The sequence below is a fragment of the Stegodyphus dumicola genome, chromosome 2, assembly GCF_044657685.1.
Source record: "Stegodyphus dumicola isolate Sdum_Otavi_A_Nest chromosome 2, ASM4465768v1".
NCBI lineage: Eukaryota > Metazoa > Arthropoda > Arachnida > Araneae > Eresidae > Stegodyphus > Stegodyphus dumicola.
In genome coordinates, this window is record NC_140769.1 from 203,518,832 (window position 1) to 203,807,189 (window position 288,358).

Here is a 288,358-nt window from a genome sequence, read left to right on the forward strand (position 1 = left end):
ATCGCGCTTAAACTAGGTTAGTTGGTTATTTGAACATAGAAAGAACATGGGAGCTATTCGATTAAGATGCTTTCATAGAGAACCTTTGTAAAGAGAACCTAGAAAACTACGAAAACCAACTATGCAGCCTGGGTTAGACTTCGCAACAAACAATTAGTATTTAACAATCTTCAAATACTAGGAAACTGGTGAGGCTCCAATTAAATCTCCAATTTAATATTTTATTTCTAAATATTTAAAATATTGTTGTATTGTTAGACACAAAAAGCAGAATTTAAGTTTTGTTAATTCGTTATTAAACTACCAAGCCGTAGTGCAAATGAATATTCAATTGCTTTTGCAATAATTGTATTCACTTAATATTCTTGGAATATGAGCTAAAGAAGGAACGTTCTCGGAAGATTAAAGAAGTGTTTAAATCCAGTGATATTAGGTTTGTCTTACAAGCTCAGGATCAAAACGATTCTGCAATTTCCCGAGTAGTTGACTTGTAAATGACTGTGAATTAAGCAGATGACTTTTAATCTTACGTTTTCAGTCAGAAAACCTATTCCGAATGTTTTGTATTGCGTGACAATGCATCTTTTCATTATTCAATAACCAGTCGGAGAACCGCTTGTGTTCCGAAAATAAGTATGTGTACTCAATCATCCTGCATGTTCTTCAAATTTGCCTTCTTGTGATTTTTTTCTTTCCCAAAAACTAAAGTTGCCTCTCAAAGGAAAGTTTTTTGACATCGAAGAGACAAAAGGAGTATGTCATCTACTTTTAGAGGCATGTCAAAAACAGATCTCTACAAGCCTTCTCTTCCATTACATGTTGTGCAGTCAGACAAAAAGTTGCATCAGCGTAAATTTTATAATCTATTTTTATTCCACTCTGATTACTTTATTAACATACAGTGAATATATACTAATTATTTTACTTTAGCTTAAGTAATTCGGAAGTTTTGACGGAATTGTTGTCGGAACTATGACTTAGAAGATAAGTCAAATTAAATATTTCGATAATCCAATAAATTCAAGGTCGAAGTTTCAATATTTTATTTTCGGAAGGAGGGGAAATTTTTTCAGTTTTGGTTCATTATCCTAAGTATATTTGCTTTGATTCTTTATTTTTCCATAAAAGCTAAAAATTTACGCTTGGTATACATATAACGCATAGCTTCAAATTAAAATTTAATAATATACAGAGTGGTTATAATTAAAGTTCCACACTGAAACGGTCATAAAAGGAAAACTACTGGATCAAATGTTATCAAACTTGGTAATCGTGTAAAGGAGGTCATGGGAATTTATTTTTCGCGAAAAAAAGGAAGTTGGAAAATGGGGAAAATGGCGCTGTATGCAATATTGTTAAACGAAATATGGGTCGGAATCTAACTTAACCTTTTGTTACACGGGTTTAACATGTTGCATACCTTTAAGAACTTTGAAGTAGGCAAATTACCATTTAAAAGCGTTGAATTCGATAAAAGTCGAGTGCGCCATCCGTGTAAGTAAGAAATTCGTCCATGAAAACCACGAATTAGCGATTAGAAAATGTGAGATCGCAAATCACTCGCACAAGTGCGTACAATCTGGAAATCGTTTTCTTACAGATCGCTAAATTGTAATTTTTGAAGCCTGAATTCGGCCCTAAAACATGGAGATACTGATTCAAAACGCTTTTAATCGATTTGGGCCAAAGAAATCCCTCATGTTATCTATCTAGATCCATTGCATTCTCCTACTGCATTCGATTGCATAGCAGTCATTCCACACCGTTTAATGTTGAATGACAGCTAGTTTTATAACTGAACCATTTTTCTCTGAAGAGCAGGCGACAGCTGGACCACTGTGATTGCAGCTCACTTAGAGTCAATGTTAAAATGTTTCGTGATACATGAACTGCATGGAACTGCAATAACATGGCATTTTAGATACTACGATTTTTATGCAGGGCTGGACGACGACTCACGTGTGTCGCACAGTTACTTAGGAAACATTTCACGAATGAACGTCTTATAGGCCGACAATTCCCTCTTCCCACCAGACCTTAATCTCTGTGACTTTTGGCTATGGGGTTATCTCAAAAGCACTGTTTATGGTGATATTCTAAACAATTTGGCAGAAATGAAAAATGTCCGTAACATTCCTCCTGATATGCTAAGAACTGCTGTTAAGAATGCAGTAACAGGATTTAACTTGCTCTCGGAAAATGCTGGACGCTACATTGAACATGCTTTGTAACACGTTTCGGAAACTATTAAACACATTTTAAACAGATGTTTTCATGTCTTATTTCATTTACCAATATTGTATACAGCGCCATTTTTCCACTGGTGGTGAGTTTTTGAACTCTTTTTTTTTTTCCGAGGAAAATAAATTCCCATAACCTCCTTTACACGATTCCCAAGTTTGATAACATTTGGTGCAGTAGTTTTCCTTTTATGCCCATTTCAAATTGAAACTTTAATTATAACCACCATGTAAATTAAACTTTAAAAGTTTGACAGTTTGGTTCAAGTTCCAGCTTTAAAAATATATATATTTAAATATAATATTTTATATTAATCCTCTTAGAAGGAATGTTTTAAGAAGCTAATTTTTCTCTCGCGTCATAGATATAAAAAAACATGATCTTTAATATGATTTAGATTGTTTCTGCCGATATAAGAATCGGGTCACTCGGTGGTACAGAATAAACCTTGCTAGACTGTTTTATTTCTTTGTCATTTAGCAAAAATCTTTTAATTAAAATATTTATGTTTTGGACTTTGCTCTATACTTTGTTTATAGTTAAAATGTCTAGAAAATGAAAAGCTGTCTTCAGCTGAAACGCAGCTGATGCAATTGATATTTTAAAAAAATTGACAACAATGCAAAATTTATGGAAGTCTAGGAATCGAAAAATCTTAATTTTTTTGTGTGAGCACTGAAAATAACTGTAGAAGGAAAGAAGAAAATTAGGGAGAAAAGTAAACAAAAATTTGCAGGGAAATTTGGCTGTCAGACATACCAAGATGTTTCAAAAAGTTGGACGCTTTTGAATATACCATCAAGATACTTCAAAGAATTTAGGTGTTCAAAGAGAAAACACTTGGACGTGTACACCACCACCACCAAATACCATCAATTGAGCTTGTGTTAACAGAAAAGACAAAAACGATATCATTACAGATTAAAGTGAAGAGCGACTGGTTGTAGACTATATGGTTGTATAAATTTAAATTACGTTTTAGAACATCATATCGTATCATAAATGGAGAATCTCATGATTTTCTCAGTCGAATTATTTGAAGATTCAGGAGTTTATCCAGTGATGTATGTGGATGTCACCTAAAGACGTTTTTTTTTCCTCCTGATGAAACAGCGGCTGAGCGGTAAATCATTGAACACTGGTAGTTCGGTCCGAGGTTCGAATCTCCCGCAAACGGGCTGTCTGCATGGGCCTTTTCGTGGTTTTCCCCATATGTAACGTGTATGCGAGCCAGTTTCCCTTAGAAAGTCCTCCACGAAGGCATCCCTTCCCTTAGGTATAATTAAATAAACCAAAACCTCTTGATGAAACCAGACTTTCCTTTCATCTCATGCCTTCAAAATGTTTAGCCTCTAAAGACTGATAAAGGCTCTGACCAAATACTTCGTGATGAACTTTCTAAGAGAAATATACACGGCACATGCATACACGGTACACATCAGAAAATCCACGAAAACGCCCATGTAACCAGCCCGTTTAACGGGATTCGAACCCCGGAGTGAACTACCAGTGTTCAACGATTCTCTACCGCTCGGCCGTTTGTGGGCCTTTATGAAATGGAAGGCGATAACTTTATTTAAAATGATTGTCAGAAATACCAAGATTATTTCGAAAAGTTGGATGCTTTTTAATATACTTGCAGAATGCCTAAAGAAAAAGAGCAATAATAAAGTAGAATGCCTGAAGAAAAAGGAAAGAAAAAATAAATTTTTGCGTTAAATTTAATATTTCTACATTTTTTTTAATTTAAAACTTTTTAATCTTATGATATTTGATTCTTGCGATTTCAAAAATAAAATATTTGACTAAAATATGAATAACATTTTAAGAAACCAAATGTAGGATAAAATTGTGTAAAGCAATGGGCACAATGATTAAACTGTTTAAAGCAGTGTATGCACGTCATCCTATGTTAAAATGTCCGTTATACATCCCTCTTATTTATATATTTCTTTTCTGAACGGAACATTGAAAGGCGTGTTAACTGTGCTTTACTGTAATTTCTCTTTTAATATATGCAGTTTTCAAATGCATCATAGTCTGGGTTACAAAATATTCTTCGGAAAGGAACGGAATTCAAATAAATAAAATCAAATTCTGGAAAATTTATATTAATAAATATATTTAAAATGCTCAGTTCGAAGGAATAAATAGAAAATTTTAAAACAATTATCTGAAGAGACAATGCAACACAAACAATTAAAATAAAAGTATAAAAATTTAAAAATTTCCTAAAATAATAACTATGACAAATAAATATATATAAAGAAAACTATTTGAAAAAAAAAAAATAAATAAATAAACGCTGCACCGATATTGACGCAGTTTGAATAGGTAAATAGAAATTTTTAAAACAGTTATTCGAAGAAAAAAATGCAACTTAAACAATTAAAATGAAATTCGAAAAAGAAAAAATTACTTAAAATAATAACAGTTATAATAAAAAAAATATATAAAGAATATTATTTGGAAAAAAGAATGATGGTGACTTTTTTTCCTCTCACGGGAAAGGAAACAAGGTTGCCATATATTAAGACATTCGTCAAGTGAACTATTCTTGGCGCAAACTGAACAAAAAGTGCCAACATAAATTTGTGAATTTCTCCGTAAATTTCGCTCCAAATTTTACAAAATTTCATATTTAGGCGTAATTTGAGTCGTAGAATCGAAATATGTAAAAAAATTGGTATGTTATTTCAGAAAAAGTCCGATTTTGTGTCAAAATACTATGTTAGAATAGTGCTATATATAAATCTAATATATATCCTAAGTCGCGCTTTCGAGACATGAAGAACGCAATTTGAATTTTGTCAATCGGCCCAGTAGAACAGGAGATATAGCACTGTCCCATTTTTTTTTTTTTTTTTTTGAGCAGTGTACATAGACTTTTTTTGCTCTTAAGGGTGGTATCACACATTCATTTATTTGAGACAAGCAACTGTTTCAGACAATTTTTCTACCTGCTTCACCAATGAAATACAGACTCGCGAATTTTTTCGTTTCTTCCTCAAAAAACTGTCAACTTCATCACCATTGTTTAGTTCCTTCAAATTTGTTCTTCACATATTTTTAACTTTCCTAGAATATGTTTCACAATGCACTAGAACTTTGCTGAATTTAAAAAAAATTAATTATTTTGATACTAAATGCTTATATAATTAGTGTTACAGTAGAAGTTTTTTAAAATTATTTTTATTAATATTAATTAGTTTAAAGTTCGTAGTTTATCTGAATTCGTTACTTAGCACATTTTAGGCTTCTGAACAAGTCTAATATATTTTTTTCATTTCAAAAGTGTTCTTGCTGTAATTTTACAGATTTTAAAGACTACACCTCTTTTTATTTTTAATTTTTATTTTATATTTTTTACGTCAAATTTTCCTTTAATATTTTTCCATGTGCTTGGTTGCTTTGATTTTAGAAATTATTTTGACTCTGTCACGTAAATGGAAAATTATTATTATTAGATTTATTTACATATGTTTGTATTTATATATATATATATATATTAGTTTTCTTATATTGGCATGTTTTGTGTTTTGGATTCGATATGCTCAAAATAATACTTTTATGCTTTTTTTAATTTGCTTATATTTTTGATGCTATTAGTTTTGCAATTGGTTACACTACTGATTTCGACCTGTAAGGGTTGGACTGATAAAGATTACTTAATTACAAATTACTTAGTGAATCAACTGCTTCTTTTGGTACCCAAACTCCATTCGTCTGTTATGCATCTTATCTGTAAGCCAGCGATATCTATAACCATCCGGTCAATGATAAAAATGTAATTGGTGTATTCAGATTCTCCAGTCATCAGCTACACAGAACTATGACATACAGCAGCGGTTTCAAGCTCAGTTTGCATGTGTGTCGCATGCAAGATCTCTAAAGCAGCCGAAGGGCCGCATTTATAACCTGAAAGCAGCTGGGGGCCAGATATTTTTAACAAAATTTCAAATAATTAATTAAATTTCAACTTAATTTAAGTTTCACTCACTAAAAACTTAACAAAATATACATAAATAGTTCATCTTCAGTATCTGACGCAATCAAAACATCATCCAAAAATGAGAAAACAAAATTTAGTCCTCTAAATACCTCATTAATAAATCTTTGTAAGCTATAAGATGCGTTACGCAACCCGAAATTCATATAGGCCGAAAGAGATTATAATGGCAGTTTTCGCCTTATAATTTTCATTAATGGAAATCTGGAAGTAGGCTTTATGCAAATTTTTGAAAATATTCGATTACTTTTTAATGTGAATGAAATCCTCTAATTGGGGCATGGGATAACGATTTGGATGGCATTCAGACGGCAATAACCCCCTCCCCCTCCCCATCGTTCGAAAAAAATATCTTTCTTAGGAACCATATGAAGGGGACCGACCCATTGTGATTTAGAAGGACGAATAATATCATTTCCTAACATATATTGAAATTTCTGTTTTGCTATTTGTAGTTGCTTAAAATCCAATTGTCTAGCTTTGGTGTCAACGGATTGTCTTCTTGATGTAATATGTAATATGTAATATGATGTAATATGTAAGCTCAACATCATGCTTTAGCGTTGAAAGGGATAAATCTGGTGTTGCTAAATTTTGGTATCGTAGTAACAAATTAGAGCACTTTGGAGTTTTATCTAGAGTACTAAAAGAATTATCAAAAAATACTGTCGTTACATTACTTCGAACATAGGTTAGTTATTCCATCAATTAATTGTTTATTATAAATGTCAGCTAAAAGTTTAAATTTATTTAGGAAATCAGCTCTTATAACTTTATCAATTTTACCTAATATGAACAGAAACTGGAATTGTTTTTATAGTCTTAAATTTAAAGTTAAAATTTTAATTCCGTAAGTGGTAATTTCCGTTTCATTTGTTGCGTGTAATTTAAAATCACCTACTTTTGTATTATGATAAGTCGTAGGAATGAGGCTAACATCAGCACCTGAATCTACTAAGAACCGCAGAACTTTTGTCTTTACCAATAGACGAAATGTGCGACTGTCATTAATATCAGCAACGGAAGCCGCTAATTCTGCTGGCCTACGGAGTTTTCCGACTTTCTCACTAAGCAATATGGCGAATAACATTTCTCAGGTCGACAACGATCGCCAAATTTTAAATGAAAAAATAAAATAAAATCTGAAAGGCTTCAGATTTTAAATTACTTCCAAAGGGGCGTTTTTTTTTTACATTTTGTGTGTTACCTTTATTTATTAAACATCACGTTCTTCGCACTTAAGCCATAAAATTCAATTCAAGAGCAATATCACAAAATAATTTTAAAATGATCATATCTTTAGAATTTCAGATACACAGTTCCACGCGCTGGAGATAAAAAAGTTTTTTTTTTTTTTTTTTTTTTTTTTTTTTTTTTTTTTTTTTTTGTACAACGTTGCGATTGCTCGTTTTGAAATCCTGGAGTTTGTTAATCAAAAATTCGTTAAAGTTTTACAAAATATGAAATCGATAATAAAACAAATTCCAAATTTCAAATTTCAGCTTCCAGATGCCCATATTCGCAGGAGGATTACGTTATTCAAAATTTGATGGCTCTAGGTAACGTTGTTTTATCACATTGCGAGAAACATAGCTAAGTTTATGCAGATTTTTCATTATTTAATTTCTTTATGCAAAATGCCAAAACGAAATTAATAGTCCTTCTGGGTAAATTGTCCCTTTGGAGTAAAAACTGAAAGTTTTCAAATTTTAACGTTCGTCCAAAAGGATTTGTTAAGGATTTTTACGCTCTCGCTGATCTCGCAATTTCCATATCTGCTGTTACACTCACTCTTATTAAAGGTTTTATCATTTTGGTTTTATTATTAAGCATCATTTCCTTCGCATTGACGCCATATATAATTCAACAACAAATTACAAAACGTTTAAAAGCAATAGCAGTATACGTTTAGAATTGCCGAGGCAGCGTTAAATGTTGGCAAACATTCTTCTGTCATTTCTTCCCCTCCTTCTTTTCAGTTCTTCTCTTAGTTCATCACATCAATGTTCAGGTTTATTACTAAGATGGATTTACAAAACAGTTTTTGTCTTTTTATTATTAACGTTTTATGTGCTTATTTATTAAATATAACACTCTTGCCGCTTACGCCACATAAAATTCGATTCAACAGCAAAATCACAGAACATTTATAAACATCATGGCTTTAGAATTTCCGATAGACATGCTCGCGCGCTGGAGATAAAAATGTTTCATTCTGTACAGTTTTGCCAGTGCTCTCTTTGAAATCGTTGAGTTTGTTAATCAAAAATTTATAGTTTCACGAAATGTGAAATAGATAATGAACTCTATATGAAACAGATGTGAAATTCAAAACGCAGGCCTTCAGGTACCAATGTTCGGATGGAGGACTATGTTATTCATAATTTGATGACTGTAGGTACCGTTGGGTTTTTTTATATAGCGAGAAACATACATATATTCATGGAGATTCTTCATTATTTAGTTCCTTTAAATATAATACAGGGCTCTAATATTTGGTAGCAATAATCTGAAAAGTGATACGCCGTTTTTAGTTGTTTCAATGCAAAATGCCGTTTCGAGACTAATATCCCATTCGGGACTAACAAATCACTTTGGAACGACTGCGACTTTGATATGTATTTTGGCTTGATAGCTGAATTTTGATCTAGGCCGATCATTTAAATCAATTTTTTTCTTCTAAGGCAATCTTCTAAGACTTCTTGCAAATAAAGCATTATTAATATTAATGAAACAGCATAAATTTTTTTCAGATTTCATCTCATGAATTTTGTGAGCCATCGTGGCCAGTTTATCTAAATTCTCTTCATTATTTTCAAAAACTCTCTTTTCTTTTCATCTTTTTCTCAGCGTTGCCATTGTGTGAAACGTTTCTAAATTGTGAATGCGCATTGTTATCGTTTCGCGTTTTACTTTCACAGAATAAAGTTATAAATATTAATCATCACTGTAATGCTTATACTCTAGAACAGTGGTGCTCAACCCGTGGCTCGCGGGGGCCTGGTAAGCCCGCAATGACACCTTTAGGCGCCCATCAGCCACAATCACAATATTGCCATGGGACAAAATCTTTACTCTAATCCTAATGTACGAAACAGCTATTAAAAAGGTAAAATTACTCGTCGTGTACAGAAACTTTGCATTTGAATTTCACCTACTCCCATATTATCCCCTTCACTCTTCCACGTTTCCGCAGTTTCATCTATGCGGCAGATTAGGATTACAGTACCTGCTTTAATACAAGTCCGGTTCGCTGTTGGCGCCAGTGCATGTCTGTACAAATGATGAGTTATCCATCCGGCCATGAGGTCGATATTTGCCAGTCATCAGTTTAGTTGAAATAAGTTGATAAATCCTCGCGGTAGCGGCTACCAAACTCCGCTATTTCTGACGGGTTCATAACACTGTAATTATTTCATTGGGGGTGTTCTTGTTGACATGAGTGATGCGCCAAGGTTATAACCTATCACTTTAACAACAAATTAACAACAACGTTAGTAATTTACAATCTTGCATCACATAGAAAGGCATATTTAGAGGGGTCATTATGAAGGAAGCTGTGCTGGGAATGTCAGTCTACTTCGCAAATTTAGAAACAAAAGTGAAACAATCTCAGCTATAGAAGATGTGTCTGTGTTACGAAACACAGTGCTACGAGTGGACGATATGACAAACGACATATAAGTACAAATGTTGTCTTATCAGGACTTGTATTTCTCTTGATTTGCTTTGGAAACATGAATGGTCCTGAATAGGAACAGGGAGCTTACTCAAGCTATGTTCAGGAAGGTGTGAAATAGACAAGCAGGAAGGATATACGAAACCCTTTATTTTCTATACTTTACAGGTATTTCCGAAACTTCGGAATACAGAGACCAACCATTTGTGGTCTGAACGTAAGAATATAAAAACTACTAACTAAAACTTTAACTAAAACTAACTTTGAATTAGTATACAAATGCCTAGTACTAAGATTGGCCTTTATTTAAAAAAGGTACGTATGTAGTACGCCGAGTTGCTAAAACTACGATACGTCTGAAATTATCAAGAGGGCTAAACCTCTGGCCTTAAGGGCAACCAGCGAAGAGTGCAAACTCGTAAAACTACAGTGGCAAGCGGTTTGCTTCCTATAACTCCTTCCTCTCTTTCTCTCTTGGCAAAAAGCCACAACTTAAGTACTTGGCGTTAGTAAGCCAATTTGCATAAACAAGTTAAAGCGTTTAATTCTGGCCAGAAGTAGAAAATCAGAAGTGATAGTACAGTTTTAAAATAAAATAAACGTTAGTAAAACTTAGGATCCTTACAATCTGATATGAAAAACTGTGGGTATTTTCCTCGCAGTTTGATGAATCTAGGGATGTTACTGATTCACCACAAATTTTTATGTTCACGAGAAACGTATTTCATCTGAATTCTCCGTGAAAGAAGTACTGTTGACTTTGATAAAACACGTTCAAGGGCATGGCCGCTAACGTGTTCAAACTCAGTCCCCATAGGACTGTAAATGTATGCATTGCAAATTTTACCCGAGGGACAGCTTTCTTTGACTTTCTTTTCTTTTCTTTCTTTCTTCTCTTTTCTTTCGAGGACTTTCTGAAGCTTTGCTGAGCCCGCCAACGGCCAAGCGGTAACATCGCTGAACACTGGTAGTTCGATCCGAGTTTCGAATCCCTCGGACGGACTGGCTGCATGGGTGTTTTCGTGGTTTTTCCCATGTGTAACGTGTATACGAGTCAGTTTCCCTTAAAATGTCCTCCACGAAGGCATCCCTCTCTTAAGGCAGATAGCCCTCGAGTGCTTTGCCGTAATCTAATAAACCAAAACCAAACCTGAAGCTTTGCTTGATGAGCTATATAGCGAATATGGTGATGTAATTTACCAAGCAGAAGTAAGGTAGCTTGAGTCGAAAAAACGTTTTGACACTTTCGGAGATTAAATCTTTTCTGGTATCCAAAGATAATTATGACCAAAAACTGAATGACATGGAGTGGTTGCTGACTTGGTATTTTTAATAGATATCACTGCAAACATCAACAGCCCAAATACCACGTTACAAGGAAGAGGAAAGCACGCATCAGAAATAATGAGCTGTACATCTGTTTTTTTCTGGTTAAAATGAATTTGTTAAAGAAGGAGGGAATTTGTTTTCGGAGGAACACTATTAATATTTTCCTTCGTTTACCCTCATTCGAAACCCAGAAATAATTCTGGAGTATTGTCTATCTAAACTTGTTGATAGCCTTCTACTGCTTAGCTTAGAATTTAAAAGAAAATTCCAAGGTATGTTATCTATGAAATTATCTATGAATTTTATTGTTTACGAAAAATCCTTTCCTGGAATTAGATACAAATCAAGTAACTTCGTCAATGGAAAAGTTACGTTTTATTAACAAATAAGATTCTGAACTAAATATTATTATTCTTCGTTTTGATATAACACTCAAAAGCACATAAAATAAAAGCGAAGAAGTTTCTAAAGTAATGGACCTTTTTAAATCCAAAAACATACTTAGGTTTGCACTAACAGTGAAAGCATGTTTTAGATCAACATACCCAATATACCTCTTTGAACAGGCTTCTTCACAACTTAAACATTATAAAAAGCAAATAGAGAAATATGTTAATTCCGGAGCATGCGAATAACAATATTGCATTGGCATGCTGTGAATCAGAATATAAGCCAAATTTTAATAATTTGGCAGAGAATTTTAATGATCAAATTACTCATTAATAGCAATTTAATGATTTTATACAGTATTGACTTAATGAGATAGTTGACAATTTAACAGTTAGAGCAAATCAAAAACTGTTATAACTTTTCTCCCCTCAGTCAGAATGAACTCGCTGGAGGCACACTCTCCTCCCCCGCCCAAGGTTTGAATTTGGGTGTTCGAAACAGACGATTCTGCAGTTATCTTCTGAAGCACCGCCATGGCATAATGTAATTTTTAAAAATATTGTATTCTTTATTTTTGTTTTTTAATGTCTAACATTTATTAGCAATAGTATTATCCCATAATATCTAAACTAAGTGCACTGGTGTGCAAAAATTAAGGACGAGACGGTTTTTTCAATATAACTTTGTACAAAAGCTTTCCAAATCAACACATTTAATACCGTAAGATTCCCAATACGTAAAGACATGAGTAATGTAAGCAACACAACACTTACTAAAAGAGAAATCAGAGGGAAAAAAAGAAGCTTTATTGAAAAAGTAGTATGGAGCGCAATGCGATTGAAGGCCGAAACATCCCTGTGATGGGTGTCCAGCAAGAAACATCCGGTCTTTAATAGGGGATATGATCTCCCCTGACTGCTAGGCAGGTTTCACAGCGTCTGCCTATGCTGAGAATGAGGGTGTCAATGAGTTGTTGAGGCATTGCTGCCCATTCGTCTTGCAGCGCCAATCGAAGCTCCGGAATCGTTACTGGTGGTAAGGTACGAGCTGCCAAGCGTCTGCCTAAGAAAATCCCATACATGCTCGATGGGATTGAGATCCGGAGATCGTGCCGGCCAATCCATACGTTCAATATCCTCACTCTCTAAGAGCTGTTCGGCAGCTACTGTGCGATGACATGGTGCAATGTCGTCCATGAAAAGGAACTGCGGACCGATAGCGCCTCTAAAAAGACGCACATATGGAAGAAGAATCTCGTTACAATAACGGGTCCCGTTGACTGAACCTGCGTCGAAGATGTGAAGGTCTGTACGACTACCAAGCATGATGCCTACCCAAACGAGAACACCGCCACCTCCATACCTGTCCCTTTCAATGATGTTCGAGGGATGATTGCGGCTTCCCCGCTCTCTCCAGATGAGTATGCGATGAGAATCGCTACTCAGACTGAATCTACTCTCATCTGTAAAGAGTACTCGTCCCCATTCATTGTCTCTCCAATTCCGGTGTTCCCGGCACCACAGAAAACGCCTTCTCCGATGGGCAGGCGTTAGAGGTACACACCGTACAAGGCGTCGTACAAACAGACCACCACCGTGCAGTCTTCTGGCCACGGTAAAACGCGATATCGGTCGTCCGGTCGCTGTGTCGTGTGTCTAGCGATTTCTTTCGCTCTCTGCCGCCTGTTTCTTCTGGCCTGTACGGCAATATACCGGTCATCTGCGGCTGTGGTTCCTCGTAGACGACCACTACTAAACCCCCGGATAGCTGTTCCTGTAGTTTGAAATTGTCTCCAAAGTCGTGAAACGATGCTGTGAGCAATTCCGAACTCTGCAGCCACACTTGTCACACCGAGGCCTTCCTCCAACTTCCCAAAGATTCAATCTCGGGTAAAAGCATCCAGATGTAGTCCAACAGATTGATTATTCGCCATTTCTCGCTGAGGCAGCAACTCGGTGTGATTTTAACTGCTATACGGGGTGCAATCTCTTTGCCAGAAATACTGATCTTACACCGACAACATGCTTTATACTACTCAGACACTCCCCCATTACGTCTACCCGCATATCTGCGCATGTGCTACCGTACATCACCTTACTTAATCTCCTGATTGGTCTTTCTGTCCGCTCTGCCTCTTCGTTCAGCTGATATGCTAATTTTTCGACTTCGTCCTTAATTTTTGCACACCAGTGTAAGTACTCATTAAAAGGTTGTTTAGTGTTTTACTTATAACATCTTTCAAACATTTAATATTATAACATTTAACAATTTCAATATTAATATTTCTTATATTTTTGGTAATTACATGCTTTCCGCAAAATGTTGCGTGTCCAAAATAAATTTCAATGCTGTTTACAAAAGATATAAAAGAAAAACTACACTGTAGTTATTTTTACTCCATGTCTCTGATCGCGTACGGAAATTCATGTCTCGAGTTACGGGATAACATTATTTAATCCACTTTCAACTTATTATGCTTGCAATTCTTTTTATATTACGTTGAAAGAAAAATATTATAAAGATAATTTTGTCGAGTGTATATCTTTGAAGAAAGGTAATTTACGTTCCTTTTATGCAGTTGCATTTCTTGTTAGCCCAAAGGGCGTTAGGTCAGAAGGGCTATTAAATTCGTTTTGGCATTTTGCGTCCAACGTTTAAAATTCTGAATCACTTTACAAATTGTTGCCATCCAATATTATCGCCCTGTATTATATTTTAAAAAAGTAAATAATGAGGAATCTGCATACATGTATGTTCTGTGTTTCTCGCATTGTGATAAAACAACGAGCCGTGAAATTTTGAGTATCGTACGTCTCCACCCGAATATGGGCATTTGGAAGCCTAAATTTGGAATTAGTTTTGTTATCTATTTCATATTTTCTAAAGCAGTTATAAGTTTTTGATTAAGAAACTCTGTACATGTTTTCAGCAATCACATCAGTTCGACGTCTTTTTGGCTCAACAGCTCTATTACACCTCTTACTCTCAAAGTTCATTTTACTCCTTATTTCAGCTCACATATTATTTTTGCTAATTTATTCTTTAAACAAAACGTTATTATTTTGGATTTATCTTATGTTTCTTGTACTGATTAAGAAAGTACAACTGCATTCGATTAGGGGTAAGGTCTCTCACCTACGTACACTAGTGTGTACACCATTCCACGGAGAAGGAAATTAAGAAACTCAATTATTTCAAAGCCGGCAATGGCAACACTGTATAGGGGGAAAAAACATTTTTACCTCCAGCGTGCGAGACTGTGTACCGGAAATTCTAAAGATATGCTGTTTTGCTGTTTTTAAATATTTTGTGATATTGCTGTAGAATTGAATTTTATGTGGTTCAAGTGCGAAGAACTTGGTATTTAATAAATAAAGGTAGCACACAAAACATTAAAAAAACACCTTTTTGGGCGTATTATAAAATCTGAAAGCCTTCAGATTTCCTTTTTTTTCAATTACTATTATATTAGAAAATAGTTTAATATTATGTGCTTTAGTTTATTTTCTAATTAAACTTACACGACATTTGTGTTTTATTAATGGATTTTATTCAGTTATTTTGTAAGTTCGTATTACTTTTCCTTATTATTCGGAAATACTACAGAGTCTATTCAGAAAATTTTCTCAGCATCCTGACTTAATTTATGCCATTTTAAAATCTGAAATAAAATGTTCTGTTTCAGCTTATCAAATATGATACGATGGGCTGTCGGTGACACATTGCTCCCAAATCACTTTTGATACAGTGGAACAACGGAGGAAAATAGCCTTATCATACGTGATAAGCTGGGAGTGAAGAGGTTAATGATTTGGTTTGGTTTATTTGATGACGGCAAAGCAAGTGAGGACTGTCATCGTAAGAGCTGAGAGGCCTTCGTGGAGAACATTCTAAGAGAAACTGGTTTATACCCACATTACACATGATGAAAGCAACAAAAACGTCCATGCAACCAGCCTGGAATCAAACCGTGATCGAAGTATCAGCGTTCAGCACATTTATCGTTGGACTGCTGATGGGCTAGAATTTGGGGATATGTTTAATTGAAAATCATTTAATTTATTTATAGTTAAAAATGTAATTTTACATTTATAATTTTACATTTCACATGGAAAAATCATTAAAAGAACTAGGGAGAAAAAAAAATGGTTTTTTGTGCTAAATCTTGCAAATGAAAGCATAATTATTATTATCCGAATTTATGAACTAATTTACAGATTTTGTTTGCTTTCATTTGTGAACCAGCAAGAAAAAGTAATAATTTAAATCACCTAAAGATAAGAAATAATTTGTCACTTAAACAGCATGCAGAAATTAAATAGTATGTGGTTTAATGTGATTTGCAAAGTTTTCTTCCCACTTCCCATTTTGCACGTCTTTTACGCAGAGTAAAAATTTAGTTAATGTATATGAACCATTAAAAGACATATTTACCGAAAGACTGGTGATATGAACAATGGGGTATATAGTTAATTGATACATTTGGTTTTGCTGTATTTTAAATAATTATTAAAAATAAAATTAGTTCCAATAAATGTGGTAAAACTGAGAAGTTAGTTGAGTGAACATATAGCATACATTTTAAGGGTAGTAAAATGTATTTTGGATATTTGATATGATTTAATTATTAAACCTAATTACAAGTCCCTGAAAAAGAACATTGCTGTCTTTGTTCCGTGATATTTATTCAAAAATTATACAGAAGCTGAAATCCTTATTAAACTTATTATATCAGCTTCTCCGAAAACACTTTACACGTTTGTACACATTGTGAATTTAATCTAAAATTTGTCCTTGAGATCGTTTTCTTGGCAGTCTTTTCCCAATGCATGCTTGCGTGGGTTCGGAACATTAAATATATTCTCCACTCCACATTACGAGGAAGTTGTTGAATGCTGAACACTTATTTCCGGTCCAAGGAAACTTTTGATTCGATTAAGATTCTGATCGGTAATTTTTGGTTAACAGGGCACCACTTTGTATGGAACATAAATATTAGTATAAAATCCATTTGCAGATTTGAATGGTACTCTTAATGATATATATACAGCTTTATGAAAATAAGGCTATCTTACTAAATCTAAAATAAATAAGAACATATGAAATTGTTTTAATCAATATATGTACTCTGATTTATTGCTAATTGCAGGTAACAGAATTCTACTAGAGTCAGTTCTTGGCACTAGAAATAAAGTGTTGGAGTAGTTCAAAAAAAGAAGAAAAAAATTCTGATTTGTGATACAAAGAACTTCAGATTTGACTTAGTTTATTTAATTCCTCCCCTTAGTAGATATTATAATAGTATAATACTATCTGCCTAAGGGGAGGGATGTTTTCATGGAAGACTTTCTAAAGGAAACTGTCCCATATTCACGTTATACGTGAGAAAAACCAAGAAAACACCCATACAACCAGCCCATTCGCTGGCATTTGGATTGGATTGGATTATTTAATTATGGCAAAGCACGCGAGGGCTATCTGCCTAAAGGGAGGGATCCCTTCGTGGAGGACTTTCTAAGGGGAACTGGCTCGTATACACGAGCTCTTGAACTACCAATGCTCAGCGATTTTATCGCTCGACAGCTGGTGCGCTCCAAAGAACTTCAGAAAATAATGAATAAATTTTGTATTTTTATATTAAAATTTCTTAAAGGAAAATTAATTTATCTTTGCTGTCAATTCATGTATTTGTCAACTTGACCTGTTATGCTTTCATATAATATACATATACCTATTGTATATTAAGAATTTATATATTTAACTAAAAATCAACAGGCTTTCCAATAATAAGTCACTTGCACTCTAATTACATGATAGTAAAAAAATCAATATATGGAATTTCGAGAAATCATGATTCTAAAAATAAAAAGACTTCTGAAATAAGATAAAAAAAAAAAAAAAAGCAGGATGTAAATGTATTGTTTGCAACAAAACTGTGGAGACGAGGTCATTCGTATGATTGAAACTGGTTCATAACATCTGATTAGATTACATTAAACTCTACTATAACAAAACACAAAGACTGTCTTTAAAAAGTCCTCTATAAAGGATGCTTTTGTAGAAGTCCTTTTAAGATAATATGATTAATATTCATTATTATTGATATTACTCATGAGAAAATCCATGCAATCATGCAGCCTGCCGATTATCCTGCATTTGAATCCGTTTCATTAATTTAATCGTTAACATTAAAATTTATCTTTATATGACAATATAATATATATGAGCTAAAGTATAGAACATGTTATCAGGTTATTTATTGGATTCATAATATTCTATGGTTGAAGTTAAACAAACGACTTTATTATGAGAGTGTCAGCTTAAGCCAATTTATTTTACATATTTTATTACGCAGTTATAAGCAACATCAAACTAACTACTTCTTTCTGCGTATGTTTTGCCAAATGTTACTCCATTTCACTGCAAAAATTAACGATTTATGCGAAACTGGGATTATGAAAGTGAACATTTCTTTAAATAATGCATTTCACCTAATATTTTACTAAATATGTATTGAGCTTTCTATGATCGCTTTATAATTAGGAATTCATTGCGTTCAAGAACTCAAATGAAAGGAAATTTTACCTAAAATCACAATATACTGCGATAACAACATGTAAAACGAAAATACAAAGTAAACAAATCTAGTCCATGCTTCTTTGAGAAATACATGATTTTTACGAATTTTAAGACTGTATGTTCATTATTATGTAATATCTGAATTACTTAGCGCTCTACGCTCGCTAGTGATTTACTCTTTGATGGAAGTAGGTTCTTTTGGACCCAGGTGACTTTGGTGATTGCACCAATATTAAACATAAGACACATAATTCTTCACAGCCAGTGACAACATGCGTTGCAAAAAAACTCTCTGTCATATATCAGATTCCGTAAATTCACCAACGGAAAAAACTAAATGTGCTGACTTCAGTTCAGACTGTGAGTTACCGTGGTACATAGATTCTTTGACGCATGAGTTAACCAGTTGTTTGTGAATACGGGCTTCCGTATTACTGTATCTATGGTATAAATGGCATTATACCATAGATATAATAATATACGTATAATTAAGTATAATAATAGATGTAATATAGATATAATAATAATAGGTATAATATAGATATAATTATATATAGATATAATATAAAATTGACACACTAACATCTCTAAAAAAGTAACTGCAAATACAGTTTTTAACCAAATTAACAGAATTTAAATGGCTTGCGCAGAAATTCAACAACAGGAAGAAATTCTTATTCTTACTATAATTTTACAAGAAAATGAAATTCTAATTTACTTCATTAACAGTCTTTTAAAGAAAGCTGGAGTAGACTACACCCTATAAAATTGTTAAAGGTATGAATTTTTTATCTGAAAACTGAAATAGAGAAGCATAAAGAAGGATGCTTTAAGAAATGTTAATATGTCTTTGTAGATATTTGTATTACTATACATATATTATACCTGTACTAATTTTTCTTGACTTTGCTTTTACTAACAGAGGATCTACTCTGTTTTAAGTCGTCATGATAAACCCATGACATGAAGACATTATTCTTTTTAGCCTTTGTTTCTTTTCTTCCTTTTTCTTATTTTTCTTTCAAACATTCCAAAACAAAAATATTTGAAAATTTCTGACAAGCCTCTAACTCACCCTTTGGGAGATTTCTAGCTTGCCATCGCCAATTTGGTTCGCGAGTGTAGCCAAAGTACCAAACGTAAGCGTCTATTTTTTAATCTCTCTTTGTTTCGCACTGACTAAATTAAGATCACCATGTTGTCTGTAAATTTCTAAGTATTTTTCGTAATACTACATTTTGATTTCAATCTTAAAATCAATATAAGTGTCTAATTAATTTCGTTTACATTATTTGACACTAACCTCTAGGCCTTCGTCTGGCTTTTAAACGTATCGGAAAAATGCATAAAAGACACACCTGGGACCGATGGCTGCTTAAGTTCTTTCAACTTTTTTCTCTTTGTTGAGATTCCAACCCTCCCTTGCATACGGCCCTGATGTATCTCCAGAAAAACATATACATCTTGAATTTTTAGCAAACTGATTGCATGAAATGTGCATTAAACATTTGTTAAAGCATAACTTATATACCCCTTCTTAACCACCACTAACTACGTAAAAAAATACATAAAAATTGTACAATAAAATTAAAATTTTTTAAACAGTTTCTTACTCGATAGTTTGAATGATTCTTTTTCTGAAATATTGAAATGTTATGATACTTTAGGAATCTTCTGAGAAAATGCGTCAGCAGTCACATCGCAGCCATTTAACTTGATGATACTAAGCAGTATCCCTTAATACAAATATTAATTATCCTAATAAATAAATTAACCAACTTCCCTTTGCAAAATCTTAAGGACTCAAATGGTATAAAGGAGGTTAAGAACTTTGTTTCCTAAAAAAAATCACTAAGATTACTAAAACTTTTCCATATCTTAAAAACAGTGAAATGAGAACATAAAAGAATAAATAACATAAAAGAATACAAAAAACAAAAAATTCTGAAAAGAAAGGAAAATTAATGATATTTTATCTTATATTTTCAAGAGAAAAAAATTACAATGAAATAAGCTATATCCCTTAATACAAATATTAATTATTCTAATAAAAAATTAACCAACTTTCCGTTGAAGAAAAAAAAAAATCATGCAAAACTTTTCAATATCTCACAAACAGTGAAATAAGCAAAAACTAACATAAAAGAAACTCAAAAAACAAAAAATTCCGCGCAGAATTTTACTCTGCAGAACAACTTTATCAAAAATAAATAAATAAATAAATAAAAAAATAAAAATGTATTATATACTATATAAAAAAAATCTGATGTGTACACCACATCACTTCCTTGTACGGAATATTAAATTATATGCATTTTTTCTTGCATTTCATTTAAACATATTGGATTGAATTAAATCTACTTCGCCGACAGCGCATAAGCTTATTTCTTTTTTAACAAGCTTACTTCTTGCAAACAAAACTGTAAGTGCCATCACAGTTTTGTTTGCAAGAATAAGTACCAGTGCATTTTTCATAATTTTTTCAATCATTTAATATTTTACTTTGCTCTCATTTTGTTCATTATGGACATTTTTAACTGTAAGGTTATTAAAAAATTAATACATATAATTAAAAAGATTTTTTATTTCATTCCTTTTCTTTAGCCAAATAATTAGAGTTGAAAATTATTGTGTTCTGATTTTATTTGGCTCATTTATCAATGTGGGGATGTTTTGCCCATCCTCCAAATGTGAAATCAGAGTTGGATCACTACTGAGGTGTCAAATCACGAACTAGTCAAATTCAAGTGCACAAACTCCAAAGTAAGGTAACATTTCAGACTTGGTGCTTTGGTCAGTGATCCATTTGCGTTGTGAGTAGTTCTTGGGACACTGTCAGATTTCGCAGTTTCAACATATTCCAACATTACAATATAGTAATATAATATAATTAGTTAATAATATATAATATTAATTATATCATGTTATATATACACGCATATATAGAAATATATAGGAAGAAAGAAATTTAAAACCAATTTATCACAAATTTAAATTCAAATGAAATTTAAAAAAAAACTGCAGAATATAAAATTAAATTTCTGAAAATGTAAAAATAAAAATAAAAGTAAACTTATACAAGAAAAACCAACAATAAAAAATGTAAAAATAAAGCATGAAAGAGGAGAAATCCAATCAACTCCGACATAATGTCTTCAGAATATGCCGAAATTGATTACAGCTTCTCTTCCATAAGAAAATTCTTATGGAAACTGGTTTGTAGAAAATACCTTTTAACCCAGGACATTGTGAGAACTTCCTTTCAAACGCCAGTTTGAAACTAAGAAAAGAACCCAGAGACGCCTAGGTTGCCAATTTGACCTCTTTGACAAAATTAAAAATTGTAATCGGAATAGTTCTCCCAGAAGGTGAATTTAAAACTGCATAACGCAGAATTTTAAATTTAAAGGGTTTGGTTTGGTTTATTGTGATTACAGCAAAGCACACTACGCGTATTTGCCTAAGGGCAGGGATGCCTTCGTGGAGGACTTTCTAAGGGAAACTTGCTCGTATACACTTTGCAGATGGGGAAAACCACGAAAACGCCCATGCAGCCATTTTGAAATTTGAAATTTTGAAAAAAATTTTGAAATGGGAGAAAGAATAATTTTAAGCGGAAAAAATATCAAACACTTCCAAATTAAAAGCAACATTGCAATTTAGGTGTTGAAAAATAAATAAAAAGAAATAAGTAGAATTAAGAATACCAGAAAAAAGTGAGAATATTAAAGTTAATATACAAAATTCAAAATATTTAATATGGCAAATATTGTCACTATTGCAAAAGGAACCTAAAAATTTCTTTATTGTGAATTTAATGCTATTAAGAAAAAAAATTAAAATGTTAAGAAAGTAAGAAAATGAAGTAAAGGGAAAATGTTAGAAAAACAAAACGTTTTCACGTCATGGGGACAACAAAGCAAAGAAATAAAAAGCCGTATACAGTCAAAAGTCGTTAATTCGGACACCCATAATCCGGAATGATCTATAATCCGGACCTCAAAGCTACAAACTCTGCGCATGCGTCGTGTTGACGCATAGGCGTTTACGCGTGCGCGTAAGACGTTTACGGCGGCGAATATGCGTGTGCGCATGCGCATAATACGTTTACGCATGCGCGTTTAATGTATAACGGACGGTATAAGCTAAGCTAAAATTATCTAATTCAGTTAATGTTGCAGATTGCGTTGTTCCTTATTCTTCGAATTGGATCCGGCTTATTATTTTTTCCAGACTGTTAGAGCAATTTTATGAAAGCCTCTGAAAAAAGACTATCACTCGTTGTCCAGCAGACCAAAGAATTCTCAATACACGTACAATTACTCGAGTACTCGAGTATTTGTGATCAACAAGAAGCTCTATCGATAACAGTACACGTCTTCAACAATTTTATTTGGACAGGCTACTATTTTCTTTTTGGAACCATTTCCAAATCTCATCGTCTTTCTTATTACAGATCCTGAAATGGGCCCTTATGGCTATCTGTTTAAAAGGCGAAAGTTTTTCTTCTCCATGGTCATGTTGGTCAAAACAGAATAATTTCTGACATCCAATATTCCCTTTTCTTTTCTTTTTTTTTTTTTTTTTTTGTGAACGTTCTTTGGAAGCTTGTTGTCGAACACTCTTGGCGTCAAGGGGAAAGTTGTTTGCATAGATCACGTGACGACACCTAGTAGCTGGTTATAGGAATTGATATGATTAAGAACTGTCACTTCAACTATATACAGAAATTTGGCAAGCGGGAAAGTCTACTATTGCCAAACATGTCTGTATTGGGCTGTAAATTATGTGGTTCAAAAGTGCAAATCTGTTATATTTTCTCCTTTGATATGGAAATCAGTGTAGCTAATGGAGAAAAACGAAAATTAAGGCTTAGCTGATGCGAGTGAGATTAAATATGGTTGTTTGACGAGTGCTTGTTTGATAGTTCGTGTTAATCAGTCAAAAATAAACGATTTGTGATGGTTTGTGTACTGCTAATATTTGCCCCATGTGGTACTATAAGATTTCATAAAAGTTTGCAGACAGTTTCTTGTATTTGTAAAAGCTCTTGTAAATCTATAAAAGAATAGATAAATATATATAATCTATCTTGTATATATCTATTCAAACCTTGAGTGTAAAATCCATTGCTGATTATTATTTATATAATTATCACTGTAAAAGCTCTGTGATTAATGCAGGATCATTTTACTTTTTATGTTACTCTTAATTTCATAATTTATTTCATGATTCAGTATCAGTGATGCTTACTTTTATTTCGTATTTACAATGCCTGTCCAAGCACCGCAGTGGACAGATTTCTTATCCTGTCCTATTTGTTATAATGAATTTGAGTGTAACATTCGTCGCCCTGTCAGTCTTGGCTGCGGCCATACTATGTGCAAAAGTTGCTTATCGAAACTTCAGAGGAAACAGTGTCCATTTGATCAAACTGTTATCAACATTGACATCAACCAGTTACCTGAAAACTATGCTCTTTTGCAACTCGTTGGTGGGAAAGTGCCAGATAAACCACCTTCAATTATTCCTTTGGTATCCAAAGAAGATTTCAAATATTATTTAGAAACTAAAAAATGTTTGGAAGAATTAGCTTTATTTCTGAAGTCACCTGGTAAGTAATATTTTGAGCACTATTTACTTGTATGTGTTACTCAAAAAATTAAAAAATCGTTTCATTATATTTATCATCATAAGTTTCATTATATGTTTGTTAAATGTCATTACTTTACTGAACAAATTGAGTAATCATTAGACTAATTTTTTTTTTTTTTTTTTTTTTTTTTTAATGTGCACTGATGGCCAAGTGGTTAAATTGTTGAATGCTGGTAATTCGACCTGTGTTCAAATACTGGTTAGCAGGCAAGCTGGTTGGATAGGTGTTTTCAAGATTTTTTCCTGTATAACATAAATAAAAGCCATATTGTCTAAAAAAATTGCTTTACAAAGCAGTTTTTCCCTTAGCTAGGTAGCCCTGTTATGCCTTGCTATACTGTAAATTATCCCATATTTTTATAGGTCTTATTTTTCTTATACGAGTTATTTAAGCATTGACATTTGGGGGGGGGAGATACCCTGGATAAATCATTTATATGAATTCAGGTCTGGACTGGAGGCCTTGCCGTTGTTTTTTAACCTCAGTTTGTTATGTATTTCGTCTGTTTGTTTAAAAATAAAACAGCCCACATTCCTGTGCTAAAAATTATAATTTATTTTACTTTGATTGAATTTAATTGTTTTGGTAGCCATACACTCATTATCTAAAACTTGTTATTAATATTGAAGAAATAAAAAATGTTTTTTCCCCCAAGTGATTTTTCTCTTCATAATTTTCAGCATTTATTTGAATTAGTGCTTCTATTTGTAATATTTACCATGGATTTAAGTAATTTGTGGTACTGTAATATTTGTTATTGTAAAACTTCGTAGTTTCAGAAAATCTATCTGAAATATTTTATTGCTAACATGGCTTTTTTTCTGTTTTGCATCCAGAATTTTCCAGAAATGAATATCAGCACAATCTCTCAATTTCATCGGTTTCAGTATTTTCTTTTTTAATACTTACTTTATAGATTTGAACTATGTTGCTGGCATGTACACTCAGCACAAAAAAGGATTGGACAGTTCTCTATGGTTTTTGGCCCAAAAATCGTCTCTACACAAAGCCAAAATGACAAGACAAAGAATTGCACAAAGTCAGCCCTAAAATCGCTGCTATACAAAGCCAAAATAACAAGACAAAGAATTGCATAAAGTCGGTCAGTATCCATGTACACATCAACCTACTTTTTACTTAAAAAAAAAAAAAAAAAAATCCCAGAATTGCACAAAAATGGCATTGCGCACTCCCTTGACTTTTTTCATATACACATCGACCTATTTTCACTTACAAAAAATCGGAGAATTGCACAAACTATGCCTTACGTACTCCCTTGAGTTTGCCCATGTACACAGCGATATATTTTTACTGAAGAAGTCAAAGAGCATCCAATTCTACAGTAGAGGCAAACAAAAAATACATAATCTCAATAAATTACATTTTAAACCAAACAATAAAATAACATAAAGGAAAAACCTTTTATGCATTTAAACACTACACAAAGCAAATATCCACTTACCTTATTTAGAAATTCGTTCTTCTTCAGTCTGTAGCACAAAATTCCTTAACAGCATCTAAAAACTTCCTAAAATTATCTGAACTAGAATCCATATATCGGGCCACGTGAATTCAAAAAATAAGAGTCAAAAATATACTACGTAGTTCTGGACTGTCGCAAAAATGGCTACTAAGTAAACATTCATTTACACACCAGTCAATTAATGTACTTTCCCCTTTTATTCCAAATTGTACAGAAACTTCAAATTAATCTTACTACATTCAGCCATTGTACTATCTAAACAATGAAACAAGCAATGTACTTCCTAAGCAACACACACCACAAAAACCCTTGCAAACCATCCCATGTTTCAAAATCTCTTTGAATAATGTAAATGATTATGTTATAATAGGTTTTCCATAACATTCAACTACTCAGGTTACCATAAATGATACAACAACTTGGCGATTAATGAAATAACAACTTTGAGATAAATGAAACAACAACATTACGATAATACAAGGAGTACCCTAAAGTCAACTCTAACCGACAGTTCTACATCTCCCATTCTACTGGGCCAACTGATGAAATTTAGCTCGCGTTTACTGGGGTCAAAGAAGCACCTAATTCTAAGGAAAAGTATATTTACGGGACATTCAACTACTCAGGTTACCACAAATGAAACAACAACATCGCGATAATACAAAGGATACCCTTCAGTCTTCTCTAACCAAAAAGGATGCATTGTTTATTCTTTCATCTAATTTTAATAAAGTGTGCATAAACCACATTTGGCATTATTATGACTTATAAGAAATATGACAATATATAAATTCACTTGTATCTTGGGAAATTTTGAAAAAAAAAACTCTTAATTATTTGCAGGTATGCCTAGAAATACATTTACTTCAAGGTAATGGTAAATATTTCATAGGTTATAATTCAGAAGTGTTTAAAAAAATATATATAAGAATTACTAAAAGTACAACTTTTTAAAATAAATAAAAAAATATCTGTGAATTTTATTTGGATTGAACCTAAATTCTGAATTTGAAAAAAAGGAATCATAAATTTAATATAAAAAAGTCATTATTAAATGTATAAAATCAATTAATAATGAAAAGGTACAGTTTTGAGAGTTAATGTTTTAAAAACTACTCTTGCAGTTTTACAAAACTTGGAATTTTGGCATAATTTGAGTCATAGAAGTGAACTATGAAAAAAAATCGGTATATCATTTCAGAAAAAGAGTTTTTGTGTCAAAATGCCTATGTTAGAACAATGCTATACATAAATCTAATATGCATCCTAAGTTATGCTCTCAAGACATGAAAAACACAAGCTAATTTTCTTGTGTTCTTCAGTCAGCCAGTAGAATGGGAGGTATAGAACTCTCCCCCCCCCTTTTTTTTTGTTCAGAGTGTACATCAACTGATACTAAAACAGTACATCATGAAAAAATTATACTTTGTTATTTAGTAGAGTTGTAATGTTGCTCGCTTCCAACCTGCACGCAACAATAGTGGTGACTGTTAAGAACTGGAAAGTGAACAAAGTCTTGAGAAGGGCTTAAATCCCTTTTTATTCAACTTTAGAAATTATAAATGCGTGCTCTTGACGCTCACAAACTACGCCGACCCGGCGGTAAAATAAAAATAAGAAACTAAGAAAAGAATAGTAACAAGTGACTAACTACGAGGATCTCTCAACGTAACTAACCTCACCACGTTCTAAAATACCACTGATAATTCAGCAAACTTCTGAATATTACGTTGAAAGATTAACAATCTGCCGAGGCAAGCACACAGGCCGAAACGCGTGGTTCTTCAATTTCTAACTAGCCACCTCCACGCTCGTGAAGCAAGAAAGCACACTTTCAAACTCGTTTCCCTTCTATTTAACTCCGATTACTTCCGCTGACAATTTGAATCCTTGCGCATTCTACTAAAATTTACATACTCTGGCATTGGCAATTCCAGGGGAAAGTAAGGCTTGACAGGAAAGATAGTTTAAACTTAAAATAAATGTTAGTTAAAATAAATATAATCCCTACATTTGCCGCTGCCAGAATTTGGTAAACTTGGAAGCAGGTCCTAGAAACGACCTGTTGAAAAGTTTCCACAATTCTGAACTAAATTTTAAGAGCCTCGTTTACATAAAAAAACTGTTTTTTTCACAAAAGGTAGAATAAATTTCTGTAGATACTTATTTAATTCTCTCTTCTTACAGCAACCTTTCCTGGACTTCAGCAATCAATCTGTTCTCTTCCTTCCAGCATCTGGAAGGAATAAGTATCAGTATCTTTCTAAATACATTATGATTTTCACTTTCTTGACACTGAATAAGTTTTTTTTTTTTTTTGAACGATTTATTTTCCTTAGTTACTGCTTAATTCACATTCATTCAAGTATTCAAACATGAATTTAACTTTACCCTGGCTCTCCACCATGTGTGGTGTCAAACGGGAATATTCATGTTTTAGTATTGCAACACTTCCCCTAACCACAATGATTTGTTAGAATTCAATGACCAAATAGACACACCTTACTCGACATTCTACAACTCGATGAGCTACTTTAACATTCTTAAAATTAAAGTGTAGGTGGAGAACCCTACAAAACACATTCATTCTAAATTCCCCCTCATTCATCTTTAGACATGCAGGCTTTCGCTCTAAAGCATGATTTTATCTACAGTTTAATACTTAAATTTGAATTCATTGCTTTTGAGCATTTACTTTTAGCATCTAAAATTTTATGCTTCTAGACTAAATTCTACTTTTACATAACTTTCAAGTATTTACGTATATTTACAAAATTCTAATACATATAATTTTTACAATTTACCATAAAATGAATAAGAGAAAAATAAATTTTTACTTTACTCATTCTTCGCCAAGATGGTGGCACTGAAACTAAAGTTCTTATTAATACAAGAATACGAAGTTATTTTTATCTTCGGCCAAATTTTGGCTTTAACATAACAGAATTAGTCTTTCGACCAACAGAAACTGCTTGTTCTTAGATTTTATACTTAAACAAAATAATACTTCTGCCTTAGCTAAATAAAGTAAAACAAAACTAAGTCTCAACCGAGACACATTGACTTCCGTCAAAACATAGAATTTGTATTTACGCATAACATTTCGGAACAAAAGAAAAAAATGTTATAGAAGATTTTAACTTATTTTTGAGTTTTCGATGATTGGAACTCCGACATCCTCTTCTGGCAGAACTGCTCCCACATTATAGGTTTCATCGACGTCAGTCGTCTCCTTAGGGTCCTTCGAGTGTCGTCCACGTTGCTTTTTCTTTTTCGCCCTCTGCATGCTGGCCTCTTGGAGTGGTAGTCGTCGGGTTGCTGTCTTTTCCGTTTTGCCCCTGGACGGCTGGTCTTGGAGTCCTCCGGTCTGGAATCATGCTTGAATTTCTTCTGTTGGTGGTGGTCTTTTCGTTCTCGGGAATGGTGGCCTTGTTTGCACCTGACTCTCTGGCCCTGGAAGCGTCCTCCTCGATGTAGAATTTCTACTGCGATACATTGTAAGTGGTGTTTTCCTCTTTACCAAAGTTTCTTTACGTGGCGGCTTTTCTTTCTTGTATTTCTTAAATGCTGGAGTCTGACCGTTTTCATTTCTTCTTTTCGGTACCATCGCATGACTTGTAGAAGGGCTAGGTTTCTCTTCAGTTCTCTGCTTCTTGGGTGGTGGAACGGGTGACGTTACTTCTGGACCTTCTACTTCTTTTACGCTTGAGTCCTGCAAGAAACTTTTAAGGATTTCAAAATCAGGAGCTACTCTGATATGCGCCCTCAAGGCGCCAAATATTTTTGGCGAGAAACTCCAAGCTGCCATATTGCTATCTAAATTTTTTGTCTACATTTCGAAATTTAAGCCTAAAATGTCTCCAAAAACACGGTTTTTGTGAATGCAAAAACCACGTTTTGAACGCACAATTTAAGCTAAAAATCCGAAACAAAAACAAAAAATTTAGATAGCAAAACCGTGAAGTTTCTAACCAAAATTATTTTACAAGAGTCCATGTACACAGCAATATGTTTTAATTTAAAAAAACATCTACGAATGGCACAATCTAGGCAACGAACGAATTTACGAACTACGCACACCTCGCTTTAATAAATTAACATAACAATAAATTTCAAAGAATACCATGTACACAGCATCCTGTTTCAACTTAAAAAAACATCTACGAATTGCACAATTTAGGCAACAAACGAATTTACGAATTACGCGCACCTCACTTTAATAAATTAACATAACAACAATAAATTTCAAAGAATACCATGTACACAGCGTTCTGATTCAACTTTAAGAAACATCTACGAATTGCACAATTCAGATGGTAAGCACTAATCAACAAAATAACTAAAATAAATTTTAAACAATTCAAAAAAACAATAATAACGACAGAAATTCATACTAAAAAAAACAATGAACATTATATTCTACAAAATAAGAACAAGAATAAAATAAAATGCACTTACCATTAATGCTTTTTCGAAGAGCAGATATACCAATTTCATACCGCCTTTAACATGCCGCCACGTAATCACTAGTATCGTATTTATATGACAGCCAGACACACTATCCAGAAAATTCATACTATGGTTCACAAATAAATAAAATAACAAATAATCACAAATCCCTACTTCTATCACACACAACCACTAAAAATAATCTCCCATACCTTCTTTCCACAACTCCAAATACCCATTGCCCCTCAACAGGATGACCACGATGATATTTCCTTATGCCGAACTTCAATTCAACAACTTTCACCATTAAATCTTTTCCCCCTAGCTTCTCAGACACAAAGCATGACGGGAACCAACGAACTCCAGCGAAAGACTTTTCAACGTCAACAGGGTTGCCATGCAACACGCAATCGTGCCAAAAACCACCGCAGAACACATATCGCCACATTTGGTGAAATTAGGGCGTATATCAGAGTTGTACCCAAAATCATTTTGATTATAATATTTTTTCACCTGGTCGAGACTTGCTTTACAGATTTCCCCTCTCTCGTTCTTAAGGTACAATACGACTCCCTTGATTTCCTCAATTACATAGGGGCCTTCAAATTTTGGAGCTAACTTTGCAGTAAAATTGTCTGGGGCACTTGATAAAGAAAATTTCCGCTTCAACACTTTATCCCCAACTTTAAAATCTGCTTCACGGCGTTTTCTATCATAATATAACTTTTGTCTATTTCTTGGCATATCCGAGCTTTTAACCGCCTGGTCAATAAGTGTTTGCACATCTTTCTGTTTAAATTGTTGCTCTCTTTGTTGCACAAAGAATAATTTATCTAATGGCGTAATTAACTTCCGTCCTAAAAATAATTCTGCTGGGGTTTTTCCCGTAGTATCGTGATTTGCCGTTCTTAAAGCATAAGCTAACTCATTTATGTAGCCATCCCAGCGCTTGTAATGTGTGCTGACATAACTTCGAATTATTCTTACAATGTTTTTATTAACTCTTTCTGCTATGCTTGCCTGTGGTCTATACGGAACCATTTTGATATGGCGTATGCCTAGTCCAGTGCATATGTTTTCAAATATTTGGCTAACGAATTGTTTACCGTTATCGCTAATGACTTTTATCGGTGGACCGTATTTTAAAATGTATCTGTGTAAGAATGCATCTGCGACTGTTTTGGCTGATGTGCGTTTAAGTGGAACAATTTCTGTCCATTTTGAAAAATGATCTACAATTAATGAAAGAAAACGATTTTTATTTAACTCACTCTGGGGGAAAGGACCAAGAAGATCTATGCCTAAAATTTCATTCGGAAATGTATCGCGAATACTATTTAAGTACCCGGCCTGGCTGTAATTAATATCATTTATTAACTGATGTTGATTGCAGGACCTGACATACGCAGTTACTATTTTGTATGATTGTGGGAAATATACCGCCTCGCGTACCCTTTTTATAGTCTTTCTGACCCCTAAATGACCCGCTGTTTTCGCGTCGTGTAATTCCTTCAAAATGCTTAATCGAAGCGAGGCTGGGATGACTGGTTTGTACTCGAGATTTTTGTTTGTTGTTTTCGTATAAAATAATAAATTATCTATTATTTCATAGTTTTCTGCTCTATTTTTATTGCATCGATATCTGTGTGCTCAAAGCTTTCGAGGTCTTTCAAATATGCATAGATACTTCCAAATTCAGGATCAGCTTTCAGTTCAGCAATAATTGTATCTCTAGAATCTAAAATTTTTGAAGTCAACACAGCGCATTTAAGTTCATTGCCTTCATCGTCCAGTTTTATACGAGAAAGTGCGTCAGCTACATTGTTTTCCTTACCCGGTTTATATTTGATTATGAGATTATATTCTTGGAGTTTTAAAGCCCATCTTATTAACCTGGGTGTTAGGTTTTTCCCTGAGTAAAGTCTACCAACAGCCGCATGATCCGAAAAGACTGTTACTGGCGCTTTGCCGAAATAAACTCGAAATTTGTGTACAGCCATTAATACGGCTAATGTTTCTCTCTCTGTAGCTGTATAAGTGCTTTGTGTATGATTCAATGTTTTACTAAAAAATGCCAAAGGATGGCCATTTTGCATAAGAACCGCACCCACAGCATAGTCCGACGCATCTGCTGCAATTTTCAGGTTTTCGTCCCCCTCCGGGAATTTCAAAACAGGGGGCATTGATGAGCACTTCTTTTAACCTTTCAAAAGCGGTATTTGCTTCCGCTGTCCACGTGAATTTACTTTTCTTTCTTTTAATTACTAACAAGGGTTCAACAATATTAGCAAAATCTTTTATGAATGACCGATAATAAGAACATAACCCAAGGAAAGAACAAAGTTTCTTGGCAGTGTTGGGAGGTGGGAAATTCTTGATTGCTTTTATTTTTGAATCTTGAGTTTCTATACCCTTTTGCGAAATTTTATAACCCAGATATTTAAGTTCTTTAGTTGCGAACTTGCATTTTGAGGCGTTAATTGTAAGACCGGCCTCTTTTAATAATTTAAAAACTTCTTCTAGATCTTTAATTTGTTGTTCCAACGTACTACTCGTTATAATTATATCATCTAGATAGATTAAAGTTCATTTTCCTAGGACAGGCTTTAGAACAATGTCCATAGCTCTCTGGAATGTTGATGGGGCCCCCCACAACCCAAAGGGCATGCGTAAAAATGCATAAGTGCCCGATTTTGTTATAAACGCGGTTTTATGTATGTCTTCGGGTCTCATAGCTATTTGATAGTAGCCAGACGTTAAGTCCAAAGTAGTCATGTATCTTGTAGATTTAATCTTTCTAATAATTTCCTCTATAACCGGCAAAGGGTAAACTGGGAATTTAGTAATACTATTAAGTTTTCTGTAATCAATAGCAAACCTCCAAGCCCTTTTATCCGAAGGAGGAAACTCGTTCTTTTTCCTACATAGTACGACTGGACTCACCTACTCACTATTTATGGGCATTATTATTTTGTTCTTTAACATTTCCTGAATATGTTCTTCTATGATTTGCTCTTTTTATTTATCATAGCGGTAAGGTTTAGTCCTACAGGGTTTGTCGGCAGTTAACTGTATCTCATGCGTAACTATTTGACAGCTACCAGGCCGTTCTGAAAACAAGTTTGAAAAAGTACTCACCACTTGCTGGATGGCTTGACTTTCATGCTCATTCAAATGGCTAAGGTCAACTTGCGGTTGTTCCACTGGTTCCACCACCCTCCGATCCATCTCCAGCACGATAGAACTTTCCTGAAAATTGAGTTTGGCCCTCGCGGCCCTTAAAACCTCCATACCTAAAATAAGTGGATTTTGCAAGTTTTTTACTACAAAAATTAATACTTTAAGGCTTTCGTTCTGAACTTGTATTTTTAAAGATAGTTTTCCAATACAATGACAAGTTTGTCCTTGCGCTGCTATGATTTCTATGTTTTTATTTTTAAATAATCGAAACCTATTAAAGTTATAAAAAATATCACTCATAAAATTACCTTCTGCTCCTGTATCGATAGGGCTTCTACTGGGTCATCGCCAACCCAACCAGGACCTGTATAATTGGTAACTGCGAGTTCTTTATGATGACCGTATTTAAGTATCTTTTTGAGGGTTTTTTCAAAACTTCCAGGTTTTGGACCCTCCCTTTCACAGGCCCCTCTATTCGTTTAAAGCTTTCCTTTCAACTTCTGCCTTCTGGGTACGCGGATGGTTGTTTTCAAATTTCCTTTCTGGGCCTTGACCTTCGAGCTTCGATGAGTTAGCTTGATAGCTCTTTCCCCCATAAGAGCGGTTTGCATTTCTGGTCTGCTCATTTAAAGATTGCCTTCGGATACTTTGAGAATACGAGGCCCCTCTAGCTTTTTCCGCTATTCTGCAATTTTGAAACTTGACCGCCAATTCGAAGAGCTCCTGCAATGTGCTTGGGTTTCTAATTTCGAATTAGTCTTGAACAGCAGGTAACAATCTTGGTAAGATTATTTCAATAATCTCCGCGTCGGGTTTCTTCCCATACAGCATATCCGTCAGCTTAATTTTTCGCAGAATAAAGTCTGTCAACTCTTCTATATTCCGTTGATAAAAACTATACAGTTCGGCTTCTAGCCTTGCTCGATCTTTCACTATGGGGAAGGCCTTTAATAACGATTTTTTGAAATTTTCAAATGTATATGTCTGGCCTCCAAATTGCCCTAATAAAAATTTGCCTATATTCTTCCACCATAGCGCAGCCTGTCCTCTTAGTGCAGATGTAGCGATGGCAACTTTTTGTCTTTCAGGCACAGGTTAGAGCTGGAAGTGATTGTCGAGGCCTTCTAGAAATATCGCCTCGCCACCGAATTTTTTCCGTCAAAATTGACGTTTGGCTTGATTGACGCTCTCATCGTCTGGACCAGGTATCCAAATCCTTCCAATCGGCTTGCCATTTCTTGTTGTCCAGCAACTTCCATCCAATTTTTGGCTATTTCAGTTCGACAAGTGTTCGGGCGCCAATGTAATGTTGCGCGCTTCCAACCTGCACACAACAATAGTGGTGACTGCTAAGAACTGGAAAGTAGACAAAGTCTTGAGAAGGGTTTAAATCCCTTTTTATTCAACTTTAGAAATTACAAATGCGTGCTCTTGACGCTCACAAACTACGCGAACCCAGCGGTAAAATAAAAATAAGAAACTAAGAAAAGAATAGTAACAAGTGACTAACTACGAGAATCTCTAAACGTAACTAACCTCACCGCGTTCTAAAATACCGCTGATAATTCAGCAAACTTCTGAATATTACGTTGAAAGATTAACAATCTACCGAGGCAAGCACACAGGCCGAAATGCGTGGTTCTTCAATTTCTAACTAGCCACCTCCACGCTCGTGAAGCAAGAAAGCACACTTTCGAACTCGTTTCCCTTTTCCGCTGACAATTTGAATACTTGCGTGTTCTACTAAAATTTACATACTCTGGCATTGGCAATTCCAGGGGAAAGTAATGCTTGACAGGAAAGATAGTTTAAACTTAAAATAAATGTTAGTTAAAATAAATATAAACCCTACAGAGTCTTCATATCAAAATGCATAATAGACAATCTAAAGTATTCCTGATTACTACTGTGTTACATATCCATGCAGAATTAAAGTTTTTCAGATGATAGGTAGTTAGAAACATTTTTTTCAGACTAAATTATTTATCTGAACAAGTTTCCCCACTTAAAAACATTTTAAGAATCATTAACTGGCCAATCCTTTTTGGGGATTATATTATTTTCATACTATTTGTTTTTGATTTTAAGCTTTAATGCTTAAATAATATTCTAGGTAGCATATTGAAAAGCATTACAGCATGAGTTATCCATGCTGAATGTATATTTAATGTAAGATTAATTTTAATTTTCTAAGCCAAACAAACTGTGGAAATGTAATTGTTCTAGAATTACAAAGAAAGAGTTGCTTAAATTTTAACATCCTTTAAAGTCCATCATGTCTCTTCCAGAATTTGTGTTTAATGAGAAGTTCATTATTATTTGGAAATTAATTATTAGCAGAAGTGACATAAAGATAATTAATGTTTAATGAAACAATGAAATTTGACTTAAAATAACATGCTGAATAATGATTATTGGAGGAGTTAAAACAACACAAATCAGCACAATATTCATAAATTTACCGGACTAGTTTCAATGGTTTAAATAATAGAACCTCCTTCTTTAGCTGCAGAAGGGCAAATGATTCTAATGCAGTTTGTTGTTGCAGAGTCTCGTCCCTGGTTATTATATATCTAGGTTCAAGCATATGAACAGAAGGTGTCTGAACAGAATCATTTGCATCTCTGCAGCCAAAGAAGGAGGTTCTATATTTTAAACCTTTGAAACCAGTCCTGCAAATTATGAATATTATACTGATTCCTGTTGCTTTAACTCGTAATGATGAAGTATTAACAAACATTGATTTTGAGATTAAAAAGAAAAAAATTTAGGCTAATCTTTGGAATATGGTAACAGGCAGTTTGGCGACATTTTGGTAGGCGATAAAGGTTACTACCTAGGACTTTGGCAATAATGTGAGAAGTACCCAGTTCCAATTACGGATTATTTTGTCTGAGAGAAATGAGAGATTATGAGATATGTCACGAATCACAGTTCTTTAATTGGAAAAGGGGGGAAATCTGGAAAAATATCTGCAGTACTTTATAGCATTTTGTATTCAGCTTCATTCTGTGTTGTGTGAAAGAGAGTTGCTTAATTTTTGGATCCCATGGCCCTATCTAAAGTGAATTTGAAATGGGTATTTAGTGGGATTGAAAGGGGTAGTAATAAGTGTTTTTTTTTAGTTTGTGCAAGATAGAAGTAAAGATTGCTTATTAAGTTTTATTAAGCAGTATATTCTACCTGGTACAATAATAATATCTGATTGCTGGAAGTCATATGCCTGTTTGGAGGATGAAGGTTTTCAATATCTTGCTGTTAACCATAAGTATCATTTTAAAGATCCTGAAACAGGCGTACATACGAATACGATTGAGATTCTGAAGAAGATTAGGTAAGTTAGTATTTTTAATCATTTGAGGATTTTATTTTTATACATTGTTCTAAATATAAGGAATAAATAAATTAATATGCTATTATTGGAAAATTGTTATTAGCAATGAATTAGTTTAAAGTAATTAAGATTTTAAGCTAATTTTTATTAATTTAATGTATGTGTTTATTTATATTTTAAGTAGTGTTTTTTAATTTAATTAAATGATAGTGATTTTGTGAATTATATGTTTGTAGCATTTTGGAATACGTTTCAGTAGAAGTAAATGTGCATGGCAATAATTTAAATATTTGACACTAAGTATTTGCAACCATTTTTAATGTTTGCATTATAAATTCGCAGGTGACGTTTATAATAGATAATTTAGAGGGAAAAGATTTTGGATATTTTATTTATTTTATACGTGCAAATGTTCATCATTGGAAAGGGTATATACTTTTTTGCGATCAGGTAATTTCATATATGTCCTTTTTACTGACTGTAAAGATTCACAAAATTTTCCTGCATTTTCGTGCAGATTTTTCTAATTTATGAGAAAAAAGTAGTGTACAGGGATAAAGTCAAGAGTGTGCGCAATGCCATTTTTGTGCAATTCTGGGATGTTTTTTTAAGTGAAAATAGATTGACGTGTAATTAGGCTAGCAGGGTGTTGGAAAAAATGTTGAGTAAATAAAAAAAAAAAAAGAAATCTGTCTTTACTTCGTGAAGACAAAATGGCGCCGAAAAAAAAGTAGAAGGTTGCTGTAGCAGGGTTAGTTGCCAAATTTTCGCCAAAAATCCCCAAGTTACCATAATCCAAAGATTAACCAAAATGGGCTCTATATTTTACTTTAAATGTGTTTAAAAAATTTTATTTACTTAAGGATTGAATTTTTTCTACTTACAGGTTTGTAGTACAGGCAGTGTTTTATTTTATTAAGTTACATAATATTTATTTATTAAAATGTTAAAAACACTCAAAAAATTACTTTATTTGCAATAATAAAGGCACACTTTATACAGCAATGCTTCTTATAACATGGTATAACTTTTGTTAAAATTATTTTTGTTTTATTAAGTCTGTAGATGTGCTATCCACTGTATTCACAAGCTAAGTAGCATCTTCATATTGTGGGTTGACATTTGTTTGGTGCTAGAGATCATTAATAAACGTATGACTGTATTTATACAGTTGGTTTTTGAGATTCTTATGTTGATTATGAATATAGTAGGTTAAAAAACTGTTAGCTGCCAGCTGAGTAAAGAATCAGAATAAATGCTTGTAAATTTGGATTAGAATGTGGCCATGCTAGTTACATTTGGTTTTCATATTTTCACGTGTGTAAAACGAATATTCTTGTGAATTGATGCTCTTTAGGAAGTCCTTCCATATGAGGTTTTCTGTATTAGTTGTTTATTTGTGCTTTGTCCAATAAATTATCCTTCTATCAGTAAATAGTTCAGATTTTTAAGAACAGGGCAAAAGGTATTTGCAAATTCATGGTGACTTTTTTTAATTCATATAACGTAAATTATGATTTTAAAATTCATCATAAAATACGCATAAGTCTTTTAGCGTTTTAAGCTATTCTCAATCAAACTGTAATAATTTTCAGTTGTGTTTTTATGAAATACTGTACTCTATATTTTGTATTATTGTGTTACAATATAGGCACATTAAATGGAATTCCTCAGAATACTGTGTTAAGCAGACCGATGCAAAAGAAGTTAGTAACACTCATCAATTGCCAACTTGTTGAAGAAGAAGGTAGAACACGGGGAATGAGAACAGCAAGATCTTTGGGTGAACGTTCTGTTACAGAATTAATACTGCAGCATCAAAATCCCCAGCAGTTATCTGCGAATTTGTGGGCTGCAGTAAGAGCTAGAGGTTGCCAATTTTTAGGTCCAGGTAGGTAATCAGAAATTATGCTTCATTTGAATATTATTTTATAACAATATAGATTTGAAAGGATGCTTACATTTTCTGGATAGTTAAAAACTACAATACAAAGTCCGAGATCCGGACGTCCAATATCTGGAATGATCTAAAATCCGGACCTCGATGATCTAAAACCAACTTTAAAAATTTTTTTGGTATGTGTGTGTGTGCTTTACGTATGCACTTTTGACCCCCCCAGCTCATAATGAAACATGTGGAGAATAACAATTCTTAATTTCACTTTGCACTAAATAAAATATCTTGTTATTGAAGAAACAATCATTTTAGCATAAATTTATATAATTGATAATTTGGCTCTGTATCTGCTTGGCATACATCTCAACCAAGACATTCTACATAGATACATCGTTGATTTTACGATGTATCTATGTAGAATTTAATATTTTATATCCCTGACTCCAACCTGGCAAATCATTATTTATTATATTTTGCCTTTATCACCGCATGATGATCAACAGATGACAACTTGAGTAATGACTCATGTAACGATGCCTAAGCAATTTTTTTTTATATAAGTAATTGAATAACAGAGGGTATGGTAACCTTTTATGTTGATATTACGCTTGGCGATGATTACAGATTTAAGCTAATGCACTAAGAAATCTTGACAGGAAAAATTTAACAAAAACTTCTTTCCATATGCTAAAACTAGATTTTGTTAATGATAATTATAGGCAAAAAATTACATTTGGCACTATTTGCATTAAGAATTACTGATTTGTGATTCGCATAAACCCAGAGCGAGTGCCAGAGATTGTATGGCTGCAATGAGTGACAGGATTTAGGGAAGACGAAGGGAGGCACCTGGTAGCAGAATTTGGAACCCAGGCGGTAAGATTTCTAGCGCCAACCCTCAATAAGCCTATATATGGGGCAATTTATTTATTCAATACTCAGATAAGCCTTAAGCATGTGCAAGGAATAGGCATAAGTATAATAAATAACTAAACTAATACAATTCAGGCTTAATTGTCACTGTGCACAATAGAAGCAAGATAAAATTTAGCAGAACAACTTGTCTTTAGTCACCAATCTCATGATACATAGCAAAATATGTATAGTGAACGATATCTAAATTTTATGATGATAGCCACGAATCTGAAGGTTTTTGGATATCGCAAACCAAAGGAGAAATTTTCTAATGAACGGATTTTGTAAAGAAATGTGGAGAAGCGGTAATAAATGAAGATGATATAAAAGAAGTTTTTCGGTACTTACATACTAGATGACTACCTTGGCAACATTTGCCGATAAAAATCTTCATTGGCATTTTTTGGTTTATGTTTATAAATTCTTTTAAAAATAAAAGCTGTAATTATAAAGAAACAAAAACTTAAAAATCAAAAATCGCAAATATATATATTATAAATAAACATATATATAAACTGTATACTAAATACGAATTAAAAAAAAAAAAAACTTAAAACTGGGTAAAAGAAAACATTGAAGTTAAAAGTTAATGGTAAAGAAAGTGGTGGGAAATAGCTTTCAAAATAGCATCAAAAGGTATTTCCTGTTTTTTCCCCCAAGTAAATTCAACTAAATGGTTATCCAAATGATGGCGACTTGTCCTACATTATCACTTGTTCCTCCATTTTGCAGAACCCCACATCCTTTCAACGTATTGAGTATGAGTCTTCGTAGATGGGTCAGCAAAATTGTGTTAATGATTCTCCTAAAAATGTTCAAAACCGGCAGCAGTGAGCTCCTCTGTTTGATATCCAGGCCACAAATCTGATATTATTCAAGGTTCTTAAATATGTTAAAGCCAGGAAAGGAAAAGGCATGCCATTGGTTTCTGGTAGTGACATCACCCGAGTGACAAGACTCATCGGTCAATGCGTCTGTTGCATGATTTCAATAATGGAAAAAATAAAGGAAAATAATCATTTTACGAGTAGTATATATAATAACATATCGGAAATACCAAGTATATAGTTTCCAATTAAGTATTTTGTCAAATCAAATGTTTATTTTAAGCTGAGAATTCGTACGAATGCTAAAATAATTGTAAACATTTTTTTCTTAAAGGAAAGCATTAGAATATGAAAAATGATATTTCAGTTAATTAAGGAAACTAAATATTATAAAACACGTTATTTTTTAATATTTTATGTTGTGTTGTCCGTACTTAATAAATCTTGTTGAATAGAAGACATGAAGGCAGAACTGCTAAAACCATGGTAATAACATAATCAAAAAGTATTTTCCCATTTATGATCGTGATTTTCAGTTTAAATTACATATCTCAAGTAAAAAAATATATATATAAAAAGATATGAATCACCAAACTCATACTTAATTAATATAAAATTATACAAATTTCTTAATATCACCTCAATACACTTTTTAATAGACTTATCAATTTCTTTTTTAAATGAAAAGTCACTTATATGGATTCACTTCAGATTTCAACAGAAGTGGATATATTTTCAGTATTATCTAAAAGTACTCTTTCCCTAATTCTTAATTTCAATTAAGCCTGCATACAAATTAAATATTTTTAATTACTATATCAGCTTGTTTCTTAAAATACGTTGTACGCAAAATAGTGTCTGGTATTTAAATATTTTTCTTTTTGTTATAATTAAAAACAAATTATATGGAATGAAAATTAAAACATATCAGTTAAATAATACTGATGAGAATATTACTTAATCTTTCGTTTATTTATCTAACACAATACACATATTTGTTTTCCTTCAGTGTCAAGCATGGGTAAATTCACTTATTTATATCAATTAAATTACATCAGACATATGCTTCAATTGAATAACACTGATGGGAATATGTCACTCACTGATTCAATGTTTGCATGATAGTGTGGTCGAGAAACTGTTCTTTCCTCAGGGTGAAGCATATATCAGTTTACTTAGTTCGCAATGCTTAACCCAGAAATTGCTTCATTACATAGAATTACTTTTGGGCTGTAAAGAAAGTAATTTAATTAAATTATTAAATTTAAATTAAACTTTAAATTCGCTTATACAACTTCAATCACATAGGCATATGATTGAAGTTGTATAAGCGAACTTAATAATTATCTAATCATTTAGGTAGTCAGCATTGGTAAACATGACACTGAGTTTAAATATCTCATTGTGATATAAGTCTCATTCACAAAATGAAGATTATGATAAAAAGTGATTTAAGGTGAGAATTTTTTAAATTTTAAATGTAAAATAATAGTGAAATGACCTATAAATATACAATTACTTATATTAATGTATCCATTCGATCACAGTTATGTATGAAAACTATGTAAATTCATTTAAAATAATAAGCAGATATTTTATCTGGTTGTAATGGATTAAATCAGATGTGTCACTAGGTGTAAACTGAGTTGGACAGTCTATTTTATCAGCTAGTAGCCTTTTTGGGGAGGGGGGTTAGGGAAGCTGCATTTTCCAGCACTTGTTTTCCTTGTTTCATGAGCCTGACACCTGCTTGCTTTAGCTCTTTTTAGCATAAATTTGGATGAACCATTCGTGTTAGAAATCTTTCTCTCCAGATTAACTTCAGTTTTTGAAGTACAACATATTGGTCAGTTATTTTCACATGATGATGATGGAAGATGTAAAGTGGGAACAGCATTGGCTTTGAGCACCCTTTTAGAAATTAAACCAAGCAATTCTGTCTTGATGTATGTCTGTAAATCCCGTATGTAATCATCAGGTGTAAAATGAACAGTACATATTCTTGCATTTTCTATGTTGAAATTACATGGTCTTTTGCAGCGAACAATCTGTAACTTACGAAGTTCTGGATCACTTGAAAAATGATGCATGTGATACCCTGACTTCTAGTTTTCCTTCTAAATTCTGACATAACGCTACAGCACAGTTTCCCATTGTTGGCTTAGTAATCTAGGCATCTGATCATATATTATTTTTACATGTAAACATATTGAAATTGTCTAAAAAAAAAAAAAAAAAGAAGTGTGGTAAACTGTGAAAACAGTATATCAAAATCACTGAATTTTAATCATAGAAAAAGGATAAATTAATTTATTAAATTATTTACATAAGAAGTGAAAATATTAACTAAGATGTTGTTATGCTTTCAAAAAGTATTTATTATCATAAGAGTGAAAGAAAATGATGTGTTCTCACTGATTGCTCTTTCTTTAAATATTTAAGTTATTGGGCACTTTTCCATTTTGCCAGCGCATGCGATAAAGTCACCAATAATGGTACAACAGATGCCAAATGGACTATCTTCACAGGTAACCTTTTATGCCTCATCTTCAAAACAAGTCGCAGCCATTTCTTATCAGATTGATTGTTTCTTTTAATACTGCCATACAATTACAAAGAATTTTTACCCAGATAGTTCAATTTTATGCCCTAGGGCCAATTAATTAAGTCAATTAAGATGCAATCACACCACTCACCCGAAGGCGAAAATATAGAAAAGGCAAAGTCAAGGGATAAATTCATCAATTCTAATGAGCATGCACTAGCGAAGTATAACACTGCGGTTTTACATAATTTCTGAGTAAGCTATTCATACAAATTGAAATAAATCCTGCATTTAAACTTGTATTCCAAATTAAGATTTAACTTGAAATTAATGTAGATAATTACTGACAGAATTAGATTTTTGTAGCGAAGTTTACGTGAGATGAGATCACTTGGGGTCATGTGATATGAACTAGCGAATCAGGGTGTTGAATTATGAAAGTATAGTAAATTCTTAAATCAAAATCTTTTCACAAATTTATTGTTTTTATTTTTTGGCCTTTTTACAAAATTTTAAACGGTATTAAAATGTTTATGCATTCAAAATAAAAAAATTCTTAAAACTAACATTTTTTACGTGTATACTTGTATATGGTATGTTGTCACCAACAAAGTCTGCTTGGCAAGATTTGCGCCAGCAAAACGGAAAAGTTCTAGTTGTTGAAATACATAAAAAGGTAAGCATTATTAAATAACTGACTATGCTAGCATATTTCCTGCACTGGAATAATTTTAAACTGTACAGCATTAAATTAAGCCAATTGTGGGGAAGAGTTAATGTGTAGTTTCTGTAGTATTCATCAAATTTTATCATCTTGTTCTGTATAATGCCTGTTAAAATCATACTGTGTTTAAAATTAAAATTAAAGTTGTATGAAGGTAATGTTATTCATGTGCATGTTATTTTATAATCATTTTAATCACACAAAATGTATTCTAATATATTTTCTGTACTTATGTATTAATGCAACCACCTTGGTGCAATTTAGCGATTTCTTTTTTACGGATGAAGAAGTAAAAGTTATTCATCTGTTTCAAGGTAGTGATTTTCATATTTTCCTAAGAAATGTTTTAACTATCAGTATTTGTTGTAAAGTCGACAAACATTATTAACATATCAAAAGAAAATACACTTTATCGATTTCAATTATTAAGGATTAAATCATACGATAAGAATTAAAGCATGTTTTCTGCAAATTTAATTTTTTTATGCTGTTCTTTATTATTTACACACAACAATCTGTTTTCACTTGAAAAAAAATAGGAGAATTGCACAGACTCGACATTGTGTATCAGCTGTCTACCAAATGCTTCTCATCATTGTTCCTTTTAATGATTTTGCTGCAAAATACTATAATTCTGCAGATATTTTACTTCAGTTTCTTTCAATACTGGCAAATGCCTCAGGTGTGTATTTTAAAATTCAGTTTAAAGCAAAAAATATCAAGATTTGTTTATAAAAATGGAAAATATGTGAATGAAAGTATTGACATTGCTTGACTGAAGGATTATTATGAGCAATTTTTCATATTTATTGTAAAATGGTAGTATATTTGTTTGCTTATGTAAATATTTTTTAAGTTTAGATACTATTAAATGTAATTTTGTTTTTTTATATACTCGGGAAAAGGCTCATTTTAAAATGTCTGGTGTAATGACTGTCTCTATAGCTATGCAAGAAGAAGTGTTAAAACTTATTTTGCTGACACTAGAAGATGGATCAGCATTATCTAGAAAAGTTTTGGTAAGATTTGTTGTGCAACGCTTAGCTCCTCATTTTCCACAAGCATCTAAAACTAGTATAGGCCATGTTGTTCAGCTGCTATATAGAGCATCTTGTTTCAAGGTATATTTTATCTCATTTATTTTGTCATTCACATATTTTTTCCTTTTCTCTCTTTTTATTCATATGTTGTAATTCCGTATTCTTCTAGAAAGGCAAAATACCTGAAAGATAATATAAGAGTACTCAGATATCTTTTAAAAACTTTTTTAACTAATAATACTTTGCTAGATTTTTTTTATCAAAACGGGAATTTACGTGTGTTACAGTTTATCTACTTCCTTCTATACATCATTATATAGTAATAAGAAAAATAATAATTTTCTTTGCTTATATTTTAGTATATTATATATAGACAGTGAGTTTTGGAAATGGTGACGGGATATTATTAAATAGAGTGCAGAATTAGTGGTTTATGGATAATAAATTTTGAACAATTAGGTAGCTAACAAATACTCAGATACTGAACATTTGACAAGAACTGAATATAAGTAGACAGCTGAATATCTGGCTAATTAATTACACATGGAAAAAAAATCCCCCCCAAAGAAGAAAACAAAAAATTCCCCCCCACACACACACTCCAAAAAGAAAAATTTAAATGTTTATTTAATTTTTACTGCCATAAGCTATTAAGCAAAATAATTTGGAACAGCTTGCATGTAACCTCATTTTCTTCATTAATATTGAATGTCATGCAAAGTCTTTCCAATCTTTTGTACTGCATTCTGGTAGCTTCATGCAAGCTGGAGAATTTTCATGTAATAGATCTCTTTTTATTATTAGATTTCCTGTGTTATTAAATTTATAAGTAATAGAGCATTATTTTAGAAGTGTTTGAGAATACTTCATGTAAGTATTTTGAATTTTTCTTATGAAAATTTTGACATTTCTTAATTTTTTTAAAAATATAGTTCAGATTATTTTTTTTACTGTGTGCTTTTGAAGAGAAAGAATAAGTTTCATTCAATTTATCTAAATTTCTAGAATTTTTTCCCTACTGGAGTTGGATGCTCAGGTGAAAAAAAAAAACTTAATTCAATGAAAGCAATGAAGTATTTCATTCAAATTCTTGTAAAGATATAATTTTATACAATAATTATTATTAGGCGTAAAAATTCCATTCATTTAATTCTTTTGAATTTGAATCAATCTTAATTTTATTACTAATACAAATTTTGTGATATGAAAAGTAAAATTATTTTTGAAAACAGTAATTTTTATATTTTTATTCTTGAGAAAGCGTAAATGAAACCTTTTACCTTGATTTTGCATCATGTATTTATAAATTATTATCTTGACACCAATTTAAAAAACTTACATTCTTCTATGTTAAAAATTTATTTATAATGTTTGAATTGCAAATTAACAAAAGTGAGCATTCAGTTTCATGAACTTTTTAAAATCCAGTCTTGCCTTGACTTTGAGAATTACTTGAGAATTTGAGATACTTTGAGAATATGTATTCTGCTAAAAGTTAAAATATATTTCAGGGTACCTCTTGGCGATTTTTTGGTGCCATTCCTGTTTACGTCCAACACCCTCCCCAGTAAAATAGCATCCAAAGCATAATGCAATAAAACATAATTAAATCAAAAAATATATAATCTCAATAAATTGCATTTTAAATTAAACAAGGAAATAACATAAGAGTGGAAATACATATTATGTAATCTACACAATACAAAAAGGAAATATGGAATTCAAATCTCATTGCATAATTTACCAAGAGGTGAACGAAGTTATTTAAATCTTCCTTTGCACAGCAGTCAATTAATGTTTTCTTTCCCAATCTTCTAAAGTGTACAGAAATTTCAGATTAACTGTACCATCAGCAGGCATTTTACGGTGTAAAGCACAACATAAGCAACGTACTTTTTAACCAATATCCAACACATAAATAAGCCCTTACAAATATTTTCTCATCAGTCAAATTCACCTCAATCGCATTATAATAGGGTTTCCATAACATTCAACTACTCTGATTACCATAAATGAAACAACAACTTGGTGATAATCCAAAGGGTACCCTAAAATATAGACTAACCCTGCTAAATATAAAGCAAAGTTTCGATTTCTTTTATGTAAAGCAGCTCAATTTATTTTCAGTTGTACTGATATGCACTTTTGTTACTTCATTGACTAATGTATATTGTGCTGTGCTGTTAAATAGCCAAAGTTCAGGGCATTTAAGCTTTCAAAAGCCTCCAGTAGTTTGAAATGATAATTATTTTCGGGCAAATCCGTAGCATTCAAATAGTTCTGCTTTTTCTATTATAGTGTCACAAAAACAGGGTGTGCAGTTAAAAGTCTTTACAAAGTTCTGTGATAACAGGTTGTTTGAAGTTGTGGTAGGGGTTGTATGCTGAAAGTTTTCTAAACTTTTAAAGTTTTTGAATGAATTTTATATTCTTAAAGATTAATTTTAATGACACACTAGCTTCACAGCTTCTTTTTTTAACTATTTTATCAAGAAAAACATCATGTACAAATATTTACAGTGAAGCAAAATGCAATTTAACTGTGAGCTTCAGATTATAGTAATTGCTCGCGTCAGGCCAGTTAGATTTGTTTTTTTAACTATGTCTGCCTCACTTGTAAGAGGTGATCAACTGGCGAGATTCGTTGGCAAAAAAGTGCACCAACATCCCACCTGGCCTTGCCATGTTCACATGCAAGAACTTGACATAAGTTTAATTATGAAATATTAATATTTAAGTTTTGGTTATTCATGTAAACAAGTATAAAATATGTATAGAAATATAAAATAAGTAAACAAAATATCGAAACTTGTAGACAAGAATACAAAATTACTGAGAAAAATAAATTTCAATATATAATTATTAATAATTGAGTAACATAAATCATAGTTTACTAAATTTCAGTAGGCAATACAGCTAATTTATTAATTGTCCCCTGTTTTGGTATGAACTTTCACAACACGGACGTTTTCATCAGAACCGTTGTGCAATGATGTTATTTACCCTAAAATACAATTACTAATTGGAAGAAGATCTTCTTTAATCAAAACTATTTGACTATCATTAGATAATTTTTTTCAACCATCCATTTTGATCTAGCTTGTAAAGTATTTAAGTAATTGGATTTCACATTTTTTCCAAATAAGTTGTACAGTTTTTGTGGTTTTTTTGTCAGCAACTTAAGTGGTTTTCCCTTAAATCTGTCAAAAACGGCTCTTATAGGTCACCCTATCAAGAAATGATCTGGTGTCAAAACTTCGAAACTTTCTGAATCACTAGCAAGAGTGGTCATGAATTTAATATTATTAACCTAAAGTGGTCGGGAATTTAATATTCCTTCTATCTGAATGCCAATCATTTCGAATTCTTCATAAGTGAAATGAAAATTGCCAATCATACGTTTAAGATGGTACTTCATCGATTTTACTCCAGCTTCAAAAAGTCCACTGAAGTGAGGCGATTGTAATGTATATTTTCTTGATTATTTTTCTGAGAAATTACTGATCTTATAAATTTCTTTCAATTTGAATTCGCTCCAACAAAGTTAGTACCATTGTATGTATAAATTTTGAAACATTTGCCAGGTCTACTTGTAAAATGTTTAAGTGTTACAATTAAAGCATCGGAAGTCAAATTTGTTAATGTTTTAAGATGAATGGCTTTCATTGCGAAACATATAAAAATATAAATATACAATTTATTTGGAATACTCTTATGTTGATTTTTAAATTTCACTAAATAAAGGCCACATAAATCAGTACCTATAGCAAATAGAGGTGATACATTAATTCTTTCACTAGGCTTATTACCCATAATTTGTGAAGAAAAAGTGGGCTTGCATTTAAAGCACGTTATACATTGATGTACTGTTTTCTGTGCGAGAGTGTGGCTACGTAAAGGCCAAAATTTTAAGCACACTGCATTCAGCAGACCTTGTGGTCCAACATGAAATAACTTTCTGTGCAAACTTTCAAAATAAATTTTACTTAATCTTGAAGCCTTAGGTGAAATAGCTGGATATTTTGAGAGTATGGCACTGAAGCATTCTTCAACCTTCCTCCTACACGTACTACAGTCAAAAGTCGTTAATTCGGACACCCATAATCCGGAATGATCTATAATCCGGACCTCAAAGCTAAAACCTTTCTGCGCATGCGCTGCGCTGACACATGCGGATAGGCATTTACGTGTGCGCGTTTTATGTATAACAGACGGTATAAGCTAAAATTATCTAATTATCTATTTCAGTTAATGTTGATGATTGCGTTGTTCCTTAATCTTCGAATTGGATCCAGCTTATTATTTTTTGCAGACTGTAAGAGCAATTTTATAAAAGTAAACTTGAACTTTCGATTATGTCAAATAGAATTTCCGATGCTGGAGCTCCCAAAGGATCTACAAAACGAAAGTATGTTTCGATGTCCATGAAACAAAAAGTGGAATTGCTGCAAAAAATTAATAAAGACATGAAGAAGGTGACAGAGAGCTTAGTGAAAACGAAAAAAATTTCGATTGACAAGTTAGTCGGTATTCTCGGCACAGCAATTACGGCACTTGAACAGTGAAACTTTGTAACTGAACAAGAAATTATGTCTGTTTATAGAATTAAAGAGAAAGTATTATTACATAAAACGAAGCAACTTAAACATCTTACATTGAAAGAAATGTTTAATAAAGTAAACAAATAAATTTTAATTTTAATTTTTTTTTTTTTTTTTTTTTTTTTTTGTAAATTTTGATACCCTTTAGATCATAATTGTTCTTTATTTCATAAATTACGGTTTCATATTTTTAATTTTATAATTTCTGCATGCCATCTTACCAGATTTAAACTGATGATCTATAATCCGGAAAAATCGATAATTTGGAATCGCCGAAGTCCCGATGAGTCCGGATTAACGACTTTTGACTGTATTCCTCTGTCATCAAAAATGGAAATAAATTCAAAATATTACTTGATTCATGTTTAATCAATGCTTCTTCAATTTCTCTTACCTCTTCCACTGACAGTTGTCCAGTTTTTTTTACCTTATTCCCGCAGTTGAAAATATAAGACAAAAGATGGTTAATTTTATAATAATTGTTTTGAAAGTTCTAAGAGGTCATCCATAATAGAATGTCGAGAGCTGTCATTTAGCAGGGCAGTCTCTTTACAAGTCTCATCTTCAGAAAGTTTTCCTTTTTCGCTCCAAAGTTTCTTTTTTGACTTCTTTGTTGATTTCAACCTCAGGAACAAATGGTTGCAAGTTCTTGGAAATTTTAGGCCCCATCTAAAATTCTGAACCTGTCCACCATCTGGAATCTATCCCAAGGAATCAGCACTCGTTCCACGAGAGAGAAGCTCTGTCGGATTTTTATCTGCACAGTGATGCCAAGAGTTAGGATCTGTCAGGCTGGTGATTTCGTTGATTCAGTTTGCCACAAACCTTCCATTGGGTTTTGGCACCCTATGATTGATGTGTTTGAGTAAGCCTGGCTTGTCTAGCAAATAATCTTCTGGCCCGTATTATTTTAAAGGTACTGTTCTGTTATCAGGACCAGATTCAGAATTTTTGTGAATGTGTGTTTGCATTGTATATGATACATGCACATACATATTTACATCCATATATGAACACATACATACATACATTTCTGAACCCGGTCCTGCTAACAGAACTATATCATTTTAAATCAGAAAGGGCTAGAAGTCTGTATAAAATTTATGCCATTTATTCATTTTCAGTTAGCAGATCTTGTTCTGCTTGGTACTGAAAAGCTGAATATTCTTGTAAAATGTAAATATTGCATTAGCTTTTTAGCATTCAAAAATGTTATATTTATAAGTATATAAATAAAATAATTATCATGTTTCAGAGATAAAAATATTTTTTGAAATTCTGATTTTTCCATCTCTGTATCACATTGTCAAGATATGATAATAGTGATTCATTTTAAACTTAAAATACGATTTCCAAAAATATTGAGGAATACATTGAGCAGATATTATTGTTTAATAAAGAGGTAATAATTTCCTGCATTAGTTGGTTAATCTGATTTTACTTATTTGTAATCAATTAAAAATACTTAACAGAACAGTGTTTTTCCAGTAATTAGCCTTGGAGATAGTATTAATAATTATGTGAATTTCTTATACAAATTAAATGCTTAAATATCATTTAAAAATTATTTTCTCTTAAGTGGATTAGATTAATGTATTTTATGTGAAAAACTGGTACTTTGAAAGGTTGCTACATATTAATGCTTCAGAGAAAAGAAGTGTTTATTTTTTTTATTTTCAACTGAATATAATTTTGTAAAATGTGTACTAAAGTTTTATGTTTTTAAAATTTTAAGAGCTCAAACTTTAGAAAATCACAGTAGCCATGTGACTAAGTATAATTTTTTTGTCCTTACATATTCCATTTCAGTGTATAATGTTGGTGTTTACTTTTCACATACAATTACTGGCTGCCATATTTCCATGATCCCTTTTAATATGGCATCAAAAACATTAAACTATTAAATTGCTCTTTTGAATTTTTAAAAATATAAGAGATCAAATTTTAGAAAATTGCATCATTTTTCCTGACCTTATGTGTCCCATTTCATTAGAATTGATTCCCCAGATTTTAAAAATTTCAGTACTTACCTTTATGGCCCTCATTAGGATGGCACTAAAATTCCAGTCAAGTTCATGTTTGCATCTCATATACAATTCCTGACTGCCATCCATATTTATGTGATTGCTTTTAATATGGTATCAAAAGTACCGAGGACATTTGCTGTATGAACTGTGCAAGATAGGACTTAAGATAAAATTGAGCTGTGCCTTGTTACTTTTTATGCTGCTGCATAGCAAAGCCCTATGCTCTTTCAAAATTGTGTATATGAGCAGCCGTTTTTGAATCCACAGAAGGAAATTTATGATTCAGAAAGAAGTGAACATACACTTCTTTTTTCAATTTCACTGTTATGTTTTCTCATCAACAGTTTGAATAAATTGTTGATCCCTTTAGCAAGTGGTTCATGATTTTTTGCCATTAGTCTTTTTGTCTTTGAATTCAGAATCTAAACAAAAGCACTTGCAGGTTTCTTAGCATAACATGCCAAATACCCATATTTGAGAAAGAATCCTACCAATGTTATTCTTTTCGTCAGTTGAACAGACTTTCATCCATTTCCACAATTTTCAAGGACCAACTGTTTACTTATTTGATCATCAGATTAAATGTAGAGAACATAAGATCTCTCACAAAACTGTTTCAATTGGCAGTCATATTTCCCTAAAGTTGAGTTGTTTCTAACACCACTAATCAATATTAGCACTGTTAAATGTGTTATTCTAAAGCAAAACGTATGCTTTTCTTTCACTTGTAACTTTTCATGTTGCACCTGAAAATGCTTATATTGATGTACCATATATTCTGGCATATAACATGCACCTACAATTTCAAACTACATTTTAAATTGCTACATTTTCAATGCATAATGTGCACTCTTTCTGTACAAAGAAACCTGAAAGATACATTGTGTGATGCTGTTGTCTTTTGAAGTCATTCATTTGAAGATTTTTTCCAGGTTTTTGAACAATGATATATTCAATTGACAAGCGATAAGGGGAACAATATGTGTAATGAGGAAAAGCTTGAAGGAGTAAATAATTCTGCAAAGTGAGTGGGTTGTATTCAGTGCAGATGTGCACAAGAATGTTATTCTAGGTTTTCAAGAAAAGGAGAATGTAATTTGATGAAAGAATGCTCTTTTGATGTTCCTTTCAGTAGTAGACATGGCTGATGCCAAACAAAACAAACACAATGCTGGTTTCAAATACAAAGTCATTAAGTTTGCAAAAGAAAATGGAAATTGTGCTGCAGCAGGGATGTTTGGTATTAGTGAAAGCTCCATATGTGTGAAAGAAAAATTAGTCATATTAATTAATATTCCAAAGAATAAATGCGCTTTACATAAAGGAGAAACAAAATGGCCTATCCTTGAAGAAAGTGTTGCAAACTGGGTCTAGAAAATCTCCAGAAAAGACTAATTGTAACAGGAAACAGTGGATGTTTATTGTTGTTAAATTAAGGAAAAATGAGTGAAATGAAAGTGAAAACTTTGAGTTGGTTTAGTTGATTTATGGCACAGAATAATTTACTTTATGAGGGGAAAAAGTTTCACAAAGGCTTCCGAAATAGTTGGACAATAAATTGATAAGTTTCCAGAAGTATGTTATTAACCTAAGAAGGCAAAAACAAAAAATTATTTATTTTCACGTATTGGAAATATGGATGAAATTCCTGTAATATTTTATATGATAGGAAATTGATGTGAAATGAACAAAAATGGTTTACATAAGAACAAGAGATATCGAATAACCTTACCTCACTATGACACATTTCTACTTAGCCGACGGAATAAAATCAAAACCCATGATTATTTTTAAAAGAAAGATGTTGCCAAAAAGTAATTTCCCAAATAGTGTTTTCATTCATGTTCAGAGAAAAAAAATGAATGGACAAAAATTATTGTGGGTAAGAAATGTTGAATCCTGTTGCCTTAAAAAGTCCAGAAAGTCTTCTAGTTTGGGACATGTTTAGATTTCATCTAACGAATGATAAGAAGAAACTGTTGGAAGTGTGTGATACAGACATAGCAGTTATTCAAGGTGGTTAACACATTAGTTCAGCCTTTAGATGTGTATATTAGTAAACTATTCAAAGGAAATTTAGAATGGCAGTGGAATAAATGGATGCAAAATGAAAAAACAGTTACTATCAGTGACCAAATGCATAATGCCAATCTGTGTGAGTGTGAATAAAAACACGAAATGAATTTTAATCTGACATAGTGCAAATGTCATTTAAAAAATGTAGTACAGTCAAACGTCGTTAATCCGAATTCGTCGGGACTTCGGCCATTCCGGATTATAGATCATCATTTTAAATCTGGTAAGATGGCATGCAGAAATTATAAAATTAAAAATATGAAACCGTAATTTTATAAAATAAAGAAAATTATGATCTAAAGGGTATCAAAATTTACAAAAAGAAAAAGCTTAATATTTATTTGTTTACTTTATTAAACATTTCTTTCAATGTAAGTTGTTTAAGTTGCTTCATTTTATGTGATAATACTTTCTCTTTAATTCTATAAACAGACATAATTTCTTCTTCAGTTACAAAGTTCTGCTATTCAAGTCCTATAATTGCTGTGTCGAGAATACCGACTAATTTGTCAATCAAAATTTTTTCATTTTCAATAACCTCTGTGTCACTTTCTTCGCTATTGGAAGCGAATTATAATGACGAGGAATTTGATTTAAATCATATCAAAGACGGAGCACATCGAGATCAAATACTACATTTAGTAAGGAATTATAAGCCAAATAAAATAAAAACATCTGCCCTGAAGATAGGGATAGTGCTGACAGATCAACTTCCAATTCATTGTGTGCCGCGGCGTATCCCCTACCCGGCCTCAGAACAGCGTGAAATTGATAAACAGATTTCGGAATGGTTAGATAAACGAAGGATATGCCTTTATCCATTTTTTGCAGCAATTACACTTTTTGTTTAATGGACTTCGAAACATACTTTGGCTTTGTAGATCCTTTACATATTAGTAAATATATATATCGGAAATTCTATTTGACATAATCGAAAGTTCAAGCTTACTTTTATAAAATTGCTCTAACAGTCTGCAAAAAATAATAAGCCGGATCCAATTTGAAGATTAAGGAACAACGCAATCTGCAACATTAACTGAATTAGATAATTTTAGCTTAGCTTATACTGTTTGTTATACATTAAATGCGCATGCGTAAACGTATTATGCGCACACACATATTCGCAGCCGTAAAGGTCTTACGCGCATGCGTCAACGCGATGCATGCGCAGAAAGTTTGTAGCTTTGAGGTCCGAATTATAGATCATTCCGGATTATGTCTGTCCAAATTAACGACTTTTGACTATATAGTATATATAACAATCTAGATGTAGTGTAGGATGATTATTTATTTATGGATCAGAGTAACAGTGAGTAATGAAAGAGAATTCAATTATGTGTCTGATGATATAACAAAAGACAAATATGCCGAACTTTTCACGTTATCCAATAACGGTAGTTTTTAAGTTCACAAGGCATGTCATGTCTTTTAAATAAACAACACTTAAGAAAATGTAAAAATCTAACTTTTATATGCTCATCTTTTCCTAATTTTAAAATTTATCATTTTTATATCTAGCCTATAACGTGCACCCATAAATTTCAATCTTATTTTTTATATTAGAATTGTACATTATATGGCAGAATATATGGTACATACTTTCATTTCATGAGCATTTTTGGATATTTGAATGTGTGATAAAGTGATTCTTTATTGTAAGAATGATAATTGTGTTTTCCTCAATCATCAGTAAATCAAAAATTTGATTTTTTTTTTTTTTTAAATATGAAAATGCTTTTCACCTTTTAACTCCTCAGTCATCAGTAAATCAAAAATCTGTAAAATTATTTTTTGAAAAAAGGAAATATGTTAACATGCATCCTATTCGCAGCTCTTCTTCTAACGAGTAAACTAGTTAAATGATTGTTACTAGGATTGCCATTAACAGCTCTTGTGATGAGTTTTATGGTATTCTTGGCAGCAATTAAAAATGGGAGCCATAAAGATAAAGATGTAGTACCAAATATTCACATTAAAATTTATTGAAAATTATGTAGGTTTCTAAACATGAAGGTGATTCGTCATTGATGCAACTGAAAGAAGAGTTTTGTGTGTATGAAGCACTTAGGAGAGAGCATGATGCCCAGATAGTGCAAATAGCAACTGATGCAGGATTACGTATTGCTCCAGAGCAGTGGTCCTCACTTCTGTATGGTGATACAGCTCACAAATCTCATATGCAGTCTATTATTGATAAGGTATAGTAAAAATCAAAGATTTATATTAAAAGTTTTATTAATATATTTGTATATATTATATAAAATGAATATAAGTACTAGTTATTTTCAGTATTTGTTTTTCCTTTTAATCTGTTCACCCTCTTAGCAGTATGGGTTTTTGGGTCTTCCACCAATGCCTGTATTTAAACAGCCTTTATTAACTAAATTTGTGTATTTACTTATTTAGTTTCTATTTTCATAAACTTACATTTATTCAGATGCCATTTATGTTATTAAAGAAAGAAAGCAAAATATCTTAAATTATAAGCTAATGTATGCCAAGTGGCAAAAAATTTCATGACCGTATAAAGAAAGTCTTGGCACTCAGACGGGTTAATTGCAATAGAATTCTGATTATTATTCATACACAGTTTTGTATACATGTAAATAAATGTCAATTTTTAGAAAATTCAGCTTGTTAAATTTAATGAGAATTTTTTATATTTATATAAAAATAAACAGTACTTGCATTGATACAGTACCCATCGATTGTGAAAGTTGTCAGATGTCTTGCAAAACTTGCATTAACTATTTCATTAAAGCTTTAAAAGAGCAGATCACTCATTATTTAGTTCAATAACCAGCAAATGCACATTATTGATATAGCATATAAAAAACTTATAACTATGATTCAGGCTTTGAAATTATCTGTCAAACAAAGTCTTTAAAATTAGTGCACATAATTCTGGTGGCCAAAAATCTTTAATGGCATTTAAAGTAGGCACAAAATTATTACCTTCTTTCTGAATTCTCTGCTGTATATATTTGCTTAACTATGAATATGAGTGGTGTCATTTAGTTTTACTGTATCTTTTATTGCTCCATTTTGCAAAGGCAAAATATATAAGCATATATTTGCAAGGGCAGTAATATTGCAAGGGCAGTATATATTTGCAAGGGCAGTAAATATATAAGAATAAGTGTATTGAGTATGAGCACCAATAAATTCAGTTCTGTATCTTTGGAAATACTACACTGCTGACTGTTTTTTAGAAAGTAAGTTCAAAAGTTTGAATGCATTTTTTAAATTTTGATGCAAATGATACATATTTTAGTTATAATTAAAACTTGTTTTACTAACTTATTTCATGCTGACATTTTATCTTTCAACTTTGAGAATATTTTCCATGTAATAATAGGTGTTAGCTTAAATCATTAATTTGAGTATATTTTGTCAAATCTCATTTTATACTGAAGTATGAATTGATAGGTGTACATTTCACCTATCAATATTAAAATTTGATATTAATATTAAAATTTCACTAGATGCATTTAGTTTCATTGTTGATTAGAATTCTTTCTTCATTATGCTTGTATTCAGTCTTGTCTTCAAGTCATACTATTAGCAAACCCTTTGTTAGACTAACAGTGAGTTTTTGTTTTAAAATTGACTTTGATGAACTATGGAGAGATAAATGTAAGAAGTATCTCTCACATTTGTCAAATTTTAAATGTTAATAACAGAATTGAACAATGGAATTCTTTATCCAAACTAAGATGATTTTACTTTTACTGGTATCCAAATCTAATTATAAATGTTAATAATTAGATTAGTGAAATAATAATCATTTACTAATTTCTGGTTAATAGTTAACTGAGTTCACAAATCAAAACATAAACTTAATTTCTCATATCTGATCTTTTTAAAGCCTGCTTGTGACTGATAAGATAACTGAACACTAGTAGTTTATTAATTTAGAAGTCAAACAACAAAAATCAACGTTGTATTTGCAAATTTTCACAGGACTGGTTTCAATGGTTTTACTAAATCAGCTTTATGTTTTTCTCCATGCTTAAAATGAATATGGATGAGTTTCTCATATCAAGTTTCCTGTACAAAAGCTTGTTTTCCCTTAGATTGATATCCCTTGTACGTTTTGTCATAATTCAAATCTGTTCTTTTTAAAATGTTTGCATATTTTAAAATTTTATATAAAACTTATATTGTGAAAAATATTATCTTGTGTATTTTTTAAGAATAAATTAAATGGAATTTGTTCCATCTTATTTTTTCTGCCAAGATATATTTATTGAAACTTTACTTTGCCTGTAATTTTTCCTGGTCATAGTTTCAACTTGCAAGTTATAACTGTAATATTTATAATAATTTGCATTTTTTATTGTAAATTTAACTACTACTTCATATATCATACAAAAAGATTGCTCTTCCCTTTTCCATGCTGTACTCTTTTTCAAAATGTTGAGCATGGTATTTCATTGAAATAGATTAAAAATGGTAATTACATGTTTTCCTAACAATCATTTTTGAGAAACAAAAACTATTGCCAAGCAGACCAATATAGTGCTAATAAATGAATGAGTGGGCAATAACAGCAGATTCATAAAACCTTTCCTTTCTTTTATATAACTGTAAGATCTTTTGTAAGCAAGTTTAATTCTTGTGAAAAATACATAAGTTAACTGTTATACTCAGCTTTTCTATTGCATTTTAAAAAATAAAAATTTTGGACCTGCATTTTATAGAGCAAGCAGTGGAGTATTTTCAGAATTGAAGGGCTGATTATACCAGTGTCCATTTTCAAAACATTGAAAAAATAGTGTAGTTTAAGATATTCATGTGATGCTACTCAGATTTGTATTTAAAGTATTTTATGTTGCACCTAGTTCACAAAAAAAGTTTCTTTTATTACTATTTTAAAAGCCGTTTGGCTGTGAGAATGATTGTAAATTATGAGAAATTTGTAAGATAATCTCAAAGCTTGAGCTCTTATTTATTTAAGTTTTTATATTCTATATCTGTAACTCATGTTTGTTGACTATCTAATTAAATAAAGAATGATCTGTAATCATCTTTCTAAATAAAGAACGATCTCTGCCTTCAAACTTCCTCAAGAATGATTGGAGTAAATTTGGTAGGATCTCCACTAACTTTCATGGCTAACAGGAAAATATGTTTAGTATGTTTGAAATAGGTGATTTTGATATAAAGTGCAAGTAATGATTATTTTGTAAATAAATTTTTATTTGTTGTTTAGTTGCAAACACCTCAGTCATTCTTGCAGAGTGTTCAGGAATTAGTCATCGCACTTCAACGGACTGGCGATCCTGGAAATTTATCTGTTTTAAGACCACATTTGGAATTACTAGCTGGTATAGATCCAGGTCCAGGTAATTGTTTCTTTGTAAGGTATGAATTTAATTACTACATGTTAGCAAAATAATTGAACAGAAATGGCAAAACATATTTGGTCCTAGAGTTCTCTTTATTTTTGCCCATAATTTGCCATTGTTTATAGGGAAAAAATACCAATTATGTAGCTCATAAACATTCTTAAGTCAGCGATTGTCAACTGGTGGTATGTGTACCACTGATGGTACACAAAACTAGAAAGTGTTTTTAGCTATTAATTTCAAAGATCTCATGAAGAAAAAGAAAAATTGATAGAAACTTCCTGTCATCGAACTCTAACTGAAGATTTCAAAAATAGCACACATTTTAACGTTTGGCTGAACCAAAATGATAATAAATAAATAAATAAATAAAGGCATTTCACATAAAGCTATTAAATTTTTATTGCCTTTCTTAAAGAACCTATTTGTGTGAACAATTATTTTCTTCCACATTTTATTTGAAAAAGAAATACAGAACAAAATTAAGAGTAGGTCCTAATTTATGGTTAATGTTAAGTGAAATAAATAAAAAAAATATCTCTCTGAAACACGGCCAAATTTTACACTAAATTTTAGAATTAAGGTATTATAACTTAAATTTTGATAATTAAAATAACCAATTTTTAATTTAATATTTTTTTATGTGTGCGCATTTAATATAGCCAATAAGTTGTGCAAATGGCAAGAAATATATTTTTTAAATATTTCTATAGAGAAATTAAAAAATAATCATTGTAAAATGTAGTAGTGGTACGAAAGTGTTTCAATTTTTGTTTAGGTGGTTCGCATTAGTCAAAAGGTTGAGAACCATTGATCTAAGTGCTTACAAAATAATAATATTATCTCACCACAGGTACTCTTTCTGATGATGAAGTAATGTATTCTGTTAAGGAATTTCTAACTGAAAAAATAATGATTCATGCATTTTTCTTTTGTAGTTGTAGTTTTTGATGGGATGGTATTAACATTAATTGATTGTGGGTTTGAATGATTGTTGCATAAAGGTGTTTTTGTACATCTGTGCACCTTTACTATAATTAATAGCTTTAAAAACTTTTTATATTTTATTTCAAATAGCAAATAGAGGAATGAAGAAAATAATATAATTAAAGTGGTATTAAAATGCAAAATTTTATTAAATTTTTTTTTAACTTGCACTGGATTTCATACAACCTTGTGTATAATAAACATTTGAAACAAAACTGATATTAGTAATTCAAGTAAATTATTCCCAAAATGAGTTAATGACTAATATTGATAAAAGATGTTCTTTTTATCTCTCAATGATGCAGTGTATGTGTAGTTAGTATTAAAGTTAAATAAATTTTTACTTCCTTGTACAAAGTAAAGGAAGTATTGTAATCACGAAAAATTCCAGTTACCATATTTCAACAAAAATATCCATTTTGACTGCTATTGAATGTAATTTAGCTATGTTTTTGCATGACATCTGTACGAATGGACAGAATAAAGGACTCCCCAAAAAATTATGAAGCTGATTTTAAATGGATTCAGAAGAGATTTTTTCGTGGCGTCTGTAGGTACATACTCGAGTATGTATGTATATTGCATAACTCAAAAACATGTAGCCTCAGGATGTTGAAATGTTGTATATAGGATAGCTATAGGATGTAGTTGTGCACCTCCCTTTTTTGGTGGCAATTGGCCTTATGAAGAGTAAGTAAATGTATACATAAACTCTGCCTGTTACTTGGCTCCTCGAGCTAAATTTCTTTATTCTTATATGTTGGTAAATTGTGCATTTTTTGCTTTAAAAATGATTGAATTATGTTGTTCTTATCTTCCAGTTAAGGTTTTTGCTCCTTTAGTTAGCCTGCATGCAATATTTTTAGAATTATCAACAATTTAAAAGCTTACATTTGAAACTTAGCAGATTAGTGGATTTGTTGCCAGTCTAAGCTTTGCAATAACAACTGTTTCTTTTTTATTTGTCTGATTTCTTTTATACATCGTTTTAGATTTATTATTTAGTATAGTATTTGAATAGAACATGTGACAAAGATTAGATAATTCTTCACATGATATAATTTTTGCACATTCTGAGTTATAAAATGAATGAAATGTAATGCTGTTAAGTGAACCTAGTGGCAGAGTGTTCCTATGGCAAATAAATATAGTGAATTTTAAAGAGTGTATATATTCTATTGGGGTTTATACGCTATTGACGAAGTGGCTTTAATTCAATTCTATAAATTTAAATAAAATGCAGGAAAAATGCATATAATTTAATATTCCAAGCAAGGAAGTCATGTGGTGTACACATCAGATTTTTAATGTTTCTAATTGAGTTTGTTAGAAACGGTCATCTTTTTTAGTATACTAAACTACTGCATTTAAAAGAAGCAGGAAAATAATAAAGATGAAATAAATAGAAATGAAATGATTCATTTTTGCAACATTGATTTTTATCTTAAAATAATAAGGAAAGTATAATATAGATTGTTGATAAGAGGTTTAAATTAATCAATTAAAACAATATATCAGTAAAAACATAAGATGGCAATCAAGTATGTAAATTAATAGAGAATAATAATGCATAATAATTAGCCAAAGATTATGTATTAATTTAACTATCAGTAATTAATTTTGCAGTAAATAAATCACTGTTCTTATATGGAAATTATTCAAAAATAGATGTTATTAATAATAATGAGTTAATGGATAGATATTAATATGGTTAAAAAGCATATGGATGTGAAATTTAAATTTATATAAAATTCACTAGATTATTAATGTAAATGCTAAATAGTAATACTTTATTATTTTGCATTCTCCTTGTTTACTAACACTTGCATGTGATCAATTTTGTACTATATTAAAATGACAGTCAATGCTTTTGTGAATTTGACTCACACTGTGATTAAATCATCAATTAATCTTAAATGTAATTATTTATGTTATACAAATATCTTATGTAATCTATTGAATAAATATCTAAACTGAAGTCATAAAATCTCTATATTGTAAACCTTAAGGTAAATCTATCTAATCCCCTTTGAAATACTCCGTTTATAACAATACGTTTGTCCAATCTCTATTTTTGTTATTCAAACCATTTCTATAAGTCCTCAGAAGTCAGGGATTTTTAGCTGTCTTATTTTCATTTTAATATCCCAGCACTGCCCCGCGATGACCTTTTTGCATTTGGGGCAAAAAGTAATCTCAAGAAGCAAAGTCTAGTGAGATAAAGATCTAATTAATGTGGTGACCGTGTTGCAGGCCAGAAACCCGTAGACACTCTCTGCTGAATGTGCAGGCACAGTGTTATTATGCAGTAGCCATCCATCACCATGATACTGTTGCGTATGTACGGGTTCGTTTGGATTTGAATGAACAAGTCCGATAAAAAAATGAATAAGATTTATTATTATCACAAATAAATAAAAAACAAGACTTCAATTTTCTCAGATATTCATGCAATATTACAATATCTCACAGTAGTTATCTTTTAATTACTCAAACATTCAAGAGAACTTAATTCAAAACAGCTAAAGAAAGGCTAATCCGCGAATTCGCTACAGTCAACAGGAGCAGTTTTCTAAGCAAACTCTTAAAACAACAGCAAACTAACTAATAACAATGAACTGATAGGTTTTCCTCCTCTAAAATTTTAAATCGCGTGCGAGAATTTTCTGGAACTTTCTCGAAACCAAAAAGAAATATTTATTTATTAAATGATAAATGCGCGTGCTCTTGTATTTTTAATTTTTCCGACTTAGCTTTCTCATAATATTTGTCACGCGCTGCACTGCACGGGGAATAAAACAATTTAATTTATAATTCAACTAACATTAGCTATTTAAATACCAAATCCATAACAATACAAATTTAGTTGGACATGATTACACATGATCCTTCAAGTGCTTAAGAATCTTCATGTGGAAGGCAGCATTCATCGTTTGTTGATATTTTTTCATTAGTGTTTCCTTTATTGTGTTATCTTCATAAACAGCCATCAAGATTTAATGAATTTCATGAGAATTTTTTTAAGTCTCTCTAAAAGTATGATAAGCATTGTTTCCATTTTCTTGTCTATTTCCATAACTGGCAAGAAAGAGAGGATTGCGTCAAAAATTCTGATCTCTAGTCACGCTTGCCTTGATGGTCTGATGGTTACTCATGTTCCATTTAGTCTATTGCCAACAGGGCAACCAGTGCAATTGGTTAAACATCACCTCAAAATCACCCCAGTAGATCAATTTATATATTCGTTTTACTGACTAATATTTTACTTAGATTTGCTATTTGCTGGTGTTGTTCCTGTTGAGTCCTGGGTGTCTAATCCACAAACATAATTTTGTGTGCCATTTTTTTTAATATAAAAAATGATGCAACTTTCAAAAATATTAAAAACAACTACATACCTATGTAATTAATTGTAATCTAAATATGAGGTGAAGTCTTGTCTCCATTTTTCCAGAACTTTTAATAACTTTCAAGAACTGATTTGGTGTTAATATTGGAAACTACTTTCAGTTTTTAACATTTTGTGCTTGTTTTTTAAGACATTTTCAGTGTTTTCGTTTATTCAAAGTACATTTTCCAAGTTTGACCATTTTTAAATACCTGTTTTTACTCTTTTAGATACACCACCACCTTCATGGAAAGATTTGAAAAATGCTCAAGAAGCTACAAAGATTGTTGTTAAAGGACTGGTAGAATTTCTGCAAAATTTTGGTAATCGTAAGCTGCATGAAGACAGACCAAACTTGAATACAAAATATAAAACAAGTATGTGTCGAGATTTAACACAGCGTGGAAGTTGTCCTCGTGGTACTAGTTGCACGTTTGCTCACTCTCAAGAAGAGCTGGATAAGTATGAAACTCTGCATTATAACTAATATTTTAATATTAATTTTTTTGATTATTTTGAATTCTGAATTAATTTTTTTGAATTCTGCTAGGTTTAGAACAAGAAATAAACGTAGTTTTGGAAGTTTGAGTTCCGGGCCAAGTGCAAGAAGTGTTGTTTCTGATAATTCTACTGGCAAGCCAAAAGATAATGTTGTATCTTCAAATAGTTCTTTGTCAGTTAATGTAAACAGGTATCCACAATTTAAATATTAGCAAATTTCTAGCTTAAAGTATTTCTGTTTTGTTTCACTTTTTATTTCATGGCTGTGTGTGTTTGAGTGCATAATTGTATAATAGACAGTATAACTTTTCCCAGTCTAATATATATATATGTTACGGTGAAACATCGAAATCTGGAGAATGTCGACTTTCACCGGCGAATGTCAACATTCACATAGTCGCTTGGTGTATGTCCGAAATATTTTCCAAATACTCTTATTTCTGACTTACACCTGTGAATGTCGACATTCACCATGTACTAATGGTGAATGTTGAACATATAAGAATATTATATTTCCTTCTTCGTAATTCATTCGTGAAAAAACGCACTTGAGACTCAGAATAAGAACTTAAGAATATAAGAACTTAAAACACACAGTACATTCAAAATGAGAAAGGAAAATAATAGAAGTTATAAACTTACCAAATTATGTGATTCAAATCTTATTTATTGCAACAACTTAAACTATTATGACACTTCGAATTGCACAAGAGGCCCTTGCTTTTACAGCTGCATTTATTTGTGGAACACTTCCTTTTGGAATGGCAGCGTGTACATATACTCCTCTCTTTTCGACCTACACCAGAGCATATCTGTGATTGTCGACATACACCGGTGAGGGTCCGAATGTACAAGAATGTAAAGAAATATTCGATCTTTCACCGACGTATTTGGTGAATGTTGACATTCTCCGGTGAAAGTCGACATTCTCCAATTTCGGTCTTTCACGTTAACATATACACATATGTATATTGCAGTCATGGTACTTCTGAAGCTCTGATATCATCAATATGTGGAGCATCAAATGATTCTTTTGTTGGACAGTTCATTTCAGAAAGTAAGGCAATATAATTAATTCAACTTTGATTTAAATGAAAAATGTTTGACCAATAAAAATTTTTCATTGCATTCTTGAATAGTTGCTAGTATTGAATAGTAGAAATTGTATGTAAAATTAAGTAAGTTTTAAAATAAATAAACTTTATGAATTTCTAGATAGTGTTTAAGAAGTATGGAATTTTTGGAGCTTTATAATTAATGTAATGTGTTAAAATTTTTTTACGACATTATGGATATTTAAATTTTATGTTTTTTTTTTTTTTTTGTGTGTGTGTGTGTGTGTGTGAACTGAAAGGAAATTTATAGTCAGCTGAAACAGCTGTTGTAATTTCAATAAAATAACAGTGAGTACATACTTTTCAGTTTTCTTCTACTATTTCCACAAACAAGTTCATAGATGGCAAACTTTCCTTTGCTGAGAATTTCTAAAAGATAAAAGTTCATCAGAGATCACTGCAGTTTTCAGTTATTGAAACATTTTAATGAACATGAAGTTTAATCACAACTTTTACAACATCAACAGGAACATTGAACACGGTGCACAAAAGTCAACTATACTACATTTCACAATCAAAACCTAGAATGATTACTGTCAGCAAAATTCACAGTTACAATAGCTTAGGGAAGGAAATGTTCATAATATTCTTCGCCTTTTGAGATTCGGAGATTTATAAGTGAAGAACATTCAGTGTCACAGGTTCATTCATTATCTCTTTTTCAATGGCTATCAAAATTGTGATCTTTGAATGACAACAAAATCATGTTCAAGACACTCAGGATAACGTGGAATGTTCATGGTAGGAATTAAACTATAGTCACGAGCCACTATATCAAGATTATTCTCTTTTAATAATTTGTCATTGTCTTTAATTTCTAATGAATGTAATATGTAGACTGGTCATAAATAAGGCCCATATTTGGTCTTGATTTCTGCCACATGTACTTTTCTGCCTTTTCCTGGATATATTTAAACCTGTTTTGGCTGAATATTGGTTATTTCTTTATGTTATCATCTCCATAAAGGGTATCATGCCTTTTCTCTAAATTGTATTCTTCTGCTGTCATGTTAGGGTCTCTCAACTGTTCTAACTATACAACTTATATTGTTTTCTGAGCTGTTTTCAAATTCTTTGTCTTTAAGCATAGTTCTTAGCCTAGCGTGAATTGTTTAGGTCTAAATCTGGAACTCTCACTTCTATTATTTCTTGTAATAACATTATGAGAGTTAAAAGCATAAAAGCACTACTGTCTTCAGACATGTAGATCAAGGGTCCATTATTCATTATATTGTCAGTATTCCAGAGTATTGTGTGTAGATCTTTATAATCTAAATAAGCATTTTCTAAAACATGCCTGTTTTTTAACATGTGTTATTAGGTGCTCCTAAAATCCACTTCACCAGGATGCTGATGGTGGGCTGAATTTTCAGGTAATTCTCTTAAACAATGTACATTACCGCATTCTAGACCAATCAAATGATTTAGTTGTTAGCTTCTCCCACCAACTTTGTTCATTGCTTTAATAGATGACACTTGGGCAATCTTTTCTCACATTAAATCTTCTCAGTGCTAGAATAGAACAACTATCAGTAAACAATGATGGTTCTAATTCAGTGTAAACAATACTGGCCAACTCTTAGATCCATTTCTTAATTGCAAGGGACCAAAAAAATCCACTCTTAAGGCTTCAAAAGCTAAATCTTCTCAAAAATGTTCTAGTAAAAATCCTGCAAATGCATTCATAGGTTTTATAATGTATTGTTTACTAACTGTATTGTTTTTATAATCATCTTAACAATTTTCCTGCTCTTCAATATCCAATAATCTTTTCACAATGTTGACATTAAATACTGGGCATTGGCATCCCCAGTGTATGATGCATCCACATAATCAAGCTTTTAACAATGTAGTAATACCTTGAGAAGTCTGAAATATTCTTTATTGTTTTGCTTAGGAAGATTTCTTTTCACACTTACTAATCCATCAGTTAGTAATTGTTGATAAAGACTGGAAGTGTTTGTCATTTTTTTCAAGTGAAGAACTATTCTTGGACTTTTTTCAAAATCATCTTTTCTGCTTTCTTGGTTCCATGCACCATTAATGGTCCTTTGCTTTTCTTGACAAGTCATTTAGTATTCCTGAAGGATCTATAAATCCATTATGTAATTCTAATTATCTTCTTGTATGATGGTTACTCAACAGAAGAAATCTAGTTTCTCTTCATTTTTAGAGGATGTTATAATCTTCCTTTCTGAATGTACAATTTCTTCATTTAGCATGAGTTCAAAAGTCAGCTATTTATCTCTTGAATATTTTAGCCAAATAGGATTCCTGTCTTTTTTTTTTTTTTTTTTTCCCAGTTCATTGACGTGGAAAATCAGCTAGATTTTGTACTGCTGGTACATAGTTTCATTAGTCGATTGACGTCAAACTTCTAATTTCTGTCTTCCCATTAGAAATAAATGCACTCCAATTATCCTTCTTCTTAATCCAACAGATGGCATCCATTTCATCAAACCAGGAGAACGTTTCCATATTGGATATTTTCAAATCATTTCTAACAGTATTTGCTAATCTAGCACCAATATATCAAACATGTAATTCTAACTGGGGTATAGTTGCTTTTTTAAGAGAAACAGAATTTGATCTAGCTTGCACTAGTTAACAAGTTACTTAGTTTCTTCCTTACATCCTCAAGAAAACACAGCATATGGTGATTGACATGTATTGCAAAACATATGTAATGGTGCATTTTCATGTCAGAGTTCTAAGTGCCGCGGCGTAATGAAGTGCCTCATTTCCATTTTCAGCTTAGAAGTAATTTTTTCTGATCAGAATGTTTCAAAATATTCAGTACTTAGTGATTTAGGTTAAAATAACATGGCGAACAAATATTAATTTAGAAGTCAAACAACAAAAACCGGCATTATTTGCAAATTTTCACAGTATATTTTAATTTGCAAATATAACACTGATTTTTGTTGTTTGACTTCTAAATTAATATTCAATACATTCAATGAACACATTATATTTTCTTCAATAACTGCAAAATAATATTCCGTCATCCTGGCAAGGATGCCAAAAATATAATTTCAATAAAATAACAGTGAATACATATCTTTCAGTTTTCTTCTACTGTTTTAGTAAATAGGTTCGAAGATGGTGAATATTCCTTTGGTGAAAAACTTTTAAAAGATAGTGTTCATCAAAGGTCACTGCAGTTTTCAGCTATTGAAACATTTTAACACATATGAAATTTGCAGACACACTTTTTATAACAACGATAGGAACATCAAACACAGCACACAGAAGTTAACTGTACTACATTTTAGAATGAAAATTTAGAGTGAAGAATCAGTGAAAATCATAGTTATAATAGCTTAAGGTGAAAAAAATTTCACTGATTACTGTAATGCATGTGTTGTTAAATACTGAACTAACATTTGCATGAAATATGCAGTTAAAAGTATCTGAGCATTTTGATCCATTAGTACTTCTGCAAATAAGTAAGGAATTAAAATTAGGGGGAAATGCTATCTTAAATTGCTGTCTTTTTAACAGTATTAGTAAGGAAATTGTTTAGTTATTTTGTTACTTTAAGAAATTGTTCAGTTATTTTGTTACTTGAAATCACTATCAAAATGTAATGAGGAAAAAATAGATATATGAATCTAATGACTCTGCTATATAATATTTATTTAAAAATATCTAGATACCTTGACTTTATTCATCTGCAAATAAGTAAGAAGTTGATACAGTGTGGGTGTGCCTTTTGCGATAGCAGCTGCTGGTTTATTGAGAAGAAGTGTTTGACATCCACTTATTTTTTAAATGTAGCAATTTGAACTGGACGTCATTCATAAAGTCAGATCTGTTTGTAGTGTAGGGCAGAATGGCTAACACCTTGTGTTAGTCACTTGACTAGTGGTTTGTAGGGTGATGTCAAGATTAGGAACAGGCTAATCAGATCGTAGTATGCATGTACAAGCATTTCATTCATAGTAATTACATACAAGCTTAATTTCACTCTGAAAAATAATACCTTAATCTCATTCAACTCTTCTAACTCGTAAGCATATGGTGCAGTACTCAAAAAAAAAAAAAAAAAAAAAAAAAAATCTGAAATGTTTCAGATTTTAAATTACGTCCAAAGGGGCGTTTTTTAACATTTTGTGTGTTACCTTTCTTTATTAAATATCATGTTCCTCGCACTTAAACCATAAGATCCAGTGCAACAGCAATATCGCAAAATAGTTTTAAAAAGAGCCTATCTTTAGAATTTCCGATACAGAGACTCACGCGCTGGAGATAAAAATGTTTTTTCTGCACAACGTTGCCATTGCTCGCTTTGAAATCCTTGAGTTTGTTAATCAAAAATTCGTCAAAGTTTTAAAAAATAGGAAATCGATCATAAAACAAATTTCAAATTTCAAATTTGGTCTTCCACATGCTCATATTCGTTGGAGGATTACGTTATTCAAAATTCGATGACTCTATGTACCGTTGTTTTATCACAATACGAGAATACGTTGTTTTATCACAATACATACATTTATGCAGATTTTTAGTCCAAAGGGATTTCAGTCCCGAAGGACTATTGCTTTCGTTTTGGCATTTTGCGTCGGACTCATAAACGTCGGTTCGCTTTTCAAACTGTTGCCACAAAATGTTAGAGTCCTGCATTATATTTGAAGAAATTAAATAATGAAAAATCTGCATAAATGATTGTCTATTTCTCGCATTGTGATAAAACAATGGTACATAGAGCCATCGAATTTTGAATGACGAAATCCTACTGCGAATATGGGCATCTGAAATCCCAAATTTGGAATTTGTTTTATTATAGATTTTATATTTTGTAAAACTTTAACGAATTTTTGATTTACAAACTCAATGCTTTAAAAGCGAGAAATGGCAATGTTATATAGAAAAAAAATACTTTTATCTCCAGCTCACGAGACTGTGTATATCGGAAATTCTAAAGATATGCTTAATTTAACATTATTTTGCGATATTGCTCTTGAACTGAATTTTATGGTTTAAGTGCAAAGAACATGATATTTAATAAATAAAGGTAACACTCAAAACGTTAAAAAAATGCCCCTTTGGATGTAATTTAAAGTCTGAAAAATTTCAGATTTTTTTTATTATTATTATTTAATTTCTTCAAATATAATGCAGGACTCTAACATTTTGTGGCAACAGTTTGAAAAGTGAACCGACATTTATGAGTCCGACGCAAAATGCCAAAACGAAACTAATAGTCCTTCGGGATTCAAATCCCTTTGGACTAAAAAAAAAAAAAAAAAAGAGTACTGTCATATGCACATAAAACTTGTTGAAGCCCTGATGTTGTTAGTTATATCATGATCAAACATTTGTTCATTCATGTTAGTTTTTCTTACTTTTTATAACAGAATTTGAAAAGGATATATTTTCCCAAATGCATGGCAGAAAGCTTTTGTTCCTGTATCAAAACCAGACAAAGACCCAAAGAATCCATCAGGCTTTTAATCATTTGCATTAATTAGTTATCTGTGTAAAGTTTAGAGAAAATTGTAAATAGTTGCTTGATGTACTGCCTTGATAAAATTACTTCTGTCATAGTGAAGTAGTTTCTGGAAAAACCAAGCAACTATTAAAGTATTCTGTTTCTAGAAACAATACAGAATGACTTTCTTAAGGCAAATGCAGAAAAGGCATATGCTGAAACATGAAGGTACAAACTAAACTAAACTAAACTAATTCATTCATACTAATTATTTTAATTATATATTTGCATTTTTAAATGTAATATTTTCTCTTAAGCATTCACAGGTTACAAGAAATAAAAAGTAGATGAGATATATGCTACCATATAAAACACCATATCAAAAACAGTCATATAATGCTGCTGCATTTAAAGAATGTATGTAATAATTGTTATTCATTAATGAAAAAGCTTGATTATTTTACTTAGAAATTTTATAAATTTCTTTATTATTATGTACATATTTAAATTTTAAAGGTTTTTCTTGTGCTGTTACTGACACAGTCGTAGAAAGCTCCAGCATTCATTTCTGCAACTCAAAAATTAGTGGCAGATGCAGTGTTTCTGATCCTTGCACTGAGTTAGGTATTCATCCTTCCTCCCAGACAGTTCATATACTTAATCCAGATTCTCCAGCATTTCAGCCATCACCAACAAAATCATCTCTTCTCCCTAAGCATTCGTCCTATCAGACACTAACTACGACTACCGTTTGCTCATCTTTTTCATCTGCTGTCCTCAGTGCTATTCCAACTACAGTTACAAGTTTACCTACTACAAAATGGAAGTTAAATGAAATGTGCCAATCTCAGCAACTTGTGCAAAATACTTCAAGCTTTCCTACTGATGCTCTTGCATTATCAACATCTTCACTGTCTATAAGCCATATTATGACTACTGTGCAGTCCAAAAGTTCTCCATCTACATCTAAGCCAAGTTTGAATACTCAGGTATTATTATGTTTTGTGATATTGTTTCTAATCATATGTTGTTTTATTTTGGATTGATTTCGCTGGATTACTTTTTCATGAACTTTCATCTTTTTCTATGTTATATGATAAACCTTAATCCAGAAGAGGTAACTGAACTTTAAATGCAGTATTTTCAAAATAGCATTGTATAATGTTAATCAGATCAGAGGATTTACAGCTTTACCTTTTACCATTTATCACATCATATCCAGTTTTATTCTCATTATACTTTTACTCAGCAATAATTAAAATTATCTTGCATGCAAGTGAAAAATAGTTTTCTTTGAAATAAATAAAATATTGTATGTAAAATATTTTTTGTTAATAAAAAACACTAAAGGTTAGCAGGCACTTGAAGTCTGTTACTGCTAAAGTATGAAATGCTTGAATTATAATACTTATTAAGGGTAGCATTTATTATATAATTTCTCATAGTAAATAATGGGAAAATATGATGCAACTAATAGTTAATTTTAATATTTGCCGAGCATTAAATTAAATAAAATAACAGAGCCATCTTCTGCTTTAGAATTATTTAGTAATGAAATGCAGCAATTATGTAAGCAAAGTCTGAAAAAGTATTGTAGTTATAAAACTATTATCAAAATTAAATTTTTAGTGTTTCTTCTTGTGTCATGCTAGTGTTTGCACATGTATCAGTGGTTGTTAGTAACAAACATGTCAGCTTTTCTGCAAGAATTGTCTGAACATTCTCGAATCACATATCTTTATTTTAGCATCAAAAGTATTGATATTATCAAAAATGGCTTCTTCAATGTAAAAGATTTCTCTGACAGTATGATGATTAACAAAGGTTGACTACAAATGCCAGTGGGTTTGGGTTCGCATCCCAGACAAAGAACGAGCATTTGTAAAAGACAAAGAACGAGCATTTGTAAAACCTTTGCAAAAAGAAGGCACTTAAAAATTTTCAAACTTGAAGTCATCTCAAGAGGTTGGTAGTAGGAAAGAAGACAATAAAAACTAATTATGGTATAGAAATACAGTATATGTGCATTTGTACTGAGCAAGGCTTACAATTTCATTATTAATCACAAATATTGTATAATATTTCTAGCAACAGATTTATTATCAGCTTGCATTTCAACTGGTTTCAAGTATTGTTCCTACTACTAATTGACAACAAGTCTTATAAGTTCATTTACGGCAGTTATAAATTTATGTATTGTATCAGTTAGTCTTTATCATTTATTTGGATAATACAGTACAAAGTCCATTATCCAGAATGATCTATAATCCGGAGCTCAAAGCCGCAAACTTACACATGCGTGTAATGGGTCTGCTACGCATGCGCGTTTGATGCGCGCATACGCGTAAAGCCAGTAAAGTGTTTACCCATGCGCGTTTCCAATAGTGAAGAAAGTAACAGAGAACGTTATTTAAAACGAAAAAATTTCACTTGACAAGTTAGTTGATATTCTCGACACAGCAATTACAGGACTTTGAACAGTGGAACTTTGTAACTGAAGAAGAAATTATGTCTGTTTACAGAATTAAAGAGAAAGTATTAGCACAAAAAACGAAGCAACTTAAAAAATTTACATTGATAGAAATGTTTACTTAAGTAAACAAATAAATATTAAGCTTTTTTTAGTAAATTTTGATACCCTTTAGATCATAATTGCTCTTTATTTAATGAATTATGGTTTCTTATTTTTAATTGTATAATTTCTGCATGCCATCTTACCAGATTTAAATTGATGATCTATAATCCAGAAAAAACCCTAATCCGGAATCGCCGAAGTCCCGACGAGTCCGGATTACTGACTTTGTACTGTAATATGCTTTGTTAATTTGCTCGTAACACTATTAAATAAATGTATCATTTCAGTTAAGCTATATAACTTTTCTGCATAATAATATGCATAGTTTATTTCTTTTTACAGTGTTAAATATTTGAATTTGGATGATAGGAGTTTTGATGTACATGCCCAGTAATGTTAATTATTATTTAATAATATAGTACATAAATACAAGCACTGAGCAAGGCATTTCAATCTTGTTAATAATCATAAATATTATACAATATTTCTAGTAACATTTATTTTTTTTCAAATTTCATTTCAACTGGTTTCAAACTTTGTTGGTATTATTAATTGAAAACAAATCCTGCTTATTCACAAAAGTCAATTTGTCTTTGGCAAGTAAACAATAATTTAATTTTGATTTTTACGCTTTCTTTCTATTTAAAAAATTTAAATAAATTATACATATTATTCTGCAGAAAAATTATATAGGTTAACTGAAATGATACATTTATTTAATACTGTTACAAGCAAATAAACAAAACATATTATTATGCAGATAAGTGATAAAGACTAACTAATACAATATATAAATTCAGGACTGTTGTAAATTAGCTTACAAGACTTGTCAATTATTAATAGGAAAGTTGAAATGCAAGCTGACAATAAATCTGTTGCTAGAAGTATTATACAATATTTAACTTTCATTTCATTTTATAATGTGTCATACATATGTTAAGATAAATTTTAATAACATTTTTAATGGTTTCTATTCGTCAGCCTAATTTGACATTTATTTTACATACATCTAAATTAGTTTAGTTGCAATGAATTTACTTTATTTAAGTTACAATATACTGTAGTACTGTTCCTTGAAAGTAATAATTAAATTCTAATATTATATATATTAATATTATTTCCAGTCCCTTTTTTTTTTTTTTTTTAGGTTTTCTCTGTATTATTATTTTTATTTCTTTATTATTATTTTATTATTTAATCTTTTTTATTTTATTATCTTATCATATACCCCTCCCCCAAATGTTAAATGTTGAAATAGGCTAAATGCACAAAGCAACATAAAAATCACTGTGACTAATGTGAAAGTCTAACAAGGCATGAACTTGTACACCATGTAATATTTTATGTAACATAACTATTTGTAATCTGCAGTACTTGAAGTTATAACACTGTGAATAATGCAAGAGTCTAACAAAGCACCAGCTTGTGCACCATGTAATATTTTATTAGCATAACAATGTGTAATCTGTAACACTTGAAGTTGTTTCAGTTAATGCATGTTTGCTGATCACTTCCCCCCCCCCATCAAGATAACATAATCCGTTAGGCACTCCAGCCTTAGGTCAGTTGTCATCTCAACACAATAAGAAAAGTAGGAAAGTTGAGGATGAGTATCCTGCTGTTGGTCAAAACTTGAGAATGAATCTTAAGTCATCATGTACTGTACCTAATTTACATAATCTAGTCCAAGAATTTGTCTGTTTTTTACTTCTAATAGTGCTGATAATCTTATGATACTTTATTACTCTTTCTCATTTGTATAAACTAGAAAGCATGTAAAAGTGAAGCACTAAATTGTTTAGAGCATCGTGTGGCACCAATTGAAATATTAGTTTAAAATTTTGGTACTTTTGCATTATCCTCCAATGATGAGAATCACTGGGCAAAACAGTATGTTGCCAAAGTAGGCAACTCTGTATTTTTTCTGGCAGCTGAATAATGGCACATGCATTGTGCCAGCACATAACAGGCATATTCTGTAAAATTGCCAGCAAAGTATTCAAATGAGAATAGGAAATTGGTTTGAGAACATTCAGATATCATTTACGACTGCTGTTCCTTTCATTTATTGCTGATCTAAAAAGTTTTGATCATCTGGTGAGTTTTGTCATTCTTACAGTTCTTATTGTCTCAGTATGTCTCCAAATACAACTATTCATTGATATAATTATCTGCGAGAAGTGTGAGTGTGTAGCTTGGAAAAAGAAGAGTGTCAAAAAATTGGGTTTTTCTCTGTAATTCTCTTTTTTTTTTTTTTTTTTAAGCTCAAAGGGGCAGTTTGCCCAGAAGGGCTATTAGTTTCATTTTGGCATTTGTGTTTGTTCACCATAAATGTCATTTCACTTTTCAAATTGTTGCTGCCAAATGTTAGGGCCCTGCTTTATATTTAAAGAAATTAAACTATGAAGAACCTGCATGAATGTATATATGTTTCTTGCACTGAAAGAACAACGGTACCTCGAGACTTCAAGTTTTGAATAACATAGTCTTCTATTCAGATGTGGGCATCTGGAAGCCCAGATTTGAAATTTGAAATTTTTTCATTATCCATTTCATATTTTGTCAAACATTAAAGAATTTTTTATTAACAAACTCAATGATTTCAAAGCAAGCAATGGCAACACTGTACGAGAAAAACATTTTTATCTCCAGCATGCGAGACCATGTATTGGAAATTCTAAAGATATGTTTTTTTAAAATTATATGATATTGCTGTTGAATTGAATTTTATGGTTTAAGTGCTAAAAACATGATATTTAATAAATAAAGATAACATGCAAATCGTTAAAAAAATGGAATTGGAAGTAACATAAAATCTGAAAGCTTTCAGTTATTATTATTATTAAATTAAAACACTCTGATGTGTACATGGAGAGGAGTGCCACTTTGGTCTGCGAGGTCAAAAATTCTGTATTCCCCCCACCTTGGGTTAGAATAGGTCAATACACGCATAGAGAGCAGTACCTGTTTGCTCCGCACAATTCTTAATTTTTTTTTTTTTTTTTTTTCCAGTTAAAACAGCTAGCTGTGCACACTGACCAAAAACTAGCATTAACCATTTTATTCTGAATGTATGATGCATTTTTAATTTAGTTAAGTTGTTAGTGTTTTATAAAATTTTGGGTGTTTTATTATGGATGTTTTTTATAATTTTTATTATTTCGTCATGGATGTTTCTTGTGTTTTTAATTCTGTTTATTCATTGCTGTTTGAAGTCATTTTCAGCACACAGCCATTCTTTTAAAATAGCTATGTTTTTCACATATTAGGTTGGCAAAAAGTAGTCGCCATCATTTAGTTACTTTGCGAAAGCGCTGGGCAGATAACGCAAAAGTACCAAAATTTCTCAGATTTGTGTTCTTTTACATCTAAATATCTGCTTTAAACAGAATCAAAATTAAATATGAGATTTTTTAAAGTATTTTAAAATGTACAGTGCTTGATTCATTGTAATTTACTTAAAATTACAAAACAGTTGTAGGTCAGCTACATTCTGAAATCCATGGCAACTGCAGTAGAAAAGCATTGCTAATAGAGGGCAATGAATAGATGTAAATTAATTACAGGAGGTGTGAAATTTAACATACTTCCACCCTATCAGGTTCAGTCTTGATACAAAGGCAGAGGTGAAAGTTTAGTTGTAGGCTTTTTAAAGACACTAATTTTAGTTTTGACTGTGGCTACACAAACTAATCCTTCTGCCAGAATGGACATTTATGGAATGCTGTATTGGTCAGATCAGGATCCATTTTCAGTAACAAGAATCATAGTGTCGATCTTCAAGTTTGGTTTGCCTTTTGGATTACTGTTGAAGAGAAATCAAATATTCATTTTCCAGCGATTCCAGAATTGATGCCGACGGTTCTGAATAACTTCCCACCTAGAACTCATTGTGCGAGCAGTTTACTTTTTATCTGGAATGGAAGTCAAAGTATCACTTGTAAAATGAGATGAAGTTAAAACATTAATAGAGTCAATATCAGAATCGTTCATGTAAGTAATTGGACATGAATTCAAAATAGTCTTGTTCTGGGCAAGTAGTGTAGACAATTCTATGTATGTCAAAACAGTCTCTTTCAATACTCATCTCAAATGGGCCAGTTTTTCGTATTCCTCCAAAATCTGGTGAAGCAAGCAGTATAAAATATTATTCACTAAATGTCTGTGTTAGTGACACTGATTCTATTGCATATAAAAAAGACCAAATTTGATTTAATCTATGCAGTTTTTCACATGCTTCCACCAAGTTGGTACCATTGTCATTGTAAATATGATGTGATGCACGACAATATGAAATGAAGCATCTAAGTGCAGCAATAAATGAGTCTGCCATCAGACACCAACTGCTTCCATATGCATAGCTTTAGCTGAGAAGAAAACAAAAAAAGCTATGTAACCTTTTGTTGTTTTAGAACCATGATCCTTATTGAATTTAAGGGTAATAGAACCAGCATAGTCCATACCAGATGTTAAAAAAATGTCTTTAAAAAATGACACCATGTTCAGGTAAAATTACCTATCAATTATGGAGTTGAGTCATCTTTAAATCTTTGATTTATTAAGCATTGATTGATACAACTGTGTATCAGCTTTTTCGCTCCGATTATCCTGTAAAATTGCTGGATGAGGGGATAATAAGGAAAGACCAGCATGAAGGTAAGTATGATATTCTTTCAGTTGTAAGCTTTAAATGTCTCAGGGTTGTGATGCTACCTGGAAAACTGGGAAAAGTCAGGTAATTTGGAAATTGACCGAAAACATCAGGGAATTTAAATATTTTAGTCAAAATCCTGAAGTCAGGGAGTTGCAAAGTTGGTGCCAAAATAGTGATTTCCGCACCAACGTTGGAAGTGATAACATTTGTGGTGAATTACGAGTGTTATTCAGGCACCTGGCGTATAGCCAGTTTTCGCATCTCCAATCAGATTGTCTTTTTAAAAAGGCAAAGCAAATTTCTAGCAACCTCGAGAATCGAGATACTCGCATGCGCATGTGCAATGCATGTTGAGCAAAAGAAAATATCCTCTCATTCTTGCATAACAGCAAACAAAATTGGTTTAATCCTAGGATACAGTTGTTGCATATATGTGGCAATGCACTAGTTGCTAGTCGAACTGAAGTAAAGTAATTGTCAGTTGATGTCGGTTTAGAATAAACGATGTGCTATGTGAGCGTGTTGTAATGAACTTATAGATCAAGAAATATTAATATGATTATAACATGGTGTAGTCGTGTGGAGTAGTATTACAACTAATTGCTAGGCAGTCCCTTTGGTTATTTTTCTTCTCAGCAGATGCAAGATGGAATTTTGTTGTCCTCCGCAATGCCTAAGTTTCAACGGCAATGTGGCCGAAAACTGGCGCAGATTCAAGCAGCTGTTCCAGATTTATATGAAAGTATCAGGAAATGCTTTAAAAGATTCATATGTGAAAGTTGCTTTATTTTTAATTGCCGCTGGTGAGGAAGCAGTTGAAATGTTCAACACGCTCAATCTTTCAGCAGGAGATCAGGGCAACTATGAAAAAGTGCTTGAAATGTTTGAAGCTTTCACGAGGCCTAGAACAAATGTCGTGGTGGAGAGATTTTTATTCAATAAGAGAATAAGAGAAAACAAGAAGAAGCGGAACATTTTGATTGTTTCGTGACTGACCTGAAAAAACTTGTAAAATCTTGCAAATTTGGTGAGCAGAGTGACTCTGTCATACGTGATGGCATTGTCCTTGGAGTATCAGATGCCAGTTTACAGGAGAGGATGCTGTGAGAAAATAATCTGAGTTTGGAAAAAGCAATTGAATTAGGGAAAGCAGCTGAACTGAGCAAAGTTTGTGCTCAAACGTTAAGAGTTGTTAGTTAAACATCAGGCAGGAGGAGCCAATGCAGTCGTAGCGGTGAGGAAGCACAGAGGATGGCGTGATGACACTTCAAATACTGAGAGATCTTTATGTAAAAAATGCAACAAACATCACGTTAATGGACAGTGTCCGGCATATGGAAAAAAATGCTTTAATTGTAGCAAACTAAATCACTTTTTGACTATGTGCAGATGTCCAAAATGTTTTTGAGCATGATAACGCAGATCTATATAGTAAATCTGATGATGAATGCTTCGTGAATTCCATAAATGTTCAAAGAACTAAAAGTGTGTGCTCAACATCGTCTACAAAAGACTGGACTAAAACTATAATTGTTGAAGGACAATTGTGACTTTTAAGTTGGACACAGGGTATGAAGTGAATGTTTTGCCTGTGAAAACTTATGAAATACTGAGTGCTAAGAACTCTAAGAACTTATTTTGAACAAGTGTAATGTTGTATTAGAAGCATTTGGGGGTCCAAGGTTAAACCTGATGGTTCGTTAATGTTACAATGTTCCTCAGATGGTGAGGATCATACTCTAGAGTTTTTAACTGTTTTTAGCAAGCATATACGTCCATTATTAGGAATTGATGCATGTGTTAAACTTAATTTGATTCACTCTATAAATAAGGTTGGAATATCAAATAAAGGTAAGTTGGATCAGTATACAATTGTTTTACCTCCATCTAAAGATCAATTTATTATTAATAATTCAGAAGTGTTTGAAGGTGTGGGAAAATTTAATGGATTGTGTAAAATCATAGTTAATGATCAGATAACCCCTGTAGTGAGGCCACCACGTAGAGTACCACTTAGTTTAAACCTCAACTTGAATTAAAATTAAGCGAATTAAAGAGACATGGCATTATTGCGAAAGTTGATCAACCAAATCTAGTAGCAATCTAGTAATAATTGAAAAAGCTAATGGATCATTAAGAATATGCCTTGATCCTCAAGATCTTAAAAAAGCTATAAAAAGAGAACGTGTTGATTTTAACAATTGAGAAGATTTTACCAAAGATATGTAATAAATCAATTTACTCTGTTTTGGACTTAAAGGATGGGTTTTTTCAAATAGCGTTAGATGGGGATAGTAGTGATCTTTGTACTTTTAGCACGCCATTTAGATGCTATAAATTCTTAAGGCTTCCAATGGTAATTTACTGTGCACCTGAAATTTTTCAGAAACGCAATCGTGAAAATTTTGGTAATATACCTAGAGTATTGCCCTATTTTGATGACATCCTCATTGCTGCTAGCACTGTCAAGAACATTATAAAATTTTAACAGAGGTCATCAACAGAGCTAAAAAAACTCAATATTAAATTCAACAAGCAAAAACTTCAATATAGAGTTAGTGAGGTTAAATATTTAGGTCATTTATTTAATGTATCAGGCATGCAACCTGATCCTGATCGAATTATACTGACCATTACTGAGTTATAGGAACCATTACTGAGTTATAGGAACCTCAGAATAAGCATGAGTTACAGTGTGTTTTGGGAATGTGTAATTTGAGGAAATTTGTACCACATTTTTTGGAGAAAACAGCCATATTAAGAGAACTTTTGAAAAACAAAGTAGAATGGAAGTGGTTACAGCTATATTCAAAAGCATTCAGAGAATTAAAAAAATAAATTTCCAATGCACCTGTGTTATGAATATTTGATAGCAGTAAACCTATCACTATACAGGCAGATAGTTCTAAAGATGGGTTAGGTTTCTGCTTATTGCAGAATGGGCAACCAATTGCTTTTTTGTCTAAGAGTTTAAATAATGCAGAAAAAAATGCTCAGATTGAGAAAGAATTTTTTAGTATTTTATTTGCTGTTAATAAATTTCACTATTATATTTATGGTAGAGAGGTAGAATTGCTTACTGATCATAACCATTAGTTTCAATTATGAACAAAAATATTGCTAATGTGTTGTCAAATAGATTGCAAAGGATAAAAATTAAGCTCTTAAAATATAACTTAAATATTTGCCTGGGAAATATATGTATATTGCAGATTTACTGTGATGTTCCTTTATTGATAAACACACACAAATGAAAACATGGATTTGACAGAGATTGTTCATACACTACCAAAACAACTGCAAATGTCTGAGAGTAAGAAAAGGGAATTTCAGAAAACTACATTAGAAGATGAAGGATTAGTGTTAGTGAAAGAATATTGGCAAAATGGATGGCCTTTGAGTGTTGATAAATTTCATAAAGAAACAAGATCTTATTTTAAATTTAAAAATGAGTGTTGAACAAGATTTAGTTTTTTTTTTTAAATAATTGAATTGTAGTAACTGTTGCATTAAGGAAGTGTATGTTAACATTATTGCAGGAAGCTCACTGTGGGGTTGAAAAATCAAAAGCTAGGGCTCAACAAGTACTATTTTGGCCAGGAATCAACAGTGACATTGAGAATATGATTTCTAAATGCCTAATTTGTGATAGGTTCAGGCCTCAAACAGTAAAAAAAACTTCTTGTTTCTCATGAAATTCCCAGTTTACCTTATGAAAAGGTTGGTGCTGATATCTGTGAGTATGCAGGAGGAAAAGTTATCTAGTAATAGGCTGTTACTTAACTAAATGGGTAGACACAATTCCTCTTTGATTTGTGATAATGTACCATTTAATAGTTGGAAAATGGAGAATTTTGCAAGAGACTGGAGATTTGAAATAATCACTAGCAGTCCTCGATATCCTAAATTTAATGGATTTGCAGAAAAGTTGGTAGGTATAGCTAAGAATTTATTTAGAAAAGCAGGATTAGAGAAATTAAGTGAGGCTTTACTGGAATATAGAAATACTCCAATTTCAGGTATAAATTTAATGCTATTAAGTAGGAATTTAAGAACATGATTACCAATTACACAAACAGAATTGAAACCAACTTTAAGAGATCAATATAGAGAAAAGATGAGGAGTAAGCAGAAATAGGCTAAAATCTGTTATGATAAGCATGCAAGGGAAAGACATGAATTTATTGCTGGGGAAAAGGTAATGTTGAGATGGGAAAGTAAATGGGAGCCTGCTATAGTTTTAAAAAGCATTCAACTCCTAGATCATATTGGATTAGAACAAAAGATAATAGGGTAATTAGACGAAATAAATTCCATTTAAGAGAAACTAAAAATCAGAAGAATTTAGTGACATTAGACTATTATGATCTATGTAATGAGAATGAGAAAAATACGCTAAACGTAAACACGGAGGAATTAATTAAATCATTTTGGGATTTGGAACAAATTCCCACATCGAAACCTTTAACTAAAGAGGAAAGATTGTGTGAAATTCATTTCGTGGAAAATCACGTGCGTAGTAAAAAGGGTCATTACTCAGTAAAACTGCCATTCAAGCCTAAAAGGAATGAGTTGAGTTATTCCAGACCATCAGCCTTTCCAACCTTCTTAGTCTAGAACAAAAATTAATAAAAACTCCTGAAGTATATCAACAGTATAAAGACTTCATGTCCGAGTATTTATCCCTTGGACACATGGAAGAATTATCCGATGATAATCCAGATAAAGTCAATTTTCATTATTATATACCTCATCATCATGTGCTAAAAGAATCCAGTCTTACCACAAAACTACGCGTCGTTTTCAATGCTAGTGCCAAATCTACATCAATGATATCGCTTAATGACACGCTAATGAATGGTCCCAAGGTACAAGACGACTTATTTACTATTCTTTTGAGGTTTAGATGCTATCCCATAGCCATTACTAACGACTTATTGAAAATGTATCGACAAGTTCAAATTCATAATGAAAATCGCGATTTCCAAAAAATATTTTGGAGAGATGATCCATCAAAGCCGATTAAAACTTACAGGTTGTGTACAGTTATGTACGGCACTACTTCCGCTTCATACCTGGCTACTCGCGTACTCAAACAACTAACAATTGACGAAGGAGCTAAATTCCCAAAGGCAGCTGAAATAATATTACACAATTGTTATATTGATGATGTCCTATTTGGTTCAGACACAGTAGAAGACGCAGTAGAGTTAATTTCACAACTGAGTGAACTTTTACAAAAAGGTGGCTTTCAATTGCATAAATGGTGTATAAATGATCGCTCGATTTTGGAAACTGCTTTGAGTGCTCGAACTACTAAAAGAATAATTTTATCTTCTATTTCGAAAATCTTTGATCCACTTAGTTGGTTAGCACCTTTTATAGTTGCAGCAAAAATCTTGCTTCAAGACATATGGAAATTACAAGTCTCGTGGGATGATCTCTTGCCAGATGAAATCAATCAAAGATGGAAAATCTATTGTGAAGATATTGCAAATCTTGAATGCATTCATATTCCTAGGAGAGTATTATTGCCCAAATCTACAAATGTAGAACTTCATTGTTTCTGTGACACATCAGAGAAAGCTTACGCTGCAGTGATTTATTTAAAGTCTTCAAATAATTCTTCAATTTCGGTGCGGCTACTAACATCAAAAACTCGCGTAGCTCCCCTGAAAGTAATCTCTATTCCTCATTTAGAACTCTGCTCTGCAGTTCTATTAGTGCATTTGGTTCAAGCTGTGCAGAATTCATTACAAATTCATGTTGACAGTATTTACGCATGGAGTGATGCTGGCAAACCTTCGTAGCTAACCGCGTTTCAGAAATTCAATCAGTCTTACCTTCATCGCATTGGAATCATATAAAAGGAAAGGAGAATCCAGCTGATTGCGCATCAAGAGGTCTTTTGCCTTCAGAACTTTCTACTCATGACTTGTGGTGGACAGGTCCTCAGTGGCTTAATTCAAATAATATTCCGTTCTCTATCAACTTACCATTTTCAGAAGAGTCTTTAAGGGAACAACGAAAAAATATTTCTTGTTCAATTGGAACAGTCGCTTCGCAAATTCCAGTCCTTAATGAAGTTTCATCATTCTTGAAACTTAAAAGAATCATCGCATGGTGTTTTCGGTTTGCGAATAATTCAGCTAAACCTACCGCAACAAGGATTAAGGGTTACCTTAAAACCGAAGGATTGCAATACGCTAGAAATGCAATTGTTAGAGTAGTTCAAATGGATGAGTTTTTTTAACGAATATAATCTTCTGAAAAATAATCAACCGTTAACCTCAAATAGTAAGATCCTTTCTTTGAACCCCTTTATCGATAAGAATGGACTTATACGCGTTGGAGGAAGATGAAGACAATCCAACATCGCGCAGGACAGAAAATATCCTATTTTGTTGCCCAAGAAACATCACATAACACAGATTATAGTGAATCATTTTCATGAATCCCATCTTCATGCAGGCCCCCTGCTATTGCTATCAGTAATTAGAAGAGAATATTGGATAATCCACGCTAGGTCAGTTGTAAGACAACAGATTTGGAAATGTGTGAAATGTCATCGTGTACGAGCTAAAACATCTACCCAGATAATGTCAGATTTACCATCGTCTAGAGTCGTTCCGTCAAAGGTTTTCTCCAAAGTTGGAATTGACTACGCCGGGCCATTTCAAGTGAAGCCCAGTCAAGGTCGAGGAGTAAAACCAATGAAATGCTACATTTGTGTATTCGTGTGTTTTACTACAAGAGCTATACATATTGAATTAGTAGGTAAACTTACATCAGAATCATTTATTGCCGCCTTGAAGCGCTTTGTATCTCGAAGAGGAAAACCAATAGAAGTGCATAGCGATTGTGGCACAAATTTTATTGCTGCAGATAAGGAATTGAAAAAAGTAATAAACTCCTTGAATGAAAATGAATTGGTTAATAAATATTACTCTACTGAAAGTATTAAGTGGATATTTAATCCTCCCGCAGCGCCACATTTTGGAGGATTATGGGAAGCTGCAGTCAAATCTACAAAGTTACATCTAAAGCGAACCATAGGTGAACAACTTCTAACGCAAGAAGAATTTATGACATTGCTAGCTCAAATTGAAGCTTGTTTAAATTCTCAACCTTTTTGTCCACTGTCTGAAGATCCATCAGAATTTTCTGCACTTACGCCAGGCCATTTTTTAATTGGTACCCCGCTAACTGCTTTACCAGAAGAAAGTTTACACGATCAAAAATTCCTATATTGCAACGTTGGAAGCTTGTTGAGAAAATGTTTTAAAGCTTTTGGAAAAGATGGTCCAATGAATACATTTCTAATTTGCAACGACGTTCAAAATGGTTGAAAGTGCAACCTAATTTAAAGGTTAATGATTTAGTTATCATAAAGGAAGACAATTTATCCCCGCTACGATGGAAATTAGGAAGAGTGCTGGAAGTTTTTCCTAGCTCAGATAATATTGTGCGTATCGTGAAGATCAAAACTGCTAACAGAGTTTTCAAAAGGCCAATTCACAAACTTAGTGTTTTGCCTATCAATGGTAAGTGTTTTTCCTTAAAGCATTATAACTTTGTACTTTGCTTTAGCTATAATTAAGTTCCTGAATTGTATCAAGGCTTCTGTGCATCTGTTTTGAGAACAATTTAGTTTCATTGCATAATTTCATAGTATGTTTTCTTGTGAATATTTTAATGATACATTTTTGCATAATTTAATATTGTTATGATAATTTCATTTTGTAAAAGCTATTTAGTTTGAAACGATGTTTCAACGCCGGGCGGAATGTTTCGGCCACCAGAGCTCTCTGCCTGTCTGTGAGATATTATTTTGCAATGCGCAGATTGTATGCGCAGCTCGCATTTTGTTCTTGCATTCTTAAAACCGCTAATTGTAACTCTGTCGTTTTACTTTGTGCTGTGTTGTGTTCGAAAGTTCAAACCGCCGAATAAAGGTTAATTTACAGTCCACTCGCAGTGATGTATTCTTAGGTGTATTAATTTAAAGTTAAGATACCGCTTCGCTACAGTAGTGAACATCCAAAAATACATAATGATCCTCACCATCAAGATAATAGCAATAATATTAATCTTGATTGTGTATATAAAACAAGAAGTGGTCGTAATGTATATCGACTATCCAAATATTTTAATTATGTAATGCATTGATTCCTATGACTCTCCCAAAAGAGGGGAGATGTTACATATATGTGGCAACACACTAGTTGCTGGTTGAACTGAAGTGAAGTAGTAGTCAGTTGATGTTGGTTTGGAATAAACTATGTTCTATGTGAGTATGTTGTAATGAACTTTATTATAGGTCAAGAAATATTAATATGATTATAACAAGATTAGCATCAAGGAGACGGCCCCTGGCCTAGGAGTTTGATACCCTTTCAAGGTTTAGTAGAACCGCAACCTCAGGACCATTCTGGTAGGGCACCACCTCTCCCGGTCGCTGCAGAGGGAAAACTTCCCTCACAGATTAATCGTCAGTGAAGGGGCCGACGGGCAACCATCACGAAGAGATCCACAGGGCCGATCCCAACACTGACTGCTTTTGCTCAGTTATGGTAAAAACTGCGATTAAATTCTCACGAGCGGGGGCACCACTCCCTCTCACGGTACTCATTTTCTAGGACAGTATGCTTTAAACCAGAGATCATACGTCCCTCCACACCGACTGAGAGGAATCAATTCCTCTCAGATGGTCAGCACCATCCACCATGTAATGTCCCCACAGCTTTGGTCACCGACAAGACATATGGTCCCTGTCAAGCCTGAACCACCACCGAATGAATGATGGCTCTAGTCTTTACCGTGAAGACTGTTTATTTACTCTGCAATTCAGAGCTGTCTAGACACAAGTCTAGCCCGTGGTCTGGAGGAACCCCAGGTCTCCTCCCATAAATGGTCAGTTCCGGAAATCCCAGCCAGAGACCATTGTCCAGCATCTGTTAGCCTATGCCAGCCAGCCTATATCTAGCCTAATGCCGTCCGAAGACAGCCAGCCTATTTCTAGCCTAATGCTAGCATAGTTTTCAGCGGGTGCCATGAGGAGGCTGATGCTGAACTGAGGGAGATGAGAACTGGTCTCCATCCCTCAACACCTACCCTTTGATCGAACGCTGGGTCTCCTGCCTTTCCCCACTGCTTACGACGGTCTCCCGCACACGGTTCTCGCCACTCACAGTGGTTTCCAGCCAGTTCCAGACATCTGTCCTCCGGTACAGGTGCTGGCAGTTCTTCTCCTAGGAACAGACACCAGGTCTCCTTCCGCCAGCGTTCGGTTCTGGATATCTGTCATCGGGTCCGAACGCCACCCGCCGATTATAACAACAGTACATACGGGATTTGGCAACATTATGATGAGCAGTAAATGGATCATTTTGGTGTTGGTGGCAATTTTCAAAATCGTGGCCACGGCCGTACCGTATACTAGGATTTTACAAAAAAACTTTTAAACCTTTTTTTTTTAAATAAATGCCAGTAAAATAGTAATCAGTCATCTAGGCTAACTATTAAATATAACTATATTCACCAAAATATCAATTATTTTAATTAAATTTTTCATCTATAATTAACTTTATTTTCATGTTATTTGTATAATTTAATGTGGCTTCTTTTTTTTTTTTTTTTTCCTTTAAATTTATTTATTGTTAGTGCATCTGGAGTTATCCTATTTACACCAATTGAATAAATATATTTATGTTGTTCTAATATGCAGTCATTGTATGTACACAAGATGCTGCAAAACAGAGGTTAGATTTTAATATCTTGAAATAACATTAATTTTTAACTTCTGAAATTATGATTGTAGTTCATCTAACAATATTTTAACTTCTAATTTGAAATATGCACTATTAAAATTTATAGATGCTGAATATTTTTAAATTTCTTTTCCTCAGAGACTAGAATGCCAGTCATTAGCTGCTCTTCAGCAGAGAAGAAAGCAGTTGTTGGCTCAGTTGAGTGTTACTAAATATGCAAACCCTCCTTGTGTAATTCCGTCTGAAAACGGAGTATTTCCTCCTTCCAATACTGAAATGATGGTATGTATTGCCAAATTTATGGTCTAGTATTAAGTTGACATATATTTCTAAATCTGTTGATTTTCAGAACGTTCATTATTTTGTGGCCCTTTGAATTTTATCACATGCCCAAAGAAGAGTTAATTATATTTTTAAGGTTTTTTACATCAAATTTAATCTAAAGAAAGAGAGAAATATGTTATTTACTTACGTGTCATGAATACTTTATTTTAAAATAGGTTTGATTCACTTTAGTTATGTTAATTACTTTTAGAAGAAATTTTAAAAATTGCAATATTATTTTTTGCTGTCCATGTTAAAATTCTTTATTAAATTATTTGCAAATTTTTTTGGATGTTATATTATATTAAGCTGCCATGCCATTTATCACTCCATGTTTTACCACTAAAAACACAGACAAAACCAGGCAGGTAGTCTCTTAACATGAGGTATAAGACCTTTAGTTAATTTTTCTGTGATATGGTAAATAGCTAGTTTTTAGAGTGTTGCCATTTGATGTAACATAAGAACTTACCCTAACATAAGAACATCTTTCCAACTATAACTGAACAGTTTAAAAGCAATAAATAAATTTCTTAATAATTGAACTAGCTATTTTAATTTTTAACAATTAATAAATAATATTTGAAGTAGTGCATTTAATTTAATGATATGTCCAAGAAATAATCTTTATAAACATATTAGTAAGAATTAATGAATTCTGATGCTACTGGAAAGTTCTGTTTGTTTTTGGAATAAAACAAAATGCAAATTTTTCTTACCATCAATAAACTTTATTAAATAATGTAATTGCCATTATTATTAATGACTTCGTGCTAGCATGAGGGCAATTTGTATATCCCATTTTTGAAAAATGTTGTATCTTTTCATGTAAAAAAGTGCTTGTTTGATATCTTCTTTATTTTTGAATTTTTTTACCTTCAAAAATTTTGTAAGGACAAAAACAAGTGATAGTTGAAGTGTACTAAGTCTGAGGAATATGGTGGATGTAACAGAATTTCCCAGCCTAGTTCTGTAATTTTTTGACAAGTCCCCAAAGCAGTATTTGGCCGCCTGGCATTATCATGATGCGGTATGATGTCCTTCCTATTGCATATTGCTGGCCTCTTTTCTCGGACTACTATCTTTAAATTATCAGCTGCTGAGAATACTTCTCCGAATTGAGCTTTTTATTCTGTTTTGAAAGCTCATAATGTATTGGTCGTCGAATGTCCCACCATATACACAACATTCTGTTATTCAGAGTCAAATTTGGTTTAAAGGTGGAAGGGCTAAATTTTTTGTGTTCACAATATCCCCTTTTCCTTATGATGTTTTTGTAGGTAATCCACTTTTCATCCCCAGTTATTATCTGGTTCAAGAAGGGCTTGATTTTGTTCCGAGCAAGCAGAGATTTGCATATGATGACTCAATCATCCAAATTCTTCTGACTTAATTCATGTGGCACCCATCTTGAATATTTCCACACCAATCCTATCTTCCGAATACGGTCCAAAATTGTTTAGCTGAGCTGAATTAAGCCTTTCTACAATCTCCGATGCTATCAGAAAACGATCTTACTAACATCGTCATTGATCAAAGATGGTCGCTGGAAAGGTCAAAATCAACAAATCAATCTCAAGGGTACAGCTGTGAAACTTAAAAGTTTACTTCCCTAAAACAATCTTATTTTCAAATAAATTGGTTTTAAAATTTACCCGGTTAAATATTTAATTATTATGCATTTTTAACCTAAGTAACCTAAATCTGTATGTCACTTTTATCACCTGAATTTCAATGCAGACTGATTAAACTGCTATCACTAAATTCTAATCTGACAAGTATCTCCTTGATTCCGTCTGAGATATCGCTGAAACATCTCGTATTATTTCCAATTTTCTGTCTGTATTTTTGTCGTTAATTCATATTATTCGTCATATTATATTCATATTATTTTTGTCGTCGTCTATATTCTTCAACTGCATGCAAATAATAATTATTTTAAATAATTTCTTTTTGCCGTAATTATAATGTAGTTTTAATAGTAATAAATGGAGCATTTGGGTGTTATTTAAGGGTGATAATATTAAATTTGCATTTTACTTTTTTATATACATTCAATATATTCAGAAAGGGAATTATAACCTAAAACTGTTTTCAGTGTATCATAAATTTATTGACTCAATTTAAAAATTCTTGCTTTATTGTCCAAGAAACACTAGTGAACTTTATCTGAAATAGGAAAGATGAGACATATTAATAAGAAAGCAATTAAGCGTTATATTTTCAAATTTCCACAGGACTAGTGTCAATGGTTTTACTAAACCATCATCCTCAGCTGCAAAAGTGCAAATGAACGAGATAAGATATAATGAAAATTAGATTGTAAAAATTTGAAAATATAACGCTGATTTTTGTTGTTTGACTTCCAAATTAATATTTGTTCGACATGTTATTGTATCTTAATCAAACAAAGCAATGTTGTTACTCATTAGCTTACAATATACAAGGTATGTTCGAAAAGTTCAGTGATTGGTCTCATAATCAAAAAACCGCGCCAATTAGGATCTTGCACTCACGCCGACACAGTGAGAGAAATGCCATCTAACAGCCATTTTACGACAGATAAGAGGAAGCGCACGCTATGAGCAGTTTAACACAGTCAGTATGAGAAAGATTATCAGTGTGACATGGAGGAAAGCATAAACATAAAGTTTTGCTTCAAGTTAGGCAAAACGGAGACACATGACATGTTAATGAAAGTTTACGGTCAGGAAGCAGTAAGTAAAAAGCGTGTTTATGAGTGGTTTAAACACTTTACAGACGGAAAGGAGGATGTCAAAGATGAGCCGCGGTCGGGCCACCCTACAACAAGCACAACTCCAGACGATGTGGGAGGAGTTCGACGGATGCTTGTAGCAGATTGACGACTATCTTTAAGAACGATAGCTGACGAATTGCAGATAAGCCTAGACAGTGTCAGCACCATTGGGCACAAACATTTGCATAAACGTAAGATATGCGCCCGGTTTGTACCGCACTCGCTGTCAGATGAGCAAAAGCAATACCGGATGGAAACCTCTGGAGATTTTATCAACATCTGTGACCGGAATCCGCAATTCTTGGAAACAATAATTACAGGGTATGAGTCGTGGGGCTATTAATACAATCCGGAGACCAAGTGGCAATCCATGGCATGGTGTTCAACGTCGTCACAAAAAAAGTTGTTTGACACAATCCCCGCCTATATATGCAGCAATGAGAAGATGCGCTTTTGACAGCAACTCGTTTCGACAATCGAAAATTTTTCTAAACGTAAGAAATTTGTCACGTAAATTAATTTTTCATTAGACAGAATATAATTGCATATTATTAAAAATATTTTATTGATAATTCAGATTCCGAAAGCAAGAACATTGTTATAAAAAACAAAAAATAAATAAAAATATTTGAAGCATGTTATGGATAATGGTTTATTTGATTATGGCAAGGTTACTCGAGGGTTATTTACCTAAGGTGAAGGATGCCTTCGCTGGAGGACTGCCTAATGGAAATTGGCTTGAATACATGTTACACATATGGAATACTAAGAAAACATCCTCGCATCCAGCCCGTTTGCCGGGATTCCAGACAGCCCGTTTGCCAGACAGAACCACCAGTTATTCCGTCAGACTCCGCTCAGCCGCTTGTGGCTGTCCGATAAAGGAAAAGCTCAAAATTTCATATTAGAGAAAAAATGGTAGCATAGGATAATATGAAGTTATTGCCATTTCAGTAATGTGAAGCAATTTCAAGAATGTTTAATTATTTTATTTAGCTTATGGCAAACTATACGAGGGCTATCTCTTAACACTGGTAGTTTGACCTGCATTCAAACCCCCGTGAACAGGCTGATTGCATGGGCGTTTTTATGGTTTTAACTCTATGTAGTATGAGATTGTTTCCTTTAGAAAACATGGCACGAAAGCATACCTCCCCTTAGGCAGATCACCTACGCGTGCTTAATAATCTAACAAGCCAAACTAAACACAACCCGAGGGAGGATTCGTAGTCAAGGCACGTCATCATGAAAAGCCAACTGAAATTGGCTCATGTTCACATTAAACATGGGCAGCAAAAATTCACAAAAACTGGTATGCAGGCAATCCATTCACCTGCTTCTGTATCTGAACCCGCTTCAAACTATTAGTATTCAACGATTTTACTGCTATGTCATTGGCAGCCTTTTGTAGTATCTGTATGAAAAATAATTGCAAAGACACAATCATTGCATACCGACGGATAAATTAAGTTCGGAACTTAAAGAATAACTTTCATTTGTGCTATTGCTGTTAGCATTGACATTTGGAGAGATGTTAATTTATTTTAAATTTTTTAATGTAATTAATTTAATTCTTTAGGTAATTGACCTTCTGACTGTAATTTTTTTGTGCGCAATATATCTAACTCTTCCATACACTAACTGATTTACATAATTTACACTCCGTTAATTTTAAGCGATTTTATACCAATAGATTTCTTTCCAAAAAACTTTCAAGGAATATGTATTTTTTTTCCTTGGATTTTTAAACATTGTGGATTTAAAATATTAATAATAAAATTTTTAAAACAAATAGTTCTAGAAATTCCTTCGGCATATTGATTTATTCCATTTAATTGAAGTTTTCGAGTAGAATATCTTCCTTTCAACATTCATAAAATTTTTATATGTCAGTTCGCCATTTCTATGGAACACAGAGCCACACATACGAGTACAAAACTCAGGCATGCTGAAAGCTCAGTTTTAACATTTCAGAATGTAAAAGGAAGAATATAACATTATAATAATGCACATTTGAAATACGAGTGCAAACAAGAAATCTGGTTGCTACATTTTATATTTCTTCCTGGCGAATCAGAAATTGTAATCAACTTTTAATACAAAAATATTTGATTGTATAACATATTATTTATTAAAAAGGGCGTCTTCCGTTACAAATCTTATTTTTTCCTGTTTCTACTAAAATTCGGCAATGTTCTATAACAACGTCTGATCCTGTTTGACTTTCATTTGTATAAAGTACCACAAGGCAAACAGTTGTAAAACGATTTATCTTCATTCGCAAACTATTAGTAGCCGCGCAGATAATACATACCTGCTGTCTGACTATGATACTTCACTCTCAGGACTCTTTCGTAAAGTGCTCTTTTCAAAGACACTTTACACTTCATTAAGTGCTTTGTGTCAACTGACAACCGCCTGCAGAAAGGTAGGGGAAAGAACACCAGAGTGCATTGTCTAAACACGTCTTAAGCAATTTTGGCAAAATTTGGGCTTTGTGTGTACATGTCTTAAACATAGAAAACTCTGAAAACGTTTAAACACGTCTTAAGCAGTTAAAGGGTTAAAAGTGCAGTTCTGAAAGCTAACTGAAACCCAGCTTATTATCGTGCTTCTACCCCTAGCATTTAGCCTTTCAGTGTAAAATCTTTTATTTGTTTGCCATCATTACTTTCTCTTTCATTTGTCATGACTGCTTTCTTAAAAATTATAATATAAATAGGAAAAACAATGTTTTGAGGTATTTTCAAATAGCCTTGCTTTGCTTGATTTAAAAAAGAGAAAAAGACTGGCTTATTTGGAATGTTAGTTCTAACTTTTAATGTAATTTGTGTGTGTAAGTAGGAAATTCAGATCATGCTATCAAAAATTTGAACTACATTAATTTGAGAAATCAAAGTTCTAATGTGATTATTGTTCGAGTATGTTCAAATTTTAGGTTTATTCTAAAAAATGCTACCTGGTAGCAACTATAAGAATATATTTTGGTAAGTGAAAATATTCTTCATTCTTTCAACTGTACAGTAATTTTAATGCCGCCATTAAAAAAACTGGTGGTTTATCTTCTGTTAACAGAATGAATCTTCTTCCTAAATAGCATTGATTTAATTGTGAGTATTGTACATGTTGTATGCTTTTTTCTGCTTTTGCTTATATTCTTTCTTTCCAGTTAAAAGCTGTGGAAGATAGTAATGCAGTATCATTTTATTCACCATGGACCTCTGCAAATATTTTTTCTTATGGCCCACCTTCATCAAACTGCAACATAAGCAGTTACTCGTCTGTAAATCCTGACTACGATGAAGTAATTTCTCCTGGATCTGAAGTCGAGGTGGAGAACAATTTATTTGAAATGTAACTTTTTTTTTAATATTTGTTTTCAAAATTAAAAAATACCTTGTTATTTAATCTTTATGATAAAATTATATATATTTAAAGTTTTCTTTTCAATACTTTCTGATTATCCACACCCTCATCGAAGTCATAAAAATGTATTGAAGAGGCAATATGAAAAGTATTTATGTGACAATGTTGGTAGGCACGTAGAACATGTGTATTTCCTCTTTTGAAATTAAATGTCTATTTTTCTGATCAATATTTCTTTTTTGCATCGAGTACATTTGTTTTTAACATAATGAATCATATTGGGACTTTGGAGTTTGCCCGCTAATGGAAAAGAAAGCATTGCATTTCTTCAGATATGTGGTGTTTTCCTTATAACGCCTGCTAATCAAAAAGAAAGCATTGCATTTCTTCAAATATGTGGCGTTTTGCTTAACAGTAGAAAAATACTGTGTAGAAAAACTGTATGCATAGTATTAGAATGGGATCTCTAAACTGATTTGAAGCTGGCTATATTGCATTTTCAACAGCTGTTTGCTTTTTTTGTTACTGGGCAAAGGCATATACATCAATGAAATTTTGTGAAAAAGAACTGGTATTATCCACAAAAACAACTATCAATTGATGTAATTACTTCCAACAAGTACCTGTGTCTTCTACAGGAAAAAAAAAAAAAATAGGTAACACTGGACGCATCATTGAAATACGACAGCTATTCACAGAGTAACTTATGTTTCGCTGCTGCGTGGCAAGAGATAGTACTAGTATTCACATCTTGGTGTTGGAGTGTCTACTGAATCCTTATGCATCAGGTTGTAATCATTGACGGCACATTTTGCCTCTGCCTTGTTCATTGTGAATGTTTTAAACCTGTGCAGAAATAGATAATCCCAACAGTTATGAAATGCAATCAGTGATTAGATTTTTATTTTCAAAAAAGCTGAGAACAATTGAAATTTATTGGGAACTTTGTATGGTATATGGAAATGACATAATGAGTGAAGCCAGAGAGAGACAATGGTGCATCATGTTTAAACACAGCTGCACAAATTTTCCTGAGAAATGTGAAGTGGCTAGCCGAGCATTGTTAATGCTGAACTTGTAGAGGAAATCAATGAAATAATTTATGAAATCCACCACTTTGCAATTTCAGAACTCTCACTAGTTTCCTCAAATTTCATGAACTTTGTTGTTTGATGTTGGGATGCAAGACCTAGGCTATCAAGAGTTTTGTGCCAGATAGGTACTCTTATCAGAAGACCACAAAAAGCAGCGCATGGCAGCAACTTTCACATTTCTTGAGGCATACCACGAACAGTGAATCACTTCTCGATCATGTCGTAACAGGAGACGAAAGTTAGGTAAAGTTTATCATTTGTGAGACACTTGTGTGTGCCTGGCTTGCAACACAGCGCTTCAACGATGACGAATGCATGCAGGCGTCTGTGAGTGATTGAAGTCTCAGGCGGCAACATTCTATGACAATGGAGTTAACAAGCTCATATACTATAAGTGTCTTAATTTATATGGAGATTATGTAGAAAAATAGCTGAATAATGTACCTTTCAAATGTAAGTAATAAAAAATGTTTAATTTTGTTATTTATTTTATTTAATTATTAATTTTTTTATTATTATTATTCTAAAATGTAAGTTACTTTCTGAATAGCCTGCGTAGACATAAGAATATCTAAACAGATTTTTTTTTTCTCAAAATTGCCAACGTGCGTACGGCTTTTAAATGGGGGTGCAGATAATCAGAAAGTGTTGAATTTTCAGTTATATGGCTGCATATTATTTTTATTAATTTTGCTAAACATATATCTTGTTTCAAAAAGGGAAATATTCATATTTATTTTTCGCTTGAAAGTGTTTGTGTGTAAAAATGCAGTAAACAACAAATAAACTTTTTTAAGGTGTACTGTTTTAGTTAACTTTCCTAAAAAGTAAATGCGATTTTTTTTTTACTTATCTGATTTTTTTTTTTTTTTTTTTTTTTTTTCCCCTTCCAGTTATACACAACTTAAAATTGAAGGCTACTGATAATGGTAGATTTTTAATTCAACAAGAATTTAATGTAATCATTTTCTTGTGACCTATCTTTACCATCTGCTAATTCTATGTTTATGTTAATGTTCTAGAACAATTCTTATGTTGGAGCCCTACAGTTTTATTTTAATTGGAATTATGATCAAGAATCTTATTATAACTGAAAATTCATTTTTTAAAATTTGTAGTGCATTTAAATAAAAGTGTGTAGCTTAAAAAGCTTTTTATGTGCTTTATTTTATGCACTTTATTCTGCAAAATGAGCAAACAATAATAAAGGAAGAAACTCACTGCCTCTGAGCATAAGAAAAGTATTCTCTCAAACGAACTTAGTAGTGAAGTATATATGGCATAATCTTTTAAAAATCATCTGATATATCTGAAGGCATAGCATTGCGTTTTATTCATTTTAATTTCTCTGATTTAGAAATTCAACCTCGTCATAACTTAAGATCATAGAGCTGTTGACATAATCCATCATTGCTAACATCCAAATCATACCCCCCCCTCCAAACAAAAGTGAATGATTTTTGAAAACTTGATAATGATACTCTGAAAAATCTTAGCTTAGAAGATAATTTTTCAATCAATCCCATGGTCCAAAGATCAGAATTTTCCAAATTTTTTCATTAAACAAGAATATGTCAAAAAACTTCAAAGCTTAATTTAAAAAAAAGTATTGAATTTTGAAAAATTCCTGTAGAATATTGTATTGTCACTGCAAGTAGATGCATTTCAAAAAACTCAACTCTAGAAGAGGCTTAAAGATTTGATCCAAATAAAGTAACAAGGCGACAAATAAACCAAGTTAAGTTAAATTATATAATTAATCATTGTGCCCAATAGTCTGCATAATCTGTTGAATTGAATGGTATGATTATTGTCATAATTATAAAGTATGAATATATGAAATATCTAAACCCATTTATAACATTATTCCTTGTCTATGATTACCTTATTTAAATTTTGCAAGTAATGGAAAAGTTGCATTTTAAAATTTGATTGCACAACTGTATAATCAAATGTATATGTTATAGAACAGTATAAGATGTAGGTTTTTATTACAGTTTTAAAAGTTATATTAATATGAGGTCTTTTTCTCTTTCCTACCTAACCCCTATGTGATAACTCTTATCCATTTTATAATCTGAATTTTATCAAAGAATTCTAATTGACTGAATCCATGTTAATAACAATATCAAAATCCCTGTTGATAATAATAATTTGGAATAACCTATGTATTTCTGGTAATATTGTGAATAATCTTCATTAGCAAAATCAGCTTAGTTTGTTGCATTGGAGGGAGTATAAGGCTCTGTAGAAGAAGAGAAGGAATATAAATGTCAGAAGAAGGATGGAGAAGGGGGTATAAATGCCATAACTGGTTTAAGCCGAGCTTTTGCTTGGTAACCAGACCTTGCTTTGTCACAAAAACTGGTTTAGGAGCTTCGGCATAAAGTTCAAAGTATCCAGCTTTATGGTGACTTGATATAAAAGTCGACCAGTCAGAGCAAACATGCGAAACCTAAACGGAAGAGCTGTAGCAACAAACAGATAATGCAAATTTAGCTTCTCTAATTTGTTAAGGCTTATACTCTGTCTCACAGGTGTGAATGGAACTCCTTCATTTTGTGCCTTATGACCAAGTCACTGTGACATTTATACCACCGTCTGAACACAGCTTAAGAAGATAGTGATCAATATTTGCAAAAATTACAGAATTAAGCATTAGAATTTCTAAATAAGGAAATTAAATTAGTATTAAATATAACGTTTCTGCATTTAATATGTAATTCTTACAAGAATCATTGTATGTTTTATAATCAGTGAATACACATAACTAAAAATTCTTATTAAATCATTAATAAATTAAGAGTAAGTTTTTGATATATTTATTGAGCTGAATGGCAGAATCACTTTCAAAAGAAACTCTTCTTTCATGATTTTCTGATTTTTTTCAATCATTGTATTTTGATATGTGTGTAAGGGTGTTTTTGTAATAGTTTATTTATGTAATGTTTTTAAGTATTTATTTCTTTATATAAGGTATTATATATAAAATTATTAAAAGATTGACTATTTCATCTTTTTGTTATGGGCCATACAGCCAGCAAATGGGTTAAATGAATCTAAGTATGAAGTATGCTCAAACTACTATGGAAAAGGAGAACTGTTTTTATTACATTATTTTTATGAACTAGATCTTGAATGCACAATTGCATATACAGTATACAGTAAAAGCCCGACTATCCAGCATTCAGCTAATTGGAAAGCTCAAGTAACCAGAATTTTAGAAAAATTTTTCCTCTAAAAAAATTAGTAAATGAGAGATTTTTGTTGCCATTATAGAACTTGTAATGTTATTAACACTCACACATTGCCACTAAGCAGTGTGATTTAGCACCAATCTGTTTTTTTCTAATGTGAATTCATGCTCAACTATCTGGAATTTGGCTTTTCCCGATCTTTTCGGATAGTCAAGTTTTTACCATATGTGCTTGTAAATTTCATGTAAGTGATTATAATTCTTTTTTCACCTCCATTTGTGTATCTCCATAAGTGTACTTACATTTGCTCTAATTTGACAGTAGCTGATCATGTTTTATCTTGCCATGAAATCAATAAGCATTTTTATATCTTCTTAATAAGTTTAATGTTTTCAATATTTTAATTATTTTTTATGATGAAATTTTGATAGGTATTTTATTTTTGTTGCAGGAACTATTGCCATAGCTGTCCTTTATTCTGCCCATCAGAAAAAGATGAATTTATTCCTTTTGATCCACCATTGGTTTCCAAATATGGTCCAATATCAAGGTGCTCAAAGAGTCTCATACGGGGTCCTATGCCTATTCAAGTTAATGCTGTCTCTCAGATGGGAGAACTTACTAGTCCGACATCTGTTGTAAGGCATCCTTTGCCATCAGCATCGTTTGCTCCATCATTTTATGCTGCGACTTCGCCAAGTATTTCTCTTTCTCATTAATTTAGAAATATATTGCAAGAGGCACATTCTTTTAGTTGTAATTTATATTAATTTGTTTCCTGTATTTGTAATTGGGAGTTATTAGGTTACCATATTATACCATTATTATTATTGGTTACTGGATGTTAAGCAAATGGCGCTGAAGTTGAAAGAAAAGTTTTGTTTTGAAATAACTTTAATAAATTCAACTACTCTCAGTTTATACAAATTGTAAATATATAATGATTAAATATCTGTGCATAAACATCTAATAATAATCCAATGACATAGTTAAGTTCAAAATAAGTATTAAAGCAGTTATAGGTCAGCTACATTCTAGTGATCGAATTCTATATACGATGATTCCTAAGTGTGTTGCCAATGCAGGGCAAGAAAAAGATTAATTACGAGAGCCATGAAAGTAAACACCCTATCATACTCCTACCCTATCAGGTTCAATCCTGATACAAAGGCACAAAGAGGCCAATCTTAGTTTTGACTGTGGCTACGCGAACTAATCCGTCTTTGCCAGGATGGAGATCGATGACACGTCCTAGACTATGTTAAAGGTGGAGAATAATCTTCGATGACAAGAACCACTGCATCGATCTTCAAGTTAGGTTTGGCATGTTGCCACTTGGATCAATGGTGAAGAAAAATCAAATATTTGTTTTTCCAACAAATTCAAAATCCGTGTTGAAGATTCTTAATAAGTTTTCGCCAAAATTCATGCAAACAAGGAGATGTGTGTCTAGAATGCAAGTATCGCCTGTAATAAAATGAGATGGGGTTAAAACATTAGTAGTGTCAATATCAGAATCTTTCACCTAAGAAAGTGGGCAAGAATTCAAAATAGCCTCAATCTGGGCAAGTAGCGCTGATAACTCTTCGTAGATCAAAAGAGCCTTTTCCAATACTCTTCTCAGATGAAATTTCATTGAGCGAATTCCAGCTTCCCATATTCCTTCAAAGTGTCGTAAAGCAGGCAGTATAAAAGGTCATTCAATAGATGACGAGGTAGTTCTCATGACAGTGATTCTGTTGCATACCATGAAGACCAAATCTTGATTTAGTTCATGTAGTTTTTTTGCATACTTCCTCAAAACTGGTATCGTAGTCACTATAAATGTGCCACAGTTCACCTGAACGCAAAATGAAGCGCTTAAGTGCAGCAATGAACGAGTCTGCAGTCAGATCACTAACTGCTGCTATATGCACAGCTTTAGTTCACAGGCAAACAAACAGAGCTATATAATCTTTTGTTATTTTAGTCCAACTTTCTTTCATTATTTTTTATTTATTATTGAACTTAAGGTTAATAGGATCAACATAGTGCACACCAAATACAAAAAAAGTTGTTCCGAAACCACATGATGTTCAAGTCAGTCACCCATTAACTGCAGAGTTGAAGCAGCTTTAACTTGATGATATATTAAGCAGTGTTTAATGCAGTTGTGTATTAATCTTTTCTCTTCAGTTATCCAGTAGGATTGCCTGATAAGGTGGGATAGTAAAAAAGGATCAGCATGAAGGTAATATGATGTTCTTTTACTAGTAATTCACTAAATTTATGTTGAGAAGGAAATATTATAGGATGTTTGACATTAAATGCTAAAAATAAATTTTGAAGATGTCCTCCCTCTCGCAAGAAACCATCTTTGTCTATGAATAGAAAAAGAGAATGTAGTTGGCTCTTTCTTGGTAAAGCTTTCTTTCCCTTATTACATTGCGAATCATTTTGGAAATAAAGATTCTGAATCAAATGCACAACGATCTTTTCCACTGTTTTCTATGTCCATAACTTTCGAGTTTCTGAATCTACTTTTTGAAGCAGCATAAATATTTACCGTAGATCCCTAGAGATTGCTTTATCAGCAAGAGCTTTTAAGCCCATGATAACTTCATCTGAAGTATCAGCGAATTGCCATAAATTAACACTAATTGGAATATGTTTAATTATAGAAGCCAGTTCATTAGCAAGTGATCTAATCAAATGCTAAAATTTCTGAATATTCGATAAAGAAATATTATACACTGTTGCACAAATAAGTCCTTAAAATCATCCAGACATCAAAGTTACCTGAAAAAATAGAAATATTCAACTTCGATAACTTAAAGTTACTTATATTAGAGTTTTCTGGAACATTTGGCACATTAGCCTCATTCAATGAATATAACAAGTTTCCATGCTGAAGTTTTAAACTAAATACTTTATTTCAATCTTTTCAGTTTCTGACTGCTCCTTTTTTAACTGGGTATCAAATTTATCAAAATCCAAATAAATTCTTTCCAAGCACTCCAGATGCAAAATTACTTCGTTTTTAGTTAAATCAGAAGTAACACTATTCTGGAGCCTTGTAAAGTCCACTTTTACCCTGCCACACAGATAATTACAGTAGCTTGATCCACTATAAGTAATTGTAATATACGAGTTCAAAATGAAAAAAATATATAAAATATATGCAAAACTTCAGAGGTCAAATTTAGATGTAAATCAAAAAATAAAAATGCACTTATTTATATTTTAAACTGCTGATGAATTCCCAATCTCATCAGTGCCTCTAGTTGTTTACTGCCTGTTAAACAATTGGCATTGAAATTGAAAGAGAAATTTTGTTTTGAAATAACTTTTATAATTTCAAACACTCTCAGCTTATACAAACCAAAGTGTAAACATATAAGAATTAAATATGCATACATCTAATAATAATCCGATAATATAATCAAGTTAAAAATAAGTGTTAAAACAGTTATATGTCAGCTACATTCTAGTGATCAAATTATATATGCGACGATTTGTAATTGTATTGCAAATGCACAGCAACAAAAAGAAGTAAATTAATTATGATATGCATGAAAGTAAACAATTATAATTTATTGTATTATGCCATTGAATTTATGTCCAGAAAATGAAATCAAATGTGTAAAAGTAAAAGGTATTGTAAACAGAAAGAAAAAAAAAAGTTTGTATTGTGATGAGATGTAGTTTACTGTCAAGTATCATTTCAATTACCTGCAAAACCTGGCTATGTTGGACTGCATGATGGATTTTGAAAATATTTATGAGAATGATAATTGTTGAGTGATCAGTATTAGTAGCTTTTTAAGTGAAATTTGTAATTCCCTGGATAATAACTTGAGTCATGGCCGTAAAGTTTTATCACATACATCTTATAAATGTAAATTTATTTGTATGATTCCCAAACAATTAAAAAATAAGACATTATTAAACAATAAAGATTGATTTAGCATTTAAATCTGAATTGAAACTTATTATTATTGTTGGAACAGTAATGATATTTTTATAAAATGCAAGTTAATTGCTTAAATTATATCAAAATAAATCATAATTACAAAAGCCACAGTTTTATTATATGTTTATATACATATATTTTAATTTTTTGTAGTTCCACTGGCAATAATATCTGAACAGCATTTGCCAATTATCGATTCTGCCTCAGTTATAGTTCCTGTTGCTGTGTGTCCTCCAGAAGAAACAGATGTGATAAGGTCTGAATATTTTCTCATTCTTAAATTAGAAAACTTTTATTTAAAAAATAAAAAAAAAACTTAATGAGAAATAATTTAGAACTGCATTTTTCCTCCCTTATATTTCTTCATTACTTTTATGTCTAAGGTTTCCTTCTAAATCTGTTTTCAGAATGAATGACATGGAGAGTTTTAACTCAGCAGAGAATCATATACAGAACAATATATATGAATTGCAGGTGAGTTTTCATGTTTAGAAATTATTTGGTTTTCCATACTATGTATATTTAAGCATTGATATTTTTATCTGTTACCTGCAGTTTGGCTTTGCGCATTAGCAAAGATCTGTTGCTAAATATCAAAGATTGTGTTTGCACAAAGAAGAGCTTTATGTTTTGGTAACAAGAATCCACAATAGTTGAACTCATAAAAGTCTAGACACTGATGTATTAAAATCAGCTATCATCTTTCAAAGAACTTATTTTCATGCATAATATTAAGTATGAAGCCTTGAAAGTTTATATCTTATTTAAGAACATGATCCTCATACATAGTACTAGCTGAAGATGTCCAGAAAAATGCTCACAGAATAATTCTCACATGTTTTCTCATAGGAAAAAAAGCCCACATAGAAAAAAGCTCACATGGACAAATGCTCACTTAGAAATATGCTCACACGGAAAAAAGCTCACACAGAAATATGCTCACATGGACAAATGCTCACATTAACCTTTTCTGGGGCGGCAAATAAAAGAATGAAAACTCTAGTAAAATTTTGCATGTACTGTAATATTTTATACCACTGCTCTTGTACGAATTTTTTTTTTCCCTGTAACTGCCAATAGTTAATTTTTGCTCACATGGACAAATGCTCACATTAACCTTTCTTGGGGCGGCATATAAAAGAATGAAAACTGTAGTAAAATTTTGCATGTACTGTAACATTTTATGCCATTGCCCTTGTGCAAAATGTTTTTGCTTTGTAACTGCCAATAGTTAATTTTTGTTTTTTTACTCATTTTCTTCATACTTTTGATGAGAATCTATAGATATTAATAGTTGAATGTAGGGCCCACCAGTGGCCGAGTGGTTAAAGCCGCTGAACACTGGTAGTTCAATCCAGGGTTCGAGCCTCGGCGAATGGGCTTGCTGCATGGGCGTTTTCATGGTTTTCTCCATGTGTAATATGGATATGAGCCAGTTTCCCTTAAAAAGACCTGCATAGGGCATCCCTTCCTTTCCGTGTAGTGCCTAAGGGCAGAGCACGTAATAAGCAGAAAAGAAGAATGTAGTTATTTATGTTTGGAGCCAAAAAAGTTCTAAAATTTCTCCAGAAATTAAAAATTTTAGAAATAAAATTAACAATTTTAGGGACATTTATGATGGCACTCAGTTGAACATACTTATGTAAAATATGTGGGAAAAGCTTCTCTAAATGCTTTAAATTCAATAGTATTATTATAACAAAAATTTAACAAATATAACATTTTCTTATAACCAGACATATAAAACTCAAATATTTGCTTCTTCGTTTTTTCTTCCAAAGATAAATGCTTTGCATTTGAAACTAGCCTCATCCCATGTGTTACTCTGTGGTACACGGGGAATTAGTTGTGTTTTCAATTTAAAAAATCTGGCCTTAGAAATAATCTCTTTCACCAACTGTGAAGATTTATTTTGATAACATCCTACTTGTATTCTTACCCAGGTAAAATTTTGAGTTGCTTAGTCTCTTATCTTAAAGCTAACAAAGACAATCCCCTAAAAGCATGCTTTCAAATCAGCAGTAGTTCCAATCTGATAGATTGTGAAAATGGTATTGTGCCCCCTATCAATATACCATATTAATTAATGCGGAAAGCATTCCAACAGTAGGTAAGTAAAACAGCATTTATCTGAATCATCAGGTTCTTCATTCAGGTATATCCCAAAAATACATACAGGATCAGCTTTTTAAAGCTTTAATCTGTGCACAAGTTATAACAAAGAGGTTATTACAAGAGATCAAAAACTACACAATCATTTTCTAAAACATTCAAAACAAACTAACTAAAAATATGACATTGATTATATCATAAATCGTTGAGCACACGATAAAAACTCGCGCAATCTTTCCTTATTAGTTCAATCCATTATGCGTGTGCGCAGACGGAAGTATCACGTATCCTAACAAAAGGGTCATTCTTATTTCCTGTGTGTGTAAGTAAGCTTTCCTTTGTGGTCGTATTACAATGCTGGTGAAGAAAGCATGACCAAATTAGCCATCAATCAATCTTTATTTTAGCTGCATAATGGGATGTCTTTCAGGGCTAACGATGTAGGCCCCCTATGAGTGTGCGGGATTTTGACATCATTCTATAAAGTTGTCTAAACTATTTGTACTTTATCATCAGTGTTGAGGGGATGAAGAAAGAAACAAATACATTTTAGTGTCTACTAAACCTTTTTTAGAAACATGGAATTCACAACTACCCAAAAAGGAAAACGTGCATTAATATATCTGGGTTTCGATTACTTATATTTTCAAGTTACTAACAGTATCATTACTTGGAGATGTTGACAAAGCCGATCAGCAAAATGCAAGTCAATGATGTAAACTCAAGGAGAAGAAATAATACAGGAACCATCAAATCATTGCCATGATTCTTGCGTACGGAAGGTAAAGGCCAATATTGCAAAGAATGAAATGAAGGAAGCAATCAAAGCTGTAGGAGCTACACCTCAAAATGTTATGGGTGATGTGATGAGTGAAATCAGTAATGAAGTATTGCTATATTTGCCAAAAAATTCTTTTCTAGCTCAGAGTCTTCGAAATCACAAAAAAATTGACCATACACCAAATCCAAGAAATATACATTTTAATGTACCTGATAAGTACATTCAGTTAATTCTATTTGATAGTGGTGTTGATGATCCAGATAGAATTTTGGTGCTTGGTGATAAAGAATTGTTATTGGAATTTAAAAAAGATACAATTTATGGAGATGGTACTTTTGATAAAATTCCCAATTTGTTTTATCAACTATACACTTGGCATGCAAAGGTTGGTAATTCTTATCCACCTTGTATATATGTTAATGTTATTTGTTAACAAAGAAGACCAAAGGTGTCTATACAAAAATGTTTAATATAATTAAAAATTTACTTCTGGATTTGGCTCCAGACAAAGTTTTAGTCGATTTTGAAAAAGCAAGTATGAACGCTGCTGCCATTGCTTTTCCACACACTGAGATAAAAGGATGTTATTTTCACTTATGCCAAATTTTGATTTTGCATAAGTGAAATGAAAAATTTCAAATGTTGGTTTGAAGAATGAAACAAGCATCGATTGCAAAATAAAGCTAAAATCACTTGTGGCTTTATCGTTTGTTCCACCGCATGAAGTAAGAAAAGTTTACGATCAACTTGCTGATACATATCCCAACAAAGATAGGTACAATGAAGTTCTTACATACTTTTTTTTACATACATCCAGGGGCCTAGAGGTAGAAGACCACATTTTCCAGTCGAAGTGTGGAATCATTATGAAGCAGCCTTTGAAAAATCTCCTAAAACCACAAATTGTTACGAAGGCTTTCATAACGCACTAAATTCATTATTTAATTGTAGCTATCCCAGTATGTGGTTTTTATTTGACGAACTGAAAAAAGATTTAGCATATCAGTGCTTGTTATTAACTAATGCAAATATAGAACGTATTGAAGTAAAAAAAAATATATATATATATATATATATAAAAACTTACATTTGGTAATAGCGAATCATGTAAGAAACTATAATGAACTTGATGATAAAATTAGATATTTAGATGTATTAGCTAATATTCAATAAGTTTATGTATTTACATATTTTTCAAAATATAAATTTTTGATTTATATATAATAAGGTATTTTGCTTAATTTTAATAAAACAATTATTTCTATTTGCTTATTCTTCTAAATGTGTAACTTATGAATATGTAGCTATTATAAAATGTGTTACTTTTATAAAATGTGTAACTTATTTTTACTTTTATTTTATTTTTTAACAATTAAAATTGTAATTAATTTTTAACTGTGCATTCTGTTTCATTTTTACTTCCTTCTTCCTCCCCTGTTCTTAATTCAAAACAGCCCATTTGTTAATATTATATATCAATTGAATCTACACATAAGTTATAGTTTTTTAAATATATACTTATAGATGTGTTGATAATGTAAATAATTTTTCTTTAAAAAAATTCCAGTAAAAATCCAGAGAGTCCAGTAAAATTCCAGTCCAAAGAATATCATCCAAAGATGTTCAAATCCATTAATTATTTATTGATTAATGAAAGGATATTTCTATGCATTTTACTTATCAGTGAGCTTATTTCCATGTGAGCATATATCCAAGTGAGCTTTTTTCCATGTGAGCATTTTTCTATGTGGGCATGTTTCTGTTTGGGCATTTTTCCCTAGAACCCTAACTGAAGTCCTGTACTTAGCTTTGCATATATCTTTTTCAGAGCTTTTTCATATGGTCAGTATTTTGTTTCCTGAAATCCAAAGAGTATCATCCAAGGAGTGACAGCGTTCTCTTTTTGTAATCTTTTTTTGTTGCAGTTAATCGGTTTTTTTTTTTTTTTTTTTTGTTCGCGCGCGCGTGTGTGTGCAAACAAGAGTTTTTTTTTTATGTCTGAAAATGCCATCAAGATATATGGCAGGAGACTGGAAATTATGCATTACAAAATTTTTCTTCCTCAATAACTCAATAGCTCTGGATGGGCCCTGACCTTCTCCAGAAATCTATATGTTTGTCGACTGTTTTCCAGTTTTTAACCTTGAAAATATTAAGATCTTTTTTGACACAGTCAATCCATCTTAGCAGGGATCTGCCCCGAAGTCTATTTCCCATGGGCTTTGCCAGAAAGATTTTCTTGCAGCAACAATCTTCATTCATTCTAGCCAGATGGCCAGCCCATTTAAGTCTCTGTAATCTGATGAATTTTACAATATCAGATTGTTTGTAAATTTTATAGCATTCTAAATTAGATCTTGATCCACTCACTCGGACCTCACTAAGCATTTCAGTTTTTAGTTTTTTAGTTAGTGAGTTTCTTAAATTCTTCTTATAAGAAAAAAAGGAGGATGATAAAAACTTCTATTCAATACTAAAATTTTTTAATTAAAGCAAAATCTGGAATTTTTGCTTTATGAAAAACAAATTTAAAAAGCAAATGTGAATTTAATGAAAAATGCATTTGTATTTTTTAGAAGATACAAATAAAATTTTGAAAGTGAAGTGCATAATTAAAAACATTTAAAAGATTTTTATTAACATTAAAAATGTAATACATTTGATATATTTGTATCTAATATTAGCAGTTTAAATTTGATACATTTTCCCAAAATCTTTTTTAATGAAAACAAGTGAGAGAAGAGCGGATTATTTCAGGAGGTAACACAGATAAACACTGAATATGGTATTTTCAATTCTCTCTGCAAAATAATGAATGGTGCACTTGGGCTTGTGGTGTGGTGTTGAACTCCAATGAAAACTCTAATGATCGAACACCACTTGAAAATTTTATTGATCGCCAAAAATAAATTGCTACATACAATCAACAAGAGAAAAACCTATTCTTCCTATTTTTTTCAAACAAATTCAAATATCTCTACATTTTACGTGCAAGAGCCATACGTGGCTCTCGAGCCTGCGTTTACAACAATGCCAACATATTAATATTATTTTTAAAACAATTAATTCAACTTAACAACTATTGAAAACGTATTCGGAAGTTAAATAATAATAATACTCGTCTTATGCTCTCGAGACATCCTTGTTCATGTTAATCCTTTATGCGACCTTATCACACGCTGCTTCGACATCGTAACAGTGATACGGGGCCGGGCCAATGAAATTACAATAACATTTTTTTAATGAATGTTTTAGTTGCATGGGAATAAAACTAATCTTTGAGAAGTTTTCATTTAAAGCATTTAGCAGATTTTAGGTTAGGATGGAAAAGGCATGATTATTCATGCATGAAATATTAAGATTTTTTCAGTTTGAATATCATCTCTTAGTATTTATGTAGTTTCATACGTAAACATAGTTATTTTTATTTTGTATAATGATTCTGAAGTAATATTATATCCTATATTCTTAAAATTTGTGTTGTATTAAAGTTTTCTAAAACTATTAAACCAGCTACCGTAGTTAAGGTATAATGCAATTTATAATATATGGCTTTTATTTTATGTATTTGTTATTGTTGTGCTTCAAGTTTCCTGAAGTATGAGATAATTTTGCTCAGGTTTAAAGAAAATAACTTATTATTTGAGGAGTTAACACTTATTGAAAGTAAATAAAAATAGTGTATTTTTATATATAGATCTATTTTTAATTTAAATAATTTAAGCAGCATGTAATTATTATGTATTTAAAATAATAAATAGCAGATGAATGAAGTTGAACCAAATATGGATCTTTTGAGAGAAAGATTGTGGGAAATAGAAGAAACAATTCAAGAGAAAGAGCAAGCAATGGCTAAGGTAATTAATTTTCCTGAATCTTTGTCATTAAAATGATTTCATATGCAGTCATTCTGGAGAATTTGTTTTCACTTTTTATTAAAAATATCTCATGTGAATAAAATTTTAAAAAATCTAAATTTTACTCTTAAAGATAAATTTATATCTATTAGTTATTATATAAAATATAAATATTTTGTTTTATTTTATATAAATGCTTGTATTAAAAATTGTTGTATGTTGAGTAATTATGCTACTTAAAATATTCCATAAATTTATCTATTCTAATAGCAGTTCAAGTGCTTGCAGCAAGAAGAGCTCAGCTGCACATTTTTAAATTCTCAGAAAAAATTTTTAAAAAATTAAAAAATTCATTTTTTAACTTATGTTTTAAACGTTTGTCCTCATTAAAATTGCTAGTAAAAAAGGATTTTTTACAGCTACTCCAGTGGCTTTTTACTCCATTGCAAAGAACGATTTTTTTTATACAAAAAAAGACCCATGAACACAAAATCTACCAAAGTGGAGCTGGGTCCTTCTTGCTGCAAGCTCTTCAATTATTATGTGTTTCAGTATAATTTATTATCAAGTTACAATTTATAGAGAGACTTCAGTTTCTTAAATTCAGTTTACTTTTTTCCAGCATATTTTGATGATTAATCTATTAATACTAATTCTTTCTCAAACTGAAAGCGAGTTCATTTTGTAAATTACAGAATGAGATCAGCATTCATTAATCATAAATCCTTTTCTAAAATCATAATTTTTTAAAAAAATTATTGCTAATTTTTGATAGCTAATTTTGTGCCTCTACCAGTAGTTCATCTGATGCAGATTCCTCATTTGCCTCATTCTTATACCATTGGTTTTTTTTTTTTTTTTTTTTTTTTTTTAACAAAAAAAGCTCTTTATTTTCTAAAAAAATCCCCTCCTCCTTTTTTTTTAAATTTCTCTACTGCATTTTTCCACTGCACTGACATTATTTTCTGTGTACATAATAATTATATTTAAATATATTTACTGTATTTCCTCACGTATTCCCCCCTTTTTTTACTAATTGTATTGTCCAAAAATTGAGAGGAGAAATTTATTCTAATATTTAATTTATGAAGAATACAGTTATAGTGAGAACATAACAAATGAAAAGTAGTCATAAACTGCATGTAACTATCACAATATTATTTTTTTTAAAGAAATCTACATTCAAATAAGAGTTGCATAGAGATATTAACATTACAATATCTAAAAAAGTATATTCATTTTTACTTTCCAGTAATTTAAATGTCACAAATTATTGTTAACTCAGCAACTCCTTAGGCCTCAGATCATCCATAAATAATTGGAGAAAATGAGTGTGCAGCTGAGTGAAATCATAGATTGAATCTCAGTTTATATTTGCTTCACTATGAATGTTTGGTTCTTGTGCAAAAATTGTATTGTTGGCTGTTATAAAAGTCAACAGTTAGAAGTGTAACGTTCGGCATGACTTATGTACAAGCAATGTATGTACTTAATATGTAATGTAAAAAATATATAATAAAAAGCTAAATATTTATTTGTTTTATTGAATATATAGTTCTCAGATTTAATGTAAAAATAAAAAAGAGGAATATTTAAAGAAAACTCAGAAAGACATTATCTATAGCAGGGGTCAGCAACCTTCAGCTGTGGTGTGCCAAACCAATCTACTAGTATGATTCATATACTGCACAGTAGGAAATATTTGAAACAATTGTATTCCTGCAGCAATGCATGCAGAATTAGGGAATAGAGGTCAAGAATACAGATTTAGAATTTTATTATATATTGATTATGCATCATTAAAGGTATTTATTAACATTAAAATAAACAAAATAAATATAACTATTCCTTCAACATAAATAAAATATTAAAATTGTACATGCATTACGTAGCTTTTAAACATATTTATTTAAATAAAATATTTTAATTTTAATGCAAACTATGTTCCTGCTCTGCTCTACTTATTATTATTATTACTCATATTAATACTTACAAGTTTCTTGCAATATGAGGGGTATAATTTGTGATTCTCAATTTGACATATGATTTTTGAATATTTAGTTGCTAAACAACTTCTTCGGGGGCTAAAATGTTTTTCAGGTGAGAAAAGATTTATTCACTTAGAAATATAGAGCAAAACCAGTAAGCAAAGCACATGCTATTTTCTTCAAACAATTAAATCTGTCTAGCAATTAAAAATAGCTGATCATTTATCTTTAGTTATTTTCCATAGTTCCATAAATTTTGCTTTACATAACTTTGAAGATGTTATTTCAGTGGTTTCTATTTCACAATTATCAACTTTCAAAAACCATTCAAAAACTGACAAATCAGATGGAATTATAAATTGGTCTATTAAATCTGGTTTAATTAGGAAAGGAAATATAGGCCTACAAGCTTCTTAGTCTTTGCATGTTTTAGAAAATTTCTCCTTAAATGCTTCAGCGTAGGTTTGAAGTTTATCACTGAAGTTAAGTGCTCTAACATTTGGGAAGTATTTGTTGGTACTAGTATTAATATCACAGGAAAATATATTTAATTTTGTTGCAAAGCCTTCCCAATATTCAAAACATTCAAGAACTTTCTGGCCTTTTCTTTACAGTCCTCAGTTCACTGTGGTGTTTAGTTATATTAGTCAGAAACATCAATTAGCATAACCATTCTTTATTGTTCAGTTCGGGGTAATGTTGTTCGTTCTCATTAAGAAAAACTTTAATGTGTTCCATGCATGACACAAACTTATTCAAGACCTTACCTCAACTAAACCAGTGGACTTGGTTATATAAGGGAAGATCTACATATTCACTTCAATTTCTTCTTAAAGAGCTTTAAATTGTCTGTGTACCAATGAAGAATGAGACATTATGAAATTAATTATTTTAACAATAGTGTTCATTACAGAAATGAAGCTCTTTGACAAAATTTTGGCAACTAAACTTTCCTAATGTATTATGCAATGGAAGTTCAATACTTTACGCCCAATGTGATTAAGAAATGTGACAGATACTCTTTCCTTGCCAACTACTGCAGGAGCAGCAAAACACATATGTTACACAAAATATCTTATGTATATTAATGTTCTTACTTAAAGTTCTTACTTACTTAGTGTTCTTACTTACTTCCCAAAATTTATGAATGAAGAAAGAATGTCCTGTCCCATAGTTGTCCCAGACAGAGGAATCAAGTTGCATAATTCTTCATAAATTCGATCTTTATTGCAATATTGGACAATTACTGCAAGGTGTGCAACATCATTCATATCGGTACTTTCGTCAAGAGCAATGCTAAATGCAGCAATTTCTTGTAATCCAGAATTAGGTTTTGCTGTTATAATTTCTGCCTGAGTTATTCATCTTTCAGTAGTTAACGCAGAAGCCAGTATTTCTTGAATTTGAGATAATATTGCTTGTAGATATGGTAAATTATTGAACAATATTTCAACACTTATTAAAAATGTGTCCTTTATATATTCGCCATTTGACAAAGATTTGCCTTTGGCAGCTACACAATGAGCAGTTACAAAACTACATTCGATCGCTTTAGGTTTGGTTCCGATTGTTTGACCAAAAAAAAAAAAAAGGTAACTTGTTTCTTATATCTAATAACAGCTGATTTTATCATTTCACATTTCTCATCAGAATTCTGAAATGTGAACTGATGTTTAGTATTAAAATGTCTTCGTACACTTCGCATGCGAAATAAGGCACTTTCGTGACATAACACACATACGGTACAGACGTCTTGTTTTGCGAATCCATATTCATTTGTTTAGGAGTCTTGAAAACCATGAACATCAAGCTTTCTTTTTATAGTGGCCATTTGATTAAGTATGCAGATATGAATTTTCACAATAATTAAACATAAAATATAAGTTTTCACAATAAAACTAAGAATGTGTCTTAGTGTACAATATGCATTAAACTAAATTCTGCTTGTGACAGAAATCATACTTGATACTTGTCCATCAGCACAACTAACTTCTCAAGATTTCTGAAAAAACAAGCACTCAAACTTTTTTTTTTCCAAAGAAGAAATATTCTGATTTTAATTTCTGTTAAAAAATGTTATTATTCGTTACCCTCTTTTTTTTTCTTTCTTTCTTTTTTTTTTTTTAAGTAATATGAGTTTTTAGGAGTTGTATTGTCTCCTGTGAACTTTCTCAAAAATGACCATCAATGTTTCCAGTTTGTTTTATTGAATATTTTTTTTCAATATAGGTTGTTTAAAATATTTCATCTTTTGTACAAATACTTTCTCTTTAATTTTATAAACATAATTTCTTGTTCAGTTACAAACTAATTTATTGATGTTTAGTGCATTATCATCACAATAAAAAGTATCTGTTATATTGTCTGCTTATTTATTATTACTTTTCCACGAATCTTAAATGAAAAATTTTGCTTTTTACTTGTGATATCCAAAAATCTTCAAATTCATGGCTAACGTCACCAGCATTGAAGTGTGGTACCTGGTAATAAATTATCCCAAGCAGTTTTAAAAATGTCTTCAGGTATGTCCTACCATGATGACCTTGCAATGCTTTTATGTTAAAATATTTAAAAAAATCTTGAATGGCCATGCTACTGTTAAAAAAACTTAAGTATAGATTATAAAAAGGGTATATTATATTTGCATTTCAGCTTGCATAGCAATCCAATATCCATCAGCTGAATGATGGATATATAGTTTGGAGGGAAGAATAAGACAAAGATATTATCTTAAACTTTCAGTGAAGTATAAGCCAAAGTGTTATACATAATTGGGACAATTTTGGCATCATCTGGTGACACTTGATTTGAATTATTGTTGAGCCTCAGATTTGAAGTGATTTTCCTAAAGTATGGTATATAATAATACTTAAAGTGTGGTAAATACCTTAAAAGATGGTTAATACCTTAAAGGATGGTTAATACTTTAATGTTTGTGTTATTTGTGCTCTTTTATTTGATTGATAGGTGATAGAGAAAATTTTTACTCCTTTAAATGCCTGTAATAATAACTGTAATAATAATAACCTGCAAAAAATAGTAAGCTCAAAATAAGAAGTTAAGGAAGAGTGTCATTTAAGTCAACTGAACTTAAGTTCTTCAGATTCTTTCTTCTTTTTCTGTGCCAACAAATGAAAAGGATGAGCAATATCCCACTCAAACATTTCTTTGGGCTTCACTTACTTTTAGGTTAGATAAAAAAAATAATAATAATAATTAATGCTAACCTCTCAAAACTACTCAGATGCGAAAAGTCAATGTACTGTCATTGGCCATAGTTTGACTTTCTAGCCTGCAGAGGTTTGACATCTAAGAATGTCAGTTAGTCCAGAGAAAAATCATTTTTATGGCACACCTGCTTTTTGTTGAGGATTATTTTTTTCCCATTCCTAAATTTTTTATTGGGGTAAAAAAAAAACTTTTTTTGCTAGTGATCCAGAGGTCTAGGTACTAGACCATTGCAAATATTGGACATCCAGATTTCAGACTTTGTATTGGGTTAGTTTCAGTATCTCTTGAAAAAGGTATATTCCATAAGAGAAAAATCAGTTAAGGACTTCTGTTATTTGGTGTAAAAATTATCTTAAGCATAGATCAGCAACTTTTTCATTAGTATGGCACTTTAATAGTGCTTAGTGTAATTTTTGAAAAGAAAATTCTTAATATAGTATTCTAATCACAAGTGGGCCCCCCAGCGGCTGAGCGGTAAAGTCGCTGAACACTGGTAGTTCGGTCCAAGGTTCGAATCCCGCGAACGGGCTGGCTGTATGGGTGTTTTCGTGGTTTTCCCCATGTGTAACGTGTATACGAGCCAGTTTATCTTAAAAAGTCCTCGACGAAGGCATCCCTCTCCTTAGGCAGATAGCCCTTGAGCCTTTGCCGTAATTAAATAACCTAACCTAATCACAAATGTGTAGAAAAAATACAGTTTTATTCTGAAAGTATATTAATTCAAAATAAAAGTTATACATGCATGCAATAACTAAAAAATAAAAATTAAAAGTACGTACCTAAAATAATACATGTTTGGAGATACATTTGAAATGCACCACGGGCACTGCAATGCTGATGCCATATTTAAAGTTTCAAGCTTTGTTATACTGCATATTTTTTTTATTGTTGCATTACTAATTTGAGAATAAATAAAAAAATTTTTGTGTTATCTAATATATTTTAACTCTTTTGTCCCTGAATATGAATAATAGATTTTCAGACAAAAACAAAAGAAATTTCTATTATTATAAGGTTACTCATTGTGGTTTTGTTATTTTTCAGTGTTTTTTCATAGGGAAGGGGGAAGGATGGGGTACATATTTGTACCATCAGGTTTTGAAAGTGGTATCCAGATGTACCAGTAGGAACCAAATAGCAAAAAAAAAAAAAAAAATTTCAACTAAATTTTAATTTTATTGAAAGAAAAATGATTACCAAATAGATTTTATTTGTATAAAATAATCTTTGCACAATGGTATGTCGCACTCTTGACAAAGTGTTTTTGCCCTTCTTTGTTGTTTCCTTTGTGCACATTGCATGCATCTTCTTCTTGTTGAGCCTTCCACAGGTAGATGTAAATGCGTGCTACCATAAAGCTTTTGTTTTTTATTTGGAGGCCTTCATTTTGGTGGAAGCAAAGAAGTATTTTTCATTCCTTCAGATATTAGCTCTTTAGCAAGAGTGATCAAGAAAGGAACGGAACTTTTCCATTGGTACTCCTTACATTGTACTCCTTACAAGTAGTACTCCTTACAATAAGATCCATGCATTTATGACTGTCATACTAAGACAAATGTAGAACACCTTTTTCCACCACTTAGTTGATTTTCTGTTGTGTTCATACAGACTTATAAACTGATACGCTCGGTCAGCTGCTCCCATTATCTGTCGATAGAATGCTATCACCTCGTACACATGTGTACTGGAGCACAAATTTACTGGAAAATGTATAATACAGGTGCTCACAGGTTTATTAACAAATATAACCTTACATTTAGTGAAATCTGCATAGTGTTATACACTGGGGTGATGTCGTGATACTTAAAATACCATAGTGTTACATTTTTCATTTAGTTATAATGTTAAATATGTCCTGCAGATATTTTTAAATATCAGTGGTACACTTGTGTACCATTCGGGGTGAAAGGGTTAAGTAAAATTGGTTATGAAATAAATTAATTAAAAACATTAATATACGAGTAACATAATGTATTTAAATATTTCCATTAATGGGCCAGTAAATAAAATGCATAGAAGCATTCCAATAAATAGCAGCTGTGTACCATTAAATGCACTAAATATTATTGCTCATCATTTTTTGACCCATGGACAGTTTTTGTGAGAGTTTTGGGGATTATGTTAATTTTTTTAGAATGAAACTGAGATTGATTTTATGGCATTTGCAAAAAGATGAAGAGTCTGCTGTTAAATTCTTTCGGTGAAAAGAAATTATCCAAACTGAAAGCTGTAGTTTGAATAAGCACAAGATTACATTTTAGTGTCTATAGCAGATCAAATCACATTTTAGTGTCTATAGCAGTGAAATGGTGCAACAGTCATGTCATGAAGAAAAGAAGGCATTGTGAATTATTCACTTGATGAAACTGTGTAATCATTTTCTTAAATACAGTAGAGTTCCGCAAACGTGACATAATGTGGTCTGAGAGACTGACAAGTTTCCCAAAAGTCAAGTTTTATGGAATAAGGGTGGGTTTTTCAGAACTCTTTTAATATTTAACTGTAAATTTCTGTGGACATTTGTAGCACAATATTGGACATGGAAAAGTACAACATACAATTAAATGAACGTTGATTTTTATGTCAAGTTCTATCACAATAGGAGTCATAAAAAGAACAAATACCCTAAGATAATTGAGTAAAAAAATTTACATACAAAAAATGAAGAAAAGTTATTAGTTCTTGATAGAAAAATATCATGTGGTGGTAGATTGTTTCTCATACTCATTCGATCATTGTGCAGCTTCATCCCATTAGGCAACAGAGGAACAAAATGTCCATACCAGATGCACCTGGCTTCTCATATAACAGATCACTCCTTCAGCAGCGTTCATTCCTTCAGTATAGGTCATCATTTTAACTTTACTTCGAAGCAAACAGTGTTGCAAATATTACAACATATCTTGAAATTTTTTAGGCAGTTCCAAGAATTAATGGCACAATGTGAAAACAGCAAAAATTACAGAAAAAGAACACTCAAATCTTTGAACTAAACAGAAAAGACATAAATAATAATTATATGTCTGTATATAATATTTGCTCTGTTTGGCCTAAAAATATCTTTAAAAAGTTCCTAAAATGTTGTCAAGATATCGGGAGTCGAGTTTGCGGGATTCTACTGTACTTATATGCTTTTTATTTTGGGAAACAATGCATTGAGTGTATTGTTACTTGCTACTATTTCAGGCTACATTTAGTACCAATATTTATATTTAGTGCTATCTGCTGTCCCATTAACATAAAAGTACTTATACTGAAAACATTGTGCTGCTGTAGGTGTATTACAGTGCTAAGATTATATTAAAAGTTAGCATTTTCAGCCTGGTATGCATTATACTGGACACTCATTGAAACAGAAGTACAATTTTAAAACCGGTGGAACAGTGCCTACATCCATTGGACCATGGCCATCTCAAACTCTGGAAAACTTTCCTGTAAAAAATACTGAGGTAAGGGAATATCAATCCCCCATTCTTTTTAATTTCAAATACAGAGACATTTTATTGGTATAGGATCACTTGTGATTCTATTATCTTCGATTCTATAATTTTTTTATCATTTTTAAAAAGGCCATTATTGTTTAAATTCTTTCTTTGACTGGCCTGTTATTTATTTATTTTTGTTGTTTTAATGAATATATTTTTGCATTTAATTAAATACTTAACCCTTTGACGGTTATGGGAATCAGCAGTTTACGTTTACTTCATTCGCGCAGCATTAGGAGTAAACAGTAGTCGAAAGTGGCAGCTGTTTTCCGCCGCCGTTCTTCCGAAAATGTCACCTTTCTCTGGCGATGCCGTAGATAGCTCGCCTCACACGTTTTAAAAATTTCTTAAAGTATTTGTAGTACATAAATAACAGTTTTTACATACTTTAAAATAATTACTAAACAGTAAATTATAAATGATTATAACCAATTATATAAATAATAATAGTTAATTATAAATATAAGACAAATATTAAATTGAAAGGACTAAATAAATACAACTAATGTAAAACTTTATGAAGCACAGTATAAATACAGTAATTACCTAAAAATCTTTTTGTGTGTGATATACTTTAAAACATGGAATTGCACATAATGGGGCATTATGCAAAAATGTTGGTTTCCGTAACAATATGATTTATAATCTCATCAGTAAAAAACAGCTCAAAATACTCTAGTGGATCAGAAATATTTGTCACGCAAGCTTTCATGCCTACATCACCAGTAAAACTAAATCGGCTAGGAGCATGAGAACTTGAATCAATTATACACCACTGTCGAACACTCGAAAAATCTTCCTCATCGCTTGAATCGTCTTCTGAGCTTGAAATACTGTAAACAAAGTCTTCATCAAATTCAAAACTTGATAAGTTTTCTGTATCACAATCATAATCATCATCATAACTATCTAACTTTCGCTTTTGAGCCATTTTACTGTACAAACACCCTAAACCTAAAAACCGCGCCAAAATACGTATAAAATGAACAAGGTCAAAAAAAAAATCCAGCTTCATTATGCAAAGAAATTCATGGAACTCGTACTGCCATCTGTAGACAGTAAAACTAACTAAATTTCGTGAGTAGCATTCGTTTGAAACACAATCAGTGCAGAATAATAATGGCGAACGAAGTCAGCTCGTCAGCGCGCATTGGGGAAAAATTTTACTACGCGAGTAGTGCTCGTTACTAACCATTTCGGTCAAAATCTTGCTCCCGAGCGGAACTCGTTTGTGTGCATTATGAAGCACGATTCGATTGCGAGCTGAACTCATTCATAACCATCAAAGGGTTAATTGATTGCTTTTCATGTTTGTGTGTCATCATTGTTTGTGTTTTGTTTTCAGTTAATAGCTTCAGTTTCATCATAACTAATGGAAAGGAACTAATAGAACTCCTGGAAAGGAAATAGAAATTTTGTTCTTTTTCTTTAACAGAAATAGAGTAAATTTATTTTTAAAAAATGAAAGAAATGGTCTTACGTACCTAAATTCTGAAAATCTCATGTGTTGATATTACATATGGGCAATTATTAAAAAACCTTAAATGAATACATTTCACAGTTTCTTTGTTTGTTGTTGTTGCTTTAGCATTTTTAAGATGGTCCTTAATAAAACAGCTGTAAAAACTCAAAGAGTGTAATTTTAAATTTTAGTTGAATTGATACTGAATGGTTCGAATTTCTTGATAATTTTGCAGGTATGTTTTATTGTTTCTGTTCTGTAAATCCATTTTCTTTCCAACTTGGTTTTCATTTGGCTGGTTGTCCGTCTTTTATGGTGATTTTCCATACATTAGAGACACGATTTGGAATAGCAGGAGATTCCACTAAATGTTCTTTATGTTATTCATCTTTTATTTCATTGATAGTGTAATCCGTCATTTGATGCTTCTTTGCCATTTTTAGCGATTTTTTTATTGTTATTTTATAATTCACTGCAAGTATATTTTACCATTGTATAATAATATTTTGTATTATTTCCTTAGCCTTTATTTAATTTAATTTATAATTATATTAATCATATATTATTATTATTTATTTATTGTAAATGACTATACTTTATTTTACTTAATAATTTGCTATTATATAACAGTCATATTGTTTATATGTTTTTATTTCATGTTCCTTTTTACTTACTGTAATCTTCTACAATTATAACTGTAATTTATTATGCCTTACAATTATAAATGTAATTCTTTATTATAACTGCAATTTTATCGTAACAGTTTATTTATATATTTTATGTATTTTTTCCTTTTTGGAATACACTTTTTTTTAATATAGCACTGAAAAATATGCCCAAATAATATTAAAATATTTAAGCTAATTCTTATCAATTTATCAGCCATCTGTAGTTATGTGGGAAAATGATATTCTCACTAGGATTTTTTTCTCTTTTTTATTCACTAAAAAGGGGGTGAATTTTTTTGCTTGAATTTTTAAATAACCTGATCTGATTCAAAAGAATATGTTGTCACAATTATTCTGAAGAATCACCAGAAGCTTTCAAATATTTCTTGATTATATCAAAAATTACATCCACATGATTGGTGCTTCTGGCAAAACGATTGAAACTGATGAAAGTAAATTTAAAAATAAAATATATTATTAGGGCTGTCACTGTGATATCATTAGTTCAAACAGGAATGTGTGTAGGAATAGAATCTTCCTTAGTGGTTGTGCATGATTGGTGAATACTTATTACCAGAGTCACTCCAAGCATAGGCGACATAGGTCTTGGAGCACCAAATTTTAGAGGCACAGATTAAGTGTGGAAAATAAAATCCACAATTAAATAAAAATATATTTTGGTTTAAATTAATAAAGTATTTTTTTGTGGGGCAGCAACTGTGTTGATTGCCTAGGCTGCTGAAAATGCTGGAGCTGAGCCAGCTTATTAGAGCCATTCAAGTGTAGATTTACACATGTAAATCCTGGGCTGCCTATTTAACAGTCAACCCATTGCTTAAATTTAACTGAAATGCACTGGAGTATGGCTCCAGCACTTCTCAGTTTTTGAGTGAAATCATAATTCAAGTCAGAGCCCTAGAAAAAGTGAGCTGTGGTTATTTTTTTTTTTATTATATCACCATTTACCCTTAATTTATCAATTTTTTATGTCTTTACACTTTATTTAATTTTAATAATTCATTATTTATTACTTAGTTTTATTTACTCTTCCATAGGCTCCAACACTTCAAATCTTGGAAATTTAACCCTGTCAACCAAAGTGTTACATTTGAGGAGAAACTAACGGTGGTCCATATTAATAGAAAGTATATGGCTGCATATTAAGATTAAACTGTCACAATATAATAGAAATGAAAATTTTTCTTTATGTTTGCAGAATATATGTCTTCTGAGCAACTTAATTGGGATTTTTCTTGAATTAACCATTTGAGTCCAGCGAAGTGCTGTCGTGTTTCACTTGTCATATGCCAAAAATACGGCGCAGCGCGATAGCACTTCTCTTGTTTTGTATCGAGAATGTGAAGACGCTGCTGTTGGTTAGTATACTTTACGCAATTATTGAGAGCAGTTGTAGTGATATCAGTAGCAGTTGTTTTATAGGAATTGGAAATTGTTTTCATTTTTTTACCAAGTGTTATACTGATAATTACAAAATAACCCATGTCAAGTTCTGATTCATTTGAAAGTGACTATGTTATGAGAAGTGATAATGAAGAGTATGTGTAGTATTGACTTAAAATTGAAAGTATTGAAAGTAATAGTGGAAGTGACATCATCATTCGTTCTAAGAGATTACGAGTTATTAGTGATAGCAGTGATGATGATGAAGTAACTGCAAGTACCTCTTATGACGATATTATTGATGAGTTTTTACCCGTGGATACAATTTTTTCGAACGAATCGAATACTTTTTCTGAAGTACCTGGACGAAAGCATGCTCCTCCTCCTGATGCGAAACCAATTGAATATTTCAATAATTTTTTTTTTTCAAGTATACTAACCAACAACTGCGTCTTCGCATTCTCGATACAAAACAAGAGAAACGCTATCGCGCTGCGCCGTATTTTTGGCATACGACAAGTGAAGCGCGCACCGGACTCAAACGGTTAAATATTGTTACGTGCATATAGGTTCATAATGAATTAAATGTACACAGAACCAATGATAGCTTGATAAAATTTATTTTCCAAAAAGAAACACTAGTTCTAGAACTTTCCACCAAAGTAGTCATACAGCTCTTCTTAGTATTACAGAGCATAATCAGTAGTTTCCCTACAAACTACAAAGAACGTTAAACACAGCACAATACAAAGCGCATCCAAAGGGCAAAGCTCGCATATTGATCTCTCGATATTCTGAACTAAAAATTGAGAACCGATGCTCTTTCCGATCTTATAAAGTTTTCGCTAGGAATTTCCAGTACCTTTTTCCCCTGGAAATTACTAGAAGGTGTATACAGTTAAAATTGCATATAAGAGCCGGATATGGTTACAGTTAAATATAGGGATCAACTACAGTTATACAGGAACCAGACCAAATTGTTGCCCAGTTGTCTGCAAGTTTGGCAACTTTTGATGATTTCTCCTCAAAACCATCACCAACTTGGCGGAGTGAGATACCCATTTACCTCAATGTTAAATAGACTTGCATCTGTAACCTTTTTCTGGCAAGGCTTCATGTTCTTCAGACATTTCATGTTACATTATACACAGGGCTTAATTTCTAAAATTAGAAGTACCAGAGCCCTATAGAAGGCCGCGAAGAAAGAAGAAAAAATAAATAAGCAAACTAATAATTAAAGTATTTAAATAAAAATTTAATAAATTATTAAGTTAATGATAAATAGTTAAATAATAAAATATTAGGCCTTGTCTTACTTAAGACTACAGCGGGATTTACAGTTTTCCTCAGAAACTAATAAATAGCTCATATAGCCTCTGGCTGTATTTCAGCCTGGAATACAGTGTATAATGCAGTATCAAGTGATGATAGAAACAGACAATATGACATATAAACAACAAGGGATGATAGGAAAAACTCTTCTTTTTCCAAAATGAAAAAAATGTAAAACTATTGAAGCATTGTTAATGAAAATAGTGGGAATACTAGAAACACTATGAGAGCATGGACAGAAATTTTAACGGAAAAGTGTAACGTTGAGAACAAGGAGTGAAGAGTTCATTGCTGTCTGATCGCAATTCCCTGTTGATATAATTCTAGCTGTCAAGCAGAATGTAACGAGAGAAAAAACTTACCCTGTAACAACATAAGAAATATTAGGCTCTAAACAAGTGACAATTTACTTCCCCCATATTTGTTTACAGCATTCCCAAAAGCCTGTCTTTCGTTGGGGAGTTAGTTATTATCGTCGTACATGCATGACCAGGTTTTACTTTCGAGGAAGAAAACATTACCCGTTCTCCTAAATTCATTGCACTTCCTGCAAAATAAGCCTTAGACATGTAGGTGGAAACCTTACATTTCTGTTAAAAGTCTTAACCTAAGTAAGGGTTTGTTTCTCAGGAAAAGATAGGCATGCATTCTGAAATTACAATTGATTTTTAAGAATTATTTTTTATTAAGTTAAAATTTTTCTACTTAAAGTGTGGTTAATTTACATAAAAAAAGCACTGGAGCCCTTTTATTTAAGGTTCTGGGGCCTTTCGGCTAGAATTATGACTTACTTCAAAAATTGAGAAGTACAGAAGCCCAGTGGACTCCAGCACAATTTAAACTCTGTTTATACAAAATTCATAACAATATATTGTCAATAAATTTTTAACATATAGGAATGTAAATTATATTAATTTGCATTAAGGAAATAATCCACAATATATGATGCAAATCTTCGTAATTTTTTCCCTTCGAATCTAATAGATCTATAGCTTGCCACAAAAGTCAGAGAGTAAGAAATTTTAAATAAATTTTATTGATATTTTTTAACATGCAGTAATAGTTATTGCATAAAATTAATAATTACAATAATTTGAGTGAAATAATATATTGCTTTAATAGGATAAAGTTGCTTTGGTACTTACATGTTAGCCTTTGTCTCATGTATGGTCAAAAATATCAGCCTTGAATGATTGCTGAAAATGTTTGGCAACCTTAGCTGTTCTAGATTTTTCTAAAAAGATTTATATTTCATTTTCTTAATGGTGTGCTTTTGGGGGATAAGAGAGGATATCGATAACCACTTTCATTCTAATGTCAGGTTTAAACAAAACAAGTACATAATTTTTTTCTTAATATTTTTAACTTGGATAATTCTTGGAAAAAAATTTGCTAGCTGTGTGTATTTTGCATCACCTGTTTCTTGACTGAGATTTGGTGAGAAATGAATTTAAAACAGTCTATCAATTTCATCTTTATAGTATTTTGTAGAAGTGTTCTGGTTCTCTTGCAATGAAATGATACTACTTGTTGAAAATGTAATGTCAATAACAGCTGGCAAATAATTGGAAACTGATTTGACAGAAGTCTCTTGAACAAAGCAAGTACATAATTTTTTCCTTAATATTTTTAACCTCACATTAGAATGAAAGTTTAGCAGAGTTCTTAAGTAGACAATGGCAATCTGCAGATAATAACAATTTGATAATGATTTTGAAAAGCATTTGCTACACAAAATGGAAATAAATAAATTTAAACAAAAAGATTTCATCAGAAAATATATTTTACGGTGATGTGTTGTTGGGTGCTAGCATGCTTACATACAAGTACTGTCTTTTTCCTCAAAGCAGCATATATGAAAAAGTAAAATTGAAAAATAATAATAAGTTGAATAAAATTCCTTCATCTTGTCCAAAAGGTGGTAATGTGAATTATACTGTATGAATTGTTTTGACATTATTTTATGAATTTTTGACAATTATCATTGGCCAAAAAAAACAGAATTTTGCACAAGCTATTCCAAATTTTATGAGAATATTATATTAAATAACCTTCACTTTTGATGTAAGGAAACAAATCTTGAATCCTGTATGTATAGCAATAAATTTGTTTACTGACAATTAAAATACTGCATGCAGAACTTAAGATTTGAAAAGAAAATTGCAACAATTCCTATGGAAATAACTATTTATAACATATTTATTATAAAATCGTACTGAAATTTTTTAGTTCTAATAGAAGTAGTTAAATTTATATTTATAAAACATAAACTTTTTCATTCTTAACTCTTAATGGATAAGAAAGAAATTCTGCTTATTATAACTATATGGGCACTCTGCAGTGTTGTTTAAATACAAATTCCCACCTCCTTTTTCTTTTTTGTTATTATAAAATATCTTATTTGATATGTTGCATTAGTTCCATACCATCTTCAGATCATGATTTAAGACATATTGTCGCGTTTTTTTCTTTTCTTCTGACACCAGTTGTTACGTTATTTTCTTCCTTCACATTCGTACGGGGTTGGAGTGAATAACGATGACACTTGATGAAGTATTAAAACACACTTTATTTACCAGTATTGTCAGGATAGCTCCAAAACACGTTTTGCAGTCGTCGATGAACTACTATAAACACGCTGACACGATCAGCGACACAGCCTTCAGGTTATCAGGCTATCACGGTGGAGACAGCTTCATGGCAAAGCACTAGAGTTTAGCTCTCAACTCTGCTTGGTCGTTCTCGGAACTCCACGTACTCTCGAGACTCTCCAAGCTGCAACTTGCGATGCACTAAAAGACTCTCTTGATGCACTCGGCACTAGACTTCGAGACACTTGCTCAATGACTGACTATCAGCTCACTAGACGAGGCACACACACTGACTGACTGCGGACCAGCATTGTTTATATAGCTTTCGGCTTGTGTTCGAGAACATTTTGAGCTAAACTGGTAAGAATTCTATCCAGAAGGTTCTCCATCCATCCATGGTATACCACCAATTTTGTTGCCAAATGGGTGATTTCTCGTCAAATGTGGCAACCCTGCCTTCCCTTGCCATTAAAACTGCTTTGCGGGGAAGCCATCTTACTGCGTTTGTACATTTCATTACACTGCCCCCTCCCAAGGACTGTACGCCCCGGGCAGTACAACCCTTAGTCAGAAGCCAAATTCGATACAATCAAAACGATTTAAAACATACAGATAACATAACTAAAGAAGCAAAGATTTACACTATACACAAATTAAACACATAACAATTTTAAATTATACACATTAAAGTTCATAATGAATTTCAGTCTCAGTCTTTTCATTAAAATATACCCGGGTCAAATACTTTTCCACTGCAGTTCTCAGATATATTTATGTTTTGGATATCATAATCTGAAGATTCAGTCCTTGCAGACTTCCTGACCACAGGAAGGTCTAAAACAGTTTGTTCACCACTCTGTGGTTTATTCATATCATGTATACAGTTCACCTCAGTATTTTCAGCAGCTGGTATATGCTTATTTTCCTCCGTTTCCTGGGAACTAATTCCAAATTCTGCATCAGTGTCATGAACGGAACCTGATTCTTCACAAACACAAGTATCTAGGTTTAGAATCAAGTCCTCGTCTGCACAATCAGCACTATGAGACACACATATAATTTGCGAGGTGAGTGAATGAGTGAATTTTCTTGCAATACTGGAGCACACTGCTTAAGCTGTACATCAGCTTCTCCCATCTCTGCATCACATGCACTTGCAGATGGTTCAACATTTGCTGACTGCATTTTCATAACTTCACCATCAGTTTCTAGAAACTTCACAGTCACATTTTCACTTTCTTCTATCTCTACTTCAGGCACGTGAGAATCAAAATCTTCCCTTCATGTTTTCGTTCTTTTTCTTTAATCCCGTTAGATATTTCATCGATCATTTCTGGATCTTTCTCAGGCACTTCATTAGCTACTTCTTTCATTTCGTTATCCTTGGGCTCTCCAGATGCCACTTCTCTCATTTCAACATCTTCTTTTATGCCTCCAATATCTTCTGTAAACTCCACTTTCACCTGTTGGAGTTGCTCTTAAGAATTAGTAAAAATAACATACCTCACAGTTCGATATTTGAAATATCCAAATATTGTAATTTTCTTTTCCCTATAATAAAAAAAGTAGTAGAAGGAATTGCACATATGTTAAATAGCTAATAATCAATGTCTTCTTTAATTAAAACTTTGAAAGACCTGAAAATGAAATCACAATAGCTGGAATTTAAGGAGTCATTTAATGTATATGAATTTTTGCTTTGTGTCTTGATTTTTATAAACGTCATTCTTAGAAATTAGTGAATATGTCTATACTTATTAGTATCTTACAATTTCTATATTTAAGGCTGATTATGAAAATAAAGTTGGGAAAGAAATAAATGATGTAGGCCAACAGTGGTTAGAAGTTTTATGTCTGGAAGAAGATGATGTGTGGATAGAAGAAAATAATGGTACATATGTAAATATTGGTTGATATAATATTCTGCTTGTAATTTAAATTCTAATTTTCGCTGGGATTGTTTATTAATTTAGAGCAAGATCTTCATAAAGTGTTTTTTTTTAAATCACATATAGTTATGTTGACTATTTTATGTGAAAATTGTTAGATAATATTTCATTTTTCACTTTTATGATGTATAATTTTATATGGTGTTGATAGATTTGAAATGTTTCTTCTTTTTTAATTAATATAAAAAAATATTTTTGTATTTTGTTCATGTGTAAAGAGCTGGAAATAAGAAAATATTTTTACCAAAATTTATCAGCATTTCAATTTATATGAATTTAATCAAGATTTAAAATACAATCACAGCTGCTCTTTGAGCTTATTCGCAACACAGCTTTGTAACTATATTTTGAGTAGTATTATCAAAATTTTCTGATGTGTCCAAATATCCATACGAAGTTAAGTGCATATCTTTCTTTTGCATTCAGTGAAAAGGCTCATAAATAAATTCATCCATATAAAAGATGCTTTGATTGAGATGATGATTTCATTTATGAAGTTCACACATACTTAAAATAGAAAAACATACCTAACAATTCTGTACTGAAACATAAAATGGCACTAGAAACACTTTTTGTCAATTAAAATAATGCTGTAGATGTTCATTTATCTGTGGGAGGTATTGGCTTTTGTATCAGTTAATATACTGAAGAAAAGGTCAAATAAGGATTTAAATTGTTAGGTGTATTTATTGCTTCTGAGTTGCTAAATTTGTCAAACAGTATGGTGAGTTGAAGAATCCCCTCCTTACAGTATCTTCTTCTGTATTATAATTCTGACCAAGCATCCTTTTCTCATGTTCGGCAATCATAAAGTGAGCAGGTGAGAAAATCTTTCATAAATTAACAGAAGTGGTTAATAAAGAAGGTATGGGAAAGCTTGGTATAGTAATAATTTGAAGCATAATTTAAAGTTCTTGTGTTATCAAGACACAAGAAAAACATGCCAAAGTAAAACATAAACCAACAACTTCGGCAGAGATTTTAGTCAAGACGCTTATCAATTTCGAGGGCAAACACGTACAGGTCCATCTTCATTTGGAGCAAAGAAATTTGCAATGAGAGGAAAGCTACATTTATATTTATAAGCAAAAGGAATAAAACAAAAACACTGGATAATTTTTGCAAACCAAAGTCAAACTTATGATTACATTTCCAACTGTGATTAGCTGTTGAAGACTTGTTGATTTCACCTTTTTGGATATGAGATTCATGTTCTTCGATGTAAAATTTTAATGCTCTTTAACTTTGGCTGTTATATTTCAAACCATACTGACAGTGTAACGTCACTGTCAAGATATGCTTTAAATTCCCCGAGAATTTAAAGTCAGATATGGAATTTTTAAGAATAGAACTGTGGATTTTATTGAAGTGAGAAAATGACTTTAAAATTGAATTTCTGGGGAATCCATGCAATTTTGTAACTGACAGAAGGATGACATGGAAACACAACTAAGTTGTTGATGTTATTTCTAACAGTGGAATGTCGTCTTTGATGGCAAGATGAAAATTTTTTAAGGCTTTATCAGTGATCATGGGAGAAAGTCCTTAGTCAGTTGTAACTAATCTCTGAGTTCATTAGCTAGCAAAGGTTCTGAGGAACAAACTTTGAGAGCATAAAATACATAGTAATAAAAGAATGTCATTTTTTGGTTAGCCAAGTGACATTGTTTACAAACTGAAAAGGGTTTGCTGAAATCAAATTCATTCCGAATTGTAAGAATGCCAAAAAGGAAAGGTCAGATTCAGTTTCAAAAGTGAACTGGATGGCTGGGTCAGTCAAATTCATAACATATAATCTGGGATAAATCTTTATTGCCATCAAAAAGCATGAAAGTGTCATCTACACAGCAAATCCAGAGATGAAAAGAGAGTTTTTCAAATAATTTGACTTCAGCATAGTGCATGTACAGGACTGGACATGTCAGCAAGTACAGGACTGGAAGTATTGCCCATAGCTAATCCTTCACTTTGGTGATAATATTCATTTTGAAAGCAAAGTAGGTTTGACTCGGAGACCTTAGTAAGAGAAAATTAACTCTTCAATGTTAGTATGTATGAAATAAAAATTCTCAAAGCCTAGTTTCAAGATATTTTAGTGCTTCTTTTATCAGAAAATTTGAAACAGAGAGAGATTTAACATCAAAAGAAATCGTAATGGAGTGCAGGGAAGAATTATCTTTACATTTATCAATGACAATGTTTCTTATGGTATATCAAATGAAAACATTTTGAAAACGGACAGTTTACCTGGCCAAGTCATGTTTTGATTGGAAATTAATTGCTACATTAATCAGATTAATTGCTACATTGAGTAACATAGATTAGCAGTCCAAAATATCTGATGAAACTCTGTGAAAAACTAATCTTTCAGCAAATTTTACATTTGAATTTAAATTAACATAGTAGTCATGTTTTTATAGCCTGTTTTCCTTCATACAAGATTATTACATGCAAACTGTTTAATTTTTATACTGAATGCAGTGAAGTTAACTTTTGCCTCATATAAATATCTAAATAATTAGTGGTCTTTCTGTGAATATATATATTTAAATAATTTAAACTTTATAATTTATACCTTTCTTTTAATCATTATTTTGAATTCAGCTATACTTATCTAAAATTATGCTTCATAATATCAAGGCAGGGTCCTTGAAAAAGAACACCAGAATTACTAAAAAGTATAATCATTGCAGTATGTTTCACATAACAAAATGTCTGAAATTAATATTTTGATTCAAATAAGTTTCAGTATTTACATCATTTATTTCACCATTAATATTTTAATTCCATGGCTAAATTTGCTGCATGACGTTACAGTTACAATAGTCGCTGTGAGTTTTTGTATACAGTCAAATAACAAAAATCTGCCGACCTGAAATCCGCGTTGCCTCTCAAAATATAAACATTCAGTTTATAGGTTCCGGAAGCCAGTACATTGAGTACGAAATATTGAAGAAAAAATACTTACCAAATAATAATGAATCATAACGGAAATACCAAATTATTGACATCATGATAAAAGTTTTTTTCCCTCTAATCTGCATTGAGGTAAGAAAGCAAACGATTCACTCAACTCTTCTTTTAAGTTCATGATTCACATTGTTGTATTTTCTGAGCTTTGTGATTTCACAAGATTATTTAGTGCTGCCTTTTTTTTTTTTACCCGGATATTTTGTAGATAAATTAAGAATATTTTAAATTTCAGCCCTTTTTAATACAATCACAGATAAGAAACGCATTCATTTTACTACCTGCAACGTTGAGAAATGTAAACACATTACATTGTAATGCCAAAAAGGGCAAATTCTGCAAAAGATGGAGACAGGTGCATTTTATAGCAGAATCGTATGGAATTGCGATATGATTGTGTATAATATACGAAAAAATAAAGAAAAGCTGTTTAAATTTTACAGCAACAGTGATTCTAACACCAAAATCCGAAACCGAAAATCTTTGCATGAGGTGAAATTGGCAAACTTTGATGCTGTGTATATATAATACAATGAATAATATAATCAGTTTATATATGTAATAATAATTTAATGATTATAATAAGTTATTGCAATAATGCATATAATAATTTAATTAAATGTAGCTAATACGCCTTATTTATTTTGCACTTATAGTCTGAATATTATGATTTATCTTTTCTGTCCTGAAATCCACACAACTTCTGGTCCCAAGCTGTGTGGATTTCTGGACTTATACTGTATTTGCAAATGTAAAATTTTTTACTGTATACAATATTGGAGCACATTATGTTGTTGTTGTGACTAATCTCATTTGTGTAAGCTAATCAGAGCAAATCTGCAAATTTTATCATGGAAAGAAGTAAAAGACTGTATCTGTCATTAGCAAAAGCCTTGGGCACCTTATAAATGACAGTCTGACTTTGCTCAATTACGTCCCAAATTTTGGAGAAGTGCACCCTGGGAGACCGAGGGTTTCCCACCCCACTTACCCATCCATGAATCTCTCAAAGACTTTTGGATTTCCATATATTTTAAGTGCCTCATTCCATACAGACATTATATGTTTACAAATATGCTTTCTCCAGGATTTGAATCTGGGCCTTTCGGTAAGGCAGTCAGCACTAACCACTTTCTCATCTGGGTGGCAAACTTCTGATCATTAGATTAAAGTAGGCACATTAAAAGAACATTAATAGGGCCACATTAAAAGAAAATATTCAACTAGGACAGCATCTTTTTGAAACCTTTTTAACGCTTTCAGAACTGGGTAAAAATGGAGCTTCTGGCAAGTGAATGCATTTTTCCACATTTGTGGGGACAGTGAACGATTTCACTCTCCTCATATTTTCAAAACTTAATTTTTTAACCATATTTTAGCATTTGCTTCATTTCAGCATGTTTAATAGTTTTATAGTAATATGCATGTATATTCAATGCATTTTTATTTTATTCAAAATTAGATATGAGATGTAAACTGTATAGATGAAGAATGCTTTAGCTTTATGAGTTAAAAAAAGTGTGCTGTATGTGTACTTCTCAGCCTTTTTCTCTTTTTTTTTTCATTATAATGTAATTCTTTTATAAAACATTTTTAAATTTCTTATTAGGATGTGGATGATAATTAAAGGATTATAATTTCTAAATCATGCAATATTTCAATATGTTGCATTTTTAAACAAAGGCTGGAATCACAATATCTGAATTTTTTGAGGGAGTATGTGTAAAAAAATGGAATTGAAATATGATTGTTTTTCTTTATCAGTCTATATGTTTATGCCATATGTGAAAGACTTCTGAATGTATATGATCATAAGTAACTGTCTCATAATCGTGGAATGCATCTTCTTTGCCACTTGTGAATATTTTGTGTTTGTAAATTCTAGAGATCTTTAATTTAGATTTATATTAAGGTCTGCTGGAAAATTTGAAAAGTGAAAGAAATTAATACATTTATTGTACCCTTAATAATATCAGGGTTACCATACTACCTGGAAAACTGGGAAAAGTTAGAAAATTTGAAAATTAACCAAGAAGTCAGGGATTTAAAATATTTTTGTCAAAAAACTGGAAAAGCCAAGGAATTTCATACGGTGATCTAAAAAAAAAAAGCGATTTTTATGCCAACATTAGAACCGGTCACTTTCTTGGCAAATTATATATTGTATGAGCATCATTCAGGTAGCTTGTGTAGAGCCAATTTTGGCAGCTCCAATCAAATTGTCATTTAGAAAGGCAAAGCAGTTTTTCGAGCAACTTTGGATTTCAGTAACCTCGAGAATCAGGAGATTCGCATGTGCAGTGCATGTTGAACGAAAGAAAATGCTTTCCTATTCTCATATAAAACAAAATCGGTTTAATCCCAGTATATAGTACTGTTGGATTTGGTGACATTATGATGAGCAGTAAACGGGTCATTTTGGTGTTGGAAACAATTTTCAGAATTGTGCTAAGGCTGTACTGTATACTAGGATTTTACCATAAAATCTTTTAAACTTTTTTTTTTTTTATGCCTTATTTGTCATTTTGCAGTAAAATAAAAAAAAAATAGTAATCACTCATCTAGGCTAATCACTTAATATAATTATATTCACCAAAATATCATTGATTATTCTAATTAAATTTTAATCTTTAAGTAATTAACTTTATTTAAATGTTATTTGTATCATTTAATGTGGCTTCTTTCTTTTAAATTTATTTATTATTAGTTAATAATAACAATTTTCTCTGGCATACTCCTGAAACTAATTCTAGCAGTATGATGACATCCTATAACGAAATTTAATGCACATATTTTTTGCTTATGTATGCTGCTAAATAAATATAAAATATCTGAATTTATTTTAAAATATCATTAAACAGATTTATTTATTTCGTTTTGCTGCAAAATGTCCGTACAAAAGGACATTTTTAATCCAGATTGAGCAGATTGTAATCTCAATCTTCAGTGATATATATATATATATGTAATAATAAAATTCCATAGTCAAGAATACACTTAAAATTCTAACTGTATGTTCTTTTCATTTTTAATGGTGATGTTCTGTTATTTGAAAGTACGTGGAATTAAATCCACAGCCCCGTAGTCAAGTTGTTTTTCCCGTCTTTTCTACACGTACAGTTATAGAATGTTCTCAAGATATTTAAAGCGAACTGGATTGGCTGACGTCATTTCTTGGAAGCTCCGCCTTTCCAGAGGCTATAAAAAGACTCACAAAAGGAATATTGGGGCTTTTTCTTAAATGTCATGATGCAGTAAACTTCATACAAAAAGTTATTAGTAATTCTTTTTATTTACTCCGGATTTCTGATTTTTGTAGCTGCTCTTTTCTCCTGAATAATAATAATAAATGGATCCTGTTTTTTAAACTTATCGTCTGATTATTTAAGCTACGACTAAAGCTGATACATCACATATATATATATGTCATATGTAATTGGCATTTTTTCTGTTTTCAAGTGGTGCCATAATTAATTTACCTCTTAGCACAGCCAACGTGCACCACACAGACAGATTGGAATTTTCTTAAAACACATCTGGAAAAGTCAGAGAATTTCATTCTTCTGTTTGAGTGGCAACCCTGTAATATTTATTGTGCAATATAATTTATGTTGTTATTTATGCCTCTTACTAGCATGATAGGGATTTGTAAATAACATTTTTGAAAAATGTCTTGTCTTTAAAGGTGTAAAATTCTTGCAGTGTTTGGCTGACATCTGCTTCAGTTTTGAATTTTTTATCCTTCAAAAATTTGGCAAGGAAAGAAACTAGTGATAATCAGAAGATGCTAGGTCTGGGAAGTATGGTGGATGTAGCAGAATTTCTTGATTTAGCTCTATGATTTGATGATTCACCGAATCAGCATATGGTCTGGCATTATCATGATGCAGTATCCACTTCACCAGTGCTTTCCATTCAATATCATTGGCCTCTTTTCTTTGACTGCTTAATTCATCTGTCAATTTACTAGCAGTATCTTTCAGATTGAGCTTTTTGTTAGGTTTCAAAAGCTCGTATGATATTGATCCTTGGTTGTCACACAGCATTCAGGCTCAAACTGCATTTAGAGGTGGCAGGTTGTTCTGTCTAACTCTATGGTCTTTTCCTTATGATATTTTCTTGGGTAATCCACTTCGCCAGTTATTCAAGCAAGGTTATTTTTTGCTCTGAGCAAGCAAAGATGTGCTTGTGATGACTCAATCTTGCAAATTTTTCTCACAACTCATGAGGTACCCATTTGGAATATTTATAAACTGATTCTAGTCTACAAATATGGTCCAAAATAGTTTGTTGAGCTGAGTTAAGCTGAGCTTTTTTGCAGTTTCCAGTGTTGTCACAAAAAGGATAGCTACCTAGAGCTGAGTCGAAACCATCTTCTTCAGATTTTTCAAACAATCTCGTAGACAGTCTATCTGAAACTATATTTTCACTAAATTTTGACATGCTTCTGTAGAATTTCTCTTAAGTTTGAATTTATACAAAATACAGTGTAGTAAATGAATTTTATTGGTAGCCATGTGTACACGATAACATTTCAATTCATAATAATATAAGGGACTTTTGTTTCAGTTAATTTAGAAGAGCACATGTACATAAATGCAGTAATAAAGACAGATAGCTATATATGTCCCAAATGAACATCTGCTTGTATATTGAAATTTGAAATAATATTATCAAACAGAACTTTCCACTAGACTTTATACTTACATGTATTTAACTTTAAGCATATTTTAATATGTAAATATGAATCAACAAATACACCGAAGTGCTACTGAATTAGGATAGACATGACTATAAAAATTGTGTAGCACTGCACCGCATTTATGCTTACACGAGGGCGATGTGGTAACTGAATATATTACTAGTACTATGGTTGTTTTTAATCATTTGTTTCAAATGCCAGTATGGGTAAAACTTCTGATCTAGACAACTTCAATTGCGGACAGATAGTAGGCGCTCAATGCATGGGCCATTCAATTTCCAAAGTCGTCAAAGGTCTAGGATTTTTAAGGTTGACAGTGTTAAGACTATACTAAGAATACACAATGGTGGGGGGGAATTAGCCGTTGAGCAAGTTGCAAAGGACAATAAGCCTTGAATCACTGTGGTGCGAGACAGCCAAATTTTACATAGCCAGCAAAGCATTAACTCAAATTACCACCCAGGGCACCAGTCATATAATAAGTAAAGAGATTGTGCATTGCTCGCTTCACCATATGGGCTTCAGGAGCCGCAGAGCCATGAGAATAACTGCTCAAAGTATGCCATTGAGCTCTATAACTTGCCTGGGTAACAAAACTCATAGAATGGACTCTAGAGAATCGGAAATGAATAGCATTAAGTGATAAGTCTTGGTTTCGACTGCTTAACAATGAGGGAAAGCTGAGAATATTGCGTCAAGCTCATGAAGCCATGGATCCTGTATACCAATGTAGAACTGTACAAGGCTGTGATTCAGTCATGGTCTGAGGTGTTTTCTTTTGGCAGTATGTGGGATCTTTGGTACTTGTACCAACCTCTTTCCATATGATTTGGTACATAGAGCTGCTGGGCGATCATCTCAATCCATTAATGTTATCATGTCCTTCATACGGATATAGGAGTATTCCAGCTAGATAACTGCACAAGTTCCGATTGGCTACTGCCTGGCTGGTTGAGCATTCCTCTGTCATTAATTGACTATGTAGAAGCCCTATCTTAAATCCTACTGAGCACCTTTTGGAGGTTTTGGAAAAAGGTGTGAAAGCACATCACATAACACTAGCGACCCTTCTTGAAATATGGATAGCTCTATCCAATGTTTGGCAAGCCATTCCCGTAGAATGCTTCCGTACATATATCGAATCTGTGCCTTATCATGTGGCAGCTATTATCAAGGCCAGAGGAGGGCCAACTCATTATTGACTTGCTATTCTTAATTCAGTGGCACTTCAGGGTATATTTAGAACTGCTTAAGGGCATTTCTAATTTTTCATCTCTTGTTTATTTTTAGAATCTCCAAAGACGCAGGACAACTATCAAACATTGAACTGTTATTAAGAAATTAGTGTTTCTTCCAATTTTCATACCTGGCTTCCATATGAATGAATATCTGTTATTTAGAATTATTAAAAATATGAAAATCAAATATGCATTATATTATTCATCCATTTTCACATATTTCTGCTTTTGGTTGTATCATCTTCTATGCATATATAAACTGGTACTGGAAAGAGTTTGAAAATGTAATTTTGTTGTTTATTTAGCATTTATTGATTAGACTAATTCTGTGTTGCCATCTATGTTGCAATAAAATATTTAGCCTAAACTTTTTCAAATTATTATTTAATTCTGGTTCTTGATCAAAAGGCACTGAGAGTGTTCCTGTTTTTAAAGCAGAAATTTGTATTCATAATCTGAAGCATGTTAATTGCATACATCTTGCAGATATTTGAATTGTATTCCCATGTTTCTGCTTTGTGGAGTGCAGTGTGTATAAAAATACTACTAATTTACATATCATTTTGGTATTTCTACTTACTGCATTATTTGTATTTTTAATAATATCCTTAAAAAATGTGACTTATTACTTCACCCCTGCTTTAATATTGGCATTATTAATATAGCATCAGGAAATTTTGAAAATTTTAGTTCATCTTGTTCCTTTGCTTTTTCAGAAAGACGGCTAATTTTTAATTAAATAATTCAGCACTTTCTGATTATGCACGCCCCTTACCGAAAAGCCAGTAACTCATTGCCGACTAATTTTTCACCAACCTAATGCATGAAAGGCAACTACTATTTTCAAAATTGTGGCATGCAAAAATTCCATGCAAGAGTAATCAATTAGTCAAACTGAAAAAGTTAAAAACATAGGTAATAAAACATGTTTTTCAAGAAATTCTTCTTTTTTGCACTATTATTCTTCCCACATAGAAAGCGATCTGTTTTCCCATTAAACTCGATTCCATACAACTTCTGTATTGCTCACCAGTGAAAATAGATGTTCGCTACGCACAGATTTGGGTTGCTACATAAATACCTTTTGGTAACATTGTGGGTTGCCACATAAATATTTTGGCAACATAATGCTTTGCCTCATGAATACTTCTTTATGAATTTTCAGTAGGGATGTGGATAATCAGAAAGTACATATTTTCATAACTTTAAGTCACTTATATGAAAACATCAAGAAAACATTTATTACCATATTTAAACATCAAGTAATCAAATGTTTACTTAAAGTTTTCAGTAATTACAATAGCTTTTGTATGTATAAATATTAACATTATGGATAATCATCTGTGTATAGTATATTCTGAAAATTTTATAAAACAAGTTTCATGAGTATTGACGGTATATTTGAGAGCATTTAATATACAATTAAAATGAACATATTATTTTTAAGAAGAATTACAAAAGTTTTAAAAAGTAAAATAATACTTGCATTTTGAGTTGCTGAAAATGTGATATAATTTAGAATTCTGTGATATCTTACTTTCATGAAAATCCTGTACATTAACCCCCTGATTTAAATATGTAATGCATTTCATAACCTTTACATAAAAATTTGATTTGCGTAAATTCAAGTTTTGGAATTGTTCACTCTGTATAAGGAAACCGCAATATTTATTATTATTATATGTATATATCTGTTTATATATGTCTATTATTTAACTATATTGCTTTGTGAATGAAACATTGCCATATGAGTGGCTGAATAATTAAAACCACTGAATATGGTTACATTACACAGCCCAGGTTCAAAAAGTCTGGCTGCAAGATTGGTTTTCCTGATTTTCTCCATGTGTAGTGAAAATATGAGCATTTCCCTTAAAATGGCCTCCATGAAGGCATCCATCTCTTTAGACAGATAGCAATCACGTGCTTTGCCATATTCAAATAACTTAAACATTATGCAGCAGTATTTATTCAGATATAAACTGCAAAAATAATGTAAAAACAAAGTAAATAGCTTTTTTAAATTTAAAAAAAAAAGTCTTGTGTCTGTTAATTTGGCTGTGTATTGAAGGAGTTGGCATTGAAGATAAGTGGTTGTGAAGAGAAGTGCTGTTCTCTGGCAACCTGTACTCCTCATTGCGGTAGAGAATGAGTAGTAGTCAGGGTTGTAAGAGTTATCATCTTGACATTGCTACAACTGGCATCTTATAAACATGTCTAGAATAGATTGTGTGGTCTTGTATTATCACATACTTCTTATCATCATGGAATGCTAGACATATTGAAATAGGTACAGCTGCTAGAGTATTTTCAGTTATTTAAAAGTAAACTCTAACAGTTTCAGCAGCAAACTCTTAACAGTAATAATAATAATAAAAAAAAATTTTTTAAAAATGTGCTTAAACTAACTGCAGAATATTGCTTAAATGTAAGAAATATGGGCAGGGAAAGGTGAAATTATTTACAGAATCCTTATTTTTAACTGGTAGGTTTCAGTTTGAATGTTGTGGCTTTTGCACACTTATATAATTGCAAATTCATGTAAGTGATTTATTACGTAAATCAGGAGGTTACTGTAACATAAATTTGGTACAAATGCGACATCATAAAAGAAAATTAATGGAAAATTATTCAGTTCATTCTGTCAAGAATACATCTATCATCATTTCCTGAAATTTTCAGGAATGTTGCACATTATTAGCATTATCCAATATGTTCTTTTAAGAAAAATCTATGATCATTTCCTGATGTTCCCAGGAATCTTGGAGAGAATTTTAACAAATATTTAAAAATTATAGTTAAAAGTTTATAATTGGTGTATTTCAGAATGTCTCCTTTTAATTAGGTTGCATCCTTATTTTATGTATCACATTACCATTGTGAAGTATTATGTGATACCTGTGCAGACACCAAAAATTATGTTGTCAGTTTGTTAATCTGTAATGAATTGCTGTGTTATAACAGTTTCTATTTTGATGAAACATATTGGACGTAATTATTTGAAGATGAATTTCTAATAATGTGAAAACTTTAATGTTATATTTATTCGTTAAAATTTACATTAAATTTTATATTTTAGGATTTTGGTGGAAATGAACTTTTGAGCATTTTTAATGTATTTCCCTGTGTGTGGTGACTTGGTGCGTATGCTGTAAACTAAAAAATGTCACGCTTATAAATATGAAAGATTTCTGCCAGAATTCTATGCAATCATTAACTTTGTTTAAAAAGTTTTAAATGGATCTTTTATGATCTTTTATGTATATATAATTTATTGAGCTATAAAATAAAGCTAATTTGAAAATGCATTCATTATGTCTTCATTTTAAAAAAATTCAATGCAAGTTAAGAAAATTAACATTTTTAAATGGGGGAAAATAATTTATATGTTTTATATAAATCTGTTTTCACACCTGTAGAATTTTGTAAGTTGTATATATTCATAAATTATACTATATATTATATTGTTTAGTATTATCATAAATTATATTGTCATATATATATTATTACAACAAATAAACCAGGTGCTATATTTGCCATTTTAAATGTATATTATTTATTTTGGGAGAGAAAAGAAATCACAATGTGTGTATGTCCAAATGTGCAGTTAAATTTTTACATGTTTGAACCTTTTCCTATAATTTCATGCATAGGAAATGTCAAATATTTAGTCCTTGTAACATGTACATGTAAATATTGCTGTTTCACTTTTTGACCTCCCTTTTTTTTTTTAACTTTAAAAAAAAAAAAAAAAAAAAAAAAAAAAAAAAAAAAAAAACCCCGATTTTATGTTTTATGTGAAAAATTTGCCATATGCTTGCATGTGTTATTGTTGCGTGCGTACGGGTTCGTAATGGATTGAATGCACAAGTCGATAAGAAGTTAGTAAAATTTACTATTATCCCAAGAATAAATACAAAATGCTTAAATTTTCTCAGACATATTCGTACAATATTGCAATATCTCAAAGTAGTTATATTTTAAGCTACTAAAACGTTCAATAGAGCTCAATTCAAAACAGTGAAAGCTAATCTGATTTCACCACGAATTCGCTACAGTCAGCAACAAGAACTAAGTAAACAACTGAGTTGAAATGTTTTCCTCCAGCTTTTATAAGCTTTTTAATCCTGCACAAGAATATTCTGGTATCTTCTTGATTTTTCTGGATAGCAAAGGAATACAATTACAAGATATCTGTTTATTAAAATGTTAAATGCATCTGCTTCTGTATTTTAATTTCTTTCTCTTCAAATAAGTCTTGTGCTGCATTGCACGGGAATATAAAAAATTACAAATTCTACTAATAGTAGCTAAATAAATACAAAACCGTAACAATATATATGCATATGCAAGGAGTGCAAGATTATGCTTGTTATTGGCAAGAGCCTTGAGCACCATACAGGTGACAATGCAACTTAGCTCACTTCTGCCCTGAATTTTATGGAGAACACCCCAGAGGGACGCATCCAAGCGTCTCCCATATCTCTTCCTCTCCGATCAACCACTTGAGAAGACTTTTGGCTTACCACATATTTACAGTGCTCCCATACCACATAGACAGTATACATTTACAAACATCCATACTATCTGTGAGATTCGAATATTCTGGGCTATTCAGTAGGGCAGTGAGTGTTGCTAACCACTGTCATGGTTGGGTGACACATGTAATATTGATTATACATATATATGTTTTTTTTTTAAGCTAAGCCTAAATGTAACACTTGTTTTTTCTTGTTTTATTATTATTTAATGAGGTTTCTTATTTCAGCTGATAGACTGTTACTTTGATGTTCTTACTTGAAATTTTAACTACCTCATTATTATTCTTAGCAATAACTTAGTCTGTTGCAGTGTTTAGTGCTTGTATGTTGGTGATATAAGGTCTGTCTTTAATGCTGTCACCCATGGGATATTATGTGTGGAACACCTACTTCTGTTTGTGGCTTTCATTCAAAATATTTGTAGTATCTGCACTGTAGTATGTTAGGGCATTTAAGGCTGCAATAAAGAGTCCTTTGGCAGAAAGTGGTGTACTAGATTACCCTGAAAGTTATTATAGGAATTCCATATTGGTGTTGAAAGTTATTATAGGAATTCCATATTGGTGTTGAATGTTTCCATATTGGTGTTGAATGCTTTCACCTAGAATACCTTGATTGTAAATTTGAAACAGAATGACGATATCTGTATTCATATCCCTAACAAAGTATATTCATAGTGCCTAACAAAGGTAAAGGATAATGCAAAAAAGGTGTAATTCATCGTTAAAGTTTTCAACTAATGTCTAATTTTGTACTTATTTATGTTAATGATTTGCAAATGACTACAAACCTGAACTCTGTGCATATGTTAACATATGAAATGCGCAATTTAGATGACTGACCTCTTGTTGCACAATGGATGTGTGTTAGAATTTGAATATGTAATTTTGTTTCGAATTAATTTGTTTTCTGACTGGGATCAGTATTCCTTAGTTATGTGTCATGATATCATTTAAGTGTACGGCATAAATGCCAGTTATGGGAAAATTCAAAGGAGGACAAATGCAAATAGTGGCTGCAAGAACTTGGAAGTGTTTTTCAGGCATCCGTAGACATCCTGGTTAAGTGTGGCCAAGTGTAACAACTGCATCCGATGATCATTTTGTGTCATTGTCAGCTTAAACTATGAAGTGACTACAAAAGAGTTTGTTTTAGGCTGTCAGCCTGCTGTACAAACTGGAATAGTTAATTTTACTGCTGCAGATTTCATGCAGTTGGACTTTAAACGCAAGAAAACCAACACTTTGTGTCCCATGCACTCCATCTTCCAGAGCAACTTGTGTGTATCTGAATTGGTGCTGTTTATTGATAAACACAGCCTACGTAAACCTGAAATTCAGAGAAACCTCAAAGGTGAGTGTTGTCAATTTATAGTACTTTTCAGCATTAATGAGTACAGGAAATGGCTCACTTTAATCAGGTTAGGGTAATATACCAATTTGTCTCTTAATGAGGAAAACCAATTTATGTTGTAATGAAACTGTGCACAAAAATTCTTGCTAGAAAAAGAAATACCAGTTCTCAACGTTTGACTATTATAGAGATGTAAACTGGTGTTGATACCTAACAAAAATGACTAAGGGAATTATGGCTGACAAACTCATCAACTTCCTCAATTTGAGTATGTAATTGAACTTTTCAAAAAAAGTGGCCCTATTGAGTGTCAAAAATTATATATAATTTTTTTTTAATCCAATGGCAGGCGCTTGCCTATTCAGGTGGTCCTTTTATTGTGGAGGGTCGTTGCTTCCTATGAAGGAACGGACAGTTACAACCATGCCTTCTCCGGGATTCGATCTTAGAATATTCGGTACTGTAGTAAGCTGCCCTAACCACTATGCCGTCTGGGCGGCGTTAAAATTATATGGACGTAGAAAATGCATTCTGCATTATGCAGGAAATATGTAGGAGTATGAAACTTGTCCGTGCAAAGAGAAAAGAGAGCAAGAAAATTATTCCTTTTCCTCAAGACAATGCTAATCACTTTCTAAATGTTATCTAGGAATAACCAGACAATAACCCTTTTGCGCTGATGTCATACATAGTTGCCAGCAAGAAATGCGCTCATTCCCTGCAGGCTGGTGTGCCAGAGCGCTTTCTTGTTCACCCCTGGCTGTCACATATTTGTGCCAGTGTCCTGAAACGTTTTAAAGACCACTAGATGGCATCTTGTGTCCATTACTTTTGAACTGAATATAGTTTTTAAGATTTCTGACCTTAAATTTGATGACATTCTGTGTGATGCTGATGTCATTTTCAACAGCTGATACTGGCGTTACGAGCAAGAAAGGGGGGGGCATAATATAAACAGACAGAGCTCGTCTCTTTAAGGCTGCTATCACACGTCGGTTTGTTTTTGAAGAACAACTGTTTGGAACAATTTTTCTGCTTTGTCACAACAGCCAATCACCATAGATCGTTTGGGGTTAACACAGGGGAAACTGGTACACCATTACAAACAAGCTGATAGCTGATTGATTGAAAATGAACAACTTGCAATTTTTTTTTTGAAAAGACCGAAAAAGTCGCACATCTTTCTTTCATCTTTCTAAACCAGGCAGAAAAACTGTCCGAAACAGTTGTTTGTGTGAAACAAGTGCTGTGTGGTATGAGCCTAACGCGCCACATGATATAAACATTCGCGTTTGTACATGGCTTCGAATCTAATTTTTATTCTTTTTATCCTACTATATAGAGTCTTTTATGGTTGCTATCTGAGGTTCTATTATGCTTTGTGTTGCTTTTATTTCAGAAAGCCTTGACTTCAGTTGATTATAGTGAGAAAGCATTATTTATCAGACGAATGGTAATTGAACCAATTAGTGCAGGGTCCCCAACCTTTTTGTCCCTAAGAGTGCAATCTAGAATATCTGTTGGACGACGGGCACCATTTACGTTTTTGAGGTGAATTTATAGATAGAGTTAATAATGCATGCACATAAAAAAAAAAAAGAGAGAGAGAGAGAAATTGGTCGCATTTCGCTTTGTGCTGGTATCTGTGTTGGACGCAATTTGTATTTCGTTGAAAAGGAGAAAACTTCTTTTCACATAGAATTTTATTGAAAACTAAAACATTTTTATTGTGGTCGCACAGCGGCGGGCACAAGTTAAACAATCGGCGGACGCCATGGTGCCCACGGGCAAAGGGTTGAGAACCCCTGAATTAGTGATATGAATGAGAGTGATGATTAATTTTCTAAAGAGTTAGAAAGTGATATTTCTATTGATTCTCATACGGACATTTTGTTAGAGACATCTCACTGAGTGTGTGCCTTCCGGTTCACGTGAAAGATTTTTTTACTTCTTGGAAACAGTTCTTGTATTTTTAATTAATTTAAAAATTTTTCTCTTCCAAAAATTATTTCTCAAAATAAGCAATTTTTTTTTTATATGTCATCGTGTAAAATAAAGGGAAAAGATTATTAAACGCTAATTTTAACACATGATAGCTAAACTAATAATCTAAAATAGTACCAAAAATTATGACGTTAGAATGTAAACCTTTTTTTTTGTGTGTGTGTGTGTGTGTGTGATTTTTCACTTTGAAGTTAGGCTTAACGGACGCAAAATCCCTGGCCTGTGGGACGACTCCCATCTGTCCCGAGTCAACGTCTTAAACAAAGGTGGTCAGCCTTTGTTTTAGACATCTCAAAAGGATTAAAGTACCAACTGACAGCCAGTAGAGTAATTAGAGCTCTTTGGACCCCTATGCCAAAAAAATTAAAAGTTGCTTCCCTCCCCCTTTCCATGATTTACATCACTAAACTCCAACGGAAAGGTTAAAAGTGGACGAAATCAAGAAGGCTAAAAACTAACTTTTTGTATAATGATAAATTTTGTCAGAGCTGAATTAATTCTTAAGTATCTTAGTACAAGCACATGTTTGAGGCACCAAGATGGTATACACTAAACTAAATTGTTTTTAACTGGAAAAATGGTAAAATGTCCATTCCTCCCTACTTACATTTATCAACAAAGTTCTAGAGGATGGAAGTTTAGGCCTCTGTCCTGATCTGAGCAGAGAGTATCAGATGGATTTAGCTCTGTTTTTTGAGGATCAGTTTTTCATGAGATTTTCCTATCATTGAGGAGACAAATAAATGTATATGATAAAAATACATGGGAGGCAAAATTTCGATTTAAGCCGAATCTTATATTGGCAGTAATTTTATATAGAATAATATTTTTTTGAGTTTTATATGAAATCTGCATCAAAATATGGTTACCGTCATCCAACTTAGTTTTAATAAGTGAAAAAATAACTATTCCTATATGCTCTCGAAACGTATATGTGTGTATAAATGAAAAAACATCCCTTTGGGGGTAATATAAAATCTGAAAGCATTCAGATTTTTTTTTTTTTTTTTTTTTTAATCTTTAAAATTTGATTCAGTATTACTTCTCTACTATGAGAGGTATGCAAAGTAAGTTATATATCGAACCAAGCTTTCAAAGCTAGAATGGGTATGTTATCAAGAATATTTAGGGGATTAGTTTCTCTTAACCTAAGCTAACTTCCTCTCTTTCTAATTAACGAAATATAATAGCTATTAATATTTGATGTGAAAACATCTTAGTAATACTAAAACTTTTCCTGGACCCCTCACTAGGATATATAATGGGGTCCGTGACACTTAACCGACAACCAGTTAGCCGACACACACAGTTAGTCGATAAGACCTTTAGCCGACAGGACATTTAGCTGACATGGACAGTTAGCTGACAGGACATTTAGCTGACATGGACAGTTAGCCGACAGGGCATTTAACTGACAAGGACAGTTAACCAATGCAGAGAGTTAGCCATCAGGTTATTTAGCTATGGGGCATTTAACTGTCAAAACATTTAGTCAACAAGACATTAAGCTGACACGTACCCAATAATTATTTAAGCTTATTATCAATTAGAAAATTTCTCCACAGGTTCAATATTTAAGTCATTTTTTCCCACCTATCAGTAAAATTAATTTTTCGATTCTTAATTTTACCATATGTACTTATAATTCTTGTGCAATTTAGGATAGTTTGATATATATATAATGCTGTTTCATGTATATTGGCCAAATTGAAAAAGCGTTGAAATTTCTTGTCAGGAAATATGAATTAATTTTTGAAAGGAAAAATGAATTTTTTAGCTAAGTACGACGGTTTTTTAATTACATTTTAATGTGGATCTCCAAAAATTGTCCATAAAGCTATTTCATTTAATCACCTGGGTTCCTTTGAAGACTTTCACATCATTAATAATTTCACTTGTTTACTTAATGATATTAATTTTCTGTGTAATTAATATTAGTTTCCGCCAAAAAACAGACTTCCTTGTATGCACTAATGCCTCATTCTGTTTAATGTTATGATATTTACGGTATCAGGACTTCATTAAAACTTATTATGCTGGGATACGGCTCCGGCCCAAGAACCTGTGCCTAATGGCCTCGATCACTAGGCGCTAGCTAAATGCCTCATTCAGCTAAGTGTAAAGCAATTTTGCATCACTCTGTAAGATTAAAAGTGGAATTAAAAGCGCAATTCTGTAACATTTTATTAACCATGCCTCTCGCTTAAAATACTTACTTATGTTAATGTTTATAGCACTAAACTCTTGCATAATGTTTAATTTAGAAGTAAACTTTTCTTCAAGATTTGGTTTTATTCAGAACAAGCTACATTTTCCACTCTCCTTATAACGAAAACGTTGCTCATATGCAACCTCCACTCATATTTTCTAGCCACGCATACTAAATAATTCGGATCGTGTTCGGTTTGCGCGGATGCATTTTGGGCATTATTTACCGAAATTGGATGGTGCATATTTTAATACTCTGTGATTATCTGTAACTAATATTAATTACCAGTTATTTGTATATAATATTATGTACTTTGTTTTGAGAGTTGTGATGTATAATTTTCAGTGTATGTTATATCAATGTTTTTTCTTATAAATATAACTTTTCTCAATATCTGTTAAAAATTCATGAATTTTCATTTCATTTTTCATAATTTTTTTTTCATTCCTTCTCTTTCTCGGTTTTGGTTTAGCTGCATGATAATGGGAAAATTGTAGGTGCCCATTTTCCTGAATACTTAAGGGCATTTTTGTGGTGATCCCTTTCCTCGATTCTCTAAGCACGTGCATATGTTGCATAATGATTAACCCAGCCACATGTGCATTTATGTATATTCAGACTAGATGTAAAATTTTACCACGTGTAACACATTTCATAAAGTATTTGTTTATAATAACAATAAAAGATGGTTGTTTAGCGGGTGGGTTTAAAGTAAACGAAAGTCTAGCTAGAGTTGGACAGGGGATTTGGATGTCAGCACCTTTTTCGAAATACGAAGAGTGAAAATTTAGGTTTTGCTTCAATGCTGCAAAACAAAAAAGACTTTTAATAATATTTTTCTTCTAAATTATCATTATGCAACAATTTATTTCTCTAATCTTATACCATTCTAAATAACGTTTTAAGTGAGAGACATGGTCAGTAAAAATGATGTTACAGAACCGTGTATTTAATTCCACTTTTTTTAAATCCACAAACGTAAGACAAATTGCTTATTCTTTACTTAAAAATGGCGAAACGAAGCGTCGCCTTATTACAGAGGTTACGAACAACATAGAAAGAAGTGTGTTAGTAGGCAGAACTTAATACTTAAACTTTAAATAAGGTACATATATATATGTATACAATCATCTTTCTTCTCTGTATATATATATATATATATTTAAACAAATTTAAATTCTTAACAAATACATATAAAAGTAAAAAAGCAAATTTAAATTCTAAAAAAAGGAAAAAAGCCAAAATAATTTTAAATTCTTAACAAATACATATAAAAGTAAAAAAGCAAATTTAAATTCTAAAAAAAGGAAAAAAGCCAAAATAATTTAAAATAATTTTTAAAAAATGTGCAAACATGTAAAAGATTTAATTCTCAAACTAATCTACAATATCATTTAAATTCAGAAGCATAAGCAAATCAAGTGCAAAATCTATTATATGCAATCATTTTTCTTTCCTAAATAAAAATTATGCAATAATTCAGCTCTCTCAGTATTAACTTTTGAAGTTGTATCATAATGGGCAAAGTTGGTAGGTAAAAATCAGTATGACAGATTCCGATGCTTTTATAGTGTTGCTCATTTTTATCTTAAGAATGGTAAAATGAACTGCCTGTTTACAATGAGGTGACAGTGATTTTTAAGCATCTCTTGTCAGCCACCATAATCTTGAAAATTCTCTTTTTTTATCATTTTTTTATAACAAACTATAATAGAGTTGCTGATCTAACCTTCCATTGCAAATTCCTTTAAAAGCATAATTCAAGAATCATATTGAATTTTATTTAGGTATTCAGATTTGGAACATTTTTCTCATTTTCTAACAACGTATTTATAAAGGTTTAGCCTAAAAGAAATATTTTCATTGGAAGAGACTGGTTATATATTAAATAAAACGGCCACTCTATTTCTTTTCTGTTAGGCCCAGCACCGGCCGAGCGGTAAAATCGCTGAGCACTGGTAGTTCGGTTCGAATTTCGAATCCCGCGATCGGACTGGCTGCATGGGTGTTTTCGCAGTTTTCCCCTTGTGTAACGTGTATACGCGCCAGTTTTCCTTAAAATGTCCTCCATGAAGGCCCCCTTAGGCAGATAACCCTTTGGCTTTGCCGTAATTACATAAACCAAACCTACTTCTGCTAGGCGGCTGCAGGCCACAAGGCACGAATTCCTAGTCCGGAGCCCTATCCCAGATTATTAAATATACGATGCCTAAAGTGTAAACAGCATTTCAGATAAAAAAGGAAATTCCAGTGTGGCGAAGAGTAGGGCGAATCACTCTACTTTCTGACAGGGAAAGGAAATTTCATTAGTGGAAGGAGCGAAAGGACTTGATATGGGAATGAATGTAGCATGATGTGTTGGGCAAAGTAGTAATGAAATGTGTAAGTATTAGAAATCTGAAAGCATTGGGAAGAACAAGACTTATTGTCGGTTAAGTGTCCGTGTCGGCTAAATGCCCTGTCGGCTGAACGTCTTATCGGCTAAGTGTCCGTGTCAGCTAAATGCCCTGTCGGTCGGCTAAGTGTCCGTGACCGGATCTAACGATTTACAAAGGGTCCTGTCTCCCCGTAAGTTCGTTTTTGTAAACCATTGTCACATGTTAGCCTCCAGAAATTCGCAACTTCTCACGAAAAACCCTGAGAACCAATTTGTCAGTGTAGATTATATTAGTAATAATCCAGTTTCATCATGGGCCTCATCATGAACGACTTTAAAGCACTCGTCTTGCAATGAATATAAATAAAAATATACAATCTCTTGTTTTATATGTGAATTCGCTTTGAAGTCTTACAATTTGGTTTTTGTGTAGTTTGAAGGGCACCTTATCTGCATTACATAAACAGGGTCGGCTCCTGCAAATGGTGAGGCCGCACCACATGGCGGAGTTTAGTGACTTAATTTTTTTTTTTTCAAAATTTAGATAGGTGAGTTTGTACCGAGAGGCAGAAAGCCTAGTAACGGCCCTGAATATAGATATTTTTATAGACGATAAAACCGCAGTGTTTTCATTTTCTTTTTAAAAAAATTTTAATCTATTTTGAGTAAATACCTAAGGGCCCCTTAAGGCTTCAGCCCCCTATGCGGCGGCATTCCTTGCATACTCCTATTTACGCCACTGCTAACAGCCAAAGTCTGCTGAAGCCTCTAACAGTAAACATTAAACAAATCTTCAGAAAAGCCGAAGATTACAAAAGTAGAATCTTCATGCTATATATCAAACATGTATATATTATTTACTTTTTATTCCTTGTGAAAACTAATGCAAATTATCATATACTGGTAGTTATTACTCAGAATGAAAGAGGCTAGGCAATAGAAAAGCCTTAAATATAATATAAAAATGGTAACTTTAAGGCACTAAAATATGGAATGATCCATTTTGCAATGAAAGAAATTATGAGTTTAGAAAGTGTATTTCCTGTCTTTAAAGTTTCCATCAAGAACAAGTTTTGTCAAGATGAGCTGATAAAAAAAGAATGAAGAGCCAGTTTTCTTTAGAAAGGCCTCCACGAAGGCATCCCTTCCCTTAGGCAGGTAGCCCTCGAAGCTTTGCCGCAATCCAAACCAAAGCTAAGCTTAAGCTTTCGTCTGAATTTCTTGCTATTTAGACAATGCATTAAACTTTACCAAAGCATTGTTAACAAATTCCTTTGTTAGGGCATTAATAATTGCCCCAACACAGGAAGAATTGGTTACTATAATGCAGGTAGTAAGATTATGGAACATGTATGAAAAAGTTATTTTGAATTCACATAGTTGAAAGAAATTGAAATATGGACATTGATATAGGATATAGATATAGGATTGTTTTGTTTATTCAATTATGATGTTGAATGTTTAACTGAAAAATTAAAATACAAACTTTTTCCGGGCTATAAAAATTGAACACTTTCAGAAATAATAAGGATCTTGGTTGAAAATTTTTCACCTAAAAGGTATATATAATTTACAATAGAAAAAAATTAAATATTCTCTCAGAGCCAAGAGACTGTACAGTCGACAATTGCCAGATTATTTGATCAACCAACCCAAGTGTTTGACTGATCCTATAAAAGCCGAATTAAAAGCTGCTGCTCTTTATGCAGGTAGCACAAAAAAAATTTCACATCGTTGTTTTGAAGTTTTTTCTGAAACTAAGGTTGATATAATGTATTACGGCTGATGAAGAGAAAATATGTTAAGACCCAGGGTTAGATTTTAGGAGAAACGGACTGCTGTGAAAACGCAATATTTGCTAGCCGGAAGTTTCCAAACTGGGAGTCTGAAAGTACAGTAAAATACGTTTAACGCGAAAACGCTTAAGACGGAATAGCGGTTAACACGAAATAACACAACGCCCCCCAACAAACTACTATGTATTTTCATGCATTTTTTTTTTTTTTTTTTTTTTTTTCCTTTTAACATGAAACGAAAATCGCTTAACACGAAAATATTTCCCTTTTGAGAATGAACAAAATACGGAAAACATCAGCCACGCAGGCGAGATTTAAGAGAGGTATGAAATGAAAGAGAAGTGGTTTCGTAGACAGGAGGCTAACTTGGCGTATAACACATAACTTGGCTTTGAAATACCCTTGGAATAGGCTGTGACTCTAGACAATTTTGGTTATCTAATTTATTTTCACCTTCCATCCTTACAAACGCCACACAAAAACATCTCATCTCTCATCAGTTGGCTTTGAAATTCGGTGATGAGTACATCGCAGTGTGTGTAAAAATCAGTGAGTTTGATTGGTGCCAAAATAAATGGAGAAGGTGGCTATTGAAACTGAGCCGACACTTAATGCAATATTTGAGAAAGTTTCTGTATTATTGAACTGTCCTGTTGTATTATCGGAAGAATTCGCTGCAGTAGATGATGAAAATGTGTGTACAGCCCCAATTATAGCAGACGAAGACAGTTTGGAGTTTGTTCAAAGCTCAAAAAATATCATTGATACATATTCCGACGACGAAAATGAAATGAATAATGCAGCTCCTTTTTCCATGTCATCCGAAATGAGGAATAGTATGAAAAGTATGCGCAGTTATTTAGAAGTACATTACAATGGTGAAATGATTGACAAAATGGACGACATCGAACAATTTGATGCTAAAAAAGACAAAGATATGCAAAGAAAAATATTAGATTATTTTCTAAAAACTCAATAAATATTTTGTTTTTAAAAAAACTTAAAAATTTTGTATTAAATTAAGTTCTTGTGGATGATTTTGTTTCATTGATTTTTATTAAATATATGCATATATACATATCTATGTAAACAAAATGGGCTCTAATAAACTTAATTTTGTTAAACACATTTTTTTTTTTTTTTTTTTTTTTTTTTTTTTGACACGAAACAAAACAGGAAACCTTTAACACGGAATTCTTGGAAAAATATTTCAGTCCCTTCAGTTTCGTGTTAAACGATTAAACGATTTTCACTGTAGTTGCGAAATGGCTCTCTTTACAAGCCCGTTTTTAAAACTGATGAAGTTAAGTTTTTGGAAGTAACCTGGGCATCAAAAACAGAAGTATTCTCCAGATGAAAATACTTCCAGTGGAACTTTTTTTAATTACATTCCTACTTCTTCTAAAGAATTAAAAAGGAACTGAAAGTTATATTTATTAAATAAATGCAGTGCAAATTGGCAGTCTGTTCAATCACTGTTTCGGGATTTAAAAGAAAATTTAAATTATGTAGCTTTGAAACAAATGCCCAAGATAAAAACATGGGATTACCTCTTTGCGATGAAACAGAAATTAAACTAAAAAAGGCAGTAAACAATTTTTAAAAGTGTGGTCAACTTAACCTCCATCATCATAGAAACACTAGAGTTGGAATAAGGGCTGATGTCTTTAAAGCAGCCATTTCAACACATGGCCGTTGATTTAAAGCAAATAACTATAGCAAATGTGATAATCCCAACTATGAATGGAGCCCACCAGCGCCCGAGCGGTACATTTCCTGAACACCGGTAGTTCGGTCCTGAGTCCGAATATCGGCGGGGGAGTTGGCTGCATGGACGCTTTCGTGGTTTCTCCGTGTGTAGCGTATATAAGAACCAGTTCCTCCAACATGGCATCCCTCCTCTTAGTCATCCTCTATCACGCATATTCACAAAGCCTACAGACCATTTCTGCTACTGTTTGCTCCGATTTGTTAAAACAGGAAACGTAGGGTTACAGAATCTTGTGCTTGGCGACTTTCGCTTCGTCGCCTCGTCGCTACTTGTATATGAGCATTGGGTACCAAAAAGTGTGCGGAAGCTGTCAGAGAAACCGCAGCTCAGCGCTAACGTGCACAGAAGGAGCTCTCGGAATTCTAGATCGCTAGTGAATTTAACTCTGTCCTGCACGGTTTTTTTTTTTTTTTTTTTTCATCCTAACTTTACTGAATGACTTTGTCATTATTTGTCTTTTCGATATCGGTTGCAGTGTTAAAAATTTAACACCTTTATTTTCTCTATTTATATATTAATGCTAATTTTTCTTATTTTTATTTCCTGGTTTGTACTCTTTGTAGTAAGTACCAGTAGCAAGATTGCAATCCAAGATCCCGAAAAGCGTTTCAATAGAAATAGCGCATAATGGACGCCCTTAAAAGTCTGCGGAATGTTTTCATTTGGTTAATTTTTTAATATTCCTTTAGTTGTATAAATTAATGCTCTATGGAAAATTTACACAAGAGACTCTTTCTAACAGAAATGACAAAAAAGTACATATGCCATTTCCCTGTAAACACTTTTTCTTGCAAAACAATTATCGTACGTTTAAATTCAAATACAAATAAACTATTAATAAGATCAGTAGGCTATTTAAAATATATTCCACACAATTCCCCTTAGCTTTAATTCATAAAATAAAAAATTATCGAATGAAATAAACGATGTTCTTTTCGCTGTACTGAAAGCCCACAAGGTTTGTTTGGCGTTAATTACTACGCCTACAGGGCGATAACTCGCCATTTCAAATATGACTGCCAAGCAGATATTTCATCCAATGAGAGCAGACCGTAGTAGAATTGGTCTGTAGGCTTTGTGAATATACCTCTATCACTTGCGTGCTTTATCGTAATCAAATAAACTAAACGTCAACGCTATTATTTTTTTGCCGTATTGCCCTTCGGGAATCATTCTGAATGTTAAATCGAGACTCATCCGTAAAGAGTAAGTGGCCTCACTGCTCTGGTATCCAACTGCGATCTTCACAGGCCCAATTCAGCCGCGCTCTGTCATGCGATGGGAAGAAAGGAACACAAATTACAGGGCTTCGGGAATACAGGCCACCTTCACGCAGTCAATGCCTCACAGTTTGACGGGATAGGAGCCGTCCTGCAGTAGAGAAATGCGATTCCAGTACGGCGTCTTGCACATAACAACAGGAAGCAATCATCTGCCCTTGGGGCCATTTGATTCAGTCCGCTGGCCCTCTGTGATAAATGAATAAGTTAAACTTCGAATTACGGATGACATAATAAACATTTTAAAGGATTACATCTCCGGGAGGAAAATAGTACTTACTGACAATCAAGAGAACATTCTGATTGAAAGGTATATTTTTAGGGGCTGTCGCCGTCGCAAAGGTTCATGCAGTGCCCCCTGTTTTGGAGCCTCATCGCAAATAAACTTATAAGAAAAATTAATTTTGAAAATGTGGAAACGATCTGCTACGTAGACGATATAATGGTTCTGATATATGACGTCTTCCTTGAAAAAAACTGAAGAAAGATTCAAGATGTTGGAAAAAGAATTTATAGATTGGAGTGAAGAAGAGAAGATTGAGTTTAATATCGATAACATTTACAGATTATTCTTTCCCAGGGGCGGAAATGTAGTTCAATCGCCTAAAATTAGGTTTAAAGGAAAAAGAATGAAATTTGTTGACTCTATTAAATATTTGATCGTTATCATTGATGTGAAATTTAATTTCTATCGAACATTTTAAAATTATACGAAGAATTGATTCCATTTAAAAATTTTATAGAAATACTTTCTCCTCAGACCTTTTAGCACAAAAAAGCTTCACTTTGAAATTTATATTTAAAAACGTCGTTCTACCAACTGTAATGTATGTAATTGGCGCTAGCGGTGCCCGAGCAGGGAAGTTTCAAAGATTACGAGAAAACTCGACAGCTTGCAGAGAAGTTGGGTGCTAGCTTCTAGGGTTTTCAGGGCTGTCTCTACCGAGGTACTATGTATTTTGGCCAGCGTACCCCAAGGTTCGTAGGAAGAACGGACCTTTCTTTCTACGGACCTTGGGCGTACCCCTCCTCTCAAAAGAATATAAATTTTATTATAACAAATTCTTATTAAGATTTGATTTTATCGAGGAATTGGCAATTTCGAATACAGCTGTTTTTAAAGGGTCTTTTAATCTTTACTATGATATTGATTTCCATCCCATTGATAAGAAATTCATTGTGTTTGATGAAAACTATTTATACTCATATGGATATATACGCGGTCGTCTCAGAGATTAATAATGACGTTGGATGTGCTTTCGTCGTTTATTTATATGGCACAGAGATCAAATACAAAAAATGTAAAATAATAATATGAATACTGTTTTTCAAGTTGAAATTACTGCTATATATTACGGACTTCGATGGATAACAGATAATTTAATATATAGACATGTCTTGTATTCCGAGGCCCGCTCTGTTCTTAGTCTAATGTCTGGTGTCGATAGTACAAATTTTCTTATAGCTCAAACCAAAAATGAATATGAAAACTTGATAGAAGAAACTTTTCTGATAAACAAGGTTCTCCTTTTCCCACCATTGGAAAGTTCCTAGCCGAAACATTTTCGTGGTTTTGGCTAGCTAAGGGGGACTTTTTGAAATTGAACTGAAAATGTTTCGCTTGAAGCTTTGTACCTAATGCGAGTTCTCCAAAGAACTGATTTTCGAATATGTTTTGGCCTCCTCGGTGATTGCGGTGATTTGTGCCCAGAGGGCGCACCGCACAAAAAGTTAGTTGCATTACAGAACGTAAGGGAAGCAGACACGCCAAAATGTCGGGCGTATTACCGCTAATTGAGGTAATTGCATCGTATCTGTCAGGTGGCAGAAAACTAGTATGATGTATCAATTCACATGCCAGGTGGCAGAATGTCTATCATGTACATGCCAGGAGGCATAACGCTTGTAAATATGCCAGGTGGCATACGACTTGTAAATAAATGTACAGTAAAATATATTGGTGCAATAGATCAAGGAACAAGCATCAACAACCTTCTGATCATTTGGATACGTACATTTTTTCTGGTGACACCGGACTTGATTTGTGGAGATGAAGAATGGACGAAGAAAGTTAGTGAGTTCATGACTGAAAAGCCAGGATTTAACGCGAAGAAATTCGAGGTAGGCCCTTTTTCATTTTTCCAGTTTTGAATAGAATTGTTGAATAAAAGTCTTGGTGATTATTATAGTTGATAGACTCTAATGGTAAAATGGAGGCTATGAATAAGGCAAAGAAGTTGCGTACGGTGACGCGTAACTTAACTACCAAGTTGATGAGTAAAATAGATTTTGCATTGTTAGAAGAGGGTGAAACCGCGGATGAGAAATTAAAAGAATTACTCGAAATGTTACTTGAAAAATCGCAGTTGTTGAAACAATACGATTCTGAGATTGAAAAACTTATAATTACGGAACAGGAGTTAGAAACAGAAGTAATTTCCGCGCAGGAATATCAGGATGTTTTAAATGTAAAATTCAGGAAAAATTAAGAAAAAACGCGTGTAAAGTTGAATCTAGAAATTCTAGTGAGGAAACTATATCCCCGAAGTTGAAAACTTGTGAAGTTAATACTTTAAAATTGCCAAAATTAACGATTACAAAATATTACGGTGATCCTTGTTCTTGGCTTGAATTCTGGAATCAGTTTAGTAATTCCATTCACCAAAACGAAAGTCTCAGTTCGGTTGACAAGTTTTGTTATTTAAAATCGCTTTTGGGAGGTTTAGCTTTAAATGCTATTAGTGGATTAACATTTACTAGTGAAAACTATACGGTGGCTGTTGATATACTAAAAAACCGTTTCGGCAGAGATGACCTGCTAATTAACGCGCATATGAATAAATTGTTGAGTTTAGAACCTGTAAAATATTCCGGAAATACAGCTTCTTTGAAGAAGCTTTATGACGATATAGAAATACAAATAAGGAATTTAAATTCTTTAAATGTTACTAGTGGTTCTTATGGACATTTATTATCCCCTATTTTGTTAAAGTTAATACCCGAGAATTTAACTCTAGAATTCACTAGGAAAAGAAGTGATAAACAAAATTTCGATGTTAATGAATTACTAACGTTCTTGAAAACTGAAGTGGAATGTAGGGAAACATCAATGATGTTAGCGCGTTCTAAGAATTTTGATGTAAATGAAACATCAATACGAAACAAAAGTTCCCATCAAGGTTATCAAAATAAATCTATCATGCATTCTAAAAGAAATGATTACAGTACAAATAAGCAAGTTGCTTCGGTATTAACTAGTCAAAGCGAAACTCCCTCTAAATACTTTCAAAAATCACATTTTAATCCAAATCGAAAGTTCTCTACCCCGCCTAAGAAAGAGAATCAAAATGTCTGCATATTTTGTTTATCTGCTTGTCATATAAATCATGATTGCGCACTTGATTTAAAGGCTCGCCGAAAGGCATTAATGGTTCGAGGTTTATGTTTTATTTGCTTTTCGAAAGGGCATCCAAGGCGTTTCTGTGCTCATAAAGATGAAAAATGCAGACTGTGCAATGTCCAAGGTTTACATAATTCGTTAATATGTGACGCCGCATCGAAAGGTTTAGATACGGATACTTCCAATCAGACAAAACAAACGCCAATCCCTGAACCTTCTCTTTCGCTCTTATTTAATGAAAATAATAACAAAATTAAACCACCGACTTCCGTTCCTTTACAGACGTTTTCGGCAACAGTTAGGTGTAAAGGGGGAAACGAAAAGGTATTACGTTGTATGCTAGATTCAGGGTCAACAAAGTCATTCATCTTACGAGAAGTGGTTGATTCACTGGGGTTGAAAATTATTAATAAAGAAGCGCTTATCATTTTCACATTTGGATGCAAAGATGCAAAAGAGCGCTTGTATGATATCGTAGAAATCGTATTGCAAAATGTAAACCATCCCAGTAAAAAGATAAAAATTAACGCAATAGTCATTGATTCTATAACACTAGGACAAGTAAAAGTTCCTTCTCGGTGGATACGAAAGATGGCGTTTGAGAAGGGAATAGAATTAGCAGATGCTGGTACGAGTGACGAAATTCAAGTATTAATAGGTTCGGATTATATTTGGGAAATTTTAGGAGAACGAAACGTGAAGATTTGTAAAAAATTAGTCGCAACAGAAAGCACTTTCGGTTTTGTGATTCAAGGCAAGGACGAAGGATCAAAGTGTAAGGACGCAAGAGTTAATCATATAACTGTTGTAAATGAGGACTTAGATTATGAAAGAGTTAAAAAATTATGTGAATTAGAAGCAATTGGGATAAGTTCGGATAAAGAAATATCTCTATCAGATAAAGAAATTTTAGAGTCATTTGAACGAAATACAACTTACAAGAATAAAAGGTATGAAACTCGATTATTGTGGAAAGAGGGTGTTGAAGGTTTAAATAACAATTATGAAATCGCGAAACAGCGTTTACAATTTTTAAATAATAAGTTTCAGAAAAATAGCGAGCTATATTTAAAATATAATGAGATAATTAATGAACACTTGAGAGATGGTATAGTGGAACGGGTAGATACGTATTTAAATAGTAGTTTGAAAACGGGGTATTACATGCCTCATCACGCGGTAGTGCGCGAGCAGAAGGATTCTACAAAGGTTCGAATAGTTTTTGACGCTTCTTCTAAAAGTAAGGGAAATTTATCACTTAATGATTGTTTGGAAAGCGGACCTAATTTAAATCCTGATTTGCTAAAGATTATCATTAAATTCAGGGTACATTCAATTGCGTTTTGTGCCGACATTCAGCGTGCATTTTTAGAGGTAGGCTTAGCTAAAGAAGATAGGGATTTTTTAAAGTTTTTGTGGATAAATGAAGAAGGGTCAAATCTCGATCACAGTAATTCCAACTTACAAGTTCTTCAACACAATCGAGTTCCTTTCGGGGTCAAGTGCTCACCTTATTTATTAGCAGCTACAGTAAGACTGCATTTAAAAAAGTATGAAGATGCCTACGAAGAGGCATGCAGTATGTTAAAAGAGCTTTACGTAGACGATTTAATTTCTGGGACAGTTAATGTAGCAAAGGCCTTACACTTAAGCAAGGACATGATTTTCGTTCTTAGCGAGGCCAGTATGAATTTACGTAAATGGGTTTCAAACTCACCTGAGCTGAATGAACTATGGAAACTTAATGGAATTGACTCTCGTGAAACATCTGAAGACTCTTTGGTACCGTTGAAAGTTTTAGGTCTTATCTGGGACAATGTCAATGATAATTTGAAAATAGATGTATCTCAGTTTGAGAAGTTACAAAATCTCAAAGTAACTAAACGCATCATTTTAGCAGCATGTGGTATGCTCTTTGATCCCTTAGGAATTATGAATCCATTTACTGTTCGAATTAAACTCTTAATGCAAACTATGTGGGAAAAGGGTATTCAATGGGACGAAAGTGTTCCCCTTGATACAGAATTCATATTTCAGGAATGGTTAAAAGAAGTTGAAAAAATAAAGTTTTTCGAAATTCCCAGACAGTACTTCAGTGATATGTGTTGGAAGTTAATAGAAGTTCACATATTTTCTGATGCCAGTCCCAAGTGTTATGGTGCCGTAGCATATTTTAGATTTAAGAAGAAAAATAAATGTAAAACAAGTTTCATAGTGTCGAAATCCCGTTTGGCTCCATTAAAAAGGGTAACACTCCCTAGGCTTGAACTTTTGGGAACATTAATTTCTGCAAGATTAGGTTCGTATTTGCAATCGATATTTCCGCAGTTGGATAAAGAAAATATATTTTACCGGACTGATTCCCAAATTTGCATTCACTGGATCAAGGGATCTGCCAACGAGTGGAAACAATTTGTTAGAAATCGTGTGGTAGAAATCAAGGAGAAAACAATTTTAAACATTTGGTACTTTTGCAGTGGGAAGACAAACCCTGCTGATAAACTTACGAGGGGGATGGATGCTGAAGCTCTAATTAATGATGTGACTTCTTTAACAGCTGTTCCGGAACAAGATTTAACCGAAGTACGAGTGTCTCCATTGCAAAGATGGCAACTAACACACAGCATATGTTCCAAGGGTTTTGGAAGCGGTGGTCTAAAGAGTACCTGTGCCAACTACAGCAGCGTAGCAAATGGAGACAACCTAGCAGAAATATTCGTCTAAATGACTTGGTTCTCATTAAAGAAGATAATATGCCTTCATTACGTTGGAAACTCGGGCGAGTAATAGAAGTGTTTCCTGGAAGAGACAATAATGTCCGAGTGGTTAGACTAAAAACTGTGCACGGGGACATTAAACGTCCTATTACCAAACTGTGTCTTTTACCAGTTGAAGAACATTAACTGAAGTGTTTGGTTTATATTGAATATGTTTTATTATTATTTTCATTTCTTATTGTACTAATAATTTTATTTGTTTGTTCTAGTTTAACCCTCATAGTTAACGTTTCAATATAGTAAGATATAAGATGTTTTGCTAGAAGATTGGTAAGTGTAACATGTAATTTTATACTTTTTGAAGGTTTTTGTATGTTTTCAGTTTCTATATTTTTCATTTACTTGTTTGCATATATTGAAGATTGTATTAAAATGAATGTAATTCATCGGGGGGAGGATGTTTTGGCCTCCTCGGTGATTGCGGTGATTTGTGCCCAGAGGGCGCACCGCACAAAAAGTTAGTTGCGTTACAGAACGTAAGGGAAGCGGACACGCCAAAATGTCGGGCGTATTACCGCTAATTGAGGTAATTGCATCGTATCTGTCAGGTGGCAGAAAACTAGTATGATGTATCAATTCACATGCCAGGTGGCAGAATGTCTATCATGTACATGCCAGGAGGCATGACGCTTGTAAATATGCCAGGTGGCATACGACTTGTAAATAAATTATAAATAAATGTACAGTAAAATATATTGGTGCAATAGATCAAGGAACAAGCATCAACAACCTTCTGATCATTTGGACACGTACAGAATAATTTAACCAACCAGTATCCCAAAAAAGAAAAAATGTCCGGGAAATATTTCTTTAGACGCGTTGAGCGTAGTAACTTGCCGAGAGCTACTAGAGATACCCTTTTTCGCCGTATCTTTTTAATATTCATACACAAGACATCCCTAAAAACCCTTCTGTTCATCTTGCACTCTTTGCCGAAAACACCGCCGTAAAGCCTGCACAGCTATCGCCGTAAGAAACCAACCCCAAAACTATCTCATAAAACTGGAAAAATGGCTCACCCTTTGGAGGATTAAAATGAACACTGATAAAACGAAGGCAATAATTTTTCGTAAAGGAAACATGAGATACTATCCTCCACCCCCTGAAATATTTGACGAAGAAATAGACTGGATTAATGAAATCAAATACCTTGGAGTCACCCATGACCAAAACCTTACCTTCAGAACCCACTTCCGGACCGTAGTACAAAAATTTAAAATCACCACAGCTACTATGCGACCTCTTCTTGGTAGAAAAAGCAACTTATCTACTACAAACAAATTAATTCTATATCGCACCATACTTCGCCCAGCCCTCCTTTATGCAGCACCGATCTTAGGACATGCAACTAAAACCAATATTAAACAATTACAAATTCTACAAAATAAAATTCTACGAGAAATTATCAATCTCCTTGGTATATTCCAAACATCTATATTTACAGAGACCTTCGAATCGAACTTATTCAAGAGTATATTAAACGGTTAGCGGTCAACTTCTTTTATTCAGCACAAACCCACAGTAATAGCCTTATTAGCACTCTCAGACACTCCCCGCATCCTAGAGAAAAACATCGGTACCCAATGCCATCCTACCCACATAAGAATTACAACCTTGATTGACTCATTCACGCTAAGCTGACTCTGCGGTTTATAATCCGCGGCTACATCTTATAAGGACACTGAACTTTCCACCCCCCTTTTTTTCCTCCCACCCGTTTCTTATCAGAAGTCGAGTAAAAAGATGTTTCTACATCTTGATACTCGAGAATAAAATACGATCTGTGTGTCTGTGTGAGATACCCTTTATAAGGAGCCTTAGCCGAAGTGATACCGGTTTCTTTTTAACGCAGTGGTTAATTTCACCGACGGTGCGAATAGCTAACAGGCTATTCACACCACCTACGTTCACGCATGCGCACAAGGAGCCCAGGTACAAGGCAGGCGGTAGTGAGAGCGAAGGTTGTTAACCCTAACTCAGCAATAGAAAGGGTTGTTAATAGTTCACCAGCAAGAGAATAATTTGCAAGTAATAATTATCAGTTACACAGACGAAGTTAATCTATATACATGATAATGTTCAGGAAATGATTAGATAAAATAGGGATTTAATGATGGTTCTAATTGGAAGCGAGGACGAGTAATAGTTTAAAAAAACTTTAGTGTATTGACAAAAAGGTTACAGAAATTAATTAAATTCTTTTATTTAACAGAAGAATTTTTATGCAAACTTAGACCCTAGTCTTATAGCATTGGACTGTCAGAATTTATTATTCAATAAGAAAACTTAGTGAAAATTATAATATTCTTATATATTCATCGCTTTTTCAGTATCCACTCATGTTTATAGGTTAAAATGCCATATTCAATATCAAAGTTATTTTTGAAATAAAAACCTTATAAAATCTGATAAATCATTTGTGTGTGCAAATTTTTAAATCTAAATCTCTTACATTAAATTATTTCTGGCTTTTAAATTACATCCCATTATTTATTTCAATTCAATTGATTAATGTGTTTGTATTACTATTTCAAAGTTCTTTCAAACACTTTTTGTGTCCTGAAAATGCCAAGTAAAAAAATAAACAGGCATACAGAATAATTCCTTTAATGGTTCATATAATCGCTTTTAACTGATTTCATGTCTAAATTTTCTACACAGAAAGCCGCTGTCTAATTTTTAGTATCTTTTATCGGACGAAATTTTTCAAAGAGGAATGAATTAACATTGAGCAAAACACATCTTTAAAGCTAAATGTATTCTAAGAAGTACCAGAAATGTCAACACTATTTTGCCCCCCCCCCTTCAAATCAGTCATTTAAACTATTCAAACCGTTCAGGAAAAGGATAAACATTGCGAACATAAAAATCTGCCATTTTTTATATATACTTTAATAAAAGGAAATGTGTTCCTTCTTTTTATAAGAAAAGGAACCCATATTCCTTTCTAAGCTTTTGAAAGCAACACCTCCTAGAACTAACTCAAGGCCACGGCGCGCAGTTCGTGACGTCACTGCAGTGGGGATACTTTCGTCCTCGCCAACTTTAAGGGCGCCTTCTTAAATGTCCATTTGACAGGCTTATAATTAAACTGAAATTTTTATATTTAATTCTCATCGTTTATAAATGTGGAAAATACCTTGCTTTCATTAGAATGTGAAGATCCGAGATTTTCATTTTTAGAATGTTTTCGATACGAATAACTAGAATTTTTAATTCCATTAAAAGTTATTACTGATTTTACCAAATTTAATTGCTGAGTAACTCTTGTTAACGAAAGAAACTTCACACTTAATGAATCGGAATTTTATTTGTACGCAATAATTAAACAGAAAGACAATTTAAGATGTGAAGGCAGGATATAGATCCTAAAAAATTGAGATAAATTCTAACTGATTTAAATTATGAAGCTATTTTACCTGGAATCATGTAGAAAACATAAAATCATTAGTTGAAAACAAATATAATTAATCAGAGATGTTTATTGGTCACGAGTAGTATTGATTATACTTACAACAATTTATTTATGCCTTGACTAATAAACATCTTTGATAAGTATAAGTAATATATCTTATTTTTAACATATGTTGCCGAATAATAATAAATACTCACGTTTGAAAAAAATAACGCTAAGCTTGCAACGATTTAAATAAGTTCTCATAATTATTTGAGACATTAGGTGCACAGAGAGAATTTAATATTATTTTGCATTTTAAATGGCAAATATCAAACCTCTGATAGAGGTCTGATATAGATATAAATAGCTAACTATCTTTACAGGAAAATTTTATAACATGGTTTAGCAGTATTATGTGGAAGGCAAATGTAACAAATCCTAAACTGGGATATTGAACACAACAAATGAAAAACATAATTATCATTGCATTATTACTGCCGAATAAAATGACTAAAATATAATGCCCTTAGGATGCACTAAATTATACATTACAATTCGAAATACTTTAGATAATATGTATATGCTTATTTTCAATCAGTCAACTAAAAAGAGGAAGGATTGTTCCAATAGAGGAAAAGAAGAGAAAGAAGAAAATCATCGAAATTGTCTTTGCAGTCAATTCAGAATTATTCAAAACTGTCTGTATTTTTACACATTAAGTTTTTCGGATTTAAACTGAGCATACATTATTCAATTTCATTAAAATTTGTAGCATAAAATAACATAGGTTAGGTGAAGTTATTTTAATTACGGCAAAACCTCGAGGGCTATCTGCCTAAGGGAAGGGATGCATTCGTTGAGGACTTTCTAAGGGAAACTGGCTCGTATACACGTTACACATGGGGGAAAACACCCATGCAGCCAGCCCGTTCGCGGGATTCGAACCTCGGACCGAACTACAAGTGTTCAGCGACTTAACCGCTCGGCCGCTGGTGGACCGCTAAAATAATATAAGTTAATGTTTCTTCACGACTAATAGAAAGAAAATCATACTTGTCTATTAATTGTATAAAGTGAAACAGGTAACTAGTTTTGAAGAATCATGTCTAATTAGATAGAAAAATCTTTTGTCAAATAAAGAGTTGCCAAAATTTAATTATTTACTTACAAAAAATACGAAACACTTGCATGCAAAGATTGTTATAATCGGATTTAATTATCTAAACTAGAATTAAATACAAGATTTTGTAAAACTTCATATTTAATTATTTACTTTATATTAAGTGAATTTTAAGAATATCAGGCATGAACTCACAAAAATTTAAATAGCGTATTTTTTCGCATTGATATCAGAAACAAAATTGGTATTAGTTACAAAAATATTATCAAGATTTTTCAAGGTCTTCGGATTTTAATAAATACGCTGTTCCTGTGACAAATGTATCGAGATATTTAAAGGCAAGCATTTTGCAACATACAAAATGTATTTACAATTTTGAATTTCTATTAATCCTACATTTAATCTAATCCTACTTTTAAGTCACACATTTGTTTAATTTACTTAACTTGGTAAATGATGCTATTTACTACAACTAGGAAGGGAACTAGTATGATGATAAAGAATGCCATCTGCTATAGATTGAACGGTTAGCATGATGATAAACAGTACTATCTGCTATAAATTAAATTAATAGTATGATTAAATCATCATATTTATATAATCACTATTAGACTTACAATAAGATTAAATATGTTTACTTTCTATAAATGTATGTACTGGCTTTGGTTTATGATAATTGTAACATACTTAACACAGAAGCACTTTTTAAAGCACAGATAAGTATAAACTTATTCATTAAAAAAAAAAAAAAAAAAAAAAAAAAAAACGCAATTTACCTGCGAAAATTTTTTTGGCTTGAAATTGCTTCTATGAATCGCCTTTATCCATTTATTTAAGAATTCTTTCTCTTTCGGAAAAGAGAAAACCTGTATTTTAGGACCATTTGGATAGTTCCCTTTACAGTTAGGTACACAGCATGTGTAAACCATATTAAAAATTTGAAAAACAAATAATAAAGTGGAATAGTTATAATATGGAAATATCTGAAAAAAGAAAGAAAATGTCCACTGTTCTTATGGACGACTTCTGACCGAGTAACCGTCAAAACTCCGGAAATCCACCCACCACAGTCCTGGGTGGGGAGAGTTAAATGAAATGCAATCCCTACTGAAACTGACGTCACACCTCCTCCTGGAAAACGCGCCGTGGCCTTGAGTTAGTTCTAGGAGGTGTTGTTGAAAGTCGCCAACGCTGAAAAAATGATAAACTCCGCCAAGGTAGAAACCCGCCTTTGACAACTCAATGCGCATGCATGATTGATTTTGGTGCGAATAGCATCGGCCTCATATCATTCCAGGACACTGTCGCGCTGAAAAACATAAAGTGTGCAAACAATATAATTGGTTTATTCAAATCCGATCGTACTAAATGTATCTTTTGATTTTGCCGTTTTCCCGGTATGTTCATATTATTTGTTTCTTATATGTGGCACATTTTGTAACAATAGAAGCGAGGGCACAGCTTTAGTATTAGTCCTTTTTGGCGAGAAATTTGTTTGGCAACATTTTGGAGCAATAAGCGTAAAATTATGATAACCTTGGTAACCCCAATACTGCGCTCAAAAACATGCCGCCATTTCTGTTCACGTAACTTTATTGAATTTGGTAAGTATCGGAGCTTTGATGGCAGGAGGGATAAATTGCATGTTTTTCTTAAAGTTACGTTTGTGTTAGGAAAGCACAACATTTAAAATATTTTTAAAAAAGCTAAAATTTGATTGTTAAAACTGATGCTTTTAATATTACATCACATGAGTCTTGACATTTTTTCATATGTCAACTCTGCATATTATTATAAACTCCATTCCCCAAGGGAAAAAAAAAAACACATTTTGAGCAGCTTAAGGTAAACTCTTTGTGTTTCCTTTGCTAAGGAGATCAAAATTGCCATGGTCTAAAAATACTTTTTTGCCTCATATTAGAACTATAGGCATGTGTAATTGCATGAATTCATAGGTTCAAATCAGGACCAAAATTATTGCTTTTATAACATTTTTATAATTTGACTGACTATAAGAAATATAATGTTGATTAGATTATGGAATATATTGCTTATAATTTACAGTTCTCAAATTTTGTAAATCTTACAACCTAATAGTAGCTGTGTATGAATAACCTTCACTGAGTATTATTACTTTTATTAATAGTATGTTGTCATAACAGTCGACTTTTTATTTTAAATTTTATGCCAATTTTCTACGTTACTTAAACATTTTATCTAACAGAAATCTGAATTTTTAGTAATAAAAACTCTATAATAAAAGTAAGAGTACAATTTATATATAAAAATTTGACTACATGGCAAGCACTTAGGTACTGATTTCTTTAAATGTTATTATTATAAATTATTCATGTCTTTAAATGTTATTATTATAAAGTTTAGATATATTCTTATTAAGATATACTTTTATTCTCTTATAATGTTTAGATGTACAGTTAGTCTAGTACAGTTAGTATTTAGTCTAGATCGGATTTTGTTGACAATCCGCCATTTTTTTCCGATCTTGAAAGCCGGTATACATTGGCGACCGAAGTTTGTCGCCAAATCAAAAAATCGCCAGAAGGACCAATACTAAAGCTGTTCCGAAGCGAGAAATAATTTATAATTATAAATTTTGTGTATTTGCCATTGTATTGAGATCGAGTTTGTTCTCTCACTCTGCATATTTCATCACCTTTCATAATATAAATGTGTAAGCTTCAGTGTTAAATGTAATTCTTGATTTGATTCCCCCCCCCAAATTTCTATGCTAATTATTTCTTCTGCGTGATACAGTAGGAGTAAGTCTGTTTTCCCACACATTTAACTGTAATCAGTTCTCAGTTTTCATTATACTATAAAGAAAATAAATATTCATTATTTTTACTATCAAAAGTAATTTTGAATGGTTTTGAAATTTGAGAGTTAACAACGCATTAATTTCATGTTAAAGCAGACAAATTTCAAACTTGGTGCTTTTTCATTAAAACCATATCACACCATTTTGGCTTATTTCATTTCCCTCACCTTTGGCTTCATACTAGGCATTTTTGGTACTTTCCTGTAAATAAGGTGCTAGTTGCCAAATTTGGCAGCCAGAGGCATAGCAAGGATTTTCAGTGGCTGCGAACAACTGGAGATTTTGCATCCCTTTCTCTTTGCCAAGGCTCATTAGTGACAAAGTGGTAAAATTGCTGAACACTGACAGTTCCAACCTGGGTTCAATTCCAGGCAAACTCGTTGGCTGCATGGGCATTTTCATGGATTCCCCATTTGTAACTTGTTTATGAACCAGTGTCCCTTAGAAAGTCCTCCACAGAGGATTCCTTCCGTTAGGCAGATAGCCCTAGTGTGCTTTGCCATAATCAACTAAACCAAACTAATTCTTTTTGCCAAAATGCAATGGTGATGCTATGTCGTTTGAACAGATGTCTCTGCTTGCCCCTATTTAGCTAAGCTACTGACAGCAATCTGTTTATAAGTAATTGTGCAATGTTCAGTATGAGCAATGCTGAAATTTTCCAATTCTCTGATATTTTTAAAATCAAAAACAGATCACTGTGTACATGGGGGAGAATGAAACTGGTGTTCTTTCTTTGTACGGTGATTTGTTATTGCTTGGGGGCGGAAATTGCACATTAAACATTATGTATGTTATACGATACATTACAGAATCATTTTTTAAAGTCTTTAACTGTGTGTAAGTAAACTCAACCCCTTAAAAAATTCAAAATGCAAGAAACGTCCATAATAAAACACTCACTTTTTTTTTTTTTTTTTTTTTTTTCTCCCAGTATACACAATGATCTCATTTAGCTTCAAACTGCATGAGAGAATTTCAGGAACTTGTGATCATATACGACTTGGCATGGTAAAAATATATTTACGTGCACCCTTTGACAAAAATTTACGATTTTTAGCAGCACATGGATACCGAGTTTGTGCAATTATTTGACTTGTTACTTTGGCTTGTGTAGTGCCACTACACAAAGCCAAAGACAAAGAATTGCACAAACTCAGTATACATGTACACAACAACCTATTTTCATATAAAAAAAGAAAATCAGATAATTGCACCCTCTCTTGACTTTATCCATGTACACATCGACCTAATTTCACTTAATCAGAGAATTGCACAAACTAGGCATGGCGCACTCCGTTGACTTTGTCCATGTACACATCGAATTGCAGTGATGTAGCTAGGGTAGGGCAAGGGGAACATCCGTCCCTGGGCTCAGCATCAGCGATATGTATCCGTCAAATTGATGATACATATTTCAGAATGAAATGTTTTCCAGTCTTGGAATACAGAAAGGGACGCAAAATCTTTAGGTGTCCCTGAGTGCTCAGAACCTTAGCTACGCCTCTGTCAAACTATATTCACTTAAAAAGTCAACAAAAAATATATAATCTCAATAAACTGCATTTTAAATCAAACAATGCAATAACGTAGAAAAGGAAATTCATCTTTGCACTACACAAAAGAAATATCCACTTACCTTATTTATGAATTAACATGTCTTCAGTCAAACAAAATTCCTTAACAGTATCGAAAAACTTTCTAAAATTATCTGAACTAGAATCTGTATACTGGTGTCGCCACATAAATTCACATAATGAGAGACAAAAATAACCTCCCTAGTGCAGTTTATTGTCTGACCATTTGACCATACTTATTTCCTTCCTACAAACAAGACACTTAACCTGTTAACTGGGGAATAAGCTTTCAGTAAAATCGTTTCACAATGGGGACTTTTTCTTTTGCAGTAATTTCAGCACATCACAAGGAATAAATAAAAAAAAAAAATCGTTTTAAAATATTTAATGATATTAAATATTAAAATTAAACATTTTTAATCCAGAAAAACAAATTAATTGAATGAATTTGAACAGTTATTTCGTATGATATTCCCTAAAGCAGTGCGGCATACACGAAGCAACACTGCAGTCGGGATACCAAAATCTCGATTCTTTCCTAAGACCTTTGGGCTAGCATAATTTGCATCTCCTCATTACATTTACTCTTGAAGAGTCGGATGGTATATAGTTTGCAAAATGTCTTTCAAAGATTCGAGATGGTTTTGGTGTAAAAGATGATCATCCTGTACTAGTAGATGGCAACTGCGATCCATCTATATTTTTCAACACCTTTTTCTACAGTTTCGATAAGGAAATGAAGCCTATCTAGGTGACCGCCATTTTTCTTGTATAAAAGATATGCATTCAAACACACCATGTCTAGTGCATGTAAAAATATCCCATAGTAATACTTTTTTAGGTGCTACTTTGGTAGACGGTTGCGCGGATTTTTGGCGATTAACGTTGGTGCAATTGTTGGCGCGATTTTTACAATCATCAGCCATCTTGAAAAACGCTGTTTTTACGCATAGTAAAGTATTCGAAACTTTAAAAAAAAAATAAAATAATAAATATCGTTAAAAGTAATGGATTAATTTTTTGTTGAAAATGTCTTTTTTTAAGATGGCAGGCAAGTGTAAATAAATACATTTACTATGAGTATAAAATACTAAAGTAAGGTTATTATTACTTTCATATAGCAAAAAAGAGAATAAAAACACCGCTATAAAAACATTGTGCCAACGTTTAATTAGATTAAAATATTACTGAAATTGAATATCGAATTAAAAACCATCCTACCAACATTTAAAAGAATTAGAATATTATTAAATTCAAATACTTTAAAATATGTTATATAAAATATAATTAACATTAAAACATATGTGACAATAATTATCTCAGCAATTTTTGAAAATAGTGTATTAATTTTTTTAACAAAAATTGAAGTATACAATTATAAAATAAAAGAAAAATATGTACTTGCATTTTTTTGAGTAATTTAACCTCTTGTTTATTGATAAGTACCACAAAAAAAAAATCGAAATCATAATTGAATCGGATCTTTTAACCATCTTCATCTGTTATCCAAATATCTCACACTTCATTGAAGAAGCAATTAGCGAGGTTTCCTCCAAAATTTCCTCTGATGCTATTAACAATTTATAAATAAATCTTTGATTAGGAAAGACAGGTTGGCCAAAATAAAGTCTCAAAGGGCAATTTTTTTATTCCAATACCAATAATTCTTGGTAATTACCAATAACAACATTCGTCTTCGAAACGGAGATATCCATTCCATTTGAAATCCGAGGAATTCGAAGAGATGAATAATAAAATTTTAAAATGGCGCGGTGATGCACAAATATTCAGTAACCAATCAGGGAGCTGATTACATCACGCATAGAATTAAAATTATTTAAATAATCATTCATAATAAAATCATTTTTAAAACAAATGCAAAATCAAATTTTATTTTAATATTTAACAGCCATAAATAATGTTTAAAACATTAGATTAAATTTATAGATATTAATAAAACCAATTACTTTTTAAGTAAGGTGACGTCATTGATTACATCATCCACAACATAAAATTATATAAAATATTATAAATAACAAAATTTTTATTTCAAATAAAAATGTAAAATTAAATTGATTTTTAATATTTAGAAGCCATAAATAATATTTAAAACACGGAAGTTATGCATAATAAAATGCATTATTTTTTTAATAAAATGACAACAAAGTATCGGTTACCATAAATAACTTATCCAGCAATAAGTTGTATTACTCGCCAAAAGGCAAATCGCCAAAAAGTCGCCAAAATCCGTGCAACCGTCTACCAAAGTAGCACCCTACACCCTTTTTTACTTGGTTTCTAGCGATTTCATAAGTTTTCGTTTGTCCGTCAGCAAGATCAACTCCTTCCATAATTTTGTTGTAGTCAGTGATAACTTCTGGTTTTGATATCGTTTTCCTTCGTTTTTCTATTTCTACAAATTTATTGTCGTGGATAGTACTCAATATAATTACAACCTTTTTGTCTTTCCACTTTATAATCATTATTTTATCTCTGTACCTAGCAATATGTTCATTTTTTTTTCAAAACACAATTTTTGATATCAGATGATATTCCCTTTCAATTTTTTCGCATTGTTCTTACAACATCGGTTTTTCACATCTTCTCAGCTAGATCAGTACTAGTATACCAATTATCAAGATATAGCGTATATCCCTTATCCAACAAATTGTGGCACAATTCAAGAACAATACGATTTGGTCCCTGTTCTTCTTCATAGTTCGAACCATACTGCGTGTCTTTACCTGTATATATAATGAAATCACTTATGTATCTGGATTTACTTTCACATACCTTATACAATTTAACTCCAAATCAACTTCTTTTCGATGGAATGTACTGTTTCCAAGACAGTCTGTGTTTCCATAGTAAAAGAGACTCATCTACAGATATTTCCTTATCTAGTATATATAACACCTTGAATTTGTTTCTCAAATAGTTAAAAATGGAATCAATTTTGTAGGTTTTTTTGTTGCACACTTTTAGATCAAAAGCATTGTTATCACTAAAATGTAAAAATTTTACTAACAGTTGGAATCGTTTTTCTGACATAATTTTATGAAACAAATGGAGTCTCCAGACTTTCTCGCTTTGTGAAATAAAGCTGATAAGAAGGTTTTCCTATTATTCCTTGCAAAATTAGAAAAAAAAAATAAATAAATAAATACTCTCATCTCTCGGTCATCTGTGTCAACCCACAAGAGACATCTTGAACGCGGTTTCGTGGAAGTATTTTTTTCAAAAAACTGTGTGGCATATTTGTTTGATTGTTCCACAGTAAGTTCTCCAAAATTCTCATCGATAAATTTCTCGAAATAAAAAAGGCAATCCTTTTCTTCAGGTCCTTCAAATGTAACTCTAGATTGGGATAGAAATGGGAAATGCAATCGCAATATTCTTTCACATTTCCATTCAGCAGATGTCGGTTGAGTATTTTGGTCTATAACATCATCATCTTTTGACTCAATGTCCGGACCATCAGTAAAGAAGTCATTATCGCTTTCTTCCAAACTGGTACTTATTCTTAGAATTCGACATCGTTTACCAAACCTCCCGGGCAATATTTCATCGTCACTTTCAGACAATTCAAAAATATTTTCTGCTTCACAATTTTTAGCCATATTTATAAAAAACTAACAATTACTCAAATCAACAAGTTATTACTAATATGTAAAATACTGAAATGCAGACTAAAATGAAATTAAGTTGTGCAAATTAGGAGTGTTATCACAATTTATTAGCGGACAAGTGTTTCCATTGATCGATTTTTCTTGAACAACGGTCAAGTGACAGATTGCAAAAAAATGTAAGAAAAATTTCGTCATGCCCATTGAAATAGTCTTCCCAGCATGACGAAAAATTTCGTCATACCCAATGAAATAGTCTTCCCAGCATGACGAAAAATTTCGTCATACCCATTGAAATAGTCTTCCCAGCATGACGTCATACCCAGTTAACAGATTAATAATGGCTACTAAGTAAACCTTCATTTACACACTAGTAAAGTAATGCTCATTTCCCCTTTCTTTCCAAATCGTACAGAAACTTCAAATTAATCTTACCACATTCAGCCATTTTACTCTCTAAACCACAAAACAAGCAACATACTTCCTAACCAACGCACACACAAGCCCTTACGAATTTACTGCAATCATGCAGCTGATTATGTCATAATAGGGTTTCCATAACATTCAACTACTCAGGCTACCTTAAATGAAACAACAACTTGGCAATAAATGAAATACAACAATTTGGTGATAAATGAAACATCAACTTCGAGATAATACAAAAGGTAACCTTCTCAGTACTCTGACCCTTGGCACTCGTACGTTATTGTTTTTTCTTGCATAGGGGTCTGTTTTCACTTAAAAAGGTGTCAGAGAATCACATAAGTTTGACATTCACATATTGTTATTTTCCCATATACACAGTAATCTGTTTTTACTTAACATCGGAGATTTGCATAAACAGTGGTATTGGTGCATAAATTTGATTGTTTACAACTTTATAGAATGCGAATTTATGTACTGTTTCTGAAGAAATGCAATGCCTTCCCCCCTCCCAAATTCCACAGTCCCATTATGATTTCTGCAGGCTCCACGCATACCTGGGATGTCGCATAAATATATTTAGATTATGTCATGGATTGCCTGTTTTGGCAACATAATGCATTTCCTCATAAATACTTTTTTGGGGGGGGAGAGATGCAAATAATCAGGAAGTAACAAAAATTTGATCAAGTTTTTCTATCATCTTTCACATGTAATTTTATTTATAATTTTAATAATAATTCATTTAGCTCCATCTTCTTTATATATGAATAACAAGCATAATATGATGTTGTAAACTATTACATGAAACAAACAAAAGTCCATTAAATCCATGTCATAAACACTGTTCAAACGATTAATGCTTAATTAACTGTGTGATTACTCATACACTGGTTATTTTAGATTTTGTGAATTTTTATTATTTAAAAAAATTATTTCTCAACTTCGTTTTAAAAATCAGCTATTTATGAAATTATATTTTTGTGTAAGCAAAAGAAATGTCAAGTCTTTAAAATGTATTAAAAAATTAATGATAATTTTTACCTTATTAAAATTTAATTTTTAGGTTTTGAAAAGATAAAAATGTTTGAGCACAAGCAAGATACATGGATGCTATATCACTCTTTATTGTCTGCTGCTAATAAAACAAACACTGATCAGGTTTGTGTTTTGTTTCTTTTCTTTTTCCTTAGCTTTACTTATGTGAAATGAATATAAGTGAAATTCCTTTTTTACCTAACTAGTAAATTTTATTAATATATTTCCATAGAAATTTATTACAAGTCGATACAAGGTTGAGTTAATTATTAGATCTACTAACTATTTCTGTTATCACATACATGTACTAGCAAGGACATGATTTATACAAGTTAGAAAACAGCAGTTTTATTGGCTGTTTAGTGCATAGTGCCAGTATTTCTGTGGCTGCATGATTTTTTTAAATGTTCTCATACGTATGTAATGAAAATGTATATCATGAATAACCAGTGGCATAGTTTTTATGAACTGAAGATCAAGTCCTGGTATGAAATAAATCATTCACGGTGAAGGCTCGTCGCTCCTCCAAAGATTAATTAGGGCCACTGCTGCATAGTTGTGAATTACCATGCAGATAAACCAGAGAGTTTCCAAAAGTGTATCCAGAGCAATATTTCAGTTTGCACTATAGTGTGGGAACTGCACCAGCAAGGAATGGCAAAAGTTTGCTTTGGCAGATTAATCCCAGTTTGTGCTCCTGTGAATAAATGCCATGTGCAGCATGATATGTCACAGCAACACCATTCAAAAATATAAATTTTAGTGGAAGATAAAATAATGGTGCCAACATCCAAGTCTGGAAGATTTCTTCCTTGCATATATGATGAGTACCTTAATGCCTGTAGCTAGTATTCTGAGCTGATTTAGAAAGCTGTACATAGCCTTGACATCATGTATCCCTACATGTTGACTGCTTTCTCTGATGGCAAGAGAACCATCAAACATGATAGCACATCTTCCTATAATGTTTCAATTACAAAAGCCTTGTTGAAGGAATATGAGTAAGATTTTTAACATATTTTCTTGTCCTCCAAGCTTCCCAGATGGAAAAATTCTTCGGAATCTTCTCAATAAACATGTTTGATGTGTGGAACGTCAGCTTCACATTCTCCCCCTGCTAGTGTATTTTCTTCATGGTACCTGCATGCTTATTAATTTTTTGCTCAGATACCCTAAACAACATTCTGGGACTTCAGTGTATTGCATTTAGTGTGCGATAGCTGTCTGTGTTGCTAAGGGAGGTTATTAAATGGGACAACACGACTAATGACTCAATCTATTGATTAATTAAATTTTATTTCATGACAGAAATAGAGTTTTTCAGTTTTTTATTATTATTCATAAAATATTGCCAAATGGAGTTCTATTTAAATTATGCATTTGCTATACAGTCGAAAGTCGTTAATCTGGACTCGTTGGGACTTTTCTGGATTATCGATTTTTCCGGATTATAGATCATCAGTTTAAATCTGATAAGATGACATGCAGAAATTATAAAATTAAAAATATGAAACCATAATTTATGAAATAAAGAACAATTATGATCTAAAGGGTATCAAATTTACAAAAAAAAAAAAAAAAAAAAAAGCTTAATATTTATTTGTTTACTTTATTAAACATTTCTTTCAATGTAAGTTGTTTAAGTTGCTTCGTTTTATGTGATAATACTTTCTCTTTAATTCTATAAACAGACATAATATCTTGTTCAGTTACAAAGTTCCGCTGTACAAGTCCTATAATTGCTGTGTCGAGAATACCAACTAATTTGTCAATCGAAATTTTTTTCGTTTTCAATAACCTCTAAGTCACTTTCTTCAATATCGGAAGCAAATTATAATGATGAGGAATTTGATTTAAATCATATCAAAGACCGAATACATCGAAATGAAATACTACATTTAGTAAGGAATTACAAGCCAAATAAAATGAAAACATCTGCCCTGAAGATAAGGATAGTGCTGACAGATCAACTTCCAATTCATTGCGCGTCGCGGCGTCCCCCCCTGCCTCACCGCAGAGTAGCGTGAAATTGATAAACAGATTTCGGATTTCGAAACATACTTTCGCTTTGTAGATCCTTTACATATTAGTAAATATATATCGGAAATTCTATTTGACATAATCGAAAGTTCAAGCTTACTTTTATAAAATTGCTCTAACAGTCTGCAAAAAATAATAAGCCGGATCCAATTCGAAGATTAAGGAACAATGCAATCTGCAACATTAACTGAATTAGATAATTTTAGCTTATAGCTTATACCATCCGTTATGCATTAAACGCGCATGCGTAAACGTATTTTGCACATGCACCCAGCCGTAAAGATCTTACACGCATGCCCAGAAAGTTTGTAGCTTTGAGGTCCGGATTATAGATCATTCCGGATTATGGGTGTCCGAATTAACAACTTTTGACCGTATAAGGTATTTCTCCCACCTTCGTAGTGTAGTGGTCTGCATGCTGGGTGCATATTGCAGAGGTCTATAGTTCAATTCCTGATGAAGGCATTGCTAATTTTTCATGACTCCTGCTTCCAAAAAGTACCTAATGTCTCTACAATGGTGCCCGACTTGAAAGGGTGGTGGATGATGATTCTCCCTACCCGGGATTTGGCGATTGGGTCCCCGAAAACCTCAGTCGCCCTTTAAAAGGGAGAGTATATGAGGTATTTCTCTTGCCTTCATAGTGTATTGGTCTGCACACTGGGCATGTATTTTAGAGGTCCGTGGTTTGACTTCCATTGAAAGCGTTGCTTATTTTTCATGACTCCTACTTCCAAAAAATATCTATTGTCTCTACAACTCTTTAACCAAAAATTAAAATCCCAGTATTAAATTCTTAAATATATTATATTAAATAAGTTTAATAGTATGTACTCAAAGCAGGGCAGTTTTTGCATAAACTGGGATAGTTTTGAGAAAATACTACAGAAATAAAACCTACTAAGATAAGTGCCTGAGATTGAAAATGTTAAATAAAGAAGTTTTTAACAAAAACCAAGTTGAAAGAAATCTCAACTGAACATACCATATTAAGAATTTGTTAGTATTTATCATTAGCATTAACTTTTGTTAAAAATTCAGTACTTTTCCATTTTGGCAACACAAATCTCGCCAAGCAGACTTTATTGGCGACAACATACAGTATACACATAATAAAATGTTATCAAATGTTAGTTCTAGGAATTTTTTATTTTGAAAGCATAAACATTTTAATATCTTTTAAAATTTTGCAAAAAGCCAATAAATAAAGACAATAAATTTGTAAAAAGACATTAATTTAAGAATTTATTATGCTTTCATGGTTCAGCATCTTGATTCACTGGTTCATATCACGTGACCCCAGTGATCTCATCTCACGTAAACTAAGCTGCAAAAATCAAATTCTCTCAGTAATTATCTACATTAATTTCAAGTTAAATCTTGGAATACAAGTTTAAATACAAGAATTATTTCAATTCATACTAATAGCTTATTCAGAAATTATGTAAAACCACAGCGCTTTATTTCGCTAGTGCATTCTCATTAGAATTGATGAATTTAAGCTTTGCCTTTTCTATATTTTGCCCTTGTGTAAGCGGTGTGATTGCATCCTTATATGTCTTAATGACCGCAAATGGCCGTAAGACATAAAATTGAACTATCTGGTAAAAATTCTATGTAATTGTGTGCCAGTATTGAAAAAAAAAAATTAATCTGATAAGAAATGGCTGCGACTTGTTTTGAAAATGAGGTGTAACAGATTTCAGCAAGGATATTCCATTTGGCATTGGTTGTACCATTATTGGTGACTTTATTTCCTGTGCCAGCAAAACAGAAAAGTACCAAAAATTCTTTATTTTTAATGACATCTAAAGATTCCCTGCAATTTAGTTCATTGTTAATTTTGCAGCTTAGTCTTTTTGGTTGATTTAGCCATTCTACCTCTTTCTCCAGACCATATGAGCCCACCAGCAGCCAAGTGGTAAAGTCGCTGAACACCAGTAGTTCAATTCCAGACGAACAGGCTGGCTGCATGGGTGTTTTCATGGTTTCCCCATGTTTTAATATAGATATAAGCAAGTTTGCCTTAGAAATTCCTCCATGTAGGCATCCCTTCCTTAGGCAGAAAGACCTCGAGTGCTTTGCCGTAATCAAGTATACCAACTCCAGATCATATAATATTCATTATTGGGAATATTCTTTTGACTGGTGCTGATGTGCCTGACATGCTGTTGTTTGAACAAGATTGGGCAATGAAATGTTTTTTTTCAGTTCACTTGGCTGACTTAAAGCTAAGATTGTGAATAGCAATATGAAATGTAAAAGTTGCTTCTTTAGCTGCTATTTAAAATTCTTTGTCACTTAAATTGGTATCTTTAAAAGTATAATATATTTGAGGAAGTTCTAGCTGCTGCTAATAGGTTTGCCTTATGTTTTGTACATTTCAAGTGATTTGCAATGTCTGGACACAAAATAAACTACTGAAAATTCTGAAATGCACAGTTTACGTTTCGATTTGTCTGTACCATCATAATTTTTTTTTAAAGTAAATAATTCATGAAACAAATAATTCATTGATAAACAGTTTTTTTGTGTGTTTTGTTGGAGATTAAATTAATTTAATATGCATTTCAAAATAATTGTTGCAAATGCTGACTCGCAATTTGAGTGCTACTAAGATAAAGCATACACACAAAAGACGTGGCCAGTGTCAGTTCCAATGTTTCCAGCTCTGATGGAAACAAAATATCGTATAGGCTGCCTACTATTATAAATTTTGTAAAAAATAAAATACGTAAGGTAAATATCTAAACAACTTTAAAAACACTTAGATTCAAAATATTAAGATTGGTAACAGTGAGTGTAGCAGAGCAGAAATGTTTTCATTTTATCCAAGGCTGCAGTATATTTACTTTTTATATGCTTTACACTTTTAAAATTTTACCAAATAACCGTGACAAACTGACCAAGGCACAAGGATCACCTCGTTAAACTGGAACTGTCTCTGTCAGAGCAAGATGTCTGGTAACTCCAGTATTAAAGAAATAATAGTACAGTACAAAGTCCATAATCCGGACTCGTCGGGACTTCGGTGATTCCGGATTAAGGGTTTTCCCGGATTATAGATCATCATTTTAAATCTGGTAAGATGGCATGCAGAAATTATGCAATTAAGAATATGAAACCGTAATTTATGAAATAAAGAGCAATTATGATCTGAAGGGTATCAAAATTTACAACAACAACAACAACAAAAAAAGCTTAATATTTATTTGTTTACTTTATTAAACATTTATTTCAATGTAAGTTGTTTAAGATGCTTCGTTTTTTTGTGCTAAACGCACACGCGTAAACATTAAACGCGCATGCGTAAAGCATAAAAAAAAAAGTTTGTGGCTTTAATTCTGGATTATATAGATCATTCCGAATAATGGACGTCTGGATTACAGACTTTGTACTGTAATAAAATCCAGTTATAAGGTCTCTCACCACTCACAAAAATGTAAAAATGATAAAAATATATATTATGAAAAGATTGAAAATTGCATGCACATCTGCAAGCTTTCTAAAATTTGAAAGCTTGCAAAATACAGTATCTGTTACCTTAGTTATTAAGTTTTGCTGTCAAGGAACACTTTTCTCTCTTTAAAGCATCATTTTTGTTAAGCAGCATAAGTTTTTGTATGTATATGCATGTGTAATCATATATAGACATCAGACTAAAATAACAAAATTGCTTTTATTTAGTACATAATAAATAAAGGAAAGTGAAATTTAATGAAAAATATAATTGTTTCTCCATAGAGCAAATCTGTATTATTTGCTAAAGTAAACTTGTGCTGTTTTAAATATTTTATAGTATTATTTTATAAACCTATCTTAAAATTCATTTGCTATTACTATGTAATTTGAAATGTATATGGTTATTTTTCCTCCCTCAGGAAGTAAACAATGAGTGTTATCTTGATAACTCAAAAGATACAGTTGAAATAATTGCTGGGACTGTTAAAACAATTCTCACCTACAATTTACAAAATGTGAAAAATGAATTGGAGATCTTGGAAATACAAGTACACATTAATAGAAGAACCCATGCTGCTTTATTTTTGACGTTGTTGAGGTAATTTGTTTATGTTTCAAATATGTAACATTAAAAAACTGATTTTTTTGTGTTGCCATGTAGAAAATTTTGTACAGTAAAACCTCGTTAACACGAATCCCAAGAGACCAAAAGCTCAAGAGTTTGTCTTAATGGGATTTAAATTTTATTTTTGAAAAATAGTTTTTTTCTACATATTAGCCATTTAAAATATATATGTACATACATAATACGGTATATTATGTGTGTCGTTACAGGAGAACACTACAATATTACATTAATTATTGTACTGTAACTTGAGAAAATATTGCAGATCTTTTTCTGCAGAAAAATTTCTGTATATTGCGCTAATACAGATGGTAATGTAAATGGCTGGTAATTTCACAGTCAACTGTATTCATGGCATCTGTAAAACTAGCGGTCAATTCAGATGTTACAGCAAAATGTTCTAAAGTTTCCAAGGGCATGAAACACTACCTGATGGGTGGATGGAATGCTGTTGTCTTCCTCGCTTTCCTTTGATGCCATTTCAGGCACCTCAGACAGAACTGCTTGTACATCGCATTCCACGGGAACCCACACAGCAACATTGTTATCTTCATTAACTAACTGCTCAAAACTAATACCAGGGTTCGTTCTTGTAGAATATTCCATTCATCAGGTGAAGTGGTATCATTGTCACCATCTAATTTGTCAACAGGATTATTATCTGTGTGTCTGCAGGTTCTGCTAAAACAGTTCTGTATATGTTGTGATGACACAAATTTCCAGGATGCAGTGGCGGTGGTGTTTATTGCATCAAGCACACTCCAAGTTGACACTTCCATCTCCTTTTTAGAAGTGTGAATGGCAGCTCTCATAAGTCACTTGTGATAAGACCTGTTCATAAGAGAAATAATGCCTTTATCCAAGAGCTGAAAATGTCTTGTTGAATTGGGGAGGGGAACCTTTACATTGGTTAAATTCAGATCATGTATGTTATGGCTGCACACCTGTTCAATGACATAAGAACATGCCCCTTTTATGAGCCACCATTTAACCATTAAAATGAAGAAGCTAGTTATGATGAGAATAGATGCAAGGTAAAGTACTATTTATGCTCTTAAAATAATAGGGTTTCTGGGACTTTCAGATGACCCAAAGATGATGTTTATCACTGCCGTCTGCATTAAATGCAAGGACTACAGTTAAGCCTTGCTTACTGTGTTCTCTATGATGGCTTTGGCCACCTCTTATTTCAATGGTAGGATTTGGGAGGTCGATTCATGCAACCATTTGGCTTCTTCTTCATCAACTACCTTTGCTTCATCACAAATCACTAATGATAAAATTGAATGTCTCTTTTGGAACCAGTACAGCCAACCAGCAGAACAACTGAAATCTTGAATGTTTAAAAGCACATTATGAATGAACACTCACTCATGTGATTGAACAGTCTAGAAGTGAAATTTCAACAACCATGTACTTAGCACCAAAAAGTCACTTATTGTTCCTGGAACTTGATATAGAAGTATTAAGAATTTTCCAGTGTTGTGGATGAGGCAGATTTGATAATCAAATTCTTTTTGGCAATTATATTTTTCTTTTTTACACCACAGTCTATTTCGTATAGGATTTTTAGTTTTATTTGCAGATATATCTCTGTCTGCTTCCTCTTGGCCACGACTCACTCTCTTACTACTTGTAACTTAATTTAGTTGTTGCATCTTTAAAATAACCAGGGTGCCATTTAACAGTGCCGCTAGAACTTTCAGAGAATAAAGATATTTTGGACCGTGCTGAAAATACATGTAAATATTTTATTATAAATAATAACACATAATAAGTTAATTTTAACAAAGAGGAGAAAAACAACAGAAAGTGAAAAAAAAAAAAAAAAAAAAACTGAAAGTTCATGGTAAATTGAAAAAGTCTAATAACACAACAGACTGAAAAACAGTTCATAATTCTTGCTAACCAAAATTCATGTTAACTGGTAAAACTTTCTGTAAGATCATATGCATCACTTCTGGAACTGAAATTTTGTTCATGTTAGCCAACTGTTCGCTTTTAGCAAGCTTGTGTTAAAGGGGGTAATTGTATGTTTAAAGTAAGTAAAAGTACTTATGTATTAGTATGACCACATTAGTAGAAGTCACCAGATTTTTAAAACCATGGTTTTAGAAATCTATTGATGAATAACGAACTATTTTTCAATCCATTACGTTATTAGATTTTTTTTTTCATTTAACATGATTTTTCAAAGTTTACTAAATTAAAATACGTCAAACTATGGCAACTATGTGCATAACAATTTTTCAGTTTTAACTATTCACAATTTCCAAATGTGTTCTTTTTGTTGAATTTTAAGTTCTAATCATTTTTCCAATTGTAAATAGATTTTATGAATTTTTTTGGAATGAAAAACTAATTAAATCTGTGACATACAGTGATATCTGAGATACACCATTAATGTCAAAATTGCAATCCCTTCAAAATGATTGACTATAAAGTGCGGGTTTATAGAATGCAATCATTTTTTTCATGCAGATATTGGAAATAATGCAGAATTCTCCCTTTCCAAGGGAGAACTTCATAATTTCAAGAGGTAATGCATCCAGCCTTTTATTTGCTTATTAAATATTTAGTTTTATTTATGAATGTAGAAAACTGCCTCTATTCTAATTTTGATATTTATTAACATTTTTCTATATTTCCTCATGTTTCATTTATAAAACACATTAAAAATAATCTAAATTTATAGAATTGCATGTGTATTCTTTGATTGGGATTTGGGAATGGGAAGATGATTGTTTAGCAATGGTAAAAGTTGTGCATGGGGTAAAAAAGGTTGAAGAACAATTGCTATATTTTCTGCTATGAAGTGTACTATGTACAGAGATACTCACATTTGATTTGATTCATAGAATGTAGTTATGCATGAATCGTAATGTTTTACAGCAAGTATTGTAAGTATCCACCACTTTCTTAAAGACAGGTCTGAACCTTTTATACCATACTTTTGACACCCTTCATAGGACATCAGAGTTAATGGAATTTATCTCTGCAATATAATTCACTCCAGGACACCTATTATATGATCACTGGATCCGTCTACAACTTGAGCGAACAATATTAACTCAAAAAGACTGGTAGGGACAACCATCACAACTTATCATAGAAAGCCATTCTTGGTTCTCAGTTGGTGGGCGAGTGGATCTATTTGACTTTATTGAATGGGGACAAGGCTTCAAGGAGCTTTAGACCAATCGCAGTACAAATGAGTGACGAAATTTATAGCGCGTGCTGGCTGAAGTTCTAGGAATATTTTCCCATTATTTCACTAACTCACATGCTGCATTTGTAGTACAAAAAAAAAAAAAAAAAAAAAAAGAAAAAAAAATGCCACAAAACAGTATTATGACTAACACGCAGCAGAATATGCTGTGAGGTGAAGGAAAATCCCGTTTTTAAAAGGGGAAGTTAATGCAGGTATTTAGGGCTAAGAAAATAAAAGAGATGTGGTATACCATGAAAGCAACGGTAAATAGATAAGAGTAAATGAATTAAGCTTACTTCAAATCTTTTTAGAAATAAACAATTTTAATCATTAAAATTTATAATATGATTAATTTGCATTACAATCTAATAGCAAACTAAGTTTTATTTATATATTTATTTATTTTCATGCTTACATTAAAAATGTGTTTTCACGCAATTTATTTTACAGTTAAAATGAAAAAATATTTCTTTAAGAAATTAGAAAGAAAATATTTCTTTCTTAATGTTTCTTCCTTTTTACTTCCTTGTACGAAGTAAAAAGGAAGTATTATAATTGCGAAAAGTTTCAGGCAGCATATTTAAACGAAAATATCCATTTTGACCGCTATCGAATGCAATTTAAGAATGTTTTTGCGTGATATTTGTATGTAAGGACAGAATGAAAGACTTTTTTCCTCCAAAAAAATTATAAAACTGCTTTAAAATAATTTCTGAAGAGAATTTTTCGTGGCGTCTGTACGAACATATGTACGTACGTATCTCGCATAACTCAAAAACGAGTAGCCTCAGAACGTTGAAATTTTGTATATAGGACTGCTATAACATGTAGATGTGCACCTCGTATTTTATTTGCAATCGGCTGCACCAAACATATATAAATATGTTTATATATATATTTATCTATATCCAGTCTGTTACCCGGCTCAGTGATCTCAGTTTCTTTACTCTTATATGTTTGGAAATTTTACATTTTTTGCTTTAAAAATGATTGAATTATGTTTTTTTTTATCTTCCAGTTAAGGTTTCTATGCCTTTAGTAAATCTGTATGCAATATTTTTAGAATTATCGACAATTTTAAAGCTGTTTAAGTGCCGCTAAGCCTAATAATTCTTTTAATGGCGGCCATTGCTTGTTTACATTTGAAACAACAGACTAGTGGATTAGTTGCCAATCTAGAGAAACGTAGCTTTACAACAACAACGATAACGCCTTCATTTATTATTTCGAATTAAATCATGCTTAATCCTTTCTGGAATTTTTTCGAGGAAATAAGTGTTTAAGATTTACTTCGTAATTTTAATTACATATATTTTGAGTTTTTATGTATTTTTGTTTTGTCGCTAAGTGAGAACTGAATTAATTGAATGAGAAATACTCAATCCTCTGTGAGAAGCTGTTTCTTTTTTGTTTTGTTTGCTTAATTTCTTTTATATATTGTTCTAGCTTTATTATAGTATTTGAATAGAACATGTGGCAACAATTAGATATTCTTTAAATGATATAAATTTTGTGCATTCTGAATTATAATATGAACGAAATATAATACTGTTAAGTAAACCTAGCGCCAGAGTGTCGCTATGGTAAACAAAGTGAATTTTAAAGAATGCATTTATTCTATTGTGGTTTATGCGCTGTCGATGAAGTAGATTTAATTCAATTCAATAAGTGTAAATGAAATGAAAAAAAAAAAAAAAAGAGTATAATTTAATATTCCGTACAAGGAAGTCGTGGTGTACACATCAGATTTTTTTTATTTTCTGTTCCTAAGAAAATTATTTCTTTCAGGAAAAGAAATAAAATTCATTCTTTATTATGGCATGGCTGATTGCTGCTGCATTCAGCTATCACACATGCATCAAAATGTTTTATTTTAAATAATTTATTCTATAATTAACAAGAAAGAAAATAATTTTTCAATATAAAATATATAACCAAAATTATACTAATCTATTCTATATACGTGATTAATTCTTATTGCAATTTTTGTCACACATATATTAGTAATACTTTTTTTTTAATATTACATTGCTGATATTTTAATTTCTTATATATATAAGAACTGCTTATTTTAGATATTCTTCCTTCTCAAAAGATTTTATTCTGTGAAAATAATTAAAAGATAGTAATATTATTTTCACAATGGAAGTACTAAAGTAAAAATAATCAGTGTAGTTCTCCTGCAGTTGAAGAAGTCCTTGTCAAACCAGCATTTTGACATATTAAATAGAAAACTAATAATAATGAATATCTCTTTTACAATATAAAAATGAGAACTCTGCTAAGAACAGGTTTTTTTTTTTTTTTTTTTTTTAAATTTATTTATTTACTTTTTTTAAAGCTTTCAAAGAAACAATGATTTTTTAATACTAATAGATTACAAAAGTACTATTTCATGAACAAACCCTTTGTCTTATAGTAGTGTTACTTTATAGCATAGTACAAGAATAATGCAATATAATTCTACTAATAAGCCCACCAGCGGCCGAGTGGTAGAGTTGCTGAACGAGGTTCGAATCCCACAAACGGGCTGGTCGCATCAGCGTTTTCGTGACTTTCCCCATGTGTAACATGTGTACAAGCCAGCTTCCCTTAGAAACCACTTAGAAAACAATTTTAAATCATAATAAAAATACACACAGACAGAAAAAAAAAAAAAGTTTAAAAGCCTCCAGATTTTATATTACGGCTAAAGGACAATTTTTTTAATCTTTTGTGTGTTACCTTTATTTATTAAATATCATGTTCTTTGCACTTAAACCATAAAATTCATTTCAACAGCAATATCACATAATTTAAAAAGAGCATATCTATGGAATTTCTGATATGCTGTCTCGTGCGCTAGACATGAAAATATTTTTTCCCTCTTCCTCCCCCCCCGGTACAGTGTTGCCATTGCTCGTTTTGAAATCATTGAGTTTCTTAATCAAACACTCATAAATGCTTTATAAAATATGAAATAAATAATAAAACAAATTCCCAGTTCCAAATTTGGGCCTCCAGATGCCTATATTAGGGTAGAGGATTACGTTATTCAGAATTTGATGGCTCTGAGCACTGTTGTTTTATTACAGTGCGAGAAACATTCATACATTTATGCAGATTCTTCATTATTTAATTTCTTTAAATATAATACTGTGCAATAATATTTAGTGGCAACAATTTGAAAAGTGAAACGTCGCAAAATGGCAAAACGAAATTAATAGCCCTTCTGAGCTAAGTCCCTTTGGGCTAAAAATTATTTTTAAAAGTATCACACTAGTAGTACGACTACTGAAAAGATATTATAAAACTATTTTATAGTTTTATTATTATTGTTATTATTTATTTTTATTTTACAGTAGTGTGAATTTCGCATAATAATGAATGATATTCCTTATTGTGTTCACAATATTGTTCGTAAGGTATTCAACTGTTATATTTTAAAATAAACATAATTCTTGCCATACATAGATTGAGTAGACGTGCCTTGGATATCTATATTATTTTTATTAACTGAAGAAGGATTATGTGCTAGATAAATACTTATTATATTCTACATTTTTAAACTATATAATTACAATATATAACTATAATTTATGGAGAAGTATAAATAACCTTTCTTTCAGTAGAAATGGCATTCTTGTTTTCTGAATGTGGCTCCAAATATTCTCTCAGCTCATCGCAAATTAAAATAACTATAAATTTTGGCAATCTGAAATATAAATTGAAAACATTTTCTGGCAGAGCAAAAGCATCAACATATTTTTTGTAAATTCACCGCCGATTCAGAGATCTACGATCGTATTCTTCTTTTAAATACAAAAAACTTTGGGGCTAAAACACATACAAAGCCATTGTCTACTTAGAACGTCAACTGGACAAGCCTGATTGATGATGGGGCAACACTTTTCTCCGCGCTTCCGATTAGTTCCGTACTCAGAGAATATGGGTTGTTGGGCAGACCTGTTTTTCACTAGCAGTGACATCTGGTGGCTCACAAACTGCTGCCAACTCTCGGAGCATAGAATAGGCATCCAGGTCTTACAGAGTGTATCGGTTTGCTCAGTGTACCTGTCCTTTCAAAAAAACCCAGGGAAAAAAGTCTGGTGATGATAAGTTAGGGAAACCAGCAGACCACAGACCTTTGAGATCAGGTAATCACCAAACATTTATTTTAAAAATTCTGTCTTTTCTCTCTCTCTCTCTCTCTTTTTTTTTTTTTTTTTTTTTATGTGTATGCCATGTTTCCCCTTCTTATTGCAGATAACATTAGCATTTATCAGACAAGAAAAAAGCTATAAGTTGCATAATTATATTCTCGTATGGCAGACTGTCAAGGATTTTATATAAAAAATAAAATTGAGCTTACTATTCATCATTAAGAAAACACACTCCAAACCCCCTACTTTCTGTGTGTGCATTGATGGTTCATGCAAGATGTGGATTTTGTGTTAATCAGTATCTGTTGTTCTGAATGTTGATGTAACCACTTAGTAAAAATACACTTCATCACAAAAAAACAACTTCCAATATGCAGAGCTCATTACTTTTTACTTGTTTAACAAACCATTGGCTGTACCTTATTCTTTTAACAATGTCTGGGAGTTTTAGTTCCTGTATGCAATGTATTTGGTATGCATGTAGACCTATATTCTTTGTGTCCTTTTGTGTATCTTTTACAGTATTCCTGTTTTTGGTCATAATTTACTGAAACTTGCTCTTGGAGACAGTACAATTTCCTCTTCCATTTTCCTGTCTGTCAGTGCTGAAGCATGCCTATTCTTATCAGCAACATTCCTGGTCTCTCAAAAGGGACTGTTGAGATGCTTAGCGCTAGTGCATCTGGAAATCGATTAATATGACTTGCTTCTGATGTAAACCTCAACAATAATTACTTACTGTTCTATTGAAAACGACCTGATTATTCACAAAAGACATGCCACACCCCACATTCTGTAATCACGAAGACCCTGTTCTCTGTAAATGATAAAAAAATGATTATTGCATACTGTATGCTGATGCCATGTATCACTAGGTTAGCGAAATACGTAGCCAACACCTAGATGAATATAAGCTAGCTTTCAAAAATTGCTAAAATGGGGTTAATCAGTATCAGAGTTCTCAAGAAAAATTATGTGTGTGATAAAGTGACCTTATGGTACATATATGATTTTTTACAGTACAAAGCTCACTAACTGAAGAATATCAGAGCGTGGATTTTAGCACTCAGACTATAAAGCATTTTCGAATATCACCTTCAGAGAATGTTCAGATTTGTTTTTTTGACATTTACCAACATTGTACCAAAAGTGATACTAACAAGTTTCTATTTGTAAGCTGTTTTCTCTTGAGCACAGACGTAAATACTTTAGTTACACTCCTGTATTTAACAGATGGGTTGAAAGAACTTGGATATATTGTAACAGCATTTGCAGAAAAGTGCAGATGATGATGAAGGGTAGATAACTACATGACAGTTCCTCAGTTCTCGCCTTGGAGTTAATTGCTGTATATTATGCACTTTTATTCTCTTATGGCATATGAGAATATTATTCATAGCCATGCTTGCTTGAGAAGATTTGTAATATGTATGGCTCATTAGTGCATTGAAAGCTTTAGAATAAATTTCTAATGCCTAGAATCTTCTCATAGTTGATATCTTAAGTCCAAATCTGAAATTAAGGAACTGTCGGTGTGACATCCTTTTCTGCTGAGTTCTTGGACATGCAAATTTAAGAAAAAATGAACTGGTAGATACCACAGCAAAATCTGTTGTTCACTTTTCCCATCAGCTCATCCCTTTAGAGATATCAGCAAGGCCATTAAACAAAAACCTTGAATAAATGGGAGGAATTCTGGATTGTTCAGCTTGATAATAATAAGTTAAGAAGTGTGAAACCTTGAATGGAAAATTTGGAAGCTACTAGGAACCAGAAGAAGGAAGTCCTGTTAACATGCCATAGAAGGTCACTCTTAAATCACCCACCCTAAAAGCTGAGTATAAACTTGTTTATTCCATTTGTAATGCTGTTCTATCAGTGCATCACTTTTAATAGTCTTTTAGCAGACTTCATTTAAAGTACTTTAATGGCTGTGATTTGCCACTTGATCGCATAATTAGAAAGAGGTCGATACCAGTTTATTTCAGTAACTAAAGAGACTGGTCTTTGTTACGTTATTTGATTTTGTTTAAAAGTAGTTTCTTGGTATTTTGATACTATGTATCTTAATGTATTTCCTATTTTGTAATTTTACCTGTTTTATACTTAATTTCATTATTTCATTTTCATGTACTTGTTCATCTCAGTATTCATTTCTGTAATTTCATTTGATTTTATAAGTCTGCTTTAGCTTTAATGGAAGTAAAATATATCTGACTTGTATTTGACACATTACAACTTTTCAGGTTATTTGTCACCATCACCATTACAGTGCAAAGTTTTGTTCTTACAGTTTTTAAGCACATCAGCTTTGAATTTTATTCATATGTTAAAAGTTTAAAATATAATATATGTGTGTAATACGGACTTAATTTTTTAAAATTAGTCATTGTTCCCTTTATTCTGTAAAAAATTTCCAAACTGTACGAAGGTGGTTGTGCTTAATATGAAAGTGCCTAAATAAGTACTAAATTATCTTTTATATAAGCGCCTAAATAAGAGTTGATCACAAAAGCTATATACTTAATAGAATAAAAGCAAATTTAGAGTTTTTCATGACTTTAATTAAGAGTAATGTCATCAGAAAATCTCTGAACTATCTTTTTAAGTTTAAAAATTAAATTCTTTATTTATGTAGTTTTTTATGGGAATTCATTATTTCATTTACATAATGTAAAGTAAAATGATTATTTATCTACTGGTATCTTGTTTATGAGGAACAAGTGGTAATTTTTTATGATAAACTTGCAAAACATGTTTAAAAAAAAAGCTGAGGGAGTCAATGCTGCTAGTTGCATCCACTTGAAAATCTCTTTTGGGCATTAGTACTTTCTGTAATGATTGCATCTTAAATGTTATTCAAAATTCTTTTAGATAGCATAAACATTCTGTATAAATTAAAAAAAGTTATTCCATATAAAAGTAAGGAATTGACCTGATCAATCATAAAAAAGTAAGGAATTGACCTGATCAATCATAAAAAGTAAGGAATTGACCTGATCAATCATAACTCCACAAAATCAAAAGCCATAGTATGTTTTTCAAAGCACAGAAAAATTTGATGGGCTGTGTATGAGAATCTTTATATTTCATATAGTTAAACTTATGCTTTTTTAGGAATAAATTCAAAATGAAGAACATACCACACAAATGTAACTTCTAGATAATTGTTGTTTTAAATACTCTGTGGAATGTTAGATCTATTTTACATATATAATAAATTACATATAGGATAGTATTGATTTAAATACAGAGCAAAGCTTCCAGAATAAAATCTTGTACAATAACTTTTTCCATTTATTGCAATATTTTGTTGTCAACATAGTATTTTATTGAATTTATTTGTTGTCTGTCTTTCGTGTTTTGGGATATACTGTTTTTATTAAAAGAATATTGTGAGAAAATTTTTTAATCAACAAACTTTTGATCTAAATATAATTCTATTCAAAATTTTAATGTTATGTATTAGGTCTCATGGTATATCATGTGAAGAGGCTGATAGATTTTATGAGACAATAGCGTCTATATTCCCAACATTTGACTGCAAGCTATATGTACAACTTTGTTATGAGTGCAGTTGGAGTGAATATTTTATTGAGGTAAGAAATATATTTGAATATTTTTCATATTTTTAGAATTTTTTTAAAGGATTATAATGCAAAATTAAACAGAAGAATTAAGAGAAGTAAGAGCTTTTCAGCATAGATATTTTGTAACTGATTTGTATTTCAGTAGCGTTAACATAAAATCCAGTCAACAAAAGTAGTTCCACTACCATTATATGTACATAAACTGTTTTAGTTTAAATATTTAATTGGATTTATTTTTTTTTTAATATTATTTTGAAATTTTCCCACAGGTGTCTGTCTATGTTTGCATCAATAATCAATAGTTTGTGTAATAGAAAATCAGAAATCCACACAGCTGTGAATCAGAGGTTATGTGGATTTCAGGTTTGTAAAAGGAAAATATAATTTAGAATAAAGAAAGAAAAATTTTAAAAATATAAAAGCATTTTTAAGCAGCAAAAAATTTTTTTCACATATTTATACATTAATACAAAATGTTTGAAAATATACGGGAAAAGGATAAAAAATGGAGATAAAAACATATAAAAAGAAAATAAAGATAAGTTACTAAAAAAGATTCATTTTTTTAAAATACTTTCAAATAATTTTTTATAGTTGTTGGTTTTATAACTTTAGGTGGTCCCTCCTCCCTTAATTATACTTAATCCTTCATTTTAATTAGTTTATAGTTTTGTTCTAAAATTTTTTTTCATAAAGCGAAATCATGATTAAGCTAACCTTTAGAATCAGAATCTTCTTTTGTTGGATTTAAAAACAGTTTCAATGATTTCTTCTATAGCTATTTGATCATCTTTTTTAGTCCATCCAAATTTATCATTTATCAGCTAATTCACAGTGCTGTCTTTTTGAAACACTTGTACTTTTTTTTTTTTTTTTTTTTTTTTTTTTTTGTATCTAAGAAGCAACACATTTAGCCTTTGTTGAATTCCCACTAAACTGAGAAAATTCACTAGTATCACACTTTTTTTATATAAAGTGGATAAGTCCTTAAATTATGATATCCATTCAGTGAGGAGGGCTTGGAAATCCTCAATTGGGAAATACATTTTGTAGCTGAAAAATTTGAAGAATGAATGAATATGTAGAATTATCCTTAAAAATTCAGCTTATTGTGATTCAAAAGAATACATTTGAAATCCTGTATTAATTATAAATTAAATTTAAAATATTTTATTGGAGATCAAAAAGTTGGTCGTGGTGTTATTTATTGGGAGACAAAATGTTTGCATCTGGATAAGCCATATAGTTTTTCAATAGCAATGAAAGCTTATAATCTGCAGCTAATTCATTTCTAATACTTTACTTATTTATAAAATGATTAAGATTTGACTTGTTTATAAAATGGTTTATAAACCAATCAGTTGATAAATTTCATTTCTATTCTATTTTTATTCTGTGACAGTCCAGTATGTTCATAAATCACAGGCAAAGACTGATATCTTTCCAAACCTATAAATACGAAGATATTCTTGTACATCTTTGAATTTCTGTACAGAGGGCTCACCTGCATTGCTGCAAAGTAGAATTGTGATTCTCTCTCTCTCTCTCTTTTTTTTTTTTTTTTTTAAATCCTTGATGGTGTATTTCTTTATTGATCTCATTTATCTTTCTCAAGAAACATCTTCCTCCCCCCCATTTATTTATTTTTTTTTTTTAAAGAGGTTTCTTCTGTATTTGATATTTGTTCTAGTTTTGACATTATCCATTAACTCTGCAAATTTGTTCTGCAAATTCATCTGCAACCAACTTTATCAGCTGAAAGTTTTTCATAACATACTTTAAAAGTGTATATCTTGCCATTATTTGAATCTCTATAACCAATCAGAATTTGTTTACAAGTTTCTTCTATCTTTAGATCAGCATATAATTATTTTACCTTTACTGTAAAAGTGATTCTGAACTAAGTGCGTTATAATTTTTCTAATGTTTAAATCATTGATGCAATACAGTATTCGTGTATGCTGATTTTATCTTATGTTGAAATTTGCAGTTTTAAATTCTGGCATTTGTGTTACTTTAAAGCTTAACAACTTGGCAGTGTGACGATTCCTACCACAGTACTACAAGTTCTTGCTACAAATCAAGGAAGTCTTTCTTGTTTCCAATAACACTGTTTTATTACATAGTCATGGAAAGATCTGTTTTAACTCACTCATCTTTAGTGTTTCAGGATAAATCCCTTTTAAGCGGAAGCAGTAGAAAGTAGTTCTGGCACTGTCATTTTTTCTTTACTGTGATATCATTGGCTACATATTTAGATTTGTAAACTGAAAATTTTATGATTTTGCATTCTTTTAAACTTTGAATTTTACTTCATACATCTGAGCAGCAGATTTTTGGTCTTTTGCTTTTTTTTTTTTTTTTTTTTTTTTTATTTTTTTTTTTAATACTTCTAAAATTTAGTCTTAAAACTTTATTTAAAAGGAAGCTTTGCTTTTTTTGCATGTAAGGTGTGTAGTAATAAGAACAGTATACAAGGATATCTGAATAATAGTGATTAAAAATTGTATGCCTTAATATTTTCTTATTTTCCAATTCTATTTTATTGCCTCTAGCTTTTCTAATTTTTAAACGCCTCCTTTTAAGTAATCAGTCTTGCAGATTTCTTTGCTCTAATGAAGAGGGACCTGTACCTGTTTGCCCTTGAAATCAATCGAGATCTTGACTTAAATCTATGCCAAACTCAAGGTTGTTGTGACTAATTTTACTATAAACAGGTGTTTTATAAAATGTAAAAAATAATTTTTTTACGTTCTTTTAGAATCCTGTTTTCTTTTAGCATAGAATTACATTATAATTTTATATAACACACTCTGATATCATTAAAAATAGTTTTCACATACCGTATATGCTCGTGTAATGTCCGCATCCCAACTTACAGTTAAAATTTATGTAAAAAAAAGTGACCCGCACAATGTCCCCATCTCAAAAACTAAAGAATTTATTACTTTAAAAAATATATTTTTTTAACATCGCCTTTTTTCCTTTAGTCAATAAATATCTTTAAAGAAAGAATATGCATTTGTTTTGTCTTTGGTTGGCACCAGGATGGAAAGCAGAGACTTTCCTTGCATTCTGGTGGAGCTGTTATTCAGCCATAACATAAGTGGCACCAGCAATCTACTCAGCAGACAAAGTAATAAATGAAGGCAGTGAAAACAGGTTTTCACCACACTGGCTTTCAGGAAATATTGTTTTGTAATGAAACTACTTTCCCCTCCTTCCTACTTGGAGCATTCGCATATTTTATACTTTCTCTTTTCACTCATAGTATCATTTAGATTTGTGGTAGTAGCGTGCTTGAAATGGGAAAGTACAGCAGCTATACAGCGGCTTTTAAACTGAAAGTCATAGAATTTGAGGAGGAAAATGAAAAAAGAGCAGCAGCAAGAGTATATAATGTAGATGAAAAGTGTATGCACAATTGGAGCAAACAGTGTGATCAACTGGCAGCAACGAACAAAACAAGACGTTGCGTTTCGCGGTTCAAAATGTAAGTTTCCGAACTTAGAAAAAAGTAGTTGCATATGTGCATGATATGTGTGCTCAGGGGTACGCAGTAATATGGGCAGTGTGTCAAATAAAATCGCTTGCCGATGGCAAAAAACTTCTGCCATACGGGCGTTTTAAGCGAAATACAATACCGAAAGAAAAACTGCCACCAGGAATTGTATTACGAGTTCAAGAGAAGGGGTGGATGGATGACGCTTTTGTTCAGGACTTGGCTACAGATTGTGTGGGATAAACGACCTGGAGCTCTGTTGCAGCTACTTTCTCTTATCGTGTTGGACAGCTTCAAAGGGTATCTCACAGACACAGTGAAACAAAAACTTGAAACCTCAAGAACTGATGTTGCTGTGTTTCCATGAGATCTAACTTCCATTCTTCAGTCACTTGATGTTTCTTTAAACAAGCAATTTAAAATGGCATTCAAACAGAGCTACCATAATTGGATGACTTCCGGGGGGGGGGACCACGGCAGCTGGACGTCTGAGAAGAGCATCCATCTCGGAAGTATGTGCGTGGATTATTGCTGCGTGAAAAAGCATATCCAGTGATGGGATTGTGAAAAGTTTTAAAGTAACTGGTATATCAAATGCTTTGGATGGAACAGAAGATTATCTTCTTGAGAAGGATAATATGAATGAGGAAGCAAGAAAGATGATGTGAATGAAGAAAATGAGGAAGATGTGAGTGAAGAAAGGGATGATGATGATAACTAATACGTGGAAAACGGAAAAAAGTACTGGTACTAGGTGTGTATTAAAAATTGTTCGTGATAAGTTTTTGAAAACTGTTTAGAATTTGAATTTTAATATTTAAATTGTAAGCATTGTGTTTGTGCTAGCAATTAGTGTATACTGAAGCAATTGGAAATGATTTGCGAGGACGAAATAAAGGTGAGATAAAAAAATGTTTACTGATTAAATTATTTACACTCCTATACTGAGTATTGTTTCACAATGTTTTTTTTTTTTTTAATTATTATTATTCTTTCTTGCGGTAGCTTGAAATTAGAAAAAATACTGCTCACTGATTCTCCACTATGTTGCTGCCACTACAGTGCCTGCACTGCCATCTTATGTATTTTTATGCTGCTGTTTGCAGCAGAAAGATTTTACATTCGCATACGCAGACATAACAACCAAAATTTTTATACAGTGTGTCAAAACGAATTAAAAAAAATTAATAATGTGTGCAGGATATTAAAAGAAACAACATTTATTTATTTTGTGTAAAAGTAAATATTAAAATTGCAAGTGTTGGTTAATATGTGCCTCTATATTGTGCTCCTGTGTGAACTAATATGCACCACATGTTGATAATGTAAATGGGGTAATTTATATTCTGTATGTGGATGGGAGAAAGCGAGTTTGTGAATTTTAGGAATTAAACAACTTTAAATTTGATACTTTTATCACTTATGCCATTTTCTTCCACTTAGAACTTAACTTGGCTGTTTGAAATGAAATTTACACCCAAAATTACTCATGAGAAAAAGTGCGACATTTGAACGACCCATGTAATGTCCGCACTTGCATTTTACTGATGTAATTTTAGTAAAAAAGGTGTGGACATTACGTGAGTGTATACGGTATATTTAGTACATATTTCTGTTAAAAATGTGAAAGAAATTAAATTAATTTTTTTTTTACTTTATCATGAATTTTATTTATATGATTTGCAATTCACATAGCGTCAGGTCCTAAACTGTGTAAGCATTTACTCTTCTGCTGTATAAATCTGTATCATGTGTTTAGAATTTTAAAGATTTAAAAATTAAGTTGATAATTATGGTATGATTTTTTTACATAATAAACATTTATAATATTATCGTAAAGCCGCTTTAAAGCCTCAGATAAAGAGTTTTAAGGCACTATTCAGTCTGCATTCCATTATGTATACTATATTTTCAATTTTGAAAGATATATTGACATGTTACATATTATTTTCATTTAATTGTTTTGCATATGGTTATTCTAGTCTTGTTTTCGGTTTCATGTGTATTTTAATAAGAATTATTAGGTTTTTTTATAGGTGGGGAATATTGAAAATTACTTCCATGTAAGTTTATGGGAATGGTTTCTTTTCTTTATGCCATTTCAGCTTATGAATTGAAACTTTAACTAAATAAAGTGGGGAATGTCTTGTAATATTATAATGAATTTTGCATATTTTTATTCATTGATTATCAGATAACTAATAAAGCTAATTAAGATTTAGTATGAATTACTTAATATTTACTATGAGCAGTCATTAATAGCTTTGTGGTAGCTTTTGTTTACTTACTTTTATTAACAGCGTTATAGTTTCTTTTGCTTTTTTATTACTGTTTTATTTCATAACTTTTTCATATATTGTGAAATTATTATTTTAAATCTGATGATATTTCAAACATTGACTATTTGTAGAAAGCATTACATATAGTAGTTTTAATTTTTATCACCATGCATTTCCCTTCAATGTTCTTCAAAATGTCATTTTTCCTATTTTACTGTTCAAGTAAATAAAACTGATTATTTTCAATGTTTTTAAGCTGTCTTCCTTTTTACAATTTGTGATTTTGATTTACATTTGATTATCAGATACGCATGGTAAAATTGGAGCTCAGACCCTTAAGCTAAAGGTATTTACATGTTACGGCAACCATCTTGGTGCTATTTTGTGATTTCTTATTGGTTGAAAAGGTAAAAGTTACTTGTCAAATACAAGTTGGCCATTTTCACACTTTTTAAAAAAAAAGATTCATAAACTGTCAATTTTATCATAAGTCAGCAAACATTATGAACATATCAGAAGAAAACACACTTTAGCAATTTAAAACACAAATTTAAATTAACTCAGAATTATATGATACATTAAAAAATAAAAAGCTTACATTTTTCATGAAATCTGTAATTTTTTCTTTGCTGTTCTTCTCATTGTGTACACAGCAATTTAATTTCACTTAAAAAACATTTGAAAATCACATAAATAGGTTTTGTGATCAACCTAGGGATTATTCACTGCTATCAGCCAATGCATCTCATTACTGTTCTCTTCAGTGATTTTTGTGGTAAAACACTCTATTCTTGTACTACGGGTACTTCCTTTCCTGACAAATTTCACAAGTGCATATTTCAAAATTGAGTTGAAAGGCAAAACATTTTATGATTTATGTACAAAAATTATTTTAACTTTTAAATAATGAAAATATTGCAAATGAAAATGTTGATTGACTGAAGAACTGTTATCAGCATGGTTGCCAGAATTTGGCATATTCTGAAAATTTGATGACTTTTAATAAGGTAGTTGTGATAAAAGGTAAGTACCGATATAAAGCATATTTGGTTATTCTTTCTGCATGATCTGCTGAAGTAGTGTTTTAATAGTTGTTTTGCATGTACATTTAGCTATCTTCATTACATAATTTTATAACTGGTTATTACAAACTGCTGTTAATTTGTCATTATTTACTAAATAAAAATACATTATCTTTTTCCGTAGTGTGCAAAGCAACTTCCTTCTAATATCCTTGCTGTTCTTATCAGGAAGCTACTTGATATATCTTGGGATGAAGAGAATTTTCTTTATTATACATGGCATATAATTCTAGAAGTACTCATTCACAAATTTTGTGAATCTGAAAAATGTTCAGCACTTGCAAAATGTTATCCATTCCATTATAAATTTATTTGTTCTGAAAAACCCCCTGTGTGTATTACTACCAATTATATAGCTGATGATAGTATGAGTGTTGATCCTAGTGCTAATATTAATACAGAAAATCATAACAATATGAATTTTGCATATTCCTATGATAATGATCTGATGGATCTTTATAAAAGTTTATATCAGAATCTGTGCTCTAAACCTGAACAAGGAACTGAAACTATTACTTTTGTAAATATTCTCCTACATGCTTGTAAAACACTGTTTAAATTTTACAAAAAGATTATCTTTGAAAAAATAACCCATGTGCCTGAAGAAATTATGAAACTGCAAACATTACTGGAACATTTTCTTCAGATAGAATCAGTTCAAATGATACTTAAATCTGCCATTTCTGTGAATGCAGACTGCTTGCTGACTCATACTTTTATGATGGAATCATGGGGAATCAATGAATGCTACCTTACTTTTCTTACATTTTATTCTTTGAAAGATTTAAAGGAGTTTTTTCATTCGCAATCTGAACTAGCTAATTTTGAAGACATGACATCAAACATAAAAACGAAAATTTTGCATACACCAGTTTTTGAAATTTTGATAAGCTTAAATCCTCTTCTTAAGGAAGATCTAAGTGAATATATGGATAGTCATATGCCACTGCTTTTAAACACTATAAAATACCATTATCCATCAGCTTCAGGTAAGTTTAATCTGTACTTTGTCTTTTAATTATGTTTATCTTTAAAATAATACATTTTTATATGGCTAGGTGGTTGATAAAGTGTACATATACTGCTTATTTTAGAATTTTATAAATCTTATTTACGTGCATATTTTAAGAAAACAAATGCTTTATAAATCTGCCACATTCATATCTGAAAACAGTGTGATGATATAAATTTCTAGCCTTAGAGAAGAATTGCCAATAAAGACTTACTACAATTTCAGTTATTAGGTAAACAATGTGAAATTAAAGAAGTTACAAAATAAAGGATTTGAAATCTGAAAATTAACCACCATATATTTCTGTGTATAAACTGATAATTTTTGGAACTTTTTCTAAAGTTACGTTACAAGGATTGGATTATGTATAGATCCACTAATCTCACAAAAAAAAAAAAAAAAAAAAAAAAAAAAAAAAAAATGTAGGTACTTTTGGGTTAGCCGGTTACAAGTGATAAATCACCAAATATTTCACTTTTTTATTTCTTCAGTTTATGTTTCTCAAATTTATGAAAAAAAAAATTAATTTAAGTGAAATGAGTTGTTTTATTTTTCAAATTGTTTATAATGCTAGTAGTTTGTTGCATCGTCGGAAAAAAATCAGATGTTGGCAAAATTTACACTCGGTTTTCTCCACTCTTCAATTTGATTTTCATTTACAGAGAATTGTTAAACAGCCATGCTGTTGTTAGAATTGTCTGCAAATGTGGTCATTTTCGCCTTCATGGTGACATATTTGAGCACTGAAAGAGATTTTTTTGTTTCCCTTCTTTTAAATTCGGTTTGAATTTTGCGTAAATTTTTTGAATAAAAAATGCACTCTAGGCTTATAAACATATCAACTTATATTGAGAAATATATGGTATTTATTTTACTATAGTAATTTAAGAAGCATAATGAACAGGGATTTTAAAGCAATAATTATCAAGCACCATGTTTAAAATGTTTAAGATGCTAATAAGAATCTGAAAATAAATTATTTCTATATTTTCAAGAAATTGATACCAGATATTTTGATTGTAAGTTACAATTTATTAATGTTTTTAATTTTAGATTATGCTTTTTTAATAGGGATAAATGGAAAAAAATTATAAATCATAGTTATATTTAATAATCCTAAATTGTTTTCACAATGTTGTGAATAGCAAGTACCTTGAAACTAACGAATTTTCAGTCAAATGTCTTTATCTAAATAAATTTTGTCGGAGACTTTTATTAGAAGTTTGTCATTAGGAGAGTACTGTTACATGTGTATTAAACAAACATATTCAGCAGAAACATAAAAATTGTGGTATTAAACTTAATAATATTTCTTGTTGTTGAAGTTTACTTTTATGTATTTTGTATAAATCAGCTTCATCTTAAATATAGATTGTCTTTAAATTGTAAACTGATAGAAGTGTAATACTGTTTGTTTCATATTTTAGTTAATTTAATGCAATTGTTTTTAACATTGACACTTTTTTGTATCCAGTTGCTGCTGAAATAATTTTAATGCATCCTGAAATCTGGGAGGGAGATAAGTAAGTAAATAAATGCTTTAATACTTTCTAAAATAATTAAAAGAAGTTTATTTCCAGTTTAAAAACAATTTCTACTCTAAATAAATATGCTTGTAGTAAAATACTGTGATAAACCGATTTATCTATTTATCTGCGTATATCACTCTGCCCAAATTAGGAAAAAGAGAGATAAAAATTATATATTTTAGCCACATTTGGGGCATGGGGAGGTTTTTTTTTTTTTTTTTTTTTTTTTTTTTTTTAAGTTTGTGTTAACTTATTTCAAGATTGGCTGAACTACTATTGACCTTAAATTTTTACAAATTTCTAGCTTTCTATTTATTTATTTTTTTACTCCTGCAAAGAGGGAATTGTATCTGACCACCTTCAAAATCAAGAGAATTTTATTTAAAATCTGCATTGAACTAACTTTTTTGTCTAATTTTAAATTTACATTGGCATGTTTCTTTTCTAGTTTGATGAATGTATTTTCCAATTTGCTTTCATCAAGAGTTATTGTTGAAGAATCTATGCAGGGTATATTTTTTTTTTCCTTTTGTTTGATTTTTTGCTCTTTTGTTTGCAAAGGCATTTTCTCAATCTGGGGAAAAAAAAAAAAAGAAAGCATCATGTTTATTTAAACGAATACAATGGGCTGCTTTTTGAGACCTTACTGTATGAAATATAGTAGTTATTGAATAATATCTGGTTGCAACAAAAGTTTTCCACCAAAAAACATTCTTAATAAATTTAGGGTGAAAAAAACATGAAAGTAGTACCTTTAGTGCAGGTAGTAATCCCACCCAAATCTATGAGTATTTGTCAATGTTTTGGTAGTTTTTCAAAGCCTTCGATCCAGAAACTTGGCGGTTGCGAGTCCAAAAACGGATCAACCACATTTCGGTCGTCCTGTGCAGAATGGAAGATAGCACCAGCAAAATGTAGCTGCAGGTGTGAAAACGTCCGAAGGAGCGATGTCAGGCCTGTATGGTTAGGTGTGCCAAAAGATCCCATTCAACCCCACGGTCAGCCATTATCTTGATGGAGCATAACCTTTTTACACCAGAACACAGTACCTCGATTTTCTTTGACAGCAGTGTCAACACGGACAAACATCTCACTGTACACCTTACTGTCTAGGATTTTACCTTTTCCCAGATACTCTTTGTGAATAATACCACGATTATCCCACCAGATACAAAAGCATGATCTTTTTGTTAGTTAAATTGCACTTTGTGACGCTGCCAACAGGCTCATGGGTGCAGACCAAGAAGTTTGAAGTGGTCCAGAAGTTTGTTCTTGTGTTGATATTTGAGATTAATCTGTCCTTATCTGCTTGAGTCAGCTCATGCGGCACCCATCGATTGAACTTGTATGTCAAGTTTATGCAATGCATAGTGTGACTAATAGACATGTCATTAATGTCTAATTCTGTAGAAAGCTTTCGAGTGGTTGCATACTGATCTTCCTCAAATTCTCAAATTCAAAACAGGTGGGCATCATCAACATTAGTAGGCCAGCCAGAGCACTCTGCTTCTTGAATGTCACAGTCCTTGTTTTTGAACATTTGGCACCAAACCTTCACAGCTTCATATGATATAACATTAGTACCTAAAGCTATACACATGATTTGGTGACATTCTCTAGCTGACCTTTTGTAACAGAACTGGAAGTAAATGATGGTTCTAATCTGCTAGCATCATAGTTTCGTTTCAGACACCTTGTACTTAATGAAATCTTTTTTTTTTTTTTTTTTTTTTTTTTCAAATTTCACAACACTGTGTTCTAAAGCAAGCCTCTTTCTTTCAAATACCAAATATTGTTTGACAAAATATGATTAAACACAGCAATGCAAACTGCTTATGCAGACAATATTTGCAGTGGCAGGAAACTTTTTTTTAGCATCTAAAATTATTTATTAAATTTCAAACACAAAACTTCATCACTTTCTGATGAAGGATGAAGAAAAAATCTTTAGGAAAATGAAAGCTTGTAATGTTCTTTTAATACTTTTATTTCACTCAGCATGGTTTATTTTGGAGATAACATTTCTAGCAAATAGGGAAAAGTAATTATATTAAATAAAAGGCTAATGTTGGTTAGCAAAATTTTCATGCCAGAGACGATGAAACCCTCAATTAGACATTTCTTTAGTCTGGTAGGCATCCCATATAAATGTCATGTTATGCTAAATAGTCATTATGTCAGTAAGAATCTGTTTTTAATTCAGTACTTCTTAATGTGTGGGTGACAACTCCATATGGGATCATGTAATTAAGTTTAGTGGTAACAGATATATTAGCAAATTTACAAAATTTCTAGTTTTGCAACAATCAAAAACATTTAGCAACACCATATGTATAGTATGTGTGAATTTAAAACAGCTGATCATTTTCTAACCTTTGCAAAGATCTGAAATCTGATTGCTAAACTTTCTTGTTATATTCAAAAGTATGATAGCTATCAAGAGGATATATGGAGTTCATATGGATTCTCATAGTTGAAAAATAAAGTTGTTACATTTTAACGGAGGAGAAATCCAGTTTTGTTAATTTTGTTCACAAGGAATTATGGCTTTTAAAAATGCATTATTTGTCAGATTTTTTGAAAAACTGAATGTTTAAGCATAACACTTATCACTTGAAGGAAATAAATGGAGTATGTTCATGCTGAATTGAACATTTTGCTAATATAATTAAAAAATACAAAATTAAACCTTTCGTTAAAAAAAAAGGCAAACAGGGAAGAAAATTGATATTTAGAGATTAATTGAAAATAATGTTTCAGTGTCTAAAAGTACAAGCTCAAAAATAATTTCCTTCGAATTTTTATGTTGAGAAAGAAACTTGGATCTATAAACCAACTGAAACAATTGAATCTCATTTGAAGTGATTAATACTTACCATCATCATTAAATACTCAATCAAATGTCACATGTTTAAAATTTGAGTTCTCCAACAAATTATTAAATGAATTTTGACTCGGATTTTCCAAAACTTTTTGAAATACTTCTAATCTTAATTTAATATTTTGTACTACATATTTATGCAAAGTGCCATTTTAAATACACATATTTGTAAAGATAAAAAGAATTTCGTGAACTCTGCAAAGCATTGGAAAAGTTCTTCATCTTGTAGTATATTCTTCTAAGCTTTATTGCAGTATATACTTCTAAGATTTAAGGTTTGCATAAAAATAAAACAATGACACACAGCTCATTAGTAAGTATATTTTGTCTTTGGTACCTGTTAAAATTAGATTCATATGTATACCAAAGAATTATTTTTGAAAAAAAATTTTTAATGCTTTTACTGTCAGAGAATGTTTTAATTCGTTTCTTAATTGCCAGTTCCGGCAAATAAAGGTTCAGAAACAAAACAAACGTGACTTATTCATGAAGCCCATTTATTAAACAAAAGATAAAGAACTCAAATTATTGAGTTGATTTTGTGGAAAATTACTCCATTCATCAAGCAATGCTCTCCAAAGTTCCAGTCACATGTAGGAGGTGCTTGACAGGCTGCAGTTGTTCTATCGGATTCAAGTCAGGTGAGAGTGCTGGACATTCCATACAGGTGATATCCTTAGATTGAAGGCATTCCTTTGCGATTTTTATGTGGTGAGGAGGGGCGTTGTCATCCATAAACAGAAATTCTACACCCATGACAGCTCTAAATAAATATACATGTTGTTTCAGAATGATGTCCCGATAAATCTGGCCTGTCATGGTTCCGATCTAAATAGGCAGACCTGTTCTAGAGCCTTGAATAATTCCACTCCAAACAAGCAATCCTACACTATCTTAATGGTGTCGTTCAATGATGTTGTCTTAGGTACTACTTGTAACATGCTTTCTTTAGGGTCTTTTATGACTATGTTACTTATGTTCTTGTGTTCTTGAAGGCCTTGTATGCCACTGTAAACTTATTCTGCTTAGTCATAATAAATAGCTTCTGGAGGCAGGGGCTTTAATCCGTGTAAGGCAGACATCATGTCAGCTAGGTAATGGAGCCCCTGTTCTCTGGTTAACAGTGGTAGCTGGTACCTGGAGTTTTCCATTTGAAAGTCCAACGGGAATCAGACTGCAAGCTAAACCTGGACTAATCGGAAAACATCACATAAGCCTAGTGTGATGATGTCCACATTGCATGTTCTCTACTCCAGGCTAACTGCTGGCAACAGTAAGTTACCATGAGCAGAACACATCTGACAGGCCTGCGAGCATATAGTCCAATCTGTCCCAAACGTCTGCACACGGTTCACCATGAAACTGTCATACCCATGGCTGAAGATAGTTGACGAGACTGGACTAATGCTGTGTTCCATCTTCTTCTTTTGGCAGTTACTGACAGATACCAGTCGTCAATTGGTTTTGTAACTCGGGGGGGGCAACCTGTACTGTAACATTCCATCATTTTCCATCATTCCTGTAATGTTTCCATCATTTTGGAATCATGGCCAAAGCCTAGAGAGAGATGACACTTTGGGCTATTCCAAGTTCCTCGGATACTTCCACCTGAGTTTGCCCACATTCCATATGGCTGATAATTCTACCATGTAAAAAATCATCTGCTTGCCTCCTCTGTATCATAACGATTCGGTTGTGACACTGAGCGGCTTACAGAATGCTTGTGAGCAATTTTACTTATTTGCTACCGTTCCTTGTAGCTTACCGTTCCTTGTCTCTTACACTCGCGTCACTGTAACATATTATCAGCATCATCCAATGGCTTCCTGTAATTTGCATATTATTCTTGAAGATGTGTGCAATAATTCTACAGGTGAAATTTTTACTTTAAAGTTCGATTTCTGTGCGATTCTGAATTATCCTTAATTTATGGGCATGAGTGTATTTAAGGTATCTGAAATTGTCTTAACTCTGATTTAAAACTTGTAAGTTTCATTGTATAAGTTCCAAGATTTAAATCAAATATAAGTTGTGTATTTTTCATAAATGTTGTTTATATTTCAGTGTTATTTCTACTTTAGAAGAGAACACATATTGCTTAGATCCTGAAAAAACATATGCATTGTTAATAAATTGTGCAATGAATGTTAAATCGGACACAGTTAAAATTTCTGTGGTGAAAGTAAGTTTCTTAGTTTTATCTCTTACAAACTAATGTTATAATTTTTAATTGAAAATACCAACCAATTTTATCAATATTAAAAGAAGGAAAAATTTTTTTCAGCTAAAAATAAATTCCAACAGCTAATATATTCTTAAATTTATGAAAATAATCTGCTGATATGCCAGTTAAGAAAGGGAAAAAATTACTAAAATGAATGTTCAATTAAAGTAAAATTAAACTTCAAAATTTTTTCTAAAAAGAGGCTGATAATGCTCATAGATTGTTGGAACTGCTGTTTATGAAATATCAGTAATGAAATGTCTATAATGAGGCAAAAATCAAAAACTGTTTTGTAATATTTAATAACAAATTGTAATATATCATAATCATTTGTAATATATCCTTTTTCCAGTATTTATTGGATAAATGATTTGTAGTAAGTTAAATATCTTGCTAGCAAATGACTATAAAATTTTATTTAAGTAAAACATGATCACTCACCACTACTAAATTTAATAGCTATATTTTATTAATATTTTTTAAGAATATCTTCAGAATTTTGCAGAATGAATTAGTGTATTAAACAGTTTCAGCATATCAAAAAGTCGCCAACTAACTGCCGGTTAATTTTTCATCAAGTTAAATATGTGAAAGACAATACGTATTTTTAAAATAGCAGCACACTGAGAATTCCATAAAAGAACAATGAAGCTAATTAAAAAAAAAATCATAGCAAAACATGTTTTCCAAGAAATCTTTATGCTTTTTTTTTTTTTTTTTTTTTTTTTGTGTGTGTGTGTGTGTGTGTGCTGTTATTTTAATACTAAATATTCTTACATTAAAATTTTCCTTGTTTTAAATACTGAAAAAGTAGTAGAAATCATTTAACAGAATGCTTTTAATTGCCTTTCGATTGTGGTAAAATTGTTCCTTGGCTGAATCTAAAAATAATGTTCATGTTTGCTCGCTAGAATGGCAGAATATGTTCTTGCAGCAGTAGAAACTCCAGCTGATATTGAAAGCATTTTATTTAAATTTCAGTATTCTGGAAATAAAAACATGTTTATAAAAAATTTAATTTCAGTTGCTTCTTAAAGTGTTATCCGAGGCATCAGCTGATATTTACAATGAAGCATTGCAATATATATTGAAAACTTATGGATTCACTGAAAAACTAAGGTTGCCCGACTTCTGCATTCAGTTGGATCAGTTTACACGTAAAACACTTTCTTGTCAAGAGGTGAATATTTTTCCCATTTACTTTTTGATGAATTTTATGCAAATATGTAAAAATGCATAGCCAAATGAAGCAAGTATTTTTTTTTTTATTTAGTGCTTCCTTGTTAAAGTGGTACAGCATTTACTTTTTTTTTTTTTTTTTTAATTTTAACATTTAAGGTAAAACATCATGATAAAACATAAAAACAATTGATATTTCTACTTTCTATATAATTTTTTTTTAATGATTTGCAGAGAATATGTCATTTTACAAATGCATGTAATTCCTGAATTTTTGTGTTCCAGCATTTTAAAAGTGTTTTGGATGGAGTCTAAAACATAGTTGCTTATTAGTGACATTAGTGAAAAACAGAACTTATAATAGTAAAATACTTTTTACAAAAAGTACTTTTATTATTGTTTTTGTTTGAATACATACTTTTCTTTGCCTCTGAATGGCAACGTAAAAAATCAGTTGAAGCACAGTACTTCAGAGAACATTAAGTGTGGAGCTTTCTTTCAATTTGTTTGATGAAGCTCAAATACTACTGATGAGATGTTAAATAGGTTCTAGGTTAGATTAATTTGTTTGGTATTCTAATAAATTCCCGTTTAAACTAGATTGAATGCTGATTTAGATAGAAATATCCCTAAACCACACACATAGAAATTTATATACAGTATTTAGATTTATTTTAGAACTTTGTTAGGTATGCCGCACCATTATTGTTTATTGAACATTCTGGTTACATTAGCATGAAGTTATATTTTTTATTCTTCGATTTGATGCTTACTTTGTGTGTGGATTTGTGTTGGTTCGTTTCAAATGAGCTGAAACTGGCTGCATTTGGATATTATTTACTTGGTTAAGTATTTACACTTCTTGTTCTATTTAACTGGAACTGGTGTAGCTGCCCCACATAGACCTATTGTACAATTCAGTACATCTTGTGTGATAGGAAAGAGGATTAAGAAGACAACTTATTTGACGAGTATTTCGAAAGAATCACAAGTATCAAGATTTGGATTCCATTAAATAGTCGAATATACATCTGAAAAGGTAAGAACATTTATTTTCTCTTTATACAATGGAACTGGAAAAGCTGAAAAAAGTAAGACCTAGTCAAAAAAGCTTAATTACAAGATAAGATAAGAATACTTAATTCAAAATAGATAAGAACACTGAAAGAAATAGGCCAGTGAGTAATTTAAAAGCATTACTAAATTAGTTGAACACTAAAATTGAAAATATCAAATTAACTTATAATTCTTTTAAGAAACAGATTAAAAGAATTTTGATGTGAAAATTAATTCTGCATAAGAGTATCATGATAATCTGTTAGAATATAAGTGTAATCTAATTTTAAAATAGAAGAAGTAACAGAAAGTAGGAAAGATTATAATTCTAATTTAAGGGTAAATGTGCCCAGTTCCAATATTCTTTCAAATCGAAGTATAGAATCAAAGTTCAAGTATAAAATTACCTAAATTGAGTATAAATAAATATTCTGGTGATTCAAGCAGTTAGCAGGAATTTTAGAGTCAATATGATGCAGCTATCCATAGCAATGACTTGTTATCAAAAGTAAATAAATTTAATTACTTTAAGTCACTATTAGGTGGTGTTGCCTATAATGCCATTTCCAGACTTTCACTTACAAATGAGAATTACGATTCAGCTATAGAATTGTTAACAAACAGGTTTGGGAGAAAAGATTTAGTAATAAATGCTCACATGTGTAAGCTGTTAAGTCTTTTCCTTGTTAGAAATTAAAGGGATGTAGAAAATCTTGGGAAACTATATGGTGAGTGTGAAACTTAAATTAGATGCTTAAAGTCAATGAACTTGATACCAGAAACTCACTGTAGCTTAGTTTGTCCAGTAAAAAGTAATTCCATCAATGATTACTTTAGAATATAGTCGCAGTAGAAACAGTTTCCAAATATGGAATGTTAAAGAATTAATGGCATTTGCTGATAAAGAAATCAAAAGGTGTGAAAGAGCTATGCAGTTGAATGACAGTGAAGAAGCAAAAACATGACACAGAGCGGAAATGATTCATAACTAGAAGCATAAATCAAACAAATGTCTTCTCTTCGTTTACAATAATGTAAACACAGTAAACAGTTTGACAAAAATTCACCTAAAACTTATGAATATATTGCTTCAGTCACTAACTACATGATTCTGAGTCTTGTGAAATTAAAACTGCGGATGAGAAAAGAATACTTTTAAAAATCAAACTTCTTGTTTTCTGCCTTAAACCTCAGCACAGAATAAAGGAATGTAAAAAAAGAAAAATGTGTTAACTATGTAATTAAAAGCACAGTAGATTATTTATTTACAACTTGAAACAAAATCAGATAAAATTAAGGTCATGCCAGCAATTTCACTCTGTAAAAATTATGTTCAGGTTAGTTAATTAAAAACCAAAACTTTCTGCAGCACATTGCTGCAAACATGCACTGTAATGATACATCCTTTCTCTGATAAGGATAATTAAGAACCAGTTCATAATCTATTTGACAATGTTTGGATGGAAAATTTTATAATTCAGAACGTATCAGAAAAGTGTAAATTACCTGTTATTTGAAAAGGAGACTTATGCTGCAGCAGAACAAACGTATAATGTTGGGAAAGTCAAAATCAAAAACAGAAATGAACCATCCCTAAATATAGAAATATAAGCTTTAGAAACTAACCAAATATGCACAACTAATTTACTTTTCCTGATATCTCAATTTCAAGCAAAGAATTAATAGGATAACAGTTAGTTGATTCTTGTGAATACAGTGCTAAAAATACTGCTGTTCTGACCGGTGCAAATTACTAACATTAAGTAATAACAAGTAGACTTAAACATTTTAAAAAGAAACTTATAGCTACAGAAACAATATTTGGATGGTACATTCAAGGCCAGACTGATTCTAATGATGAACTATTAACCCTTTGACGCGCGGTGGTCGCATCCTGAAACCACCATTTTCCAAATTTTTTTCCTCCTCTTTTTTCCGAAATTTTTGAATGAAAATGAATTGATTACTGATCTTTTACGTCTAAATAACACAAAATGACTGTAGAATCATATATGTTTTAAGTATTAATACTTCAGATCGGATGCCTTTGAAAATTCGTTTTCGATGAGACAAAATAACCTCCTTTTATTAATATAAACAACTTTAAATTTCAAAAGTTAGTCATCGCACATCATGATTTCTATCATAAGCAATAAAAAATTGCAGTAATTAAACTGCATATATAAAAAAAACCCTCTATATGTATGGCATTTTCTATGTGGTTTCAGGGCATGACCACTGCACCACTAGAGCATTGTGTCACAATGCTTACAATCCTCTAGAGGCTCGGTGGTCGCGCCTTGAAACCACTGGCATTTGCTTCTCAATGGTGTTCGCTTGCTTTTCAAATAGGAATGTTTATTTTTATCCGCATAGATAAAGGGCTTTGAAACCACAGAGTTATTTTATTACTAAACAATACATGCACCTGCCCAGTGAAAAGGTCTTTCTTTTCCAAATGCCTTTCTCTGACATCAACACACTTGCTCCCCAAGCTAGTATTGTGATTTTATAAAAATATTTCCTGTGGTTTAAATTTAATGTAAATATACTTTGCTATAATTAAAAATAGAGATTGCGTAAAAGTTTTATTTAAATTAAAAATATTTTCTGAATATTTTGGGACGAAATACGAATAAAATAAGTATGAATGGGAAACGAACGATCCGTACAAAGCCAAAAAGACCCCCCCCCATTAACATAAAAAACCACAAATTTCATGAGCAAGATGAAAAGAAACTAAATAACGCTGGACATATACCAGTGAAATTTAAATCCAGGCAGTGTACATTTTGTAGCACAAGGAAGAAACCTCACAGAACAAGATGTATGTGCGAAATGTGCAGTGTGGGTCTATGCATGTGCCAAAAAGACAAAACATGCTTTGAACAGTGTCACAAAAAAAAAAAAAAAAAAAAAAAAAAAAATTGTTCTTTGGAGGGGGGGAAAAAAAAAACACTGAGTTCTTTTTTATCCTTATTTTATTGAGTTTTTGAATCCATTTATCCAAATGTCCCTATTATCTAGGTACTTATATTTTCACTACTTAAGAAAAATTACATAAATGTTTATTTTTTAATTTTTTCTGATGATTTGCTTTGTAAAATAATGTAAAAAAATTATATATAATGCAATTATTACATAATTTTTTTTTTAAATCCATAAATTTCGTCTTTTATTGGAAATGCACACGGAAAATGGTAAGTTTTTTTTTCCCTACTACATCAGTAAGTTTCAAAGTCCTAGACGCGTGGTGGTTTCACAGTGCGACCACCACCCACAGAACAATGGGCAAGACTAGGTTTTTTTAAATTCATATATCATTTGTCTCTAGAATCATAATGTTCAATTTCTAGAGTTTTTAGTTAAAAAAATTATAAAAATAATATCGCGCGCATCAAAGTGTTAAAAATGGACATTATTGTTGACAGTAAATCGATTTCAACTCAGTTAAAGCAGTTTTGGGAATTAGAAGTGCTGGGAATTGAATAAAGGAAGGAAAATAGTAAGATAGATAACGATATTTTGAAAAATTTTAACAGAACTGTCAAATTTAAGTAAATGCAGTATGAGGTTAAATTCCCTTGGAATGAAAATTCATATGATTTAAAAACGAATTGTGTAAATGCTGACTTTTCCTTAATAAACTGGTTAAAAGGTTGAGAAATTATACACTGCTTCATCAGCTGTGTCACTCAGTTATAGAACAGCATTTAAAAATAGGTATAGCCGAGGAAATAAATTGAAATCTCTGTACAACTAGGGAGAATTTATTACATGCCTCACCAGCTAGTTATTCAATCTGACATACCCTTAAGAATTGTATCTGATGCATGCAAACTATTTATTTGAAAAATGAATATTCTTTAAATTATTATTTCTGTACTAATTTTACTCCACCATTGTTAGATATTAATGCAATTTCGTACACATAACATAGCATTTACTGCTGACGTTGAACAAGCCTTTCTCCAAATTTCCCTGCTACCTGAAGATAGGGATGCTGCGAGATTTTTTATGCACAAATAACCTTACAAGAAAAGATGGAAAACCCCATATGAAAATGCTTAGGATGACTTGTGTTTTGTTTAGCTCTACATTTAGACCATTTTTGCTTGCCAATCAATCAAAATCAAAACAAAACATGCTTTTAAAGAAATAAATCAGAAAGCAGTTAAACTATGGAACAAATGTTTACATATAGACAACTTTATAGATGGTGATGAAGACAAAAACTAAACTTATATATAAAGATATAAAAAATATATTGAGAGCTGCCAGTTTCAACATGCGAAAAGGGCAGAAAAATTGTATGAATTTGCACGAAGTTTTTGACAAACATAAAAATGGCGAAATCCACAGTTCTGGAACAGAGAAAGTATTAGGATATAAGTGAAAGTACAAAGAAGATCTTTTGAAGATAGAATCTCAAAATCTTAACTTTTGAAGCTCAAGAAACGGAAAAGCTAATCACTAAGATAGAAGTTCTTAAAACCCTTGGAAATTTTCATGATCCTATTAGATTTGTAAGTCAATTAACTATTAAGTTAAAAATACTAATGCAGGAAATTTAGCAATTGGTATAGAATAGGATGATCTGTTGCCGTCAGACTTTGAAAACAGAATGAAAAAAAAAATGGTCTACTGAGCTATCAATGATTCAGAATATAAACATTTTGAAACATTACTTCTGAAAGACTAGTAAATGTGAATTGAGAGGTATTCAAATGGATTGCTTCACCAATGCAAGTTAGAAGGCATATGGAGCTATGATTTATCTGTGATACATTACAGAGGACATTGAAATAGGAAATAGTTTTGTAAATTTCAAAACCAGAATAGCTCCACTGAAGAAGTTGTCTCTTGCAAGACTAGAGCTGATGGAAGCACTTATCAGAGCAAGATTAGCCTCATATGTCAAGAACAGATAGAGAAGAGGCTCCAAATGAATGGACACTTTTGCACAGATTCTTCTGCGATGATACATTAGATAAAGGGCAATTTGAATAAATGGAAGACATTCATCAAACGTCGAGTAATGGAAATGCAAGCGAAAACATCACCTGAGTCCTGGAATTACTGTCCTGAAGATGAAAATCTGACCAGAAGAACAAAGACAAAATCCATGAAAGGAGTTAGCTGAACTGTTAAATAAATATGTGATAAGTGCTGGCGTGGACCTAAATGGTTATCACAGAGTATTGATTCATGGCTTGAATTCGCAGAATCAGTAAAAGTATTCAAAGATAATGAAAAACTTGAACTTGTAGTGAACTCAGCAGTCACAGGTGAAAGTTCCATTGAGAATGGATTCATCAAAAAGTATTCATCATATAGTAAGTTAATTAGAATTACTGTGTGATGTTTTAGGTTTGTGAACAACAGTAGAATCCACCCTTAAGAAAAGAAAATTAAATGCTTCTGAACTGCAGAATGCAACAAAGGTGCCAGTCAAATGTGTACAGCATTCCGAGTTTCAACCTGAAAATAGGTACCTGCTGCTAAAACAACCAATACTAAATATTTATAAGGTTTCATTTTTAAATGTATTTCTTGACAGAGGTGGAATTTTATGAGTTGGTGGGAGATTAAGTCTCTTCAATCATTCAGAAGTTCTGAAACACCAGCTTCTTCTACTTAAAAGACACCATTTCACTGAAATACTCATAGATTATATCACAAAATAATCTCTTCATTCAGGCATTCAAACAGACATTTCTCTTATTTGACAATTGTACTGAACACCTTCTGGAGTAGATAAAGTTAGACATGTTATAAATGAATGCATGGCATGCTTTTGGACAAGAAACCAAACTATAAAACAAATGAGAGGAGATTTACATAAAGATAGAGTAGTAATATGTAGACAAGTTGAAAAAATATGACTAGACTTTGCAGGACCAATTATCACCAAACCTAATTTGAAAAGATCTGGAATTACTTTAAAGTCATATATCACAAAATTTATTTGCTTTAGTACAATAGCTATTCATTTATAAATAGTATTGGATTTATTTGTCTATTGAAGCATTTCTAGGATGTCTTTGAAGATTTATTGCCAGATGGGTCCAAACCCTCCATTGTTTGGAGTGACAATGCTATAAACTTTAAAGGAATGAAAAATTTTCTTGATAACCTCCTTAGAATTTGTAGATCAGATCCTGTTCAGCACTTTAGTTCCGAAGAAGGCATAACGTAGAATTTTATTCCTGCTCTTTCCTACATTTTGGCAGATTGTGGCAGGCTAATATAAAATCAATTTAGAGAATTTTGATAAAGGTAACGAAAACAGCAATTTTAATTTTGAAGAGCTTTATTCATTGATTACACAAATAGAAGCTTCCTTGAACTCTTGACCTGTATCACCAATTTCTGCTGATCTAACGGATCATCAGCCTTTGACTCAAAGTCATTTCTTAATAGGAGCTCCACTTTTGTGCATACCAGAACCAATGATGCTATAAATTCTTTGTCCTTTTTTCTAGGTAAACCTTAATTCAGAAACTTAGAGCTAATATCTGGAACCATTGGAGTGTGGAATATCTCAACCATTTGCAGACTTGTTCAAAATGGAATCAACCAAAACCCAACCTCAGAGTAGGATAAATAATTTTGCTGAAGGATAAAAACAAAATTGTCATGAAGTTGATGCTAGCTTGCACTGAGAAGATCTTTCCTGGTCTGGATGGATTAGTAAGAATTGTGAACATCAGAACATCAGATGGAATCTTTCGTTGAACCATCTTCAGTATCAGTCCACTCCCATTTGCATATGATGCTGGACAACTGGGCTGCACTGTGTGTCAGGATATTCCAGATTAAATAGACACTTTTCTGTGCCTCTAAATCACAATGCAAAATTGATAGAAGCACACTGAGTTAGAGAACGCTCAGTGGCAACAGTATGAATTTTGGAATTTGCTTTTGATTTGTTTGATGTAGCTTGAATGCTGCTAATGAGATGTTAAATAGATTTTAGATTAGGTTAATTTATTAGAATACCAAACAAGTTATTCTAATCTATGTTAATATATTTAGATATTTTGCATAATATTTATACATACAGTCAAATCTAGCAAACACAAAGTTCATGTGCTTGGCCCTCGCATGCTTTGCCAAAATCATTGAACTTTAATTATGGGCAATCATTTTAAAGCTAAGCATTTATCTCTTTATATATCCTTTTTGGCATCATAAACCGTAAAGGTGATGTTATTAAAAGATGTTTCAAGAGCTGTAAAGAGGCAATCATATACTTTTTCTTTTTGATTATGTATATGAAAACCAATATACCATCATTTGTTCCTGTTAAGGAGAATAAAGTAATTTTAAGTAAAGAGTTTGTTTGCCATTACTTTAATTGGATCAGTATAATCACATGGTGGTTCATACTTCATAATTATGAATTTTTTTTTTTTTTCTTTTCAAGGCTGCAAGTTTTCTTCTTCCTTTATTTATTCAGTCACCAAAAGTAGTCCTAGAGAATGTTATTGAACAAGCTGTTCTGAAAGCCTCTAAAGACAATGCCGTAATTCAGGTAAGTTTTCATTTCTTTTTGTATAATATAAAGTCATTTTGTTTTATTCAAAATTCCAGTTTTTCAAATATTAAGTCCTTAGTGAATCCTTTTTGGTGAGCACAGGCGTCATGACCTCATGGGCCCAGGGATATGCCGTCCTTTCCTTTTTTCCTTACCTTTGCTACTATGCTTATTCTTTATCCGTGTCATTTCCTTTTCTGAGGCTGGGGTTTAAACTGAGATGCTGTTATGTCTCTTCTGTTTTTAACTTGATATGGAGAAAAACTGCCTGTGTTTGTTTGCAATGTGGGAAGAACTATATTGCTGAAAAAGAGAGTCCTGTTAGTTAAGGCAAAAGATCCTGGCCCCAACACAGTACTTTCGTTTCTGCTTCAAATTGAAATGGGAGGCACTTAGTAGATCCTGATAGTGTAAATTGGCTTAATATCGGTAGCTTTAGAATAAAGAGTCACGAGGTCTTGCTTTTTGGAAAGCAGAATGTAAGCTTCAGTGAACATATAGGATTGGTTAGCCCTGTAACAGGAATCTACGTTTCCTTATTGGGCTCCATGATGGATTGGAGCCACTAGATCTGAGACTTTTATTCTCTCAGAAATGGGTAGTCTAAATGAACCTTGCATTTCAAAAAGCACAATGAATCCTAAAAAGATAAAAACACGAGTAAATGTTGGTGGGAATCGAAATAGATCTTACTTCGTTTCCTAGGTATCAGCAACACAACAGATGAGTTTCAGAAACTGTCATCATTCCTTATAGAAAAACATGCAGTCAAATAATGCAAGCGTATCAAAGAACATCAAATAACTGCATCGGGGCAATCTGCTAATTGAAACCAATTCTCTCAGTCTGTAACCCATCTCAGATTAAGAAAACTTAACATGTCAATGTAAATCTCTGAATATACAAAACTCTTAATTTTGCTGTGAAGTGATCTTGGAGTTCTGTCTCTTTTTCATTACAGAGGAGGAATTTGCTTCTGAGTTGTTAGATCAGAAAGTCTATGCTGTTAAGATATCAACATTCGTAAAGAAGGTTAATTCATCAACAGAGGCGTAGCTAGTGTTTTCAGTGCCCGGGGACAACTGAAGATTTTACACCCCTTTCTGTATGCCATGAATGGAAAACACTTCATTCTAAAATTATGTACCATCAATTTGGCGCCCCCTGGATGCTGTGCCCGGGGACAGATGTCCCTCTTTGCCCCACCCTAGCTGTTCATCAGTGTAAAACACAGGATCCTGACTTTCAGCTTGCTTGATCTCCCAAAAGTGTAAAGGTTGGGTATCTTCATTGTCCTGTAAGACCATGCATCCCTAACCCCATGTGATGATTCCAGTGCCAGCACTTTGGACACACAAAGATGTCTTGTCATGGCAGCCCTGCATGGGCTGCTATATGGATGGTCATAACATTGATACTTGCATCATTTTGTATAAGCTGCAAAGGGAAGCACAGTTTTAGAGACCAAAACACACACACACACACACAAAAAAAAAAAAAAAAAAAAAAAAAAAAAATATCATGTATCCTGAAGCTAGGAAACTGGTCCCTGGTACTCAGTTTTGTCGATTTTTTTTGGGGGGGGACTGTTGCTGTAAAATCAGCCATCTGCATTTACAGCAATAGTCACCAAAACAGCCATCTGCATTTAACACAGAAACCCACAAGCAAACAAAAAAGAACCAACAACCAATCCACTACCCCCCTTCAAAAAAAAAACAGCAATACTGAAGAACAAATCTGCAGAAATAAAAAAGATGGAGAGGGGGGAAAGGAAAATCTCCGGCATGTGAGATGAACTATTGGAGATTCTAGAGACATGCTGTTTTTAACTGTTTTGTGATTTTGCTATTGAATTGACTTTGATATAGCATTAAAGCACCAAGAATGTCATATTTCATAAATAAAGTCAGCACACAAAATGTTAATAATTTAAAAAAAAAGGTTTTATAAAGCCATCTTAGTTAGAAAACTGAACATTGATATGATGAACTGAGAAAAGACTTGAAAAAAAAAGAAGAAAAAGAAAAATGTTAATGTATGCAAATGCAAACAGATAATGCTGCATCAGGAATTCTAAACATATACTGCAATGCTGCTTTTAAAATTTTTGTAATTTTATGGTTGAATTGTATGTGGCGTAAGTGCGAAGAAAATTATGCATAATTATAAAGCTAAACGGGGGGAAAAAGTAGGTGTTGCAGATTGGCAGGCTGTAAGCTCAGAAAAGTAGAGTTTTATTTATTAAGTATATGTATATTTTCTCATTTATCTATTTTATTTATTTATCGACAGTTTTAAATCTTATGTATATATATGGCATTAAAGCATGAAATCGCATTTTCTGTCTTCAGTGTTCATATGTAAAATTACTGCTTAGTTAGAGAAACCTCTATATATGTGTGTAAGCATGATAGTATATAACAGCAGCTGCAGTTAAATTATATTTCTGTATTCAATTATTATTCCCTGTTCTCTTATATTATATCTAAAGTAAACTACATTTTTTTTACAAATTTTATTATAGACACTAAAGTATGTGCCCAGTCTTTGCAAGTACCAAAGTTCTGATGAAGATATACCACCTCTAATAGAAGTATTGGCACAATACTATTTAAAAGCACAACTAAAACTAGATGAGTGGAAGGATTTGATGATATTAACTGAAAATTTAATAAAAGTATGTTATTTTACTTTTCCTTATTTGCATTTTATAGCAGGTAGAAACATAGTTTATAAATGAAACTTTCATGTACCCATTGTTCATTTATTGCTACTACTATATCTTTTTTTCTTTCTTTTTTTGTTCATAAATTTTAAAATTATGGTTTTATGTGTATGTAATGCCATTTCTTGTGCAAATTTTCTATAGAAATGTATTCCCTTTTTCCCCCTTCTCTGCTTCCTTTTTTCTTCTCTCCCCCCATGTGAATGCGTATTAAACCATAATAAATAGTTTAAGTTTTAAATTGAAAACAAATAAATAAATTCAGTAATTAAATTGAATAAAAATCATATTGTTTAAAAGATCAAATGCTTCATATAGCATGCTAAAAGCTAATAAAATTAATTTTGTAGTGATTTTTAGGTCATTTGTTATTTTTATTTTTGCTGTGTTTGAAGGAATAATTGTTATTATCATAATAAAAAAGCATTTTAATTTTTTTTCTTCATTTGGCAAGAAAATATAAGTTTTGAAGCAAATATAGACCTAATGTTTTTATATATACACTGGTGGGCAGCTGCTAAGGATGGATCACAAATGGCTATATTGTGCATAAAAAAATAAGTGTGGTTGGATGCCAAATGAAATAAAATTGGCAGAATACTAGGACATAATAACAAAGATAATTTGTTATGCTCGAAATCCAGAAGGCTTTGAAAAGTGTTCGAGGCCTTAAAATGGTCATTTTGTGCTGAATACATAAAAGTGAAAACTATGCAATTACTATCCACAGGCATGCTGATGTAATATGTCAATACGGGTTATGACCATCATGAAAGGCGATGCAAGATTCCAGATGTCATATCATGCTTTGCACAACATTATCCAGCAGCTGTTGCAATTTATTTCATTCCTCTTTTAGTACACGGATGAGGTATCTTTGTTTATTAGAAGGTATTGTCAACCAGCAAGATTCCTTTCCAAAGCATCTCAAACATTTTCAGTGGGATTCAGACCTAGAGAACGTACTGGCCATACAAGGCATTGAATATCCTCGTCTCTAGGTACTCCTGGATGGCAACTGTTCAATGTAATGTTGTGTTGTCATCCATGCAAACAAATTTAAAATTGACAGGACCCAGAAACATGTAAATGTGAGGCAAATATACACCTAATGTTTTTATATATACACTGGTGGGCAGCTGCTAAGGATGGATCACAAATGGCTATATTGTGCATAAAAAAATAAGTGTGGTTGGATGCCAAATGAAATAAAATTGCCAGAATACTAGAACATAATAACAAAGATAATTTGTTGTGCTCTGAAATCCAGAAGGCTTTGAAAAGTGTTCGAGGCCTTAAAATGGTCATTTTGTGCTGAGTACATAAAAGTGAAAAATATGGAATTACTATCCTAAGGCATACTGATGTAATATGTCAGTACGGGTTATGACCATCATGAAAGGCGATGCAAGATTCCAGATGTCATATCATGCTTTGCACAACATTATCCAGCAGCTGTTGCAATTTATTTCATTCCTCTTTTAGTACACGGATGAGGTGTCTTTGTTTATTAGAAGGTATTGTCAACCAGCAAGATTCCTTTCCAAAGCATCTCAAACATTTTCAGTGGGATTCAGACCTAGAGAACATACTGGCCATACAAGGCATTGAATATCCTCGTCTCTAGGTACTCCTGGATGGCAACTGTTCAATGTAATGTTGTGTTGTCATCCATGCAAACAAATTTAAAATTGACAGGACCCAGAAACATGTAAATGTGAGGCAGCAGAATATCATTAATGTAATGTTGGCCAGGTCATAGTCCCAGTTGGAAGCACATGGAAGTGACATACGGCCATTGATCATGATCCCAGCCCATACTATGATATTGCTTGTAAGATATCGGTCCCTTTCCAGTATGTTTGCCAGACTATATGCAAAACCATTCTCGCATCAGATTAACTGACATTTACAATCCAATGACAGATTGAACGTACTCTCATCTGAGAATAGTACACAAGCCCAGTCATCTTCCCTCCAATTCCAATGCTGATGACACCATTGCAAACAGGCATAACAATAATGTCTAGGTAATGGAATGCACACAATGTGACAACAGGCGCATAATCCTCCTTGATGCAAACATCTGACTATAGTTTTTTGAAGATTCACTTGCCAGTAGTAGCAAGTAACTGATTTGCTACTAGCTTTGCTGTACCGGTTCCTTTTTGTGCCCTATTAAATGTTTTGCTGCATGCCATACATAATACACAGTTACCATTAATTAAGGAAAAATCACAAAGATAATGATTACTCAAAAAGTTACATGTATAATTTATTGAAACTGACCCACAGTATGCAACACATAGTAAGGTATAAAATAACATAAAAGAAATTACCAGACAATTATAGTGTTATAGAAATTAGCATATATATAAAATAAAAAAATAGGATGTGTCACTTTGGTGTAGGAAAATTACCTTCAATATGAAGTAAAATCTTCCCTAGAAACAATACAATACATATAGCAATGTGCAATGCTGTCAATTATGCAGTCTATCATTTCCGTAGAAAGTGAGAGCAAAGCAGTTGCAAGCATGGCAAGGATCTGAAGAGGAGAACTCAGAGCAGCTATATGTCTTCCTAAAGCATTCCAAACATGCTCGATGGGATTTATGTCTGGTGATCAAGTTGGCCATTACATGCACTGAATTGTTTGCTGCTGAAGATAATCATCCATTATGCAAGCCCTGTGTTATCACATACAAGTGTTATCATCCTGTAGCAGGAAATTATCACCTATTGCTCCAGCATAAGGGCACACGTAAGCATCAAGGATGTCATTTCTATAGTCCTGAGCATTCTCGGTTCCATATGAAACAATGTGGAGTTCTGTATGTCCACCCAAAGAGGTATTACTTCAGGCACAGACATTACCTCCTCCATATGCATGTCTTTCACAAATATTTTGAGGGATGATAACGGTTCCATGTCCTCTCCAAATCAAATAACACCTACTATCGCCGTGGAGGATAAACCTGGACTCATCGCTAAAGAGAACAGCCCTCCATTGATCAACTGTCCAGTGAACATGTTGATGTGCCCAACTCAAACGTTCTCTTCTTTGATGTGACATGAGTGGCCCACAAATTGTTGGTCACCTCACATACAGCTTTTCTTCATGAAGCCTTCTACATACGGTTGACATCAATTTTCCATTGGTGACAGCAAGGGAGATCCGAGTTGAGTTGGAGCTGAGGTTCTAATCCTTCGTGCGCATAATAACAAATATCGATCATCAGAGCTTGTCGCAGCAGTTAACTGTCTTTGACTGAACCTCTTGGATGCCAAATCTGTGGTTAGAAATTGTTGCTAAAACCTATGAACCACAGAAAGACTCACAATTAGCCATCTGGCCATTTCTGTCTGACTTTGTCTTGCCTTTACTTAATTATTAATATTTTTATAATTATGGATGTGTATTATTTCTATATGTGATTTAAATGAAAAAAATGTAGATTGTTTTAAACTTATTTATTCCTAACAGCTCTCCATCAAAGTTCTTCAGGCAAAGGATGCCTGGAGGTCACTGTTACAAATTGGCTATCCCAGATTTCTTATCTCAGTATCACAGTGAATTTTGCAGGCCTGCTCTGAAACATGCAATTTTATGCTTCTTGCAGATGACATATTTCGATTGCAGTGCCACTAATTTGGATACTGCAGTTTCACTCAACAATTCTTATTTGACAGCATATTCAAATTTTATATGGATTGGCTTATTTTTGAATGAGTTATTGCTATTTTTGTGATTTTTCCTTAATTTTCGAAAACTATTTATGTATTTCTTGTAATATTCTATGAAATATGATGACTTGTAGGCAAGAAGTATGTAAATAATGTTCTTTCTATCATGTATAGTAAAAGTATAGTAAACATTTACCTTAACAGCAGCTACTGCATTTTTATTTTGTGTTTTATGATTTATTTCCACCTCTTTACATGAGTATCATAGTGCGTTTTGTGGTATATTAATAATTAATTATAATATGTTTTGTAAGTGATCTGTTATAAAAAGTTTTGTTTGAAAAATTCTGCTTAAAAATGCCCCTAAAATGCAGTTTGCTTGAGAAATGATATTGCATTTTCAAGACCTGTTTTAGAGTAAAGGAGGTCTAAATTATAATTTACACTGGAATTTCGCTGGGAGGATTTTATTTCAATGTAGTATTTCTTTACAATATTAAAAAATTATTCACATGGTTATAATCCACCATAATATGAACTGCAATAATTTGTATGTTTTCTTAAAAGTTTAATTTCATGTTATGCTTATTTACAGGTTCATGCAGAAAATAACATTTTGTCTATTGATTTGTTTCTAACCCAATGCATTATGCCAGGTTTAAAAGTGGAAGATGTTAGAAAAGCAGATTTCCCTTTAGAATGTCTCAATGTGAGTTGTGATTTATATCTATATTTTGTTTACTGTATGGTTATTTCCTGTTATGTTTTTACCACCAATCCTCAAATTCCATATCACAGATTATGTTCTTACTGCATTAATATAATATTAACAAGACATAGTGCACAATAAAAATTAAGCTTTATTTAGGAACATCGCGCATACTCCCCGACAGCCTGCCTGTTTTGCTCTGCTCGCTACTCGTAAGAAACTTCTCCTCTAGGGTTGCCACACTTATCGGAGAGCGCAAGGCGCGCTCCTTATCGCCATCACCACAGAGTTTCCCCCCAGTTCCTTTAATGACTATTCAAAGGAACGACATAGGTTATGAAATTATCTTAGAGGATCCGTACTGTCGGGTATTTTTTACATGATTACAAAATTAGAATATAAAATTAGAAAAGCTCAAAATGCAATTCAATATATAACAAGGTATTGACACATATAATAAACATGAAATAACAAGAAATATGTTAAGATATGAATTTTAAAAGAAATGTTTTAAATTGTTATGTAAGAAGCAAGTTTCTTAGGGAAGTGAACATGTCTTCCCGATCTGGTGACAGTTTGTGTTTTAGAGAGTTCGTTTGCAGATTTATTCTGCTGAACTGTCTTTAAGTCTTTATTTGTTTTCAGTTCAGGCAAATTAGAGTCCGAAAGCAAATAGGCTGGTTTCACACGGTCTATAGACACAGTAGATTTCAGACCGTTAACATCAATTGTGAAAGTTTTGTCCGTTCTAGAAAGGACTTTATGCGGACCTGCGTATGGTTGGCACAGAGGTGGCTTTACTCGATCGACACGTAAGTATACATGCGTACACGACTTTAAGGTAGCACTTACGTAACATTTTTCTTGGCAATGTGCAGATGTTGCTATTGGATTCAATTGTTGCATTCTATGCCTAAGATTCGTGATAAATTGTGTGTCATACGGAGATATCTTAGATGACGTTATCATATCACTAGGCAGCTTGAGAGTTGTGCCGTACACCAGTTCAGCACAAGATGACTGTAGATCTTCCTTTACGGCTGTCCGAATACCAAGCATAACAACTGGTAGTGTTTCAGTCCAGTTATTGGTCTCGTGAGCCTTGAGAGAAGATTTTAAATGTCGATGAAATCGTTCAACAATGCCGTTTGACATTGGATGATAGGCTGTTGTTGTGATTCTGTTCGTACCCAAAATGCGCGTGAATTCTGCAAAAAGTGCGGATCTCATTTGAGAACCTTGGTCTGTTGTTATGATCGATGGGCAGCCAAAACGAGATATCCAACAGTTGAAGATGGCTCTGCAAATGGTTTCCGTTTTCATATCCGGGATGGGAATGGCTTCAGGCCATCTGGAGAATCTATCTATTAGAGTCAAAAGGTACACATTGCCTTCTGATGGAGGTAACGGTCCGACGATATCCATATGGATTTCTGAAAAACGTGCATCAGGAAGAGAGAATGTGCCCAGTGGTGCTTTAGTATGCCTAGTAATTTTCGATTTTTGGCAAGATTCACAGGATTTCACCCAATTTTTGATATGACGTTTCATATCGGGCCATACATAACGAGAACAAATAAGCTTCGTAGTAGCTGCAATTCCTGGATGTGACAGATTATGCAGATGATTAAAGATGAGTCTGCGAAAGGAATTCGGAACAAATGGACGAGGAATGTCCGTTGATATGTCACAAAGAATATTACCATCAGAATATTGGCATGGTTTAAATTCCAGTTTCAAAGATGATGTGTTGTTTTTGAGAAGGTCTTGTACCTCTGGATCATGCCATTGAGCTTCCGAAAATTTTTTAAAATCCAAAAATGGAGATTTTGTTATGGAATCAATTTCGATTCTTGAAAGAGCGTCAGCAACGACGTTTTTTGAACCTTGCACATGCCTAATATCAGTAGAGTACTGAGAAATAAAATCTAAATGGCGCAATTGTCGAGGTGAACATTTATGAGGGTTCTGTTTAAAAGCGTATATTAACGGTTTTTGATCCGTATAAATTATAAAATTTCTGCCCTCTAACATGTGTCGGAATTTCTTAATTGCAGAATAAATAGAAAATAATTCCCTATCGTACGCGGACCATTTCTGTTGGCTTTTACTGAGTTTCATAGAGAAAAATGCTATAGGTTCCCATGTTTGTTGAGACAACTGCATAAGTGTGCCGCCGATTGCGACGTCTGAGGCATGTACCCAGATGCTTAGCTGGGCTCCGGGAATAGGGTGTCTCAAAAGGGTAGCCTGAGCAATGGCATTTTTGGCAGCAATAAAGGCTTGTTCAGCATTCTCGTTCCAATTTAATTGTGGGGATGAATCCTGAACACAAGAACGAGATTTCTTTTTATTAATATAGCCTTCTAACAATTTTATTAAAGGAGAAAGAATATGTGCTGCTTTAGGTATGAAACATCTATAAAAGTTAAACATGCCTAAAAATCGGCGAAGCTGAGTGAGAGTGGTAGGTTGAGGAAAATCTAAAATACATTTGACTTTGTCAGGAAGAGGTTCAATTCCGTTTTCACTAAGGTGAAAACCTAAGAAATCAATAGATGTTTGACCAAAGGTGCATTTTGAAACATTTATGCAAAGTCCATATTCCTGAAGTTTGGAAAATAAAGCTTTCAAATGCCTGCAATGTTCCTCAGAATCTTTAGAGGCTATGAGCAAGTCATCGACGAAAGCGTAAACACCTTCTAAATCCCGCGTGACTTCATCTATAAAACGTTGAAAAGTCGCGGATGCATTGCATAAGCCGAATTGCATACGGGTACTTTCGAATAAACCGAATGGTGTGCATATGGCGGTTTTGTGGATGTCGGCTGGGTTAATTGGTATTTGATGGTATGCCTTAATCAGGTCGACATGACTAAAAATTTTAGTACCGTGCAATGCAGCAGTAAAATCGGCTAAGCATGGAATAGGATATTTGTCTTTTATTGTTTGAGCGTTCAATGCTCGATAATCTCCTACAGGTCTCCATTCCAGACTTCCCTTTTTTGGAACCATGTGAAGTGGGGATGCATAATTGCTGCTCGAAGGTCTCAAATGCCCCAATTGCATCACAGTTTGAAATTCTATTTTTAAGCTAAGTTTTGCTATTTTTAAGCGATCTGGAGCTAACCGACGAGGTTTTGCAACCACAGGTGGACCTTTAGTTATGATATAATGAACGGTGTTATGTTTAACAGGTTGGTTAGGATCTGGTAATCTAGTAACTGAAGGAAATTCTTTTAAAATTTTGTGATATGGTGTATCACTAAATACAGTTTTTACTGAATAAATGCTTGCATTTTTCACACAACCGACGGTTTTAAAATGCGTTTTTAAATCTTTGAGACATTTGTTTCTGATATCAGGCACCAATTCAAAGAAATGGAGAAAATCTGCTCCAAGAATGGGTGTACTAACATTTGCTATAAGAAAAGTCCATGTAAACTGTCGTCTTAATTTGAAATCCAAAGAAAGTGTTTTTTGACTATAAACATGAATAGTAGAAGAATTAGCAGCGAAAAGTGTTTGTTGGGACAAATTCCGTTTTTGAGAATTATTTGCTGGAAGTAAGGACACGTCAGAGCCGGTATCGACCAAGAATGAAAGGTTTGTTCTACGGTCACGAACGAACAGGCGACGTGAAACTTGAGGCAAAGAATAAGTCGCCTCTATTCTTTGCTGGTTTCGTTTCCCTGCCATGAACAAGGTTTTGTACATTTGTCATCTCTACACTTTTTCCCAAAACGTCTATGATACCAGCAAACAGAATAGTCTCTCCTTTTGGAATTGCTTCTTTCCTTATTGCGATCTCCGCGATTTGGCGAGCGACCACGAGAAAGAGAAATGAGATCAATACGTTTGTTTAATTTTTCTATTTGTTTAAATAATTTATCCTCAAGAGACTGATCGACTGTGCAAGAAACGGCACAAGTCCCTGGGGTTGGATTTACTTCTAAAATTCTGTCGGCAATTTCTGCAGCTTTATCTACAGTTAAATTGGAAACCGCTAAATAGACTGAACCGCCAAAATAGACTGAACAGTCGAAGGCAAACTTTGAAGGAATAATTCTAACATTAAGTTATCAGGAACACTTAAAGATTCTGCTCGACGTTTCATATTTCTAAGCAAATCGGAAGGTTTTCGAGAACCTAATTCTTCTCCAGATAATAATTGGCGAATTTCTTGCTGAGAAGATTCTCCTGAATGATTTATTAACTCAGTTTTAAGCTTTGCATATGGATCAATAGGGTCTGGTTTCATAAGTAAATCCCGTACTAGTGATGCGATATCTGGAGGAAGATGAGAAACTACATAATTATATTTAGTAATGGATTCTGTGATAGGTTTGGGGGTGGCAAGAGCAAAAGTACTTTCACACATAATAAACCATAAAGATGGGTCTGATCGGTTATAAACCGGAATTTGGACGGCATGAACATCAGACATTGTGCAAGGTTTTTAAGCCAAAATAAAAGGAAAAATTTAACTAAAGAAAATGAAATTAAATGATAAGTAGAAAACAGAATTATAAAATGATCTATAATTACTACTCATCTGTGATCCGGAGGACGAAAACCGATGTAATCCATTACTTCTGGTTTGGAGATCTTGAGTGATGGCTTGTAGTCAAAACCGAAAGTGCTTGAGAACTGTTCATACGATTTAACACAGTCCGGGTTACCATTATGGAAATTTCCTGTTATGTTTTTACCACCAATCCTCAAATTCCATATCACAGATTATGTTCTTACTGCATTAATATAATATTAACAAGACATAGTGCACAATAAAAATTAAGCTTTATTTAGGAACATCGCGCATACTCCCCGACAGCCTGCCTGTTTCGCTCTGCTCGCTACTCGTAAGAAACTTCTCCTCTAGGGTTGCCACACTTATCGGAGAGCGCAAGGCGCGCTCCTTATCGCCATCACCACAACTGTATTAAAAATAACCAAATAAACAGACTTATGTTTGAATAAATTGAAAGTTAATTGATGTCATAAAAGCTGTTTTTTTTAGTTATTTTTTTCCCTTTTATGATTACAAAATAAAAACATGTTTTATAATAAAAACAAATTATCATAGTACATATGTATATAAAGATGAGTGTTTTTTTTTTGTTTTGTTTTTTTTCCAAAAATCTTACAAAATTTGTATTTTGAAAATGACCTTTACATATGCTCATTGACAGGTTATGTCAACTCAAATCTGCACTATACTGAAAGTGAAAAATGAGAGCAAAAATTTTCTTAGAGTTTTTTTAATGCATATTAAGTGAGTTTTTGCTATACTGTGAGGAAATGGGCTTTTTGACATATAAGATAGTAGAATTGAAGTCCTCAGATGTGCCAGAAAATTTTTTAATATTTTTATAATTACGGATGTGTATTATTTCTATATGTGATTTAAGTGAAAAAATTTGAATTGTTTTAAACTCATTTATTTTTTTAAATATATTTGAAGGTAACTTTGTCAAAAATTAGAAAATTTATGTGTGCAAAATGGCATTACCTTTTCTATTTTATATAAAAACAAGCTTGACCATGCGTTATCCAAACTTACCGCAGATTCCATTGGTTTGGATAAAAGGGATTTTTATCTTCATTCATTCATTCATTTATTTACAGTCTGTATATTGTGTAAACCGTGCGCTGTTTAATGCAATGCAATATACTCTTCAAAATGCTTTTTGAAACAAAGTTTAATGAAAAGTATACATTACTAATTTGAATCGAAAAAGCATGTTAAGTATTATTTAATGAATAGTGAGTGTGAATGAAGTATTTTATTATTATTGGAGAAATCAAACAACAAATGATCATTATTTGGCATGTTATTTTATTACTAGTTTTAAAATATTGTAATTTTTAAAAATTCTGCCACTTTCATTGACACTGTAAAGTATTGTTATTATTATTTTGTTGTTAAAACCTTGATAAATAGGAAATTCTTTTGCAGTTGTATTTGAGACTAGGAATAACATAACAATAACAACAATAGGGGCGTTTCCTTCTTATGAAAAGAAGGAAAAGAGTTTAGGCAAAATTGCCCATTACTCTTCCGCCATTTGATCATTTAAATCAAGGGATTTAAATGGTAACTCCCGTAAAAGGTAAGTAATAAATGAATAGATAAGATCTCAAACTGACACCAAATCTATAGTATCAGCAAAAGATCCCATCTCTAAGTTCAAGGTGTCGGCTGGATCGTGTAAACTTCCCTATTGGATGGAAAACCGATTCAATCCCTCCCAAACCACCAAACGCAAATTCTTGACCAAACAAGAGTGCAATGGAGAGTCAAATAAATAAATAAGGAGGGCAGAGGTGCATTCTCAAGCCAAATGGCCAGTTAGTGTATAAAGATTTGATATCTATTTTCAAATTATATTCCAAAACACAGCTATGAGAAGGAAATCCCTGCATAGTTTCTTTTCAAAAAAAAAAAAAAAAGAACTCATAGGGCATCTCAATGCTTGTTTCTTGTGGTTTCAATGGTTTCAAATTCATCTTACCTGTAGGTGTTTAGTATACATCAGAAACCCTATTATGCCAGAGAGCCCTTTGTATAGAAGGGCTTGATCAAAGGTAATATAGGGAAACCCAAGGAATTTGTTTCTAGGGACAGAAAACACCAGACATCGTCCCAGAAAGTGAAAAGGTGTTTCCTCTTCTTCTCCACAAGCTGGGCAGAGAGGAGATTCGACAAGACCATATTTGTGGAGATGCTTAGCTAGATAAGCATGTCCAGTAACAATTTGAATTACCTGGCGTAAGTTAGTTCTACTGAGGTGTATGAGTTTACTTGAAAAGTTAAGCGCCAATTTAGAGCACCAATTTAGAATGCGCCAATTTAGAATACTTAGCACCAATTTAGAAGGAGCACAGTCTGGTAGTTTAGACCATATATCATCATGTTTGTTCTTTATCCAGCTTCTTACTTCTTTTTTAACCGTTTGATATGAAACTGGGTAAAATGGTTCTGGGCCAGACATGGGTAGTTGCGAAGCATCTTTAGCTACTTTATCAGCTAGTTCATTTCCAGCAAAATCACAATGACCTGGGACCCAGACTAAACTAATGGTATTATGGGCCTGAGCCAGAGAATTGAGATCTTGAGTACAGTTCAAAACACAGTTTTATAACTTGACACGATTAGCCACTTCAAGGATGGCTGATTGGCTGTCAGAGAGAATATATATATACTTATCAACTGTCTTTTTAGCTAAGAGCTCCCTGGCGACCATATTGATCGCCAGAACCTCGCCTTGAAAACAGTTGTTAATTTACCAAGGTATAGATGAAATCTAATGAAATCTTCTTCAGATAGATCCCTTGGTTCTTATAATAGCTCCTCCAGTGAAGTTGGATTTTGATCCATCTGTGTAACATTCAATTGATCCTGTTGGAATTAGGTCAATTAGAGATTCTATCTCATTCCTTTTTGGTATATGAGTTGAGAATAGTTTATCTGGAACTATTGTTTTAGTAATTGCATCTTTGGGCATATAGATTATAGGGATCTCATTGCCCAAGTCCAGACATATGTCAATATGGCTTTTCAGGTGGCTTTTATGACCAAAACCTGTCCTTTGGCACCATGTGCCATTTTTATTCAATCTATACATGGCTTTAATTGCTTCTCCGCTCAAGAATAATTTCAAGGGTGGAATTTGCAGTAAAATTTCTAATGCAGCAGTAGGGGTACTATTTAAAGCCCCACTAATGCTTAGGCAAGCAAGTTTTTGCACCTTTTGTAAAATGTTTAAATATGTGCTTTTGTTAATAACATTAATCCAGACCACACATCCGTAAGAAAGCATTGGCCGGACTATGGCAGTATAAATCCATAGAGTAGATTTTGGGTTAAGGCCCCATTGTTTACCAACGATTAGCCTACAAAGTACTAGAACATTTGTGGCTGTTTGTGCCTTTTCTTTTATATGGGTGATCCATGTAAGTTTACTATCCAGGTAACATCCTAGGTATTTAACGCATTCCTTACGCCTAATAATCTGGTAACCCAGATATAAATCTGCCAGTTTCCATTTCCTTCTCCATGTGAAAACTATGACCTCAGATTTTTCAGCAGAGAAAGAAAGGCCATTTGTATCACCCCAGTGTGAAACTTTATTTAAGATCTGCTGAGCTTGATTATGTAGGGTTCCGATATCGAAACCCTGTAATAACACAATAAGGTCATCTGCATAAGCCTGTGACATGCCAGGTTCCTCCTGTAGAAGTACTAAGAGTGAGTCGAATACCAGGTTCCACAGGAACGGAGAAAGAATACCACCCTGCGAACACCCTTTAGTAATATCTCTCTTTACTTCATAGTCAGCGAGACTAACACAGATATTCCTGTTTTTAATCATGAAGATGACCCATCTAGTTATCATAGGGTGAATATGACTTCCAGTAAGGGCCTTATGTATTTTCTCGAAACCGATGTTATCAAAGGCTCCTACAACATCCAGTAGAATCCCAATGCCAAAGTGTCCATCTATAATTGTTTTTTCTATTCTACACACGAGTTGGTGTAAGGCCGACTCAGTGGAGAAGCCAGGCCTAAAACCGTGTTGGTCTAAGCCAAAGGTATGGTTCAGATTATTATCTGACTGGAGGTGCCAGAAAATCAATCGCTCCAACAGCTTAAGCTGGAAGGATGTTAGCGTGATCATTCTAAAAGAGTTTGGTTTCTCATATGTATCTTTTCCTGGTTTAGGAAGAAACACACCTCGTGAAGTTCTCCAAACCTTAGGAACATATCCTAAAATCAAACTGGATTCGAATATGTCCACGAGAATGTGACCAAAAATATCCCAGCCTTTCTGAAGCAGAATTGGGTAAATGCCATCGTTCCCTGGAGATTTAAAGTGAAGAAATACATCAAGGGCCGCTTTAGCCTTTTCAAAATTCACAATTGTCTTAGCAAAATCCAGATCTAATGGATTATGAAGTAGTTCCAATGGATTTTCCTGGGGGTCAGAGTTGACACTTTTGTCCCCCAGATGAAAATTCAACATGGTCGAAAGTGTATCCAAAGGGTTTATAGTATAACTGCCATCAGGTCGCATAACCGATGAGAGTTGAGACTCCTGAGATCTTTTAAGAATCTTATATACTCTGCCAGTCTCATGGTAGGACAGAATATCTGTGCAGAACGATCTCCATGAGTTGTATTTAGTTTTCATGATTTCACTTTTAAATTTCCTTTGTAGAATTTTTAAGTTAGACCAGTTAACTTCAGATTTATTTCTGACTGCTTTCCTGTGAGCTCTCCGAACCTCTAGGCGGAGGCTTTCAAGCTCCTTGGTCCACCAAACTCTCTTGCTAGGAGAGTACTTCCTTCGTTTGAGAGGGCATGATGCATGATAAGATTCAATAATGATATTTGTCAAATTGTTTGCTTGAGTATCAAGCTTATCGACTGTACAATTATTGTCTAAAACCTGAAGGTTAATGACATTAGAAACCAGGAAGTCCTTATAAAGGTCCCAATTTGTGTTTTTAATGTTTCTGAAATATTCAGCTGGAATTTCATCTCTAATACAAAATTGTATAAGGCGATGGTCAGAAAGTGAGGGATTGTCACTTAAATGCCAATTCTCAATAAGGTTATAAATATCAGAAGTTAATGTGAGGTCAATGACTTCTTCTCTTCTTCTGTTAACAAAGGTGGGGCGATTTCCCCTGTTTACCCAAGTTAGGTTGGTATTCATTATAAGTTCCATGAGTTTTTCTCCTCTAGGATTAGTATCAGAACTGCCCCATGACAGGTGGTGAGCGTTAACATCACCACCAATAACCATAGGAATATTGTTTATTTCACAGAAATTCACAAGATCTATAAATTCTTACGGAATGTTAAGGTCATAAGCCATGTAAACCGAGCAAAAACAAATGTTTCCTCTCAGTGAACTGTTTATGTCCTTAATTAAAATAGCAGTTAAGTCCTCTGATGTAAATTGGGATAATTTCATAGCTTTTATATTTTTAGAAATGTAAATGCTAGTTCTAGGTCTTTTATCAGGTCCCTCTGTCGAAAAGAAGTGCGCGTTCATGAGCCTACCAAGGATTTTACCCTTGTACACCCAAGGTTCTTGAATTAAGGCAACAAAAGTGCCTTGCTTACCTAATTGAGCAGCTAAATTGTATGAAGCTGCTCTGCTATGTTGCAGGTTTAACTGACTAACCTTAAGCATTAAAACAGGTTAAATGAGAGAAAAGAACTTACCCTGAAGGATTTTAGGAGAGACTTAGTTAAAAGCCGCATCCTTAGCATACTACTTCAAAGGAAGTAGTGACAGGGGAAAACTATTCAGATGTCTTCTCCAGAGCCTCCAAAGAAAGCTCTGGTTCCGACTCCTTTTCGGTCTCCCTTTCTTCCATCAACTGTTTCTTCGGAGGATCCTTGGGCGGAGGAATTGATTTCTCCTGTTGCCTTGGTTCCTTCAGCTGTACCACAGGCCACGGGCACCACAAAAAAGTTTGAAATTCTGGGCCTCCAGATAATCCATAAGCTCATGTTTCACTCCCAGCACCAAGGTATTACCTCCGTCTCCAGGGATAACTGCCTTGATGGCGATCTTCTTAACATCCAGGCCCTTGTTACAGGCATCAAGGAGCTTGATGTTATCTTTTGGTGACCTGTTACCAAGAAACCAAGCGAAAAACCTCTTCATGGGGGGTCTGTCCCCGGGAGCCATGGCATGATAACCTGGATGGTTTTCTTCAGGGCCAGGTAGATCATTAATTAAGTCTTTAGGACGTCCACAGTCTCCTGGTCCTCACGTGCAATGTTGAGGCCATTCGGCTGCAGGACTGTCTTGTGGACCCTGCAGGTGGTGATAGAGCCATCGATAATTCGGTCATCAATTATAGAGGTGATGAAATCTGAATCTACTGATGTTATGTCTCTGGAGTCATCCTTGCAGACGATTCGCAGAGTGATTGCATTTCTTGCAGCTTGACTATATAGCCGTCGTTTCTTGAGGGCCATTTCCGGGGTGTCACCAGCAATGCGTTCTCTCTTACAAGACTCTTCATTGCTTGGATGGTTCTTCCTCACCGGTTTGGAGGTCGCTCCAGAGGTCCCAGCTTTATCTGTTTTCTCCTTCGCTCCCTTCTTCCCAGAGATCGAGATCCCTTCCATGGCCCTCTCCAGCCGTTTCCGCTCTTTCTGGCGTTGCCTTTTTTTTCTTCTTTTATTTACAACCTCTGTCATTGGTGACTGGTCATCCGCTTGCGCATCTGGCACATTACTTCTGACAGAGGAGTCAGTATCCATCCCCACTAGGTTCAAGGCGTCCGTGTCCGAAGGCACATTCACCCTTTCACCAGCGGTTCTGGTTTCTGTAGTCCTGAAGAGAAGAGCGTCCGCACCCGAGGGTACATTCACTCCCTCAGAAGGAACTACAGTGGTTATAGTGGGGATTTCAGAAGATGCATTTTTATCTAATTTTGTATTGCAAGCATCCATTTTGGTATAAGATTGAAAGAAGGGGGAGAAAAATTCCTTCCGATTTTCTAAGAGCCAGTTTGGAGGGGCTAGCCCCAGATTCAGCAGCCAGTAGTGACCTCGGAAGAGCCCCCTGCTCTGCCATGCAGGACCCCACCCAGGCACCACCTGGAACTACAAGGCAGGCGAGATTATACACCAGCTGATAGAGCAGCCAGGACATGCTGGTTAGGCTGCCCCGGGCTCCTGTACTATCTGGCGGCCTGAGACGCAAAACTCAGCTTTTCTCCTGTATCCTCTACATGGCTGCTTCCTCCAAGACCCCTCCTCTCCAGATCAAAGGTCCTTGGAATTTCAAATCCTCCCCACAGTCGCCGGTTTTTCCAGGGAAGAGCGGTCCGTTGGGTCGTCATAAGATTACTCATCATCAGACCGAACCTCATCCCACTAAACCCCAGTATGCCACAGGACTTTGTGACAGTTACCCGTTTAGCACCACCCAGGGGGCACGTGTGACTTAAGGATAATCACGGACGCGGGTAACATTACCCCCCCCCCCCCCCCGAGACTAGGAATACATCTGCAAAGAATTTTACGTTAAGTAAAAGTTAAGGAGGAAAAAATCATTATAGAAGTTTAAGATAAAGAGATTTTGTATTTTAGTTTATGGAAAAGTTATTGTTATTTCTAAACCACAGTTTTTACTTAAATTTTTAGGGTGTGTGTGTGGGGGGGGGGAATTCAAAAGGTATGTTTTGGCATTTTGCTATAAATTAGGTAGCTTATTATAACTATGTTACTATCTATTTAAGAAAGTAAAAATGTATTTTATTTTTTAATACTTATCAAAATAATTTTTATTTCTTATTATTATTTCAATTTTCAATCCTACAGTTGCTTAAAATTATAAAGAGGCTTACATTTAAAATAATATGGTATATCATTTACATTCTGAATAGAATTTAAGAGTGTTTTTAGCTCTAATTAAATAATTCTGTAAGGATTCCGTCTGCCTTAATAAAATTTGAAGTGGTATGAATATACTGCCTTTCTTGTTTTGTGTGATTTTTATTTTGCATTGATGAAATGTAATATCTTTTTAGTACATAATTTTATTCTTTCAGGTAAGTTTCAGTATTTTGCTTGAAAAGAATGCTCTGTGTATGACTTCTAGAACCTTCATAATGTTTGCCAAGACCATCATTCAAATAATTAATGACTGTATTCAATCAAGTTGTGGTAGATTGAAAGAAATAGCTGCAAATGTTTTAGCTCTTATGGGAAAACTCCAAAATTTTGCCGGGATACTTGATGGTACTGCTTATATTTATTAATCTGATTAGTATGAATGCATGTACTGTTAAATGTATTCATACAACAACTCTATTTAATAAAAGAAAAAATCTAAATATTTCTTAAAAAGAATATCTTTGATATTATATAATTGAATTTGAAACTTGGATGAGCAAGTTTTTAATGAATTTTGAGGAATGAGCTTTCTTCCACTTTGTTGTTTCTGTTCTACACACACACATATATATATTCATTCATACTGTATGTTACATGTATATATTAATTCATATTGTATGTCACATGTACATATTCATTCATTCATATTGTATGTGTATTAAGCATCTAAAAAATTGATTTTATATTAAAGTTGGAATTCATTTTATTTTATTTTCATATTGGATTTAAAAGCCTAAACAGAAGAGTAATTAGAAAGATGAATTTTTTAATGTGCGACTTTTTCCTGCTGTAGAATTTTTCATATATTTTGGGCTTGCAATAAATATATCAATTCTTTATGAGATACGATAATATTTGAAAAGTTAATTAAAATAAAAAGGAGAAAAAAGGTTGACCATGAAAAAACAGAAAAAAAGTGAAAAGCATAGAAATTAAGCGTATGAATTGGAAGTTGATCTGTCAGCACTATCCTTATCTTCAGGACAGATGTTTTTATTTTATTTGGCTTATAATTCCTTACTAAATGTAGTATTTCATCTCGATGTACTCCGTCTTTGATATGATTTAAATCAAATTCCTCGTCATTATAATTCGCTTCCGATAGCGAAGAAAGTGACTCAGAGGTTATTGAAAATGAAAACATTTCGATTGACAAATTGGTCGGTATTCTCGACACAACAATTATAGGACTTGAACAGTGAAACTTTGTAACTGAACAAGAAATTATGTCTGTTTATAGAATTAAAGAGAAAGTATTATCACATAAAAAAGGAAGTAACTTAAACAACTTACATTGAAAGAAATGTTTAATAAAGTAAACAAACAAATATTAAGCTTTTGTTTCGTAAATTTTGATACCCTTTATATCATAATTGTTCTTTATTTCATAAATTACGATTTCATATTTTTAACTTTATAATTTCTGCATGCCATCTTACCAGATTTAAACTGATGATCTATAATCCAGAAAAATCGATATTCCGGAATCGCCGAAGTCCCGACGAGTCCGGATTAACGACTTTTGACTGTATTTAAAATCCTCTATAAGCAGAAAGGTAAGTTTCTGCTTTCTGTCTTTTTAATATTTAATTTGATATTTATTGCATTTCAGACTCTTCTAAAGCAGAACTGTGGTTAGAAGTTTCTTCATGTAATCCCATTGTCTTCTTATACTCAATTGAAATTTTGCCACTAAATTTAGGTAAAAATTTAAAAATATTTAAATTATGTTACTCTTTTATAATTATTGATTGTATATTCAACCATTTATAATTTTATTCTTGTTGCCTTAATTTTTATTTATTTTTCACTACATTTAGGTAATTGGTTTACAGTAGAATTCATTCATTCTCTAAGCATTCAAAAATCTGAATAAAGAAAGGAAATGAAAAGTTCTAATTTTGATAAATTAATCCTTGATAATTTTTTTAATTCACACATTAGTTTCTTAATAAAAAAACCTCTTATTGTTAGAGTGTGTTTTTTGTGTAATGTGCCTTGAGAAGTAACTTGACCCCTGTTTATTCAACAGACTTAAAAACCGTTTGGCTACTGATGATGACATCTGTATGCAAGAAAGAACAGCAGTTGATAATGTCATTATAATGAAAAAATTGTCAGTGTGATACTCTCTCCATATTTCAAAAGTTGAACACTTTGCAATGGCACATTGATATATATAAGAAAAATCAAAAATATGTGAAAGATTAAATTAGCAATGTAAATTTTCTTCTGAATTCTAAAAATAGTAACCTCTCTCCCTCCATTGAGTCGTTTCTAGATTAATATATGTCATATGACTTTTACATAATTCTGATGATGCAATGGAATTAAAACTCAAGCAGCCAATAGTAATTTTACAACAATATTAACTATCCAATCAAAATGCATTGTGAACCAAAACTAACTCAGTCTGAAATAAGATTTCATGCTGAACATTACGCATTTGTTTTCTATGCTTTGGCCTAGCTGGACTGCAGTCTGTTTGCTCCTTCTATCTTACTCCAAATTTATCTAAAATGTAAACTGTTCGGAATAGACACATTTAATGTTCCAACTTGTTTGTGGCTGCAACATGTTGCTGAAATAAAAACTGAAGATTTAATCTGCCTTCTCCTCCAATTTCCTAGTCATTATGGATCAACACTTCTATGCCATCAAAATTCTGCTCATCATTACTTCTAAGTTTGTTTTTATCACACACACACACACACATATATATGACATTATAATAACTACCGTGTCCAGAATTAAAGAGCCCTATTTCAAAGTTGTCTACAGGGGAAACCAGTCAGTAGAAAATCATTAAATTTTGTAACAGACTTAATGAAGGCATGGGAATATCTTTGAGTGGGGAAAAAAAATAGTTACAGATAGCATCATCAGAGAGCATTTTACTTTGAAAACCTGCAGTAAAAATGTAAATCTTTGTTGACGTTATGCAGCAACAGTTATAAAAACCTAGAAACATTTGTAGATTTTATTTTCAATGTGATTATTGCTTACAGTGATAATAAGTTTTTACAATCATGCTTTATTTTGAAAATAAGAATCCTCTGATCAGAATATCCTCTGATATTATCTGTACAAACTTTCACTGGTGCAGCAGTTTCTTCAACATGATTTTGATGCTCGACTTTGATTCCCGTTTGACTCCGTGCTTGCTTTGAGGTCGATTCAGAAGAACCTTGGAGTATCCTCTGGATAAACAAAGGGCATTTTCATTAAGATTGTACACTGAATATTCATAACTGCCAAATCCGGGAACCAGAGAATCCGCTATCTATTTTAGAGGTTCTATTGCATTCATTAAAAGTGAATGGTGTGGAATTCTTGCATAATTTATTCATGGCTGTACTTCTTTAAGGAGTTAAGTTCTACAGGTCTAGTGACATGCTTGATCATTAGGCAGCAATATGCATCGCTGTTAGAGAACAAAATTGTTCCGGCTCTGTAAGCATGTCAGTGCCTTGCATGCACAATCTTTATGCAAAATGGAGTCCACCTCACATTGCACAGTATCTTACAAATGTTCTTATATCATTTTACAGAAGAATGTGTCATCAGCTTGCACTTCCAAAATGTGCAGCCTTCCTGATTCAGACCTCAATCAATGCGATCTTTGGCTTTGGAGCCATTTGAAACATCTGATAAGTTGTGTCAGTTCAAGAACTTTACCTCAATTAAAGCATTAATCCATTCAGTGACTGGAAAAAAGCAATTATTATGGTGTTTGCTTCATCTTTGACATATGTGTAGAATTTCAAAACCTCATAAGGCTGGAAAACTAGTATGCAGTTCTGTTAAGATTATCATTATGAATGTTTCTGCCAAATTGCAGAAGCATTTTTTTTCCATAAAGCCAGTAACGAAATTGCTACTTTTGCTGTTGATTTGACTGGTGATTCTATGAAAAGTATAAACCGCATGTAATCTGAAATTGTATTGCATGTATCGGAAAGAAAGTGGTGCATTTTTGACTCCGGGGCAAAAACGGCTTCTGAAAGTCGGTACACCCAAACCCCAATCAAACGACATGAGTTAACTTTAACAATAATACAAAGAGAAGTTCAGGGTTTCGTTTTATGGAATGTGCTGTCAAAAAGTTGTTTTAGCCTTGTTTCTGTTCTCAGGCTAGATTGTCATGAGGTGTAGCACAATCATATGGTTTGATCGTGAAAACGCAGCATTGCCTACTCGCATTCGCAAGAATATTCTGCGCTGGTGACTTTACTTTTATGCAGGGTTAGGTTAGGTTAAGTTATTTAATTACGGCAAAGCCTCGAGGGCTATCTGCCTAAGGGGAGGGTTGCCTTCGTGGAGGACTCTCTAAGGGAAACTGGCTCGAATACACGTTACACATGGGGAAAACCACGAAAACACCCATGCAGCCAGCCCGTTCGCGGGATTCGAACCTCGGACCGAACTACCAGTGCTTTTATGCAGGGTCAAGTAAAACAAACCTCACAAAAAAATTTAGATATTTTTAACTTCTCACTTTTTTTTTTTTTTTTTGTTTTTGTTTTTGTTTTGTGAGGTGATATAACTTGGTTCAATCCATTATGAAGCTTTTACAGTATTTTGCAGTATTATTCCCTGCAACGAGGTTGCAATGCATAGTTTGGAAACCACATCCTTTGTTGAGTCCGCCACAAAATTTCACAATTTTCTGATGAGTGATTTCGCCTGTATGCTGGTTTGAAATAGAGTTCCTCAATTCTTGACACTCTGTTTACATTCATTTATTCTTTTCTTCTAGTTATTTTACATTTCTTTTTCATTCTGTAATGTTATTTTTGATAAAATGATATCCAGGCCTAGAATGGCAGTTATGATGTGTACTTACAAATATAAATAGTATATAAATAAAATCACTTTTTTATACATTTCATTTATTTTAGATATGAATGAATTATCTTTGGAACTTGCATGGATGTGGAGCTGCATTACAAAAGATATTAATTTTTATGAAGATAAAATTGCAACATGTGGCATTTCATATATATCTCTCTTGAATATTTTAATTCCAGTAAGACTACTTTATTTATTTATTTAACATAAACTTAGTTTTGTTGTTCTGCTTGCCTTTAGCAAAGTCATAGGATAAATATGTAATTCATTCCCAGTAAATATTTTTTCTTTGTTGCTTTTTAAAGCTTTTTATTTATAAAAAAATCAGTGCTATATAGCAAGCTTGCTAGCAACTTTTTCTTGTTGAAGTAAATCTTTCATAAATAGAGATTTTATAGCCTAAATATAATATAGGTGAATTCAGAAGAATTTGTGTTGATTTAAATTACTAAAGTAAATGTAGATTTTGAAATGAAATACTTTTTAGTTGATTTCACTAAAACTAAAGTTTTAAAAAGTTAATTTTAAAATGCAGTAAATTTCTTGTGTATAATTAATTTTTTTGCTTTTAAACTAGCATGAACAGCATTTTCCTGTTTTAGAGGATATTTTTTAAATTTATTTAGATTCCTGCACAAGCTTAATTTTCATTGAATTTTAGAAAAGTTTCAATTGGCTGAATAGAAAATACATTTTTTCCCAACATATGTAGTGCTTTATAAAAGTATTTTCAATAATTTAAGGAAATTAGCATGAAGAGCATTATCAGTTACTTACCACACGAAAATGAAGTTATTTGTTTCTTATATCAGCTCTTATGCAAGTTTGTATGTGTACAGAACTTCTGATTGTCTGTAGGTGGATTATCTGTGAATTATTATCAAAATTTAGAAATAAAATTGTGGGTTATCATAAGAATACCTTTGTTTTAAAACATTGACTTACCTTTGTTTTAAAACATTGACTGGCAGTTCCAAAGAAGGGATAAAGAAGTCAAAGTTAAAAAGTGTTAAATATACCATGTCATAAGATCAAGGGCTTACCCAGTTTATAAGCCAGCTAGTGGGAGTGGGTCCAGGAATCCTATTATTCCAGGAGTAATGATTCTTGGGATAATAGACAGTGGAAGACCTTTAATTATCAGTGCAGTATTTATTGTAATATGTATAGTTGTTCATTAAGAAGCTTGTTAAAAAATTTTATCAACTTTGCACTATTAAAATTTTTTGATCATTAAATAGATAAGTGAAAGTTCACTTACCTTCTAAATAGGGCTGCCCTGAACTGGCTGCTTTTCCTTCTTCTCGGTATCTGTCTCTATGATGAACTTCGATTTACTGCGCAACACAGCTATAAACTTTTTAAGAAATTTTAATTCATATGAAAGATATCTACAAAATATTTACAAGTTATAATGATTACAAGCATAATTTATACGGAGACGGTCTATCGTTATACATCTGTTAGACGCGTCAGCCGTTCAACTGACTACTTTTAGTCTCTTTCGCCAGAGGGCGTTCGTGGAAGTAAAGTTCTAGTAAGCAAACGCAACACTCCCACCTTGAGGTCCAGTATCAACAGAGGATGGACCTCAACTGACCTGTAGTTCAAGTCTTTTGAGTTTTCGTCATACGTCGAGTTCTGTACCTCACTAGCATATCCGACTCAGGTGTAAAGTTGAGTTCAAGAGGTATGAGGTTCTTAGTAGGTCTTATAATCTCCCCTTGTGCAGTTTTCAGTTTCACTAATCTAATGTGTCCGTCGTGGGATGGAAAAATTTCCACGATTCTAGCTAAGGGCCAGTTTATCCTTTTTTCGTTGTTGGACACAATTACAAGATCACCAACTTTCACAGAAGATGGTTCGCGGATGAATTTTGAGCTTTGTTTTAGTTGCCCTAAAAATTCTGATCGAAATCTTTTTCGTAAATCTTTTCTCAATTTGGCTCTGTAAAGGTATCTTTTATTGATGGATTTAGAATCCAAAAGATCTAATTCAGGAACTCCAGTCTCTGGAATTTCTGTTAGAAACATTGCTGGGGTGAGAGCTCTTAAATCCTTTATGTCTTCTGACAAATACGTGAGAGGACGGTTGTTCATAATGCTCTCGCAGTCACAAATGATTGTCAACAATTCTTCGTAGTTCAGAGAAGATTTTCCTAGTACCTTTCGAGGAATTCTCTTTAGTACTCCAATTAATCTTTCCCACCACCCTCCCCACCAAGGCGAGGAAGGGGGGATAAATTTCCATTCAATTTTCTTAACTGTTGCATTTTCTAAGATAGAATTCCAATCTGTGGTCTTAAACAAATTATTTGATCCAACAAAATTGGTTCCATTGTCAGAGTATACAGTGACAGGTCTACCCCTTCGAGCGATGAATCGCCTGAACGCGTGCAGGAAACTTTCGGTTGATAGAGATGAGACTAGCTCTAAGTGAACTGCTCTATATATTGTGCAAGTAAAAATGACGATCCATGTTTTTTGGCCTCCTTTTAAAATTAAGGGACCCGTCAGATCAACACCAATAATCTCAAAAATTAAAGCATCTCTTATTCTGTCTTCAGGTAGTGGCGCTTGAGGAATCTTATATGAATCAGAGTCGAACCTTCGACATCGTACACAGTTTTGGATAACCTTGCGTACAGTCTTCCTACTCTTTATGATCCAATATTTTTCACACAAAGCGCACATAACCAATTGTACTCCAGCGTGACTTAGCCTTTCATGTTGAGATTTGATCAGTTTTAAGACTAATGGATGTTCTGAGGGAAGTAAAATTGGGTAACGAAAGTCAGCATCATCGTCTCTCTGAAAGATACGTGTTTTCACTTTTATAAGGCCATTGGAGTCCATGATAGGTTCTAGAGCACGTATTCTTTTATCTTTCAATCCTTCGAAAGATTCTCGTTGGATGAGTCGGAAAACCACTGTTTCAGCTCCTTTTAGTTCTTCGACTGAAATTCTCCCATGAGTTCTTTCAGATGGTGGTGTTGTAGCATTTTTAACGAATCTAAAGATCCAAGATACGACCTTTATGATCTTTTCAAATTTTGAAATATTGTCAAAAAGTTTAAATTTATCTGTATTCGTGTTATTGCTGGCTGAAACCACAGTTCGTTTTCTCTCTCCATTTACTATATCGAAGTCAGGATGTTCTCCATCTGCAATAGGCCACTCTTCTGGAGGTCGATAAATCCAATCTGGTCCTTTCCACCATTCGGATTTCCTCAATTCTTTTGCAGAGCAACCGCGAGATGGCAAATCCGAAGGATTAAACTTTCCGGGAATGTGATGCCAGTGATCTGAGTTACTCAATTTTCGAATCTCATTTACTAGATTGGCTACAAAAGTGGACCAATTTTCTTTCTGTTTTATCCAAAAGAGGGTATTTTTGGAATCCGCACAGTAAAAAACTGGAACCTCTTTTAGTTTCAAGTCTTCTCTTATTGTATGAGAGAGCCTCGCTCCAATAGTGCAAGCGAGTATCTCTAGTCGAGGTATGGTGTGTGCTTTTAGCGGAGCAACTCTTGCTTTAAATTGTATCAACTGACAAGTGACTCCACTCTCACCGCTGTGTCTAAGGAAAATGCAGGTCGCATACGCGTCCTTGCTTGCGTCCGAAAATACATGCAGAGTGGTACTTTCGTCTATTTTGGGAAGCAATCTAGGAATTTTGATGTGTTTCAAATATTTTAACTGAGATGACCATGTGAAAAATTTCCTTGCTAGATCATTCGGCAGATTAGTATCCCAGTTAATTTTCTGTTTCCAGCACTCTTGCAGAATCAGTTTAGGCATGAGAGTAACTGGACTAGTAAACCCAATTGGGTCAAAGATTTTACTCAATTCGGAAAGAACAGATCTTTTGCTCAATACAGGGTTTTCTTCATATTTTACGTGACAAGACAAAGTATCGTCAAACAAGTCCCATTTCAATCCCAATACTGACACAACATCTTCATAATCTTTATCAGAAAGGTTTAGAATTGAAGTTTCATTTTTAAGTCTATTATGTTTCCAACCTCTTAGGTCAAATTTTGCAGTAGCCATGATTTCTCTAGATCCTTTGATAAATGAGTTTAATTCTTCAATTGATTCCACGCTCGCTACGCAGTTATCCACATACATGGCTTTCTTTAGCTTTGAAGCTATTTCCTGATGATGTTTTGGTACATTTTCCAAATGGTAGTTAATTGTGGCAGCGAGTAAAAAGGGGCTGGCGTTTACGCCGAATACAACCCTTCGGTGCCGATATATAGTCAGTTTTTCAGGCTGTCCTTTCTCCCACCATAGGAAGCGGAGAAAATCTCGATCCGCTGGATTCACACCTATCTGAAGAAATGCTCTTTTTATATCCGAAATTACTCCATACTTCCTCTCTCGAAATTTTATCAAAATTTTGGGGATCAATTCAAGATAATTAGGACCCTTTTCCAGACAGTCGTTCAGAGATACCGAATTTTTCTCCTTTGCAGATGCGTCGAACACTGGTCGAATTTTGGTAGTCGAATTTTCCCGAAACACAGGTCTATGTGGCAGATAATGCCCTTTTATCTTTTCTGCCTCCGAAATATCGATAGGTTCAATTATTCCCTCTTCTACCCAATCCTTTAAAACAGTTTCGTAGGCTTCTAAGGAATTCTTTGTCTGAAGGGTTTTCACGCAAGACTTCAGATGCTTTTCTGCAAGGATTCTATTATCTGGCAACTCAGGATGAATTTGAAGCCATGGCAGTGATACCTGAAACCTTCCAGTGTCATCTCTTTCTAAAGTACGGATGAAATAATTTTCTGTAGCCTTTTCTATTTCTTGTTTCGTTTGAGAAAGAGCTGGTTCAGTTATTCCGATAGAATCAAGAGACCACAAGTCACAAATTTTTCTGTCACTAATGTGTAGTGATAAAAGAATTTCATTAAAATTCTTTCCCTTTACCTTCGTTCTCCCTAATATAGTCCAACCAAGGTGTGTATTCATCGCTACTAAACTCTCCGTTACGTGTTTTGTTTCCCCTGTAAAGAGTTTTCCGGCATAATCTGCTCCTACAAGCATGTGTATTTTGTTAGGGTGTTTTTCAAATAAACAAGAATTCTCATTAGTTACATCACTGGGAAAAATTTTGTAACCTCTTAGTTTCTTTAAGCATTCCCTATCCTCCAATTTTGGAATATGTGAGCATATGGTTTTTTGGCTCAAAACTTCCATTTCGCATGTGAATCCTGTTTCTAGATTATTTAACTTAATCAGATACTTGTTGTGATTTTCCCTTTTTTCTATTCCTCCAAAAAGCCCATGAGTCACACTTTCCTGACCTAAAGATTTTAGTTTTAATTTCTCCGCAAGAAATGTGCTGATATATGATCTGCTACTTCCGGTATCCAGAATTATTCGTATAAAATTGCTTTCACCATCTCCATAAACATTGACAATTAAAGTTTGCAAGATTACGCTTTCATAGGATGAATTATTCGTTAAGGCCTTATTTTCAATTTGTTCTTCCTTAATTTCTCCGTTTTCGGTTTTAAAACACATTATAGTGGCATGTCGTTGTTTACATAATTCACACCTTATTCTAGAAGTGCAAATAAAACTAAGATGCCGTGGGCGTAAACAGCGATAACAGATCCCTTTCGCTTTGCATTTCTCCCTTTTTTTCTCAGTAGACCATAAAGATGCTTGTTTACACGTTATAGACTCGTGATCAGAAGAGTCGCAGAAAACACATGGTGTTTGTCCCCCCTGCAAACTTGCGTTCGTTAACTCCGAAGCTGTGTGTTTCGCAATAGGTCTGGGTTCACTCAGTTTGTTATGCTTTTGCGGCGCCGCCTTTGGCTGGACCGTCTGGAATGTACGTTCCCGCGCAACTAACTGTTCAGAAAGAAATTCCACTAGGTGATTCAAATCGTAATTTGATTTCCGAACTGTTTTATTATACTCCAAAACCAAATCTGGGGGCAATGTTTTAAGCAAAATAGGTGTTAATAAAGCTCCATATGTTTCTGAGGTCATATTTAATGATTCAAGACATCGAATATGTTTCTGTATATAATTGAATAACTTACGGAAATTTTGAATGTCATTACAATCTTTTAGAGGTCTTATTTTCAGTAATTTATCTATATGGGCGTTGATCAGTACATCTTTATTTCCAAATCTTTCTGTGAGGAGTTTAACTGAAGTTTCGTAATTTTCTTCGGTTAAATCGAAACCGTCAATGGTGTTATAAGCAGTACCTCCCAAAAAGGATTTAAAATAATTAAATTTGCTTATAGCGTCAAGCGTTTTATTTTGATGTATGGCTGATGAAAAAGTGTTCCAAAATGTCAGCCATTCGCAGCTCTCGCCATAAAACTTCGGAATCGTAAGTTTAGGAAGCTTCACATTATGACTTTCGATTTTAACGTTTTCTATAATACTTTCACTTAACTGTTCAGTGCTTCGTAACACATTAAATTTTTGTTGTTTTATATTAATTTCTTTCAATTTTTTGTTAGCCTTGTATTTAAATGTAGTTATTCTTTCACGATATTCGTCAACACCGTTTAATTCCTGGTCAAGATAATTTATGTCTATTAATTTTTCTATATCGGCATCTATTTGTTTTAACTCAATCGATTTTTCATTTAAGAGTTCTAAGAAAATTTCTAGTTCCTCTGCATTCACTTCTGTTTTTGGTAATTCAGTTTCGATTCGGCCAATTAATTTTGTAACGGCAGCCCTTATGTGGCCGCGTTTCCTTTTCAATGTATCGATGAATTCCGTCATTATTTAATATTCAACAATTCAACAACTATCAGCAATCACTAATTATTTATGCTTATGTATCCTCTATATAACTGATATCAATTTAGACAGTTTCAATAGTTAGGAAAATAGCAGTTACTGGCAGTCCCTGTTCGGGCGCCATGTTAAAAAATTTTATCAACTTTGCACTATTAAAATTTTTTGATCATTAAATAGATAAGTGAAAGTTCACTTACCTTCTAAATAGGGCTGCCCTGAACTGCCTGCTTTTCCTTCTTCTCGGTATCTGTCTCTATGATGAACTTTGATTTACTGCGCAACACAGCTATAAACTTTTTAAGAAATTTTAATTCATATGAAAGATATCTACAAAATATTTACAAGTTATAATGATTACAAGCATAATTTATACGGAGACGGTCTATCGTTATACATCTGTTGACGCGTCAGCCGTTCAACTGACTACTTTTAGTCTCTTTCGCCAGAGGGCGTTCGTGGAAGTAAAGTTCTAGTAAGCAAACGCGACAAAGCTGTTAATTATGATAGTTGTTTCAAAATATGTTACTACATACATATTTTTGCATCTACATATCATTTGTTTTTTTTTCAAAGATGAGCTTAGTAGTCTAGAGATTTTTTGCTTGTATATTCATACCTTTGCAACAGAATATGCCAACAAGGCAACAAATCATCAACACAGTGAGGTAAAAAAGAAGTATATTCCCAAGTTAACCGTGAAGTTGGTTATTGGAAATTATGACTTCATGTGATAAAATTTATATAGGTTTGTAACAATAAGTACTGTGAAGTTCGGGAGGAGGTTCCTGTGATGGTGCACAATGTAATGCTTAAATCTTAAGTTCAGAATGTGTTCTTGTGTGCCCAGTGTATTTTGCATGTATCCCAGTGTGCATAGAAAAATTCATGTTTTTCACACTGTTTGGATAGCAAGGTTTCATTTTGCGCATCTTTAAAAATCCTCACATAACAGGTTATAAAATGTATGTAAACTTTTAATTAAACCCTATTTTAAAGAACGTGCTATATGTTCTTTTAAAAACTCTGAAAAGTCCCTCCCCGAGAATACAACGAAATTTAGATTATCATTGTTTTCTGTATTTCCATGTACACTCGTACATGACAGAATTTGTTTACTTGAAAAATATTATATAATAAGCACATATTTAATAATGAACAATATATGAATGAAATTGAAAATTTATTTGATATTAATGAGTATTTTTCAGTTACTGTTGCATAGCTCAAAATCTGAATGGCTTGATTCAGCTCATTTTATCAAGATATATTTGAAACATGCGGAAAACAAAAGAAAAGCCAATGAAAATATGCCATGGGTGTTTCCTAAAAGTAAGTTCTTCATAATGTTAACTAACTTTAAAATTTAAATGTAGCATGCTACTATTTTAAAAGTATTAAATGCTATTACTTTACCAATTAATTAATTTTCATTGTCTAGTCTGCCCTTTAGACTGCCATGTATAATTATTTTTCTTCTGTATCAGATGTGTGCCCAGGAATATTTCTGATTTTTTGGAACTTTTGTAATATTGTGGGTTTTTGTGGTTTTACAATATTACTGGTGAATCCGTAACAAAGTTAGTACAGTCAAAAGTCGTTAATTCGGACACCCATAATCCGGACCTCAAAGCTACAAACTTTCTGCGCATACGTTGCATTGAGGCATGCGCATAGGCGTTTACGTGTTCGCGTAAGACCTTTACAGCTGCGAATATGCGTGTTGAATGTATAACGGACGGTATAAGCTAAGCTAAAATTATCTAATTCAGTTAATGTTGCAGATTGCGTTGTTTCTTAATCTTCGAATTGGATCCGGTTTATTATTTTTTGCAGACTGTTAGAGCAATTTTATAAAAGTAAGCTTGAACTTGCAATTATGTCAAATAGAACTTCCGATATATATTTACTAATATGTAAAGGATCTACTAAGCGAAAGTATGTTTCGAAATCGGAAATCTGTTTATTAATTTCACGCTACTCTGCGGTGAGGCAGGGGGGGACGCCGCGGCGCGCAATGAATTGGAAGTTGATCTGTCAGCACTATCCTTATCTTCAGGGCAGATGTTTTTATTTTATTTGGCTTATAATTCCTTACTAAATGTAGTATTTCATCTCAATGTACTCCGCGTATGATTTAAATCAATTTCCTTGTCATTATAAATATCACGAATACACATCAAATAGTTTTCTGGTTGCAATTTTCTAATTTCGACTATGCGCGTAAAGTATGCTTTACGCATGCGCGCGATGACAGAAATGTTTAATAATGTAAACAAATAAATATTAAGCCTTTTCTTTTTGTAAATTTTGATACCCTTTAGATCATAATTGTTCTTTATTTCATAAATTACGGTTTCATATTTTTAATTTTGTAATTTCTGCATGCCATCTTACCAGATTTAAATTGATTATCTATAATCCGGAAAAATCAATAATCTGGAATCGCCGAAGTCCCGACGAGTCCAGATTAACAACTTTTGACTGTATTACTAATTAAACCTTAAATTAACTGAACTAGCAAACCTAAGAAATCATAAAAATATAAGTGCTGGCAAACTAGACGTAATTGTGATCGTAATTAAACGGGAGTCATTGCGTTGTGAGTATGACTTGACCTGGACCATGCTCAGGAAAAGATCGGATATAAGATAAATGTAATACAAAAATGAAAACATAATATAGATTTCAAATTAATATTAAGTTTATTAAGTCTCCTGATATTATAATTAATTTCACAATACTATTTCTTATAAATTACCTATTATATTTTCATATTTTATTTAATTTAAGATTTTGGCACCAAATTAAGAATGTGTCATAAGTAGTTAATATTCAACAGAAGCTATTAAGATAATTTAAGAATGATGCGTATTTCCCTCTTTTGTTTTAAGCCTGAATTTAACGTCTGGACGAATGATTATTTCATAAAATTTTTACATTATTAATTATGGGGAGCTTTCAGCCTAAATTTAAGTTCCTGTAAAGGATAGAGGAGCAAGACGAATGTTCTACTAAGATAAAGGTTAGAGTTCAGTTACAAAGTTCCTGCCTGAATTACTTTCATGGGAAACTACTAGTCCCTTTCTTAGTTGTAAGATGAATAAAGAAAATAACTTATCTGTAGATAGAAGGGGAACCAATACTCCAACTGAGGTACCTGAGGACTACCGTCAAAAACGCATGAATGGAACCAAAAGTTCTCAAAAATACTGCAACGCAGCTTGGCTCCTGGATGAAAAAGACATCCATGCAACTGTCAAGATTTTTCCAACACGGCGACTTGTAGCGTTTCAGAAGAAGGCTCGTCACATGGGAGTATAAATGCGAACAACATCTTCCATATTCAATTAAGGAGGTTCAGTTCTCAACTTGTGTACACGTGCAATACAATTCTATCTTCATCAAACGGCTGCAGAAAAGGATATTAGACATATCATACAGTAGTATTAACACATTTTAGTGGGCTGCAGTCCGATTATGGAACTCGGAATGACTAAGACTCCTCCATAGCCCATGGGAGGTAAGACTAGCGTTCAACATGCAACAAGCCATGAGGCATAACGTATGGCCATACCAGCTCTCAATAAAAGCAGCAGGATGAAGCTGGAACGAAAATGCAGAATAATCTTTTTTTTTTCTCCCCCCCCATGCTTCTGCCGAATACTTCTATAAGCATTCATCCAGCCAATATTACCAGTTGGGTAGCAAAACGACTGTCACTCTAAACATCTAGAACTCTGTTTTGCTCGAACTTAACAAAGAACAAAGTCAGGAGCATAAATGCAGTTCCTCCCTTTCCTTAGCCTTCCTAGCTCAAACTAAAAAATATTATCACTTACCACAACCCGAGCCAAAAGTGTTCTATCATCGAGATCCTCCTTCACTTTTTTTCAAAAAAACAAGGCTACCACATAGGCTTCATTTTTCGCCCCCCCCCTTCGGGACCAAATTTTAATTTTTTACCCTGAAAGACCAGAAAATGCATACTGCACATGCACCACTTCTTTAAAGTGGCTAAATGACTGGACACTTAGATTGCCAATTAAACGACGGGCACAGTAGATGAAATGACAACCTTAGACCCCTCGTGACATACTTCCTGTCCTAAAGGTCACCCGAAACAAAGGAATTTCCTTCTAGAAATTTCTTGGAAAATAATGCCACCCTGAGAGAAAATGACTAGGCAAAAATTTGTTCTCTTTCGTTGATCCTTTCGCAAAAACACAGCGATCTTGATTAAATTCAAATAAAAGAAAAATAATAAAAATTCGTTGAAGCATCTGTTTTTTTCTTCAAAATTAAAGAATTTACATATCCAAATATTGAATTAATCATAAATAATAAGACACTAAATTAATAATTCAAAGAATTAAATAAAAATTATGATTTTTCCTAAATAAGAAAAATAATTAACCTGATTTCTTTCGTAACAAAAATTAAACTATTATCAACATAACACTTTTATGTAAACCCAAGTAGCACACGACGTTGCAAAGTGGTCGTGGTAATTTCTACGACATCTTTACAATGTTGCGAAGATGCAAAATATTTGCTGTAGCATCTTGGCAATTTGTCAACGTCGCTGAAATGTCATGATATGACCGCTTTTAGACATGCTCGTTTTACCATTTTTTTCATAGTTCATCAGCGTTACTTTTAGAATGAAAAGAAACTAAATCTGCCCTTTCAAGTATCTGAAGTCCTCATAAGATTTGCTTTGCAATGTTTCATTACTTTATTTCATCTAAATATATTAAGCTAAAGCAGATTCATCTAATGAAATATAAATTTAAATACTTTTGATTTATTAAATTTAATTAGTACTAAAAATACGTGCTAAATTATTCTTTAAAATTTTGTTAAAATAATTAATACTTAAAATACTTTTTATAAATATTATAGCAAAATATTTAAAAATGAAACTAATCTATAAAGCAAGTTATTAACTTATATATTTTAAAAAATCATATTTCCAAAATCAATGCAAATAACATGTTAGCAATTATTTCACTATTGAAATATGACTTTATTTATTATTTTTGGAGTAAGAATGAATTTATTTGAATTAATATGGTGACATAATATGAAATATTTTACTGCATACAGTACAAAAAGCACAATTTTCCGAAGATATGATTGTGCGTGAAGATGTATTCATGGATAAAAATGGCGCGATTTTAAGAATTCCGAGAAAACATCCAATGTTAAAAGATGATGCATATTCATGCATATTTAACAGCTGTCCAATATATATGATGGAAAACTCACCAACAGTCAGGAGAAGCAGAATGGGAAAAATTAATGGAAAAAGAGAGAGAAATATTAACACTTTTCATGCAAAATGACAAAATTAGAGGATTTGATAGATTACCAATAAATGTTGACATAAAAATTAGAGAAACTGTGAACAAAAATACAAAATTTATTACCTGTAAAAATTTTGGTGAAATGTTTATGTTTTTACGTTTTTGTCCATCTCCATGCATTCAAAAATGCTTGTTTTAATCGTATACGGTATACTCTGGATTTGGTGACATTGAGATTACAAATGTTTTAGCGAGCCCGATAAATATTTTTTTGTAAATATAATCTTGTGAACATTGTTCATAATTCTATTCAGTTGAAATAATTCTTCTAGGCCATTAAAAAAAGATTCTATTAAATTATCAGGAGAAACCGTCGAAAGGTTTAATGCAATCATATATATCGCTGGAAGTTACACTGCATTGCTCTCCAACCGATGACATAATTTACTGGATGCTTATATAAACAAACAACTCGAGGTTATGCGCACTTTGGCTAGCTGCCAAAGCACACAAAATCGAAGTTGTTAACTGCGCAATTACTTGATATTCTAGCAGTTCTTTCAAGTAATGTGATGATGCCATCTGTAAGGCATTTGAAAAGACCGATTTCATGTTTGAAATGGAATCAAGCAATGACTGATATAAATAATATTGCTTTACATTAAAAGTAAATGTAATGTACTGTCAATCAAAGAACGCACTGTGAATCTTCTCATTGTTCTGTCCCTATCTACTTACTTAAACTGCCTTCAGCAAGTGAAGTTGCATTACTGTGAGCTCCTGTTTGGAAGCTTCTGAATTGAGGAGAAATCATCATGAGAATGCGTAATTTGTGCTTATTTTGTTTGTAAATATCTGCTCTACAAAAAGACACCAAAATTTTTGATACATCATTTAGAAAATATGGGATGCTAATCGTGAATATAGTGTTTGTGAAATAGTGTTCTTTGATGTTTTATGCGTTTCCGGTGATTAAAAAGTATATGGTGGTGTTCTCCAATCTTCTGTGGTTCCAGCGGCCCAAAATTTGGATACCCTGATTAGCATTATGCTTCAATTACATCGTTTTAAGTGCTATATTGTATATCATTCATATTAATCAATTATTGTGTTCATAGTGAAAGATATATAACCAAAAATAACATACAACGGTAAGGCACTTTCTGGTTTTGCTGATAATGCAATCAATGCAGAAGCAACAACAATTTAAGCTGTTATAGTATGTTCATTATTTTCAGAATACAAAGAAATTATTGGACTAGTACCAGTACTTAATATGATTGCTGAAGATGAACTACATATATGTAATAACAAGAAGCAATACATTAAAATTAATAATAATGCTTATTCTATAGTATGTTGTCTTTTGTATAGTATGCAGAAAAAATTAATGATTTTAAACAGTGTATGAAATGTATGATCGAAAAAATAGTGTTAGGGAAACATTAGCATTTCTGTGAAATATTGTTATCTATAATTACGCAATATTTAATTGTGTATTAATATTATAAAACACTAAATATTTTTTATTTATTGCAAATTGCAGTTTTATTACTTTTCGTTTGGTATCTATTCTTTCAAACATTGTGTAATTCGCGTTATTTTAAATATTGCCGTATTATGTATGCTTATTAGATTATCTCAATAAATGAATGTTGGAAATTAGGTTTTATTTTTTATTAAATTTAAGTATATTCTATTGCCGTTATGTATGTTTATTAGATTATCTCAATAAATGAATGTTGCAAATTAGGCTTTATTTTTTATTAAATTTGAGTATATTCTATTTTCTTCACTTAATTTTTATGTACTTGTGATAACAAAGAAATTCATAATAAAAAGAAACAAAAAGTTTCATCATGTGCTATTTAACGAAGAGCTTACTTTAACGTACTTAGCTTACTATCGTATACTATATTATTTAAATTATTTCTGTACAGTAACAAAAGGAAAGTTATTGATTATAAAAACTGTATGAAATAATCATTGTAATCTACCACTATTCTAAAATGTAGAAACTAAAAATAAGGAAATACGTTAACATATGATCGAAAGAAATGGTGTTAAGAAACATCAGCATTACTAGTAAATACTGCAATCCATAATTATTGCACTCTTAATTGCTTACTATTTAAAAAATGCAAATAATTTTGTAATCATTGGAAATTTTAGTTCTGTTACTTTCCTTCTGCTATTTATACTTTCAAACACTGCTAGTTCATGTTTTCATGTATTATGTTTGTTAGGTTATTATTTCTTTTTAGATATAAATATGGGAAGTTTTTTTTTTTTTTTTTAATTAGATTTAGGTATATTTTTGTATGAAATATGTTTAATCACATTTATTAACTACTTTATACAGTCTTTCATTTGCATATCTTAAAGATATGGAGATATAGAAGTTAATGATTATATTTTTTATTATGAAATGCAAATAAATTTATACAGTCAAATGTCTTTAATCCGAACTCGTCGGGACTTCGGCGATTCCGGATTATAGATCATCTATTTAAATCTGGTGAGATGGCATGCAGAAATTATAAAATTAAAAATCTGAAACTGTAATTTATGAAATAAAGAACAATTATGATCTAAAGGGTATCAAAATTTACAAAAAAAAAAAAAAGCTTAAATATTTATTTGTTTACTTTATTAAACATTTTTTTCAACGCGCTCATGCGTAAAGCATATATTATGCATAGTCGAAATTAGAAAATTGCAACCAGAAAACTATTTGATGTGTATTCATGATACTTATAATGACGAGGAATTTGATTTAAATCATATCAAGGACGGAGTACATCGAGATGAAATACTACATTTAGTAAGGAATTATAAGCCGAATAAAATAAAAACATCTGTCCTGAAGATAAGGATAGTGCTGACAGATCAACTTCCAGTTCATTGCACGCCAGATTTCGGAATGGTTAGAAAAACAAAGGATATGCCTTTATCCATTTTTTGCAGCAATTCCGCTTTTTGTTTGATGGACATCGAAACATGCTTTCACTTTGTAGATCCTTTGGCAGCTCCAGAATTGGAAATTCTTTTTGACATAATCGAAAGCTTACTTTTATAAAATTGGTCTAACAGTCTGCAAAAAATAATAAGCCGGATCCAATTTGAAGATTAAGGAACAACGCAATCTGCAACATTAACTGAAATAGATAATTAGATAATTTGAGCTTAGCGTATACCGTCCGTTATACATTAAACGCGCATGCGTAAACGCAAATGCACATGCGTAAATGCATAATGTGTTTGTGCATGCGCAGAAAGTTTGTAGCTTTGAGGTCCAGATTATAGATCATTCCGGATTATGGACGTCCGGATTAACGACTTTTGACTGCACTGATAAAATACTGATTATGTTACCTTAAGAACCGCTTCCTAATTTATCATGACAGGAGCAATTTTCAATGTCTCTGAGATTTAACAGAAATAAATGTGATAATGCTGTTATAATCAGAAATACTCTTTTTTTTTTTTTTTTTTTTTTTTACCTACATGTATATCTTTACTTTTATTTGTGTCTGATTAAGTTTTAAAAAACCTACTATTAATGTTATATATTTATGATGGCCACTTTCATAATTACTTTCTCACTTACATGCTAAAGTATTAAGGGAAAAAAATGATGAAATTTTAAATAATCATAACTTAGAATTTAAATTATTTAAAAAATATAGTTTAAAGTACTGAAAATAATTAAGGCTATTATTAATTATGCATATTTAGTCTAAAGCGAAAAAATTGTATTATCTTATGGTTTTCAGGAAATGATAAAATATTTAAACTTTAGAAAAATACAAGGAATACAAAAATTTAAAAAAGAAGAAAAATATATTAATTATTAAGCTTATTTTTCTGCATAAATCAATATGTAACACAAGGACATAATAACGACATTTTCACAACTGTTGCAAGAAGGTGCAATTTTGCGAACATGTAGGCATCTTTAAGACTTCGTGATACAATGCTTTCACAACCAAAATGTCACCTGCGAAAGATGCAATAACGATGTCTATGTGACAAAACCCTCATCTGCAAAGACGTAATAAAGACATCTTTGCAAGGGTTGCAAAACAGTGGAGTTTCATAGACATCTGGGCGTCTTAAAGACGACATATTGCAACGTTTTTACAACATGACTCATGACCAGTTTGCAACGTCATCACGGCGCTACTTGGAAAATATCCTGGAATTACAGTTTATGCACAATTTAACTTTTTTTAAATTAATTTTATACTTTCTGTAAAGATTTTAAAAATTTAGCGTGTTTTGTGATTTTTTTGTAAATAAAAGCGTATTTATGAAAGACTTCATCATCCCTTTCTGAGCTGGATTAACCATTAAGCAAAATAAACATATGCTTAGGGCATAAAGAAAAGGGGTCAAAGCAAAAATGTACTTAGGAACTCAGGAAAGGGAGCACCATAAAACTTTCTCAAGGATAGTTTTACTATGGAATGTATGAATCAAGGAGAGAGAAGAAATAAGGAAAAAAATGGCATAAATGAATGTGGGGGCACCGAAATCTTTCAAGTGCTTATTTCCCTAAAAGTCTTAATCTGGTCCTGCCTCCCTCTGGAACTGTAAAATCTCTCCTACCCTGTCTGAAAATCCCTGATATACAGTGGAACCTTGGATCACAATCACCTCACTTCCTGAACAAACTGGACAATAAATCCCTCAGATCATAAGCAGTGTCTTGAGTTACAAACACTCAAATCAGTAACAAGATTTTTAAAGGTGTTTTCAGTTAACCCATGCCACATAACTAATACTCTGGAAACATCATGTAATGCTTTCCATTGCTTGATTCTCATTAACAAAGCTTAGCAGCAAGTGCCTTACAGAACATGAATTTGGTCTGGAGGAAATTATAGCCAGATTGGATTGTAGACAAAGGTTTTTAAGCACTTTAATACTTAAAATCCTCCCTTTTTTATGTGTGTGTGTGCTTGCTTGCTTGTTTGTTTGTTTTAGTTAGTGTTATCTTTAATACTGTGTCTCTAGGCAAAACCATGAACTAGGAAGTTAATGAAGAAATCAAGCAGTTTTTAGAGGATCATAAAAAAAAAAGTTTGATGAGAAAGAATTATAACTTAAGAAGCAGCCCCAAAAGGCCACTGTAGAAGAAATCCTTTCAGAAAAAAGTAATCCTAGTTCTCTGATCTGCAAAATGTATGAAAATAGCATAATATCCAAAGTTTTCACATAATGTATCATCCCGATAAAGCAGTAGCAAGCTGTAAAATAAGCATTTTCAAAGACATTGCTAAGCAATGTTTTAAAATTTAGCAATAACAAATCACATTAGACAAATTTTGAGTCAAACAGAGGCCCATTGAGTCTCAAGTGCAGGTGAGTGAAAATAAAAGAAGGGTCTGATGTTAATAATATATCTCTCATCATTTTCCTTTTATGCTGTCTATTCTCATTTATATAGCTACAGTAAAATTAAATTTTTATCTGTTTAGTTTTGTGTTAAACTTTTTTATTGTTGTTGTTCTCAGTATTTAGTGATTCCCATTAGTTTTGGGCTATGAACTTGTGCACAACTTAGTGTTATAAAGTTTAAGTAAGTAATCATCTCTGATCCAGGAATACATAAAATCATTTTACATTAATTCCTATTGGGGATATTGTTTTGGTTTACAAAACATTTTGAAACAGCCTTCAGGTGAAAATTAAATTCATAAACCGAGATTTCACTATATTATGAGATAACAAAGATAAAGATAGCTTGCACGAATCTGACTCTGAATATAAAATAGATAATAATATGGATGCAGATTTTGATGACTACGAAGAATCCCAGGAAAGGATTTCGTAGGATCCAGGATATTCTGTAAGTCTTTGGAAGAAAGTGACAAATACTTTACCTAGTGGTAAATAAGTACCATTATTAATCAGTAAATCAATTCTTCTGCTAAAATAAAATGTTTGCTAGATCTAATTTAGTGCTTCATATTTTTTTTTAAAGTTTTTAACCTTATTGTTGGTACTGAAATTAATAAAGAAATTACATATTTTCAATGTTAAGAATTTTTGTATTTATCAACTAAAATTTAGATCTGTTTTATAATGTGTTTTCATAATTGCAAAGTTTTAAAACTATAAATATTTATTTCTAGATAATTCTAGCACTTACCTTGTGTTTACATGTCTTCTGGATTGCCTTCATTTCATTCTACTGGATAAACCCACAGAAATTGCTTATATTATAAGCTGTTTTTCAAATACTGTGATGGTATAAATTTCTTTATTTTAGTTATTACCTTTACTTTTTCCTAGTTATATATATGAACAGGTTTGATAGAGAAGAAATAGCTTAAGCTGAAATAGATTATCAGAGTATGCATATGATCATCTCTCACTTTTGCTTGGCTATGTGTTCATTTCTTACTCTATTTTAATAATTTTAAATCACTATTTTGTTTACAACTATTATCCCTCTTTTTTTAAAGGCAGATTTGTGAATTAATTATTTTATTGAATGTTTGTGATCATGGCAGTACTGTAAAAATATATATAACTAGAAATGGTAAGAAATGTTTGCATAGAACAGAATTTGAAGAATTTGAATTTGAATTTTTTAGTTTTCTCGCATAAAAGAAAAATATTTTTTAGTTTTCTCGCCATTGGTGAGAAAACTAAAAAATATTTTTCTTTTATATTATTGACTGTAATCACACTAATATAATAAAACAAAAGAAGCTTGGATATGGAAAAAAGTAATAATGTATGAAATATTGTAAACACTGACAGTCACAATTATTTGTTAATGTTTTTATAACCATTTAGCTGGATGTGAACTAAAAAACTCATAAAAGGTAATCTGCAATTTAAGAACACATATAAGGTTTCACCATGGCCTAATTAATACTAAGTCATCCGGTACTGGTATGCTTAAAGCTGTATTATGCAGTTCGATTTCATCTTCTATTGCAAGTATGGTTCATGATCTGCTTTTTTCTTAGTTCCTGTAATTCCTGAAGTCTCGTTTCTAGGATACCGATTCGTTCAACGCACCATAGCAAGGAGTTCGGTGGATATTTAGGAGGGCTATCCTGCACTTTTTTAGCTTCTTTCTTTTTTTGCTATAGCTTACGTGATGCCGCCGTTGAGAGTCACCATTAGCCAAAAGATACTTACTAGCAAGTCAAGTAGTCTAAGCAGAGCTTCGTTAATTCTGAACTCGTCTCTTAGCTCAGCACTCAGAATTTTGATAATGAATCAATGAATGATATGATAAGATGATATGGATAAGATGTTTATCATTATTTTTTATTTCTCCATTTCAGTGAACTTAATAGTCCTTCATCTTTTTTCAATATATATACAATTGATTCTGGCTGAACAAATTTGTGACTCTTTTTGAGGCATTCAAAATCATCCAGTTTTTTCATTTTGTATTCGCGGTGATCTCTGTTCATTTCTCTGCAAAAAGCCCAAGAAATACATTGTTATGGGAAAATCATTCATCAATTCCCTGGACCTCCTGCTTTATTATTTTGCTCTTCTTTTAGCATTGTGATGCATACTTATTTAAAATATTTCTGCAATGAGACATGTATAACTAGGCTTGCCAGATTTGAGAAATGTTCAACCGGAATGCCCCCTGGCGACGCGGGTATTCAAATATACACACCCTTAGTGGTTCTTCGGAGTGTTTTAGAGGGTCGTTTATTTTCAGTGTTATGAATAAATGGTTACTTAATAGGAACCTAAACCATGGGTATTAATAAATGACACAAGCATATGAATTTAAATATTTTATTTCTTACATACTAATATTTATAAGTAACTTAAGTAAGAAGAAACTCTTTAAATGAGGAATAAAAATGTGAACAATATTTACATGTAGTTTTCATTGGCTAGGACTTTTTTGGAAAGTCTTTTTTGGTTTTAATCTTGTTGCAAAAATCTTCACAAGCTAATCCGATATTAATTTTACTGTAAAATTGGACTCGCCCGAAAAGCCTCTCACATCACACATGGTCACAATTGGTGAGACGACGGTATGATGACAATATTATTTATTCGCAGATCATCACTCTTTTATAGTTTTCACCTTTCATACAGTATAGAGATAACTGACAAAGTAATTATCCTAAACAATACTTCACAGTTAATTATTTGTAGACTTTTTTGGTCATCTATAAAATCAAATTTAATTTTTACCGGAACGAGAAGTAAACCGGCAGGGCACCGAGATTTTTGTCTGGAAACCAGAACTGTCCCGGTCAAACTGGGACGTATGGCAAGCCTATATATAACTAATATTTATGGAATACTGTGCTTACTTCTCTACTGCTGCTGATGATATATCTTAAGTATAGTGATTAAATATGGTTGTCCTCAAACAATTTTCCCTTCTTAATTCAGTATATTGCATGCATTATTAACAATGCATTTTCAAAATATTCTTTTTCCATAACTTAACATCATGATTGTTTGCATAAATACTGTCATCTTTCAAAATACTGCTTTGGGGAAATGGATTGTATTTGTTTTTCCGTGCCTCATTACATTCTTAATTGTCATAATTATATTGGGTTTTAACGAAAGTTTCCTGACACTGCAAATATTGTATGCACAAACAGTTCAGGTTGGTGCGTTAAATCATATTTTGTCAAACAACTTTTGGCGTTTGAAAGTAAGAGACTTGTTTTAGAACATTGTGTTATAAAATTTGTAAAAAAATATAGTACAAAATGTGTGAATAGGGCTATCATGCTACTAGATTAGAACCATCATTTATTTTCAGTTCTGTTGCAAAAGGTCAGCTATGGAATGTCACCAAATCATGTGTACAAGTTTAAGTACTAATGTTATATTATGTAACACTGTCACGCTGTGGTACTGAAAGTTTAAAACCAAGGACTATGACATTCAAGAAGCAGAGCACTTTGACTGGCCTACTGATGTTGATAAGGCCTGCCTGCAAGAACTTGTGGAAGAAGATCAGTATGCCCCCACTTAAGAGCTTACTAAGGAGTTAGATGTTAGTACCATGTTCATTAGTCACACTATGCATCGTATAAACTTGACATACAAGTTCAGTCGCTGGGTTCTGCATGAGCTGACTCAAGCAGATAAGGGCAGATGTGTTCGGGCCTGCAGTAGTCTGCTTGAGTATCAACGCAAGGACAAAATTCTGGACCGAATCATCATTTGGGATGACAAGTGGATTTACTTCAACAACATAGACCGAAAAGGGGGTTGGTCTGTATCTGGTGAGCCTGTCGCCAGTGTCGCAAAGTGTAATTTGACTAACAAAAAGATCATGCTTTTTATTTGGTGGGATTGCTGTGGTATTATCCACAAAGAGTATCTGGAAAAAGGTAAAACCCGTAATGTGTACAGCGAGATGGTAGTCTGTGTTAACGCTGTTATCAAGGAAAAATGTCGAACTGAGTTCCGGCACAAAAAGATAATGTTCCATCAAGATAATGCAGGACCACATGAATCTTAATTCACCGGCTGGACTCTGAACGGCCTCGAATTGGACCTTTTGCCAGACACACCATATAGACATCGCTCCTTTAGACTTCTACCTTTTTTCACACCTGCAGCATCTTGCTGGTGTTATCTTCCATTCCGTACAGGACATCCGAAATGAGGCTGATCTGCTTTTGGACTTGCGGCCACCAAGTTTCTGGGCCGGACACTTTAGAAAACTACCAAAATGTTGGCAGAAAATCATACATTTGGGTGGTGATTACTACCTGCACTAAAGATACTGCTTTTTAAAGTTTTTCCCCCTTAACTTTATTAAGAACTTTTTTTTTTTTTTTTTCTTTCTTTCTTTTGGAGGGGAGACTTTCGTTACTACCAGTTTTTTTTTTTTTTTTTTTTTTTTTTTTTTTTTTTTTGGAGGGGAGACTTTCGTTACTACCAGATATTATTCAACAACTGTGCTGAAAAACACAATTAAATCGTAAAAGTTTAAAATTTTGTTGTAAAATAAAAAGTTCTTTTAATCATGGAGAAAATAGTCTTTTTATAATGGCAAAATAAGATTTAATGAAAGAAAGAAAACTAAATTACACAGGTAGCTCTGCACTAAAAGTATTGCTTTCATGTTTTTCCACGGTAACTCTGTTAAGAACATTTCCTGGTGTAAAATTTTAAAATTTTGTTGCAAAGTAAAAAACAAATTCTTTTAATCATGGAGAAAAATAAGTAGTCTTTTAATATTTTATAAAAGAGTGTATAAGATTTAATGAAAGAAAGAAAAATAAATTATACTGATAGCTACTTTATTTACATGGTAATATAAAATTAGACTGGAGACATTAATAGAAATAATCACTTACTACATATACATAACAATAAGTCTTTTTTAAATTTGCATTACAAAATTTTCTATTTTTTGTTAGTTTTAGCATTTTTGTAGCATCTACTTAGTTTTGTTATTGTTGTTATTACAGAGTATTTTGAAAGAAGAAACCCTGCACTCACACTCTTTAATGAACATTTTTCTAGATGTTTGTCACTTGGTTTCAATTACTGAACTTGAGAAACAAAATCTGTTCTCAAATCTTCTACTAGATCTAAAAAAATCCATCTTTTTGAACTGCAAGAAGAATGAAAAAACTAATTATGCAAATCTTTTGGATACTGCTGTAAAACGTCTGCCAGACTCTTTTGAGAAAACACCATTATTGCAAAAAATGAGTGGAAAATAATGTAAATTGGATTTTTGTAAGTTTAAACATGTTATGAACAAAAAATGTATATACTGATGCTAATAAAAAAATTCTTAAATAGTGTACTTGTAAAGCTTCTTTATTGATATTATTTTTACTGATGTATGAAAGGGAAATATAATCTACATTGATATCTATGTATGTTTCTTGATTATGTAAACACAAGCTGGTGTGATTGACCTTGAAATTTTCCAAGTAAGTAGACTGGATTAGTAGTTAGGCTGTTGTGCATTCTGAATTTAGCCTTTTTCTCCATAAAAATTCAAAAAATTGTTCATATACATGTAGTACCATCATCCATGAATTTTTACTAAGATCAATTGTTATGTATGTGTCACATTTATTGTGTTTGTTTCACATCCACCTAACTTCAGACTCATTATAAATTGCATCTGCCAAAACTTAAATATGACATTCATGTAATGCAAGGATGCAGCTTCAAAAGAACTGTGAATGTGATGTAAAGTCTATTGGATAACCTGTATTATGTAAATACCTACAGCATTTACTGTTTAATGTGCTGTCTGCCAGACAAATAAATAAAATAATCAGATAAAATAATTTAGCTATGGTTTCGGGATAATTTTATTCAGTTTTTTGTAATTTTTTAAAAATATTTTATTCTGATAAAAACCCAAGAATAGAAGATTTTATTAATGCTTAAAACATGAAGAAAATAAAGTTAATAATTAATGTAATTACAATCATGTGGATAAAAATGATAATGTATCATTTACAAATCTAAGGTAAAATAAAATACAAATATTTACATATCAAACATCATTAAGTCATCATAAAATGCTATACAAATATTTTTAATATATTAAAACATATTAGATCAAATAAAAATTACTCTTAAATCACTTAGATAAAAATGAAATCTAACCGATGAAATGACAAAGTCGTTTCTTTAGATTTTTTTTTTCAAGGTTTACCATTCAAAAAAGTTTGTATCATTTACTTTTCTTTACTTAATGAACAACATATCTTATTAGTGTGCATTTGACCTAAATTCAGATGAATTGAAAAGATTATGGTAATGAGATGAAATACTGAAAGTTTGTTAGTTTCAAAGGGAGAGTTTGCCAACTCTGAATAAACTGAAATTTCTTAATATAATTCCTCAACAGATGGAAGCTGTTGAAAAATTGAATTATGAATGACTGTTGCAAGAATTTCACATTTTAGAAGGCCTGCTATTATTTCTCTGCCCAACCAAAAATATGCTAAAGAACATACTGTTGTGAGCTATGGGGTCATTGATATTTCTTTGAATAACAAATCCAGATAAGCAGGAAGAAATGAACAATTCATTAGGAAAATAAGCACAATAAATAGTACACACAGCACAATAATGGTTGGAAATAACTCAAGGGGAACACAGATATTCAGCAATTGCTCTTTAACACATGAAATAAATTGTACAGTTCCTCAAATCACTCTCAAGGTAAAACCCCTAACTCGTAGTTCAGCTAACCGCTGAGTCTCGTAGCTGTTTCACAACTGAACTCCCTAGCTCTCCAACCTGTATTCCAACTCAGCAGCACAGGCTCTGAAAGCTTCTTGAAGAATCAGTTGTAGGGCTTTTTTAGTAATTAATTCAACTTCTTGTACATTAAAGGCTCTTGATTTCCTTTGATATTGCTGTTGGTGTTATAAGAAAGCCAGTTCTTCATTTGTCATTTCACGATTGTTATTCTCGATTAATACTTTAATGTCTCCTGTTTCTATATACGAAAGTTCTTCGCCGCCTATTGCTTTTTCAATTTGTACGAATTTCCTTGGCTTCATTTTCAATTGATGGAAATTCTTTAAAATTATTGACAAATTCCGGCCAGCACTGATGCCAGCATTCATTCGTGGTCCGGCAAGGGTTTACAGTATTAGTTAACAGTAAATAAACCTTCACAGTTTTCGTAAAAAAAAAAAAAAAAATTAAAAGAGAAAACTGCGAAAATTTTAAAAAAATCACATTTCATTAATATTATCAAACTTTTTCAAAAGCATTTTTTCCTGGATTTGTGACAGTTTGCAAGACAAGCCATTTTAACACTTATAATGTCAGGCAATATTCCTAATATTCTACCAATCTATATTAGGAGGATTGGCAACATTAAACTAAAATTTAAGTAACAGTCTTCAAAGATAGTAGATAAACAGAGTTTTAGCTATGCCAGTTTTTAAATTACGCTTTTAATTAATTGTGCCTTTAATTATTAAATCATATAAATGTAATCCCCCCCCCCAAAAAAAGTCTAAAAAGTCAATTTAAATTGTTATTTGAATCTGCTGTTTGTTTAAATACTTGAAACCTTTTATAGTGTTTTCCCTTAGTTAAAGTTTCATTTTTGTCAGAACCCTTTTTACTTTGGAGTTAAGGTACGTCCATGTGGTTAAATTTTCGAAGCAACAAACATAGACTTCATTCCATTAATACTGTTTTAAATTGTAATCATAAAGTGTATTTATAATTCTTATTTGAAATGCAGTCAATTACTGAAACTTCTATTAAGAACAAATCACATCAATCGGAGGAAAACCATTTCATGCTTTCACTAATAAAACAATTTAATGAATCTGCAGTTACAGAGTTATTCATATCTTAATAGTAACGAATTATCATATCATCCCCAGAGTTTAGTAATAAAAATGGTTAGAACATCGAACTAATAATTGAAAGACCCATGGTTTGGTAAAAATTTTAATACTTTTAGAGAGGCGTTTGAACTAAAGCAGTGGTGTACCTCAATTCATCACTTGGTTCATAGGATTTTCTGCCTTTCCTGGTAGTTGCCTTAGAGAGGAGCAGAATATGAGGAATTAACATGCTCCCATGAGCCAGCTACCATGATGTAAACGATTAGCACATTCAGCCAGCAACTGATAGCTCAGTAGCTTCAGGCAGCTGTATCCTTGCAGAATGACACAGAGTGTATTGTTTGCCTTTCTTGCTCCAAAAAGCCTGTTTAATGACAGCAACAATAGTGACAACATGAGAAGTGATATATTGTTAAACTAGTGCCAAATTCGAATATTTAAGAAAACGTTTGAAACTTTCAGATGTAGTAAATATCTCAATTGAGAGTCAAACTATCAAGTATTTTTGCTTAATAATTACGCAATTTTTTATATTCAATTTAAATGATACTGTGATAGGTAAATTTAAATTTTTCTCTTTCAACTTTATTGTGAACTGAATATTTTAATGCATTTTTAGACCCATTTATTCCTTAATAAATTTTCTCACCGAAACATAAACACAAATTTCTAAGTTTCCTTTCAAACACACGTTTCATAAAATACAGTCAAACAACTAAGTACAGATGTAATTTGACTTCTACGCCAAAATAAATTCCATACTTCATCAACCCATTAGAAAGTCATTATTATGATAAAAATTGAAGAACTTTTAATATTTCACACGTTTCTTTAGAAAGCAAACAATATGCAAATGATGGCCCATTAAATAGAAGAAATGACCTCATTTTGTTGTTGGTTGCCTTCACAAAAGAGAACTTTTTTTAATTGTTAAACATTTTCCCCCAAAAGTAGGTGTTAAAATACATCATAGCACGTCTTTTGCGGCAATTTCGGTAACTACCGAGAGATACGATCAGACGACATTTCGGAGCTGTTTTATGGACGGAACTTAGAAGATGGGGATATTTTTAAATGCTTTTAAAATTTCATAAATTCATTTCCCTTTCCTGCATAGCTGAGTTCATTTTTGTGCCTTTTATTGTTTATTTAAATTGAAAGAGTTGGAATTTAAATTTTATTAGTTTGTTTATGAATATCTAAACTCAAAAAATGTCAGAGAAAAAAACTCAATCGATTTAGATGCTTACAGATTAAGATTACCAAACGTCAGCCAAGACTTAAAAAGGAACAACATGTAAAGATTCTGTGTACTTAAGTTACAGTTGAATGGGAGGAATCTTAACAACTAGTAAGCGAATAATCACTTGAATTCGTGGGGGTAGAAAACAATAAGTGAGAAGGGTGAAATAACCCTTTATTATTCCAACTAACGTTTAACAGAACTCCGTTTTCGGAATTTTACAATAAAGCCGACACTCGGGCTTGAACTTAGGAAACTAAGAATTAAATCTTAACTAAAAATATATAGTTGAAGCTATCAAGATTCTAACGGAGTTGGTCCCGTAACGCTAATTGACTATTATTAAGGGCCTAAAGTACGGCCGAGCGTAATAATAGCTTAAGAAAGAGTAGCCTAAAAAGGCGGACCGCGTGCTAACCAAAATCTCTGGTTCTCTCTGACTATAAGACATTAGAACTTCGTGGTTAAATACCACTCTTCCTCAATTTACATTCAGACGTGATTCTAAAACTACGTTGTGGCCGGAAGTGGTAAGTTGAAATTAAGAAGCGATAGGAAAGGAAGTTTAACTCAAATTTTAACTGTTAATAAAATTAACATAATCCTTACAATCACTATACAAAATTCCGAAAATGTTTTCCTTCCAACAGTTATTTTAATCTGAAGATTTTTATTAAATTATAATTTTTACTTATATTAACTTTATTAATTAATTTATTAATAAATAAATGATTGTGCAATTTCGTATACAAATAACGTTTTAATGACAAAAGTTATGGCTGTTTTAAAATATAAAATATAAATCATCTATTAAAAGCTCTATACTAAATTATATCTAAATTGTTGATTCCAAATATTAATTCAAAAATAATTTATGTCACTTTCATAACTAAATTTCCATATGAAGCAGATATTAAACTACATGTTCAACAAACGTTTCAACTCTGATATAGCTTTGTTTTTAGTGAGTGTGATATCTACTGTGGAAATAAATAATATTAGAGATAGTTGCATATTACCTTTTAAAGAATATTAACAAAGCTGAGGAACAGGTAGAGCTTTGAACAGGTCTCTGCAAGGCAGAGTTATACGAGAATTATAATAACATCTTCTCCGCTGTCATCTATGATATCTAAAATTAAAAGGCAATTTCTTTTGCATTGTGTTTTCAGTACTGCTCCGGTTATACTCCCTAACATAAAAATTTTCTGTGAGAGGGAAGAAGAAATCTGCTTGTGACAGCCAATATCAAACTCGTATTTCATCAAAAATTCGTAATTTTTGAAAACATCTGCCATATGCCAAAATGTATTCAAACGAAATCACTTCAACTTAATTGAATAAATATTTATTTACAAACTTCCTTGTATTTTTACTACTGTGTCTTCAAGACTGATGTATTAGTCAAACTCAGAGAGGTTAGTTAGTTAGTTCTAAGCACTGGCCACCAGCGCACCTAGCTGGCGAAACCTGCCATATGAGGGGACAGGCAAGCCACAATGCATTAAAAAAAAAGTTAACACAACGGAAAATAACAGATTTAATAAACGTCTGGTAATGTGTTCAGATCAATCGCACAAAACGAACATAAAAAAAGCTTTAAATAAAAACCGTAAAGCAGATATGTACATTCCAAACACTCTCGGTGAAATTGTACAGATGGAGGACAAAATAATACGAACACCTGTGAAATAATGGAGAATCTTTATTAATAGGGCGTTGGACCATCCTTTGACTGAAGTACAGACTGAATGCGACGAGGGATAGATGAATAAAGGTCATGGACAGTATTTAAAGAAATACTAAGCCATTCCTCTTGCAGAGCGGTCTCTAATTGCGAAAGTCCGGATGGAGGTGGAAATCGGGAACGAAGTTTGGATTCCAAATATGCCCATAAATGGTCAATAATATTCAAGTCCGGAGACTGAGGGGGCCAAGCGAGATGTTTAACTGCATCGGCATGCTCTTTGAACCATTCTTGAATACCAGTGTGGATAGGGGCGTTGTCGTCTTGAAAAAGTGGTCCCTCCTCAGGGAACACAGTCTGGACAAAAGGATGGGCATGATCTCCTAGAATGCTTAGATAGTGATTGGATGTGATCCTCCTACGCAGGATAACAAGTGACCCAAGACCCTATACCATAATAGCGCCACACCCATGGTTCACAGTCGGCAAGAGGCAGTCAGGATGAAACGCTTCTTTGGGCGTTCTCCAGGCTCCGGTCGTCTGAAATAGGGTGAATGACGATTCATCTGACCATATTACCTGTTGCCACTGCTGAGGGGCCAAGCGAGATGTTCAACTGCATCGACATGCTCTTTGAACCATTCTTGAATACTCCTTCATGAATACCAGTGTGGATAGGGGCGTTGTCGTCTTGAAAAAGTGGTCCCTCCTCAGGGAACACAGTCTGGACAAAAGGATGGGCATGATCTCCTAGAATGCTTAGATAGTGATTGGATGTGATCCTCCTACGCAGAATAACAAGTGGCCCAAGACCCTATACCATAATAGCGCCACCCCCATGCTTCACAGTCGGCAAGAGGCAGTCAGGATGAAACGCTTCTTTGGGTGTTCTCCAGGCTCCGGTCGTCTGAAATAGGGTGAATGACGATTCATCTGACCATATTACCTGTTGCCACTGCTGTGGGGGCCCGCCTTTGTGATCTCTGCATCATAGGCGTTGCTTGAAAGCATTAGTTGCTGTCACCAAGGGCTTACGAATCGCCACTCTGCCATAAATGTTCGCAGCATGAAGTTCCCTTGTGACAGTTTTTGTTGAAATGGGTTCCTGGAGATGACTGTTCATTTCAGATGTTATCTCGGATAACGATTGTTTGTGCTTTCGAGCTACTATGCGCTTCAAGACCCGTCTATTGCTATCAGCCAGCTTTCGTCCACTGTTGTGCTTTGAAGACGTCGTCTTAGCCTCTTTCGTATACGCTGTAATAACGGCTGATACCATATTCCTTGCACACCCCACAAAGTTTGCTGTTTCCGTAACCGATGCTCCACTTAAACGCGCTCCAACTATCATTCCTCTTTGGAACTCTGACAGGTCTGACATTTCAGCTTCTCACGGATAGTTCGATCGAAGCATGCAAGTCAGGTTACTGCTGTTGAGAGATTGATACCTTCCTCTTCACGCTCACTAGGTGCAGACTTTTGTTGCAGGTGGTGCGGCTGTACTGCAGGTGTAAAATACGTCATACTTTTTCACAGATGTTTGCATTATTTTGTCCTCCATCTGTATATAGACGTGTCATTTCCATTTTTGGGTTTTTCCTAAATTTAAAATCTTCATAAGTTTTACTTTCAATTAGTTATTATTATTCAAATCTACTTTATATTATTAAAATTCATCTTAAAAGTTACTTCAATTATTTCTGTTTTCAGTATGATTTTCTGTTTTGTTATATCTCGATACCAATATTCTTCTTATTCTCATTCACAGTTTGCATAATATCTCTTGAAAATTTTCTAAACAATTTATAGTTACTAAATAAATCTTCAAACTTCGCAAATTTATATTTTCCTCTCACACTTCCAGTCAGGCAACAGTCCTCTACGAAATGCTTTGAATCGCCGAATTTATTACAAACTTTACATATATCATTTTCCTGGAGGTGAAACCTTCCATGTGCAGTGAGAATTTGATTGATATCTACATCTCCTAAAATTCGTGTTTTTTTTCCCTAATTTTCAAACATCTTAGATAGTTTTTGTTTCTTTAAGAGAGATCCCACAAATTTTTCCAGTCTCTAATAAGCTTGTCATATATTATAGTACATGCCTTCTTTTTCGAATCTTGAATAGAAACCTTTTCACACACACACACACAGATCGTATTTTATTCTCGAGTGTCAAGATGTAGAAACATCTTTTTACTCGACTTCTGATAAGGATCGGGTGGAAGGAGAAAGAGTAGGGTGGAAGGAAGTGTAGGAGGCGGAAAAAAGAGAGTGAGGTCCGCAATAGCAGCGGCGAAAAAAAGGGGGGTGGCAAGCTCAGTATCGTTATAAGATGTAGCCGCGGGTGGTAAACCGCAGAGTGAGTTTAGATTGAATGAGTCAATTAAGGTTGTAATTCTTATGTGGGTAGGATGTCACTTGGGTACCGATGTTTTTCTCTGGGATGCGGGGAGTGTCTGAGAGTGCTAATAAGGCTATTACTGTGGGTTTGTACTGAATAAAAAAAGTTGACCGCTAATCGTTTAATATACTCTTGAATAAGTTCGATTCGAAGGTCTTTGTGAATATAGATGTTTGGAATATACCAAGGAGATTGATAATTTCTCGTAGAATTTTATTTTGTAGAATTTGTAATTGTTTAATATTGATTTTAGCTGCATGTCCCCAGATCGGTGCTGCATAAAGGAGGGCTGGGCGAAGTATGGAGCGATATAAAATTAATTTGTATGTAGTAGATAAGAAACTTTTTCTACCAAGAAGAGGTCGCATAGTAGCTGTGGTGATTTAAAATTTTTGTACTACGGACCGGAAGTGGGTTCTGAAGGTAAGTTTTTGTTAAAGGGTGACTCCAAGGTATTTGGTTTCATTAATCCAGTCTATTTCTTCGTCAAATATTTCAGGGGGTGGAGGATAGTATTTCATGTTTCCTTTACGGAAAATTATTGCCTTAGTTTTATCAGCGTTCATTTTAATCTTCCAAAGGGACAACCATTTTTCCAATTTTATGAGATAGTTTTGGAGTTGTTTTCTTACGGCGATAACTGTGCAGGCTTTAGTAAGTATGGTGGTGTCATTGGCAAAGAGTGCAAGATGAACAGAAGGGTTTTTAGGGATGTCTTTGTGTATAAATATTAAAAAGGTACGGCGAAAGTGCCGACCCCTGTGGGACATCAGCATTGATTACTCTGGGGAAACCTTTTCGGTCCAAAACCCCAGAGGTGGTTTCTTTAGCTAGAGCATGCGCTCTCTCATTCTCATAATAACCAGCGTGAGCTTTGATCCAATTTAAATTCAAAATTTGCTTTTTTCGTATTTATTATACGAGGAATTTGATTTAAATCATATCAAAGACGGAGTACATCGAGATGAAATACAACATTTAGTAAGGAATTACAAGCCGAATAAAATAAAAACATCTGCCCTGAAGATAACGATAGTGCTGACAGATCAACTTCCAGTTCATTGCGCGCCGCGACGTCCCCCCCCCGCGCAGAGCAGCGTGAAATTGATAAACAGATTTCGGAACGGTTAGATAAACAAAGGATATGCTTTTATCCATTTTTTGTAGCAATTCCACTTTTTGTTTGATGGACATCGAAACATACTTTCGTTTTGTAGATCCTTGGGAGCTACTGCATCGGAAATTCTATTTGACATAATCGAAAGTTCAAGCTCACTTTTATAAAATTGCTCTTACAGTCTGCAAAAAATAATAAGCCGGATCCAATTCGAAGATTAAGGAACAACGCAATCGTCAACATTAACTGAAATAGATAATTAGATAATTTTAGCTTATACCGTACGTTATACATTAAACGCGCACCCGAAAACGTATTCTGCGCTTGCGCAGACGCATATGCGCAGCCGTAAAGGTCTTGGAAGCACGCGCGAACGCCTATGCGCATGCCTCAACTCGGCGCATGCGCAGAAAGATTTTAGCTTTGATGTCTGGATTATAGATCATTCCGGATTATGGGTGTCCGAATTAACGACTTTTGACTGTATTATGAAAATAAGCAGTAAAGGAAATAAATATTATGTAGCATTACGATAATTTATAATGAATTTTCAAAAATGGCCAGATGATTCTCTCGGAAATAAAGAGGAAAATCTAGAGGCCAATTACTACTAATATTTTTAAGATCACCCCTTCACTGTCAAATTTGGCACTACAAAAGAAGCACATGATTAACATATTCCTCGCCTTAAATTCTGGAATTCCAAAGTATCTAGAATCAATCTAAATTTGCTCAAATATCTTATAATTTTCATGGCAAGTAAGGAATAGCGACATTTTATGAGTTTTACAAAAAATGACATGCCTATCTCATTTTTATGGAAGGGACGCGTATTTTCAAACACTACCCCACTTTTCGAAATTTTGACTTCGCGGAAATATCGACTAGTTTCACCGGCAAATAGAAGATGGCGTACCCCACTTTTGACTACTACGGCGCGCTTTCGAAAGAATTGTGGTGCTGAATAGTGTGTTTATGTGGTAATTGTGAAATTTTCGTAATTTAAATTATTATATGTGGAAATTTATGCAAAATCTTTAGTGAATGTTTTTTGTTTATCGGCGTAGTGTATTTGAGGAAAGAGGAGAATAATTCACTGCTGATGTATACATTAACAGTATGAAAAATCTGGAAGGTGATACTCAGCAATAAATGTGATGCATTCATCGTAAAATTTAACGACGCCAGTGAAGCAAACGAGATTTTTCGAAAAACTTATCCACATCTGAAGTCACAATACAAAAAATTGTAGGTGGGCCAATACAGCAAATAATAAAATGACACTTGCAGAAAACTTCAGATCAAGGAATAAGAATTACAGTGCCTTTAGCGTGCTTAAAAACTACGAAACATTCTGCAGACTTTTGTGCCAAAATCAAAGTTGACAAATACACTCATGTCCATAAATTAAGGATAATTCGGAGTCACGCGGAAATCGAACTCTAAAATAAATATATCATCTGTAAAATCACTATAAACATCTTCAAGAATCATATGCAAATTTCAGGAGGTAATCAGATGACACCGATGGTACGTCACAATGACGAGAGTGTAAGAGAGTGATATATAAGGAATACAGGCAAAGAAGTAAAATTGTTCGCAGGCGCTTTATAAGTATTTCAGAGCAATAACCGAATAGTTATGACACAAAGGACGCATTTGGATGATTTTTTACGTGGTAGAATTATCGGCCGTCTGGAATGTGGGCGTACCCAACTGGAAGTATCAGATGAACTTGGAATTGCCCAAAGTGTCATCTCCAGGCTTTGGTAACGATTCGAAGATGATGGTAATCCGTTACAGCACAGGTCGCCCCAGAGTTACAACGCCGAATGAAGGCCGGTATTTGGCAGTTATTGCCAAAAGAAACAGGCGGAGCACAGCTTCAGACCTGTCTCCTCAGCTCTCTTCAGCCACTGGTACGACAATTTCAAGGCAGACCGTGTACAGACGCTTAGGGCAGATTGGTCTATATGCTCGTAGACCTGTCAGATGCGTTCCACTTACTGCAACTCACTGTCGCCTGCGGTTAGCCTGGAGTAGAGAGCATGCATTGTGGATACCGCAACAGTGGGCTTGTGTGATGTTTTCCGACGAGTCCAGGTTTAGCTTGCAGTCTGATTCTCGCCGGACTTTCATATGGAGAGCTCCAGGTACCCGTTACCACCAAGAAAACATCATTGAACGACACCGTTACGGTGATGCAGGAGTGCTCGTTTGGGGTGGAATTATTCTGGGTTCCAGAACTGACCTGCATGTTCAAATTGGAACCATGACAATCTAAATCTATCGGGACGTCATTCTGGAAAAACATGTACGTTTGTTTCGGGGCGCCATGGGCGCACAATTTGTGTTTATGGATGGCAACGCCCGTCCTCACCGTGCAAACATCGTAAGCGAAAGCCTTCAATCGGAGGATATCACCCGTATGGACTGGCCAGCATTCTCACCTGACTTGAATCCAGTAGAGCACGTGTGGAACATGCTTGGCCGACGAGTTGCAGCCCGTCAACCTCCTCCTACATGTCTACCGGAACTTCGGAGAGCATTGCTTTTTGAGTGGTGTAATATCTGATGCTAAAGCAAAATTTAAAGTTTAAAGAAATTAAACATTTAGCAATAGTAGCAATGAAAGCTCCCTGAGATATGTTGTGCAGACATTGAAGACAATAAAAGATTTTGAACTTAACAAATTTATTAACAATATAATAAAGAATAAAAACACAAAAAAATAAATGTCAACAATATTAGAGTATTAGGAAAAATATAATATAATCATCATTCATAAAATATTTTTACCTGATCTCCAAAACACTGGCATTCTATACAAACAAAAAAATGTCCTAAACAGTGACTATGCGGCCTAAAAATAAAGCTGGCTACCCATTTAATAAGTCCATAATCAATGGTCAAGAAAAACACCTGAAAATTTAAATGAAGTTCTTGAAAAACACTTAAGACCGGCCTAACTCCGTTTGCACAAGGAATCGCCGTTCACGTATTTTTAATTCCGCCTTCATTGAAGAAACATTCGGATGGATGCCGCCCACGGCAGTCACTCACATGGTAGCCGAAGAACTTTATTCTGGAACCATCATCTCGCAAACCAGAACCAATGCACTTTAATCACCGGACTGCATCCATTCTTCTGAAGCGGCTGGAAACCGCTCACTCAAATGCCGGGAAAGCAGGAACTAGAAGGGTTGAGCCAGAGCGACGCGAGATACTTATAGCAGAAGTAGGAATGACGTCATCTCACGGCAACCAATCAGCTATCGGCACGAATCGGCTTTTCAGATGACGTAACATCATGTTTCGTTTTTGCATCTCAATTAGGTTGACACAGTCCGTTCTCAATGCAAACAGTGGCAGCAAGGAAAAGAAGTAGAAGTAACTACTATATTACATTAAAATAAGGACTAAACTAAATAAACATTTCAAGGAGGAGAGATGATGCAGTAAAAGGTTTAAAAAATAAGCTGTATTTTCCAACAAATGCCCCCCCCCATCATCATCTCCGACCTGAAATAAAAACCCGAATGCCAGTATCTCTACAAAATTCAAAACAAGAATAAATGAATATCACAATTTCATTCAGAAATTTTTAAGAAAATTTTTCTTTGGGAAAATCTTATCCCATTATTTAAAAATTTTACCGTAGCAAGAAAGTCCAACATGTTACAGAACAATACAAAGACATATATATGATCACACACTCTATACTTTTACCCAGGGCCCTGGTCACTCATACAACATTCTACACTATACAATTTTACATTTACCTAATATCCATCATATATGACTTGTAGCATATTTTCAAATTAACAAAACTCTTAATTTAAATACACACAAAAACAAATTTCATAAGAAAATTGTTCCACAAAATCTTACCAGGTTGTGCTTAGTCAGCGGTTTTGGTATGGGATCAGCCAGATTATCTTTACTTGGGACATATTTTAAATCAGAAATTTCCCTGTTCAATAGATCACGAATGAAAAATAGTTTCACATCTATATGTTTTGTCCGCGAGTTTTCAATGGGTGATTTTGTAAAACATATAGCAGCCATATTATCAGCAAACAATATTGGCCTCGAAACATAGTTACTTGCAATCTTAAATTGAATGCATTCATCCAAAATGTTTTTAAACCAAACTAATTCTTTTGCTGATTCAGTCATGGAGATAAATTCAGCCTCCATAGTAGATAAACTCACTCCCCTTTCTTTAAATGTACGCCAAGATACAGGTGATTCTCCCAACAAAGCTATTTGTCCACCAATAGACACCATATCATCCCTGCTTGAAGCAAAATCCGAATCTGAATATATATTGAGCTTCAGTTCCTTGCATACCAGTTTGAGTTTGTGCTGTCTGGTATTGGAAACGTACCCTAAAAGTTTAAGTAATTCTTCCCAGTGAAACTTACCAGGATTGCTTTGGAACTGAGAAAATATATTAACAGCATAAGCTATATCCGGACGAGTACGATTGCAAAGAAACGAGAGACATCCCAAAACATTTCTATAAGGATAATTCATCATTTCAGTCGTTTCTTCTTGTGTACTGGGACTTTGAGACTTTGAGTATTTCACACCTTTAACTATTGGAAGGGAAGTAATTTGTATTTTAAAAGACTTAAATCGATCAACTATGTCTTCTATATATAATTGCTGATGAATTAAAACACTATTTTTCTCATATTCAAACTCCACACCCAGAAGCTTTCTTGTTTTACCTAAAATTTTCAAATCAAAATGTGAACTCAGGACTTTTAATATCCTTTTAGCCTGAACTTCACTTTTCCCGAACACAACTATATCATCAACATAAACCAACAGAATGACAAAATCTTTAAAACGATAGACACAATTACACCACTCAAACTTGATAAACCCTAGGTTACATACTGTTCTATCCAACTCGTAGTACCATAATAGGCCACTCTGATGCAAACCATACAAGGCTCTATCAAAGCGACACACAAAAGTTTCTTTATCTCGCTCCACAAAACCCTGAGGTTGGGACATGTAAATTTCCTCTGATAAAGGAGCATAGAGATAGGCACTTTTCACGTCACATTGTATATTTGCCCATCCAAGGTGTGCAACTAAAAGGGAGAAAAAGAGCCTTATCACTGAAAAGTTGACTACAGGAGAGTAGGTTTCATCATAGGTATCGTATTTAATTTGCCGATAACCCTGAGCCACTAAACGAGCTTTAAAACGAACAATGTTTCCAAATTCGTCACGTTTAATGTTGAAAATCCACCTGCAACCTAGTGGAGTCTTGTCTTTAGGAAGTGGAACAAGATGCCATACCTTATGCTTTCGCATGTTGGCCATTTCTTCTTCCATTACCTCTATCCATTTAAGTTTTTCTGCAGATTTCATTGCCTGGTTATAAGTGTTTGGAAATGAAACATCTAGTCAGCTAGCTATCTCTGGTATACGACGTTGAAGGAGTACCAGTTGGGTCGATTTCACCACTATAAGTATTGCTTCCCTTGAAATCAAACAAGGTAGGATCATACTGAATATTATGTTCAGTGCAATACCTTTCTACATCATTTGGTGATCGTAGTCTTTGATTAGACCCCCTCTCAAAATAATACACATCCGTACGAGTGCCGTCTGGCCTTGGAACAAGTTTACGAAGCCAAGTTACTTGTCTCAATGTAGATTGAGTGTCAGTGCCAATTGTAGAAGAAGGTACATTGGTATCGGTTCTTTCCTCTATTTCAGGAAAATAGCCAACTGGAGTGTCAGTAGATTGGAACTCTACCCTTTCTTCAGATTCCAAATCAGGAAGGGTGCCCAGTGCAGCTCCACTGCCACTTTTCTGCATTCCAATCGATTCTTTAAAAGTAGCATTTAGGGTTTCTACTACCTTTTGCTCATTTTCCAACCGAATCTTGTACCCTTTTGTTCGTACACTGTACCCAATCAATCGGCCCTTCGTTGCCTTTGGATCAAGTTTAGAATTTCTTTTAGTCTTTGGAATTCCCACATAAGCAATCGTTACAAATGCCTTAAGATGACGTACTGATGGTTTCCGCTTAGTGTATAATTCGAATGGGGCCCTTATGACAGATTCTATTAACCCTTTAACTGCTTAAGACGTGTTTAAACGTTTTTGGAATTTCTTTAAAAATGCTTAAGACGTCTTTACACGAATTTCAAATCGCAGGAAAAATGCTTAAGACGTGTATACACGAAGCCCGAATTTCGCGAAGATTGCTTAAGACGTGTTTAGACGACGCGATCTGGTCTTCCTTCCCCTACCTTTCTGCAGGCGGCTGTCAGTTGACACAAAAGTCTTAATAGGGTGTGAATCTCTTCGAAAAGAGCACTTTAGGAAAAAGTCCTTAGAGTGATATATCTTTGTCAGACAGCAGGTATGTATTATCTGTGTGCCGACTAAAAGTTTGCGAAAGAAGATAAATCGTTTTACAACTGTTTGCCTTGTGGTACTTTATACAAATGAAAGTCAAACAGGATCCGACGTTGTTATAGTACATTGCCGAATTTTAGTAGAAACAAGAAATTATAAGAATTGTAACGGAGGACGCCTTTATGCCTATATGTTATAGAATCGAATATTTTATTTTTGTATTGAAAAATGATTACAATTTCTGATTCGTCAGGAAAAAATATAAAATGTTGCAACCAGCTTTCTTGTTTGCCTTCGTATTTCAAATGAGCGTTATTATAATGGTATATTCTTCTTTTTACATTCTTAAATGTTAAAACTGTGCTTTCAGCATGCCTGAGTTTTGTACTCGTATGTGTGGCTCTATGCTCCGTAGAAATGGCGAACTGACATATAAAAATTATATGAATGTTGAAAGGAAGATATTCTACTCGAAACTTCAACTAAATCGAATAAATGAATACGCAGAAGGAATTTCTAGAAATATTTGTTTTAAAAATTTTATTATTAAGATTTTAAATCCAAAATGTTTTGGAATCTAAAGAAAAAATATGTAATCCTTGAAACATTTTTGGAAAGAAATCTATCGATATAAAATCTCTTAAAATTAATGGAGTGTAAATGAATTAAAACAGTTAGTGTACGGAAGGGTTAGATATACTCCGCACAAAAAATTACAATCAGAAGATCAATTATTTAAAGATATGAATTAATTACATTAAAAGAATTTAAAATAAATTAACATCTGTCCAAATGTCAATGCTAACAGCAATAGCACGAATGAAAGTTATTCTTTAAATTCCGAACTTAATTCATCCGTCGGTACGCAATGATTGTGTCTTTGCGATTACTTTTCTTATAGATACTACAAAAGGCCGCCAACGAAGTAGCGGTAAAATCGTTGAATATTAATAGTTTGAAGCGGGTTCAAATCCTGACGAATGGATTGCCTGCATACCAGTTTTAGCGAATTTTTGCTGCCCATGTTTAATGTGAATATGAGCCAATTTTAGTTAGCTTTTCATGATGACGTGCCTTGACTACAAGTCCTCGCTCGGGTTGTGTTTGGTTTGGCTTGTTAGATTATTAAGCACGTGAAGGCGATCTGTCTAAGGGAAGGTATGCTTTCGTGACAGATTTTCTAAGGGAAACAATCTCGCACTACAAAAAGTTAAAACCATAAAAACGCCCATGCAATCAGCTTGTTCACGGGGGTTTGAATGCAGGTCAAACTACCAGTATGTTAAGAGAAGCGATTTCAAGAATGTTTAATTATTTTGTTTAGTTTGTCATAAGCTAAATAAAATAATTAAACATTCTTGAAATCGCTTCACATTACTGAAATGGCAATAACTTCGAATTATACTATGCTACCACTTTTCCTCTAATATGAAATTTTGAACTTTTCCGTTATCGGACAGCCCACCAGCGACTGAGCGGAGTCTAACGGAACAACTGGTGGCTCTGTCCGGGGTTCGAAACCCGGCAAACGGGCTGGTTGCCAGGATGATATTCTTAGTTTTCCATATGTGTAACATGTATGCAAGCCAATTTCCGTTAGGCAGTCCTCGAACGAAGGCATCCTTCACCTTAGGCAAATAACCATCGAGTACTTTGCCATAATCAAATAAATGACATGCTTCAAATATTTATCCATAACATGCTCCATATATTTATCCTGTTATGCTTTATCCATAACATGCTTCAAATATTTTTATGTTGAAAAGTTTATGCGCCAAAGTTGGCCCCCGTTGAATGAAGTATGTTGTTTATTTTTGCTTTGTTTTTTATAACAACAATGTTCTTGTTTTCAGAATCTGAATTATCAATAAAATTCTTTTAATAATATGCGATTCTATTTTGTTTCTTTGTTTAATGAAAAATTAATTTAAGCGACAAATCTCTTACATTTAGAAAAAATTTCGATTTTCGAAACGAGTTGCTGTCAAAAGCGCATCTTCTCGTTGCTGCATATATTTATTTAAAACAAACTGCTTGGCGTGTGTGCTTTTATATTTGAAAAGATTCAGAGAATTTTCAACAGGGAAATAAAGATATTAATTTTACTGAATTTTGTGGATTCTTTGTGTTTTGAGGTAAAAGTCAAACCATCAGATATGTGACAACCTTAAAATAAGGTATATATAATCAGGATTTTGCGGCCAGACATTCCCAGCGAAATACATTACAAAAAATTATCTATGTACAATTAATGTATATTCCGTTTAGTATTTTAATTTATCAGTGTTATTACACATCAGTTTATCAGTGTAAGTTATATCGAGTTTTAGTTGTGTTCGATATAAGAATTTTATTTGGTTTATATAAATCCGATTGGTTTAATAATATTATATTATCAAATACTATTTATTAGGTTTCCAAATCTGTCAAACCCAATCAATGGCCTCCTGGCTAAGATATCTGATTATCGCTATTTCGACTCATATTCGAACCCAAACAAACGAACTGGTTGAATTTTGTGATTTCCCCTATGTGTAACATGAACATGAGTACGTTTTACTTAGAAAGTCGTCCATGGAGACATTCATTGCCTTTCGGCTGATAGGTCTCGTTTCCTTTGCCATACTCAAAAAATCTAAAAATTTTTCAAAAAGACTAACAGATGCATATAACAAAATAAAATTAAGTAAATGCATATAAGAAAATAAAATTAAGTAAATGCATATAAAAACACTGAAGTAATTGTATATAACGAAAAAAAAAAAAAAAAAAAATGAGGTAAAAACAAATTTTCAATAATTTTTCAATACAGTTGTTTTTAAATTGCTTGTTTTCAAATTTTATTTCATTTTTATGTATGTAATAATATACAGCGTATGTGTGCGAAAGTGTGCTTGTTCGGCATATCCATATATATTAATTAAATAAATCTGATTTGAAAATGCATGCACTAACGCACCACTCTCGTAATTTGAAAAACACTAAAGTATTGTCTGAGAAAAATATTTATAAAGAAAATTAAATTTCGTCTCCTTACTCGGTGCTGTGTAAAAAATTTAAATAAGCTTATTAATTTTTTTCTTCTTTATTAGAAACAAATTAGTTTCTTTTCATCTATATATGAAAAATAACAAAATCTTGCTGTCAGAATGGAAATTCTTAAAAATATAACACTCGTTTTTTTCGAACAAAAGTTTCTGAGAAATTTCTCTAGTTCAGCAGGTAGTAACAGGACCACTCACTGCTTTGTTTGAAAAACCCGATGAAGTGGATGATTTTACCCCCAAAAGGTTTACTTTAAGAAAGCAGATGCGGTCCAAATGGCTTTGCTGAGAAGCGTTCATATTTGAATAGCTTGAAGCTTGAAAGCTTGAGTTGGAAGACGTTCCCGAAGCAATCAGTCAGACAGCAATAAAATTTGTTATAGATATTTCTCTCTCTCTCTCTGTGAGTTCTTGAAATCTTGGAATGGGTGAAAGTTTATTTTGTTTTACATATATAAGGAAACTGCATGTAAAGCAAAATAATTCAAAGCACCCAATGTATTGATTCAGAAGTCAAACAACAAAAATCAGCGTTAATTCACAAAATTTTCACAGGACTAGTTTCGATGGTTTTACCGAACCATCATCTTCAGCTGCAAAACCGCAAATAAACAAGATAGGAAATAATGTTTAGATAAGATAAGAAAGCCTGGACAAGAATAAGCAAGTGGCGCCATCTGTTGGCGAAACCAGAACTAAAACATAATTTCTCTAAAAGCCGAAGGCAAATTTGGATTGGAATTAGGATCGTTAACTAGAACAGAAAGATTTTTATGAATGTGAAATGCCTCTAGAAAATCCAGTTCTCCAATGGAAGATGTTTTTTGAATAATTTTGGCAGCAGAAAAATTGAAAGTGTGATTTTCGGACCAACAATGTTGAGCAACAGAAGACTTCTGTGTTTCCTTTTTCCTAACATATGCCTCATGTTCTTTGACGCGAAATTTTAAGGCTCTCTTAGTTTGGCCAATGTAAATTAAACCGCACTGGCAAGGAATCCTATAAATACCCCAGGAATTCATATCCGGAATGGGGTCCTTGAGTATAGAAGTTGGAATTTTATTGATGGGAGAGTAAACAACCCGAAAGTTAAATTTCTGCAAAATATGTGCAACTTTATAGCTAATTGATGGAAAGAAGGGAATGACAACAGAATTTTTATAATCTCCTAAAATAAGAGTGGGGCTTTTAGTGTGTTGAGATGAGAATTTTTTAACTGCTTGATTAATAATGTTGGGTGAAAAGCCCCTGTCAATAGCTATTGCTTTTAAATAATTTAGTTCTTCATCAAGGGCTAGTTTGGAGGAGCAAACTTGAAGAGCACGGAAAACATAGGAATAAAATGAAGCTAACTTTTGTTTAGTCGGATGACATGATTTAAAGTGTGGTGGAAGGCAAACCGATGAAGGTTTACGGTAAACTGTAGTACTGAAGTTGGATGTGTTACGTGTGACCAGAATGTCGAGAAACGGAAGAGAATTGCAAGTTTCAAGTTCAAAAGTGAACTGAATAGCAGGATCAATAGAATTCATTGTTGAAAGAACTCTATTTAAATCATATTTATTACCTTCAAACAGGGTAAAAGTATCGTCTACGTAGCGGAACCATGCCGGGAAGTTTAAAGTTTCAAACAATTTTGATTCATAATAATGCATGTAGATATCAGCTAGGATGGGACTGAGGGGGCTACCCATGGCTAATCCCTCAGTTTGCTTGTAATATTTATTTTGGAAAACAAAATGTGTTTGTTTCAAACAGTTGTATGTTATGTTGTATGTAAACAGTTGTATGTAACCAATGTATGTTAATCATTGTACGTCCCCTCAGCTCTTCGGTTGGGTATTAAGAAAAGAAATTCCTATACTGCTTTTGTATTGCTTGTATAGTGAAAGATTTGAAAAAAATAGCTTCATATGAAAAGTTTTTCTCCGATGAACGAATACAACTGAAACATGTTTCTGTCTTCAAGTATATCCACAAAACATGAAATAGTATTGTACTCTTTTGTATTCTATTGCATTTTTATATTACTTCGTGGTAAATTTTTTGATTCTTAAATTTCTCTCTCTCTCTTTTCTTATAATACACAAGTACTCTTTCAAATATGGCTGACCTATGAACCTACATTTTTATACTATAAAATTTTATATAAAAATAGCCGTAATTATTAGATACAGCTTTGTGTATATTATATTCTTGAATACATGCCTGCAATTAATACTAAGAATACTATTGATAAAATTCGTGATATAATTAATAATGAAAATACTTTTAAGCTAAAGACCGATTTGAATCTTTTTTTCATTATAGGGTAACATGAGCCAAACAGTTTTCGTTAGAAATATACAATTATGCTAACTTGACACATCAGATAGAAAATATTGTATCGTTATCATCGGCTATGATAAAAGATTTATACGCTTAAGATTTTGGATTATGATAAAGCACACAGGACCTATTTGTCTAAGGGAAAGGAAGTCTTCAAGTTATTTTCATATGAAAAATAACAAAATCTTGCTGTCAGAATGGAAATTCTTAAAAATATAACACTCGTTTTTTTCGAACAAAAGTTTCTGAGAAATTTCTCTAGTTCAGCAGGTAGTAAGGGTATCTTCAGGGTAGATTTTTTTTGTGGGAAACAAACTGTTAATTCACAATCAATTGTACTTATGAAAAACCCCTAAGCCTTCCATGCAGCCGCTAGAATTTACCGGTGCTCAGCTATCTTACCGCTTGGAGACTAGTTGGCTTTCTGAACTTACGCAGTATCTATCTGAATTTGAATATTTGCATAAAAAACGAGCAAAATAAAATGACACATTGTAAATAGTACATTTTACTGAAATCAAACTTTCTTTGAAAAAGAAAAAATAATTGTAAAGAATAAGATGGATGCATTTAATTAAACGGCGCGCAATAACAGCGCTGATCATATGTTTCGTATAAGAAATCATTTTCTTCGTGTTATCGTATAACGGAAAATATCCACAGGTTATATTTTACAGTTTTTAAGAAGTCATGGGTTATCTGCTTTAAGAGAACACCTTCGTGGGCAATTTTCTAAATAAAATTAGCTTGAATTCACGTTACGCATCGGGAAAATCATAAAGACCACAAGCAGCTAAACTGTTCGGTTGTCAACAACAAACTACCAACATCCAGCAATCTTATTCACTCAACTATAGTGAACTTAAACTAATGTTTGTATATTATTAGTAGTATTAAAATAACGAAAATATTTATTCTAATAAAAATTTTTGTTTGAATATCCTCCCTAGTAAGGTATTTCCTTTGGTTGGAGATTTGTCAACAATAAATGCTATGTTCAAACAAGACATTTATTTAGAGCATAATGCTTCAAAAATGTATGCTGGGATCCCTAGAAAAAAATATCGCCGGAAAATATATCTCCGAAAAAATATTTAATTATTCATATTCTTATGATTAATTATTAAATAATTAATAACTTTTATATTTATTAAATGAAATGTTTATTTTTACTTTACCAAATGTACAGCAACACTCTTTCTTTACAAAAATACCATATTGAATAAATTATATTGTAAGCTTATAAGTAACAACATTGCTTTGTTTAATTAAGATACAATAACAAGACGAACAAACATTAAATTGGAAGTCAAACAACAAAAATCAGCGTTATATTTTCAAATTTTCACAATCTAATTTTCATTATATCTTATCTCGTTCATTTGCGCTTTTGCAGCTGAAGATGATGGTTCGGTAAAACCATCGAAACTATTCCTGTGAAAATTTGAAAATATAACGCTGATTTTTGTTCTTTGACTTCCAAATTAATTGCTTTGTTTGTTATTAATATGTCTCATCTTTCCTATTTCAGATAAAATTTACTAGTGTTTCTTGGACAGGAAAGCAAGAATTTTTAATTTGAATCAATAAATTTATGATACACTGAAAACGGTTTCAAGTTATAACTCCCTTTCTGAATATCTTGAATGTATATGAAAAAGTAAAATGCAAATTTAATATTAATATTATCACCCTTAAAAAACACCTAAATGTTTCGCTTATTACTCTCTTAAAACTACGTAATAATTAAGGAAAAAAGAAATTATTTAAAATAATTATTAGTTGCATGCAGTTGAAGAATATAGGAAAATGCTGAAGGTTTTAAAGATTTTTAATTAATGACAAAAATACAGAAAATCGGAAATAATACGAAATGTTTCAGCAATATCTCATAAGGAATAAAAGTTGCACAAGATATTTGTCAGAATATAATTTTAGTGATAGCAGTTTAATCAGTCTGCATTGAAATTCCGGTGATAATCAGTGACATACAGATTTAGGTTACTTAGGTTAAAAATGCGTAACAATTTAAAATATAACCGGGTAAATTTTAAAACCAATTTATTTAAAAACTAGCAGCTTCTCTGCGAGTCTTCGTCTGACTTCTAAATGTACCGGAAAAATGGCTGAAGGGAACTCCAAACGTTAAATTTAAATACTGCGTAGGATTTTACTCTGCAGAACAACTTCATAAAAAAAGTTATTACGTATAACAAAAATACAATGAAATAAGCAATATCCCTTAATACAAATATTAATTATCCTAATAAATAAATTAACCAAATTCCCTTTGCAAAATCTTAAGAACTCAAATGGTATAAAGGAAGTTAAGAACTTTGTTTCCTAAAAAAATCAGTCAAAACTTTTCAATATCTTAAAAACAGTGAAATGAGCAATAAATAAAATAAAGGAATGCAAAAAACAAAAAATGCTGAAAAGCAAAATATAATTAATGATATTTTATCTTATCTTTTCAAGGGAAAAAATTACAATGAAATAAGCTATATCTCTTAATACAAATATTAATTATCCTAATTAAAAAATTAACCAACTTTCCGTAGAAGAACAAAAATCATGCAAAACTTTTCAATATCTTATAAACAGTGAAATAAGCAAAAAAATAACATGAAAGCAACTCAAAAAACATAAAATTCCGAGCAGAATTTTACTCCACAGAACAACTTTATCAAAAAAAAATCAGTAAAAATATATTTATATAAAAATGACAATGAAATATGCCAATCTCTTAAAAAGAGTGACATAAGAAATACGATGAAAAATTGTTGCCAAACCCATATTTCTAAAAGAATGAAACTATTCAAAATGATGCGATTTCCTCAAAAATCTATCAACAACAATAAGACAGGAAAATTGTTGCCAAAATCATATTTTTAAAGATGTGAGATGTGAGAAGAGTACTCGGAAGCTTCATTTAAAAAATGTTTTAAAAATACAAAATATTATCATTTTTCCAAAATTCTTTTTGTAAAAGCATTCGCAAGGATGAAAGTTTAACGTGTCCAAAAATCAAAGAAAAATAAACTGTACATTTTTAAAAATAAACTTTTTTAGAAAAAATCCCATTGAAAAAGTGTTAAGCTCCCTTTGTTCAATAAATTTGTATTTAATCGATTTATTAAAACACGAAATTTATTTTAAGTTCGTAAAATAGCTAAGTGCCTACGTTTCATGACGACGTAAAAATGGAGAGTGTAGAGTAAAATCTCGCTTTCCTATTCCTCAAAATGACGCGATTTCGTCACAAAACATAAAATTAAAAAAAAAAAAATCGAATTTAAATTTCGAAAAAATCGCTTCGAGGTGCACTGGCTCTTGTCTAGATGCACCTACTTACTAAATTTCGTAGCCGTGGGTCTATTAGCTTACGTGTAGCGCGAACGAAAGGCACACACACAGACAGACTCTTTCTTTTATTATATGTAGAGATAAGATTGTTTAAGGGAAGGTAACTTTTAAGTTTCGCAGCTGTACCCCCTGCGGCACTAAGACGGTCATCACGGAGAGTCTAGCCTTTTGCAGTTCTCTTAAGAGCTCACCGAACAATATTTAGTAATCAATCTCACTTAGCGGGATCATTGAAGTAAAATTCTGGGAGGGATGGGAAATAACAAAAGAACTGCTTGACAATTTTCAGAGGTTTAGGGTTATTTTCGCGACATTTTACGGGAAGTTCGGTCCAAAACTAGCGACAGTTTTAAAGGGATTCACAGAAAATCACTGGACAGGCTAAGGGTTAAATGAATATGCAAAATACATTACTGCATCTGACCAAAATTCGGAACTCATTCCACTATCGTGTAAGATTGCATGTACATTATTTAGAGCTGTCTGATTAAATCTCTCACAAACTCCATTCTGTTCTGGAGTGTAGACATCTGTAAATTCGTGCTTTACACCATTTTTATTACAATATGACCTGAATTGATCATTATCATATTCTCGCCCATTGTCAGTCCTAAAGTATTTCAATCTAAGGTTCAACGATCTTTCCGCACGTGCTATAACCCTTTTAAATACTTCAAACACCTGACTTTTCTCCACAATGGGGTATACTACCACATAACGAGAATATTCCTCAATAAAGGAAACGAAATAAGGTTCACCATTCCTACCTGGAATGTTAATAGGTCCCCATTCATCAGAGAAAACCCTTTCAAGCGGTCTCTTTACTTGAATACCTTCTAAAGGTCTATAGGAGATTCGTCTTTGCTTATTGATTTGGCAATGTTCACAAAACAAATTAGGTGAGTGCTTTAACACAGGAAGACCTCGAACTGGATGTCTCTTACTAGTCCTGACAATAGTATCATAATTTATATGACCAAACCGACCATGCCATAATTCACTATTATTATGCTGAACTGTGGATGCCTCAAATTTCACAGATTTGCCCCCCTTTTTGATTATTTTCGGGAACGCATGATAGTTACTTCCTATCAACTTAGCCTTGTAAAAAGTTGAATTCTCCTCATCAGTAACTTTAATTTGCCCATTTTTACCATAAAATCTCGCTCCATTGATATCCACCCTAGGTCCAGATATTAAATTTCGTCTCAGTTCAGGTGAATATAACACATCTTTAAGCAAAATAACTGTATCCCCAAATTTCATTTTAACAGTACCCTTCCCATGAATTGGAAAAGTTACCCCATCAATAGCTACTAGCATATTCTCATTTTTCACAGGAGAAAAAGTATCAAACAATTCATGATTTTTACAAAAATGATGAGATGCAGCCGTATCAAAAATCCAACTATCATCATTTTCTTCCACATTGTTAACATTGGCTTGAGCTATAAAATGGGACTGTGCATGGGAATTTTTACTTTTACTCAACTTTGGTTTATTCTTACACTTAGAAGATGTTTTATTACTACTAGATACAGCTGAGGAAACAGAAGAAGCAGGTGAGGGTGATCTGGAAAAATTACCTCTCATTCTACAGTATTTTTGAATATGACCTGGACGGCCACATTTATAACACTTGAGCCCTTTAATCTGCTTAAATTTGGGTTCACAGTGAGTACTTTGAACTTCTATAGTCTTATTGGAGTTTTCCCTATCTATCTCTCTTAAATTAAGACGCGTTTCCTCTGTTAGAATTTCAAGTTCAACATTTTTAAAAATGAACTTTTCATCTGGCCACCTCAAAATATTCTGAACTACGTGATCAAATTTATCTGGAAGGAACCTAAGAAACTGGAAACATATATATATATGTCTCTTACAGCCTGATTAATATCAGCTAACTGTTCAGTTACGCGTTTTAATCTAGAAGAAAAGAAACTAATACTTTCATTTGGCTTGATTTTGCAATTTAAGAACTCTGAAAACAGGGACATATGTCTTGACCGATAATCTGGCTGGAAATATTTGGCAAGCGTATTCCATGCCACTACCGGGTCATCAATTTCACATATCAAATTTCTATATTCAGGGCTTACATTCATATAAATTAACGATAATGCCAATCGACTTCTATTTTGATAGTCGGCAATAATTTCTTTTGTAATACCCTTAACATCATCTAAATCAGGACATTTCTCAATACCTTTGACCAAAAGCCATGCATTTTTTTCATTCAAGACAAACTTCATATCTTTGGACCATGTAAAGTAATTACATGCATCAAGTTTAGCAATATTATGCATGACACTAACAGTAGCCATATTTGAATTTTAACAAAAACCGCCCCCCCAATCTCTTAATTCCTAAATTAACTTTAAACTTCAAAAGTCTGCACTAAAAATAACTCAGGAGCTGGTGGTCCATAACCAAAATGATGCTAAAGCAAAATTTAAAGTTTAAAGAAATTAAACATTTAGCAATAGTAGCAATGAAAGCTCCCTGAGATATGTTGTGCAGACATTGAAGACAATAAAAGATTTTGAACTTAACAAATTTATTAACAATATAATAAAGAATAAAAACACAAAAAAATAAATGTCAACAATATTAGAGTATTAGGAAAAATATAATATAATCATCATTCATCAAATATTTTTACCTGATCTCCAAAACACTGGCATTCTATACAAACAAAAAAATGTCCTAAACAGTGACTATGCGGCCTAAAAATAAAGCTGGCTACCCATTTAATAAGTCCATAATCAAATGTCAAGAAAAACACCTGAAAATTTAAATGAAGTTCTTGAAAAACACTTAACACCGGGCTAACTCCGTTTGCACAAGGAATCGCCGTTCACGTATTTTT

At 32.5% G+C, this 288,358-nt stretch overlaps 2 protein-coding genes across 8 annotated transcripts; both read left to right on the forward strand.

The window, feature by feature from the left end:
• The first annotated feature begins 22,911 nt into the window (after window positions 1-22,911).
• On the forward strand, window positions 22,912-138,521 carry LOC118181153 (uncharacterized). Of its 3 annotated transcripts, none has more exons than XM_085811649.1 (18): window positions 22,912-23,841; window positions 37,981-38,220; window positions 44,183-44,358; window positions 54,978-55,178; window positions 58,196-58,328; window positions 62,937-63,168; window positions 63,257-63,397; window positions 64,185-64,264; window positions 70,273-70,745; window positions 86,894-87,037; window positions 93,007-93,191; window positions 97,946-98,193; window positions 101,600-101,702; window positions 101,854-101,920; window positions 108,104-108,196; window positions 116,736-116,864; window positions 126,140-126,245; window positions 135,266-138,521. In XM_085811649.1, exons 1-18 carry the CDS (start codon window positions 23,499-23,501, stop codon window positions 135,310-135,312), a joined length of 3,141 nt encoding a protein of 1,046 aa, XP_085667775.1. In that variant the 5' UTR covers window positions 22,912-23,498; the 3' UTR covers window positions 135,313-138,521. The 3 variants fall into 3 exon arrangements, with proteins under 3 accessions (XP_085667775.1, XP_085667776.1, XP_085667774.1); XM_085811650.1 differs by having other exon boundaries at window positions 22,913-23,841; window positions 108,101-108,196; window positions 138,293-138,521; XM_085811648.1 differs by having other exon boundaries at window positions 22,914-23,841; window positions 108,101-108,196.
• Window positions 138,522-164,481: 25,960 nt separating this feature from the next.
• On the forward strand, window positions 164,482-261,370 carry LOC118181152 (uncharacterized). Of its 5 annotated transcripts, none has more exons than XM_085811654.1 (18): window positions 164,482-164,635; window positions 172,770-172,864; window positions 178,663-178,841; window positions 189,691-189,820; window positions 195,350-195,376; window positions 196,799-197,663; window positions 199,161-199,209; window positions 204,161-204,278; window positions 205,345-205,500; window positions 213,985-214,092; window positions 216,623-216,775; window positions 221,106-221,219; window positions 233,805-233,994; window positions 235,262-235,351; window positions 238,551-238,678; window positions 246,491-246,611; window positions 256,729-256,844; window positions 261,031-261,370. In XM_085811654.1, exons 2-18 carry the CDS (start codon window positions 172,787-172,789, stop codon window positions 261,286-261,288), a joined length of 2,880 nt encoding a protein of 959 aa, XP_085667780.1. In that variant the 5' UTR covers window positions 164,482-164,635; window positions 172,770-172,786; the 3' UTR covers window positions 261,289-261,370. The 5 variants fall into 5 exon arrangements, with proteins under 5 accessions (XP_085667780.1, XP_085667777.1, XP_085667778.1 ...); XM_085811651.1 differs by lacking the exon at window positions 164,482-164,635 and adding an exon at window positions 164,731-164,842; XM_085811655.1 differs by lacking the exon at window positions 164,482-164,635 and adding an exon at window positions 165,060-165,083.
• The last annotated feature ends 26,988 nt before the right edge of the window (window positions 261,371-288,358 follow it).

Coding starts and splice junctions, on each gene's coding strand:
- LOC118181153 (XM_085811648.1), top strand. CDS start 23,499: ATGCCTGTCCAAGCACCGCAGTGGACAGATTTCTTATCCTGTCCTATT. Junction 63,398..64,184: donor TTGTCAGTTAATGTAAACAG/GTATCCACAATT, acceptor TGTATATTGCAG/TCATGGTACTTCTGAAGCTC. Junction 126,246..135,265: donor GTGGATAGAAGAAAATAATG/GTACATATGTAA, acceptor GTTTATTTTTAG/AATCTCCAAAGACGCAGGAC.
- LOC118181152 (XM_085811651.1), top strand. CDS start 164,767: ATGATAACCTTGGTAACCCCAATACTGCGCTCAAAAACATGCCGCCAT. Junction 178,842..189,690: donor TTATTTTTGACGTTGTTGAG/GTAATTTGTTTA, acceptor GTTATGTATTAG/GTCTCATGGTATATCATGTG. Junction 197,664..199,160: donor CCATTATCCATCAGCTTCAG/GTAAGTTTAATC, acceptor TTTTGTATCCAG/TTGCTGCTGAAATAATTTTA.